The sequence below is a fragment of the Gymnogyps californianus genome, chromosome 4 (genome assembly GCF_018139145.2).
Source record: "Gymnogyps californianus isolate 813 chromosome 4, ASM1813914v2, whole genome shotgun sequence".
In the NCBI taxonomy this organism is placed as follows: domain Eukaryota; kingdom Metazoa; phylum Chordata; class Aves; order Accipitriformes; family Cathartidae; genus Gymnogyps; species Gymnogyps californianus.
The window spans coordinates 7,006,292-7,294,649 of NC_059474.1; the positions used below are offsets into that span (position 1 = coordinate 7,006,292).

The following is a 288,358-nucleotide window of genomic DNA, read 5'->3' on the forward strand; positions in this document are numbered from 1 at the left end:
CACAGGCACAGACCTGTGGGTCCTCTCTCACTGTGGTGGGTTGACCTTGGCTGGGTGCCAGGTGCCCACCAAGCTGCTCTATCACTCCCCTCCTCAGCAGGACAGGGGGGAGAAAATAAGATGGAAAAAAATAGTGGGTCAAGATAAAGGCAGTTTAATAAAGCAAAGGCCGCACACGGAAGCAAAGGGAAACAAAAGATTTATTCTCTACTTCCCATCAGCAGGTGATGTCCAGCCACTTCCCAGGAAGTAGGGCTTCGGTACGCGTAGCAGTTGCTCTGGAATACAAACGTCGTAACAAAGAATGCCCCCCTTCCTCCTCCTTTCTTTTAGCTTGTATTGCTGAGCAGACGTCATATAGTATGGAATATCCCTTTGGTCAGTTTGGGTCAGCTGTCCTGGCTATGTCCCCTCCCAAGATCTTGCCCACCCCCAGCCTACTGGTGAGGGGGGAATGTTGGAGAGACAGCCTTGATGCTGTGCGAGCGCTGCTCAGCAGTAGCCAAAACACTGGTGTGTTATCAACACCTTTCTAGCTACCAATACAAAGCAAAGCACTATGAGGGCTGCTATGGGGAAAATTAACTCCATCTCAGCCAGACCCAATACACTCACTAACCATGCAAGTGTCCCCTGGCAGCAGAGCGAGGGTGCAACGGGGGGCAAAGTCTTCCCTGGAGCCCATGGCACAGGAGGGAAAAGCTGGCTGGAGAGTGAAGGGTGGGGCTGGAAAGGCAGTGGAAGAAGTTGCAGATATGCCTGTGAGAAAGAGAAAGAAACTGGAGCTCCCCTGCTGCTCTGAGAAGGGCACGGGATGCTACATCTGGAGAGCGATTGTTTTCTTGACAGTCTTCTCCAGAAGACAGGCGGATGGGTAGGCCCATGAACTTCTAGCTTGAGCTGTGGGACAGGAGCCGTGCAGCTCACTGCTGGGGCTGGGGGAGCTCAGGGAGGCTTGTGGACGGGCCTGCACTTTCTCAAAGGCTTTTGGAGGCCCACAGAGCTGGGTGGGAGAAGCACCAGGGAAGAGCTGCCAGCTGGAACGGCTCCTCTGCTCACTGCCCAGCTCACGCTGGGCCCTGCACCCTGGCTCCCCACTGGCAGTTTCCACCCTCTATGTAGGTTGTCCTCTAGGAAAGGGCATCACCAGGACACTTTGCTCCACTGAAAGTCCAGAAGCAACAGTATGGCAGGGCCAAATACAAACTTTTTTCAGTTCTCCTTGCATGGGCAAGAGTGGCCAGCCTCTGCCTTTCCAACATCCTTTCAGATGCCTCAGGCTGTCAATGTCCCTGTGAAGCAAGAGTGGGGATGGGAAATGAAAAGACTTATTTTCCTGGGGCCTGAACAACAATAAAAAGGACAGGGAAGAAAAAAGAGCCTCCTGGCGACAGGATCTCAAGGAGGAGGATCTCCAAGCCTTGCATCTGCCCAAATCCAGGAAAGAAGCAGACTGAGGATGCCTGATGTGGAGCAACACTGACTCAACGGATGGTGGCGCAGGGGCCACAAGATTTGCTGCTGACCCATCTGATGGAAAGCTGAAGAGCAGCCAATTTGGATGAGAAAGGGGGAGCCTAAGGCTGGGCTCCAAAATTTAATTTTGGACACCTGAGAAAGCGAGCGACTTCTCAAAAACACCCTGACTCCAGTGGGTGCTGGCAGCGCTCACTACAAAACTGCTTCTAGGCAGAGCACTTTTTTTTTTTTCCATCAGAAAATGCCAATTCATTACAATGGAAACACTCTGCAGGGCTGTATCGCCTCCGTGATGCTGTGAGAAAAGCCAGGCTGTTTTCTTACCCAACTCCTTGGCTCCTTGCAGCCTGCCCTGGCAGGATGCTGCAGAGCTGCTGTCCTCCATCCTCCGGTTTAACCCTCCACCCCATTCCAACACCTTGAGTCCCCCCTTGCTCGATGGCCAAGCTCCTGCTGACCTGTGAAGGTGAAGCAGTGGTGTAGTTTTCTGCTCCCTGGTTTGATCGTTTTTTGGCTCGGGCGTCGGAGTAGCTTTTCTGTCTAATTGTGCAACTTTTGGGAAGTCAACCAGGGATTAATTTCGTTCCCGTCTCCATGGGTTGGTTGGGGAGATGCTGGATCAGGACTGCCTGCTTTCCTACTGGAACCTGGTCCATTTCCAGGCAAATGGTACGTAAATGGTGTCTGGAGGGATGTTATTAAAATAACTTAATCTAAGGAAATATTTTGATGAAATTGTCTTTCAAGGGGGAGCACTACGCTTTTGACTTGCAGCTTTCACAAAATATGTGGCTCTGCAAAAGTTGCCTGTCTTGGGCCAGCGGTGGTGGGAAACCAGAGTATTTTCCCTTCAGCAAGACATCACAGCAACAGCTTGAGGATCTAGTTTGGTTGTTTCATACCTTTTTTCCCCTGTAAGGGACAGGATCCCAGGGCCAAAGACACTGAGGTAAAATCTGATTTGCCCTTTGCAAAGATGGAGAGCAGGTGACTCATGCCCAAAACTTACCTCCCCACAGCATTTCCAAATGGAAGCAGTTTTCTGCTTAAAATGCCCCAACCTTGGTTCTCCTGCAGACCTGAACAGCCTGAGCAATTGAAAACCTATTTTGGCTGAAATTCAGAGCAATCCTGTTCACAATCACTTCTCTTAATAAATAAACACCATTAACATCTGGTGAGAATTCCCCGGGCTGAGCACAACATAGCTGCAGCACTGTGCTCGAGCTGAGCTCAGCTTGATCCAAAGACGGAGCAGTCTGAGCTGAGCCAAGTGCAAAGAGGGGAGAAAATAACAAATGGAAAAATTAATTACATGTTAAAAAACCCCAACACTCCAGCTTCCATCATCTCAGGAGTTCACAACTGGCAGGGAGTCTTTAATAAACTAATTAGTGGCCATGGCAAATTGTGGAGGAGTCTGTAAGTTGTCGTACTTGAGTAGAAGTCAACAATGTTTACAGTAGCCAAGACTCTTGCTCATAATTTTTCACTGCACAATTTTATAAATAGTGAAAGTTATTTACCCTGTCTCTGTTAAGTTATTGCTGGTTTTGAATGAGACTTCCCTTTAGAGCTTTAATTTTGATAGAATTTTCTGTCTCACATATATAAAAATAAAATATATTTATCTAAAATATCTGTAGAATATATATAAAAAAATAAAGTTACTCAGAGCCTTAAATTAGCTATGAGAGTGCAAACATCTCCTATGATTTAGGGATTTAATTTGCTGCTTCTCGGAGGGGTGCAGCAGGAGGTCAAGATCTCCAGGTTGCGTGGCACAGCACAGCGATGCTCGCAAGAGTAAATAAACTTTGCCTGGATCTCCTTAAGCAACATTTCACTCTGAATAATCCTGGTGATTTAACTCCCACTAGAACATTAGTTTTAGTTCCACTTTGCTTTACTGCTGCCATGCTTAACTGATGCAACACCGGGGTGGAACTGCATAATGAGGCTGCTTAAGCGTAATGAAATCCACACATTGTCAAAAATGGATGTTTTGTCTGCAGATTCTGGAAAGATTGCTAATTAAACACTTCAAAACTGTTAGATACAGAGATATGTGCAGATTTAGGAATTTATGAAGCTACCCAACTGGAAGACTAAATATTTCCTTTCTCATCCAGGGTTTCTTCAAATAATTCCTTTGCTATTACAAGTTTCAGGGAGCTAGATTTTTTTTTTTTTTTTAAACACACAGCTATGAAATATCTTTAACTGGAGACGGTTATCACTGAGAGACACTAGTTTTTACCATGTAGGTTGATGTTAGCTGCCTGGTTGCCTCCTGACAAGTCTTTGCTGCTGCTTATTTTATTTTGGGAGCACAGCTCAGGAGGAGGCTGCTGGATGCCCTATGCAAGCCGCCTCTTTGCTGCCCACACGGCTGCATTTGTAGTGGGAGACCTTGAACTAAACAGCTGAGTCTCAGTGAGGTTTTCATCCTCGCTGAGTGCCTACTGAAACGGGGTGGAAAATTTAGTTTCTATGGAAAAACAAGCCTCAATAGCCCGGCTGTATCTTTATCTTCTTTGGTCGTATATTTTTGCATCCCTCTGCAGCTCCACTCTGAAGCAGCCAGAGCAAATTTGGCTTTCTCCACCAGGTGGTACTGTTAAGCTGTTGTTGGGGGAAGATTTGCTTGCTCCATTCCAAACCCATCCAATTATCCCCTTTGGCTGGGGCTTTCGAAAGCTTTCGACTCTTGGTGTACCAAAGTTAAGCTGGAGCCCCTGTTAATTGTAAGGGCAGCAGCTGAATGAGGGCGTTCATGCTCTGTTTCGCTTCCCACTGCAGATCAAATATGATCTTTTTTTTTCCCCACCTCTAATGAAAGGAATAGGCTGGGATCTTCCAGTGAGACCACACTCGCAGCATGCCTTTGGGATCACTGCTTTTGTGAAGACATTTTTTATATGAGCAGTGTAACTCCCTGATAGCTGTGGAAAATGCATTGGCTTTAATGTGTCCAAGGACACAGCAGGGTCTTACCATGAGTTTGTGTTCCTAATCTGATGTGCAGCTTTCCCTGGGTGACGTGGATAACGTGTTTGGGCTCTGCCTGCAGTGACAGGAGGGGACACTGAGGTCCTGTTAGGGCTCCTGGGGCTCTCCTGTGCAGGGCTGATGTCTGTCCATTCATATTCTCAGACAGCTCTTCCTCCTACCTCCTAGAAATGCTGTCCAGGAAGACTCTTGAAGGTGTTTTCTATGAATTTAGTCCCTCTGATATCTGTAATGGCACAGTGGCTGTGACTGGGCTGCCATATGTCCTGAGCTCCCAGGCACAGCCACAGGGCATGTCCCAGACTTGCATAGCTCTGTGCAAAAAGCCAGAGGCATTTGAGAAGCATCTCTCTTGCACAGTAATTCTGTCAGGTTGCAGAGATGTCAGATTTAGTGTTGGCATTGCTCATCTGGGAGGGAAGAGGACACAGGTACATGGAGATGCAGCTGCCTCACTGCTACGAGCTATTAAAATGCCATAGGAGCAATGCAATCATTGACATCCCTCGAGACTCTTAATAACGCCTTAAAATCTGAGGACTTTAATGTTGTCTGGTAGATACTGCCGCTCTCACTTCCACAAGGAAATTGCCAGCAGTGTACTCCATCCATTGGGATTATTTATAGACTTGCTCATGTAAGCATGATTAATATTTTTTTGTGCTTAGTTAACCATGAACCTCTGTATGTCTGAGCAAACACAGCCCTTATCTACTGCTGACATTCCCCACATGCCCTTTGAGGGCACTTCTCTAGTCCATGGCTTTTCTTCTTAAGAAAAGCTATTTGCATGTGCTGTGACAGCCTGGCTGGCAGGGTTTTTGCTTTGAGGCTCGTGCTGTTTATAGAGCTGAAGGTCATGGGCCACAGAGATGATGAAAAGACACTTAAAATGGAAGATCAGGTGCTTTCCAGGGCAAAACTAGCTGGTTGGCAGAATGTGGCCAGTTGGAGTATCAGCAGCAGCTGCTTTTGGAGCGTTGCAGCTCTGGGAAGACTTTGGTTTTTGAGCCATCCGCCGTCACACGATGTTTATGCCACTGTGACATACACAGAAGCCCCCTGCTATTGGCATGGTTGCACAGGCAGCATGAGGGGCTTTGAACAACAAGCCCTGCTGTAAAGCAGTTCTGCTGAGCATGGAAAAACTCCTCCAAATTTGGCCAAGTGGTGGCATCATGTGCTAGGTTACCCTAAGGATCCAGATACCATAACATAAATCTATATGGTGGAGGGCTGAGAAGCTGAAGTGATTTATTTGTTTCCTTCATGTTATTAGCCAGGCAAATTAAAAAGCTGCCTACAAAGCCCAGTGGATCTTTTCTATAAAGTATCAAGGATGATCTTGCATCCTTAAAATGATGGATGAGGTGAAAAGGGTTCGTCCCCTTTGTCTCCCCTCCTTCCCCAAACAAGCACTGTAAGATTTAGGTTGGTGAATTAACAGAGAGGGGAATGAAATCTCTTTTAATCTAATGAGAGTCCCCAAATTGGTCATTTTGCCTCCTGTCTTGGGAAATGGTGCTGATTTGCAAACATGATATCTATCGCTACTTGGGTTTGAATACTACATTTTTGCCATCGGCACTCGCTCTCTGTGATTGTGTGACCTTGTGTGATGAAGTTGGGCTGCGGAGGGAGGAGAGCAGGGGCTGCTGCATGGGGGCATGTGAGCGAAAAGGGGCCGTTGGTGAAGGAGCAGCAGCAGTTCCTGGGAATGCTTCTCCTCATGCCAATGTGTAGATGGAGAAAACTTCCTTTCCTCCGTCTTTAGGGGTTTGTCAGATCTTGGTGCATCTCAAGTTAATTTGATTTTTTGCTAATGGAGCATCACGCTGGACTCTTTGAGCCTCTTCTCTGGTTCTGCACAGGGTGTCCGCTCTTGAAGTGGAGCAGAGATACCTGCAGAAAGGCAATTGCTGAGGGCTGAGACTCCTCATGGGGCAGGAAGCTCGCAGCAGGAGCCAGCCCGATGTCATTTATAACTGCCCATTCCTGCTTCCTCTCAATTTAATTTCTTCCTGGCTTAATTTGCTTGTGCCCTGTCCATAACCTCGCTTTTCCCTGGTGTTATTTCTCTGCGCTCGGTGCTCTGGCTGCATCTCCTCGGCTGCGTTTGTGGACCCGTGGAACGAGTTTCACAAGTTTCCGGCTGCGTAACGTTGATGTGCCAAAGGGATTTGGTTCCCACGTATCGATATCGGTGTTGCAAGTGGTGGGGTCATGGGGTGTTTTTTCTTTGGGACTCTTTTGTACCAGTTCTTTTGCTCTCCTCTTAAATTTCTGTCCATTGTGAACACTGTTTTAGTAATACCTGCCTGCAGCGCTTCTTGATGTAATAACATTTGTGTGTCTTTGCTTAAAGTCCTTCTTAGGGCTTTAGAAATAGCACCAAAAAATTCCTCACAGCTGAAATGTGCCTTTTCGAGCAAAGGGTTTATCATGCCTCCCTTTTACTGTGCATTTTCCCCCAGATATGGCAGGTGATTCATATCATTCCTTTTATCCTTTTTTTCTATTTCTTTTATTAAAAACTGAAAAGAAAACCAGTATTTCTTCAGTGCCATTGCACAACAGAGGAAGGCGTTACCAGCATCTCATTTGGCTTTCAGTGCTCAGAACATTGTGCAAAGCCCCAATGGGCTCTGTGCGATGCACATCTTTGCTTTAACATCTGATTACTGGGGTTTGGTAACAAATGCACCCACGTATCCCTATTGAATAGCACGTAAATAAGAGCCACTGATATTCTCTAAACGAATACCTTGTTTAAAGCCTTTTCCTGCCTGTCTGTTCTGGGGCTGAACAAAGATGCCCAGCGGTGGGAGAAATGGAGCTTGGTATTTTGGCCTGCTGCTCTGAAGAAACCAGACTGTATGGGAATCATCTTTGTCCTGAAATACTTCTCTCAGCCTTTGTGAACGTTTCTTTGAGCTGCACTGCGTGAGAATAGACAACTGTATGAAACCACTTTCCTGCCCTCAAAACCCTGCATTTCTGCTGTGAAGATGCAGAACAGAGGATGCTAACGGTGACAAGGAGCACTTTGGCAAATCTGTTTCTGTGTACGGTCTGCCACTCTGCAGCAAACCAGAAAGAAACCATTTTTACCTGGTTAGACTGGGCAAATGCAATCACCATTGCATCTTTGCCAGTAGGTTGAGATGAGGAGCTTGTTTGGGGCCATGCTGGCCTTGAGCTGGTGATGTATGGAGAGGATGAAGGGATAAAGGGGGCTTGGGTAGGAAAGTTTCATAAAGATCCCTAGTGCTTGGCAGGCTCATGGGTGCGTTGGCCAGCACAGAGGTGGTAACTAACTGCACAGAAGTAATGAGGTTACTTTGAAATAAATAGCCTATAGCAAATGCAGACACTTGGAGAGAGATACTGCAAATGCTCCTGAGCTCTGTAATTCCTTATAACTTTTAGGAACTGGTTATCCTCTGCTTGCAAACAGCCTGCAGAATTGGCCACTACCTTAACTGGAAAAAAGTAAGCATTTGGTATAGTAATAAAAGACTTTAAATGGAGAGAGGGAGCCCACCACGCTTCATTAGAAAGTGTGGCCAGACTCTGCTTTCAGAATTGTTTGTCCATCCCTCAAAAATAATGAGCTTGATTTTTCTTTTTTTCCCCCCAGATCTCATATTTAAGCCAAATAATTTAAACATTTGAGCTTTACAGATCACTTGCATCAATCTGTATCTGTCTAGCAATATGAGAGTTATCAATCAAGCAGATCTATAATCTGTACATACTAAGTACCTGTATATACCATCCATCAGGACTATTTCCTGTAGCTGGATGCTTGAAAGCTTGCTTTATTTTATCAAGAAGTGAGTTTGTAGTGAAAGTATTCGACTGCTGGAGTCCTAGGGAGAGCACCAAGTTTAATCTTTAAATGCAGTCTGTGCCTTCACAGTGCAGGGACCTGTCACCCCTCTGCAATGCTATAGCCTATAATGCTATAGCATACATCACCTTCTGTCCCCAACCAAGCCTTCCTAGCAGCTGCACAATTTTACTGTAACTGTTTCCTTTCCTGTACTTTTTCTTTGTTGCCCTTCTCCCTCGCAGGCTCCTGCCCGCTGTCCCGTGCTGGGGGACGTGTGCCCAACAGTGAAGGTGCTACCAAAGACTAAGGCACCTTGTGTTGGAGACCTTGTTTTGCTTGGGTGTCCTTTGGGGGGCTAAGGCCTGTCTCTTGGGGAGTGGTGAAAATGCCATTTCCCTGCTGTGGAGGGTGTTAGAGGAACTGGTAGTTGAAGGGTTGTGAGCTCAAGGAGCATGCAGCAGCGCCCAGGGCAGCAGGAGCTTTCCCTTGGTGTCGCAAAGCCTCTGCTCAGGTCTTCAGTTTTGAGAAACGCTTCAAGGTTCACGGAGTGTTTCACGGAAAGCAGTTTAGAAGAACAATCTTGCAGTTTTGAAAACTAAACGAGTGCTTTTGTGTGAGGCTTTCCATGCCTCATTTTGGGGATTGATATCTTGCTCGTGTCTAAGGAAAGCTAGAGAAAAATGTCACTTCAACCCAGGTCAAACCAAAATGCTTTCAACCCGATGGCCAAACTGATGGATTAATTTTTCTCAGTCCTACTTGTGCAATGAAAAGAGATTTATTTTTTTCCCTGTAAAATAAACCATGTAACTGAGAGATGTGTGTGTTTTCCAAGAGTCAAATGGACTGATCGCACATATTCTATGTGCGAGCTGTGGTCAGCTGGATAGACCCATGGTTTTTCTCATGGTCACAGCTGGTATGTGTTCTTTCATGTAGCAATTTCAAAAGTCGGTTCCTACAAAAACTTGTGCAACGCACTGTTCTCAGTATATTACACAGAGCCAGTTTGCTATAATAATTAGAAAAATAAGCTAACTAGGGAATTAAGTATTATATGCAGATTGCTCACTGGAGGTGACTAACTGGCCTGATGATCCCTCTCCTTTGGGCCAGAGCCTTGGCTGTCTGAATCGAGTCATTGCAGAATACGGGAATATTGTAAGCAATAGCTGGAGAGGAGAAGGGTACTCGTCAGGGAATGTAATTCAAATTTTCAAGCTTCATGGCAATGGATAAGCTGAACGTGATACTGTTTTTCACCACATCTCCTAATATTAAAACTAGAGGGCAAAACTAGTAGAAGACCAGTTTAAAATGGGTATTAGAAAGAGCTTCTATGGGCAGAGGCAGCAAATGGTGGGACCGTGCTGCCACAAGAGGTTGCGGAGACAGCATCAGCAGGTCCAAGGAGGAGCTGGACAAATTCATTGACAGTAGAAGGATTCAATCCTTGCTGATGTGCAAGGTGACAAGCACTGGCTGGAAACATGGAATATATTTCCTCTAAGTATTTGTACAGCTAAAGCTTGAATGTTTGTGGAGCAGGAACGTCAAACGAAGAGCCCAAGCTGAATTAATTTGCAGCTTTCAAGGAAAATGCGTATGGAAAACCTGTTGGAGCTGATCCACCCCTCAGCCAACACTCCACAAATGGGATCTTCATCCTGCCCATGGCCCCGGCGCAGCCTGCTGTGCTGCGGCCACGTCCGTCGGGACTTGGCTGCATTGGATGCAGCCTCTGAGCTCACCACAGCCGGGCATCGTGGGTGTCGGGGTCTTGCCTGGGCTTTCCTGTCCCTGCTTGGGGTGGAAAAAGAGGCTTGCAGAGCGTGGCGTGGGGAAGCGGTATAAAGTAACTGGCTGCTGCTGGGGGTTTGTTCCTGCTCTTGCTAACCTGTGCTCTAGGGTACATGCTGTGGAAAGACTATCCTTACCCTTGCCTGTCAAACTCGAACACCAGCGCCATGGGAAAAACAACAGAGCCTATTTTTCATCTGGCTGGGGTTATTTTGGTGCGGCGCGGCACTCCGTTGCGCTCCCCCGAGCGCTGCCTAGGCATGTGCGAGTGAGCTATGGGGTGAAGCTGGGGTGAATAGACCCGGGTCTGTTCTTGAATAGCTGCAGAAAATTCCTTTGGAGGTGTTATGTGTACACAGAGGCTATTGCAGGCTTCCTGAGGGCTGTTACACCTTCCCTCCTTGATGAATCCATGGGGTTTCGCACACTGGATTATTACAGGGTGCCCTTTTAGCCCCTTCTAACACGACACCATTTGCATTTGTTCTCCCTCTGGAGAACAGGAGGGAAAGAACAGTGAGATATTCAGGGACTTAAAACCCCTGCACTTAACAAAAATGAAACGGGATCTCATGCCAACTGTGTCATTCGCACTTTCCTTGCTTTGTGCGCAACTTCAGGGCTCTCCCCCTGCTCTCTTTTAGGTGATTAATTCCACCTCCTGCTAAATGAATTTACAATTAAAATGGGCTTATTTGTAGCAGCCACTGAATTTTCATTCTCCTTTTTTTTTTTTTAAATATATAATTGAAAACACACCCAAACTCAAGCCGCCTGTAAGTATTAATTTTCATTTCCACAGAATGCTCTGTCTCCGGGGCAAGGAAGGAAATTCCAGAGAGTTAGCCAAGACAATCAGGGTTAATGTGCTCTTTGAAAAGTGTGGTGCAAGCAGGACCCTTGCTTTCTCATCCAAAGGTCAGGCATGCTGCTGGGACAATGGTCTGGGTACAGGAGGGAGAGGGCACAGGTCTGGCCCAGTGCGTGTTTTGCCCAGGATGCAGTTTGGGAGACCATAGTCCATGGGCAGCAACTATGGGAATGGCAATGTGATTTTTCAAAAAGGCTATGGATCGCTCAGGGTGAACATGGACTCCTTCACAGAGCAACAAAGGTCTTTTTCAGTTGTGTGGGGGATGCCTGACTGCATACCCTGAGTGATGTTGCACAATCACAACTGTAGGAAACACGTACAGGGCTGGTGCTTTTTGGTTGCTCCCCCTTGACATCCAAAAGAATAAGTGTAGACCGTTTGGGTGAAACCTCATTCAGCCCAGCTTGAGCCACTTCAGCATGGGAAACAGAAATGAAGACAGTGATAAAAGAGACAGCATGGCCTTACCGCCTTGCTAGTCTAAGCGATGGTCTGGATCACCCAATGAACACTCATTTACCAGTGACCAAGGGCGTCTCAGCAGCCTGGACACTGGCAGGGCTGACTTTATGGCTCTTCGTTCCATGGTGCACACGGGTCATCTTGCTTTGGTGCTAAGACATCTAAAAAGCTCATCCATGTGCATTACAGACCCTTCCCTCTGCAAATCTGCTCTTGCAGTGTCCTACGTACGTTCAGTGCCTTCCCTCCCTCCATCTCCATCATGCCAACAAGCTGTGATCTCCTCTCCACCTGGAGACCTCAGTGTCAAAACTGTGTTTTGAAGAGCACTAGGACTTCTTTAAAATAAAATTTCAATAAATATTTTTAATGAAAAGAGCCCCCTCTTCCTTCCCCCAACTACTTAGGCTTGGAAGCCTCAACACAAATGTGTTTTTGTGCATTGGTATAAAACCCTCAAAGTGAGACTAACTTGCTGTTCTTCCACCTTTTCAGTTAATCAAATGTGGTTTGTGTGGTTTTTAGGTCTCGCTCTATTTCCCGGCTGGCTCCCCTCTCCCCTTTGGAAAAGTGCAGGAACACTGAGTTCTGCTTGTGCGATAAGTTTCATGGTCATTCACCCAAATTCCTCTCCCCCTCCTGGTCCCAATAGCTGAACTGCACGGGAGTGCCAGGGCTTGTAAGCACATTTTCAGCTTCCCTACAAGTATTCAAGCCAGCAGCACAAGGCCTGCGCTAGAGCAACGAGGGTCATCTTTTCCTCCCTGCCCTCTAACTCCTCTTAGCAATGAGGATAAGAAGTGGTTTTGATCAGTTTACTAAATATTTTTCCCTGATGAAAAGGCTGCAATAATATTTAGGCTGAGATTCAAATCAAAACTGCGCTTACCCCATAGTCCTCCATGGTATGGGGCAGCAGTGTTTTGGATACCCCAAATTTTGCATACCCCACATTGGCAACAACACGCAGGACAGTTGTGGGAAGATGTCCAGCAGTGCTAATGCCTACCTGTATGTCCTCCACCGCTCCCGTGTCCTCTGGACAAAGAGTGGCTTTAGTGAACAGGGACTTTTTCAGAGACATACTGCTAAGAGAGCCTTCCAAATATTTTTTTTCTCATTTCAATCTCACTTTTGGACAGGACCATAGGCCCAGGAACACAATGCCCTAGCTAAGCTGTTGCTCATGGGCACGTCGCTCTGTTGCTGCCTTGATATTAAATGCCATCTTCTGCACGAAGATTAAATCAGACCCTGCATGGTCAGACTGTGGCACTTAGTCTAGCTGGGCAACCTCTCCTTACATGTGAAATGGGGAGAACATGATGAGGCTGATCAGAAATAAAAGGAACATCTCCTTTTATTTAAAAGAAGTTGGAGAGGTGAGGTGAAGCAGTAGACTGTTGCTATTCAGCAGGGTCATGTGTAAAATCTGCTTTCCTGTACTCTTTCTGGAGGTGACATTGCTACCAATACAACTGGTAAAGCTGGTTTTATGCAGTTGCTGTGAGGCTGGTCCAGTAGCTTCATAATTAATAACCTAATTTAGAAACATTTCATGTCACTTGGAGAATTGGGAAAGAACGGAGCAGTGTGACAGGTTGGGCATGCGTTTATTGTCATGGTCTTCAAAAAAAGAAATTCCTAAGAGATCCAGACACTGGTCTCTTGACCCCAAATACTGTCTTATGCACAAAGATAAAATTAGACTCTGTTTCTATATGAAAATACAAATGGAAGTATCCAAATCACTAATCTCTCTGAAAAAAATCGTGTTCTTCAAGGCTTGCTTTTCCTTGAAATGCTCCAGGCTGATTGCATTGATAGCATGTTGTTTGTGTGAGATCTTAAGAATATGTACACCTCTGAAAAAAAAAAAAGTATATAAATTAAGAGTTTGTGCAATTATGACACCGAGTAGTTTTAAATTTTTTTTAATACCCCAAAACATGTAAACAGTAGCATGAAAATGTTTTTTTTCTGTCTCCAGTGATGCCTTTGAGGCAGATTTTTTAATTCATTAATGAAATGCTGAGGTCCTACTAGTGGCAAAGGAAAGAACAGACCCGCACAAAACTATTGAGAAACAGGGGCTGGGAGGATCTCTGGAGATCATCTAGTCCAGCCTCCTGCCCAGAGCTCAAAGCATCATCATCGAATTTGTCAGGATAAAACTGACTGCATAACAGGTCTGTTACTGTCATCAAGTACAGGGTAGCTGAACAGTGATGATACTGAATTTTTCCCAAATTTAGTTGTCAATTTGAGATGGTTTAAATTTGCTATGAGGACCACTGGTGTGATATGTATGGATATGATGTGGCTGCAGTTTTGGGCAGTTTGTGGTTCTCTAATTCTGCATTCCTGCACCTTTAGCCTATGCACATTGAAGATGGTTGTGCTCGTTCTCTAACAACATTGAGATCTAACCCTCTGTAGCCTGTGCACCTTGTGATGCCCCTTGGGAGAAAATGCTGTGCCATTGAGAAAATGACTTTATGACTTAGGAAAAAATGTATCAGTCAAGTCCCTACGCAGCACAGAAAAACTCAGTTTCGTGGCGTCAGAGTGGTGGCTCCAGGCAAGTTAATTATAGCAGGGTTATTATTTTTTCTACCTTTGCAGCAGCAGATTTGATTAGGAGTCTGGGGTATTGCTTTGACAATGGTGAATAGTAGAACTTTATTCCTTTTAGGTCTTTACACAGAGCCAATCAATCTAACAAAATGCATATTTATGTAGCATGCCAAAAAGTGATTATGTCTAATACTGAACTTTTTGTGTCCAAAAAAAAATCCAGGTTAGAAAAAGAGCAGTTCAGCTTTACAAAGTTGTCATTTATATAGAGCCAGGCCAGGAAACTGTGCTATGGGTAGGGTCAAACTAAATAGGACAAAAAATAAAGGAGAAATGCAGTTAGTGCCCTTGTTCTGGTCCCTTGTACTGGGGAATCCAGCCCAGTTTGAGGATGCGTCTTCTTTTAAACCCTTTGTCCTCATGACTGCAGCCAGGTCTTTGTGGACCAGCATTAACAAATCTGACGCAGACCTTTTAAAAGGCCCGTTTGTGTTTGGTCAGTCTGTAAGTTTATTCTTCAGATTCCAACTGTGCAAATCTTGCCATGGAAAAAGGCTTCCCTGTGAGAAGTGACATTCACCACCGTGAGAGTCCTCCTGTTCAGAAATCCCCTTCAGCTGACTGGCAATCCCCCCCCCTGCCCCTTTCCTCCGAAACACTAAAAATTCATGCAGATAACCCAAACCCTTCACCTCAGGTAGGACTGTAATCCTTAGAGAGGAGATTTAACAAACTGCTCTAAAAGCTTCATGACAGCTGAATTTTGCAAAAAGTTAAGTATTATCCCTGTTCATGTGCTAGGGGTATAGATCAAGAGCAGCGTCTGCTAGAACCACCTCACAGACCTGGTGTGCTTGCTGGTCAAGGAGAAACACATTTATGTGTAATACTTAAAATACAAAAAATACTTTGCAAATAATGTGTATTTCTACCATCACACTGTGGCTTTGCTAGTTGAAAGCTGTAAACCAGGCAAAGTTTGCAAGGAGCAGCTGTATCTTTTATTCTCCAAACTGCTATGGATGAGGCAAGAACAAAGAAAATTTGCAAATTGTCCTGAACAGCTCACAAGGACTGGGGTTTGAGGAGAGGCTGGGGGAGCTGGTCCCAGGGTTGGACTCGTGGGGCCGGATCCAGCAACCTCAGCAGGGGTGCGCGGCGATCGGCGAGGGACAGCTGTATGTCTCCATGCTCCTCCGTCCCCCACGGCTGCAGCTGTTGAAGGAGGAAACGATCCGGGGTTGGTGGAGGGGGCCGGAGAGATTAAATAAACCTCCTCTACCCAGCACAGGGCCTGGGGGGCTCCCGCCTCCCCCTCGCTTGCTCGGTAAAAAATATTTGTGGCCATTTGTTATCCCTCTGTTGCACGCTTGCCTGTTGGTCGTTATAATTGGGACAGGCTATGGTCCCAGCCCCCTTCACCAAAGGCATCGCTTGATGGCCTGCGTGATCCAACTGATGGCGACAGCATGGCCAGGATCTGCCCATACGTGCGGGAACTGGGCAAATCTGCCTCTTTAACCTCTTTGCATCACCGCATCCAGTTTTCTGGGAGATCCTGACATTTGCAGACTCAGAAACTTTCAGTGTGGCTTCAACAGCCTCCTGTACCCAGGGGGTATTGCTGGAGTAATCACTGAGCTTATGTTATTATTTTAAACTGGTGTGAATGAAGTGCCTGGGAAAGGTGAAAGACCACTTGCTTGAAAAGGGAATAACGGTAATGCAGGAGGAAAGGAGACCCTTCACCATCAGCTTTCCCATCCTGCCCTATACTGACCAGAGAAGAAATACAAAGATGTGAACTGGACTAAAATTAAACTGTATTGGTCTGTTCACTCCTTGGTCACAAGGCTGATGCTAAGATTTAGCAAGATTTTTTCAAGCTACTTTTTTTAACAAGGGGAGAATGAGGTCTTGACTAAAAGTAAATGTTCAGTTAAAGACACTTATTGCCACCTTTCCCAAAACCCAAATTGCTGAAAAGAAACTATATGGGCTTTGAGGCTTGGGGACTTTATGGAGCAAGGTGATTAGGAAAGACTCTTTTTTTTAGTTAACACAGTTGGTAAAACTAATTTTATTCTTAGCTCACAGTTTTGGTGATGGGTCCTCCAAGTGCTGAGCTGAAGCTGTCACGCTCCGTTCACGAAGCCATAGGCCAGACCTCTACATTGATGTGGCAATGTAGAGTCTGGGTCAAAACAGTGAAAGCCTCATCATCCCCTTGGCCAGTCTTTCCTTCAGGAGAGCTTTCCTCTGGGAGGGCTTCCTACACGGCTTTTCATACCAGTGGATTTTTCCTTTCCCTGTTCAGTCTGCTGACTTTTCTCTCTGCGTGGGCATGGTGCAGCCCATGGGCAGCTGAGTCTTCCCTGCTCTTGTTCACACCATTTCTCCCTCTGTGCTGAGCCAAACCATCCTCTCCGCCATTGGCGTTGGTGGGTTTGGCATGGCTTGCATTGACAGCACAACCTGTGACTCTGGCCATAACCTTCCTCTTCTCCACCTTAGGCTGAGACCCCTTCAATGACCTCATTTAGTACCTCATCATGTCACCTTTGCTATTTCCCCTGGCCATGCTGCAGCCAATGAGGTATGTGTCAGCATAACTCTCTTCTCACAGGGGATTGCTTTCATCATGCCTCCTAAATTCCCAGCTGGGCTGGCAAGGGCTGGAGTATAGCACAGGTGCCAAAACTGTGTTTTTCTAGAAACTGGGCTGTGGAAATTGGTCCAGAAATTGTCTTCTCCAGACTGCCACTGATCCTGTCTTTCATCTCAGCAAAGTCTTCCTCCTCTTTTCATCTCACCCTCCCACTTGGTCCAGCTTCCTGCTACTTCGGATACCTTGAGTGTGCAGATGAAGGTCCACCTTTAGCTCTCCAAGTCTGAAGCCAATGTAGCTCCAGGGACAACAAAGCTGATCAGCTGGAAATTACTCTGGTGTAGCCAAGCCCAGGATTTGGCCATGTGTCACTGTGCGTTGATTTGGCTTTGTTCACCTCTTGGCCACTTTCTGAGCACATTTGTCCCAGTGTACATCAGAAATAATTCCCCCAATGTCATTAGTGTAGGACCCTGTAAAACTGATGTCATGATAACATTGTCCTCATGTTTTTGATCCAGCCTTCAGTGTAACCTGGGTTCCTTTGCTATTTTTACCTGTGATATTGTAGTAGTTTTGCATTTGGTCTGCCTTTGCTACAGCATATGACTAGCAGATTTTCTGTGGGATCTAAAACTATATATGGTCTTCACCTTGTTTTCTGTTCGCTGTTCCTTTTAAGATTTGACCAGCTCCAAGCAGTTTGCTGATGGTTTTCTGTAGGAGCAGAATGTGAGTTTTTAGCAAATTAATTCCAAGGCTCACAAATCCATAGGAACCTGGAGTCAGACACAGACTTTCTTTTTGAGATCTGTGAAAAATAAAAATATCCTTTTCCAACCTCCTAGCATGCTTCTGGGTTCTCAGGGTATCGATGTGCCAGCATCACCCCAAAGAAAAGTGTTCTTGTGGCAACCTAGGAAATTTTGAAATCAGTAGATATACAGCCTTGAGAAGGGTCTGAAATGCTGGATTAAGGCTTTATGGGCCTCAAAACTTTCTAGGATTTCTTCTGCCTCACTCTGGGGCATTCTTATGGCAATCGTACAGTTATAATCACATCAGCAGGTTCTTACTGGAAGACACTTGATTTTCAGTTTGGATTCAGTAGATAAATCTCTCCAGCGAGGCAAATCCAGAGGTCTGAGCAACCATGAGATTTCATCTGAACCAATCCCAAAGTTATAGGTGAAGTTTCTGACGGGCATATTTCCTTTTCATGATGTAATGAAGCAGCTACAGACTACAGAAACCACACCAAAATCTCCCTTCTCTCTAAAACAAAGATCAGATGATTGCATGGGCTGTATCAAATCTCAGGATCAATAATTCCTCCTTTCCTGTTCCCCTTCTTTCCTGTTGTCCTTTCTCAGCCCTTCAGACCAGCAGGTGAGTGGATGGCTCCCAGGACGAAGGCTCCTCCAGGAGGATTCGTTAGAGCCTTCCTGGCCTCAGGCTTGGTTGCAAAATGAGCACATCCAGGTCCCTGAGTAGAGAGCCCTGTGTGCCTACAGTTTGGAGTGGGTTTGTTTTGGTTTTTTCCCTTTATTGAGCCCCTGGGGACATCTAGGTAAACAGTTCAGTGTTTGGCTGTGGTTGACAAATAGATTACTGCATTGCTGGTATGGGAGAGAGCAATTTCAATTAAGCTAATAAAATATACCTGTTATCTGTCATTTGTGAGGAAACCTCCCAGGGAAATGTATTGATTTCCAAATGTTTATGCCATGTTTTAAATGGATTCTCAGGGTAAACTTGAGCAACGAGGGGGGCATAAAATTAACAGCTGCAACTATTTTCCTCTGAAGTGTAATGTAAAATGCATGAAGGGCCCTAGGAGTGGAGCAAGCAAGAACGACTTCCTCCTCCTTCTCCTGGCTGTGGCTGCTGCACGCTCCACGGCTCTCCTCCCTGCTCCTTCTGGCCATGTAGAGATACAGATTCAAGATGTGGAGGTGAAAAGCAGCAGTTGTTGCATTGTTGTTCGCCATACTGACGCAGGAACTCAACCCAAGATCTTGCACTGCACAAGAAAAGGCTGCAGCTGCAGGACCCTTGCTCAAGTGGTGGATGCCTTCTCCCAACATTTCTTCCCTGGAAAGAGACCTGAGACTCTCACCTTGGGATGAAATAGCTGCAGTGCTAATTTAGCACCTACACTTGAGAAAGGGCTGGGACTGCAGCCGTGTCCCTGTGCATGGCGTTACCTTGAGCCCAGAAACCAGCGGATTCCTACTAGCAGCAAATGGCTTGTTTTTCTCCCCCGACTTCAGGGAGGACACCCCACTTACAGACTCTGAGTGAGATGGTTGAGGAAAGTGCCTATGTTATAGCTGGAATGTCTAATAGTGATGGTCTGAATTTCACCCCATGTCCATCTAAAGGGAAATGCCCATCGCATCATTCCCCAGATCACTGAAATCAAATCTCCAGAGGTCTCAATGCCCAGAAAAGAACTTCAGAGAACCTTCAGCCCCAAAATGTCTTTGCTGGGAGAAGCGGGAGGTGGGACTGGGTCTGTGTAAAGCGCACTAGATACAGTGTGGTGAACCCCAGCTCATTTCATGGCTTGGAGCTTAGCAGGGGTTGTAACTCCGAAACTGCTGCTCCACAAGCACGGTCCTTACCAGTCTGGGCTTGTGGCACAAAAGTCAATGACGTCGATTCCTTTAGCAGGGGGCAGCAAGGGAAGAGCATGTAGGTACACGTATATGCACACATGCATTCGCGCTCACCTTCTTTACAACCAGAAAATGAATGAAATGCAAATGCCATCCCATCTGAAGGGATTGCTATCAGCACACGCTCTGTGCTCTGCAAGTCTCACTGTAGCAATGTTAGTGCCTGCCAACGCGTTAAATCAAACGTGGTCCTCCTAAAACCCGCTCTCCATTGCTTACAAGTCTTCTCACAATATTTGGGCTCTTATAGTTTCTCTTCCCTTGGCTCGTTGCTCCATGCTCTGAGACACTCGCGGCTGGCTCAGCATCAGGATTCGCGCGGCGGCTGAAAGATGGCAGGAGAGGTGAAGGTCAGCAGCCCCGAGGAGTAAAACGGGAGGCTGGGGAGGGGGGGGGGAAGTAAACTTCTAAATTAAGGGACATTTGGAAACAATTTCCTTAGCGCTTTGCTATGCGGCAGATGGAAGGGGGTTCCTCGTCACTGTACGCCGTCCACCAAACACCTGCTGAGCTCTTCAGAGGTCCTGAGGAGCGGGACTCACTTTATCACAAAGTCGGACTGAAGGAGCTGCTGGGCTTGGGGCGCTGACAATGAAAGTAGTGTCACCGACGCCGGTAAACTCGCCAGATTCAGCAGAAAAGCTTATTAGAGCCTTATCTTAAATAAAGCTGCAGTTTAGTGATCTGAAATCATTAATCAGGCTAATTGCAGCTCATATTTATTGGCCGTAGCTGCTGTGTAGCCACGAGCAGCTGAACACACTGAACTTATCAGCTGAGTAATTGTGTCTGATAAATGAATTGCCTTCAAAAGAAAACAAGTGATGCCAGCAATCCATCATCAAAATGTCTGAGGGAAACCACTGGATGTGTTCGGTTCATACAGGCGCAATCCTACTTAGTGTTAAATAAAGAGCGAGGGCAAATTCCTACAGGGCCCTAAATCCTGTGCTACACCCTGAGGTCATGCAGCTTTTGGTGCATATGAGGAATCCCTTCCCCGAAGGGGCAAATATATTTATATTTTGTGTGTGTGTATACATTTATATTTATGTATCTCTGACAGTGCCCTTGTCACCTGCTTTCTTTTCTTAATGCTTTTCTTACCATATCTTCAGTCCCACAGACCCAAGGGGCTACAGGGCTTTGGCCGTGGCAAGCAAACTCATAGGATGAGAGTGCTGGATTTAGGGAGGTGATGGCACAGCTTTCCCAGCTCTCTCCCCTTCTTCACAGTGATTTCTCCTGTATGTCTCATTCAGCCTCAGAATTACCCTGGAAAGCAACGGGAATTTTGCAACTGTAAATTCTGGCTGTCGCTATGAGCATAAGTAAATTTCGTGAGTAATAAAACAAGATACTGTAGGCAAATGTTAGGGAAAGACAGGAATAGGACTTGGAAAAATGGAAGAAAAAGGTGATGATGTTGCCTCCTAAAACAAGGGAGTCCAAACCTAAGCAAACCTCCATCCCTGCCCCATAAAACTGCAACAGGGCTCGTAGCAACCCTGCTAGTAGGAAAGAGCGAGGGGGGCGGGCTTTTTTTCTTTGCAAATGGCCACATGAACCATGTGTGTGAGAAAAGAAATCGCTGGAAAAAGAAGGCACACATACCTGCTTGCAAAGAAAAGCCTGTTTGTGCTGCTAGCACACTGGAGGAAATTGTTGAAGAACAGTTCATCCATGTAAAAATATGACCCGCGCGAGGCTGCCAAGGCTAGTTAGCGCTGAGCGGATTGGTCGTCTAAATGCAGGTCAGACAAATTATTGGTGCCTAGGGGCAGCTTTCAGTTATGCACACCATTTTTTCCCCCATAATTTATAAAACTTATGGACAGCAGGATACAGGCAAATGGCTCATTGGGGTCCCAGTTACTCCTTCCTCTTTCAAATTCCTTGGTCCCCTTATGGAAATGCCCTTGCTATCGTTGTGTTTATCTTTAGACTTGGAGCAGTTCCACTTGCAGATCCTGGGCTGGGCTGGAGGAAGAGGAGTCCTTTTCTGCAAGAGAAATCACCTTTATGTTCCCTTTTTTGGCTCCTTAGTAACAGAACAAACAGTAAATTGTTCTGGTCGTTTTAATGCCTTTAGCTAGCAGGAAGATGTCATAGTTTTGTCAGCCTGTTTTGAAGTGATGTTTCAGTCATCTGCTCTGACCTCCTAGATAACACAGAACTCATTTCTGCAACAAGCCCATAACTCCTGCTAGCACAATAGCTTCTTTAAATATGACCACGATGCGAGAATTTCAAAAGGCAGAGAGCCCCCCAAAACTTCCACACAGTCCATTTCAAACAGATGTACCAAGTTCTAAGATTAGTAGCCAATATTTTCCTTGCTGTCCTAATTATAAGGCAGCTCAAGTAAAAGGAAAAGCCGTGCTGCCACCCTTCTGCTTGCTTAATTTCTGTTTTATAGAGAAAAATGCTTTACAGCCACGGGTTAAGAGTCAGGACTCCTGGGTTCTTTTCCCAACTTAGCTACTGGCTCACATTACATTTGGCAAGTCATTTAACATCTTTGCTTGGCTTTCTCTTCCATAAGAGAGATGTAATAATACTTCAGTGGCTTAATTAACTAAACCTTGTAAAGTACTTTGAGATCTTTGGATGAAATTGTTCTAAATGGTGCTAAAATATTGTAATGGTAGAAACAGCAGGATAGTGAAGCACAGCATTTACCAGGTGGTGTTGCAAGGAGAGTCTGCCACACAGTGAAGGTACTGAGGATGCTTGGGAGGAAGGAGCCTGAAATGCTCGCCTGTCTTGCCAAGGATTTCTTGCCTTGATGGGTGGTCAATGTCATGTTTTTGGAGGTGGGGGAGAAGATGCTTTTTGAATAGAGGGCAGCTTGGAAGGGTAAGGCTGAGCTGCAAGCCCTTCAACTCAGGTTCAACAGGCTGAAGCAAGAAAAATGCATCCAGTAGTGCAAGAGTAGGGCAAATCTTTGTGTTTTGGCTGTTCCTTTTGCAAGGAGCCCTTTGGGATAAACTACTGTCCTTTTCCAGTTTTGCGACTCTCCTGAAGTTGGTGGAGCATCTTACGCATAACTAACAGCTACCCTGTTCCCGCAGAGAGCCTTGATGGTTTCAATACATCCTCCAGGAAAAGGTGCTGGATGGAAACAAGGGTGCTGGGGCTCCTGTATGATTCAAGGCTAGCCCATAAACCATCCCCGCCGTGTTTCATTAGTCAGCAGGACGAAGAAGTTAACAAATGGGCTGTATCGCATCGGCTTCTCAGCCAGGTCTGTGAGTGATGGACTGCAGATGTAGGAGCTCCTCCCAAGACATGCGAAGCCTCACCCTGCGTGCGGCACGAAGCACTCCAAAGTTAACACGATTTCAAGGGAGCGACCCATGCTGTGCTGCTCCCCAGCATCCATATTGCCTTGGACCTTTAAGAAAAAAAGAGGCTGTGGGGTCTTTTAGTGCTGATTATGTGCTTATGAGAAGTCCCACCACCCCCAGGCAGGATCAGGGCCCTACCAGATGGGCAGAGGGGAAAGCTGAGGGCGTGCCTCCCATGGCTTAATTTTTAATTTTGACAAGCAATCTGGCTCTCAGCAAGAATGGAGTGAAACAACCAGGAGGGAAGAGCGGGGAGAGGGTAGGAACTGCGAGGCATGCAGTTTCACAGGCTTGCTGGTTGCACAGCCACAGGGTGTTGAAATGTTTAAAGGGATTCAAGATAAATAAATCTCGCCCAGGCCCTGTCTCAGCAATGCCTGTTAGCGTAACTCAGCGTCAGGGCAGAAAGTAACCCGCTCTTTATAGGGAGAGTGTGACTCGAAATGGGTTAATCCATCACTCACTTCTCCCCCCTTGACCTCGCCCTGCTCCATCTGGGATAATTTCTAATCAGTGCCTGGGTCCAGACATCGTCTCAGCAGCTGGCCCTGATGTAACGGCACAGCAACCCCTCCACTCCCAGCCAAATGCAAACCCCATCCATGCTTTAGTTACTCCAGGAGCCAGCCTCAACCTCTGCACGCCAGCCCTGTGCCTGGATGGTGCTGCCCTGGGCCAAATGCTGCCCTCGGTGCCATGCTCGGCTGCCACTTGTCCCCAGGGCTGCTGGTGACCTCTTGCTTTTCCTGATGCCCACCAACAGCAAGGGAGTTGCAGCGTGACCCAGTGCCCCATAGCTGGTGAGCTGTCTCCATTTTAGCAGTTGGACACACTCGGTGCTGGCAGCGAGCGGAGGGGTGGAGGGTGTTTTATTTTCCCTCTCCACGCACCTTTCAGCAGTGCCAAGTGTCGCATAAGCACAGGCGCGTATTCTATATTAGTTTCAAGGCAAAACTGCCTCTTTGGGTATGATTTCTCCAGAACTTGTCCATTTTCCCCTGAAATTCACATGGTCCTTCCTGGCTTCCGAGGTGCCATTGCCTCATGCGAGATGCCCAGCCTGGGTTGGAGGAGGCTAGTATGTATAGCAGGATGGGACTTTTATGGACAAAGATATGCAAGAAAGTAGAGGAGCAGAGATGTAACAAGGAGCCACCAGTTTTGTAACAGTTTTCCATCTTCCATTGCTTGACTCTCTCCTTTGGACAGGGGACGGGAAAGGAGGTACAGCTTTTCTCCATCTGATTTGTTAAGCAGCAAGAAGTGCAAAAGATGAGCCACTTGGGCTCTGTAAATGAGTGGTTTGATATAGCTAAAGCCATGGATGTAAAGCAAATATTTGAGGAAGCAAAGGGGATGTATTCTCCCCCTTGTGCAGCCCACTTTGAAGGGTTCATCGAGTGCATCATCTACCAAAAATGTCATTGGAGCAGATCTGGGTCTCTCCAACACAGATATTGCATGGATCACAGTGCATCTCCATTGGGAGAGAATACAACACAGGTCTAACAAATTTTCCTGCTCTGACTGAGGAAGGGCTGTCTTGGCCCTTTTCTTGAATGTCCCCACTGAGTCTTTCCTGTGACTTAGGAAGAAATTCAGCAGAAACCTCCAAACCCCATTTCAGGTTGCCACCAAACAGCCCTCATCTATTTTCTAATGATCTAGTTCAGCTTTGAACCATCCATATCCTCTGAGTCTCCCAGTCCACAGTGAATCACTTGCCTCTTCATGGCAATGCTGTCTCTGCCTTAGGATGGGGATGCATTTCTCCACCGTTCACATACCCGTTGCTCTGCTCTGTTGTCCCAATGTGCTGCAAGGCCCTTTTCCTGCATCGTGGGTAGGACTGGCCCATCCTCCCTTGGAAGTAAAGCTCTGTGCTTTTGAATCATTAGTCACCTCCTGGTCCTGCCCTCCTCTCGCTCTGAATGCCACGACATGAGTCATTCCTCAGTTTTCTTGGCAGACAGACCCCTGAGGAGCAACAATTCAGGCCACATTACTACTGAGTGTGTCATATGATTGAAACAGTGTTGAGAGACTCTCTGCAAGTCAGAAAAGGAGAAACAGCCTTTCCCAGCGGATGCTCTGCTTTATTAGTGCCTTCCCTTCATGGACAGTTTGATGGTGCAGTTGGACTTCTTCCAGCACCCATACCAGTTGGACATGGGCTTTAGTGGGGGATAACACTGTTAGATCCTGCTCCAGAAGGTGCCTGGGCAGGGTGGGCATGCCTGAAGTGTCATTTCTCCTCTGCCTTGCTGGGAAACAATGTCCCAGGAGAAGACCTTCTCCTCCCTCTGCAAAACATGTGGCAAAGCCACAGGCTTTTCTTGGTCTAAGCTCAGCGATGGACGTGGTTCCAGTGGGATTGCATTGGACTGTCAGCCCTTTGGGCACATCCATAGCCCTATGTTTACCATATGGAGATATCAATTTGTCCGCTGCTGGTGCCGTGTGGATAATAACATCTCTCAAACAGTCCAACGTTTCCTTCAGGTGTGTCATGGTGCACCCGCAGCATCGTTCGCTTGGAGCTAACACTGCTGTACACCTGGAGTGGAAGAGGATGGTGGGCCAATTGGGGGGCTCACATCTGGCACAGCCCTCCCTTGGGGTTGTGTAATAGTGGCACCCTAGAAGTCCTTCAGAGCCTGTGTGAACCACTAGCTGGACATCTCAGTTTATAGCATATTTATTAGGCAAAACCCTGGGCTGGACCACTTTGTTGCTAACCTGAAGAACAAGTCAGGTTGGCCGAAGGGTGGTGGCCCATGGTGGCAACCGGACGGCTTCTCACATGCAGAAGTCACAGAGGTCCTGGAGGTTTCATGACATGCAATTTCTTTCTTCCCTTTTTTTCCTGATTGGTTATGTTAACTAAAAGACAAAGATGGAGCCCGTACACACAGACTGGTGTGCGTGCATCTAAAAATGTATGTGTGTCCTCCCGTACGTTTATATTTTGTGCATAAAGGAAAGTAATCTGCACAACAGGCAAGCAAAGCAAATCTTAAGTGACAATTCCCAGCAAGGCAGGAGGGAGGAGGGGATGCCCCAACCCAGGGCTGATCTGTGTGCTGTAGGTGGGGAGAGGGGTTGGGGCAGGCACATTTGTGTCTGACACTGGAGGGGTTTGCACTGTGCAGGGAAGACACAGCTTAGCCCTCTGGTCGACCTTTGCTGGGTTGGATCAGGGGACTGAGGAGGAATGAGTTCAAGGCATGGCGTGGGACATCTCCCCCGACATACAGTCAGTGACCTTATTGAGCCTAAACTGTTGTTTTCTGTGTTATGCCTGTTTACAGCACCTGAGGGTTTGATTTGGTGTCCAAGAGGGATTTATAACTCTTCACAAAGAATATCCTCAGGTTTTATTTTTTTATTTCAATCCAACCTCAAGGAATGGGATTAAAAGAAGAAGGTAAATTTGGTGGGGAAAGGTACCCAAGAAGTCTCTCACAGGGCCAGGTCTCTAAACGAAGCCCCTTACTCAGTGCCATGCACTGGGAATCATCCTTCTTGCCTCAGTGGAGTTGGTGAAATCAGTCCAATACACAGTTTTTAACCAAAGGCCGCTAACCTTACGTGCTGGGAGAAGTCTTGTTGCTTTTAAAGGGAAGTTCACAGACAATGAGAACCACTTGGTGTTTGATGTCCGGCCAAGGTATCTCCCTGCAGAATTGTTGCCTATGTTTGTAAATTAAACGTGCAAGACATAGAAGGGTTAGCGCTCTGCTCTCCATCTGACCTCTCATGGGCATAGTGTCAGTGCTAATTGTAAATAACTTTTGTCCCATGAGCAGACTTTACTTTTTGTTGGGTCCTACAGTAATATTGTTTTAAGAAATATCTCAGCTTTCTTGCACTTTCTCTTGTTGTTCACACAGATCGGATCCAGGTTGGCTTTAGGAAGCTGAATTTTTTTAAGATAAGGAGGTTTATTTTGGCTTAATCTCTGTCCCCACTTATCACTTTGTTTGAGCACAGACTGTTGTTTCTGAAGTGAGAAGCACATTTCAATAACGACATGACCATTGTGTCTTCAGTCGCCTTTTCTTTTTGCACTTGGGTGTTTTTGTTTCTCCACCAAGGCAAACTAACTATTTCTCACATAAATCAACAGATGAAATGCACCCAGGGGAGCTGAAAAAAGCCAGGGCCGTGTCCTCTAGCCCTTGATCAGCCCAAATTCTCTCTGCTGTCAATGGGAATCGGACAACATGAGAGGATCAGGCATCTCGTGAGAAAAAAACCTGCTAGTGAAAATTAAGTCAATAAATCTCCAGGTCAGAGGCATCTGAGGACTGGCAGCAAACAAATATGGTACCTGTCTTTAAGAAGATTGTGAAATGAGGTCTTGGCATCTTCTGTGTTGTCAGCTTGTTGTCTGTTTTGGGGAAGTGTCCAGACTTCACAGGGTGTTGAAGGAGTTTGTGTAACAACATTTGGCAGAAAAGCATCCAATAGGCAGCAAACAACATGGGCGTATTAAAAATAGATCATGCCAAACAAATGTATAATTGCCTTCCTGATTTAGTAGATGCAGCCAATCTAGCACAGCCATCACGTATTTGGGAGTCAGCAGGGTATTTGATATTGCGCTGTGCTAGAAACTGGATAAAAATACTAAGTGGTTAAAAATACACTCGCTCAGACTATATATTATCCAGGAGCAGAGAGCTGTTGCTATTGGTGAGCTCCCCAGGGTGCAGCAGGGTGCCAAGGAGGTCAGTAGTGGAGGTGACTCTTATTTCATGTCTTCAAGACCAGGCCAGTTCCCGGTCATCTGGGGATTTGCTCCTTCTCTTGGTCCCAGAGGGTATCATCAGGGACATTCGTGGGCTGTGGGCACCGTCTGCGACGCTTGCAGCGAGAGCCGGCTGCCGGGCCTTCCGGACGCAGGAATGCCGAGAGCAGGCAGCACCGCCAGGGATGGTGAATGGGGGTCTGGTGGCAGGGACTCCACTGCAGTGAAATGCTGGGGTATTGCAGGTGATAAGCAGCAAAAGGGCAAAGGGAGGGATGGGTCAAAAACTCCTGCCACGATCACAGCAGGGCACAGAGACAGGGGATGAAGTGGGATTGTCCTCTAGGAAGGGAGAGCGAGGCCATGGGCCATGGGATCCTGCAAAATACACCGAGGGCGGGTGCGTTCATCAGTGCTGATGGCCTGGCAGAAAACCTTAATTTAACTGTCAGCTTGTGATGCCAAAAGTGGAGGAGGATGGAGCCGAACTGGAGTGGAGAGGAGGAAAACTGTGGCAGCAATGAATGAACAGCAATGCAGAAGCAGATCCGGGGAAAAAATGAGTTCAAAGAAAATTTGAAAGTTGCAGTAAATAATAAAATAAATACAAGTTCAGATTGCTGCTCTCGGAAGTCCACAACCCCACAGCCCTGAAAGACCCCATACTGAATATTTTAATCAGTCTTGGCCTGTACAATCTAAGAAATGTAGGCATAAAAATGATCGAAAGAAAAATGCTACAAGGTTTAAAAGCTGATATGTAAGGAGGACTGATATTTGGTATGCTTGCAGGCAGGAAAAGCACTTCATATTTTATTACTAATGTGTTCAGGCAATGATGCAACTGTAGGGAGGGACTTACTCATTCTTGGGAGATGACTAGATAACAGCAGTGATCAGATGCTAGCAAAGCTTATGCCTTGCCATGAGATGGTTATATGCTTCAGTTCTCATTTCAACCCACTGAGCATCCAACTTCAGGTCCAAAATCCTTCTTCTGCTGTTGGTGATCCTGATGTAAGTGTAAGCGTAAGCTTAGCCTCAGAAAGCATACTCCTGCTCTCCATGTAAGGCACAGAGACATCATGCACCACTGCACTGCAGCATGGTGCAATCCAAGCTCCGGATTGCTCATGTGCCAGATCACTGAGGGTACAGACCTACCGAGTTACTTCAAAATCTGGACATGTTCCCATATCTCCTCCTGATGACAGACTTGTGCAAGGAGATACCCGGCATGTTAGGAAGTGTAGGCAGATTATAAATGGGCAGACTAGGCTGAAGTCATCTAAATCTTGTAAAATTCTCTGTCTCTGCTTCTCCCACATAGGTTAAGCTGAGAATGAAATGGTACCTCAGCGCTGGCTGATACCTGTGTGTAACATCATCAGGCTGCTTTCATAACGATCCTGATTTACGTGAAATTTCAGAGCACTATAAAAAGACATTTTGAGACTAAACACATTTGCAGATCTCATTACAGCCAAATAATTAAATATTACTAGGATGGCAAATGCTTGCAGCCACCGGTCTGTCAGGTCCCATACTCTGTGGTGTCTGAAATGCAGTGGCTATTTCCCCTTCCTTGGAACAGGAGATGATTTCATCCTTTCATACTGTTTCCTGTAGCAACATCATTACACGCCAGCTTTTTGGTGGGGACCGCTGTGCACCTAATTCATCCAGCTCACACTAGTACTGCTGATGACAATCCCTAGCACAGTTCTTCCCTGAAGCTGTGTTTGCTTAGCCAGTATTTAGTGAAGTCGTTGTTTCTAATTTGTCTGTCTAATCTGTGCCTAATTAGCTCCTTTTGAACTCATCATCCTGCACACCTACTTCTGCGAAATGATCCTGGTAGGTGGAGAAATGTTGCTGTCGAAATCAAGTGAGCTACGTTGGTGCAAGTGAGCTCAGAGTTGGGCGTGATGTGGCAGTGCTGGAAATTGCTCTACTTTCAGGGGCCATGTTTTAAAACTTGGATTATAAACTGTGCTGCTGAAAAACAAGAGGATTTGTCAGTTAATTTTTTTTGCATCAAGTCTAGGCTTGCACATTCAGACCAGTTATTTCTCCACAAAGAGATCTTTCCAAGAGCACATATCCCTTTGCAGTTGTGTATCTTCATTTTTCTGCAGCAAGCGGTGGGTTGGGAACATCCAGTTCCCCATATTCATGATCCAGATGAGTAATTGGCAGCTGCTCTGAACATGTGTCCTCATGCATTTATGGATATTTATGATCTTCCTTAGTAGAGAGATGAACATGTTTTGTCTCTGAGGGCCCTGCTGAGTCTACTTTCTTTTTCACTTTCTTGTGGCTTTGCTCATCACCTACAGGTTGTTCATAGCTGCACAGCTGGCCAAATGGGTATAGGAGTATCTCAATGTCACGTTGAAGAGGTATGCTGAAGCATCATTTCTCCTGGAGGCAAGAACAGCAGGCTTGGCAGGCGAGGGCTCTATTTGGTAGCTCCTTCATCCCCATGATCCTCACAAACTCTGCCTTGTGCTTGTGGTTCATTTCTGCGGGTAATACTGTTATACAACAACAGCCAAGCTGCCCAGACGTCTCCAGATCTCACTTCTTGAAGGCATAAGAAAAAAGCTTTTCTTCTGTGCTGGAGTTAAGCAGGACTCCCAGAGAGGGAGTCCACAGCCTTTAACCAGAAGATGGCACAATGTAACCGTTGTATGAACCTGGCTATTCTGGCGGCCCATCAGAGAGCTCTTCCTAAATAAAAGAGTGGAGAGTTGCTAAGAGGAGAGCTAAACCGCCAGATGTTTTCCAAGGGGCGTATGGTGGCTCTCAGGTGATCGGTTCTGCGTTGCAGATCACACCTCTTCCTGGGGTCTTCTTGTGCTTCTGCAAAGGCATCCAAGTCAGTGCATGCTCTCACCTCTTCGCTCTCCCCCATGTGTTTGTGTGCATGCATGGGTGAGGATATTGCATATACATCCACATGCCTGCATGACTTCCATAGGGTTACACCCACTTCCAGGAGGCCTGAATTTGGCAGGCGCGCTGGACGGCCAGCAGCCCACCTGCTTAATTATCCCCTCGGCCCACGGCAAATCTCAAACCCTCCAACAGATGCACGTGAGACCCCAAGAACTAATGTATTAGGGACCCTGAGCTGTCATCGCTGGCTCATGGTCGCAGTCCTCCCGCCTGTGTGGTGCACACCTGGGCTTGCTGGCAGCGTGGGGTCCCAGGTGCTCCCCGTGCTGCATTCCTCTGCTCTCCTTCCTCTGAGCTTTGGGGACTTTCTGCCTGCGTTCGCACGACTCCTGTGGACTCTTAGCCTAGCTGTGGCCTCTATGCCTTGTAACAAAACTGCCTGCATTATGTTTGTACCGAAAGAGCTGGCAAGATGCTTCAGGAGTCAGGGCATGCCTCAAGAAGGGCAACCGTGCTGAAAGGTGGTGAAGGAGACCCAGGCGTCTCCACTGCCGTAGATAACTCACTTGCTCTAGAGGGGTCCCATGGCTGCTGTCACCCTGCCCTTGAGAAGATTGAAAGTCCAAAGCTCCTTTACAAATGGGAAACTGAGGCTCATAACAAAATACGGGACTGGGCATGCAGAAAATGAACGCAGCCAAGAGCTGGAGTCCTCCCTCTGTTCCTCGAGCAGCCTCAACTGTGGCCACAGGCAAGTGTGTAGCTTTATTGTGGCAAACACAGCTACCCCCGTTGTGCCTCTGACCAAATTCTTGGGCTCGTTGTATTGCTTAAGCAGTCGGGACATGTAAAGCCCTCTGAGAGTCTTGTAGGAACAGGCCCATAGGAGTGCTAAGTGTTGTGGTACTGAGGATGGATTATTTTAAAGGCAGGGCCCAATTAATGTTGTTGATGATGATGGTATGACAGGCAGTAGCTTAACAACAGATCCTAGAGACATAGCTGCACTGGGGTGAATAAGTGAGCAAAGGCCAGATACTCCTATAACTTTCTTCATCTTTTAGCTCCATACTGACATCAAAGTTGCACCACTGGGCATCACTGTAAGAGACGTGTCCCAGAGGTTTTGTGTCTGTCTCCAAGGACAGAACTGATTCCTAAGGTTTCTTTGATTGCCACTGATACTTTTCATTTCACTTTTGCACCCTACTCAAACACAAACCCTTCACCTATCTAGGAAGATACAAGTCCAAGAAAACTGTGGTGGCAAAGAAAGCTTAAAAAAAAAAATTGCTTGCTTGTGTTGTTTCTTGTCTCGGTGAAATTTGCTCTTCGGTGTGCTTGATAATATTTGCATTAAATTATCCTCCTCTGAACAGAAATTGTTGGAACTAATTTAGGTTTCAGGGCATAAATCCAACCTTAGAAGACTATAATAATGTGGCATCTCTTTGCCATTGAATTACATGTTAAGTATCTTACAGTGGAACTGTAATTACATGCTCACTCCAAGTATTGACAAGTAAACAGGATTATAACAGTCTCTGGAACCAATGTTTGCATGAATTCTTCAAGAGGAAAGAGAGACTTGAGGACACATATGGGGTTTATTTTCTGGCTGAAAGCATATCATTGTTATTTATTATTCACACACTACTGCTATACATGGCAAAACAGAGGCTGTGCTGCACGTATCAGCTAAGAGGGAGACACGGATAAGAAAAGAAGAAATGAAAGCAAACGTTGGCATTTTTAATGTTTCCTTTATCTATGAAGGGGAGGGGGGGATAATCAGATATTGACAAAAATTCAGGTAGCTCTGGAATGCACTGGGAGCACAATGGAGATGTGCCTGCACAGAGTCTGAACCGAACCATGTGGGCCTTCCAGTGATGATCAATATCCATCTTAGCAGGTCTGGAAGACTCTAGGCAGAGCTTCTTACCTGTTCTTCCTTTGGCTCCCTATCACTTCTGGGTCTCAGAGGACTTATCCACATGTGGGATCTTGCCTATGACTTTTGACCTGGCCCTGGAAATCATATAGTTCAGTTCACATGGCATCAGATGTAAGGAGCAAAGTGGTGGCATGCTGCATCTGATGGAGCTCAGATGGATGTCTCTGCACCACCATGAGAGTTTAGCAGCAGAGGGATAAACCACCCTTCTGTTACTCACCCATAAGTAAGACTTGGCAGCACTTATTTCTCCCTTTCTCTTTTGTCTTAACGTTGGGGTGAGGAAGGGGGATGATTAGCAAAGGGTAGTTCCTATAGCCTAGACAAACATGTAGTCTCCTAGGCTACCTTCAGGACAAACTGGGATGAGGAGATAAATTCCTGGCAAAGCTGAGAAGTGTCTGCAAAGCTTCCCTAAACATGATACTAACTCAAGCGAGTTGATGAGAACATGTCAGGACAATGGGAGGGGAAGAGGAAGATGTTGGGAGTGCCATGTGCTCATGTAGCTATTTGGATCAGGCACTAGGAACCAAAGCAGCACGTGTCCCACAGTGTCTTTATGAGAGCTTCTGTCTCCAACAGGCTGAACAACAGCTCCAGGCCCAAACGCTCCTGAGCTTTGGAAAAATTTGGACTCAGAGATGAATTCTGTGGCTGCAGCTCATGTCTGACCAGTATTTTGTCAACCTTAGCCCACGTGCTCACGTTTGTTCTTTGTGTAAACTCCCCTTGTTAGGGAATGATGGTGTCAGCCACTTGCCCTACACCTACACCTACTGCATCATTAAGTGACACTTTCTCACCATGTGTCCTGCACTCTGTGGTGGCATCCGGGGCTTCACGCAGGCATTCTCACTTCCAGCTCGCAAGAGTGGTGGCATGACTTGCTATAAATCAGGAGCCTGCATGCGATTGACATTTGAACTGGCGGCAAGAGGAAAAGGGCTGGCATATGGCTTATGCATGCTCTGTGCTGAAGCTTGGGTATGTCCTTGGTGGCAAACCCTCCTCCAGTGAAAGCCTTTCAGCTACGTTGCTCTGGGACCGTGAGGTCTCTCCTGCAGTATGTGTGTTGCAGGCAGACTTGTTCTCACACCTTACATCACTCTTTTTTGAAATGGGAAGTGTCCATAATGAAGCACTAAGGTTTCTTAGGAAGGACTGGGAGTCTGGGCTCCAGAGCTGCAGCTGACTGGGGGAGCTCAGCCAAGCAACTGAACATGCCAGTGCATCTTGCTTCTCCATCAAATGGAGGTACTCACAGATCAGTGGAGCAGGAGGCTTCACTGAGATTTAATTTATGAATGCCGGTAAAATGCTTAGAGATGCATGAGTGAACAGACTAGTGTATATCTATATGGCAACCAAACAGCTTCTTACACAAGCCTAAGAACTGATGACCAGGTTATTGGCTATACTGGTCATGGATGCATATGGGTGTCCTGACGCATCCAAAGATGACCCTAGTTCTATGCAGAAAACATGCATGTAAGGCTGGAGACATCACAACATTACACATGTGGTATTTCGGCTTGCAGTTCCAAGCATCTCAATTTCGTTGTGTCTTTACCAGTTTTCCCAGAATACGGAGTTGTTGATTCGGCTGCCTTTTGCACACCTGAGACTGTTTTAAGAACATCTTGATTGGGAAACAGAGCTAAACTTCTAAAGTATGTGGTTTATTTCTAGAAACACTTGAGCCATGCCAGCATTCAAGTTTGTGTTTAACTCTGAAGCAATTTGGCATCTAATTTTGTCAGGTCTATAATACCATGTTGTCTAACTTATCCAAGTACATGGTTCACTGTTCTGATGCATGGGACTTCAGTGACCTCACTGAGAAAACCAGTTTGACACTCGGCTGTGCCCTGGATGGATTCCTACAGAATCACACCTGCAAACTGTTCTCCAGCGCAGCCACGATGTGCCTTCCTGCATAGTGCAATGGGGCCTTTGCTTCCAATTAAATCCGCAGTATCAATGTGAAGAGTGGTACCAAAGGGGCCTCAAAGTGATGGGAAGAACACAGGACCTCCTTCAAGAACCTGCACTTTGTTTCTTGCAGGATTGTACCCATGCTAAATGTGACTTACATTCTCATTCTGCTTCCTGAAGGAAACACAAAGACAGCAGAAGCAAACCAACCTGCCAAGAGTTGAATATAGGAAGGTATCAGTTTCTTTGAGTGCCAACATCAGACGGATGAAGAGAGGCAAGGTTAATTTGCACATTCTCATCCCCAGGTGGGAAAGATCAAGAGAAAAGCTCAAAAGCCCTTAGTAGATGGCAAAAGTCTTAGCCTAAGAATGAAATACGCATTTCCAGGCCTGTTGGAGGACCTCTCTGTCGGAGTTCATTAATATAATAAACTGCAACTCTGCCTTCAAAGGGACTTGTCAGAAATGGCACCAGGCTAACCTCCACTCCACTTTGAGTTTTGTGTCACTTTTGAGGCTTTATTCAGATCCAACAAACATGTTTTAACTATTTAGCCCCTGCACACCTGTGAGAGCTGTGCAAAAAGTAGCAACTAATAACTAAGATGTTCTTGCACATGCCATATTAGCCTTCTTGAGTCGTATCTTCAGAAGAGCATGGACCTGTGTTTAACAAAAGTAATTATACAAGGATATAGATGCTAGCAATAATGTTTCTCCACTCAAAAAGAAGGGTCTTCTTATTTTCTTCTTATAGACACCAGCTCAAATGCCCTCCTGTTCCACATTCTCTTGACAAGCCATTTCTCACGGCCAAAGCTTTGTGTTTGTGCTGAAGGATGCTGCTCTTTCCTGGCCTCCTAAGTTTCAAGTCATGCAGTCCTACTTCCTGCATCCAAATTTCTACTAGCTCATCTTGAAGCACCTTCCAGAGGGCTTCTCGTGAGGCATAGCTTGTTGTGCTGCTTGGGGATGTTGTCAACATGAGTGTGCCCTGCACCTTTGCTGGGAAAACGCACTTTGGGAGTAAATCTTGCCCAGGTGTAAGCAAAGAGTGACTCTAGGACTGGTTGCCTCTGAGGGGGCTGTAAGGCTGGGCAGGAACACTTAGCTGGTGAAAGCAGAATGCTCTGGTGGACCATTGCCTTCCACTAATGCTCCTCTGCCCTCTGCACTGGGATTTGCAGAGCTGCACGCCCTGCCAGAGTGCACTAACCAGTGTGGCTCTCCCCACCTGGAGTCATGGTCAGTGATTTGGAAATGCTGACCTGCAGTTTTAATTCTTTTTTTGCTTTTGGGTCTCTTCTGAAGTGGAGCCCTGGGGAGCCTTTCATGCAGATGACTTTGGTGTCTGTAACCCAAGTCCCTCCCCTGGTGCTGGATCACACAACAGGTTCACACTGCACTTTTTGTTGGAAAATACAGCTGAGTTTGTGCACCTTGCATTATTCAGATTGATCTGCCTGGCCTTGAAATGTATTAATTTTTCCACAATGCCTGGCCTGGATTTCCTTGTCTAAGGCTCAGGATGTGGTATTCCTTGAAGAATTCTTTTGCATCGTATAACTTTACAATATGTATAATTCCTTCTCTCCATTTATTCACTTCAAGTGCTATGCTCAAGTCGGGGTGGTTGTGTCTGTAATCTGGGTATCTCAATTAATGGTCACATCAGGACTCCAAAATGTTCAAAAGTTCTTATCCTTTTCATATTAGCAAATGATTTATGAAGATGACATTTGGAGTCTGGTTAGGAAAATGACTGTAGAAAATTGCATATATTTAGTCTTTCTGCACTTGTGTGTCTGTTTTCAACCGAAATGATGATCCCTATTCCCTTGTTAGCAGAGAAGAGGTAATACATCCATAAAGCTGAGCCAGCGTATAACAATATGTTACATATTGTCAAAACTCTTCATTAAAGCTCTGACACTAGAGTCACTGTAGAAATGAGGAACAGAGAACTTCATTTTTGGCTCCCAGATTTACTGTCCCATTTTCCCATGGGAAGGACTCTCACACCTTGCAAGCGCAGAGAATTTCCTCTGCAGCTGATGGGAAACAAATGTCTCCGAGTTATTCACAATGTACTTTTTCTGATGCCACTGCATGAAAATGGGGATGTCAGCTCTGAAAAGCGACTCCACATATGCTTTACCCCACTTGGATATTTACTGCTCATTTATTCAGACGAAGAGTTGTTGTTAAAGTCTTTTTCTCTACTCTCTGCAGGCCAACCCAGGGATGGAGGGATGAAGACAGACCAGGATCCACCTTGGATTATACAGGTATGAACACAACCAGAATCAGATCCTGGTTTGCAAAACCCTTTGTTTCTTGCTTTGGTCCTGGAGAGGTGAGTGCCCCATTTCTCTTGCAGGCCTCCTGGGGGTGCAAAGCACTGGTGTGCAGGGGGGGAATGCAGTGAGCTTTGTATCATCCACTTCTCAATTTTTTGCTGGGGGGTAAAACAGCCTGTGGAGGAAGACAGATCAATTGATTTTACAGCTGGGCTGATTTATGCCATCAGCTAACCATTCCCAAAGTGGGAATCTGCATGCTGAGGCTGCCAGGGAGCGTCAAATCCTCCCAGCCCTCTCCTGCCCTGGGGACATCATGCTGCTGGCCCGGACAGGAGCTGCTGGCTACTCTTGTAGGATCCCCCGTGCTAGGAAAATCCCATTACTGTCTTCAAACATGCTCTTGACTTCGCTGGAGCAGCATAAAAGGAAAAGGGGAGGTGAAGCTGAGGACTTGACCCGCCAGTCCAGGTTGAACTGCAGGGCTGGCAGTGAGGAAAAAACTAATATTTCTGCTGCTAAACAGATTTGCTCTGGAATCAGTGAGGAATTACCCGGAGCTAACCCGGCTTTCTCTACACTCCTCTTAGGAAACCTGTGCAGATCATTCAGAAATTGGGTTTCTTCCCCAGCGCATGCCTGGCTGTTACAGAGATCTTGCCTCACTTTTTTTCTTTTATACTTTCCTTTTTTTTGGTACTGTTTCTAGTGTGGATTTGTGGACACCCCCAGAGCATCCTCTGCTCCCCTCTGAGTTTTGTTGGGTTCTCTTTCTTGCAGAGACAAACATCCGTGTTCAGATTTTAGCGAGGGCATTATTTTCTCTTTGATTTAGCACAGCCAGGAGTTATTCCATTATACCCAGACTTGTCTATTTACTCTTTAAAGCATGTTCCTTTTATTTACTCCTCCAGAGCTGCCTGTTTAATCCAATCTCTTTTCCACTGAATTACACTAGCACAATAACACAGGCCAAACAGGTTCAGCCTGGGTCACGGGTGGCAGAGGAAGGGGCTATATTCTTGTCAGATAATAACTCTAGTATTAAAAATAATAGTATTTACCGGGACCGGTGAGTTTTATAGCTAAAAAGGGAGTTGCTATTCCCAGTCAGTATTTGCAATGGTTTTGCAGCACCTATCCCTGCAAAAACTGAGCAGATGACCTGAAAATGAGGGTGGAGTCTCGCTCGTTTTTGCAGGAAGCCTGAGGTTTGACAAAAGCCCTGGTAAATGTGTAGTGCCTGGTCAGTTGGACGTGGGACCTCTTAGAGGAGGCAGGTCCCAAATTCCCACCAAAGCTCCACACCAAAACCCTGGGATGACATTCATCTGTTCGAACTCACAGTCGTGTATAATATGAATAAAAGCACCTCAGTGAGCAGACCCTGAGGCTCAGAGCCAGCGCTGCGGTGGGGGCTGCACCTTGTATCGCCGGCATCTTTCTTCGCTCTGGCCTTGGGTTACCAACCGTGTGACAGCCGAGGACACCCTCTTATGTATTTATGGCACATTTCTGTTCTTTCACTATTGCATTACATCTGCCTTGCATTGCAAGATTTTTATCTTCTTCATTATTCTCTTTGAGTAGCAGATTTTTTTGTTCTTCGTTATTAACATTATATCTTAATTGCTCTCTTAAGTAAACAGACACCTGCACTTTACAGAAACATGAGAAGATATGTTCTTCGGCCCATGGAGGTTAAGTTCTTATTTATTTCTATGATACGTGATTTACTCTCCAGCCATTTTTCTGGTGAGATACGTTGTCACCTTCTAGCTGCCCTGTATATATCTGCTGCTCACCAGGACACCAGCCAGCCCTACTCTGCTCCTGTTATTTTGGAAACCCGGAGCTCTGAGTTTCATAAAGGCTGGGTTAAGTAAGCAACAGATTTATCTTCGTCTAAAGATAAAAGTATTTGGCAGCAAAGGTTGGCAGCTCCTTGCATATTTCCAGGGCTCCTTAGCATGCTCTCTGCTCTTCCCTTCAGGTGGGGATGGCTGGGGGGGGCTGCCCAACCGAAGGGGCTGTCTTGCAGTGCCCTAGCCTAAGCAGACCTGGTGTGGTTAACATTTAACCCTGCCTGTGCCTGGGGAGGTGGGACGGAGGCTTCGCCATGTAGTCCCTGGTGCATCACATCCTGGTGGATTTTGTAGCCATCCTCCTCAGGCTTTGGGCAAGTGGGCAGTGCTCCTCAGATCCATCAAGATTTGTCCTCCTGGTGTGAGTGTTGTCCCCACAGCCGCCCTGCCAGTGCTGTTGGATGAAGCCATGGGCACGGCACCAGGACAAGGAGAGTGATGAAGGTTTGAGCAGCTGAAGGTCTGAGAGGTCTCCCCTGAGCTCAAGGGAAGCCGCTCTGGAGGTGCCTCCCTCGTTGCAGCCCCCATGCCCTGTGCCCATGGGAACCCATCTCTGGAGCCAGCCGATTTCCTCGGGCAGCTCATCCCCCAGCACAAGTAATGCCAAGGCTGAGCCGTCGTGATGTTGCGGTTGCATGGGCTGAGAGCCATCCACAAGCCAGCACCCTGCCAGTGGCGTTTGCTTCAGGAAAAATGCATCTCCAAGAGGATTATCCTAGAGGGAAAGCATCGAGGAGATGGAGGCACCTTCCCTGCAAACCCTACTGCTGTACCAGAGCAGCCCGACCTGGCTGGATCTGCACTTGGGGGAATCAAAGAGAGTTTCTCAGCAAATCCTGGGCAAAATGAAGCTCCTGTCAGTCCAGGCAGGATAGAGCAAGAGGCTCCTCAGCATGCAGCGCTCCTCTGCAAAGGCACAGCGTGGTGCTGAGCTCCCTCTGCCACACTCGGGAGACAAATCCTCACCCACTGATGGCTGACCCCATCCCATTGCTCACTGGGGAGAGGGCAGCAAAGTCTTCCCACTCCGTTTCTCAGCAAGCATCCCATTGCAGCCTCTCCTATTACTTTTTTTGCATACAGATAGAGAAAAAGAAAAGAGATTTCCTATGAGGATTGTTTCCGTATGGTTTTACGCATGAGAGTAAACAAGGCATAGCTGTCGACTATATAGTTAACATATTTTTGGTGGTGTTCCCATCCAGAAAATGCAGCTGCATTATATTCCTGATAAAGTGGAACTAATGTTCGGCTTCAGCAAGAATGTTAATAAATGAAAGACATTTCAAACAACACTGATTGAGGCAAAGTGTCATTCCCTCCCACCCCCCCAAAAGGCTTTATTTTTTTGCAGAGTTGCAAAAACTTTGATGCCTGACTTGGGAATCAGCAAATTTCTGCTCCTGGTTACACTTGTATGAATCTGAAATGGCTTTATTGGTTTGAGCGGGTTTGTCTGGGCCAGAACCCCAGTCACTGAGAGCAGGGGCTGTGCTGTCGCTTGCACCCTGCTTAATTACAGGTTCTTCCTTCAGATAATTTGGTTTCTCTTCATTAAGGAGACCCAGCCAGAAAGGGGGAGGTTGTGCTAGTACCACCTAAACTTAGCCAGTGCCCCTGACACGATGCATGTGGCTATTGCCTAATATCCTATTGCTGACAATTAAAACACAAACATATAGTCATATTTTTGGATGAAACTGTACAAACATTTCAAAACAGTTTATGCATGCAGATTTGTATGTTATCAGAGAGCACCACACATGCACATGGAATTTATGGAAAATGCTGAGAGATTTGAAAGGAAATAGTTTGGGAAGTTGTCTTATTTTTTTGAACATAAATCCCCAAACAGTTTCCCTTAACATTCCTCACGTCTGTGCAGCAATTAATACTTGACATTTCTGTTTTTCACTCTGTCTGTTGATCTTGGGCTTTTTTTTTGCTTTGTTATTTTTCGCGTCTCTCCTTTCGTGTTTGCTACATCTGTTTGCTAAATCCAGCATCGATGTGTACAGACAAACTTCCTTGCACAGGTGGATGACGTGAGGGAGCAGTGAGAGGAGATTTAGGCCTTCAAAACTGTGGTCGCCTCCCCAAATGAGATATTTAGATTCAGGGATGCATATTCAGAGTCTTCAGCTCAGACTACCTGGACTGAATAGTTGCTGCACAGATGAGTCTGTTGGCTTGATCAGGTTTTTTTCTCACTTACAACAATTCCAATGGCTCCAGTGGGATTATTCTTGTACTAGCCAGATGTAAAAGGAAAGCAAAATCAAATCCTTCATACATCAGTGTCAGACTGACTCCAAGAAACCAGTGTTGAGTGATATAAAGGATAAGGGGCCTGAGGAAGGATGTGTTTATGGAGAACATTTGGAAACTTTAACTACTTGTAGTTTGAGCAAACGCTGAGTAAGGGAACTGCCTGCAAACATTTAAGAGTGGAAGAAAGTACAGAGCATAAGCAAATTGCTTGAGATGATGCAAAGGGATGTGAGAAAAAAGAATGAGATATACAATTAAAGAAAGCAGGAGTATAGCTCTTTTAAACAAATGGCAACCTGGTCTGCCGTAAGCTTTTTATACCATATTCCTCATCCGAATAGCTGAGCACCTTCCAGGAGTGTGGAAATGGTGTGCTGGGTGTCAGATGTGGTTTATTCCTGCTATAGCAGTCATGGTGGTGTAGTCATTGGGTGGAAGGGAAGCAAATTTTGTTGGGAGAGGTAATATCTTTCTTAGACCTACTGAGAGAAGTCAGACAAAAAGCAGACAAGGCCTGGGACTTGTGCGTCCAAAACCTTCTCTGTGTTCTTCCATCTGTGTTGCTTGATCTAAAACCCTTCCTTGTGCATACCTTTCCTGCAAGGAAGGAGAATTTTGCATGGATTGTAGTGTTTTATTATACTAGGACCTTCTTATACACACTTTTGGAGCAAGGAATGCAGTTTGAAGCTGTCACCCAGGGAATATTGGTCTGTACTTCCCGGAGCTGCCCTGGGATGCTCTGGCTCTCCTGCACAAGCAAGCTTTGCCTTCGAGAGGACAGTTCAGCTTAGCCTGGAGAGAGGAGTTGTCCTCTGCTATAATCCATCTTGGAGACCTGAACTAAGCTGCTGAGCAGTGTGTCCTAGCCACCGAAACCTTGACCTTCATTTGGCAGCCCCTGGGAAGGCAGCGTGAGGGACTTGTGCTGCCGACGAGATGTGTCCTCCTGGGCTGGGCTGGCTGGCGTTCCCCAAGCGCCGCCTGTACCCTGCTCAGGGCTGTCACGTTTCCCTAGTGCCACGGAGTGCTGACACAGCATGCCTAACCTGGCCAAGAGAGATAGGGTCTCCTGGCCAACTGAGGATGGTGGAAAGCATTTCCTGCAGATGCCGTCATGTGCAAATTTAGCATCAATGAGCAATCCAAGCACATTCTCCAGGCACAGTGAGACTGGGCAGCATGTCCAACCAGTCCTCAGGGGAAAGGCTGGGAACCCTCTCCTGGTGGTACTTCAGACCAAGACAGAGACCACAAGGTAGCGGAGGGTTCATTTGTGCCTGCAAAAAGCCCCGAAAGCCCCGATGCAAGGGCCGTGGGGCAGTGGGACCTCCCAGCATCCCGCACAGGACCCAAGGGTTGGTTGACAGGACATTTAACCCCATGTTACCATCTTTTCTTCTCTGCCTGACAATGGTGTTCATGCTTCATGTATAAAAGTTAACCTTACGCCTATGATGGACCATTTGTTTCTTTGCAACACTGCTTAGAGCAAAGCATAGTCTAAGGGAATAAGTGTATATGTGGGGAGAAGAAATGTCATTTTTTATCAAGAAAAAAATACAGATTTCAGGACCGTATCACCCCGGTTCATCTTTCCATCTGCCCATACCTCCTCTCTGAATATTACCTAGGTTATAGCTAGGTCTCAATTACCACAGGTAGGGGAGATGGTGATTCAGCTCTCATAAAGCACCGCTTTCTTTGAAAAACGCCGTTTCAGCCTTAACTATAGACCCAAATGGATCAGCACAGTGACTCTGGTGGTGTGCAAATGGAAAAGTGCGTGTTGTACTCCTCGTCTGCCCGGTTGTGACATTTACTGCGCTGTCTTGTCACACGCCAAGTGCTTTATCAGAACTGATCCACCCAGGGAAATCTGCCCCGTTAATCACGTTACTTACCTTTCCCCATGTCCAGAGCGATCCCCTCAGCCAGGCATCCTAGACGGATGCTCCGGCTGACCCCACACGGCGGCTCCCCTGGGTAACCCGAGGAGGGCTGCACAAACGGGGCGGCGGGCGGAGGGAATGCGCCTAATCCTGGCCGTGCCCTTCCATCACCTTCACGTGCTCCGTCAGCTGCGCCCAGCCGCCCGGTCCCGCATACCCTCTGCCCCGGTGGCATGTCCTTGTGGACCCGTGCCACGGGGCCTCATGCTCCTGCAAGACACCGTTGCCAGCCCAAGTCATTTGGATGGCCTCAGCCTGCCGGGGTGCCGGGTGTGACGGGGAAATTCAACCGCGTGGCTACCACCTGCAGTTTGAAAAAATCATTGAAGCAGGTTAGGAATTACAGCCTGGAGGTGTTGTGTGTCCCAAATCATCTGTAGGGGAAAAGAAAAAGCAAAACAATCAAGATGGAAGGGAGAAAATGGGGAAAAACGGAGTTCCGTGATGATGGAGGTGAGCAGCTCCTGGGAGAAAAGAGGTAAGAAAGCTGGAAAAAGTCCAAGTCGTGGTTTTGGAGACATGAGGAAAGTCGTTCTGGGGATGGATGTTCACTAGACCATCACAGCTACGCAAAATCTGAAAAGCCACGGTCTGGAAACAGGGCTTTGGGGACAACTGGGATACAAATGGACTGTTAGGCTGCTTCTCAGGCCACGCGGAGACACGTACTTCGTTGCTTAGCATTTGGTTTTGTTTGTCAGCTCCAGAAAGCTGTTTTCCCACAGCCTTGTCTCAGGACCGTGGGGTGCAGGAGCAAACTGGGGCTGTTGACTTTCAGACTACTCAATCATCCTGCAAATTACAGCCAGCCCAGAAAAAACACAGCTCTGCATGTTTCCTTATTTAGGTGGAAGTGTTGGGAAAACCGCATGAGATTTTATTTCTGATAAACTAGGAGATGTTTCAGGAATATTAATTATTTTTGTTGTATCAACATTTTACATTTATTCCTCCACTGCTGTATTGGGAATGAGATGGATGAGGTCTACAGCATGGTTTCAGACTGTATTTCAGGCACTCCCAAGCCCCTGCAAAAAAATAATAATTGTGCAGACATTTTGGAGTCAGTAGGGGTTTTTTTCTGGTTATTTTAGCCTGGAGTATGGAAGCTGTGGGCTCCGTTCCCTGTCCCATGTAATCCCTTTGCAACATCACTTGGAGTCAGATTCTTAAAAAGCTTCTCGATGCCTAAAGACAGAGGCTTAAGGGGGATCTGAAGGTGTTCAAGCACCTGGATGCTTTTGAAAATCTTGTATAGCACCTCTGTAATCCTGCATCACCCAGAACTTCCCACTGCTGAAAGGCTGCAGGAGGGATTTTAGTGCTTTATAGGTGTATTGGGAGGAGAAATGCCCGCAGCCTGGGAGATGGTGGAGCCTACGAAGGCACACATGAGATTTTTCAATAAGGAAGTGAGGATGGAAGGGGTGGATCCATCAGAAGATTTTTATCTGCTATGTCCAACCTGAGCTGGATGCTTGATGCTGGGCTTGGGCACAGCCTGGGTTGGAAGAAGGCCTCTTCTTCCAGATGGGAGCTGATTCAGGCCCAGACAGACTGCACCTGAGTCTCTAGACAATCTGTGACGAGAAAGCCATGGTGTATCTGGGAATTAAACCTTGGTCTTGGTGCATGACCCAGAAAAACAAGATGAGAAGTAGGAGCTCTTCAGTCAGGTCTCTCTAACCTGGTGGGAAACCCACCCATGATGGGCAGGCGTCCCACATCTGAGCCAGAACTGAGGCTGCTCTGGACTTCAGCCTGCACAGGAACAGAAGGTCATGTAAATAGTTTTGGGGCTGGATCACCTGGATGGTGATGTCCTTCGGACAAAGACCTTGACTCCTTTGCGGTGAAATGGCTGGGAAACATTACAAAGAGGTGTTTTACACATCATCCCTTGAGATGTAGCGTGCGCTTGAGCTCTTATTCTGGTGCAAGTTGGAGTGATTTTATCAGAATCCATGGCATGAATATGACTATGTAGGTCAAGTCCTGAAGGTTCGCCTCAGTCAACACTGTCTTTGAAGTCAATGAGGCTGAAGTTATTGCCTGATAGGAGGAGTAGTCCATCTGGGATTTCTCAGATGAATGAACTTTAATAATAAAAATGATGATATAAATATGTAAAATATAAAAACAGTTTTGTCAGCCGCTTTGTTTGTTTCTGGTTCAGGGGGTTTATATGTTTAGTCTCGAATGTTTTTCACATTGATTTTGTGTATCAAGATTTAATGCTGTCAGGAACCACTGAGTAAAAATATTTAGTAATAATAAAGGGTGTGATTTCATAATCCTAACAAAACAGATAAGATGGATGTTCAAACTACTTCTTGGCTTGGGTTTAGGGGTTCTCCTGGTGCCTGTCACGTTGAATTAGTACTGAGACAGCTTCATTTGCAAGGAGGCCTTCATGTTGGAGCATATCACATAAGAGGTATAATAAACAATAACATCAACAGTAACAATGTTTCTCTCCAGATATAGAAGTATAGCTATTGAGGCAGCTTTGTTCCTTGTCATTTGTTTAGTCTATTTGGTGAATTCTGCCAGGTTTTTATCCTATGCAGAGAGTAATTTGCTGTAAGAGCAGATGCATCAGCAGAGTCCTGTTCGAAAGTAAATAATAAATAATTGTAACAGTTAATCTAAGGAACAGACATCTCCACAGTTTATTTTCCAGTCGGTTTAGTTTAGTTCAGTCCGGTCGCTTTCTGGCATGATTTGCATCCAAGCCGAGAGACCAAAACGGCGTAGCCGACCCCAATCTCTCCCTCATTGCCTCCGCGGTGGGTTTCCACAGACGAGGCTCTCTCCTTTGCCTTGGGAAGAGCGGTGGTTTGGCAGGGGCGCGTTGTGGGGCGCATGAGGGGGCTGCGGGGCTGGAGGTCGCCGCCGCCGCTGGGCTTACGGGGGCTGCGTGGGCTCCAGAGGGTGCGGGGTGGGTGGGGTGGGGGGGGGTGTGAGTGTGGGTGGGGGGGTGGTTGGGGGTATGTGTGTGTGTGTGTGTGTGCGCTCTGGGGCACAGCAGGGCACAGGGCCGGCACCGCTGCCCCGGGGGGCTGCGAGGCGCCGAAGGGGTGCCGGAGGGGTGGCGGGGGGGGGCTCTAGAGCTCTCCGGGGCTCCACCGCCGTGGGGCGCAAAAGGGGCACGGGGGGGGGGGGGCCGCGGGGCGGGCTCCGCCGCTCCGAGGCGCACACGCAGCTCGGCGGGCCGCCGGTCCTCCCCTCCGCCGCTCCCGCAAAGGGTTAAGGGGAGCGGCGGCGCGGAGCGGGCCGGCGGGGAGGGCGGGGGCTCCCGGGGATTGGTGCGAAGTTTGGAGCGGGGCGGCACCGCACCGCCCTCCTCCGCGGCTCTGCCCCCACAGCCACAAAGCCCTGCAGGGAAAGTTGCTTTATCGCTTGTTTCTCTCGCCCCGGCTCTTCCCCCCCACCCCCCCTCCCTCCCCGTTCCCCCCCCCCCCCCCTTCCCTTCCCCAGCCCCTTTCCCCTCCTCCCCTCGCTCCTTAAACGGGATTCCGGCTGGGCGAGCCGCGGGACGGCATCACCGGGCATCCCGCGGCTGCGGAGCCCCGGCGGATCTGTCAGGTCCCCGCTGTCCCTCCCCGCACACACACGCTCAGCCCGGCCCGGAAAGCAGGAAAACTAATTTACAAGGTTTCCCCCTTTTCCTTAGCTCCTCGCCCGTGGCTCCCTAGTAGAAAAATCGCCCCGGGGGCGAAGGGGGAGGGGGGGGTTGGTAAAAAGCTGGTGGTGAAGGAGGAGAGCCGCTCCGTGGGGAGGGCACCCCCAAGGCAGCGGGCACCCCCCCACCCACCCCGGGGGGGGGGGATGAGGTAGAGGCCGGCGGCGGAGCGCCCGGCCGGGCGCCGTGGCCGCGGAGGGCATGAGGCGGCGAGCGGCGGGGATGGGCGCCAGCGCACGGTGCTAGAGCCCCGGCAGCAGCCAAGGTAAGTGCCCCCCCCCCCCCCCCACGCCACCACCCCCGGCCGGGAGACCCCCGCCTGGGTCGGCGCTGGGTCGGGGAGACACTAACGCAACAGCTGGCAGCCGCCGGGGTTGCCCCGAAGCGGGGGGCAGCACCAGGTGGCATCGCGTCGGGTGTCGTGTCCCCCCCCCCCCCCGCCCCGCCGCCCCCAGCCTCCCTTCCCCGACCCCAATTCCCGGCTGCGAATATCCCGTTACCGGCCGCCGCGGGGGCCGAGCCGCGCTGCGCCCCGCGGGGCCCCGGGTCCTGCCCCGGGGGAGCCCCCTCCGCCTGCCCGGCCCCGCCGGCCGCCCACCGCCCCCGGCGCCCTCCCTCCCTCCCTCCGTACCAGCTCCCCGCTGCAAATTGGGAAGCTAATGGCAAAGCGTCCGTATTTGCTTTGCTGGATGCTGTACGCGGGTTGTTGTGTGTCCTGGGGGCACGGAGCGTTTAAACCGGGGAGTTTACAAGGGTGAGGAATTCAGACAGTGTTTAGAGAGTGAGAGTTTTAGGAGGAGAACAGGGTGTAATTAATGTAAACCTGATCTACCCCGGGTTTGCGTATCACAGCGAAGGCATCTTCAAGAATCTGGATAATTAAGTGCGGTTTTGCTTTGGGACGCACCTCTGGAGCACACGGGAACAAGTGGAGCTTGGGGCGGGGGGAAAGACGAAAGGAAAAATCAGTGCTGCTCAGAGAAGTTGCGGAGTGGAGGAAGGCGCGTACCCAGAGCAGAGCCTCTCTGAGGGGCACTGAAGCAGCAACACAAAGTTTTCTGGGCTGCTGATGGGAGAGGTAACATTCCTCCTCCCCCTTCCTCAAGTTCCTCCACAAATTGTTAACCTGAAATCTTGTTTTATGGCCACTTGCTAGTGTTTTGTTTGCCTTCCAGACTGGTTCTGTACAGGATACCAAAGAATTATGCATTAACTGTAAACTTACAGGAGCTTACTGGCCTCAGTGGGTTCTTGATTTATATCACGCTAAAGCAGAAAGGAGGGCAAAGTTTTGCTTGCTGAGCGCCAAGGAATGAATTACAAGTACGTTGCTCTGATTTGCTGTTTCTGCTCTTAAGTCTTCGCAATGGGTCTTAAAACTCTGCAAAGTTGTGGGTTGTTTGGTTTTTTCCCCCCAGTAATTATTTTGCTCTCCCTTTTCCTGCCTCCAGGTCTGAGAGGACGGTAGCCCGTACGATACGGAGGGATCTGGTTTTCAAAATGGAATTGCAGCTCGCGCTCCTTTTCGCAGGGATAATTGCATTTTCGGACTCGGCAAGAGGTAAGGAGACCGCGCGTGCTGCGAACGCTCTGCGACTCATGCCCTTCCCTCTGCTCCGCTGGGCTTGTGCTCCGCAAACACCCGCAGTGCCCTCGGAGGGACCCCGTAAGGGAGTTGCTGTCGGTGCGGTCTCGTCCCCTGCACGTTGCTTATCTGCGCAGGGGTGCAGGCTCGTGCCCACGCGTGGTGCCTCCTTACCTGCGTGTTTCGGGGCCGTCGGTTTGGATGGAGCGCGGTCGCTCTGGGTTTGCTGAGGTCTCTTAGGCGCAGGTGAACTTCCAGGGGCTTTTCTCGTGCATGTGTAAAAATACACAGACAATTTTAAAGAAAAGCAACTGCATTCCTCTGTGGATCAGAAATACCTCTCCCCTCCTGTAATCCCTCCAGCCTCTGCCCTGTATATTCCCACTAGCAAACTAAACAAACACATCCATTAACTTCCTCGGTGACAGACAAATGACAGTTCCCAACAGTGAGAGCGTATTTTAACGCTGGGGCTCCAGCAGTTGATCGGATTTCAATAAACAGGTTACCCTACCAGAGACAAATTGAAATACATTGACCTGGGAGTGACAGGGGGGTAGAAAGAAAGAAGTTTCTTTATTGGGAAGGTGCTTTAGGCAAAGCTCTGGGATCAGAGTAGAAGGAGCGGTGGTTTTCCCTCCGTTCTCGCCTGTGTTGTACCTTGGTGGGTGCTGTCCTTGGAAAGCCTGAATGAGAAACCATGCTTTCAGCTCCCCGGGCTCTGGTCACAAAGGAGGGGCTGCATTGTTCCAGGAGAATGGGAGTATGGCTTTAGGATGCAGATTGCTCCAGCTGCAATTCCCAACAGTATCAGAGTTGCATGAATTGTTGAAAGACCTTTAAACCACCCAGTGCCGTGGAGTTGCGAATTAAAAGGTTTAAACTTGCCCTTCGCTTGGGCCGTAACTTGCCAAAAATAAACCTTGGGGATGAGGGTGGGAAAGGAGAGGGGGAGCGTTACTCTAAAACCCCAAGGTTTGGTTAGTGCGTTGCTTTTTTTTTTTCCCCTTCCTGGCATTGGCTCCCAAGCAAATATTTTATGGAGGCAAAAGCACTATAAAATGATTCGGCTGGAAGCTGAATGAAAAAGAAAACAGTATATAGGCTGTAAGTCCTACAAGTCTGAATTCCAGGCAAGGTTTACAATGGAGACTCAGTTTAAGTTGTAGGCAATGGGCAGCAGTGTATGAATTAATATGACCTCATGGATGTATATTATTGCAATGGACCTGAGAAGTTGGTGGAGTTCCGGAAAAGATCTGAAGTGGGCAGGAGAAGACAAAAAGATTTTTGTCTCTGTTGTGAGCCGAGTATCGGCTGCTTTACTGGCTGACGCTGTTTAAATTTGGTTTGCACTTGTCTTGCTCGTACTCTTTTATTGCCCCTGGAAAATGAAGTGCTGTGGGCTGTTGTCGTGTAAAGATGCGACAGAAAATTAACAGTGGTAATTTCAGGACATCATCATTTTTCCTATGGAAAGGTCTTTTTAATATAACTTTGATAGGATCATGTTGGTAATTGGGTTATTTGAACTCTTTTCAGAGCTGGAAAAATCCATCCTGCAAGTGGATGGAGACATGGTCCTGGTTATTTAAAATGACGTAGAAATAGATTTTAAAACCAGGGCCAAACCCATGAAAAATGTCATTCATTCATGTGCTGATATCAGGAGAGGGAAAGTGAAGAAGAAAAAGGTGTCATTGCTGTAAAAAAAAATGGACAAAACCCTAACATTACATCCTGCTTTGCACCTCTTGAGGTTGAGAGTATTCTTGATAGCGGAGGACGTATATGAAAGATCAAACTTGTAAGTGAGCAGAGATGAGACGCTCTCCAGCACATTGCAGCCTTATTTTGTGCTGTTGAATATCCCCAATTATTAGATGTTTACATTGGGATAATTTCAGATTCTCGGAAAAATGTGCCCGGTTGTTAACGTGCCTGCGGATTTTTTCCAAATGTATCATACGGTGGGTTCGGCCGCTGGAGATGTATAAATGTTACCTGTTTCAGTTGCTCGGGTTTTATAGACAGTCCTTTGGCCAAATCTCAGCCTGAGGTTGCGAGGCTTTACTCCGGAGGAAGAAGGGCTCTTTGTTTTGGCCAAACAGCATTTAATATCAGTATCCTGATTGCAAATTAGACGTGTGTGGCCCGAAGCGTGCCAATGCCCCCTAATCTGAGGCGTCAGAAGTTAAATAGGTGCTCGCTGGCTTGCAATCAAGTGAGGAAGGTGGCTGAGGAGGCTCTCTGTGAAAGTGCTGGTCCTTCTCCTCTACTCGTATTAGGCAAAAGTAGTTTATGCTGGATTTAGGATGTTAACTTGGAGCCGGCTGATTGTGTCCCTGTGTTCGGGGAAGGGTTGTGCCGTAGTGCATTTGCACAAGGGGGCAGAGGTAAGTTGCCCACGCGCTCCGGCTTTGCTATTTCCTGACAGTTGAGTGCTCAGCTGCAATCTTGCGTTAAATGTTATGTTGTATTATTTTTACATCTTTATTTAGGTATGCCTTTTAAGGCAAAGGGCTCCGCAGGGATGACTGATTGGGCTAACGCGACAACTTTTTTTCCCCCCCAGCAGACAGGGGCGTTCTTCCAGGTTCAGAGCTGTGCCTACTGGCTCTGTCCCTTCTTGCGACCCAATTTGTCACATTGCCGATGTACGTAACACTGCAAGAAAGGGCATATCTTAGCAAACCAAGATAAACTCTTAAGATAGAGGCAATACATTCAAAGTATCCATGCAAAGCAGAGAGCAGGTCTGATTTTAGAGGTCCAGGTGCAGAACTTGCTGTGTCTGGAGGGATGAAGGATGAGGTAGCTCTGGCTAAGTTTGAACCAATGCTTTCGGGGCTGAAATTTACAGACTTTGGCTAAGGGCTTGTCTACACCTGCAAATGCACTGGAATAACCCTTCCAAAAAACTTAATCTGGAATAACTCCCTCAGCGACCAATCTTATTCCAGGCTAAGGATCTCCTGGAGGGAACCTGTACCAAAAAAGTCTTCCTCAGGAGCTATTTTGGTAAATATCCAAGCCCCTTCTTTCCCTTGTGCGTGAAGACAAGAACTTCTGTGTGCACAAAATCCCAACTTTGAGGACAAAACCTGCGTGCTGTGGTTTTCTAAGAGGGACTATGCCTTCCGGCTGACAGCCAGGGCGTAGGGTGGCAGCTTCAGCCTGGTTGCCAGCTGTGCCGGATAGCGTCAGCCCTGAACCTGGGATAATAACGCAGGTCCGGTGGCTCGTCCCTCGTGTCACTCCATTCCTGTTCTCTCCAAGCAGCCCTATACTGGGCATAAAAGTCCTCAGCGTCCTGCCCTGGCCCTCCTCCGCGGGGACGAATGCCATCTTGGGTCACTAACTTTTAGTGACTATGTCCTGCAGCAATGTAGCTCCTACCACTCCACACCTCCGGTCGGATACAGGTAATACAATCTGATATTTTCCTGCCCATGTTATCTCAGTGACACACAACGCGATATTTGTTCCAAATCTGACAAGTTGCCATCGTATTCGCTTTGGTGACCGTATATGGTAACATTGGGATGTGCTTGGCTTGGTCCCGTGGCTTAAACAAGATTTCGTATGGTATGTTTAGAAGTTTTTGGTAAGAGCAGCAACAACCCTCCTGTTAGCGAGTAAACTGATATTCTGCTGGAAACTAATTAGTTTGGATGTTGATTTCATTTTCGGTGCATTGCGTAGGGAGGGGAAGAACGGGCCCTTAATTGCTTTCTGCTCTGGCAGTTCTCTGTGGGACACTTGGCTTGCAAACCTGGTTGATGCCTGCTTTACAGGGAGTTTGCTGATGGGGCCACATCAAAATGCAACAGTTTCGTGCAGAAATAACATTATTTGCCATTTTTGTTTCTCTGAATATTGGAGAAAAGAGAATAGGACGCTAGAAGGTTTTTTTTATTTCTTGGGAGATGAGTTCTTCATTCTGGTGAACATATTTACCACTCTGTAACTCTGGGGTTTATAAGAGTGAACGGTAGTAAACGTGGAAAAGATAAATAATGATAATATAAGAGAGATAGTTGTTGGCTTCTGTTTTACTCCTTTATTCTTGTTGAATGGTTGTTACCAGATATAACGATTACGTAATTTCTCATTTGTGAAAGAGAAACATGTTCAGATCTAACAGCCTGATTCAGATTTTATGTAAGTCACTGCACATCTTCTGGTTAAGTTTGGGGCATTTTTTGGATCGTGCTCTTGGGGAACTTGCTCATGAATAATCTGTCAGCATGACTTGTACCTAGAGTCAACATGACGATCTAAGAAAACCCTGGTTATTTTTTTAAACCCCGGTTCCTCCCTTCTTCTGAGGCTGTCGGCCGCTTTAAATTGCGGCTGAGTTTAAACATAAAATACAGTGTGCGTCATACTGGAAAATTAGGGTTGATTTTATTTTATTTTTTTATTAGGAATATTACAAAACTCAGCAAATTGCTCAAATACATTTAGATTTTCCTTAAAGTCTTTATAACTTTGTTTTCCAAGTCCATATGTTTCTTTGACCTTCATTAAAAGACGCAAGCAGCAAATTAAAATACGTCTTTTCTGTGATGAACTTGTACACGGCAAAGGCTAGGCTCCAAAGTCTGACTCTTAGCCACAGAAGAGACTTTCATGTGCCATGAGGTGGTGCTTGAGAAATTACAGGAAAGTGGTTCTTTCAGGAAAAAAAATGTCATACAAAAACGCAAAAGTGACACTTGCTAGCAAGTGGGAACCCACTTTTCAAGGTTTGGGACTATTGGTACTAATTTATTAACTGAAGATGAAGTTTGTCATCTGGCATGAATTGGCTGATAGAACTGATCTTTTCCAATGACCCGTCTGATAATTCCTTTTTGAGCGCCTGTCTCGCCACAAGCGACGCTGGTACATCTGGGTGCAGGATACTCGTTATGGAATAGTGTGAATGCAGTAGAGATGGTCGCTGTCTGGCTGTGCATTTTTGGATTAATTATTGGAAGAGAAAAACTTCCACCGAAAGGGGAAAATAATAATGCAGAGGTCCTCTTGTGCCTAGTTTGAATTAAAAAAAACCAAAACAAAACACCAACAACCTTTAGTCATAGCTTTATTTATTCAGTGGGAGTAGAACCAGTGCAGCTTTCTGATTTTCTGAGACATGAAACTCCTACTTGTGTCTGCAGTGACTTGTAAAATCATGCTGTTCAAAGGCTCCATGCAAATGTATCCCAGCATTACAGGAGTCAGTAGAAATGCTCCTTTCTCCCTTTTCTTTCATTAACCTGCTCATTTTGTCTTGTTTCAAGGGTTTGTCTTTCATCTGACCTCTTTCTGTGTTTTCTGGTGGGCTGCTCAAGCTGAAATGGATTTTTTTCTTGTTTTGAACATGTCATGTGGATTTCTATTCCTTTTCCTGTTCTCTATAATCAGTCTTGACTTGGAGCTTTCTCTGATAATAATGCCTCCATATGTATTTAGCTATGTTGACCTGTCCTAATCTTTTGCACCAAGGTTGAACATTTTTGGTCATATAAGGGACTTTTTTTAAGAGTAGAGCCTGTGTGAATGTAGAAGTTGCAAAGACCGCTGTCTGATGCAAACCTATTGAGCCTGGTGCTCATTCGTAGCAGCCATGGTACTAAGGTAAAAGAAAAATATTTCCAAAAGTAAGCTTGAATAATCGGATCCTGCTGCCCCGATGTCGTATGAGATAGGCAGATGCAGCCCATGCCAGTTTTAACAGGTTAGGACCTGATTCAGAGCCTGTGAGTGTTGGTGCCGTGACTCCTACTCACTCCCATGGTGTTTGGATCCATCCCTGAAGGATGACTTACACAGATTATCTGTGATATCGACCTCTGTATGGATCCCTCATGTACGACAGCAGAAAAGATGTGGGCTAAGTGTGGTATTTCAGATCCTGCCATTCGCCTGCTTGACCGGACAGCTTGGACTCAATTTTTTTTTTATTCTAGAAACACATTGCTTCTGCCCGCTGCAAGCTCTGGCCGGTGGCCGGAACATGCGCTGCCAGGGCTGAAAGCAACTTGGAAATTCGTTGCTTTAACTTTGGGTTGCCGCAGAGGGGTTTATCCCCAAAGAAAGGGTGCCATTCTATGGGCGGTGTTGCTAGGTGTGGAGGGGCTGAAAACTGGCCTGAGTGTTATTTAACAAGTTAATGTATGCTGTTTGCTGCTGAATCCATTCACATCTCTGGTTCCCCCCCCGCCCCGAGTCAAATAAACATGGGCTGCATGGAGTTTGGTTGGTTACCCTGATTACACAGTCTCTCCATTGTATCGCAGTGGAAACACAGTATCCAGCAGTGCTGCGAATAACCTAACGTTTTTATTTCATCCCAACCACTCCAATTTTCAGGAAGAAATTCAGCCAATAACTCCAGGCTACTTCTTCCATTATGTGTTCAAACTTAATTTTGAGCTTCACTAAGGGAAGAAAAATGTAAATTGGGAACAGAGGCTTCTCAGAGCAGGTTAATGTTTCCCAGGACTGCTGCACCTCTATTCTCAGCTGCTCTACGAGCAGCTTCTAGCTTGATGGGACCCAAAATAATTTCTCCTTATGTCTGGTAAATTTATTTCATGAAAGATGTACACAATCTTGGGTATCCTGTCAAGTGATCAAGAAGTGAGTGATGCAAGAGGTGTCATACCCTGAATGCCACTTGTGTGGTGTTGACTTTGGTGGGTATTTTGGGAGCTGTCGGTATTTGTGCATGTTAGATAAAAACACAGGAACAGCAGACAAATGCAGAAATGCGGACTTAATTTGTGCAATAGGCATTTTTTAAAACTCACATTCTCCTTGCTGAGTTTGCTTGCACGTGCCCAGTGAACTGATGACTGCAAGAGTTTGGTACTGGCATTGTGCAGACTCTTCATGGCAATTGTGGGCTTGCTAGTTCTGCCCAGAACAAGATATTTGGGAGAGGGAGAAATGGAGGAGGATGTAGAGAGAAATGTAAGCATTAGCCAACCTCCAAGATAAAATTTAGGCCGGATTAGTGTACTGCTGCTCTTGAGGCCTGGTGCAGCCAAGCCTTGGGAGAGGATCTCGAGTGGGCAGCGTGTGTGCTCTGATGAGGATGTTGGGGTACGGCTTTTCCAAATCTGTGCTGCATTTCTCTTTTCACCTGTGTCCTCCCAGGTGCCCCCACATCATTAGGTATAGCTGTGATGCTTAATTGGCTTTTGACCAATGTGTGACTCTGAGTAGAAGCATTCTATTGTACAAGGGGGTTTTCATTGTGGTAGCTAGTATTTTACTATTGCCTTGTATGGATTTAAATCTTCCTTTTTCTAGACAAAAGTGGATGGGGTGAGGCCAAATCAACCCTAAAGGATGGAGAAGGGACAGTTACTCAGCCCCACCAGCCTCCCAGATCTGAACAAGCCAAACTACTGGAGTTAGGCTGCTGCAGACGCTGGAGCGCTGTGAACTGGTTTCTTTTCTTCCTTTTTCTTATTGACGAATAGATTTGTGTGAGTTGGAGTAATTGAGGAAGCTATTTTTCTCAGCAGTTGTTCTTGCCTAAACAGATCTGTTAACACTGGTTAAGCAATGACAAGTGTCAGATGAGTTACAGGTGTATGAACTGCATGTCAAGGATGGAAGGGTTAATGAATAACAGGGTAAACCTCTGGACATTGTGGAATATCTCCCCAGGGATACTGCAGGCTCTTTGTGAAAGGAAGAACGCTTGTTTGGCATCGACCAGTCAATGTAAAACTGGTGGCTGAAACTCCTTCAGAGTGTGGATACCCTTCTGAGAGAGGATGCTATGAGCCATCTCGCTCACCTTCTGGGTGGATCAAAATCTTTCATGTTCTTCTGCAGATTAACACAACATTTTGGTAGCAATCACAGTGTCTTTTTAGCCAGACAAGTAATATTAGGTAGTGTTTAATGTATTTTTGGGCAGTTTAAAGTGGGAAACTGGGAGAAGAGTTGCCAGCTCCACCAGCGCATGGAGATCAGGCTCTGTGCTCTGATAAGTTGTTTCATATTTTAATATTCAAGGTCGGATATTGCTCTCCATTACAAAGGTGATAGTCCTTTTAGGTTCAGTGAGTTGTGGCTGAGTAGCTGTGAGTAGGATTTAAATTTATAATCCTACCAGAGAGCAGAAATTGGGGCCTCATAAGACCAGGTTGTGTTTCAGTTCTGTACAGTGTGGCACCAAGCCATGGGAGGGTCCATCGTGATCTGCAATAGTTAATATAAAACTAGATTAACAGATCAGAGCTGATGAGTATCTTTCCTCCTCCTGGTATTCACAACCAATCAGAAATGCAGTATTGCCAGCTTAATTTCCTTAAGGGCTAACAAGAGTGGAGCTTTCAATGTAATCATAGCCAGGACAGGTATTTACTTTTCCTTGACAGATTTGATTGACAAGGAATCATAAACCTATTAGGGAGATATTTGCATATGCAGGGGAACTGGCTTTAGACAGTTGATTTCTAATTGCCGGATTTGTTATCTGAAAATGTTTGCCACTGCTCTCAGCACACATCTATTGTTTCTGGGATACAAAGAGACACAAAGAAGTGGTAGAGGCTAGTCAGAGCCTTTTGCTCAGGGGCTGGAGAAACCATAAGGTAGGGATGGGTCAGTGTTTTATCTAGACCAGAGCAAGGTTCTGCTTGTATCACTAAGGTAGAATGCTTTTCCTGATTCCCTGCTTGCTCAAACAGGGGTAGGCCAGAGGATTTGGAGGATTTCAAGGAGTATTTTTTGACAGTGCTATGTATAGGATTAATGCTGGCATTGGAAGTTCATTGGAAACACCAGAATAGTCCTTCCTTGCAACTGGTAAAGTAGCCTCAGGATATTTAACTTGAAGTTCAATTCAGGGCTCTTGTCCCTGTGAGTACTCCTGTTGGGAGGAGGATTGTAGATTCACAGAGATGGGAATCTGTTGCTTTTCCCCATGTTTTACCACTGATCCCACGGAAGAAAACAGCAAGGTGCTACTCAAAAGTAGTCACAGCAATAGACCTGCATACATATAATAATTATTACTATTTATTGAGAGTTTCCAGTGAAGAAAAAAAAAAAAAATATGAGAGACCCAAAAAGTGCTGCTCAGCCTAGGCAGCGTTCCTCTTCTAGATAGTGTCAGGAGAAAAAGCTTGTCTTTCTGAAGACCACAGCCTAGCTAAGTGGAGTTTGAGGCTTATTTTTCTTTTATCCTAGAAAATCCAATAAATCCAGTAAATTCTTTCAGTGTGGTCTTCCAAGAGTTTTTCAACTTCGTCTGACTCGCAGATTATTTGAGTGCCATTATAGACTAGGGGTCAAGCAAGTTAATTCCCAGAACAGTATGCTGCCCTGTTTTCAAACTGTGCTAATCAGGGTTTTGAGTCAAAGCATGGTAGTTTGCTTAGTGAAATTATTTTCCTGTTAGAAAATTACAAATAGGCTCTGACTGTTCGTATTGGCTTCAGTCACCCGGAGCGCTTGCATCACATGCGGAGCAAAGCCCCCGGGGATGTACTTGCTGTGGATCAGGGCACCGGTGGGGGCTCATTTCCCAGCTCCCAAGATTGAACTTGTGAAAACAGGCTGAAACCTTATGGAAAAAAAAAAAAAAAAAGAAATAAACTGTTACGGTCGCATTTACACCTCCAGCGGGACGGAGGGAGGGCTGCGTGGAGCCCATCCGAGCTGTAATGTGAATGTCCTTTCCCAAAGGAGACATTTGGTGGAGTTATTCGGTTACCTCTCCCCCTCACCTTTTTGTAATTGACTCTTGTTTACTTTTTCCTCCTCCTTTCCCGAAGTTTATTACCACTGTTTAGGCAGAGGAAATGAATTAGCATAATTTACTGTTTTTTAGAACAAGACACATTCCCTGCATGTACGTATACACAGCGCGCTCCCAGTGCTGTGCAGAGGAGCGTGTTTACAGAGTCTGGGTCCATTTAGGGAGAACAATACCCTGATTATGGAGGGCAGCCTTTTATTCCCAGAAACCAGAAGGAACCATTCACTTCAAGCAGCTACTGCCCCTTGAAGGTACAGGCGGCGCGAGCTGCTAGAAGGAGGGAATAAATCTGTTGTGGACACAAACCAGCAGCATTGTTCTCTGCGGAAGTTGAATTAGGGGTGGGGGTGAGAAATGGTCTCAGGACAAACCAAGCGCCAAGTTTAAGATCTGCCAGCGTGCAGAGAGGTGTTGCGGCTTCCACTTTAATTTCCAAGTAATAGCTGTGAGACTTCAGGGGAATTATTTGGTGCTTCCTGAGCTGGCAAGGTGCTGGGGAGGTTGGGTGGGAAGAATATGGTAACAGAGCCTCCAAGTGTTTTTGGATGAGCTGAGTTGGGTTGAAAGGTGCTGTTATGTACGAAATGCCGGTCATTTCTAATTGCAGTCATGCACCTGTGCCTGGTAGATAATGCTGGAGACATGTCATATGGAGCACTTGCTTCACATGATGTTGGTAAAGGTCAAGCACTTGATTTCTGTCCCGCTAAGCTGGGTCATTAGTGGCACAAATAGGACGCCGGTTCCTCTGCCTGACCGCAGCCACTTGGATCCTGGCAGTAAATGCTTCTCAGGTGTGATCTCACGGCAGCTGAAGATGACTGAACTTGACCCCACCACCGTCCTGTCCTTGTGCTGCTCTGCTCCCAGCCTTGTAACTCCCTTGTGCCAGCGTGAGGGCTCTTCTGACCTTGCTGTTGGGTGTTTTGGGGAGCTAACCTGGGCAGGAAGCCAACCTGGAAAAAAATGTCATGGGTTAAATTGTTAGAGGAGCATGGCCTGAGCTCGTGGGATATCGCAGCGTGACCACAGGCAGCAAGTCCTTTCCATTCCCACTTATGTCAGGAAGGCTCAGTACTTTGGAGGACTGAGCATTTATGTGAACATTTATAAAATGACCCTTTAGGAATGTAAAACGCAGCAGGGTCCACCCTGCAAAATGTAGCGCTGCCCGGGGGCAGCGAATGTGAAGACTGGAAAAATCAGATTTGTATCCTGGGTCCTCCCTCGGTGGATCCCATCAGAAAAAGTGTCTATTATCCTGGTAGAAACTTCTCATCCAGAAGTCGTTTGGGCTGTTCTGGGCAGGCAGTAATTACTCCCCATTGACTTTTGCTCTTGGTTCAGCTCAGTCAGACAGTAGTGCGTCTCTGACCCTTTTGCACTGGGGGATTCCAGCTTTCACGCTCGGTATCATGACAATTTTCTGTTTGCCTCAGTGTTCCTGTGAAATTTGGAATGCTTTATAGGGGAATGGGAATCTTCCTTCCTCTGTCCTCTACTTTTGGCTTCTAGGGAGAAGGATCATTTGGGGAGCTGGGAAATGGCAAGTTAACGCTGCCAGCGTTTGCTGGCCTTCCTGTGGCATTGCCTGCTGCAAGGAAGGAGCTGCTCCATCAGGAGCACAGCCGGCAGGAAAGATGGGCTGCAACCAGCGCTGCTGGTGATCAAGTTCCCTCCAGTCCAGGCACAGTGTGCATCGACCCTGGTATCAAGGCGAATGTGGCATGTCACCCAGGCCTGAGAGGGAGCCAGGTTCCCCCTGAACCTTGGCTTCGTCTCTACGTGGACTTCTGACTACTGACACCGCTTCAGGGGGTTGCAAAAATAAGGCAGAGAAAACAACTTGTGCAAAATACTCCCCACAGGTGAAAATATTTTTCCAGGGGAACAGAGCCAGTAGGCTAAACAGGTAAAGCTGCAGGGCTGCTTTAACAACACTTTTAGGGGTTTTCTGGAGGGGGAGTGTTTATGATGGCCTGGTGAGGCACGGTGGGTGAATTCTGGCCAGGGATGATTGGTGCGTGTCTAACGTGATGAACCATGACCCTGCACCCTGGAGAAACTGTGGCTTTTGCCCGTTGATCCAGTTTTTTGTAGAGAGGGGAAGATCCTGGTGCGTATCCCAGTACCCACGTGAAGACTGTTGAGGCTACTCTGCGTTGGAAGACTAAACTCTGGCACGTTTAGGAAAATCAGAACTCGGTACTAAATAACTATAATTATCTTAAGGCATCAGGGATGTGGGGTTTTTTAATATCCTTTAAAATCTGCCAGATCTTCTCAGGCCCGGATAATGCGAGAGGGGCGAGCGCCGGTTCCCATGCTGGCTCATGGACCGCAATAAGGGCAGCAAGAACCAGGGCAATAAGAACCACTCCAGAGTCCATCCCCATGTCTGTGTTGCCATGATGGCTTTCTGCTGTGAGCGTGAGGGTGTGCGGTGATCTGTGGAAAAATGTGAATCTTGGCAGCAGTCCCTGATTCAAAATATCTGGGAAACACTGAGCCGGGAGGCTGAAAATACATCTTGGGGGTTTCCTTCTCCAGAAGGAAAAACAGTGTTGAACTTCCACTGAGACAAGTGTTTGAAAGAAAAAAATGTGCAGTGTAGAATTAAAAGGGAACAGCTTAGTTATCGGACACTAATTGAAATAACAGCAGAGAGGAACAAGCCTGAATGAATTTTAATAGCCTCTTGATTTGGATCTTTCTGTTTGCGTACTTGCAGGCACTTTCCCTTTTACCTGTCCAAGAGTAATGCAGATACTATACTAAATACAAAAAAATCCCAACCAGCAAACCCAATAACTTGTCTGAGAGATGAAAAATGCACTGAAGTAATTGAATGAGTGTTGTGCTTTAAGTATTGCAGCCTTAAAACCAGAGCAGGGCCTTCTGTCTGTGGCATGTGTTGGAGGATATTTTGCTACAAGACAGAGATATTAAGGCAGAACTGGAGGAGGACTGCAACGTCTAAAGTATTTAATATTGCTCTGGGAGAGCAGGTCAGCAAATGACCAACAGTTTTGGTTGATACAATGGATGTAGCATAAGGCAAAGTTGTTGTTATAGCTGGTGTGGGTTTTTTTTTTTTTTTTTTTTTTTTAGTATGAGGGTTGGTGCCTGGAAGTCCTAATTGTACCAAAGCCCTGTTGTTGTGTTAAGGGCTGTCAAACCCAGAATGAATGACAGACAGCTACAGTCTTAAATGCAAGTTACTAACAGCTCTTTGTATAGAGACTTTGTTTTACTCTGACAGAGGCTCTCTCCAAAAACCAGACCCGTCGGTCAGCCGAGTTTTATTTTACCCGCGTAAACCTGAGAAAGTTGAGATCCCGTATTTGCCTACAGCACCCCGTGCAAAGCAGACGTTGCCCCGATAAGGATTTCTTGCTGCTGCTACAGTACAGACCCACATGACCGATAACCTTGTGCCCAAACCCTGGGCAAGTGCCCGAGGTGAAACAGGTGCAAAGGTATCATTCGCGCACGGGCTGAAGGGCTCGCGCCGCACACCCAGCGTGCTTCGTATGCGTGAATCACAAGCCCAGTCATCCCCTCTCTGCTGGGTACAAACTTCATTGTTGACTTTAGGGAGAGCTAGGCATTACACCATGCTTATTTTTTATGGAAACAAGCGTCAAAAGTCCTCAAATGAAAAAAAAAAAAAATACAGAGATTATTCACGCATTATGATTATTATTATTAGCAGCAAGGTGTTTTCACGCGTGCTAACAACAAGGTCTGACTGCTCCCAAGCGTTGCTCCACATCCTGCTGGAGCCCACCATGGGTTTCTGTTCCTTCCTGGGAAAGTGCAAAGAAATCTGGGGGAGGGGAAGAGAGTTGAGAAAGGCAAATTTTCACACAGGCACAGAAAAAGAGGTTCTTCCAAAAGATTTCGTTTTGCTTGGAAAGGCTTGTTGTGGTTGTTGAAAGGGCATTTCAGTGGAAAAGGGCCAAGCAGCCCTAGGCAGAACCAACACCCTCAATTGAGAAAGATTTTTTTTTTTTTTTTTTTCCAAACAGCAGTACTGTTAAGAAGTAATTAAAGTCAAATAAAACAAGGAAAATAGTGTATGACACATCTATTTGAATTCATCCCAGTTTGAATCCACTGAAACCCATGTAGCATGACACTGGAGACACGCAAGGGGAAGTATAAAACCAAGTATTTCAGTGCAGTTTTGCAACTATAGAAGTTTCTGATCTCAGACACCATTTTTACTAAGTGTTTAAGCACATACTTACTTTTAAGCACCTCAAGATTGCTTGTATTCAAAGAAACACTTGCTGAGGACCTGCTACACAGTACGTTATGCTTATTTGAAATATGGAGGACTTAAGCATAAGCTGAAGTGGTAACAATTATTTCACAAGGATTCTGACACTGGGTTTTTGCCCTTCAAATTATTTTTCTGGGCTCATGGGAATTGGGAAATAACTCAGTTTTTAGTTGAGAAAAAGAGAAACTAACCCAGAAGATTTTCAGCCTTGATGATTTTGAAGGATAGATAGAAAATATGAGTTGCGTGCATCAACGTTGTTACGATTTTTGGGTGCTGGGAGGGGCAGTGCCCTTAAGAGAGCTGTCGTGTGATGGCCTGAGCCTGGTCGTGCAGACACCCTCCACACTTGCAGTTCCCTTCACTTTGTTCCTCTGCCTCCCCGGCAATGTTATCTTGGGCAAAACTTGAAAATATCAAAAAGAAAAGGGGAAAAAAAAAAAAGAAAAAAGGACATTTTTGGGGCCCAGCTGTGTCACTTCAATTTTTGCTAGCTGTTGAGGAAGATTTGTGAGGACTCTCTGGGGGAGAAAGGGTCGGGTCAGAGGTAGAAAGCCACTCACCCTCTACCGGAGGCGTTTATAATGCCAGGGCAGCTCCCTGGGGAGCGTCCGTCTGTCTGTCCTTCCCTCTGGGGTTGACAAGAGGCAGACAGCCTCCCCCCCAGCTGTTCCCTCTGTCAAGTTACAAATGAGATGCTGAAAAGCAGCCCTTGGCCTTGAGACAGCTCTTCTCTCTCTAGCTCGTTCTACCCATCAATTAATGTCAAGCCAAGGTGTTTTATAACTATTTTATAACTTTTTCAAGAGCGGGACCCTCATGCCCTTGCAAAGGGAAAGTCCAACTCCTGTGCGAGGTGGCTGCCAAAATCCGTGTGCGGCGAGTTTGCTCTCACACGTAACAGGACTTTTGCTTTTCGTGAAAAAAATGCTCCTTAACATTGAAATTCTTCCATGGAGAGTTTATCCAAAAAGACCATCTTTGTTATAAGTGAGGGTGGGGAAAAAAACATCTTTATCCTTCCCCATCAGGACAGTGGGGGGACATGTGTCAGACATGATCTTCTGTTTTCTTCCATTTCTGATGCACTTCGAAACCTGGTACCAAGAGCTGGTGGCTTTGCCTGGACTCCATCAATCTCTAATGAGAGCAAGTGGCATTTCAAGTAATTGTTCACCCTTGTAGCTCTTGGCCTGTGCAATGGGTGTGAAGCATGAGGAGTGAATTATGCAAAAATAATTACAAATCATACATGGCAGCGTATTTCCTGACAGAGAACAGCGAGACGATGGTGGAGGCTTTCAGGCTGTCTCTTACCCGCTCACCTTCTCCTCTTGTACCGACTTCCAGCAATTCGGCTGCGTGTTTTCTTAGGAACCAGCTTCCACCCAAAGGCTACTGAATTTTTCTTAAACACCAGTTTCTGTTGCAGCTGATAAGGCAGCAGCCAGCCTGCAAAGATAACGCAGGGTATTGAGGCTTCTTGGGTTTGTCTTTATTTGGATTTTTTAGCAAGTATTTGACACACTGCTGAGAGCTGTCTGGAGACTTTGGGTTTAGTAGGTGTTCCCCCTGCCCCCTCTTTGTCTTTGGTTCCAAAATGCTTTTAGGGTGATTTGGGAGAGGAAAAAAAAGAGTGCTAATGGAGCTGGTGAATTAGCGGTGTTTACTGAAGGGAGCGGGGAAGGTGGGCAGCCAGGGCTGGATGCTAAGGGCGGCTCTAGGCCCTGCTATTTTGATGGCTCCAGTTGGAAAATTTTCCCCCCAACCAGGGTTTAAAGGGAGTGAGGAGCAACACAGAGTCGCCCTAAATGCCCGATCACTGGCAAAAATGTGTCACAGTGTAGGAAAGCTTGTGATTGTCTTTGCGACTCCCCCCCTGACTCCAGCTCCCCTTTTCTTGAAGTGTTATCCCTGTTTGGGCTGCTGGCTTTTGTTAACCTGTGACGGAGTGTTTACGCTTGGCTTATGTTAACCAGAAAGGAAACTTTTCCAGCCAAAAATTGATTTACCTGCTGAAGCTAATGACTTCATTATAGGGAGCCTGGTGAGCAAGGCAGATGTGGATAGAAAACGTAGCTCGTGCCCTTACAAAAAGATGTCTTCTGTCGCCCTTGGAATGCGAGATTAGTATCCGTTTGCAGCCCGAGCAAGCCCTTAGTGATGTAAGGTGTCCCCCCATGCTCGTGTTTTTGCAGTGACTCCGTGTGTCCCCAGCTTGCCCTCTGTCTGATGCAACTCTGGGGATGGTTGCATCGTGGGCCAGATTAGGACAGAGATCTGGCTGGAAATCCCACCAAAAAAAAAAAAAAAAAAAAAAAAGAAATGAAGTCATGGCACAGCCCTATAGCACTGGATTTTATATACCTGTCTTTTGCTTGTGGCACCCCTCAGGTGGTTTGTACAAAGCATGCTGTTATTCACTGATATTTAATATTCATTGTTTTCTCAGTAATGTTTCACCATGGCTGGAATTACAATGCCAAACACCAAGTCCCATTTTCAAGTTTCAATGCAATTTGTGGGCATGCTTTAATTAAGCCTCACAGCACTGCTTGGAGGAACATATTTTATGCCTACAGTATCGTGCAGGCAACCTCATACAGAGCGTCAGGAGCAGTATGGGAATACAATGTTTTTGTTACGCACTTCTGCCCAGCAAATCTTTCTTGCTCTTTAATGTAACCTGTCGCATATGAAATTAATTTCCAACATGCATTTGCTCACAAAGTAGTGTTCTTCACACCAGAAATCCCTAAGAGTAGAAGAAACCACGGCCAGATGTCTATATTTAGAAAACTGGCATGTTCTGTCTGGTGATGACAGAATATTTCAGTGTATTTATGAAGTGCTCATGTTTTTAAAAATATAGAAATCCAGTCAATATCAGTAGAACTATTCATCAGACATCTTGCTTTTTTTTATTTTAACCAGCAGAACATGTTTCTTTAGTTGATGCAGTACCAAAAGCAAGCTTTCCCTACCCCTCTGTCGTCACTTTATTTTTTTCCAGCTTCACAAACCTCTTCATTTTAGAGGGGCATCTCTGACTTTAAAATAAACATTACTAGAATCTCATGCAACTTTGACTATGTACTTCTACGTCAGGCATTTTTACTTGAGAGAGAACTGTTCATAAAGCCAAAAGAATAATTTGCACTCTAGGAGTAGATCGTGCAACAGTTTTCAGTTTTCAGAGTAAGTTTTTTTTTTTGCTTAGATGCCCCTCGTTTGGATTGTTACCATGCAAAGGGTCTCACATTTGGATCTGATCACATTGAGAGTTAAATTTGGATCAAGCCAGAGGTGTTGGAGGGTGCAGGAGCACCGGCATGGCTGGTGGCTGAAGTGTGAAGCCCATCAGAAATTGTGTCCTAAAGACAGTTCAGTTCTTTTCCAAACTTTCTATGTTAGCAGCTGAATTGAGCCACTCGATGCCTCAGTGTCAAGGTTTTTGCTTATATATCTGACGTAGACATTGGAGAGTTTTCAGAATTAAAATTTGCAGACATCTCCGCAGTTCTTGGTCAGAAGGTGCTGTTGGAAGCCAGGGATGCATACCTGGCAGTACATAAATTGAAGGGATTTAGATAGGTGCCCTTATGTATTATGGTAACAAATGAGGAGCTGTACAGAAACTTAAGCGAGGGGGGCTCCTTGTGGGATTTGCTATTGGAACACAATCGCTAATCTGTGCAATCTACAAATCAAGTTAATTGGGTTTGCTCAGGCTGTTGCTCACACGATTGCTAAGCACAGTAGCTTGAAGGCAGTGGGGGTTTGGCCTCCCAATCTTTGCTGCGTATTTGTTTTTTACAGAAAATGCCTTTGATATATGTAAGTTATATTTCCGTGCATTACAAATGATAGATTCCTCCTCCATATCCTGTGACAGCCTTCCCTGGAGACAGACAGTCTGTGTTGTTTTAGTGAGATGAAGAAAGATTAACGGGAAAGGTTTTGCTAGTGTTTGCAAAGACTTCCAGCAAAAGGGAAAGGTTTGGATTGAGGATTTAGTGAGAATGAAAAAGCGTTTCTGAAAACTACTGCCTGCACACAGGGCTCCCCTCACTGGCTCCCCTCTCAAGCAGGCAGCAGCCTGTAAGGAGCACCAGGACAGCCCTGATGAACCCTGAGGGTGCGGGCTTGACAGGCACTTGGCTCCCTCCATGTGCTCCTGCTCAGGTAGAACTGCTCCCCCTGCATCTGCAGGTCTGCAGATTATTTTCCGAGCCAGCTGTGCTGGTACATTGAGTCTCTGGGTGGGCAACAAGCCTCTGCACCACTGGGGAGTGTGAGAAGGTGGGTACACATGGGGCAGGTGCCCCAGGGGACACCTTCGTCTCCTCCATGGGTGCTCACCCCACCAGGCACGGGAATGCTGTCCTGCGGCATGAAGCCGAGGCACCGCGAGAGGTGTTCAGCTCATAAATTAAGTCATCTATGTGTTTGGTGTCTGAGCTGCCCTCAAAGTTGATGGAGTTGTTAGTAAGTGGGGCATTGAGCTAGTATTGATCAGCTCTCTGCAGACTGTAATGGGAGTTAGACACCTAAATTTAGGTGAATCCAAGAGCTGAGTCCTGGCCATATTTAAGTTGCTGGGATAGTTAATGATGATGCCATATGTGGTTACTGCTCATCTATCTGCATGCAGTGCCAGTAATTAAAGCCTCCGGGTAAATCACAGGCAAGTACCCACTGAGGTTTTTTTCCCTGAGTTTGAGCCTGGACAGGCTCTAGCTCACTCCTTAGCTACCTGATATCCTCAGCCAAGGTTAGGCCACCCTTACCCAGAGCCCCCAAGTCCTCCCTGCCGTGTGCTGCTGCCTGAGGTCACATCGCAGTTCACACTGTCTGGACAAACATCCGAGAACAGACCCATGGTATGTTTTGGCCACTATCAGCAAAGTAGCTGCGTCTGGGAGCTTCACATGCAGGCTAACTGCTCCTAAGTGTGCAATATTACATGTATTTGAGGGAAGGGAAGGTTTTCCTCCCTCCTGGCAATCAATTTATACCCCAGAGTGGGAAGGATTAACAGCCCTTGGGGCTTTCTCATCGCCGTGCAGGGAATTAGCATCCCAAGCAGGAGGGTCTCAAAGGTCTGACCTGCAACCTTGCGTGGTGTTTTCTTTATGAAGCACAGACGGCATGTACAGTAAATCAGTAAATCAGGTTCAGGCGGTTCTGTTTGCCGAAAACAACACCATTTCACAGTGACCCTGAAAACATGACTTTTTTTTTTTTTTTTTTTTTTTAAAGTGTCCTAGCCGAGGGATTGTAGCTGGATCCAGGAGGAGGAGTTGTGTGTGGTTGATCAGGAGCTGGAAGCAAAACTTTCCTCTCTGAGTTAGTGCTGCAAATCCTGCCCTTGCTGGCAAGGCTGGTGACGCACACAGAGGACTTGGTGGCCTTCATCACGGCTAGATATAGGGTTGATACAGCAGCTCCTGCTTCGTGTGAACCGGAAAAGGTGGACACAATGGCCTGGAGCCCCACTGTCATGAAAGGGAGCATCAAATCATGGCAGCAGTTGGAAAAAGCCACCAACAAAAAGTGCTCTGTGCAGAGCCCCAATGGTCCCTCCGACAGTGTGAAGGAGAGAAGCTCATCTGGCCCCTGCTATGCTGCAGAGCAGATTTATTTGGCCCAGTCTGTTTACCTGCGTGGGATTGAGATGCATCATGCCCTAAAAGCACCTTTTCCTCCTGTAAAGGGAGGTGAGGGACCCCTCAGGTGCATCTGAATTTAGAGGTGAAGGAGTGCTGATGGGGTCTGTTTCTGAGCGCATCCTGGTGTAAATCAGGAACGGCTTCTTTGAAGTGGAAAAGAAAAGGTTAATTTAAAGCCAATAAACATGAATTCACCCTCAGACTTCAGTGAGTGTTAGAAGGATTAATATGTGAGCCAGCCCATTTCCTCACACAGGCAAAACTTTTCCTTATGGCATGAAATTCAGCTCATTGCAGAAGGCTCAGGTACCACCAAACTCCTCTCTTACGGGCTTGCATGAGAGGCCAAAGGTCTATAGACATAATGCTGCCTGTCTGTCTGCACACAGAGAAGTGTCATGGTAAATGAATCCATTACCCTGGATTGTTGATTTAACACCTTTCTTCTACCTCTGGAAGAAGCTTCCTTCCAGGTCTTAAATCTGTGTTATCTTCAGCTCCCTTGGTGTAATTGGGGATTTGGGGATTAGAGGATGGGAGCCAACGTCACTGCTGCTTTTCTGCATTTTTGGAATGTGAGGGAAGAGGCTGGGGGTGGAAGAGTTCTTGTATGTGCAGTTTATTGGTGTGTCTTTGGCAGAGTTTTATTGCTTTGTTAAAAGATGTTGAGCTGTATGATTTATTAGCACTGCCACGGAGACTGTATTAATGATTATTTCACATTCCATGAGATCTTAGTGGGTCCTGCCCATGGTAAGGTCAAAACGAAGGGGCATTTGACATAGTACTGCTTTACTTACAATAACAACTGATAACGAGCCTAGAAAATAAGTAAGTCTCTTTGACTGCAGGGTGCGTTATCTTGCAGCAGATATCAACACAGCCTTCCAGAGAGAACTGTTGACCCTTTGCTGCATGTTGTCAGATCTCTAAGAAGTGCCATGGCAAATCTGCATGCACGCACGCACTTGAAAGTGCTTTTACTTGCTTAGGAACAGTCATCCCAACATTAGCAATTATTCCTGGCAGATGCAGTACCGTCTGCTAACCATGCGGGATCATGGGGTTTGGTTGGGAATGACCAGGCCCAGTTGGCATGGGGTTGTAAAAAGAGCTTGTAAACATTTGCTTTTCTTTTTTAGGGGTATCCTCTAGTAAAAAGTCAACGTGGGCCACTTGGTGCCTTCCGGAGCAATGGGTCAAGTCCCCAAGCTGGGGCTGGTTAGTCTCAGATTCATACCTGAAGCAGTTTGTGGTTCTTTGACTATTTCTGCTGCACGTTCAGAGTTCTCTAAAAAACATGGGTGTTTTTTGACTGCAGTTTTCACATTGCTGCAATGCTGCAGCAGCTGAAGCTTTAAGAAAATCAGTGACGATTACAACTCTCTTAATAATAAAAAAAGCATCTATTGGGCAGAGAACTCCATTTTGGGTGATTGCCATCCAGCATGGTAGACCAGTTCCCTAGCTCTGCATTTGACCTTGCAGATTTGGTTAGGCTAGCTTGGAGCGACAGGCCGTCCGTGGGTCAGCCTTGCCCTCGCAACATCTGTACTGGTGGAGATAAGACAGCGATCGCACCCTCTGCTAGCTCTCCCCTGCTTCCAAAGCGGATTTTACAATGTTTTGTTAATTTTTCACAGGCTACTACTAGCCAAGCGGAGACATTCCTTGTCTGTTATTCATGGGGAGAAATGCTTGATTAGGGCTCCTCTTCCTGGAAACATCAGTGAAGCTGATGCCCTGGATCCTCTTCCGCAGATAAGATTAAGAGCATTGAAATCGGCACACTTCTGGCAGTGGTTTTGACTGGCTTAGGGTGGTAATTGCAGAGAGGCCGTTTTGGACGACAATGAGAAATTTTTCAAAAGTTTTCCCCTATCATTTGTCAAGCGCCGTTCACTGGTGGGTGCTGGGGGCAGAGAACTCACCTAATTGAGATGGATTTTTTTTTTTCACGTTGTTTCTTTCGCTGGCAGTGGTTGTGAGGGTTGCTGCTGCGAAGGGAATGAGTCACTCATTTGTTTGAAGCCGTGAAGAAAGGTTCTGCATGTTCCCATTGATATTAAACATGAAGCTGTGATGTCGGTGGTTTCCTTTTCGCTTGCTTTCAGTGTATTTGGTTTTCATATCAGGGAGGTCAGGAATTCATGTTTGCTGCCTTCGAGGAGGAAGGAATCATGTAGTCTTCAGCTCTTTTTGGCTGCCCATCCCAAACTGCTGTCATCGAAGCACTGTACAACCTGTCAGCTGGGCATATTTTCAGTTGTCGTTTTTGTGGGGAACCTGCCTGAGCTTTCAGCCTCATGGATATATTTTTCTTCACTTATTTTTATTAAAGTCACTGACCAGTGCAACCCTGGAAGGCAGCCAGGCTTTATTTCATGGCATTACAGTTTGAAGGATGCGAAGATCAGCGTGTACCATTAGAGTGACTAGTCTGTCCTGCCTGGCACAGAGCTGGGAGCTTCGTGTACTTAGTCTCTTATGGGGGCACAAACTTGTGTTTGATTAAACCCATTCTAGCATCTCTCTATATGATTATTTCCCTGCAGGCAAGTAAAGGATAGAGGTGAGTCTCCACCATCCGGTAGTCTCCTTTCGAGAATCAGGAAACCTAATTTCCCAATTTTTTCTTTACAAATCCCACCAATTTACCCCAGTGGGTTTTGCCTCCTTAGGGTCTCTTACGTAGCAAAATGCTGAAGTGATTCCCCTGGTGTAGGACTGCTCCATGAGAAAGCTGCTTTTCCTGCCCCCTCGGTGATGTGACAGACTGCATCCTCCTCTGTTTCACTCCCCACAGGTAAATTTTCTGCAGAGTAGTCACTTGGGGACATATGTGTGCATATTTAAAATAAGATAGAAACCCCAGCCAGTGTCTTGTAAGCATTTCTGTTGGCTGCTGGTCCTGCTGAAAGCTGGAACAGCAGATTTCACTCTCCAAGTAAAATCTGACCCCCAAGGGGCACACCTCCACCTGACATCAGCGGCACCCCATGGGTCCCCCATCGTTTTTACTTTCGTTGGATCTGTAATTAAAAAAGCAAAACCATCCCATCCTCACCCCCACAGAGACCGTATGTGGAACTGACTCTCTATGGTTGATGCAAACCCAGCTTTTTAAAGCAGAAAATGTGTCTGAAAATAGATTGAAAGTGATGTAAAAGCCACGCTGTTCAAAGAAAAACACCAACCCATTTTGCCCTCATGGTTCTGGAAGGGATTTTATCTTGTGCAAAATGTGTTTCCCCCTTGGCCCCCTCCCCTCACCCGGAGCTGTAAGTCCGCTTTTGTTAGGCCGGTGTCGTGGAGCTAAATCCTGGAAACGTAATTTATTCAAAGTGTTCCGCACACATGTAAATGGGCAAAACTTATTGACAGCTGAGTTAAAGTATCTCTTTCTTCTGCGTAACAAGGCACTTCTGCTGAATCTTTCAACCGCTGGCTTTGTTCCTCAGATGGGTGAAAAGAGCTTACAGGGGAGAAACAGGCAGGCAGGGAAAATGCCGCTGGTGTGTTGTTGTGTGTGGGCACAGTTGCAAATTTGCACTCGTACAGCACGGCAACACCTCTCCCCGTGTGTACATCCCCGTCGCGTCGGAAGGTGTAGGCATGGCGCACAAATCTGGGCATATACTTGATATAAGAAGAGCTGCTGCGGCTGCATGCATGGGCACGCTGTGTACGTGGTCCTTTGAAAAGCTCCAAGTGGCTGTCTGTCTACCTTTAACTGTGTAAAATAACAGTCCCCGAAAGGATCTTGGTATTTGTGTATTAAATTCCAAGCACACAGCAAATTTTGCTGAACTTTCTGCTGCTTAAGCACTACTCTTTCCTCCTCCATACAAGGCCTTGAATTAGCTAATTAAAATCTAGTGGAGAGAGGGAACAGTCTGCAATGTAGTGAACTCACCAGATTTCTGAGGTCATTGCTGGTACAGAGTTCCCTCACTCTGTCCCATGAAAAGATTTTTAAGTATTCATTGGAAATCTCCCATGGATTTAACTTCTTCCTTTGTTTTGCTTTGCAGTAAAAGCTTGATTGAAAGTGGCTGTGGCAGCAGTAATGCCTGGCTGAGTTTGGAGAAAACAAGCTCTAGACCCATTTAGACGTTTCATTTGAAAGCAGCTTCCATTATCTCCTATTAGGGGCTGTGGTTAGTAAGTAGCAGGGTGAATGCATGTGTGTGTTCATCCATTATGACTTCTTTATCAATTTTATTTTTTTAATCGCTAGTTTTTAGGAAGAAGTGGGACAATTTTTTTTTAAACAGGTAATTAATGTCTGATAAATCTGAATCCAGTTTTCTAGGGATAAACTTTGATGGAGGATCCTAGCAGTATTAAGCCAGTTGATTCCAGAGTTAAAATACAATTTATTCTGCTCCATCCATCCATCCATCCATCTTTTAGAATTTCTTCAGCATCCCATGAAAGAAAACTGAAGAAAATTTGGGATTTTTTCCCCCTCTTACATTTTTGGGGGGATACAAAGTTTTTAAAACTAGAATTACATGCTGGAATTTAAGGTATCAGTTAGTGTAACCTGATCAAAGCTACCTCATGTTTTATTAAATGTCTTGTTTTCTGAGCCTCAGTTAACACAGATGACACTTTGAGGGGAGGAGCGGTTCTGCCTGGGCCCGGCAGCGCAGCCCCACTGACTTCAGTGGTACTGGATGAAGATTTTGAGTTTGGCTCAGTAAAAGTAGAGTAGATCAATACATGAAATGGAGTACTTATTTATTTAAGGACACGGCTGGAAATGTTTTGCCTTAACTCCAGAGCAGGTAGGGCACATGGAGGCAGTAGTAGCTTCTGCAGCGTATCTCGAGCAGGGAATTAATTGCACGAGGGAAATTCTGCCTTAGCAGCTCTTGCCTGAAGTGTGCTCTCTGCGTTGGGACAAAGAACTATTTGTCAGCAGAGGCTGTTTCATATAAAAATCATATTTTCGGGTGAGTTTCATTTTGGAGGCCCTTCTCTCCCCACGTCCTTTCCTGCTGCTGGCTGCCTGCTGCCTTCTCACACTTCTCTGGCTGCACTGGGCCAATCGGACTCATAACACGACTGAAAACTAATGCAACAAAACATTTTCTGCTGGGTTAATGACCAGAATCTTCCTTCTTACCACATCAGTACCTAGGGAGTGACCACACTGAGGAGAGGAAAGAGTCAGTCTGATTTTTGCTTTAGTGTTGCTTCGGACTTAGATCTCTCTAAGTTCATAGCTGAATCCAAATGCTGTGCTGGTGCTGGTGGGGGTTGCTAGGTTCCATCTTTGCAATTTGAGCCTAAGTTTGGAGGAGCTCAGGTTTAGGTCTTTGAGTTCTTCATGGAAGTGAGAGGTCTGATTCTGTGGTGCCTTGTGCTTTCTATTTTTGTTGGGCTAATGATAGGAAAATGTCACTTGCTCTTCGGATTGAAACAGCTCCTAAAAATACCCTTTTTGTGAGGGTTTTCCCTGGCTGCTGCAGAAATGTTGGGAAGGCTCTGTGCTGGGACAAGAGCTATGCTAGAAGCAAACCAAGTGTGGGGGGAAATGCAGTTAGTCTGCACTCCACTTCCAGAGTCTGTCCGAGGCGGTGGGAAGGAGTAAGACGAATCCTATGAACCCCAAGGCAATTTCAGTCCACCGTTGTAGGTTATCCTCATGGGTCTTCCTTGCCTCGAGCAAAGAAGGTGGAGTTGGGACAATGTTAGGCCTTGTTCACCACTCACACAAAGTTTCCTCACGTTGGAGGCTACCTTTGAATTGGGTAAGGATTTCAGTGTGCTGGACGAAGCAGGGAGCATTGAGAAGGGACAACAGGCAGGAAGGACCTCCACACTCTCTGGGATGGATGTTAGTCCTACGCCATGATGAGCAAGAACATGGCTGGCTTTTGTCCTATGAGTCTGTCTTTTGGACTCTTTCAAGAATGAGACTCCTGGGCTGACCAAGCAATGTGCTCTGAGGATTAATTTTAAATTAGCCAAAACCAAATTACTTAGTGAAGCCTCATTCTCGGGGGGGGTGTTGGTGCTGTCAGGCTCGGACAGGGCCTCCCTGTGGCTGCACTGACTTCTGTCAACTTTATGAGTGCAGCCGTGAAATTAACCATTTAACCATGTAATGACTTTTTATTTTATTTAATCTTCCAAAAACGCTATTTATGCAAAAGCATTAGGAGTGCTGGGGTTTCTAATGCAGCATTTCTTTGGCTCGTTTCCTGCCCAGCTGTTGTCCTCTCCAGCCCCCTGTCCCCTGGCCAGGTGGCGATGTGGCCTACAGCTGTGCGGAGGTCGCACCTGCAGCTCTGCAATGACCACCTCAGCCCGCTCTGCTCCTCGGGGAGCTGGGGCCAACCCTAGCCTGTGACCGTCCGGCTTCTGGCTTGCTTCAGCTGTCATACCCAGCGTTGGCCCAGCTGCTATCGCGGCCATCAGGAGCTTTATCTCTGGACCTGGTGCCTGATGAGGCCGTCATGGGGCAGGAGCAATTACTGGAAAATGATTTATACTAATTAGGTAGCTTGAAGGTTTCTTGTGGAACAGTAGGAGGGAAGACACAGAGGTCAGTTGTCTTTATTCTCCAAAAAGCCATCATCACCTGATAAAGATTCAACTGCCTTAGGTTTTGAAGAGGATGTTTCATGCTGCTTCAGCCAAAGCGGGGAGTGAAGACTTCAATCTTGTGACCTTTGTTCTCTAAAGAGCGTGTCAAGTTTTGGCTGTGCTGCTGGCCTTGACTTTTAATTGTTGAAGAGGATGTGAGATCAGCCCCAAGCCTTTGTGCTGCAGCTTACCCGGTGAGAGAGGGGAAGTGCCGTGCTTCTCTGCACACCACTGCCACAATTTAATTTGAAAAAAACCATAACCAGCCCCTCCAAATAGTGAGCTACCTCTTAAAAGCAAAAATCAAAGCAAAATAAGAAAAAGATGACGATTAGGGATGGGAAACCTGATGATATCAATAGCTGTGTTTTCATGCAGATTGTTACAACCATGATGCAATAGGGATTGGCCCTTAATTTAGGTTGTTTTTAGCATAAATTTCATCCCCATATGATGGGCCAAAACCCCATTGGCTTCCTCAGTGATGGGATGTGCTTGTGAGGTATCAGAATTTGGCCTGACAAGGCTGCCTAATCCCCCCTCATGTCTCAGAACCAGTTCTCACCCCGTTGTGATCCAGCTGAAGCTGATGCACCAGGTGCTGCAGAGGGAGGATACAGTGGGATGGGTTTGTGAAGGGCCAGCACGACTAGCCCTGCCAGGATTTGGGGAAAAGGACTTTGTTCTGTGGGTAGATCAATACTGAGCTCTGAGAGGCGTTTCTCTACCTTGCTGCCTGCCCATCATGTGTTGCTCTGGCGGGGAAAAAGAGACCCATGGTAGTTTGCAATGTGGTTTAGAAGCATGTCTATAAATGAGGTGCCCTGTGGACAATGTAAGGCCATCCACTATTGATTGCTCCGTGCCTCTTGAGCGTGCCATCCTCTGATTACCTGGCATCCTCCCCTTGCCCCTTGTGCTGATGTTTGCAAGGAGGTCCTTGGAAGGTAACTACCCATGCTCCTCTGTCTTTTCTAGACAGCACAAATGATTTATGGCCCTTTTATGCCTCTTTGGCCCTTTTACTTGACATAAAAGTGCTAGAGTATGACTCAAAGTTTCTGTGCTTCTCTGCAGAAAAGAGCCTGGCCAAGGAGGTGCTTTCTCCTTTTTCCCCCAGCATGGCAACCCTCTCACTCGTGGTGGTGGTCAGTCATTTTTTGGCTGACCTCACCAAGGATAGTCCCCGAAGTGTTGACTAGTTACTATCTTGGTTTCAGGGTTGCTGAGATATGTCCTGCGGGGAACAGCACTCAGGAACTATCTTTTTTCTTGACAAATGTCTCCTTACAACCTTGCTGCTCGTGTGGGTTATGTGATTTCCAAGCTGGCCTGGAGCCTAGAAGTGAACTCATAGGCCTCAAGGAGCAATAAGTGCTGCAGTGTTTTAACCAGCCCAGCCAAACTCTGTGTGTGTGTGTGCGCGCGCGCGTGTGTGAAAGCACTTTCCAGCAGACCGGTATCTGGAACGATAACCCACCTGGCCTAGCTCCATTCAATAGTGATATCAGCTGCAATTCTCTGGTCCCATCAAAAAAACCCAAGCCAAACAAAGATAGTTCCTCCTGGAAATAGCCTGTTTTAAACTGCACAAATGTCACCTGTAGGCATGTGTGAGTAGAACAAGTCTCTCTGAAACTTAGCTTTGTGTGACAAGCAGAGGAATTGCTGGGAAAGCTGAGGTCCAAGCTGGTCTCTTTGTATCACCGAGGTGTGTCCCAGGTATCAACCTGCCTCTGAAATCAGCTCCCCTCATTCCTCTTCCAGGTGCTGTCATCTTTGCAAGGGTTATGGCAAGGGGATTTGAAGACAGTGAATATGCTTGTGATGGATTTGGATGTTCTCTAAGCAAGGCCTCTAACCTGTGGGTTGGAAACAGAGTCTGTTCTTCTATACATGCTCTCCTATAGTCGGCTCTGGAGGTGTTGGGCTGACTCCTCTGAGAAACCAAGGAACTTGCAAAGGTGTTGAATGGTTTTAGTATGAGCTGAAAGGAGCTGTGAGTGCTTCACAAGCCCATTAGGAGTGAAAAGCCTGTCTTATGGTACCAGAGCCCAAGAAGAAGGCAGGAGAGAAAGACAAGTTTATGCATTTGCATTTTCCAAAGGTCTCTTAGAGCTTCAGATCATAGGATTGATGAAGGTTTTGATTTGGGGCCATCCTTATTTTACAGTCATTGCTCTATTGCTGTCTGAAGCACCTGTCAAAGGGAGTCTTTGCAGAGAATATGCTGGGCTATGGGCTAGGAGATCTGGTGGGGGAGTCGTCTGACCTGTTTTAAATCCCTGCATTATCATGAGATGAACAGAGTCTCTCTATACTCATGGTACAGGGAGCTGAAGGGAACTAGCTTGAACGTAGACAGCTGCATTGTGGAAATCTAGGCTATTATTTAGTTTCCCAAACACAGATAACTGGTACATGGGGGCTCTTACCCAAGACTCTGCTACCCTCAAGAATATAGGCATCCCATAGGTTCAGTGTCCTATCCGCCAGCTTCATGTGGATGACCTGGGGCATCTTGTGGTACCCCGGGCATCCTATGTTTAGAGTGACTCAAGGCCCTAAAGTCAGGAGAGCTGTCTCCCATCCCTGTGTCTACCCATGGCTCTGCCACTGATTTATCCTGGTATGGTGGCAATTCCTTTTGTAATTACTGTTGGCCTTAGCATATTTCCCACTTTTATGACTGTTTGAAAAACCAAGGAAATGGGGTTAGATTTAAATCCCTGATTTCATATTTTTAAGTATTTTTTTTCGTCCTAAAACACGATGTTTCTCCAGAAAAGCTTCATAAGCTTGCTAGAGTACATTCAAAAACACCAAAGCCTGGCAGACAAGAAGGCAGTACTGGGAAAAATAATTCGGTTAAAAATGATCTAATGAGTTTTGGGCTGATGTAAAGTAGCAGCACTCAGCTTTGGCTTTAGCACCCTGCTTCCATAGCCATGATCCTGATTTTCTTGGATATGCATTGTGGCAGGGCCGGGCACCACCCAGTCCTGGTCATCTCTTGCAGAGCTCTCAGAAGCAGAGGCCACTTCTGAAAACCTTTATGCACAACCTCTCCGAGGCTCTGATTTCTACCCACCTCTTCAATGGGATATAGCTGAAAAATATAGTGAAAAGGTTGGAAAACATTGTTGTTACACAGATCTCCAGAATTTTCCATTTATCAGGACCAGCCTGCCCTGACAAGCCCTTGAGCCGTCGTAACTTTTCTCTCCCAGCTTCCTGACAGAGGGTGCACACCATTTCCCAAAGAGACTTCTGCCAGTGCCAGAAAAGGAGACAGTGTTGCTTTGCTCAGAGTTGTCCTTGTGCTTTTTCCTCCCTCTTGTTACTGAGATAAGGAGTCCGTGAAAGACTGTGCAAAGCACCATGTCGGTTTAATCAGCGTACGAGAGAGAAACTAGATATGCCCTGTTAGTGCAGTCACAGTCCAAGCATGAAATTAAGTGGAGGTGGGGGTGGATGCGATGGAGAGAAATGCTGTCCATCTCTCAGGCATGTAGCTGAGAGTCCACAGAAAGGGGGAATTGAGTGAGTGCCCTTGCAGAAAGCCTCTTGGAGCCTGGCAGACTGGGGCTGCTGTGTCTTGCAATTATTGCACATAATAACCCAAAGTGGGTCATGCTGCAGTTTTGTGTGACGGTATTAAATGGCACTTCGGGAGAGTGTGCGTGCTGATTACAGCTGGTGAGGAATGCCATCACTTTAAGAGGGGTGAAAAAGAAGAAGTGAGAATGAAAAGATTTTCTTTGTGCCTTGAGGGATGTGAGGATAGTGTTTTCCCCGTCACCCCAGAGATCAGTGCAGAGTTACACTCACTCAATCCAAACATCAGAGCCGGAGGCTGCATGTTGACATGGGATTTAATGCAACCTGTCTGCTTAAATGCTCCTTGAAACCATGGGGCTGCGTGGTGGCGAATACTTCCTAGCCTGAATTACTGCGAAGCAGTGCTGTGAACTACCAAATGGTTTCTGTCCTTCAGCCCAGAGCTGGCAGTGTGATTGTGTGTCTAACACTGGTACTTTCAGCCTTCACAAGCTGGTACCGCTGCTGAGAGAAGTGGTCCTACCTGCCTGCTGCCCTGACAACCTACCAGCCCTGCTCTACCCCTCCCTTAGTGCTGCTGTAAGCGCTTGTAATAAACTGACCCGACTTATAACCAACTTCAGCCACAGTACTGATTTAGGCCAACATAAGTTGTGCAACTACAGCCCTACTTTCCTCTCATGGTTATCTCACATGGTTGCAAGGATAAGGCTAGATGAGTTAAAAGCTGCCTGGGAGCTAAACCCTTTCCTACCAAGCACTGATACACTAATCTTTGCCTAGTTTGGGGGAATTCACCAAGAAGTTGATACAGGTTGAGGTTTTACTGCCTGTCCTGCAGAGCATCCCAGATAGATGGCTAGAAGCTTATAGATACAGAAGAAAGAGAGCTCCAGGCTACCGTTTTGGTCCTCCTCTCTTGATGCTGTGATGCACATGAGCCACAGGATTTTCTGTTGGTGTTGTCTATTAAAATGAATTGTCTTTTCCACTGTGGAAGTAAAAGGAAAAATTACTTAGAGAGAATGTGATTCAGGACTTCCCTTGCAATTGGAGAAGCCTTTCTTCAGACACTAATTTTGCCATCGAGTCTGACTTTTTGCATTTTCTGCAGTGATTTTAATGTGTTCTTTAAGCTTAAGAATTGAAAATATTGTAAATTTAGTCACTTCTGACAATACTCAACTTTTGCTAGATGTTACAGATGTGACAATTGTTTCTGATATGACAATTATATAGGGAACCCGCAAACAAAACCGTCACAATGACACGCCATGCTGCCCCAGTCTCTGCTGTTTAATTATCCTTCCTGTGTTTGCATACTGAAGAAAGCACTCTCCATCTCTTTCAGAATGAACAAATTAGGCAGAATACTTTTATTTGCATCTTCTGTTTGTCTTAAACAAGGGTGATTTTAGTAGCCTCTGCCTACTCTCTGAGCTCTCTGTGTGCTACCTTATTCAGGCAACAGGCCTGCTGAAATTCATGGGTATTGCACCTTGTACCGGATAGGTCTTAAAATGCTTTACAGAGGCAGTTGGCACCCTTGTCCCTGCTTTACAAATCCAAGGCACAGGGAAGAGCTTTCACTAAACCAAGCAGCAAGGAAAAGAGAATATGACCCACCCGATAGTCAGAGGCAGTGTTGTAGGTCGGTGTTAGATGACCCCAGCTCAAACTAGTGCTGTCTGCTCTCCCTCCCATGGCTCTTCACCCAGGGTTGGAGGTGCTAGTTGTTAAGATATGCAGAAAGAACTGAATTTGGCCTAGCTTGTTTTGTGTGTACAACCTACAGGGTACAAACCTAAGTGTGTAAATTTGCACATATGGAGCCAATTACCCAAAACAGGGCCATGGCCGAATGAAATTTCAGAGATAAGTGAAGACAAGGATGCTCTGGTGAAAGGGGCTTCTCCCGTATGCCGGAGAATTTGATGTTCTCACTGCTGCTGCTGTAGCTGTGTAGCATCATTGGGTAAATCATGTCACGGCTCTCTTGTTTCTTATTCTCAGTTATTCTTGTTAGTTCTCTGAGTGCTTCAGTTCAGCCCTGGTTGGACAGCTTACTCCTGCTGTGGGCAGGAGCTTTCTGTAAACTATATGAAATCATGTGGTTGCAGCACTTGTTCTGACTTGATCAAATAGACCCTCTGCTTCTCTGGCTGCCTCTAGTTTGAAGCCAGACACATTGGAAAGGGTCAGAAAGCAGCATATATTGCTGTTGGATGTAGTCCTCACTGCTGCTTTTTCCATTTCGGCATGTGGTCTCCCGGCAGCCATGCAGTAGGTCAGTCCCTAGCACGGGGACATCAACCCTGAGCAGCTGCAGGCAGGATCAGCCGAGTTGCTTTGCTCCGAAGCAATGCGCAGATCCTTGCCTTTCATCCAGACCAGTGATCTCTGCCGTTCTCGAGCCTGGTCCCCCAAATTCTCCACCGCCTCCCCTGCTCAGGCTCTTTGCATGCGATGCGGTGGTGAGCTACGGGGCTGCGCAGAGCAGTCTCTCTGCCAGACACTCGGGCGTCCTGCCAGCTGCCCTGCTCCCTTGGGCTGACAAAGGCTGGGGCTGCTGTGGGAGGAAGCATGTGCAGCTCCCAAGGGGAAAAGGAGAGCGAGCACTTTGTATCACTTGACAGGAAGGCCTCTGTTTGACAAAAGAGCGCTGCTGACAGGCTCCAAAAAGCAGCCCGGGGCTTATATTTCCTGAGCCAGCAAGACATCGCGAGTCTTAGTGCAGAGGGGTTAAATAGACGGGAGTGAGAGCAGGATCCTCGGGTGTTTTGCAGACCTTGGCAGGTGGGTTACTGACCTGTGCATGGCTCTTGCTTCACAAAAGGTGAATATTCCACCCATCCCTTCCAGCGTCTGGTTTCTGTGCAGCAGCGGGGGCATCAGGGATGCCGGCAGCTCAGGAAGCGCTCGCCAGATTTTTCACTTCCCCCTCTGCTCTCCCCCCCCTGAGGCTCGCACAGCAGTGAAGTAATCTGTGACATTCAGACAGCGGGAAGGGGAAGCCACTGCAAAATAAAATAACAGCATCAGGAAGCGGCACCGTGCTCTTTCCCGCTCCCAGCTGGGAAATGACAACACTTCATTCAGCTGCTCAAAGCCCGTTGCCGGTTCAGCTCTTGCCGAGCGGTGCTGGCTAATAACTTCCCTGGCTGCCCCCGCTCGGCGCTGCCTGCCCAGTGGGCTCAGGGGTACTGGGAAGATGAGACAGGCGAGGTGCCAGCAAAGAGTCGCTTTAACAGCAGGCGCTGCACAATAACACCTGGCAAAACAGTTGCTTGGGTTTATAGCTTCTGTGAAGACCCTGGAGGGTGTTTCTTTTACATTTTAATTCCTGCTAGTTACGTTTTGCAGGAAACCCGGAGCCCCCCCTTCCTTTTATGGTGGCTGTTACTTTTACAGATGTATTGCAACCCAACGTTTCACAGCCCAAATCCAGTGTGTAATGTGTCAAAGCGAGACCGCCGGAGGCAAGCTGACTGCTTGGACAGGTGGTGTATGCATTCAGAGAGAGGTTTTTCTCTCTTCCTCCCCTTCGCATTACAAATCAACCCCTGGGTGCAAGGCACTGCCTCTCTAGACAGGTGTCTGAGTGCAGGAGGCTGGTCCTGCGTTTCATCCGTGGTTTCTCTTTAATGTGCATGAAAGTGCAAGGAAGTTGATGAGCCTTCTTTTGTAATCTGCCCAAACCGACGGCCAACAACCAGTTGAACCGTAGCTCCCAGGCAAAGGATGCAGTTTTTTCCTGGGGTAATATAATCCTAGAAGGAGAGACACTTAGTTTTGTGGATGCTCAGGTTTGTTAGCCCCAATCTGACAGTGTGAGAAGGACCTGAAAGCGAGTGTGTGGGAAAGTGGGGGTATCATCTAACTGTAGGCATCTAATTTGAGTATCTAAGTGAGGACTCAGAGTGGTGTCTACTCTGTCCATTAGCTACACAGGAGGGTAAAGATAGGCAGTGTAAATAGCTCCAGACATTTGAGCTTACAGGACAGCCTCTGGAGGGAAACAGTGCTGAAAATGCTATTGCTTTAATGGTCAGAACTGGGCTGGACAGTGCACCAGCAAAGAGCTCATGTGCTGACAAAACACAAGGGCTCGTAGCGAAAGGTCTCCTCAGTCATTATGCAACCCTGCTAATCTGAAGCAGAAGTGTTTCCCTGCCTTCCCTAACAGCAAGCAATTCTTCAAAAGCAATCTCAATTTTCCCTTCTCTAGTGCTCCCTCCCTTTCTAAAACATTAGGGGGGAAAAAAGAAGTCAACCTGGCACATCAGTCCCAATGAACATAAGCTGATGGCACCGGCCAAACACCTTAATATTGACAGAAAGATCTACAGACTTTAAATCCTCAAAAGCAGATGATATTCTTTGTTTATGTATGATTGGAATGTAAAAATAAGCAAGGCAAAGCCTCCCTTGTTAACTGGAGTCCTAAACTACGGATCTGCTGCAGATTTAATGCCTGTTCTCCTCATCTGAATCTGAAGGGACACAAAGGAGTCAGCGCCTGGTGATGGGCTTGAGGTTCCCAGAGAATTTCTGTCTACTGTTAGGGGTGCCCACAGTTTCAGCTCTGGTGGGCCTGTCTGTGGCTGTCCACAAGCCCTCTGTAATCTCGTGGTTCCTTTCTAACATCAGCCCCTAAAAACAGCTTTCAGAAATTACAAAGCAGAAATGGTTGCAAGTAAATGCATGGGCTGCATGCGGGTCTGCGCTGCCTGGGGCGGGTGGCCTCGCTGCTGTCCTCTGAACCAGCCGCCTCCAAACCCTGTGCCAGCCTGGGTTCAAGCTGGCAGAGCAGAGGCATCGGCTCACTCATGGTCCTTGTGCTGCTGGGTGGGCACCAGTGGGAGGTGGAGGCTGCCATGTGAGTGGCTGTTCTGAAGACTGCTTTTGGAGGATGGTGTGGATGAGGTTGCTGTTTGATAGGGGTATTTAAAAAGGATGGGTGTTTGATTGGAAACAAAATATTGCCCGCCAAGGACTCACCAAGATGACTTTTTAGCCTAGGATGCAGCTTATCTTCTAGGGATCCTAGACCAGATTTTCCATGGACTTCAACTATGCGCTTCTCAGGATTAAAAAGCAATTGCTTTTGTTCTTTTTTTATCAGATCTCTTCCATAGCAGCCACTTTTTTTAGCAGGCACCAGCAACTTAGGAATTTCAGGGTAACAAAGTTGGTGGATCCCCGCAGGTTGCCCCTCCGGCTTCCAGCCCCTCGCTTTGCATGCTGTGACTTGATGGTGTTACCGGAGAGATGATGTCATCTCATCGCTGTGCTGTCATCATTGGACATGTGGAAAGGAGCATAACACTCCATGGCTTATAGGGTGCAGCATGGCCATGTAAAATATCAAGCCTGTCCCACAACTTGCTGAGAGGTTTAACCCACTGTAATTGAGGCTCTTCCCATCCACTGGCTTTGGAGATTGTCACTTCAGCCCTTCAGATGGTTACAGCCCGAGCGGTTACCCCATCTGCATGGAGCTGCCTTGTGCTAGCACAGCGATGACATAAATGTCTGTCCATGTTACTGTCGGTTTTTTTGAGTTGCTTCTGAATGTTAAAGCCAGTTTGTGTTTTGCGCCTGGTTTTTATCACCCAGGCTCCACCACTGTCAATCCTCTTGCAATTGCTTATTTTTACTCTTCTCGCTGGATATTTCTTTTCCTCTACCCCTCATCAGTCTCCCCAGGCTTTTAATCCTGCAGTACCGCTAAAACCTGAGAGAGCTGGACTCTTCACCTGCATCCCAAATCAACACAAAATGTCTGCAGTTTTTCTTGGCCAGGTGCACTAAGCAAGCAAAGGTATTAAATGCTGTCACCACCTACTGACAGTGCTGTTTTGGTCCCAGTTTGCCACAGAAAGCGAGAGTGCAGCTGTGAGCTGTAAAGAGGAGGCCCCTGGCATGTACGTCTGGACTGGTAGTGCCCCAAAGCCATGATTCCCTATACAAGGAGTCTGATTTTAAAGTGCCTGCTCACTTATGGTTGTGCAAACCTGTGCAAAGGGTGGTGTGACCTGCCCTGGGGGCAATTCCTGCCACTGCGATCAATCTGCTGTGGGACCTTGGCCAATTCATTTCATAGCTCTGTTCATCCTCCTGCTTTCTGTCCGGTCACTCCATTTGGAAGTGCTCTCTTGTTGTGTATTTGCACCGTACCTTGTTCGATCAGGGCTCTGATCCTGACTGGGACCTTGGGGGAACTGTTGTAATAATCATGATGTAAAACCCTACTATGTCGATGTGACAGGGCTTTCACCCATTTTGCATCACTGTAAATGACTGCCATGGGTGTAGCAGAATGATGAATACACACTGTCTCTTTTCTGTGTATGTAATTACATTAGCTCTGATATAGAGAGTAAAAAAAATCAGGGAAAAGAACTATTTTCCATCGGAAATCGCAGTCCCGTCCCATTGAAATGAAAGTGCCTCACAGAGTTGTGTGGGCTTTACTGAACTTCAGACCTAAGCAATCCTCTTGAAAATAAGGCTTTCCTTTTAAGACAATTTCCACACTTCAGGTGTTGCTGCTGCTCCATGTCAATCCAGATTTCAAAATCACTGAAATTGTGCATGAAACAAAATACTCACCTTCTGCCTACCTCTGGATGGCAGGAGGCTTTCAATACCCTGCCCTGCGGGCTGGGCAGGCTGTGGGTGTTAGAGGGAGCAGGCTGGGTGGAGGGACACAACTCAGGGAGCCAAATGATCTCGGTCATGTTGCCCGCCTCAGTACAGGCTCCGCGTTCAGCCTAGGTCAACGAGCTGTGTCTCCAGATAAAGAGCTATTCTGGTAAAGTGCGCTGAGAGGGGATGTGTAAATGCAATAAAACCTTAAATTTATGCAATATATACCCATGACTGAGCTTCCTCTCCCCTGGAATTGGAGCTTCTAATCTGTTTTAGGAAGTGGTCCTCCTTAAATTAAAAAATAAGACAAAGCTGCCGGTAAATAAATGGACTGGAGTGACATGGAGGCAGCAGCAGCTCTGCTGTGGGGGCACCGGGGACACCACCCGCCCGCTGATGGCTCCAGCACGTTAATCTGAAACCGCCGAATGCCGGTCTTGGGACGGTTTTTAAATAGCAAGTCAAGAGGGAAGCCACGTTTGTCTGGGGGCTGAGGAGGGAGCCAAGCCTGAGATAGTGCCACTTGCCGGAGCGTCTGGACAGCATGGACGAAAAGGCCCCCCTCTTCCCATCGTCCAGCCCCCGCATGGGTTTTGGCTTCAAAGGTGACTTTTTTCAGATAAATGTCCACTGGTGTGGAGGTTGGGGGAGGAAAAATTGGCAGATGAGGCAGAGAAGGGCCTGCGCTTCATTCTCTCTGCTGAGGTATTGGTCCAGACCTGCCGCAGTGGCTGCCATGAGGAGCCGGGTTGGGCGATGTCATGGGTAGGGTGTGACACGGCAGGTAGGGCGCGACATGGTGGATGTAGCATGGCATGGCGGGTAGGGCATGGCAGTGGTAAACTCCTGAGCTGGCCGGTGGGCCTGGTGTGTGTGGGGAGGGCCAGTGCTGGCGGGCAAGGGTTGGGGAGCGGGGCAGTGCGTGACAGAAGGGAGAGAGGGGAAGGTCCTGGTGATGACGGGAGCTGGCTCTGGGGCTGTGAGCAACGAGGACACCAAGGTTTTCAGGGGAAAAGGGATGAAAGTGCAGTCAAATAGAAGCAAGATTTCTGAAACACAGCAGTTAGAGCCTTGTTTTCTGGTGTTTGTGGCCCTTTCAGCTGGCCAGGGCCAGCTCTTGTCCCATCAGGTGTCCTACACTTTCATTTAAAGGGTGTTTATGGGATTTGCGCCATTTCTCCAGAAGAAGTTGCACTGATGAATGAGTCCTCGGAGCCAAAGCAGCTCCCTTGGGGTCAAGGGAGCAGGATCAGTCCCTGCTCCTGAAAAAAAGGTGGAGGGGCCCTCTGAAGTGGTCTCTTTCCAAGGTGGGAGGAAACCATGGTGAACCTCGCATCCCAGCCTCCTGCAGTCCTTGAAATTGCTTTTACTTAACCTACTCAGTGGCCATTTTCACCCTTTGGAGGTTTCCTCCCTTGTCCTGGGGATTAACTGGGACAGGCAAGCAAGGCTAAGGTGGGTGCTGGAGCCTGATATCTATCTCAATATGAAGCAGTGTGGTGGTGGGTCTGCTGTGTGACTGGGGTGCCTGCACGCCCCGCTGCTGGCTGCAGTCTCACTTGCGTCCTCCGAGACGTGAGCTGTATCATTTGAAGTATATATCCACTTCCGTGTATTTGGACCGAGCAGATCAGAGGAAAACCTTTGGCCAAGAGTGCTCTCCTCATTTGTTAGAGCCTTGACAAGCTAAATAGAGGTAGAGATTAAATATGAATGGGACTTATGTTGGAAAGATCAACCTTGGAGACATTAAAGAAAAGGGAGTTAAGTCAACAGGAAAGTCGCCTGACTAATGGGAGGAAAATCTAAGTATGGGGGGGGTGCTGTTGGTGTCCCGGTTCTCTTGTGGAGGCAAAGGAGCTGGGGGTAGGGCACCTGAAAGGTGCCTGGCAGATATGGCATCGCCCTGCTCAGGGGGGAGCTGCAGCCATGGATAAGCACCATTGTTTTAAACTTTAAATTTTTCTTTCTGAAAAACAAAACAATAAAAGCTGTCCATTTTTGCCACTTACATGCAATGCAATTAGTGGATCCTTTCCATGTGCTGACAGATTTCATCTGTCTGTCTGTCTTTAGTTATTAATTGCTTAGGCTACTAAACACAAGTTTCTCATTCATTATCTTTACTTGTCTGATGGTATGTATAGCTGTCAAACTGAGCTAAGTATTACCAATTCCTGGCAGATTTGTGTATTATTTGCATGAGAACAGCTTTCTGCTGCCTGTTTAAATTAGAGTGAACGTGCAGTCATGTTAATGACAAGATCAGGATGACTCCAGCTTTGTGTCAGCGTAACAGCAAAACTTGGACTACAAGCTATTTTTTGCCATTGCATAGGAAGGGTTTTTTTTGTAATTTATGGTCTTTTTTTGTTTCTTTTTCTAAAGCATTTACTGAAAAAGTGAATGCCATTTTAAGGCTATTTCTTTAGCAAGGAAGTATGTTATAAATAGAAGGCAAAAAGTTCTTCATTCCAAGAAAGTACTGCAAATCTGGACCACGTCTGCTGACTTCAGCAGAGCCACACCAGGTTTACACAACACACACATTGCAGCTGGACTCATGTTGTGTATACTTAGAGAAAGTTAAGTCACCACTAGAGGTGACGGGAACATTTTTGTGAAATAAAGCTTTCCTGAAATTGTTTTTGTACTTTTGTTGAGACCAACCTACTTGTGAAGAGCTAGAAGTTTTGAAGAAAATGTGAGTAGGAATATCCCAGGGGAGGGGCCAAGACAGAGGAAGAGCAAGACAGTGTGGTGCTCCTCATCTTGAGTTCAGGTTGCTGGCTCAGGATATGGAGCTCTAGGTTCAGATCTCTGATCTGGAATGAAATGTACCTTTGAAAGAGAGAGAGTGAGAGACACTTGACCCTGCACCTCTGACATTGTGTCAAAACTGTAACCTCATTCCTGAATAAAAGCTGAAATAAGAGTAAAATGAAAAGAAGAGAGAGAAGAAGAGGACTTCATATTTGGCACTAGCTGGTGCAGTATGTATTTGTGCATTGCCTGCTGTGCTTGTGGAGGTATACAGCCTTCCCTCTGGTGTCCCTTGTAGCAGCCTTCATCATTTTGACAGCTTTCATAGTCACCTTTTACTTGAAGGTACAAGACCTATTAGGCAGTCTTAGCATCTAACAAGTTTATTCATGTGCTGTAAAGCCAGAGTATTTGCATAGTCTCCATACACTCCATGAGAACTTAACAGAATCACAGAATAGCTGAGGTGGGAAGGGACCTCTGAAGACCGTCTAGTCTAAATGCCCTGCTCAGAACAGGGGCAGCTGGAGCAGGTTGCTCAGCGCCATGTCCAGTCTGGTTTTTAATACCTCCAAGATGGAGATATCTCCAGCCTGTCCTGGTGCATGGTTCCTCCCCAACTGTAGGACTTTGCATATTCCCTTGTTGAACTCTATGAGGTTTCAGTTTGCCCATTTCTCCAACCTGTTGAGGTCCCTCTGAATGGCAGCACGACCATTTGGTACAACAACCACTCCTCCCAGTTTTGTATCCTCTGCAAACTTGTTGAGGGTGCATTCGGTCCCATTGTCCATGTCATTGATGAAGATGTCAGATAGTACCAGCCCCAGTATTGACCCCTGGCTAGTGACTGGCCTCCAGTTGGACTTCATGGTGCTGATCACAACCTGTTATGTCTGGCAGTTCAGTCACTTTTCAATCCACCTTGCTGCCCATTTATCTAGTCCATACTTAATCAGTTTATCAATGAGGATGTTATGGGAGACAATGCCAGAAGCTTTGCTGAAGTGAGAGAGACAACATCCACTAATCTCCCCATCTCCACTGTGGCTACATAGAAGGCTATCCAGTTGGTCTGGCATGATTTCCCCTTTGTAAATCCATGCTGACTACTACCAGTCACATTCTTGTCTATAATATGTTTGGCTTTCAGGTTTATTTGCTCTATCAATTTCCCAGGGATCAAGGTAAGGCTGATTGGCTTCCACATACTTCTGTTTTATGACTGAATTTAGTCAGGAGCTCCTTGTTTGTCCACGCAAGCCTCTCTGTTACCTTTACTTTACTTCCTGCTCATGGGGATCGGTCATTCTTGAACTTTCAGGAGGTGATCCGTGAAAATCAGCCAGCTTTGCTAGACCTGTCCTGTCTCCAGGACCCTCCTCCTGTGGGACTCTTCCAAGCAGATCACTGAACAGGCCGAAGTCTGGTCTCCTGAAGTCCAAGGTTGCGATCCTGCTTTTTGCCCTGCTCCTTCCTCTCAGGATCCTGAACTCCACCATTCGTAGTCAGTGCAGCCAAGGCTGTCCCTAACCTTCACATCCTTGACCAATTCTTCCTTGTTCATATGTATCAGGTCCAGCAGGGTGTCTCCTCTTGTCATTTCCTCGATCACCTGTGTCAGGAAGTTATCATCAATGTACTCCAGAAACCTCCTGGGCTGCTTGTGCCCTGCTGCCCTTTCAGCAGGTAGTGGGATGGTTCAAGTCCCCCATGAGGACCAGGTTGTGTGAATGTGAGGCTTCTTCCAGTTGTCTGAAGGCTTCATCTACTTTTCTTCCTGAGCAGATGGTCTGTTAGAGACACCCATCACAACATTGACCACAGTGGCCTGCTCTCTAATCCTGACCCATAAACCCTCAGCTGGCTCATCATCCATCCCTAGCAGAGCTGTATGCATTCCTTTTGCTTTTTCACATGAAGGGAGAACAGTTGCATTGTCTTGCAAACCAATGGCCTGTATGACAAATATGGCCCAACAGGACATCTAGTAAGACTTTTGTTTATGGCATATTATTTCACAAGGAATGGGCATCAGTTGAAGGCTTTATCTGTTATATCTACATGCTAATTTTTATGTGGAGGGAACGCTTTTGTTAAATCCAAATCCAGACTTAATGTTTTTTGGTTTTGGATTTGGATTGCATGACCAGAGAGGTCTGTTTTCTGAATTTGGTCCCATTTAGCACAAGGATCAGGAAAACAGGAATGACATTACAGCAGTGTGAGGTGGGGTTTGGGAGCCTTTTTATACTTCTCCAGGTGGTATGAATCTGATCAGAACAGCCTAGATGATTCCAGCATCATGGAAATGAGTTCTGCAGCCTAATTATGATTAGATCTCATATCCTAAAACCTGAGCAAACTGAGTCTGGACCAAGACTCAAGCACTACTGCTTCTGCTTAGATTAGAGGGCTAAGGTGGTTTTAGGGCTGTAAGATGCTTGCACAGATCTTTGGCAGAATAGCAATCCAATGTATCGTGACCATTTCCAACATTGGATAACTGAGATGCTTCCAGCCTGATTTCAAAGCCAAGTAAAGCAATGTCTCTGAGTGCTGAGAGTTACATTTTGCATTGGGTAACACAGTATTCAGAGGCATGTGGCAGGCGTGTCAGAGGATGGAGAAGTATGTCACAGTTTTTGGGGACAGTGAACCTCTTATGCTGTGTCATAACTGTCACGGATGCATGTGTTCATCATGGCTGTTGCTTTGTTGATGTGCAGCCACAAAGCACTGCAACCTAATGCAAAAACCTCCACCTTCTTCCTGGGCATTAGGCATTTTCCATGCATCTGCAGATCATAACCCCAAATCACTTTGTCATGAGAGGAGACAATGTAGAAGCCAAACCTTATAGCCAAAAATTGTCAGCAGAGCTAGACTCCAGAATTTTCCTTTGCTGCTTTTTATGGATTGAAGATTTTTCTCTCCCCAGCGTGAACAGCATGAGGTTCCCAAATAACTGATACCTTCCTGTTTAGTTTACAACAAACACTTAAACAATGTCATGTTTATGGTGGACTCAGTCCCGCATTCAGGGGCAGGATGACTTGTGTCTGTCCCAGAGCCCACAGGGCTTGGTATGTAGCTCTTCCACCACTAAGAGCTGGCTCCTTGGTTACCAAATGATAGAAAGGCAAGTGGATCTCATCCTTCTAGGTTGAAGCATGGGGGAGCTGGGCTCTGCCACAGGTCCCCTGTGTTGCTTTGAGAGATACCGGTGTACTTCAGGCTGTTTTTTTCAGGCAGGGTCCATCTTCCTACCTTCTCATCCCTGGTCATCTGGTCCTGTGCCACGTTGTGCTGCTCTGCCAGCTGTGCTGATCAGGTTGTTCATGTGTTTGCTCGGCAAACAGGATCAGTGAAACGAACCAGTTTAAAAAAAAAAAAAAAAAAAAAAGGAAGCCCCAAAAAAGACGACAACAACAAAAAACTCCTTGAGTTGATAATGCTTCCTCTCCCCTGTTGCTTTTTCTGTGCAGATTTTAAGCATGGCGAGGCAGGGCCTGTTTCTCTCTGGAGCACAGAGAGCCTCTGATCTTGCTGGCGTCCTTGAAGCGATGTGTTATGAACAGGAAGGAAAGAGGGAAGAGCCCAGGTCTCGTCGACAGAGAGCACATGGCTATTTTTGCGGGTAGGAAACCTTACCAGACCCGATAGTATGGAACCTGGATGTGCTTCTGAGAGGTAGCCAGCCTTTCCTAGAAGTAACCTTTTGCACCCTTGCTGTTGAAATCCCCATACTGACATCCTAACCCTGCTGGAGTGTAGCCTTTTCATTTCTTGGATGTTGCCAGCAAGCTTTGTTTTTCTCCCCCCGCCCAGTCAGTCTATTCAGTCCCTCTTAGAACAGGCTGTCCTCCTGGGGCATTTCAGTGCAATTGGATATTAGGTGTCAGGAGCAGATAATGCACAAACGCGTATCAGGGGAGATGGCACTTAGCTAATCACTGGCTCTCTTTATCTTACAGGCTATTTTAGGGAAAACCAACAACAATGCAAGAAAGCTCCCACTGTCGTGTCTGTGGCTGAGACTGGCTGCTATTACTTTGGGATTGTGTTGGCATTTCCATTCTGGCTTCACGTGGTGCTTTCCCAGTGGCCTTGTTTTCACAGCTGCCCCATGACCAGGCGGGAGCCGAGTGGCAAATGAATGTAGCCGCAACTCTTGCAAGACCTCATTGTTGGCACATCTGTCTTCTGCTGGATTGCTTTTGTGTTGTCTTGTTTGTTTCCCCTGGCAAACCAAGAACCTAGGTGTGGGGATGTATGGGAAAAGGAGAGGAGCTATTAGGATAATTAGCGTCATCCAGGAAATGTCCACATTTTATATGTCTGTTACATCACAAGCATTTAAGGTTGAAGTTGCATCTTTAAGCATTTTAGTACATTTAAACACTTGATTCTCTGAATCTCCAGCATCTGCCTAGTTTAGGTGTCTTACATCATCTTTCTGGGATCTGTTTCAGCAGCAGAGAAAAAAAAAAGTATGTTGAACAAAACCTAGGATGGCTGACCTTACACACACAGATTATTTTTCAAACATTCTTTGCCTGAAACTAATTACCTCATACTAATTAGCCCTTTCTAAGCGGTGAATTGTTGGGGAGGCAGCTGTGGATGTTGTCAGTCAGGCTCCAAAGCCTAGCTCCTGGTGAAATGAGAGCTCAGTTGAGCCTCTCCAGTTTATATGAGGGTTGTTACTCTGAGGACTTGCCCTGGGTACCCCAGCTGGTTGAAACAGTGGAGAAAAAACAGGAGAAGCTTTGTATGTGTGACAGTTTGGGGAAAACAAATTTAAAGAGAAATAGAAACTCCATCTTCCTGCTTGCTGCTGTCCCATGCAAAAAAGAAATCTCGCCATGTAACTCCTGAATTGCAGGAATTCCTGGAGTCCCAGCAAACCCTGTCTAATCTCTCCCAGTCCCTCACGTATCGCCTCTGAATGTTTTCGATGAGTTCCCAGACCTCGTGCTTTCTTGCTCCTGATAACTAGCCATTGCTGGGATGCCAGAACCACTGCATTGCATAGTTCAGCTATCAACAAAAATATAGTGAGATAAAGGGGATGGTTAATACCAGAGTGTCTGTGGTAACGCAGATGTCAGAGATACTCAACTGGCTTTCCCGGAGAAGTTCTTTAAATGGGTCAAGTTACTTTGGGAAAATAGTATCTAGCCCTTTTGACAGTGTGAACGTCCATAAGAACATCATGCAAACATTTCCTCCCGTTGAAGAGTCAAGCAGCCATCAAATATACCCTTAGTACTTCAGAGTCTTGGCAAAGTAATACCACCTCCTCTGGGACTTTCCGAAGATAGCCTCTTGGGTGCTGACCATGACTGGAAAGCTCAGAATTGCAACTGAAGATGAAAAGTTGGCCTGAATGATGGGCAGTGAGTTCTTTTGAGAATTAAGCACATAAAAAAATGAAATCTGATAGAGGAGCTGAAGGATTTATTGAAATAACTGAGCAATTATAGGATCGCAGATGCCAAAGAGGAAGAATAGGGCTATTGGGTCTTCCTGCCATGTCAGGACTGTTCCCTGTAGTGTCTAGTCTAGCAACCTGTTCAGTTGTTTTGAGTGATAGTTTCCATTGCTTCCCTTCTGAGACCATTGTATTTCCTGATAGGAAAACTTAGTAACAATGAGACCTAACCGCTAGGCTAAATTTTTCTTCCGTCTAATTGCTGGCTAATATTCATTTTCATGGGAAATACATACTCAAAACAGAGAGAAGGGATCCCATGGGGTCCCTTAGATGACGTGCCATTGTCCATGGTATTTTCACCAGTGCGTCACTGGAGAGTACATCTTGGCATTGATGTGTTCATGTCTGTCCGTATCCAGTGGGTGTGATGATTTGGTAGCTGAGACAGTTTATACAGCTTGTTGTGAAGAATGATACCAAGTATGTTTTGTGTTGAGGTCTATGGCCTGTGAAGTTGAATTACAGAGGAGGGGTGGTCTTGATGTTGAAACCCGTTTCTGGGAACCAGGACGGGTAGAGTCTCTTCCTGACTTTGCTCCTAGCTTGGACAAATATCTTTAAGCTACAGTGAACTCATGAGTGAAATAAGGGTTTGTCCCTCCTGATCCCCATCAGAGGGATACTCTGTCTCTTTGCAGACCAAATAACTGTGTAAGACACTACTGCATGTGTCAGAGCAAATGTGCCCTTGGCATGTGGAAAGTGCAGGACAGAGTGTGTTCACTTAGTTTCTAATGAAAGACATTTGAGCTAAGACATTTGCATTTGAGATGCATGCAGAGCACTGTTGCCCACTAAGCAGTGGTGGCTTGATCATATTTGGGAGTTTATAGCTGCTGTGGGCAAGGTCCAGAGAATGATTGGAGCTCCTTGTGCTGAAGAAGCTCTGGAGAAGTGCAAAAGACAATAACTACACTGGTCCAGGATTTTATCCGTGGCTCTCTGGCTCAGCATGGGTCTCATATGCCTTTGTGCTGAGTAGGGGAGGGAGAAGCAGGAAAGAAGTGACTGCAGTCATCTCCTCCATTCGTGGGGATGCTACGCTTCACCATTTATGGAGGGGGATTGGCCTCAGCTGTGAAGGCAGCTGCCAGTCTGCCCCTCCTGACCGTTATTTAATGCTTGTTAAATGAACACAACCTTTAGTTTAGGTTCAGCATTTCACTTGATAGCTCTCTGTGCAGCCACCAGGGCTGGGAAAAGGGAGAGAAGAAGAATCCCAAGAGCAGAAGCAAGAGAGGGGAGAATAGTAAGGGAAGGGAAAAAATATAAGGACATTGTTTCTAACAGCACTAAGTGGCCTAGATTTTCCTTTCACAGCTATTTCAAAAGTCTGCTTTATTGTAGATCCATTCAGCTTTTATTGGTATATAGTACACTGTGTAGCAGCAGCCACTGTTGTCTGCTCAGCTCTTAACATGATACTCTGCCAGATGGCAAGAATATAAACCTGCATTTGTACTCTGGGATTGATCAAAGTTTTTTTGCTGTTGTCACCCCTGTAACATTGTCACAGATGTAAGGCTACTACACCCTGGCTCTCATCCCTGCAACCTTCCTGTGTATAAATTCGGTACAGTGCCCCTTTTCATAGCAATATAATGCACACATTCCTTAAATCCCAAGAATAGCCCTGTGCAGGGGAGGATGCACTGCAAGGTTTCGCCAGGAGTTTTTTAGACAAGGCTTGTGCACAGGCAAGCATAGGGAGTGAAGTTGGCTGGAAGGAGGGTAGATCTCTAGTAGATGTAAATCAGCAGCCCAGTTACTGTAGCTAGGCTGATTTACTCCAGTGGAGAACCCAGCTTGGGATCTCAGCAGGAATCCCCCAAAGGAAAGGCATTTGGGAGTGATTAAAAAAAATACTCAAGGCAATGATATTTCAGTGGTTTTGGATGAACAAAACCTTGCAGAGGAGAGAAGCTGTTTTGGCAGGGGGCATAGGACTGTGCATCTATATGGAGTAAAGAGAAATCCCACCCTGTGTCGGGAGGCGATGCAGGGGGGTGGCACGGGGGTCCTACTCTCTGCAGACAGTTTACTCGGGACAATTTAATTAATCTTTAATTCATCTTTACTTTCCCATCTGCTTCTTCTCATCCTTCCCCAGCTTTCACTCCCTATCCTGACATCCTTTTTCTTGCTGAGGGCGCGCGTGTGCCAACATGCTTCTGCAAAGAGCCCTAGTAGTCTTGGATGGCTGCACCATGGGCTTGACTCAGCTCCTTTCCCTGTGGTAGGAGAGGCATGGTGTCCTAATCAACCTCCCTGGTTGCCATGGGGACACCACTTACATTACAGCATAAAAATCCAGAGATATGGTCTTTGCTCAAAGGGAAGATGGTCTTTGCTCCAAGAGAAGGAGGGTCTCCTGTGGCCAAAGAGGTTGCATGCCAACACCAGACAGAGGGAAGCAGATGAGGAGAGAGAGCATCATGAGCAATTTTCTTCCCCCTGCCCTCTAAGGAAATGACTTGTAATTGTGAGGAGGGGGGAGAGGGAAAATGATGTCCAGAGGTCTGTAGGGCTGTGGAGAGAGCAGCAGGCCCTAGGTGGGAAATGAAAGGGGTCTGGAGAATTTAATCAGATGCCAATGCCCAGTCTGCGGTGGTAGAGGTCTGGGAACACTGCTCTAGCCTGTTACTTTAGATGGTTTTTACAAGACTGAACTGTTGTAATCCCACCTCACGCTGCTGGACCAGGGCCTCGTTGTGTGGCAAGGGGAGATGATCCCCTTCAACATGCCGCTGTGTATGAATCATCTCTGGGAAACTGGTGCTGATGCATGTTGTAAAAAAGGCAAAAGCTGCCAGTTTTGTCCTTCTGACATTTCACAAAACTGGCAACTTTCTCTCTTTTTTTTTTTTTTTAACAGTTTGGGTTTTTCTCATGTTGATGGGGAGGAGGGGAGAAGATCCCTGGTTTGGGATGATTTATGGCTCCAGAGGTGGCTAACTTTTTGGCAGGAAGAGCCCCTGGAGCATGCCAGCTGTAATTGGCCGAGCTTTCGAGAGATACACTGAGAGAGATAACGTTTTATTTATCCTTGCACAAACAGGCTGATGGAAAATGTGCATATCGCAGACAAGGGAATTCTCCCTCCTCTCTCTGCCCCCTCGGCCCAGTTCAGGCTCCCCAGGAGCAGCTGGGCTCTCTTACTCCTGCAGTCCCCAACAGCTTCAAATTCACTTCCCTCAGCGCCTTCAAAGGAGGTTTTGATAAATGCATTATGCTTTACAGCCAGCCAGGGCTCTAATTGCCAGGAGGATTACGATAAGCTTTTTTCTTGTTGTTTCAAAACAATCTGGAGGACGGCATGCCCTCCTGGTGCAGAGCTCCCCCCCCCCCAGCCCGACTGCAGCCGGGCAGACACGAGGCAGCAAGGTGCCATATTCACCCCCGATTATTGCATTAAACTGGGGGTTATTTGGTTATAATCCAACTGAAGCGTTGTGGACTGACACTCGCTGCAGACCTGTTGGTGACCTGCGCTCGAAGTGAGACTTGTGCCAAGGCAGCTTCTCCGTCAGCCGCCAAGCGCCTTGGCACCTCTGGGGTCTCGGGAGTCTCAGCACCAGACCTGCATCGTGGGCCAGCGAAGTGGAAACTCAAGAGGTCTGTCAGCCCCTGGGAGCGATTTCCTTTCTCCAGCCGGGTAGTTATTCGGCATGTATGGTGGGTTTTTTTTTTATTTAAAGGACGCTCTTGCTCCTTCGCTGCTAAGTTTAATGACCATGGTCTGGTTAAAAAATAATGCAGGGAAAAAAGCAGAACTGCCGTAAGTTGTGATCTAAAAATAGGGAAACCTACGCCATTAAATTGAGAGGATTTAGAAGCATAACCATAAAGCCAAGAAGAGTTTGCCAGGAGCTATCGAGTGACACAGATTTCAACTCCCTACTTCTAGTTTTCTTCTTTTAAAGGTGAACTGAACAGGCTTAGGTTACTATTTTGCTGCTTTTGACTGCAAATAGAGTTCAGGGAGTTCCCACTCTGACAGTTATCGATAGAGTTTCCTTTGCAATTTTTATTGATTTTATTTGTAATATATTTCAAACTCTTTACCATCAGCAGAGAAAATGCTTTGTAAGTCCTATTTAACCCTTAAATATCCCAATGTGGGGTTGATGTACCTGAGATCTGTTCCAGGAGAGAAATTCAAGGACTTGTAACCTAGAGGGGAGAAAGACTGGTTTAGTGGTTACCGTTCTCGTCTGGCACTTAACAAACTATGGTTTAAATCTTTGTGAATCGGCAGTCTTCCTGACTCACCTGAGAGAAATCCCTTTTGTCTTTACCATCACCAGCACGTGCATGAGTTTCCCGGGTGTGAAACAAGGATAATGTTGCTTCACACAAATACTTCGACTGGAAAACACCAGGCTTCCTCTGGAGAGACGTGGCATCCAGCTCTGCTCTTGGAGTGGTGAATGGGTTGGAGACCCTGAGGTAGAGCCTTCCAGCCTCTAAACACCATGTTATGCCATGTTATGCTCTGGTGCCAAAACTGTTAGTGATATCCTTTAGCAAGATTTACTCTGTGGACCCTTTTGGAAGAACTCTGCTAGGAAAGTTCCTGTAGGTTGATCTTTTTAGCATAATGCCAGGCGGTTTCCTGCTTGGTGACTGACCAACTCACCTTACTGGTCCCCATCTCCTCACGCTCACTGATCATTTCCAGCATGGTTCAGCGAGGTGCTTTCAGACAAGACGAGTTCCACTTCATTTGCATTTCTCTGCATGGTTGGCATGAGCCAATGAAGCTTTGTTCAAACTCAGCATCACCTTTTCATGTCTAGAAAATCAGTTTTCATATCAAAAGCAGATTTCCAGTTAGTTGCCATCTTTGATTAAGAAATGTTGCATTTTACCCAATTTTCTTGGCTACTTACCCACCTTCAATTGCTTGGGGCTTCAAGATTTGCTGTAAAGCCCTGTGTAGTACTAAGGTTGTATTCTTGGGCTTGTGCTCACCTCAGATGACACTGTGCCGGTCTCACTATTGCTGTGTACGAAAAAGAGTATCAGACAGCTTGCTATCAAGGAGGGCCTCGTTTACCTTTTTTTCTAGACAGTGTGAGTCAGCTGGGATCTGTTTCTTTCTCGGGTGCCTTGAGCATGAACAGAGCTGTCCAGTAAGCCAAAGGCAGCATGACAGACGAACAAGGAAATATTCAGGGAACTTTGAAGGTGATGAAAAGCAAAGTTATTCTAGATAAGCTCTGGAACATACTGCTGTGAGATAATACCAGGGCCACGTGCTGGCTGGGATTAAAAAATATGTAGATATGTTGATAATGGGAATATCTGCTCTCATATTACCCAGTTTTTCTTTTTTAAGGGATGTTAATCCTGATGCTTTAAAGGCATATGCTGAATACTGAGGATACAGTTATTTAAGGAGTGCTTTACTGGTATATAATGGTATGCTATGCAGTCAGTGGCTTCCTAGTGTGAATGTAGCTGCTACAACAAAGCCGTGCTTTGGCCCGCACAGCTAAAGCATCCTCTGAAAACTTAAGAAGCTGCAGGTTTTCCCATATATATTGTCTACACTGGAGCCTCTTGAGTGAGTCTATCACTCGCAGCCTCATCATTACAGTGATAACACCCTTTAGGATGGCCCCCTTTCCCTGCTCCCCGGCCCTGTCCAAGACTTACAGTTTACTCCTGGTTTTCTGGAGGCAGAAGTGCATGTTGTCTCGTCCAGTGTTACTGGCTTTCAGAATTAGTGCCTAGATGATAGTCTAGCTGGCAAGACGTTCAAATCGGGAAGGCTGTAGGTGTGAGGCAATATCTGCATGTCTGATCGATCCATCAAGGTGCCGAGCTTCTTCAGCAAAGCACTGAGCATCCTCATGTCCATTTATGCTCACTAAGAGTGAGTGAGCTTTGATTATTGTGCCCCCGGCACACACCTGGAGGGAGGCATGATTGCAGTATAGTGATGCTGTGCAGGCCACTGGTCTGGGAACCAGCCCTAAAGTCCAAAGTGTGACACAGTCAGGCACCTCTTGTATCAAGAAGAGCTGCGATGGCTTGTGAAATGCTGTGGTTGCTAGTAGTGAGGGGCTAAACCATGATGTGTTGGAATGAACACACCATTGGCTTTGAAAAGACCTTCTAGCCCCCATGCTTGCAGCTGGCTGCTGTTGGGTTGATTAACTTGAATTTAGCTAGCAGGGGAAACAGATTCTGCTATCTTAAATATAAGCTGTTGCCCTTCTTAACATACTGTATGAGCGAAGCCACTACTGCGTGCATGGGTGAAGTATATAGGTATTTTCAGCGTGCTGCAAATTGAAAAGGAAACAGAAGAAATAGCAGTGTGGCTTGGCTGGGTATTTTGAAGAGTGCTTCAATCTGAACTGGAAACACAACCTTTGGACAGGTATGTTCTGCATGCTTCAAAACTGGATCAGAGATTTCAGAAGAAGGCTTTCTATTGATTCAAAGGGAATTGCATCTATATTCTGACCCATAACAATCTCCCTAGAGCTCCTCTAGCTAGTCTCTCATTTCAGAATGATCCCATTTATTTTTAACAACTCCCCTCCCTGTCCCCATCACCCTGGCACTCTAGTTTATTTAGCAGATGTTGGCCCAAACTTTTGAAGCAAGGGTAAACAGAGCTAAGGTCAATCTGAGAAACACAGAACCCCAGGAGAGCTGCTGCTGGCGAGCCTGTATCCAACTGGAATTGGAGGGAATCTGAAAAGATATGGATAGGATTAGTCCCTGTGAGGATAGCAGGGTTTATATATTAAAAAAAAAAAATCACACAGAACAAAAGTGTGCAGCCTTAACATGAACTGGGTAAAGCTATACCCTTCTCACGTTTCCTCCCTTTGAAGACCTTGCATTTTGTATTCACAGCCATTACCATATGAATCAATGATTAAAAAAACCCCAAACCCAACATCTTGATAAGAATCCAACTATGCTTTACCAGTCCATCCTATAAGGTAACCAGAGCGAGTTCCTTTCACTCCAGCTATTGTTGGCAACACAGATTATGTTCTTCAAAGACTGTCTGTCTCGTTCAAACACGAGGTCCATATCTTGGCTGAACATTAATGTTACCTGATAGGCCCTATGTCCAGCTCCACCTTGCCCTTCCCGGCGAATTAGGCTTTATAGCAGAGTCACGACATGACCAGAGGGAATAAAGAGCCTTTGTGCTCCTGCTAGGTCCATCCCTTGAAGCTGATCAGGCACCAGGATTGATTACCAGGCAGGTAAACACCTGATAACCTACCGAATCTGTATGAAGACCCCTTTCTGACGACTTCTTCCTCTGATTTGCATTTCAGGCCTCCGTCTCATTTTAGAAATGATTTTATCTGTCTTTCACTACAGTGCAAACTGGACGAAGTTCACATGAGAAGAGGCAGCAGGGAGAGCGTAAGCTTGAAGGCCACTGTTTTAGTACCATACAAATAGAAATTAAGGCCATAATCTGTTATTTAATGTGCAGCAGTTAGTTCAACTCCTCTGCTTCACAAGTACTAGGAATTAGCATTCACTTACCATCCATTAAATATATTTACGAATACATAAAATTACATCAAACATATTATTAAGGTTGCAAAACAAAGAATTGAAGAAAATGTCCTTTTCTGCCTTAATTCAGCTCATGTGTGCATATGCCAAATCATAGAATTTCTAATTAGATGTTCTCCTACTATTTTTCTCTCATAAGAATGTAGTCACATGTCCCAAGCATGGGAAAGTCTTAGCCCAAACAAATCTGTTTGGCAAAATTATGAGCAATTAAACTTTTGTTCTTCATCAATTTTAACAACCTGTTGATTCTCACCATAACCACAGAGACTCGTGGTAGCTATTATGTATGGAAGTCCCATATGTAACTCCTCAATTTCTTTTGTTTGGGATAGCAATAGCCCTTGAAGAAATTTTGTATAGGAAGGGTGGGGTTTCTTAAAAATGCTGTTTCTTTTTAAAAATGCTGCTTAATTTTAAAAAAGCTGTTTCTTTTATGGAAGTCCTGGCAAATAGCGATGAAGTTTGTTCAGTGCCTTTTCTCTGTCTGCTCTGCTGGTGCCCGGTGGCTCCTAGAAAAGGGTATGGTTTGTGCAAAAGGCTGGGAAAGTGGGACTGTCCTCCATGCTATTTGTGTCCATGTCTGCTGGACAATGCTTGCCAAAATACATGAAATACTCGAAGAAATTTTCTCCACTCTTCTCTATTTGGGAAGTGACCCAACAGGCCCCAAAGCTCTTATTGCTGCATTACAGGAACTGTGAGGAGAGGCGAAGCCTCTCTCACCTAAATCCAACAATTATGAACAAACCACTTAGCCAAAACATAAAAGATGGTATAAATGGAAGTATGCCTTCCCTTAGGGTTTTCCATCAGAGGGTCTGTTTCCCTGACATCCAGCCCTGGGGAATAGCCTGCTCTTTTGTGAGCGATTCCTACGGGAGGTCTGAGGAATTTTGAAGCTGTCAGGCTGTAATACCCTGGTTTTAGCTTTTTCGAGAAAGCACAATGTTTTCCAGAGAGCGAAGCCAGATTGCTGGTTTAAAGCTGCTACATTTCACCAAAAGAATGCTGATTATTTCACAGTCATGCGAGCGCCTGACCGGTAAAACGTGTGGGCAGTCTGTCGACTTTTTCTTTTTCCTGTTTTTTCACCGATCTGGCTTCTTAATACAATGCCTGAAGATCTTTTGAAAAGGCCAGAAAAATCTGCTGACGGCTCACGCAGCTGATTTGACCCAGAGCGCCTGCTTGGCTGAGCAGAAAGATGACACTGCAGCAAAAACGTTACTTTAAGGGAAAAGAAAACACGCGCAATGCTCCTGCCATTGTTCACAGCCTCTGTTCTGGTGCCAAGCTCTGCACTTAGGAAAACACAGAGGTACCAGGTTTTAACCTTTCGCCTGCTTCCCGCAGGTGTTATCTTTTGCTCTGAATAGGCAGGATGAGGTCCACAAATTGCATTCAAGCCTCTAACAGCCCCGCTGGCTACCAAAAGACAACTTTTAGTGGTTTTTGTAGGGAGGAGCTTAACAAGATTTTCAGCAAAAAGAGTCATTTGCTCAATTTTATTCTTTCTAATGTTTCAATGTAATATTGGGTGAAGCCAATGGTGCCTTCTCTCGCAGCGCTGAAAAGTAATGGAGGTGGTTCAGCGTTGGGATATCCAGCCTATGCTGAATAGGTACTATGGAGCAGGCAGGTCTCTGTTTTTGCGATTTAACTACATTTTATCATTGACAGAAGAGAAAAAAAAAAAAATCTGAAATGGCTTTGGTGAGGCTCCCGTTTAAATAATTATTGTTTTGAGTGAAAATGGTTAGTGGAAGGAGAGCAAAGCGCTCTGACTTCAAAGCTTGTCATTGTAAAGAAATCTGATGGTGAGTGGTCATGCATACCTGAACGTCACTCCTACTGCAGCAAAGCCAAAAGCGCTGGCAAGCAGCCTGGTCATGTTCCCATTAAAGTCAGGGTGAGAGATCCTCTGCTGGTGTAAATCGTGATAGCTGTGTTTAAGTTGGAGATTATTTTTTTTAAACTTATTGACATTAAACTTAAAGACGTTGAGGTGCTGGAGCATGTCCAAAGAAGAGCAACGAAGCTGGTGAAGGGTCTAGAGCACAAGTCTTATGAGGAGCGGCTGAGGCAACTGGGGTTGTTAAGCCTCGAGAAAATGAGGCTCAGGGAAGACCTTATTGTGCTCTACAGCTACCTGAAAGGAGGTTGTAGCGAGGTGGGTGTCGGTCTCTTCTCCCAAGTAACAAGCGATAGGACAAGAGGAAATGGCCTCAAGTTACGCCAGAGGAGGTTTAGACTGGATATTAGGAGAAATTTCTTCACTGAAAGGGTTGTCAAGCATTGGAACAGGCTGCCCAGGGAAGCGGTTGAGTCACCATCCCTGGAGGTATTTAGAAGAGGTGTAGATGTGGCACTTAGGGACATGGTTTAGTGGTGGACTTGGCTGTGTTAGGTTAATGGTTGGACTCGATGATCTTAAGGTCTTTTCCAACCTAAACAATTCTATGATTCTATGAGTCTATGATTGCACTGGAGGCTGGACTGAGCCCCTTACAAGCCCATGGGAGCTTCTTAAAACCTTCTGAACCTGTTATTTGTTTAAATCTTAGAGAAATCCTTTGAGCCCAAGAAAATTTGGTGCAAGTACAAACAAGACTTGCTGTATTTTTTCGGTTTTCCAGGCTGCCTTGTCATCCTGTTGCACTTAACAGGGCATTGATAATTGCCCAGGTGGACTGTTTGTGCCCCTCATATCTGCTGCAAGAAATTGAAACTGCTCATTTAGCCCTGCTGAATGGTCATTTTTTTTTTAAGACCTACCATGCCACATTCCTGTAGCTCAGCTGGGTGCCATCCTGCACCGTTGGGACAGGATGGTCAGAGTTCAACCATGTGTCTCCCTGTAATATCTGAGCAGTCTTGGTGTTCAGCTTGAAATATGCAGACCACAAACTGTTTTTCTCCCTAGTAGATACACATGCAAGGTAACAGGCATGCACACTCCCACCCTGCAGATCAGGTAGCTCCATCGTGCAAGGATGATGCATTTTGCAAGGATAATGCAGCAGTGATGACAAATGGGTGCCTCTAAGTATTTAGAGAGTGCCTGGAAGGCAGACAGATTATCTCAGAAGCACCTCAAGCTAATCCTGCTCAAGAAAACCAGTTTTACTTAGCCTCTAATCTACCTGCTGAAACTAGGGTGGATTTGGTGTGCCTTGTTTTGGAAGAAGTGGGAAGTAAGATGACATGCAAACCGGCAGTTCAAGTCTGGAGATTGCTTGTTTGTCTTTGGGTGTGGGAAAATTGGAAGACATTTAGTATTCATTGACCTCTAGTCATTTTTAGTGTGTTTGTGACTATCCTCCTGTGCACTTGGAAGTGATAGGTGTGGATGAAAATCCACTGCCACAAGCACTGCTTGGTGCTTTTGTCAGTGAGGGAACTGTATTATTCTACACTGGTCATGCTTTATGAGAAGTCTGAAATGATTCAAACTTGTCTTCTTGGCCTCTGTTTTGAGCACAGTGTCAACAAAAGGATTAGAAGTGATGTGCACACAACTGGGAAGATGTTACAGGAGGAGGCTATGATTACAGCTGTCCAAAGGATGGCAGCTCTATCTTCTGATGCTTTTTTGACATGAAAAAACCTACTGTTCTGCACTAGAACAAACCCAAAATGTTTCACTTTTTTTTTTCCCCATGAGGTGGAATGTCAACAAAATGTCCCTTTTGGACTCAAAATCTTGAGCTTTTCCATTCCTCCTGGCCACTGTACGAGTTTACTGAAACATGCAGTTACTTATCCCTGCTTCTTCAGGAACAACTACACGTGGCCATCCTGGCAGTAGGAGGTTCAGCTACGCCTGTGCAACATTGCCTAGATCCCGCTGAACTCTCCGCTGATGACAGTGATGCCTTCCCGGGTGAAGCTGTAGCCCAGTTTTTGTCAGGATTCTCCTCATTTGTGGATGAACCCATTAACTGTCACGTAAACCCCCAATCTGCAAATCATACTTTAAGTAAACATCAAGCTATTTCCCCCCCCACTAAAATAAATCTTCTAGGCGTGCTAGCTGGCTCATTCAGGGTTGTTGTTTTTGTCATTGCTGGGTTTGTTGTCAGGTCATGCTAACCTGACCATAGATGTATATTTTAGTTGAAAGAAACATGGGGCTGATTCTTTAGCTAAGGTTCATGGCTGAGTTACAATTGCTTAGCTACACCAATTTACTTTAAATGAGCATCTGTGACTTTTTAAAGTGACCCGATCCCTAAGGAAACAGTTTCATAAAACATGGACTCGCAGACAAGCTTGGACCAACCTGTTGGGGAGGGGGGAATGGAAAAGAAAAGGAGAAGAGAGAAAAAAGCCATAACCTGCGCTCTCATAGGGCTGTCTGGTAATGATGTTACCTAGGACTGTTCTGGTGCTTTCCCTTAGTGAAAATCTAACCACTTTATTTAAAAAAAAAAAAAAAAAAAAGATAAATACCACCATCTCCATTATACCGATGGGGAAATGAGGCAGAGAAAGATGAAAGGACTTTGGCCTATTCATCCCACCAGGAAAACAACAACATCCAGGTCAGCCAAGTCCCAGTCTTTACGCTTTAGTCCTTAGGCCATGGCTTTCTAACTGCCTTGCACCTGTGTAAATAGGGAGGCAGGTGCAAAGCCCCGGTGTGCTGAGCCGCAGAGAGCAGCCTGCTGCGGTAGCCATCCGTCGGGAAGACGTCTGCGCTAAGAGATGTCGTCGGAGGGTAGCTGAGCATTGTAAGCGTATCCTTCCTTAACTCTGCTGCCTGCCCCAGACAGTATGGCTTGCGTCCTCCCAGAGGAGAAGGCATTGCTCGTGCAGTGTGAAAGCATGTAGTCAGCATGAGAGATTTCATGCTCTGTCTCTTGAAATCCAATATGAAGCAGTTGCCTTCTCTCCATCCCACAGGCTCATTACACAGCTCCGTGTGTGGCCTCTCCCCATAATTAACCTGAGGGGGTTACTTTCCTTTTCTAATTTGTAGGAAGTGGCTCATGACATCTGTTGCAGCCCTGAGGCTCCTTCCTGCAAACCTTTAGCTGTTTTTCACCGAAAGAAAAGGCAACACAAAGAGGTGTAACAATTAACCGACTTGAGTCCTGGCTTTGAAAATAGCATCTTCCAATTGCTCAATAAAAACCTACTGAGAACAGAGGAGGGTGAATATACCTTTTTAAAGGGAACCATGGACTTAAACCTCGTGACTAAATATCTTCATTCCTCTTCTTGTTAACACTTCAGGGAAAAACAAACAAAAAACCAAACAGCAAAAAACAACCAACCTAGGAAGAGTTCTAATGTGTTTTCTTTATTTATTCTGTTTTTTTCATGGTGCAAAGTTATAGTAGTCCTCTTCTTGTCTCAGCCCTTCTCCTTTGCAGATCTGCACTTACCTGTTGCATCTTAGCTTAACTGAGACTTGGCACTGCGGAGCTCCCCTATAAAAACCACTATAGAGTTTGATCCTAAAATTTAAGCCTTTTGGCAGCAAGAAACATCTTTCCTAGACCTGAAAGGCAAAAGAGATAATTTGGATTCTCTTGTCATAAATAAGCTTTTCAGTTTTTCCATTGTATTTTGGAGTTAGGTGGTGTTTTGGCAAGGAAAAAACCCAAAAGAGACAGAAAGGTGCACCAACCTATTCTATAGGAGGGAAATCACTGGGGCGGGTGAGAGGCTGGTTCTCACCAGACTAGCTAGTTTGAGGTGACACTCTCCCAATCTTACTTCCTGGAGCTCTTTATTATTATAAAATCGGTATTCCTCAGGCCAGAAAGAGAGGAAAGCTGTAGAGGTGCATCTGTGTGTGCACTAGAGCTGTGAGAAAATATGTAAGTCTTGTTCTCACTGATTTATTACAGGGCTTGAACTGAGATTTTTGTGATCTAGGCTGTGGCTGTTCTGGGAAACATAAATTTCCATCCTGGACCTAAGGATTTTTTTACAGTGTATCAGTTTTGATATACTTTCATCCCAAATTTGCACTTTTCTTCAAATTGGCATCTTCTGACTGAAATGCAAGCAGCTGGAAAATGGTTGTGCTGTAATCTCATCCGACCTCTTGCATAACGCGCTTCACAAAATCTCACATGGTAATTTCTGCATTGTTTCTGTTGGGCACAGAACGTAAGTTGTATATAGATAAAAAACCTTTTAGAAAGCTGACTACTTTGTGTTTGCAGCAGGCAGTTGTAGCATGAGTCGGGCAGCTTTGACCTCCGCCAAGGCTTGTGATACCTTAACAGCAGTTGTGTATGTGTATACCGCGGTAACAGCAACTGAATGAAAAAGTCTTTGAAGTTCCTGGCTGGCTGAGGAGCAAAAGTCCCTTCGTCTTTCAGCACTAGTCATGCTTGCCAGGCCATCTGGCGCTACAGAAAATCCCCCTCCCTGTTCCTGATTGTGAACGTAATGAAGATGACTGATAATCAAAGTGCCGTTTGCTTCCTGCTCTACGCGAACGGTGAAAGTAGCCTGGTTGGTCCCGCTGAGATCCGTCCTCATGTAAGGGCTTTTTAGGTTTGTGATTATTATTGGGGAGTTTTACGGGAAAGGAATCCCTTCCTTCATGAACTGAACTGTTGTCATGTGAGGTCTTGCAGATGACTAATGCCTAAAATTTTGAGTTTTGTGGAGCACTGCATGCCAGCTTGGTCAAATTATGGCCCTTCCTCTGGAGCAGTTTCACATCCAAGAACAGGGACTCTGCAGAGCAGAGCGCAATGTCTCCTGCAAAATCTGAAGACCGGTGTGATGAACCCAGGCCTAAAACCCTGTTGTCTCATGACTGTTGGCTGAATGGGGTGAATTGTGTCCTGCCACATCCAGGCCATCGGGTTGTCCTCTCGGGAATGGACCTGTGCCCCCGCCCTGCTCCCTGTGCATTGGGGTAATAGCAGCAATGTCACTGCGTGGCCCTCGGCTCCCCGTGAATAAGGACTGTTGCTGTACCTAGGGTACAATATATAGCAGGGAAGGAACATTTCTCTGCACAACATCGCACAATTACAAGGGCCCTTTTAGTTTTAACACTATATATTTGAGAGCAAATATATTGAGAGCTCTTGGCCAAGAGCTGAATGGCCCCATGATGTGTACGAAGGAGAAATATATTTGGCAGAAAGTATATGGCTCTGTTAATAAATAACAAGGTATAAGTGAATACTGTGTAGGGGGCTACAGCAGGACCAGGCTGTGTGGCCGCAGAGTTGAGGGCTCTGTTCAAAGAGAAGGGGGGCTTTTGTGTGGCATGGTGATATGAGGGTGTAGCAAAACGTATAAGGTCCCAGTTAAAAGCTGATGGGCATGGAGCTTTGCTGAGCTGACTCTTCTGGAGAACGGTAGTAATGCACACACACATTGGAGCCTGGGCTCTGCAGATACGTGTGTGCAAAGGCTCAGAGAGGAAGGTAAATCCCTGTACATACCTTCAGCACATGTCATACTTTGCTTTGTAAACATTAGAAAATTGTTTTGTGAGTTCCTCCAGAAGTGCCACTTGCTTATGTTTTGGGAGCAGAGGGTAGGGATGGGAGGGTCAGGGGACAGTAAAAAGTGTAGTTGACGTGTTGTCTGCAAGTGACCTGTGACAGCTTTAGCCCCTAAAGTCCTGACCTGCCCAAGTGCCCATTTGTTGATCTCAGATTCGCACTGCAGCGGCTGTGTCAGTATAGTTGGCCTCTTGCTAGAGGAGCTGTACTTGGGGGCCTGCCTAGGAATTGCTGAGAAACATTGGTCAAGCCTCCCCTGCTCTTCTTACATTAGCTTGGTGTGTCCATAGTACAAAATGCTCCTTCCAGAGCCTGTGCTTACTGACTAAGTGTTAGTTATCACACTGACATTGCCCTTCTCGTTCAATCTCAGGTTTCTCTACAGGCACTAGAATAACCTCATGATGCTGCGATGAGACAGATTTAGACCTACTTCATAGGGAAGAAATAACACTAAGAAGTTAGGGCCCAAGCCTTCAAACTCACTTGTTTAATGATAGATGCTTAAATCCGCTTAGACACCTAAATGTGTTGCCTTGTCCTGATCTGTGAAGGCTGTTAAGCACTTGTAATTCTATTTATTTAATGCCAGTTTAACAGGCAGGCATCCCCTGCTACTTGCTGAGGACCATCCCCTCCACAGAAGTGACAGAGGCTCAAAATTGTTACAGAAAACCTCTGATTTCATCCTAGTCAAGTCCTGCATCAGACGATAAAGATGTAACATTGCCCTTCCCAGAACCATGACTCAGTCTCCAGCACTCAAGAGGATATTGTAAGGTATTTTAAAATCCCATTTGGATGCTTGTTACTTGTTTTCTGGCCGAGGGTTCAAATTCTCAAGCTTTCTACAAGCTTGTCACCACAACAGCTAAAAAATTCCCTAAGGTTCATCCTTTTGTGTTATCCCATGACTCCAGAAGCTGGGACTTCATGAAAACATACTAAATATAATTAACTCGGGATGAAAAGAGCACAGTTGGCATCTCGGAGAGTTTTACATAAGCCCTAACATTTACTAGCCTGGCTGTGCTCTGAGAAACGATGGGCTACAAGTAGTACCTTCTTGTTCGGTTGACTTTTTTCAGGAATTTCATAAAGTCAGCACAGCTGAGGGAGGGTGAGGTCGCTCCTTACCCGCCTTGTGCCTCATCAACAATAAAAGCGTGTAAGCATTGATAGCAGATTTTTCTTTAATTGGGTGAGATGGTTTGGAGAGAACCAGCTGTTATTCTCCTCCCCAGAGAAGCTTTTGGGCTGACATAACCCAGCAGCAGGGAAAGTGGATAGACGTGGGAGGGAGGTGGCAAGGGAGAGTAGGTGTCGGGTCTCACGCCTTCCCAAACCGAATTACATGTCTGTCACTATCAGGTCTTGAAGCGGATGGCTCAGAAGGCAGTTGACATAGGTTAAGCGCTACAAGAGCAGCAGAAGTACCGTGGCAGTGCACGTCACAGCGGGGATGCTGCGACAGCCACCCTGTTTGCGTGAGTTCAATCCAGTAGTCACCATGGGGGCAGTTTTCTTGCTCCTCTTTGCACTCCTATCACGCCCCTCGAGGCTCGCCGGTGGTAGTGAATGGACCTTTATCATCCTGAAATCAAAGGATGGCTGTGCAATAACCACAGAGCTTGGCCCTGGCTAAGCCCTCGGTGGTTGGTAATTCAGGAATTCCAGACACAAGTGCTTCTTCATCTCCCTCTGCTTTTATCTGAATGACCAAAGTAATTTGTGCAGAGGAATGGAAGATCTTGAAGGCCATGCCAGATAGCTCGCTGCACAGGGTGGCCTCCCAGATGCTTGCAGAGAGTAGGTCACTTTGCAAACGTTTCACTTCCCCTGGCAGGGAATTGAGAGATAGGGGCATACCAGAGGGAAGGGGTGCCATTACCGATGTGTTCGTCCGTCACTGCATGCGAGTGAAATGATAAGGTGCATCTGGCACGAGGTCTCTGTGTGTTTCTTCCTTGCTTGCTGACATGGTGAGCTAGTGTGCTGCCCTGCGTTACAGCTCATTGGCCTGTGCGTGAAAGAATTCAATTCATTTCATCTTTCATTGACATTGCCATGTAGGGGAAGGAGCTACTTTTGCTTTTTAAAGTCCAATGTGCATGAAATCTTATGTATTCTGTGTTTAAGAAGAGTAGCTAGTGGCTGTGCCAATACACAGCTGCAGAAGCACCATGCAATAACATAACATCCATGAAGTGCTGCAAGGCATGGAAATTTAGGATGCTCCTATATCACCATTGGGTCTAGCTGAGAATTTTTGGAGGTAATATTTTTGGGGCGCAAGATGCTAGCTCATCATAACTGAAATTCTGAGGAAAGGATTGATTTTGGTAATTCATCAGATTCATTTAAAAAAAGCCCAACACACTGCTATTATCATCTCTTTCACAACTGTGCCTGGGGGACTTTATCTTGGATCAGGACAGGCTAATTGTTGTACAAATAAAGAATAGTAGGAATAAAATTGTCTCTCACCCAGGGAGGTTGTGATTGCAGTTTACTTTCTTCAAATGAAAAGCAACATTTTCTGATTTGGAATAGTTTGGGTTTGATCTGCGATTTAGGTTCATTTTTACCAAAAAGCTTGACAAGATTAAAAATGAATAGCAACTGCCAGGACTGAAATGAAACACTCCCAAACTGCTGATATAACATTTGACCAGATGATAGGAAAATGTTCTTAGATTAACATTTTGAGAAAATGCTGAGGTTCTTACTTTTCATAATTATTTGTTACCCCTCTTTGGAATAGAATTTTCATTTTGAAATTTCAGAAAAATCTCTGGGGACTGGAAAACCATTCCCCCCCCACTTTCCTTGTGGCCGCTGCAATTAGACTATTGTTAAGAGGGGGGTGTCAGGGTGTGGGAGTTTTTCCCAGTGTTTTTTCTAACCCCACTCTAAGCAGAGTAAGATGATCCAATACTAAAAACAGCTGAGTCCAGTCTTGCATTAGAGCACTGCTCTTGCTGCTACTGGCTGAACAGCACTTTTTTTTTGAATTATAGGGCCAGTTTTTGCAGTGCAGACAAGGCCATAATTATTCTCTGAATGTGGGGCGGATGATGTCATGCTGTTGCAGAACGCAGGCTCTGCATGTGGCAAAATAGCCATGTATGTTAAGATACAGAGAGAGAGCCCTCGTGGCTGTGGAGTAGCATCATACCTTTCATTAATACAATGCTATCCCAATTCTACTTTTATGAAATGTGTGGCAATACACACACAGGTGTTTTCTGTATGTGGGGTGATGTCATGTCCTGATCGGCAGAGTGTGCTTATGCACACCAATTATAAGCTGCTAAGTTTTACAAAAATCTTTCTTTTTGATTTAGAAAAATAGATTTTAAATAATTTTTAATATCTTCAGTCATTTGCTGCATTATTTAAACATCCCCTTTCCCCTCTGCCCTTTCCACCTTGCCTCCATTCCCAGCAACAGTCACCATTTTTTTTTCCGTAGCAGGGATAGCTTGTTGGGCATTTCCAGTGTCAGAGGAGTTTAGCGGGAGGATTAGCAGGAGCACTCAGGCTGTGCAGGCAGCGGTGGTGCTGTTGCTGCATGGGCACATCAGCAAAGGTATATCGGCACCAGCAACAGCCAGAGTACAGTGGACCGTCCTAAAAATCCTGGGAGGGTGGGAGAGAGAAGATATGCTCTCTGCCAGGCTTGGTTTTTTACCTTGGACACCGGCCAGAGGTCCTCCAAGGCACACATTTTGGTTGCTAATTTGTGCAGAAGCCCTTACCACCACGCCTTTGCGGGCGTCTGGCTCACTGCTCAGGTTAAAGCTCGCAGATGCATGATTTTCTGGGCTATGCACAGCCCTGCACTGCAGTTCGAAGACTGGCATGGCAAACGTTCACCATCCACGAGGTTTTGAAGCTGGGTGTGTTTCTAACATCCCAGGCTTGCAGGATGACACAGGCTTACTCACTACGAACAGCGTGTTCACACAGGAACAGAGGAACGGAGTCATTTCTATATGAAATACTGAGTCCCGTGGGTTGTGTGGGCTGCTTTGCCTTAAGGTTGCTGCGCAGAGTTTCTTCCAGCTCAGCCTGCTGCCCATTAGTCCAATCTGGCTCTTGCTCAGAAGAGGTGAAAATAGAGGGTTTCTTGTTCCAAAACAGCAGCTGAGCTTGTGGCCTCAGTCCAACGCACCTCCCAAACCGCCCCACCAGCAGTTGGCACAACAGGCACCTACTTTCCTTACCTGTTTAGCCGTGATACATCCCGCAGCCTTCCTCTGCACTGCCGCGTGGGTCTGGAGCTCCGCTGTCCCGCGTGTCACGGGACCCTGAGCCGGACAGGGCTGACCTCTCTGCAGCCTCCTCCTACGTCGTATCTGAGGACAGGTTCCTCATCACGGCAGGGAAATGCACCATCTCTGTATAGATGGCTACCGCAGCGGTATGAGTTCTGTGAGTACTGAAACCCCCCTAAAATACGTATAAATAAGAGAATAGACTTAGCTCTTGGTAGTTTGTAGAGCCCCTGGAAGTTTTCTCCTTTATACAGCATGCAACTTCTTCCTTCCTCTTTACTCATCTCTTAAGACTGAGTATTCTCCTTTTGCTCTTTCCCATTCTCTTCCCCTCCAGGGAAAATATAGTGCCGTACCTGGAGGCTGTAGGGCCACAGAGTCAGCCCCTTCCTCTTGCTGGTACATGATTACCTGCCTGAGGGTTTTCATTTAAATCACAGAAGATTAGATGTGTGAGCAACTGCTTGCTAGTGAAAGAAAAGTTCATAGTACAGTCCTGGGGGGGGGCGGAAAAAGCAGCTTCACATTATTTTAAAAGTCACTCCAAAGAAATCCCTTTCACTTGTGTAACAATTTCGTCTCCGGGGACATCTCTCTGCAATAGCTGTCCTCTTCCTTTAAGTGGTTACATATTGAGAATGTGATATCCTGCCAGAAGAGCCTTGATTGCTCTACTTCAGGCTAAATGAGCTGAAAAAAGGAAAGAAGCTTTATAAGATTGGTGCTTTCTGCTAATTGTTCTGCAGAGAGGCTTTTGCTAGCTCTAGTCTTTGTGCCAGGTAGAAAACTCTCACTGCACAGTTGTATTTCTTTCACGCTTCGGTACTGGGGGATTGTTTGCAGTAATAATGTCAGGACTGCTTCTCTTCACCATCCCTGGAGGTATTTAAAAGAGATGTAGATGTGATGCTTAGGGACATGGTTTAGTCGTGGACTTAGCAGTGTTACGTTTACAGTTGGACTCAATGATCTTAAAGGTCTTTTCCAAGGTAAATGATTCTATGATTCTATTCTTCTCAGATGTGTCTTTGTGAATCAGAAGAAGGACCACTGACATTTTTAGAGGAGACCAGGTGTAAATCTTGCAGCGGAAAAAAAAAATGAGTTAAATGTGGCATTTTGCATTGATCGGACTTATGGACATGGCTACATAAGCACATCCACAGGCTGAACTCTTCATGCTGAGGTAGTCCCAGTCCTTGCTGTAACCCCTAGAGTTGCAGCTGACATTTGATGCATCCCCACTTGACTTCGTGTCATGTTGCTGTGTCCTAGCTTCTTCAAATGATGGATTTTCCCTGTTTCACCATGATCTGCCATGCTGCTGCTCCACAAATCAGCAGTTTCTTTCTCCTTCTTCCACAAAAGCTTCTCACTGGAAATTTTTTGGCCACCTATTAACATAATATTTGAAAACCCCGAGGCTTGCTGATCTCCTCCTGCATGGCCAAGGTTTCACAGGAAGGAGCATGTCCTGGCGAGGGGAAGCAGCACCTGGTTGTCACAGTTAGAGCACTGGGGGTCAAAACTGGATTCCTGATGCTGCCGCCACAGACTTGCAGGGCAGCCTTGGGCAAGTCGCTCGCTCTCTCCATACTGGGCTGCATTACATTTGCGATGCAGCTAATGTGAAATGGGGCAGAGATGCCAGCAGGGATCCTGGCAGCAGTCGAGGTGATCCCTTGTGTGATGTAGATGGACCCAATATTTTCTTCTCCGTGAAGTGTGTGAGACTACCAGTCAAAGCATTTTGAAGCCTTTAATTCATAAAGTATCCTGTGTCATCCTTACATTAACAGGCAACTATGCAAAGTATTATTAGTCCTGATTCTTGTATTCCTGAAGGGAATAGTGAACAAGAGCATCTTCTAGAGAATTTCCCATGCAGGTTATTGTATTCCTGAAAGGAATAGTGAGCAAGAGCATCTTCTAGAGAATTTCCCGTGCACAAATGAAGTGGACAGAATGAAACTGTTCACCTTGAAGATGGCGTATCACTTTCTGCCCTAAATTCTGATTTTTGGATAGTTTAAACCAGAACTTTTTAATTGTTTTGTCTTAACTTTTATAGTTAAAACACTGGAGTACTATACCTCCTCTGTGCTGGGTGTGCTCCAGTCTAAACAATCTCCATTCTGCTTGCCTAAACTCCCTTCTATAGTTTCAGCTGAATGCGAAATTCTTTTCTCCTCCTCTGTCTAAATTGCTATGTGCCGTTCCTCCAGGCTGTGGGACAGCTCGTGTGTTCCTCCCTGGAAGTGGCAGCATCTCGGTAGTGTATGAAGCAGGGTCTGTGTAATCCTTCAGGATCTTTCAGGATAAAAAGCTACTCTATAAATACTATATCATTTTCATTGTCAGTCTGGATTCAGGAGTGAAATGATCCCACTTAGTTAAAGCAGGATGAAGCGTCTATTTTCATATTTGCTTAATTGAACCACTCAGTGTGTCTGCTAGTAATGGCTTTATTTGAAGCATGTGGTTCTTATGAGCTGTTAAGATACCAATAGCATTCGGATTAGTCTTTCTGCCAAGAAAGCCAGGTCAATTCTTCAGGAAAATAAAAAAACTAAGGCAAACTTTATTTTAACAGTGTCTTGAGTTTCACTTTAGGTTCCATAAATATTTGTCAGTGTTCCTTTTGTAAGACCCATGCGAGCCCTTGGCAAGACATGAGGTCTATCTCCAGAACACAGAATATAAATAAATTCCCCAAACCATGCCGGAGAATTGGAGGTAACTTTAGCCCATGCGAGAGACCTGAAGCCAAGCGAAGGGTTGATCATGGTTCTTGAATTACTATTTGTATAGAGGAGAGGGAATGGGGGGAAAAAAGGGAAAACACAGAGAGAGGAAAATACAAACATTAGTAGAAGGTATGTGGGAGCCCACATCATCCCGTGCAGAAAGGTGGAGGTCATTTACCAAGGCAATGACAGAAATGTGACTTCTGCTTGGATTCCAGTTGCTGTCTGCTCCTAATGCTTCCGGAAAAGTTAACAATATTTTCTGATGCCTTAGAGGACAAGGGAGGAAATTTCACATTCTTGATGAGGACTGGTAATGCCATCTACTTCAGCGGATCAGGCCAAAAAAGCACTGTGAAGCCACCCTATGTGCCCCCTTCCCCCAATTTCCTCTGAATACCTTTGATATTCCTGAGAACTTGGTTTACTTCTGTGGTTTTCAGAGCTATATCTAAGGGAAAAAAAAAAGCTCATGATGATTTCAAAGACTTGCCTATAGTTAAGTACTTAACCAGAGGTTTAGGGTGCAGGGCTTTTGATTTAAGAGCAAGCCCTGTTCTGTGCAGTTGAGGGGGGAAATAGCTGAAATTTTAGCCTATCCTTGACCACAGATTGAGATTACCAAAGCAGTACAAAAGCAGGGAGTCAGAATGAAGGAGGTGTATTGAAGGAAGCGGGACCTTGGCTTCTAGCAATGCGCTCTGGTTGCTGGATCAACTCCAATAAAAATTTAAATTCAGACGAGCTGAATGCCTTATTTGTCTGGTTAAGGGGGAGGAAGGTGGGGATTGGTGAAGTCTTTCCTCTACCTCTGAACGTTAAAATAATGGTAGTAGGATGTGAAAAGTACATATTCCTGAAGAATGTACTATTGTAATATCAGATAGTTAGCAACTGGGTTTTTTTCTTCTTCATGTGCATAAGCTGAAGAATTACAAAGCATGGATAAGTAGAGACTTGAGAGGGGTTTGCTGGAGGAGAACCCTTTTTGTAGTGAGATGGGAGCCTACCTATCCATAGATTGAGAATTTCCTACAAAATGCTGGACAACTTTGATCTCCTTTTAAAGTAATGGGAATTGAGTGTTGCTCACACTTCACAAGATCAGACTGTCTCTTTGCATGCAGAATTTCCAGCAGTGATCAATGATCTCCATGCCAGTCCTCAGTTGTCTGCAAGTACTAAAAGAAAAGTATAAAAGGACCATTAACCCCATGTTTTCTGCTTTCACATACAGCTGTCTGGGGCCCTGTAGCAGTTGATACTCTATAGCTTTCTATTCCTGCCACACTGTTCCTACGTATGGTTTTGGAAACGGTGACTAAGGTTTGCTAGCAGTTCCTTAATCTGGCTACTACGGACGTTAAGGAAAAAAGAAGTCAGGTAACAACCTCCATCTGCAAAACTACTTCTGGTTTTGTGACTGGGTTTAATACACAGTGAGCATAGTCAGATCATTTTTTATTTAAAAATACCCTCTCTCCCTCACTGAAACAGGAAGCATCTTTCCAGGAATGCTTGGGAAAGTGTTTGACTTTTATGTCACTGAGATAACTGGAGAAAGTATTAAACAACTTTAAAGCTAGCAAAGATTTAGCCAGACAGAAATACTCATTGAACTCTATAGACATAAGAGCTGTCTCTTCCTTCTTCCTAATGTGAGACCGGTTTCTCCTCGGTGCATGTGTGTGCATCTGTCCATGGCTACATGAACAGTTATCAGACCATAAACGATGGTTGAAATGCGGAGCGTGTCCCTGCCTGGGAGTCACTGCCCAGGGTCACGTCCTGATCCTGTCGCATATGCACCATAGGTTGCCCTGGTCTGTCCAGAGTACCATACCTCAGGCCTATCGTGGGTAGCAGTGTACACAAATTAAGTTGGTTCAAGCATCTGGAGTATTGCAAACTCATCACCTACCTTTGCTCATTCTTTCTTATTCTTAAGATACTAACATTTTCTTCCCAGGGTAGTTTTTTTTTTAAAAATGATAGAGTTTCAGTTATCCTTTGGAGCTTCATAAAACTTGCTAAAAAAAGCTTTGCAGCCCATTTCTGAATCCTATTCGATTATATAGCTCATGCCAATGGTACGGTTTGGCAACTTGCTGTCTACCTTTCCGCGCAATATCCAAAAAAGTGCAGGAGGGGCAGAGGCCCCGTGAGTGTACGCTGGCAGGGGGTATACAGGCATTTCTCTGCCTGCGGGTCAAGGAGTTGCATTACTTAGGAGACTGTGCAGCGTTTACAAGAGCTGCTGCTGAGCACAGGCTCCCGGCTAACGAAGGAGGAGGGGAGGGATGCTCGCTTCGTTCCTGCACTGAGGGCTATGGTTTACACAGCTTCATTGTATTGCACAGGGCTTTCCTGCCCTGCAGCTTGACTTGCTCCGTGACAAATTATTCCTTAATTGCTGGATGGCAGAGGAAAAGCTTTACAGCCCTGAGGTTATTCCTAACAAATAAGGTTACAGAAGCCTTGAAAATTATATTGAGCAGAAAAGAAGCACCATGAGGTTTCCTTGGGTGCTTGGGCTGTGTTAAGCTTGACTAAGGCAATGTGCTAATGAAGCTTGTTAAAATGCAATTATACTTTAATGCTGTGGATGCAGAAATGAGGATAATCAGCGGAGAGATGCTAGTGAAGCTGTTGTGATTAGCGTGATTTGTGCGTGTCTCTGCCATGCTCAGGGCCTTCACCCCACTGTGCAAGGTGGTGTCTGAACACAGCAAGAAGGCTGTACCCAAAGAGCTGCCTGGGAGTACGAGAAGAAGGATGATGGTAGGAAGATGGAGAGATGGGTGGAGCAAAGCAGCAGTGAGATGGTGTTGACCATGAGGACCAGCAGAGGTGTCAGGCTAAGCTGCTGACCAGTCATGGGGGGTGTCTGGTGCAGGAAAGCTTTAAGGAGGAGTGTGTGGCGAAAGAGCTGAGCGCCTCAGCCCAATGCTGATGGGGAGCTGCTCCCACACAAGGCAGGCAGTTTGGCAGAAAACACCTATGATTTTCTTTGAAAAATGTAAAAAGGGAGGAGAGAGCCTGGACTTCTGGGCGAGCTGGAAGAGGGTGGAGTTCTGGTAGGGAAGAGGTGATAGGAAGAATGGGGAGAGGTCAGGAGGAGCCTTGACAAGTGAAGAAAAGTAGCAGCCATTTGATGTGCAGCGAAAGGGAGAGCTACATGCAAAGAGAAGCAGATGTAACCAGAGCGGTGCCTAGAAAAAAATGAGTATGAATGAGGCAAGAATGTGTTTCGTCAAGGCTGGAGCAGAGGAGTTTTGATAAATATGATGGAAGCCTGGATGCAAACTGCAAGCAAGTGGACGGACAGCCAAGGCTGGGGCTTATCAATAAGCTGCAGAAAAACTCTGCGGCTGATGGTCCGAGCTGGGATGTGGAGAGCTAGAGGGAAGCATAGTAAACAGTAACACTTGGGCTGTGGACCTGAGCGATAGGCAGGACGGTGGTGGTGTCTGCAGCAATTAAGGAAGGAGGTGGGGAGGGGGAGGAAGATTAAGAGCTCTGAGCTTGAGCTGACAGCTCAACATCCATGAGATGTCAGGGAGACAGGCGAGGTTTTCGTCTGGACAGAGAGAGACAGGCCCGGATGATCGGATCAGACAACTGAGGGGACTGATTTATGTGAGAAGATTAAAAAAGCTGCTTGTAAATATATGTATAGCTTGGCTAAGTGACACCTGAGGGGACAATAACTGTCTACAAGTGTATGAAGGGATTGGATACCGGAGCCAGAAGGAGGGGGAGGGAACAGTTTAGGAGTGTAGATGAGGATTTTGACTAGAGGCAGTGGAATAAGGTGGAGCAAAGCGGGCTGTATTGCCTGGTTAGGGAAAACATCTCCCCTGCCTGCATATCCGTCTAGGTACCCATCTGCACCCCTGTCATCACTAGGGTGCTAGTGTCATTGCTAGGGTGCCATTGCTAGGGTGCCTAGCAATCTACTGTTTGTCTTCACAGCACCCCATGAGAGGGAGATGTCCCTGTGTGCAGTTGTGGCACTTCGGTGCCTTGTGTGACCCTTGCTATCTGACTTGAATCAAGGACCTAAGAAAGTGTCTTAACCGTTATGCTCTCTTTCCTTTTACTTGTCTCTGTTCTAAAGGGTCAGTCCTGTTGATAGTACAGTGAGATGGACGGGAAGGAGATCTAATGGGGCTCCTCCAGCCTACAATTTGTGTGGTCTTCTCCACATGTTTCTTATAATTTTTTACTCTTTATAAGGTTTTACTCCTCTGTGAAACCAAGGGAAGAAGAAGCAGGTATTACTTTGTTGCTCATTCCTACATGAGCTCCTCCCATCAGTGCAAGAGAGCAAGTTTGGGAGGGAACCACTGGAAGTGGCACATTCAAATGGGGAATTAAGATTGAAGCAATTTTGCCCCAAACACACTTAGAACTGATCAGCGCCCTGGATAGCAGTGGGAATAAGGTGCATGTACAGTTGAACTACGTTGCTGGTTCCTGTCTGGTCACAGCAGTAGTAACTGTTGGTTTGGTTGTAAGCCGTGTGGTTTATTTTCCTACGGCAAATGGCAGAGTGGTCCAATTCAGACCAAACAGCTCCATTTCTGCTCCAGGAGTGCCACTCTGGGATCCATCAGCTGAGAATCTCAAAGCACATATGCAACACTGCAAAAAATGACTGTTTCCCATCTGGTGAAATAGAGGTGATCTGAGGTCAGAAAGAAAGCACGTGGGAGATGGAGGAATAGTATATATCATGTATTTGGAATCCCAGTCCTGTGCTGGGCTCATCTGTGGGCTGTGCAGTCCAGTGCCTTGTCTCTGCCTATGGCCTTTTCAGGTACTTCAGAAGGAGATGCAGGGCATTTTGCAGGATGCAGCTCCAGAACAAGCTCTCTGTTGGTAGACTTGGTTTCCTAACACTGGTTACAGACTGTCTCATATTTTGCAGGACCTGGGTTTCTGTTTCTTGTGAGCAACACTGGTCAGAACATGGGAGGGTTTTTCCTCCTGGGAAACTTTAACAAAAGCACCAAGAAAAGTAAAAGAAACCAGCAAAAAATGGAACTGCCCCAGCTTTTGTGATCTTGATTTTCTGGTGAAGGTTCTGCTGTGATACCAGATGAGGGTTATATCTTCAGAGGAAACTTTCAAAGAGCCCTACTTCCGAAGCTAAATCAGTAACCAGCTACCTCCTTCTCTCTGAGTGCCCTTTCTGTACCTGTCCATGTCTGGCTGGTCTTTAGGTTGGTGTCCTAAGGAGATGAGATCCATGTGGCAACATTTTTGGAGGGTTGTTCTATCTCCATCCCTTCCAATAGCTTTCAAGCCTATTAGCCAATTTCAGACATATCTGTTTGAGGAGTGATGTAGCAGATAACAAGTTCTTACAAACTTTGTGAAAATGGGAAGCCATGTAGGCGGGAGTGATTGTAATAGTGCTGCATCCCACTACCACCATGCTTGAGGCAAAGGCCATTGCGTAGCTTCAGCCTTTTCTAAATATTAAAGAGAGGAATGCACCAGCAACAAACAAGCAAATAACTAAATGAAAGTGTCAGCAGTTCCTTGCCCCTTAATAGGCACTGGGAAATGCAGCAGAATCCAGCCAGGCCATTGGAAACTAGCCGTTGTTAGTCCTGCTGCATTTTTGGTAACTGCAAAACCATTTGTGGTTGGGAGTCCCCAGCAGCGGGTGTGAAAGAGAGACTACGTATGGTGAATAGATGGCCTGCCCTTGCAAGCTGCTACATCCCCAGAGTGGGGCTGTACAAGCATCAATGGGAGACGGCAGGAAGATGTGAGTTGCTGATGTCTATTGCACCTCTTTCTGTGCATGAGGTGCACAGGGTGTCATCCCTTACCAATGCCAAACCAAATACCTTAGTGTCATTGTGCATTAGCAATAAAAACAGGTGGGACCCAAATAATACAGAACTAAAATCCCAGCTCTTCATGCAGACTTTAGCTGCATTTTAATGGTGTAGCACTTCAGCAGAGACCACAGGTGTATTTCTTTTTTCTTGCAAGGAGTTCATATTTGACCTCGGCAGTCACAGTTAAAAGCAGAGCTCCCTGCTCTGACTTTCACTTCTGTTTCAGCAGGACCAAAATCTGTGGGGCCTTTCTGAATATTTCCCTCCTCACCCAATATTGCCGAAAATGAGCCTGAAGTGTTGACAGACAGCAGCACACTCCGTGTGTAGGAATCCAACATAAACAGACTTGCTGGTTGTGTGCTTGGACATGTTAAACGAGGTCTCTGCTTTGATCTTCCCTGCACTATCCTAAAGCCCAGCAAGCAAAGGCTAAGTAAACAGACCTTTGATTTCAGGGCTGTTTGGAGCAGAGGTCTTGTAAAACTTTTATCAATGGCAGAGCTGAGCTACTGAAGTCCCTCTTGGACTGTAGGTGCTGCAAGAGTAGCAGTGTGGTTTTATTGACCCTAACGTCCCTCTTTCTCCCCCCTTCCCATAATGACAAACATCTGGGGATATGAGCCAGCTTCCTGTTCATTGTAGCATACCAGTTTCTCTAGGAGAGACACCTGCTTATAATCTCCTCTGTGGTGAATGGAACATAAGCTATATTAGATCCTACAGCTATTGGATCCCACAGCCAGTGTAGCTTTTTGTTAATGCATGTCATAAAGATGCTTAAATAAATCACATGGGACACATCCGTGGGAAACACTCACGTTACTAATCCTGCGTGTTCAACGCTCCTGGGTCAAACCCCAGAAAACCAGTTCTCTGGCTTAAATAGCATGAATGTTACAACAAATTGGATTTTATTTATTTGCTTCCTGTTTTTAGAGCATTTAGTGATTCCCCATGATCACAAAGGTCACAAATTTCCTTTCATGTTCAAATAAACAGGAGATTCTCCTTCAGGATTATGCCCTCAGAAAAGAGACATTAAGAAACAAGCACCTAATATCTCAAGATTTAAAAAATAAAAATGTGAATGCTGGCAAATTCCCCTCAATGGATAAAACACAGGAGTTCGATTGGCCTCTGCTTTCTTTTCATTTAATATTTTTCTCTATCTTCTGGTGGGTTACACGAAGGAGGCTTTGGCTTCCCTTCTACCCACTGTAGAAAAGTGATATGAGAGTGAGATCCTGCCAAGATATTTTATTTTTATAAGTGTTATCAATTTTCCATTGTTTTCAAAACTAAGAACCACTGTGCTTAGCAATGATGGAGCCCAGGCTGTTCCCGGTGAGCCAGAGCTGTGGTCCCAACTGCTGGGGCCATTTCACCCCAAAGCTTGACTGAGCTCAGGACCAAAAATTGGAGTGTTTTCCTCTGCCCTACCAATGATTATTGCTTCTTATCAAGATAAATACCAAATGACAAATTCATTGGCCAGCCACTCCATGCCAACACTGCTCCCGCTATACCTTCTGGAGGTAAAGCTGAGATGGTTGGCTGAGTCTGAGCTCCTGATAGTAAATTGTGAGCCTAAGTGCATCTAGTCTCTCTTATCTTTTGCCCTCACACTTCTATAGCATGGCCTTAAATGACGACCTTTCTTATGCTGCCTTTTCTGCCTTAGTCACCAACTGATCCTTTACTGTAGGTAAAACAATGTCCTGGTTCTCCCTTCAGAAGTGAATTTTGTCTTTTGTCAAATAGTCAAATCCACTGTTAGATAAAAAACATTTTTAACAGCCCTTTATTTGTTGGTATTTGATGGCGGTTCTTTGATCCCTGAAGGGGTGTGCAGCGCTGTTTGTCATATATAGCAAATTGATTTTACACGTTTCCATCTTTTATCGATAAGTCTTCCAATGGGGTTTCACTGTAATCAGATTGGAGATTACCATGGCACAGCCGTTGGGAAGGGATTGGAATTTACATGCAGTAAAGATCAGGGGATTAGCGACTGATTAGGAAAGTGCTGATTTATCCAGCCACAGGTACAGCAAGGGGTCTTGCGTGTCTGCTTTTTTCTGACCTTGGGTTTTGACCTCTTGACTCCTCACTTAGAAATGCCAGCATGCAGCACAGAGTGATTTCTGATGTGGCTTCTCTCAAGAACAAGTTCAAGTCATTGCAACAGTAAAAACTCCTGTCTCTGTGAACAGAGAAGCTCAGAAATCTTTATGTGAGTGGACACTTTGCTCTGATGTGCATTGACCAGGACAGGCTGAGCAGACAGACTGTGGCAACGCTTTAATCCACAGTCAGGAATTCCTGCTGACAGCTGATGCGATGTGCATGTGTTGGTGCACGCACGCGCACGATGGACGATAAAGCAGCTATGTAATCACGCGGCGAGACAATATTTCTCCATGCACAGCTTTTCCTAGATAGCTGTTCTGCTCTCCAGGTTTCTCCCCCTGCGCACACTTGCAGGAGGGTAGCTGGGACTGTACATTACCAGACTGTGAGGTAATAGGAGTGCACATTAATTGATATTCCAGTGTAGCTCTATCTACCTGATGGATACGACATTACATACCAGTGCGTAGCCCGCCAGTGGAATGACGTCATTTGAAATTACAGAGCGATCTATGTCAGCAAAACTCCCGTACGCTCTGTAGCTGCTGAAGTTTGGGCAGCTCAAATAAAGCAACCACGCTGACAGTCACAGGCTGTGCTAATAACAGGGGGTTGGTAGTTTGCCTGTGTATCAGATAATAATTAGCACCATCTTTCTACTCATGCAGATTTATAGAGATAAAAGGCAGACAATATGGGATCTTCAGCAAAGGAGAAATATTTCCAAATCCTTTGGATAGTTTGGGGAATTTAAATGGATTTATGTTTTAAATATTTATTTTTAGTGTTTCAATTTAGGCAGAATATACCCACTGTTAGGTGCTGTTTTGGTATTAGCATTCATCCTGAGACATGCCACACTGGTGTGCAATAGAGGTATAGGAAAAATACCTTCCTCCAGATGAAGTGAAGCAGCTTTTGAGCAGCAAGGGGTGCAGCAGAGCTTCAGACATACCAGATGAAATGCACTGATTTTATCTGATCTTAGAAGCTGAACAGTCCCAGGACTGTCCAGAAAAGCACCTGGCAATCCTAGGGACAAACCGTGGCGGTGCGATCGGATATAGTAAGCCTAACAGAACAACAGGTCTTTACTATCTTCTACTGGAAAAACTAATAAAGGCCACTTAAGAGTGCACTAACCCTGTTGTCGTGAGCAAGGCAGCATGTAGAAAAGGAGGAGCAGAGGAAGTGGATCTGTTTGAAGCTGTCCCAGTTGCAGGCAGGCTGCAGAAATCTGGGCTAGCCTCTGTCCAAGGCACCAGCTGAGCCCTCAGACTGTGCCAATGACAACTCGAGTTTTCACAGCCAGAAGGTCGCTTGTGCATGGACTTGTGCAGGCATCATCGCATGTTTTAACACTGTGCTGTGGCGCTGGACCAGGGTCGATCCATTTGAAGAAAATGTTACTACTTTCCTTTGGGTGTGGCCTGGAGCTGCGGCTGTTTGCTATATGAGATCTGACAGTATTCTGCAGGTATGAAGGTTTCATGCATTAAGAAGACCTGGCTCCTGCCAATACTGTCAGGTAGCATGTGCTTTTACATCAGGTAGTGTGTGCTTCAGTGTCTGGGGAGCAGGAAGCAGATGTGAATGCTATAAGTCAGTGATGGTTTCCCTGTTTTCATATGCAGGAGACTTGATGTCTCCTGAGTTTAAGTGTAAGTTTTCACTGAATCAACCCTGTGAACACTTTCTTTTAAAGTGCATTTAAGTATTTTCCCCTCCTGGAAGAGATGTACAGGTGTGTCTAAGCTTGTAGAATGGCACAATAGGAACAAGTCTTTAAAGTGAAATATTTGGTGCTGAGGAGGTGATGTTCACACTAGAGGCATTTTGGGAGTTTATTTTGGATTAGCTCCAGTCTGGTCATGTAGATCGAGCGCTTGTTAATGGAAATCCAAGAGCACAGCTTCTGCTTTTGTTTTACCAGGGACCCAGCTAGCAATTGCAGGCTGTGTCTGCATTAGCACCTGGTGGGGATTGGTAAGATTTGATCTGTAAAGCAAAACATTTGGTGCTGAGGACCTGACAGCCCTGTTTCAGAGGGGTGTTTCACTTCAGAATAGCCCTAGTCTGGTCCTCTGAATTAAATGCCCATCTGAACCGGAGCACCCCTTGCAGCTCAATTTCATATAAAAGCACCTGAGTTCATGTGCACCAAAACTGTTTCATGGTGTGAACCAAAGTCCAATTGGTGAGGATGATCAAAAAGTTCACTTTAAAGCACACCCCTGGTCCAAACTAAAACACTGATGTAGGCACACATAAGGTAGACCCTTATGATGACACTTTAATTTGGAGAGAGCACTTCCATCACACCTACCATGAGCTGGAGGTTTTGGTAGGGCAATAGTGAATGGTTTCAGGCAGAATTTTAAAATGCTGCTGTCTTAGAAGGTGGAAGGTCAGCTCTGTTTTACATTTCTCTTTTGGAGCAAGATGACGGTATTTTTTAAAATTTTTCTTCTGGAGCAAGACAAGGGTTTTTTTAATGTATATATGGGGGCAGGGGGTTTGCCCTTGTGATTTTTTAATGTATTTTAATTTATTCCTATCCCAAATCAAAACTGTTTTCATATTTTAGGGATACAGCAACCTATTAAAAAGAGATTACCATTGCTTAATCAATATACTTTTAAAATCCCAACTTTTTTGTTTGTGTGTCTTTCATTTTAATTTGCCAAAATTAAGATGTAAAAGATTTCTCAAACTGAAAAAGGGAATATTGAAAGAGAAAACTGGATAAAGTCTTGGTTCTTGACAAAAATGTCATTTTCTGATAGAAAAACATTTCTGCAAAACACTCCGTACCAAGTCTGCTCTGCAGCCGTTCAGCTAGAAGTGCTTTCTGTTCTAGAGAAGCCTCCGAAAATATCTTCAGTTCTTAAATACCACAGTGTTTATCTCTTTGTGGTCACCAACAAACAGTTGTTACCACGTTTTTGTGGTGACCAAACTTAGAAGCCCCCAGTGACGAGGGTAGAGCAAAGAGAAGGCTGACGGCAGCCTCGCCATGTAGGGCACTGCCACTGATTTCCCAACAGCAAAAGGCTTATGGATATTTTGGCAGTGTCTCCTGTTCGAGAGTGAGTGTTCAAGACAGGTTTTTTCCTGAGCCCTTAATGCCCTAATCACACCTTTTCCATCTTGGGTATTGGGAAAGGCCAGTAGGAACCAGCATCGGATGGAAGAGTTTAAAGTCTTCTCCAATTTCATCCATTAGAGAGAAATTTGTTAAAAAAGATTTTAAAGACTATTTTGAAGAAAACCAAATTCTTGGATACAAATGAAAAAGGCTCCTGTGTCAGTGTATGGCCGAAGACTTGCCGCCGTGGACTAGCAGGAAGGCAAACCAACTATTTAAAGATCTTCGTTCACATCGTTCCCGAATATGGCACAGAGTCAACCATCGTGGTTTCTGTTTCCCTGCAGACATAAACAATGACACTTACAATTTCCTGCTTGTACAGCTCTCACACAACCGTCTGTCTATAAGGGAAATGGCTAATTACTTATTAAACCTTGTACTGTGCTTAGACTGGGTTAATTATTGACTACCAAAGTTCAAGGGGAATCCGTGTCACCAAATGTGAACTTGGGCATCCTATTTTCTAGGAGCCGTTCAAATAAAATGATTAGGTGACAGGATACTGCATGTCGGCAGGAGGGACAAAGAAGGGGGCAAAAACCGGAGCAGATTGACTCAGAAGTAAATGCCTGTCTTTGCAGCCTTGGGTTTTGGAACACGATTGCAACTGGTGGCTCAAAGGGGAGTTTTGTTACAAAATAAGTGAATTAAACTGAGATTTGCAGAGTGTCTGGTTTGTTTCGCTGAAAGTCTTGGAGATGGTGAGCGATTTGGCTGGGAAATCCGCTGGGCTCGTGAAGCAGGATTTGCATGGTTGGGAAGCAGTTGGAAGGGCAGAGTACAATAGCATTTATGTTAAAATTGGGGTAGATTAACCCCAGAAGCTAATTCAGGGCTGCCTGACTGGATTGTTTCCCAGAGATTATGGGAAACAAACAAATGCTTTATGTTGGCAGGACTGGTCCCTGTGTGACTTGTGGAGATGCTGGGGGTTTGGGTTAGGTTCGGTGAGAGCAGGTTGGGGCTATGGGGCAGGATTTTCAGTTGGGTTCTGGATCCTTCCGCCTCCCTCAAGCCAAAGGATTTCTAGCTTTCTTCCAGAATTAGGCAGTTTGTCCTTCCTGGAAACAGGAGGCTAGAAAAAAGCCTTTTAATTTCAGAACCTTGAAAACATGTTTTCATGCCCTTTCTTTTGAAAAAACAAATGAGGAATGCCATTGTTCAGATGGGCTTGTCTTCTTGAATGGGAATAAAAAAGGTAGATTGTGTGGGTACGTGTGCCAACACACCTTTGTTGTACTTATCTCTTCTCTAGAAAAAGTTTTCTGGTTATCCATTGAATTGCATACCTGAACTGCGCCGTCAGTATAATTTTAGTCTTAGAGTAGAAATATTAGTCCTCTCTTTTGGCCCACGCTAAGCCCACTGGCAGCACTTAAGAAACAATAAATAATATCTTTTCTTCCACACTAGAAGAGAAACCTTCTAGCATATGAAGTCTGTTTCTTCAAAAGTAATTTGAAGTAATCCTAACTCTCCTCTGCGTTTGCTACCTCAAAACCTAAGGGATAAAGTTACTATTTTTTGCTGCTGAAAAAATGTTCAGCAACACTTGAAATTGAATGTCACCCATGCACATTTAATTTAATAAGATGGTAATTTCATGTTAAATAAATACCAACTGATTATTGAAAACATATGCTCAAAGGATTTAAAAACCATGTAAGAGATACGTATCTCATCTACTGTTGTTGAACTGCAATAAATCTATGCAATAATCAAGTGCCAATTGTTTAACATACAATAACTATTTTATTAAATCTCAGTGAAATGTGTATGCAGGGCACTTAATTAAATGGAACATGTTCCCAAATATTCTATTTTTCTTATTTTTGGAACATCTAGAGTAGAAAATTTACTGGCAGCCTTCACCCAAGGGGCTAGTTATTACTCATGTAAAAATATGGCAAGCACTTCTTGTGCTATCAACAAATATCCATTCCATCAGGAAAGCAGCTCCTACCACAGAGGTAGGGAAGAAAGAGAAAATATGTCACTTCACTTGCTGTAAAATGAATCTGCAAAGCTGTTTTCTCCATCAGGTTGTTGGGCTCAGCTATGCAGCCCAAGCCTAGGACTTGCTCCTGCAAACAGTCCACTACTCCCAAAGCTAAGCCTGACCAGTCATCAGGGCTGGTCAGCAAATAGTTGTGGTGGTTTTGTGTTCCTCTCTAAGAGTCTTTGTTCTTCAGAGATGCTGGGTTTTTTTTTCTTTAATCTTTTGATTGTTTTTGATAAGCATTGTTTTTGATAAGCATTGTTCTTGTCTGTGGGCGCCTATGTTTTCAAGCCAAGAAGGACCCATTAGCTCATCTAATCTGATCTCCTCATGTCACATACCAAAGCATTTGGCCCAGTTACCCCTACGTTGACCCCTACTTTACTTGGCTAATGCATACCTTTTGGAAACGCAAACCGTTTTGTTTTGAAAATATGAAAAGATGTTGGATTCACCAGTCCTTTGAACTGCTTATTCCAATAGTTAATGGTATACATGGGCAAAACATTCATCCTTTTATCTCTCTCAAAAAGCATTTTTATCAGTTCTGCTCTCAATGTAATGGCTTCTCACTCTGCAGAGAGCCAAGAGTTCCTCTCTTTCAGGAACACCTACTCATGTTAATTGAAACTCTTGCCATCGTTGCTTTGTAAGCCCTTCCGTGTGGGATTTGCTCTTTGGTAGGTGTTTGTCCAGCCCCCAGCGTAGCGAGGCCTCTATCCATTGAGCCGTCATTACAGCTTGAATGCCAATACAAATAATGGTAATAATGATGTGTGGAGAGCATAGGTGTATAATCCTCATGTCAGTCTTGCAGAGGGTTAAACTATTGTGGAAAGGGTTAAACTCCTACTGTAAGCAGTTGTCATCCAGCCCAGCTTTGTAGCAATGGATACCCCAAGTTAGCCAACTCTGGATGCAAGTTTAAAACATGGCTTTTAGATAGTCCTTTCCAGGCGTCCATGTTCATTCTGAAGTATGGGAGAGGTGAAAGAAATCAACTTTGGTGTGAACCACCCTTGCACTAAGGACTTTGGAGGATCAGGTTTTACAGTGATGAGTAAGGTGAAGGCCAAATGTTGCCTCAAGTGTGGGTGTAAGAGATTGTGTTCACACTGAACAAGTGGTTTGGTTAGCGGTCATTGTCCAACTCCTTCGTCTCACTGTCATAATGAAAGATTTCTGTGCTTGGCTGTATTCTCCTCGTAGGACACACGTCATCTGTGGTACCCCAGTCCCTGATGTTAATTCCTTGCATGCGTTGATGGGTTGTTTGGGTGCTTCATGGTAAATGACTTTGCTAATTTGCTAACACAGCACTTCAAAAGAAATCTTATCTTCATGGAAAGTGAATGTGTTTGGTATTAAATAATAAAATATACATAACCCATGGGGCTCTTAAAAGTTATTTAACTTCTTTATAAACTTTAGAATACAGTATGTGGATATTATAAATTACTTTCCATTCCAAGAAACTGTCCGGGCTGGTTGACCTTCCTTGGAATTTCCTCTTTGTAATTATGTTTAATGTGTTAATAAAGTTCACTTTGAACTGTATCATGGCAAATGGTCTCATAGGACGTGGGTCAGTGCTGGTGTGTTCACCATATGTGAAGCTTGATGTTAGTGTGCAGTTTAGTTGAAGGAATAACAAGGCTAAGTCCAAACAATTGTAGAAGCAGTATCTCCTCCCCAGGTTAGCAGTAAAAGGGGTTCATGGAAAGTTAGGAATGTGGAGTGGGAAATCATTTAGCTTTCACTGCTAGGTGTTACTAAATTATAGCGCTAGGTTCGAGTCACTATCAAAACACCATATATCTGGAGGGTTTTCACGCAGAGCTATAAATCATGTTTACTACATGTATGAGTTGAACGAGTGCATGAACTTTGCAATGCAATCCAGGAAAATATAATTACATGTGTGTGTGTGTGTGTTTTGACTGTGAGAAATATGGACAGGAAGCTCCAGGCTATTCCACTGTTGTGTCTTAAATACACTTCTAGAAATTGTTTTTGCTGCTTCCCGGAAATAACTGTTTGCTAAAGCAAAAGGCTTTCCTGGGTTTTACGTAACTCCTTTTGCCAAGAAGTGGCAACCACCATCCCTTCCAAGGCACTGGGAGCAAAGAGCAGGAATGCTTGTGAAGCAGTGTCAGCAGCAGAGCAGCAAGTGGGGCTTTTCTGTGGTATAGGATAGTGGATATAAATTGAAAATTGCCCAGCTGTTCAGTAAGACAGGTGTAGGATCTGTCTTTTATATAATGGAACAGAATGGAGATTCCAGTTGCTTGTATTCGTAAATGAGGCAAATAAATCTGCACACTTGTCTGCATGTATATGAGCAGAAATATTTAAAACAAATGAGGTGATCACGGCATTTCCTTGTTAATGTTTGACTGGGCTTATATGATCTTGAACAGAAAACTTGGCATCTGGCTGGGATTGTTGGTTTCTTTCTGGGTGTATGTGCAGATGGGGAAACTACAAGCAAGAAAATAACTTGGTGGAAAATGTAGGGTCTGGATTGTTTAAATTATATTTTAAGCCTGATTGCACCCTGGCCCTTGGAACTCCAGGCATGATCCCTTCTAGTAACTAAAATGATTTGAATGTTATGGGGCAAAGTTATATTTAGTTTGTATTTGGAGAAAGAATAACAACTAGGCGCGGGGGGAGGCAGCTGCATTCTCGTCACTTCTTCCCAAGTCACATCCACAGATGTCAAACCCCACCCTTCCCCCTCGGCTGAAATATTAAGGAATGATTCTCTTAAACTATTGGGTTGAGGACAAGGGAGACTGAAGAAAACCTGCCCCACTGGGCTTGTGTCGAGGTAGGGCTTAATTTATTGTAATAGCTCCTTCTGTTCGCACAGGCTGTGAAGTCAGCTGCAGCCTCTCCAGCGTGGTGTGGCTGAAAAGCGTGTTTCTCAGCAGCGCCCTGTGGCCATAGAGAGCTGCCTTTGCATAATGGAAAATTGCAAGGGCGGAAGCAAGAAACAGTGGTTGTTTTCTCTCCCCACCATTCTCCCTCCCTTCCTGACTACAAAAATGTGTAAAAATCCGTGTCAGCAATTTTGATGGAATACCTACCTGGGGCCTCACTTTTGGCCCCTTCTCCCATATCCCATGGCAAAATGCTGCAGGAAGTAATCTCTGTCTGCAGGAGCATCAGAGGTTGCAGAATCTCAGCACTTACAAAGGCTGATTTTTTCAAGAATCACTGCCTCATGGCTAAGAAATCAGGGGGACTATGGTGTAGGGACGCCTCCCCCAGGATTTATACCCATGGCGAGAAAGCACTGCTCTCTCCTGCTCTGTCTTGAAAAGATCCAGTCTGGAGCTCTGGCCCATGGGTGCAGGCACATGGCAATTCATGGGATCCCCCCATAGCCAGAAAGATGGTATGTATTAGCATTAAAAAAATTTGTGTTGGTAGATATATGAATTCACAATTTGAACAATCTGGTTTAACAAAATGATTTCAGGTTTCAAACCAACCCCTTACGGTGTTGCTATCCAGCTCTTGTGGTGTTGCTGTAACGCATAACCCACAAACAGCACTACAGCAAGCAGCCATAGGGTATTGCTCTCAAAATACATTAGATCGTTTCTGCTCACATACAACACAAAGCTGGAGTCTAGGATGGCTGAGCTCGTGACGCTGGCTGCTTGAGGAGTAATTGTTATCTGCTTTTTAATGCTGCATTAGAGCACAGGACAGAAGCCGGCAGCGACAAGGGATGGGAAGTCGGCGGCAGCAGCCAGGGTTCAGCCTGTTTTTACCTCGCTGGCAGCTGTAGGTGAAGCAGCAGGTGCTTTCCTGGGATTTTGCCTCTCCAAGCAGCTGTAGAAATGTATCCAGCCTGCAGGGCCGCGGGCTGTGCCCTGGGCTCTGCTCCTGCGCTGCCGCACTCAGCTGCGAGCGCACGCCTGCCCCAGCCCCGTGGGAGGCAGCCGCCGAGGGACACCCCCAAATCAACGCCCTGGGGGAGCCGGCAGCTGTTGGGCACTCTGCTCTCATGGCCACCCCACCGGCATATTAAGGGCCAGTTCTGCAAGGTGGGGAGCTCCCTTCAGTACCAGTGGCGCGCATGAGAAACTGGGGTGCTCAGCATGTTTTTACTACGTCTTTTTGCTCTCTTCATATAGCAGAAGGTGGAATTGCCATAGAGAAGCCCTGGAAATTAAACTCCAGGGGAACCTAAGTGGTTCTGGGCAGCTTAATGTATGGATTCAGAGGGGGAATACGTTTTTAGCTGGATAGAGTGCGATTTCCGTGGTACGTCGTGCGAGGAGGCTCTGTGTCAGCAGCACCCGCTGCCCAGGGGATGTTGGAGAAGGGCCTTTTTGCAAAACACACTTCCCTCTCTCCACCGCCTCCCCTCCAAATACTGACAGCGCAGAGTGGTGAGATGTGCCAAAGCGTATCTTGACTTGAAAAGCATTCATCCGTCACTGTTGCAGTCCCAAGGCAGGGCTGTACAGATACGTAGTGAAATAAGACCCAGTGGATGCCTGTACATTAGAAAGAGAGGCAGAGATCCGTGATGATATCAACATTTTATTCTTGCTGTAGCCAGCTACAGGAGGTCCAGCTATCATTGGCTTGCCAGGGCCTCTGAAGCTTCTGGCATATGCGAAGGCACTGATTCTGGAGAGAGAGTACTGCTTGCACACAAAGTTATTAATGCAAAGATGATAGGTAATAAAATGGGAATATTTACAGCACCAAATGAACAGAAGCAAGGTTTTAGCATCTTTATCCTGGGGCTGTACCTTATTCAGAAGTGCGTGCAGCTGTATCCGGCAAAATTCACAGCAGGAAAAAGAGTGGGGGGAAATTTTTATTCCTCATCCTGAGAAAGTCACTGGAGGGGCTAATGAAGGGCTGCAGAGGACCGTGCTAGTGTTTTTCTTTTCAAGCAGAAAGGCTCTAAGAAACACACCCTTTTCTAAATGTCATAAAGGTCTGCGAATAGATCCTGTGACAGAGAGCGATCCAACAATTCCTCAGAATGAAAGGTCAATCAAAGGAAAATGGCATTTAGGAGGACCAAGCTTACTGCTGACCCAAACATGTGACAGATCCAGAGGCAACTCTGGTGCCATTAGGAGAGCCGCTTGTGCAGCCTGCCCCAACAAGGTACATGACGTGATTGGGAAACTATCTGATTCCTCCAGGTCTCAAAATTCATCAGGAGTCAACCTGAATGTCGGAAGGAAAGGGATTTTGAAGGAGCTAGAGCAGGTTTCCAAGCTGGGAGGAGGGTGCTCTCTCTCCACTGTCCCTGCTTGCCCTGCACCAAACGTTTTTCCCCAGCACTAATTATAGAACTGTTTTTGCCATTTGAATATGCATGGAGTAGTATCTTGGCTCGCAAGTAGATTGCAATGAAGCTACTCTTAAAGTTTGACTTGGTTTGGTAGGGCTCTAGGTCAGAAAGGACCTCTCCAAGGGCTAACCCAGAATTTCAACAAGGCTGTGGACTTGTCTGGACATTTCTGCTCCTTTACATTGAGTGAGACACTGCACCATGTAGGGAAAGGTAGCAGAATTTGGGGCTGGATCCTCGCCTAGTGTTGTTGAATTCTGCTTTACCAAAGCCAACACACACAACCCCTCCTGATGGGTGGATTTCCTCTTTAAAAGATTCAGCAACGCGACTTGTGTCAGATCAGCATTCAAAAGATCTTGGGATTATCTTTCCATCCACAGAGCTGGTTGGAGGTCTCCCAAGGTGAAGAACATTAACAGTGTGGTTTGCAGTGCTTAGAGAGAGCAGGATAGGCAGGATTTCTCATGGTGTTTTGCCAGTTCCTTTGGAGTATGGGAGGGCACCATCACCTCTGAGATGCTGTCCCACAGGGGTCTGCAGAAGGTGTGCAGGGATGGGTGTTATCTTTGCCAGGGACTGACCTTTTCAGAATAAGTGCTCTCAAGATCCCCGCTTTGGGTCTTCAGCAGTTCATCAGAATCTGAATGTGTCTAAGACCCATTGGTTTTACCAGGCTCTTAGTTAAACTAATTAATGAGTTTCAAGCCAGTTCACGACTCTGTTCTCAGCTTGAGCAGCACGTCTGTTCACCAGCAAAGCTGTGAAATTCATGGGTGCGATCCAACATGAGTAACTGCGACAGTATCTCTGTAGTCATTCATGAGCTGGACTGTATGTACTGCCTTAGTCATGCTGGGGAAAATTCAGGCAGACATTGGAATAATAGGAATTAGTCATGAGGAAGTGCAAATACGAGCTCTGTAGCTTATTCCATGTGGGTCCAATCCTGCAAAACACTAGGAACAGGAATAAAATATGAGGGAACAGTTCCAAATCCCACAAACATCTTGTGGGTTTTGGGTGCAACTCAGCATCAGCAATCCTTAGCAAAACATTTTGTCCTTATGCAAGAGCAGGGCACTTATTATCACACCCCTTAATAGACTATTCTGGGAAGAGCATTGCTATTGCAGTTTGTGTGGAGAACTTGTGCAATTAATGAAAAGGCAGAAAAGGCAGATGCAGGAAAAAGACTCTCTGCTTCAACTTTTCAGAGCCTTGGGAAGAAATTCCGGTTTGAATTCAGCTATGGGACCGTTCCCACTGTTGGCGTCTTTATCACTTCTTTTTTCTGAGTGTTGGCCTGTCCAAGTGCATGCTGTTATCATGTGGCAAACAGTGTGTTCACTCTGTGGCATTCCAGGGACACTCTCTTTTGCATGAAATTATCACCTTTTACAAAGAACAAATATTTGTCAGTCGGGTCAAACCAGCAGGGTTGCTAAGGCAATTTATAAAAATATCCTCTTTTGGACTATAAGCAATGTTAACACGTCAGGCTATGCTGTGTCTTTCCGTGAAGCGCTACCCAATGAATGCTTTATGTCCAACAACTGCAGGCTTATGCATCTCAGATAAAGCCCATCTGGTGACTATTAAAGGGAATTACTGTACATACAACATGAAAGGATTATAACATTGGGGGGGGGGCAGCATTTTGTTTTAAGTACCAGTGCTGTTACTAATTTTGCCTTCAGGATAGGTGTTAAGTTTAAAATAACTACAGTTGCTTTACCAAATACAGCTGAACAGTTTGTGTATTGGACTCCTCCTTGCTATAGGAAAATGGGGGTGCTTTGGAAAAGCAAAAGAGTCTCAGAACGAGGCTTCCCTGGTGGGTTAGCATGAGCTGCTGATGATGGCAAGGCTACAGCTTCAGGTCTTACACAAACCAGTATCTCTGTTGTTGTATCCCTCTGTAATTGCCTGCATTTTTAGCCTTGGTTGTAAGTGATTTTTGGTAAGCACCTTTCACTATATCTCTGTGTAGCAGTCAATGTAATGGCCTGATCGATGACTCGTCTTTAAATCACTGCTGTATCACCGGCAAAAGTAATAACAGCTCTTCCTCTCTCTGTTTTTTCTTAGGCCCCCCAAGGATTGCCGATAAAGTGATTCACCGTCAGTCCGTGAGGCTAGGGAGGACCATCAAACTCCTGTGCCCAGTGGAGGGCGACCCCCCACCTCTCACCATGTGGATGAAGGATGGACGCACTATCCACAGCGGCTGGACAAGGTTCCGAATCCTTCAGCAAGGGCTGAAAATCAAGGAGGTGGAAAGCGAAGATGCGGGAACCTACATTTGCAAAGCCACCAATGGCTTCGGCAGCACCAATGTGAACTACACCCTCATCGTGATCGGTGAGTAGAGCTGGAGAAAAGCCAGGCCTCACCTGCTTTGGGGGGAGAGAGCAAGCTGATTTCTGTGTAGCTGTCAGTGACTGCAGATTTGCTTTGCTAATCATTTACTGACCTCCCCTCTTAACTGGCCCTTTCCAGTGTTTGAGGATTGCCAGAGCTGGCTATGTTGCTGCACATCTTCTGCTGCAGCCGGCTGCAGGCAGATAAGATTACGCAGTGCCAAAGGTTACAAATAAACAGAAATGATGCAATAGTCACTAGGGTCCAGATCACAATGAATTCCACACAGGAAAGGCTGTGCGATAAGGAGAGGTCACACCGATCTTTATGTTTGCTGTTGGAACAGGATAGTTCTCAAAACAAATGTTAAGGCACTCATATAAAAACGCACAGCTGGAAGATCCATGTACTGAGCTTTTGCAAAGCATGGTGTCTTCAGGAATAATAATATTTAGGTTGAAACAAAGCTCAGAACTGGCATATGACCCAGGGATGCTCAGTTCCTGAGAAATCCCCTTGGTGGAGGTGGGATTAAAAAAGCTTCAGATGCTGTCTTGGTGACCATGGGTTCACTGGCAGTGTTTTTGACTGGCTTCAAAGGGCTTGCTTTCCCTGGTGATGGGATTTTGGGGTCGACTGCTGGGCTGAGCGTTCCTGAAGGCCCCCAAAGACACTTCTCTGGGTAATCAGAGATTCCTCTGCTGGGGCTGCCACAGAAATATGCTCATTGGTCCTTGTCTGTGAGGATGGAAAGAGCTGGATGAAAATCGGCATGGTGGAGGATGCTGAGGGAGCAAAGGGGAGGGTTACAAAGCAAGGGGTGAGATCAGGTATCTTGCTCACCCTATTGCCTGATCAGGACCACAAGTATCTCATCTACAAAGATTCTGTTTCTCTTAGACAGTGGAAGTGAGGACAGAGTTCAGGGCAGTTTCCAGCTGCCTACTGGTTGGCACTTGGCCTGTTTGTGTTCTATTTCTTCTTCTTCTCCTTCACAGTAGGAGGGCTGCTGTGGACTCAGAGCATGTAGCAAACACTTGGTGCTGCTTGATGGAGGATTATCACCCGATAACAGGGCGATTCTTGGAGAATGCACTTTGCTGCAGAGCCAGTATGGGAAAGAGACCAGAATGTAAATGTCTTATCAGGAAAGAGACGCTTAGGTGAGGGAAACCCTCTTGCGATATGACTCCTGTAGCATCAGTGGGATAAAGCCGCAAAAGCCATCTTATAGTTTACATAGTTTGTGGATTTGGTTTTCCTCGTTCACCTCTTTCCTGTCCACGTTCATCCATCTTTGCTACACTGAGCAAAAAGGGTGAAGTGGAAATAGCCTGTAAAGAGTCATGTGTATACAGACTCTTTTTGGACGTGCTTTCCAGACTGTTTGGTGTGGAGAAAGGAATGCTATAGGAGCCTGCTTCAGTCCTGCTTGTGCTTTTGCATTATGTGGAAGTTGCCAAAGTCTTTGATCTTCTGTGTCATCCAGTATCTTCTACAAAGCTCAGGGCCCAAGCCAGCTCCCATTATTCCAAGGCAGAGAGGCATCGAGGCATCTGTGAGTCAAAGAAGACTCTGACTATTCTTGGTGGCACAACAGAAACAAATGAAAGGGAAAAGCCAGGAGGCACAGGGTAAAAGTTGGACTAGAATTCAGGAAACATTGAGGCAAAAACTCCAATTCAGTTGCTCAGGGAAATTGGATTATCAAAGTTAATTGTGTTAAGAACAATAGTGTTCATTATATTTGGCACTGAAAAGCCCTGGGCACAAACGCTAGGTATTTAGAGCCTCATCGGGCAGCTATGGAAGGAAATGGCAAGCTCCCACTGGCCTCTGTGGGTGTGAGATTGAGCCCTATGCAAACAAATATTGATCAGCAAGCGCCAAGAAAAGGGTAACTTCAAACTAAATGTGTGGCAGACATATGGGCTGAGTTATCGTTCATCTCCATGCATCCTTGTTGTAATGCTGGCTAAACCCAGTACTTCTTAGACTCTTTGCACCTTCCTTCCTTGTCTCACAGTGTACCCTTGTGCATTGTTGTTGCTCAGACCCTTTTTGGTGGATTACTTATGTCCCTCATCTCCAGTGGTACAGAAGTGTTCATGTAATGTTTCAAACCGATTGCTTTTCACTAGAACAATTTCCCCTGAAAACAAATGTTCCCCTAGTGTCTTTCTTGCCAAAGCCTGCAAGTAAACACAAGGTATCACTGACTTATTCTTTCAAAGGGCCCAAACATTTAATGCATTGGCCAGATGCTCGCGTTTCGTCTTGGTGAAAATGCTTTTGGTTGAGAGCAAATCAATCCTTTGTTGATTTTTGAGAAGGAGGCAGTGTTTTAAAACCAACTGCATGTCAGTTTTGAGGATGAAGATCAAATTGATGGTGCTGTTTTGTTTGTGCTCCGGAAAGCACAAACTTCATTAGACAGAGTGGCTTTTTGAACCATATGGCCTCTCTATTCTTCCACTCCTTCAAAGGAGAAAAAGCCCTCTTATTCCAGCTGTACTGCTGTCACCAAACATGTAAAATCACGCAGGTGTCAGATATGGGCAAGGTGGTTAAGATATTAAATCTAGAATAGCGTTAAATGATTCATTAAATGTTGGGACTTGAAAAAATAAAATTCATTTTGACATGATAACATTCTGGGAATTTAAGCAGTAGTATCTGGACTTGATACAGTAGCTTATTGAAAGGTTTTGGAGTTATGCTATATGCTTTTAACTGAGCTCGGCCACACCACTGGCAAGTGAGGAATTGTCACACCTGTGTTACATACGTGTACATTGCAGCAGGATAGGGTGAAGATTTACCCAAGCTTCTACAGAGAGCTGAGACTAAAATTCAGCAGCCTTGAACCTCTCTGCCTGCATTCAGTGCTATATAACTCTCATTAATCTTAACTCTTATTAGTCTCTGTATTCCATTATTGCATAGAGAAGCAACAAAAATCTGTGACGTTGTACAAAGGAATAAAAAGGACAGTGGATCCACCAACATCAGTGGGTGCCGGCAGACATGGCAGAGGTGAGCTCCCTTGTCTACGTTGCAGGTTGGTCTCTGTGAGATGTAATAATTTTGGTATAAGCCTGTTCGAATGTCGCTTTGCGGCTTTCATGACAGATCTTGCTTGCAACCAGCCAGCTCAGTGCACAAGCAGAACAAACTTAGATCTGCCTCTACACGTCTGGTAGACATACCTACACGTTGCCTGGCTGGAGAACTTCTCAGTCTGCAAGTGCAGATGAGACGGATTACTGTGATTTTACAGATGGTAACTAAGGCAAAGAGAGACCAGGTGATTAGTCCAAGACCACATAAAATACGAGCTGCGGCTCAGAATTGAGTCTAAACCTCTTAAATCTCACCCTAAAAGACTATTCCTCCTTCATAACACTTGCTAAAGTCTTTTCTTCCTAATTTAGCATCTTCCTGCTGCTGTGTTGGAAGGGAGTCTTCTCTTATTCTAGGTTTTTGATCTTCCTTCTCAGACAAAGGTTTTGCCAACCCAGATGGTAGCAATTGGTTTCTGCCCTGCTTATTTCCCCATGTTCTCAGACTGCAGGGCCTGGATCCCAAAGATCCAAGGAATCTTGCTCTAATACACCCCTGTGTGAAATGTAAGCCAGTAAAAGCAGATAACCAATATAAGTCAAAACTACAATTTCCTCTCCTAGCCAGCCTTAATAGTTTTTGTGGCTTACCACAAGATTTGGGATGCCAATTACACTGCAGACAGATTTACAAATGCTGGAAGAGGAACTTCTCTTTAATCAGTATTAAATCAGCATTGCAGTTATTAAGTGCAATGTTTCCTTATTGTGGAGAATTACCTGTAGCTCATCAAAACAAATGTGCCGTACCTTCCCAAAAAGTTATTTGTACAATGATGCCCCTGAAAATCTTATCTTTAAGGTTTTTTCCCAGCTGAATCAATTCAGAAGAGCTGATTTGTAATCTACAGGTGTGAAAAGAAACTTTATTTTGGTTTTAGATGCTTGGTTGAAACCTGCGGTTTCTTTACTGCAGAATAAAACTTCCTTGCCAGTGTGCTCTAAAAGGAAGCCTAAGGCCAAAAAGGAAGAAACAAAATGTTGAATAGCTGCTCATTATCTGAAAACTGTCCACCTTGTGTGCTGAATGGAGGTATGTTCTGCAGAAAAAAATAGCATGTGATGGTGTAACTGAAGCCTCTATCAAGCTGTGGCCAGCTTGGAGAAACTGTGAGGCTGCACATATGGAGCCATTGCACACTCCAGCCGTCAGGCCCTCCCTGGGAAATCTTAGCCCAAATGGGTGATATTTGCCTGACTTATAAATAACTGAAAACGAAGTCTTCTAACAAGGAAGTGCTGGACAACCTCCATTACCGTCTCTTTCTGCAATAATAAACAGTATCACTTGTTCCAGAAGCCTGGTCATTCTCTGAAGGGAAAATTGTTGGTGAACAGCTGTAGGAAGGACTATTGGTAAATATTTATGCTGTAGCATAATGACCTCTTTCACTAATGCACAACACAGAGGACTTTTCACTTGCAGAAGTCTTATGGGCCAAATCCTGCAAGGTGTGCCAGTATTGCAAAATGCGGGGCTATTGCTACAGGTGCTGCCAGTAAATACTTCATCTTGCATCAGTTGCTCAACCAAGTGATGAAAGATCAAACTGTCTCTGTTTTTGCATCTGCATGCATGTTTCTTATTACCTTCTGTAGCAAAGAAAAAGGAAGCAACAACAAGAGTAGCGTTTGGGATTGTCTCTGCACTGTAGACTTCTTGTTTCACTTGGAGTTTGTAAACTGCCAAAGGCACATCTTGCTTGGGTGCATCTCAGCACAAAAAAGATCAACATTTAAGTCCAAGGAACAGCTGCTCCAGTGTTTCTCTTTCTTGCCCTGTATCTCTGACTGTTGCAATTGTTTTTTCTCTTCTTTGGGTTTATTTGGAGGAAGATTTTGGTGAAGGATCCATCATCCATCCAGTTCATATCCCCCTCTGGTGCCTGGCCCTCTGAGTGACCAAGCCACTTGGCCCCATTTGGGCTGTGGAGTAGTAAAATCTTGATGCAGAGAGCAGGAGGAAGAGTGCAGCTTGTTGTCCTAAACCTCTGATGGACTGTTCAGAAATTGAACTACATCTCATTTTCATACAAATCAAATTTACTATTAAATGTCTGCTGTCTGTCTGCTGCAATTGGTTGCTTTGAAAATCTTCCCTGACATCAGATGATTTATCTTTAAAGTAGCTTTTTCCTGCTGAGCCAGCTGCTATTTTATGCTTTTTTACAGCTTGTCCAAAGACAGCTCTCTTTGATAACAGGCATGTGTGAAAAATTTGCATTAAAATAACCTTTTTTTTTAAACAGTCAGCATAAGTATCCTGAAAAAAAATCATGGCAATGTCTGAATGGATATTTATTCTAATGTGCTTTTTTCTGCTCATAGTAGTAGAAAATACTGTGTGAAAAAAAGACAAGTACAGTAAAATATGGTTTGCATTACAGTTCTCCAATGAAGTCATCAATCTGTGTCTCAGAACTCATTTATAGTGCAAAAGCTGAGAAAACATTTGTAGCCCAGAGTCAGGTGCCACCAGCCATCTTGGAAAAGCATGACAAATTCATTTATGTTTGGGTTTTGGCCTCTTAATAAACTCTGGGGACCAGAGAGAGATGTGCTCAGCAAGAAGATGTGAATCAACATTGAGTCAGCAATGTGTGCACCAAGGGACTGCTAATGCTAAGCAAAAACTGAAATGAGTCAACACTTAAAAAAAAGGAAAAAAAGGTGCAGTATTTGCATTTGAGCACAAGGTCGTGTAGCTTGTGCTGGTCATGGTATGGAGTTAGCAATCCGTCTTTAGTGCATTTACTTCAACACAAAGTGTGAAAGGCAGCCCATCCAGCGTGGGACCGTTAACACAATCACAGGGCATATAATCATGACTAATGATGATTAGTCAGTTGTTATATGGAAATGAAGAATTCCTTGTGACAATAAACAGTAACAAAGTTCTCATGTTTAATTTGTTAAGGCCCCAATCCGGCAGCTGGATCTACGTTGGTGGCCTCCTGTGCATACGCAGCGTTATTAACACCAGATGAGGATCTGGCCATAGTCACTGATGCTTAGTAATGGTTATGTTGCTAATTAAAGCTCAGATTGTTTTTGGCCTTTGGGAGCGGAGCAGAAAAGGGGAACCTTAGTTTACTACTCAAGGCCTAGCAATTGCGATCATTGCACAAGGACTTCTTGTCAGCGTGTAGCGTGGTGTCACTGGGTCACAGTAAGCCCTCTGTGGAGATGTAGGTCAGGCTTCGGTTCATAACAAGACCTGTCTTAGTGGTGTTGCCAAGTGAGGGGGTCCTGCGTGTCAGCCTGTGGGAAGAGACTGTCAATCTGCATGAACTGATCCCATTGACTAGAGGAGTCAATGAAATGCTCGGTACATAAAATGTGAGTATTTTCATGTTTTGGTGCAAACTCACAGCTAAAAACTGTTCACTTGGAGATGAAGCTCCTTTTCCACTGGAAGTGACTCATCATTGACTAATGATGCTTTCACCCAAGCAAGGGCTCTTCCTTCTGAGTGTTTATTAGTGTAGGCATAAAGTCACACACCCTGACCAAACTTGGTGTTGCTCAGGGATGGTACGAGCATGTTAAAAGAAATCTAAAAGCAATCAGGTATTCCTATCCCCTGAATTTCAGTGGTGCTTCATTTCCTCCTCATTTGGGGAATCCCACTCAGAGTCCAACAAACTCCCTGACCCCATATGCAGCATGTTGAGTCCTGGAAAATGTCCACTGTCCTGGGAGAGGAAAGGAGGAGAGAGAAATACTCCAAAATGAAAAGGTGACTATTCCTGGATTGCTGCAGAAAAACGATTTCACTAGTTTTAGTCATTTTGATGAGTGCTACACTAGATTGATGTCACAACAGGCCATAATGATTTGTTCTTGGAAAGCTCTTTCTCCATAAAGAGGTGATGATGTGAGTGCCAGTATTAGCTGTAACTATCCTAAAAATGACTGATCAAAAATGTAGCACCAAGTGATTTGACTGATGGCTTTCGGTGAATGGGCGTAAAAGGCTGGAAAATATCACAACCAGGCAGCGGTCTTGTTTCTTCCAAGTCCAGATCTATAATGTAACTCAGTGCTAATGCTGTATAATGTCCACAGTTTTTACAAGACCTTTGTTAGGTTTTATTAGTTTCATTTGATTTTATAACAAACTTTACAGTATGCTTATCAATACATCATGTTCTGGCTAACAAAAGCCTCACTGTTGCGGGTAGATTTCTTTTTTCCCTTCGTGAAGCTGTAACATAGAAGCCAAGTTAAGAAGGTAACAACACCTGTTCACAATTTAAAGGAAATGAAAAGATTTTTTTCCATGGATGTAAGCATGAAATTCATACATATATGTATGGATATATAATTTCCCCCATACTCCATCCTGTGGTAGACTGTGGCAAACCAGAGCTGCAGCCAGTGTAAATTCGAGGCATGCAGGACATATGGATGCATTTAGCCCACAATCCTTTGCAGATGCTTTGGAGTGTGTAGCTGCTGCTACACCCATGCAAACAGCAAACTGCAGCTCTGTTTGCTGCACGAATATTGTTTGGGAATGAAAGCAATACACAATGCCAGGCAGGCTGACGTTAAAAGTGTGTTTGATCTGAGCAATTTATGGCTTCCTTCTGTTAAATGATATTAATAGAATTAGCCTCTGATCCCAACGAGTTTGCGGTGTACATGTTGAGTTTTTCTCGTCAGTGTGTCTGAGGCTAAAAACATCTTTCGCCTCTGACTTTATTAATCAGAGTTGTCTTTGTTACAATCCTCCATACAGCTAACGGGCAGAATTTCAGCCTGTGTTGACAGAGCAATGCTGATGTGCACAGCCGCTGATTTGTCCACATCTACAGATCTATAATGCTTAGAAATAGCTGCATTTGTGAGTAAAGCCAAGGCAGTCCCTGGTCCAAGCAGGTGATATGTATGTGTGTGGAAAGCAGGCATGCAGAAGGTGGTCTAGATTACCAGTCATGGTCTGCTGTGACTGCAGAATAGTAGTTAGGAGTCTTTTAATTAATAGCGCCCCAAGTAATGAGAAGCCATCATGCTAATTGCAGACCTAGTCATCAGCAGTTTTGATATATGTACCATCTTGCCAACCATCCGAGAGGACCATCTTCCCCAAGTAGCAGGATCTTTCTGTTAACTTTCCTACAGCTGCTACTGTCCTCCCCTTTTCCTGATAGTGTTTCCTTGGCACCTGTGCTCCATCCCTCTTCTTCTTGCCAAAGGCTGGGAGTGGAGGACTTATTGGACTCAGTGGACCACTGAAGCTGGGTTGAGCTTCATGGGCACAGTGTCTCCAGGAGGTCTCTGCCAGAGAGCACTGTGCCCCATTCCCTAGTGCCATCATACAGCTCTGCTGTCCTTGGTTTGCCCAGTAAATACCACTGATAGTGTTTTTTAGCCAAATTTTAGTCCCTTTGATATCAGTTAACTCTGAAATGCACAAAAGGCACACTTGTAAGTTAAGGCACAGTGTATAATATTTATTATAGAAAGAACAGCACCAAGTTGGGCTAGTTTATAAGGTGTAGCTTGAATGTTGATTTTGGAGACTCCCTCTGTATGTATGCACATACACACCATCGATCACTCGTGTGCTGCTTCTTGATCCATACATGTAGGTATGTTGCCTGTTAAAATGTATGGTTGTTGAGGAGGTGTATTTTTACATTCCTGTAGGGTCTGGTTCTCTACCTTCCCTGTGCTGTCTTTGGCATCCACATTAAGAAAAAGATGAAGAAAAGGAAAAAAAAAACCAACAAAACTGCTGGCAATTAGTATATAAACCTATTTTAAAATCCAATTTATTTTTGTTTGATGAGAGAAAGAACATATTCTGTGTTGTGCTTGATGAATAATATCATTGTGCTAGAACGCTTTGATTCTTCTTACTTTATAATAATGTGGGTTTCATAGTCAGAAGACCTGAGTGTTTACATTATACACTTTTGGCAATAAATTTGGAAAAGAAGAGAAAAAAAGCACTAATCCCAGGAGTTCTGAAACCTACACTCCTTCTTAAACGTACCCTGTTAAAGACATTAAGTCCCTTGCAAACATCCATCTATCAGCAGTTGAGAGTTTGTAAAAGGCGTACTTTGTTCTGAACTCCCTGCCCTACTGATTATGCACAGTTCTTTTATTTTGTGAATAGGATGACGACCCCTTAGCCTGGTAATGATGACAGATTTATGTATTTTAACACCCAGATGCTGCTGTATTTGTTAAGGGCTGCCAGACTCCAGCAGTGCTGCAACCGTAGTTTATTTTCATTGTCAGTTTGTGCTGCTTTTTAAGGTGTTCTGCAGCCACTGGAAGCAGTGCCACTGCTGCTCTCAGAGGTTGAGATGTCAGGATGTTAAGAGCATAAGCCACCATCCTTGGACTGTTTCCACTCATAAAACGTCAGTTTTACTCTGGTTGCGCTGACGAGGTGGAACCTGCTCCTCACACTGAAGCCAAGGAAAAGAGGGGAGAAATAAAACCCCTCCGAGCAGTAAAAGGAATCAGATAACATAGAATTTATCCCTTCACTTTCTACTCCCATGATGTATTTTGCAGCTCTCAAGTTAATGTTTTAAAGAGAACCTTCTTTTAATGTGCAGTAGAAGCGAAGAGCATAAACATACTTTGCAAGCTTAGCTGTTAAAGTGCTGTATGGGTCAACACATCTGTCCTCTGTGCAATGCATCTGTCTGTGATTTCTTTTGGGTTGTTTTAAATTACTGCAAGTGGCAGAACAATAGGGAGACAAACAGTAAGAACAATGCTGTTGTTTAATAACAAGCTAAATTATTAACAGGCTTGTACAGAAAATATTTCATGTAAATTAAAGGGAAGCAAATTATTTTATTTTCCATTGCAATGATCGAGTGGAACAAAGGCAGTTGTTGTCTGTTGTCTTTTCTTCTTTTCTTTTATCTTGCTACAGATATGTGTGTTCCTGTGTATGTATACAATTTTCTTACAGTCACACTACAAAGGTTATAGGGCAAAAAATGCAGAATATAGATGGTTTTCTGATCTCTTCATGCCATCCAAGCCACTAAATCTGAGTTTATCACACAATCCGAATGATGCACAGGATTTTTATTACCTTTTTTTTTTTTACTTCCAATTCATTGTTTCCCTGAAAAATGTTGTCAAGTCAGTTGAACTATTGAGTTGAGTCAGTTTTCTGCTTGATTGTCAACAAAAGGCTTTGAAATATTTGGGATTGAATCCTCCATTGTGAAACTATTTTGATTTGGAAAAAGTACCACCACCACATTCTTCATTGAGTTTTCTTTGGTCCAATATTAGATGTTTCTCTTCTTAAAGAGAAGCCATGTGAGTTGGCTTGTTGGTTTTGTGTTGTTTTTTTTCAAGCTAAAATAAATTATGGTGACCTTTCCGCTGAAGTAAACAAGGATCTTCATCTCACCTTTGTTGAATGTGCAGCCGTCAGGAGAGAGAAGAGCTGGCGACAGTCCTCCTCGTTCACTGGCAGGGAATTTGGGAAGCGAGTTGGATCCACTTCAGATGCGGGCTGGGTTTCCCAAACCTGCCTGCTGCTCTCTCCAGAGCAATCCCAGGAATCTTGTGGAGGAGAGGGATGGCGCTTCCCCAATCCCCAGCACAGCCCAGTGTTTGTGCTCTGTTTGTAGTGTCTCCTGACAACTGCAAGCCCACTGCAGCTTCTCCTGGTAGCCCTTGCGTGCGCTTTGGCAGGAGAAACTCCAACCCAGGAGAAAGTTGTGGGAATTTGACATCAAGAGGGTTGTTTCAGCCAAGGTCTCTTGTGAGCTGCTTTGGTTTGAGTGTGGTTTTGTTAATCCCTTTCCTTCAAGGAGGCTTGGAAGATGCAGCATCCTTCACTTGTGGGAAGTGAATAATATTGAGGGTGAATTTTGAGAAGCTGGTCTGTGCCTTTGGCTTGAAATGCAAGCAAGGTGCTAGGCGTGCTCCTCCCATCCTGACAGGCGTGCTCCTGAGATGCGAGCCATCTCCTGCTCACTTTGGCTGATTGGTTGACTTCATCTATGGGGACTCCATCATCCCCTTTCCTCTGGGATGGTTTTCAGAGCCTCTGGAGAGGTGTCCGAGAAGCTGTAATCACAGCCATTGTAAAAACACGTCTATGTGATCTTACAAAAAAAGAGGTTGTTCTCTGGGTGCTCTGTCCTTGGGCAATTACGGAGAATTTTGTGGTGGCCTCTTGAAACCTTGCCGTGATAAACAGACAAAAGGGCAACAGCTTTCAGGAGCAGATCGGTGGAATTGCATCAGAAAGGAATCTGGCCACTCGACATCCTCAGTATTGTCAGTGCTTGTCTGTATCTCCGATCTCTTTGCCAGAAATGATTTGGATATGTTTTACCCTTGTTCTAGGCAAAACCTGGGTCATGGACATACTCAACTATAAATTAAGCTGTTAAATGTTAAATACTGAAGTTACGCCTTATATGTGGTTATTGCTATTTGTTTGTTTGACCTATGTTAGCTCTTCTCAGGAATTTTTGGCCCTTCTTGTGTTCAAAGCTCCACGCTTAACAGGAGGATGGGTTGCACACCGGACTGCTCACAAGCGACATTTTTACCACCCTTCAGCATCTACAGCAAGGGAGGGAATATTGCAGATCCTGTGACAGCGTCCCTGTTCCTCCAAGGCCACGTTGGCATGTCCTGAAGGACAAACTCTTTAAAAGATTCCCTAGATCCTTCCCACCTGGTATTTGGAGAAAGCACTGTTCTGTGTTTGGGGCCAAATCTGTTCATCTTTGCTCCTATGCTATGGCCTGCAGAAATAGTTTCAGACATAGGAAATAAAAACCAACAAGTTGCCTGCACATCTTTCCTGTTAGTTCTGCTACAGCCTGTTTTTCCAGTATTTTATTGCTTTTCCTATTGACAGGTACTTCCCTGGAGCCCCGTACCAGGTTTTTTGACACTTGGCACAGGGAGCCTGTTTGCTGTGGGCGAATGATCAGTGTGCTGAACCCTTACAGAGTTCTGAGCTGCCTCTTCATCTTTCAGATGTGGCACGATACCTGGTGCCACCCCAGCTCTGCGGGATGTGCAGTGATAACAATTTAACTTATTAGGATGGCGTTGCTTTTGTGCCTTGATCAGATATGGTCCCATGGACTTGGAAGGTATTTTCAGGCCTGCTCACTTCATCTTGCCTATTTTGGGGGATTTGGTATTGTCATGCAGTGGGATTTCTTCTCCAGCCTCAAATGCTAAACCACTGCTAAGCTGAGATGATACAGCCAGTTCTTTGCTGATACTTTGGTCTCTGCTCAGAGTGTAAAGTAATGGGTGGATTTTTAGCTGCTGCTTTTCTGAAACTTCTCTTGAAATATGGCATGACTCAGGCCACGAGTGAAATGTTTTTCATGTTCTTCGGGAAGAAGTGGACCCCACTTACAGGTCTGTAATTTTAAAAGAGGATGGTAAACTGAACTTAGAGCACTTTATCTCTGGGGCTGTCAAAGAAGGAAGATAAAGGGGAGTTTTTCAAAAGCTCTCAGCCAAGGCTGAGTCAACCCCTTTTGAAGAATTCCCATGAACTTCCATGGGATGAGTATTGCCAATGCTGAAAGCTTTTGAAACCCTACCTAACCATCCAGTGACACCTTTTGAAAAATGTGTGTACTAAGCACACATTCCTGGGAAAACGTAAGTAGGGTTCACATGTGTTGAATACTGAGGTGCTTTCTCAGAAGCAGGTGTTTTGAGAGGAAATTGAGAAAATGGGTTTCTAAAGCAATTTTAATGAGCTATAGTGTCTGCCCTAGTCAGCAGGGACATAGTACTTAAGCTGAAGCTATTTTTTAACATAGTTTTGTCTCCTGTAAGCAAGGCCTGACCGATAAGTTGGCTGTCGCAATAAACAATCCCTCTAACACCAGTCCAACACATTCAGCTGTTGTGTGAAGTCACGCTGAGCACAAAACAATTGCAAGGTTTGCTAGTGTCTAACTCGGAGCTTGTACGATGCTTTGGGATTCAGAATATGAAAGACATTTCTGTACCACCCCTGGATATGAGCTGTAACTGCTGTAACAGTTAAATACAAATTAATAAGAACATGGAAGCTGGGGCCTGAGACAGTCCCAAGGTTGCAGTAATCAATTTTAATTTTTTTTTTTCCGCTTTAAGAAAACTCCAGGCTCAAATATCAGGAACACTGTTGCTGGATGTAGTCCATGCATGCAGTTGCCGTTGGCCGTGGTGGGAAATCAGGGGAGTTACTCAGAAGGAATGTATGTGAATGATGAGCAGGGTGCTCTGCCCATGTTGCAGGGCGGCATCCTGATACCTGCCCTCATTAGCTTTAGGACTGCTAAAATTCATCGGACTCATCTGAAGGGAATGGCTTGTCTTGCAGTTTGACAGGGAGGAAATGAAGGGGAGAAGGAGCAATAGGAGAAAACCATCAGGGGAGGGATTTTTAAAAAAATCTTTCCTTCCTTTTGCATTGCAGACACGTTAAGTACTTAATATTTTAAGAGCATCTTCTTACTTAGAAAAGCTGGCAAAGATGGGATTCAGTATGAGTCTGCCAGATTGATTTACAAATCGGCCTTATGAACTCCTGCTGCTTAAACATACCAGAATGCGACAATTAAAGCCAACATCTGGAATTCATTGGTGGAGCTGATCCTAAATAAACATTAAATGAAGGTCCATTTCCTTAGCATTGGATTTCCTCTGGCTACCACAGCTTAAGTAGTGTCATCCTATCAGATAGAGCTGATGATGATAGCAGAGCAAATGTCAAAGTCATGAGCCAGATCTATTTGTTCCATCTTTTAGCACTGAAACTAGGACTAAAGTTGGGCTAAAGAGACACCCACTGTTTTTCCACTAGACTATGGGGATGGGTTCCTCATCTCACTAACCTGGGCTAAGCTGGTCGTGTGACTCCCTTTCTCTCCTGTGAAGACAGAATACTTCAGATTAGTTAGGTTAATCTCACTTGAGGAACTTTGTCTCACTAGAGTTTCTCCTCTCTCTGTTTCCCCCAAACCTGTCAAGGTTACTGCAGTCTCCCTCTGTCCTCCAAATCCAGGCAGGGATTCTGTTTGTTCATTTGTTAGAAACAGAGAAAATCGGCTAATGAATTTGGGACTGGGTTCCAAGTTACGTAAGTGGAAGCCAGTCACAACAAATACCCGTCTGTCTTCCTTTGTAACAGATCTCTTCCCTGAGGCTTAGCTGAAGTGGAGAGTGGTAAGTGCTGTCCATGTCCATGGTGGGTGAGATGGAAAGCCCTGGGGAATGGTTTTTCTCAGGGCCAAGAAGAGCTTGCTTACCCTGGCAAGAATCCGATTTCTTTGTGCAATCCAACCTAACTGTCATCATGGGGGAAGTAAAAAGCACCTTTTGGCTTTCACTTGTGCTCATATTGCCCTATAGTCTCTGACCTCCTTGGTCATTGGAGGAGCAAAAAATGTGGTGGTCCCTGGGTGTTTTTGTTTGCACAACCATTGTGTCCCCCCTCTGAAGCTGCTCAGTCCTGGATCACTGAAATGAAGATGAGAAGTGTTTCCATGTGGGCAGGCACTCTGGATACAAACAACCTGAGGGGAAAAAGGTCCCTTTCATGGAAAACCATAACTGCTTTTAGAAGTGGAGCCTTCCACTAAGGCACATGAAAACACATTTGCTCAGGTCTGGGCTTAGGACATCATTCTTGCCTCTGATCTCAAGGAAACTAGATGAGGTTTGGGGTCTTTAGGAACTTTCTGAGAATCCAGGACATATATTGAAGTGTCTGATCTCACCTGTCTGAGGCATGATGGTTTGCCCACCAGCAAACAGACATGGATTTTGCAGAAAGCTCTTTGAAGCAGTCACTTTCTGCTCCGTACCATGCAGGAGCTATATTGAAAGAAGTAAACTTATTGCTGGCGCAAGGGTCCTCCTTCCAACCTTGAGATGATCTCCAAAATCTCTATTAGTGCCTCTCTGGGTCTCCAGGTCGCCTCTGCTGGGCTCCCCTTCTGCAGCTCCCAGCTTCTGCTTGAAGCACGGTCTCTCTCTCCCTTGGGACCCCAGTATTCAGCTTCCTCCCAGTTTCACCAATCTGACAATCAAAAAGTCCTCCTTATCACCTCTTGCGTAGTCATGCAACTTTATAAAAGCATTAGCTCAACACCTTGGTTTCTTTAGGGAAGATTGCACGAATCTTTTCCCTTCCCTTCCCTTCCCTTCCCTTCCCTTCCCTTCCCTTCCCTTCCCTTCCCTTCCCTTCCCTTCCCTTCCCTTCCCTTCCCTTCCCTTCCCTTCCTTCCCTTCCCTTCCCTTCCCTTCCCTTCCCTTCCCTTCCCTTCCCTTCCCTTCCCTTCCCTTCCCTTCCCTTCCCTTCCCTTCCCTTCCCTTCCCTTCCCTTCCCTTCCCTTCCCTTCCCTTCCCTTCCCTTCCCTTCCCTTCCCTTCCCTTCCCTTCCCTTCCTTCCCTTCCCTTCCCTTCCCTTCCCTTCCCTTCCCTTCCCTTCCCTTCCCTTCCCTTCCCTTCCCTTCCCTTCCCTTCCCTTCCCTTCCCTTCCCTTCCCTTCCCTTCCCTTCCCTTCCCTTCCCTTCCCTTCCCTTCCCTTCCCTTCCCTTCCCTTCCTTCCCTTCCCTTCCCTTCCCTTCCCTTCCCTTCCCTTCCCTTCCCTTCCCTTCCCTTCCCTTCCCTTCCCTTCCCTTCCCTTCCCTTCCCTTCCCTTCCCTTCCCTTCCCTTCCCTTCCCTTCCCTTCCCTTCCCTTCCCTTCCCCTCCCTTCCCTCCCCTCCCCTCCCCCCCCCCCCCCCCCCCCCCCCCCCCTCCCCTCCCCTCCCCTCCCCTCCCCTCCCCTCCCCTCCCTCCCCTCCCCTCCCCTCCCCTCCCCTCCCCTTCCCCTTCCTTCCCCTTCCCCTTCCCCTTCCCCTTCCCCTTCCCCTCCCCTCCCCTCCCCTCCCCTCCCCTCCCCTCCTTTCACACCCTGCCTCCCTTCACTTTGTGGAGAAGCTGAATCCATATGGACCTTCTCGGCTCTGGATGTAGCTCCTGGGAGGCACTCAGGTGGCTTTCAGGAGGTGTTTGGGTTTCCGATCTCTCATCCCCAGTTCAGCAAGCAGCAACACAGCCATGAGGGCTATGCTTGACATACCTCAGAGCGCTCAGTGACACAGTAATATCTCAAGGGCCAGTGAGTTTCAGAAATGGAGCACAGATAGGTTCCCTGAATCATCCTACCAAATCAGCAGGACTTTCTGCACAGAGCAGGCGCCTTCTCTCCTTTGAACGCCCCCAGCCCGGCTTAGCTGGAGGGAGCCGGTGACCCCACGCACAGCGCAGAGTGGGCTCAGCACCGCGATGCGAGTGAGTCCCATATGGCCTTTGTGCTTTGCATTCTGATAGTATAGAGTTGCCTGCTGGGGGTAGGCTCGAAGAGGCAGAAGTATTTTTCTTGCTGGTTGGCCCTTTTTTCCTTGTGGCTTTACGAGCGTTAATCTGTGGGTTGAAACTGTAAAATGAAAGAGCTCCACAAAGAGGAAAGATTCAGGTAAGTTTACAGTTATGTTATTTTGCTTTGCTGGTGACTTCTATCTGGTGGTTTTTCCACAGCAGCTGATAAATATTTTTCTCTCTGTTACGGTGCCGACAGTAGCCTGAAGTCCCAATTTCCTCCTGCAGAAGATAGACCTTCGAGGTCTATAAAATTTATACAGTATACTTTCTGATTTTTATTAGCCTAATAAAAGAGATCATATTTTGTGTGCTTCTGTATCTCTGGAAGTTATGACTGGGGAATTATTCCGTGGGGCAACAGGCTGAATGCTGTGGTTGAAAATACTGTTTCATCTGAGCTGTGAAAGCGCTAGACCAAGCAGATAATGAAAGTCCTTGAAATGCTTCAGACATGCACAGCCATTTTAGAATATCCCACAAGGGGGCTATGGGTTACGTTGTCATTTAGCTTTTACTTGTTGCTAATTAGTTCCACCTAAATACTGATTTATTTCCCCAGCCCATTCCTCGTCTCTCAATTGTAACACCCCAAAGAGTGAATTTTCTTTGCTCTCCCTGTGTTTGAAAACAGTTTTCTGGCAACTAGTCTGTTTGTGGATGTGCAGTGAATCTAAATAGCTTTAAAAATATAATGATTTTTAATAAACATGTGCTTCCAGGCCCAACTATGAGTGGGAAGTGTAGGACACAGCAGAAAGCAAGTCCCAGACTTTATAGTCTAAACAGATGAAGTTGATCAAGGACTGGTGGAGTAACAGAGGTACAAAAAGGTAAAGGAAGTTTCTAAACCTTGTGCAGAACATCGGTGGCATAAGTGGCCTTTTTATGCCTCCTGTTAGTTTCTTCTCTGCATTGTTTTTCTTATCTGGGCAGCTAAAAAAAGAAACAAAAGAATTGGCCAGTAAAGCACGTGTTGTTTAATAGCCTCTGTTTCTATTCAAATAGAAATTTGTACCAAGACTGGGTAAATAGTTCTACTTGGGACAGAGCAGGGTTGGAATGGAGCTACCGTTTAGGTAAATGTAACTTCTCCCTGCGAGATCAGCCATGACTTTTACCTTGATAATAAGGAAAATGGCTTTCTTCCAATGAAGGAGAAAAAAAAAATGGTAGAAATGCATAGTGAAGAAGGAACAAGAGTTTTTTCCATTGCTTGGCTTAGGCTGGAATATTTTTAGGTATATACATTTTGCCAAAATCATTTGTTTGCTAGTAAGAAAGCCTCCGGAATGACCTTATGTCAATACACTGACAGATGTGGGAGTGGAAAGGATCAGTACAGTGTCACTTGGGTGGGATGTCAGGAGGGACAGTCCCCGCTGGGGATTCCTGCTCTTTCCGCTGGGAAGACAATGGCTGCTGCACAGCCTAGACACAACCTAGAATTTGCCTCCATTGTTTTGTGCCTCTTGCAGCCGAAGCGCAGCTGAGCATAGAGGTGGGGAGACTTTGGGGCTACCTTACCCCTGCACAGTCCCGGAGGTGCTGTCAGAGGGAGATGCCACATCCTCCTGGCCTCCTTCTTCCATGCAAAAACCCACTAAATACCTGGGTCTTTGCCACAAACATAGGTGAGTCCCCCTTACCACCACGTGGAAAAAATGACCGAGCTCTTTGGCCTTTTGTTCAGTAAAGGGCAGTGGAAGGTAAAACTGAGGTGACTCTGTTGCCTTCTGCATAATATTTCTGACCTAAAAATAACACTGCGGCCCCTGCAGTTGCCATTAGGGTTATTTAGTGCTTCAGCCTTTGTTTTTTCCCCTTCCCTTTCCAGAACACTATTGCTGCTGAGCAGAAGAACTGCCCCATTGTGCAAGCCCAAAGGAAACACTGCATAGAAAATGTGAGGAATTTTTAGGCCATGATATGTTTGGACTAGGAAGCAGGGGACTTGGAGGAATGCGGAGTACGGTTCCAAAAATATTCCTTGCAATAGCACTCTTGGTCAGTAACAGTTATTTTTGTTGGCCCGCCAGCCCCCTCAAGCAGAGGTGATGTCATTCCCCGGCATGATGGAGGTGGAAATACAGAGAGTGCCCTGTGGTTTTGCAGGGCTGAGAGCGGACAGCTGAACCGAATGCCTTCTCCTGTCTCAAATGCTCTTTCTGTTGTAAAAAAAATTTAAAAAATAGCATATTGTGGGGGATGGTGAGGATGGCTTTAAAATAATTAACAGCACCGTAGAAACATTTTCTATAGTCATAGTCTCTTCCTCCCATGTGAGCTCCCTTCTTGTTAGCTCTTCTGCTTTTCTCCTTATAGCAATGTGCATGCTTGGGGGGTGTTTTTTAGGTTGTGTTTATAATGTTATACTTCTTTAGTTATTAAAACTGATCAAATCATAACAGGTAACACTCTCAGTGTCCTGAGCACCTCTGTCTGAGACACGGGCATGTGAATGTCTTCACAGTGATTAAAATGGGCTGGTATACCCTAGAACACCTTTGAAGAAGAAAGCCAGCACTTTTTCTGTAATAAACAGGATGGAGCAGTAAAATATTGGGACTTTTTTCCATGCTGGTGACTCTCAAGGTTCATTGTGATCTTGATGATGCTGATTTGGCTTTTAAGTGCATGTGAGAGAGAGCCCAAGAAAGAGAGAAACTGATTTTTTAAAAAAAGCTTATCTAGGCTGATAAGATAGTAAAAGCTGTGTGCATCCATGTGTGGTATGAACCCAGCAAGATTGTAACTTCACCTCAGTCCTCCCTACCCTACATTACATTTAGCACAGGTAGCTAAGCCAAATTTCCATTTTACCCCAGAGACAGGGGTGCCACAGTATACTGGACATGAGGCAAGGAGTTAGGAAACCTGGATTTTATTCCTGGTTCTGTCATTTAGCTACTGGGTGCCACTGGGTATTGCTTTCCTACCTGAGTCTTACATATGCCACTTGTGTACTCCCAGAAGGACAGTGTTCATCCTTGCAGGGCTCTAATTTTTGTTATGGCATCTGGATTTAATTGCATGGCAAGTAGTAGCCACACCAATGATGTTTGCTCCCTCACCAGCACTTGTGAAAATTGTGTCTTGTGACATGACATGAAGGGCAACAGATTTGAGCTATTTTGGATCATGGGAGTGGTCCAAAACTCTCCTGTTTGGATCTTTATTGCAAGGTGTTTCATGGGGAAAGGAAGAACCTGTAAAAAAACACAGCACTGCCTTTCCCAGGATTCCTCAGCCAGGTATCTTGGGGCTGCAGAGGAAAGAAAACTGTATAAAAACAACCCAAAAGCATATGAATGCAAAGGTTTCCTAACCTTGAAACTTAACTTTTGGGTTGATAAAATCCATGCAACGCTGACAGTTATACAGTGGCAGGAAATTGTTAAAGGTGTCAGGTTTTCCATTTTAATTCTGGGAACACTCTGGCAGTAGATTTCCTTGAAAATGCTGTTGAAAAGTTCCCACTTTCTAAATTGGAAAGATTTACAATTTACCTTTTCTGTTAACCTCTTGTTCCTCAAAAGGTTAAGTAAGGGAAATTCCTCTTTTTAACACTGGTAGCTATTTGACAAGGTTTCCTTAGCACTGGGTAACATTGGATTTCTCAGCAAATGCGCCAACGTAATGGTAAAAGAAACGTTTACTTGCAAGTTATCTACAGAGGTCTTAGAAAACTGCTTGTGTCGCATAATTCATATACTCCATTTAATTTTCACTACTGCTTAATGTACCCTGCTAGAATAGAATAGCATAGAATAGATTTCAGTTGGAAGGGAGCTACAACAATCATCTAGTCCAACTGCCTGACCTATTCAGGGCTGACCAAAAGTTAAAGCATGTTGTTAAGGGCATTGTCCAAATGCCTCTTAAACGCTGACAGGCATGGGGCATCGACCACCTCTCTAGGAAGCCCGTTGCAGTGTTTGACCACCCTCTCAGTAAAGAAATGCTTCCTAATGTCCAGTATAAACCTCCCCTGGCGCAGCTTTGAACCATTCCCCCACGTCCTGTCACTGGATGCCAGGGAGAAGAGCTCAGCACCTCCCTCTCCACTTCCCCTCCTTAGGAAGCTGTAGAGAGCAATGAGGTCGCCCCTCAGCCTCCTTTTCTCGAAACTAGATACACCCAAAGTCCTTAGCCCCTCTTCGTAGGACATTCCTTCCAGCCCTTTCACCAGCTTTGTTGCCCTCCTCTGGATGCATTCAAGGGCCTTAACATCCTTCTTAAATTGTGAGGCCCAGAACTGCACATAGTACTCAAGATGAGGTTGCACCAACACTAAATACAGCGGGATAATCACCTCTTTTGACCGGCTGGTTATACTGTGGTTTGCAACTTACCACTTGCACAAGTGTCTTACCTCTTCAAGGTGTTATACAATTTTGAGTGAATTAATCCTCAAATAACCTGGAAGGGAATCAAGTAAGCATATTTTTGATGGCAAGATGGAGCTTGGGATATCAGCACAGCTAATTTTTGCAGGAGGAATCTACTTCGCTTGAGGGCGGGCAGGTTCATTTGGAATTGCTGTTGAAATCTGAATTCCTTTAGGATAATTGTAAAGCAGAGTGGAGTCTGGTAGATTTGGCGTTGGCATGTGACATCAGCTCACCTGTGATCAGTACATCTTTCCTCAGGCTTTACTGGAGAAAAGATGGAGCTTTGCTAATGTGAGGTAGAGGCAATGGAGGCCGCTACGTCAGGTGCAGGACGGTTGCTGAGTGTCGAACTTGGAGTGCAGGAGAAGGAAAGGGTGCTCCAATGTGCTTTGGAGGTGGTATCCCAGGCTGTTGGGGGATGAAGACTGGGGCAGTGCTGGGATACGTAGGAGCACTGGGACAAGGAGTTGAGAGCTAATTTGGATTAAAACTAGAGCGTCTATGGGGAGGACTGCAAAGGTGATGTCTCTCTAGAAAGAAGTCATCTGTGGAGCTTTTGGAGGGTCTGGAAAGGGATCAGGTGATCTCAAGGGACAGTTTTCCCAGGGCTACTCCACATCTCCAGATTTCTGTCAATAACAGCTAAATAACCAGCTGCTTCTTCCCTGCCTGGATCTTAATATGGTTGGGGCAGGTTAAAAAAATTAATTGCATCTGGGGTTTCATCAGAACTTTTTGGTGTAATGGATTATCTGCTGACTGTGGAGCAGGCATGAAAGGCTATGGGCAGACTATGGGCTGGGGAATATGTCAGGATTAATAGGCCAGCCAGTCCCTTGATTAGCTCTACCCTGGCAGCTGCCTACTAGCCAGCTTCCAGTATAAATAATCTTATAACTCTGGGGCTGATATTTCCAAAGCTTAAAATATGAAGGCCATACCGTGCTCTTTCTCAATATCATGACCTTAATAGGTTTCCAGTAAGAGCTGTAAAAAGTGTCCCCGCACCCGCTCTACTTTGTGACTTGAAAACATCTGTGCAACAGTGCATGGCTTACTGTCCTGGGCAGGACGGAATGAAGCCCATTGCCTAATTGGAGAAGAAAGGTCTTTGATGTGCCCCAGATTAAAGACATCTAATGGTCTCTCTAATTAGTCACTGAAGTAATTTGTAGTTCTGAAGCAAATTGTATCAGAAACATTAATGGTCATGGCTAATTATTTTTAGAATACAACAAAATAGACTAGACTAGACTATTTCAGTTGGAAGGGAGCTACAATGATCATCTAGTCCAACTGCCTGACCAATTCAGGGCTGACCAAAGTTAAAGCATGTTGTTAAGGGCATTGTCCAAATGCCTCTTAAACACTGACAGGCATGGGGCATTGACTACCTCTCTAGGAAGCCTGTTGCAGTGTTTGGCCACCCTCTCGGTAAAGAAGTGCTTCCTAATGTCCAGTATAAACCTCCCCTGGCACAGCTTTGAACCATTTTTGTTTCTATTCTTCAGATAGTCAGATAAACTGCAATTAGGTGAATGGGTGTATTGGCCTGTTGGGACACATACTGAAGGAGACAAACAGGACAAAGGAAGCAGCAGCACATTGTACTGCACTGGGAAAAGCAGATAGAGAAGAGGGTTTGTAGAGGGTGATGGTCAAAAGGTCCCAAGTGCTTTGTTTTAAGGAACTCGGTGGGGCAAGTTGTGGACACCTTATGCTGAAACCTAAAGCATCAGGTTTTTCTTGATACGTACTTCTGTGGTACCCATAGGTTAGTTCCCAAATGCTGTCAAAGTTGAAACAAGTTTGTACAGAGGCAGTTTTATACAGCTGGCTGGAGCATCAAGGGAAGATAAGTGACCTTTGGACTTAAGGGTCCTGGCCCTGGTGATGAAGGTGGTGAAATGGGGAATTGGGACCGCCAACAATTTCCTGGAGGGAGAAGTCCCGTTTGTCTCCTAAAGCTTTCCTATGCTATTGATACAGGTTATTGAAACAGGGTGTTCCCATAGTCCCTTCCTCACATTGGCATTGCAACACCCTCCCCCAGTGAAATTCCTGCCTTAACTTCAGTCATTAGCAGAGTCCCAGTTTTCAGCCAGCTGTTTCCCCATGGGTTGCTCTGCAGGGCAGGTCATTTGCTGCCAGGACCCTCTAAAGAAGATTTCTCTATCATCTGGATTGTACTATGTAGCAAAGCCAGCAGCAAACACTGGATTCATTTTCTGTGTTATTGTTAGAGTGATCTCTTTATAACCATTCAATTTTCTTTTAAATAAATCCCATTTGGAAAAACAAATCCTGCCCATAAAAGCAGCTCTCTGTGCTGGGTTAGTTTTCAGCATACCGTACACAGCTGTATATTTGGGTTTATGTCTCCAGGCTAAACTCTCATTCCTGTGTGCAACCAGTGTATTCATGCCAGAGCAATGGCAAAGCTGTTTCTTGGGACTCTTGGGGTTTCATTGGGTCTAATGGCATTAGGGAAGATGCAAGAGAATAAGGTGGGAAGGTGAATAAGCCAGACAGTTTGTCCCAGGGACTCTTGTGTGAAAGATTAGAAAGGGCCCAAGGTCATGCCCATAAAGTCTAAGGTGTTAGAGATCCCTATGTCAGCTTTTCCCCAGTCTCCTGGATGTTGCATGCATCCTGCCAGTCTGGCTCCCAGCTTTGGGCCTATTTGTTTTTACCCCATCTTCTTCCTCCGTCTGTCCCAATTCCCTTGTGCACCATGGAGATAAAGCATCACCTCTGACCACATGCAGAGGTAAGAGTGACATCTAACCAGGGTGGCCTCCATCCAGAGCAGAAGTGGGACTTTCTGTGACCACGACTTTTCTGTGCCCACAGAGGGTGCTGGGAGGGCTGAGTCTGATTAGGAATAGATGCAGTTTTGTGGCACCCAGGACTGCATTGGAAACTTCCTGAGAGCATCATCTATTTTTTTGATCCCAAAGAAAAGTGTGTGACCAGAGTATTCATGTTTCCATGGAGGACAGTCCTACAACATGGCAGTGGACATCCCAGATCCCTTGCCTTGGGGACCTTAGCTGTGTTCAACAAGTTGCAAATGCTATGGGAGAAAACATAAAAGGACTATAATTTTTGCCAAATTAAGAAAAATCATCTGCCATTTGAGTTTGCTCGTAGCAAACCCCTGTTCCTGGAAGTTCCCAAAGGGTCAACAGCAGATAAGTGGCTTAGACTACCTTGTGTTCATTAAAAATAATTTACCTGTACTTCACTGGATGCTTGTCCATGTAGCAAGTAGCCTAGGCCTATGTAGAAAGACCGTGGAAATGTAGGGGGTCGTTCCTCCCCTTGCATAACATGCCAGGAAGAAAATGGAGCTCCCTGTCCAACTCGCTCCAGAGCTTCACAATATTTTCTCCATGTTTAATAGTTTGACATCAAGGATGCTCTCACCAGGCTCTGAGCTCTAGTGGGGGTGGCACCAGAGCAATCCCACTCAGGATGCCCTATGGGTCTCCTAATTGCCAAGTCAATGCCCTTCTGACTTGACCACCTCAGTCCACCAGCCCTTCCTGCACACACCCGCGCGCTAGGGAGGACCGAGTGAGGTTGTGCGGGTGACATCCGATTGTGTGAGTCACTAAGAGCCCTGTGATACAGGTCTATTGCCCTTAAATTCCACTTCAGGTGGCATGGTAAAGAACCTAGATAGTGAGGTGTGCTGCATCTCTCCAGTTCTCCAAGTCTTCCACTTCACAGCTTCATGCTTTCTGAAAATGTGCAGCTTACGGTTTAAGCTTCACTGCTTCGTGCAGGCTGTCTCTTTAAATTCCTTTTTTCCCTTTTTTTTCCCTGCAAGAGGGAGATGAGAAGAAGCAATTGTCCCACAATTGTTGCCAATTCTTTGCTGGCTGACACTTAAATATAAGGAAAAGTCAGCAAAATATAGAATCTGTGAAGGGGGAGAGAGATCTCAAAAGAAACCATGGGAATTGGAGCTTGTTTGAAACAAAAACGCTATTATTCATCATGGGCTTCATCTTAGCAATTGCAGTGTGTAAGGCACTGCGGACCTCCACTGTTGGGACACAGGATGGGAAATTTCAGCTAGAGTGAAAGAGTCATCTGAAGATATAATTCTGTAGGAGCGTGAGGCACCCTCTTCCTTTCCATCCTCATTACATCTGGAATTATTTCACACTGTTATTTAATAATGCTATAACAATAATACTTTGCAGTTGTTTAATGAGGTTTCAAAGAATGTTGTTAGTGGACAGTCACACTTAAATTACATAAGACTATTTTAAAGTATTTTTCTTTTAATTTCTACGTGTAATTCTTGAGACAGAATAGTTTATTTCTGCTTCTGTGTATCCTGGATGTGACAGAATTTAAAGACCTACTTCTGGATATTGTCTTTGCAGAGAGCTTGGGACTTTTTTTTCAGTGAGCTTTGAGTGGTGGAAGGAAGCCTGGTTTAACACTTTAGCCAGAGCACAGGATGAAATATTTTAAAGCAGTTTTTGCTTGCTGTAGGGCCTATGTGCCACTGTTAAGGAGGTGGGGTAGGATTTTTGGACACCGCAAAGAAACCATATTGTTCTATATAATGCAGAGCGAATTCCTAGTGGGACTTCCTAGCCCTCAGCACACAAAGTTGGCCAAAGGCTCCTGTTCCTGCATTGCTTTTGACCTCCTGTTCATCCTTCCTTGTGTAAAACAATGCAACAGTCATGGGAGAAAAGTTCTTCAGTTCCTGTGGATCTTCACAGCTTGCAAAAGGTTCAGCATTTGCATAGCTTCTGGTAAAACAATTTCCTTGCAAAAATAATTTAATAGAAATTGAAAAAGTAGTCCCTTTATTTCAAGTGGCAGATCTCAGGCTCAGACAAAAGCAGCTGAGCTCAGGTTTTCATGACGATTCTCCTATCTTAGGAATTAAGTGAAAAGTGTGTTCTGGTAATCTGAAAGGTTAGCATGGAATGGCTGAATCAGAAGACACAAAGAGAGAGAGAGAAGTGGTTTTCAGACTCGTGTCTTCAGTATTGCTGGAAGCCCATAGCTCAAGCTTGCATTGGGGTCAGACCCTCAGCAGCATTTCTTCAGCAATTCATGTCACACCAGCAGCACTTTGCTTTTCCTCAAGTAGATGTTTTACTAGCTGTGTTCATGTCCTTGGGGAAAAATAACTAGTGCGTATGATTAGGAAGGTGATTTGATAGGACTGAAAAGGAAAATAGCTCAAGTTTTTAAACTGAGGTAAATATTTAGTGCTTATGTCAGTTGTACATACAGCATTTGATTTCCTTAGTGCATTAGTTCTCCTCCCTCCCTCTCCACCTACCTCTCTCTGTCACTTACATTTTTGTATGACATGGAAGTACCTGATAGAGGTTTATGAAGTGGGGGCTTTTGCAGACCTTTATTTTGAAGTGTGGTGGTGTGATGGCCAGAAGCGCATTGCTAAAAAGCAGGATGCTGCCTTGTGCAGTCCCTTGGGCTTCAGTCTAGCCTGAGTTGTCCATTTGCTTGGGACTATGCCAAGGCTGAATTTGATTCTCCAGTTTTGAAATCTGCTTTCTGTCTGAGGGAGAATCTTGCATGTATTTTTCAGGGTCCAAGATTTACACCATGGGAGAACAGGGCTTATGGCATGACCTTCTGCATGTCCTTTCATACCTCTCCGGTGGTGGCTAGCAGCAGAGGAAACACCAGCAGATAAATGCATCCATTGGGTGAAGGGGCGGGTGATATGATAGAACCTTGGTGAAGGATTGAGGAAAGGGTATCTGCTGGCCTAGAAGATATGGTGGTGCATCAAAGTCACCCGAGGTGCCATGTTCTGGAGGGCAGAGCAGGAGCTAGCGACAGAGCCCCCAGCAGCATCTCACAGTGGTTTAAGACAGAAAATAAAAGAGGAGCAGCCCAGCAGGAATCCAGAGCTGCTGTCAGCTCCCGTTATGCTGTCCTGGATATCAAGGCAGCAACATCCATCTGCCAGATCCTGGGAGTCTACTGCCCTTTCCCAGCTATGAACTCCGCCTGTCCCACCCCAGAACTGGTCTTTTCTTCTTCGGACAGCGTCATTTGCCTTCCTTTATTGCAAGAAACATGTTTTTTTATTATTATTGTTTTGTCCTCCTCAGCCTATTTTTTATTTTTTGTCCCAAGCAGTTTTAAATACATTGGGGTTATTTCTTCTTTATAAGATAGTGCTCAGAGGTGCAAATGGAAAGCAAAGCCATGTTGTGCTGGTCATTTTTCTAACACATAGTAAGAAATAGACCTCACCCTTATGATCTTACAGGCTAAGTCAACTACACAGACAAATAATGAGTGACAGCCCTTGTCCCATTTTACTGAATGAGGGAACTTGCCTGAAGTCCCAAAGGAAGTTTGTGTAGGAACTGGAAACTGAGCCCCTGTGTTACAAGTCCCAGTGCCATAATCAGAAGTCTGTCCTTCTTTTCCAAAACTTATTAATAGATGTTATTTCTCTGCCAGAGAGGTTTTTTTCTGATTTCCTGATATAGAACCTAAATGTTTTCTTTTTGAATTTCATTCTGCTAGTTTGAGGTAGACACACTGTAAAGAATTCAATATCCCCTTTTGATTTGGCTTTGGCTTTGGCTTTCTACTATTGACAACACACATACGTGATAGAGAACAGTGACTGTTGGTTTGCTCCTGTGCAGAGATATAAGGTTTGTTGGTGCATCAGGAAACTTCTCTAACAAACACATATGGAAGGTATTGTGTGTTAAAATTTGCCAGTCAGGCAGGCTTATAAAGTACATTAAAGCAAGCTATAATGTCTCAATGTGAAGAGGAGAAGACATGGGACGAGGGTGCTTCCATGCGCACATACCTGGCCCAAATGTGGAGAATAGTCTTTTAACAATTTAGAAGGTTCTGCTGTCTAAGCTAAACCCTCACTATGGTGGGTATTTTCCACTTTAATTTGTATTTTGGTTTGTGGGTTTTTTTGTCCAAATTTATTTTACATGCGTGGGGTTTTCCATATTTTAATTGTTAAATGAAGGACCCAGAAGGGTCCGTTAAGAGTGTCTCAATGCACTGGAGGTGCTGTAAATCTCTTTGACTCTCTGGCAGTAGCAGTTTGGTCTTAGAATTTTACAGCATTTATAGTTTTATTACAATAAGTGAAGTATAACTTTTGTTCCCTAAGAATTTGCTTTTTTGAGGAGTCTTTGAGCTTAGACTCTGTGCTGGACACTGTGCTATGAAATTATCTGTGCTATCACTGATAACTGTATTATCACCTTACTATCACTGAGTTAATTTCCTTAGATAGGGTCTTACATGCCGGCCTTAGGAACAGGATATCAGAACATGGGCATGCCGAGGTCAGACTGAAGCAGAGACCCATCTAGCACAATCTTCTGCCTGTAACACCCACAATAGTGGACACCCAAGGAAGAGTGAAAAAACCACAGAGGAAGCATATCGTGGTATTCCCCTGACATAAGTGCCCAGACTCCAATAGTTTACTCCTTGGGAATTCCCTGAAAGAGAAATGGTGTCTCTGTACAGCATGCAAAGCACTGGACCCCAACCTGTGCTGGCTTATTATCAACAACACGGAGGAAATATTGTTGTAATTAAAAACTGAGTAAACGGCTCTGTTTAGCGTATGGGAGACATGGCTGGATTTTGTGGAATACACTGACTGTGAGAGCAGCAATGGACTTCACTTTCCTATCAGTGGGCTGCAGCGGCTGACTAGTCCTTTCCATAACCACAAGCAGCATTAGGGCTGCTGCTGAAGGGTCACCATCTCTTGCAGCTCTGGGTGGCTTGTAGCAGAAGTTCCTTCACCTCCCATGGACAGCAAGCCCTTGAAGACTTCATCCCAACTAAATCCTTTTCTTGTGACAAGAGCTTCCTGGCCTGATCCTTCACACTAGGAACAGCCAAATTAAATGCATTGCTGAAAAGCCATTGTCTGGCTCTACATTAGCCACAGGTCGACATCCACTACTTCAAAGATCCACAAGGTCATCTTTTTATTTTCCTTCACAGTTGTCCACAAATCCTTCCAGATTTGCCTTGGTCGTGGTATCCATGGGCTTGCAATGGTAGGGAGAGGTGTGCTGTGTGTGGAATACTGGAAATGGCACCCAAAATTATGGTGGGGGTGCTGTACTATAGTTTTTCCTTCACCTTTGTTTCTTTCCAAGTAACATGCAGTCATTTGTTCAGATTTGCTGCAGATTGTGATGGTGCCTAGAGCAATAGTCATTCTGAGAGTAGGCCCCAAACTTTCTTTCTGAAAATTTTCTGGAGTTTGGTGGAACCAGAATTTTCTGTGAGAAGATGGTTTCTGTGCTAAAAACCATTCACATTTCCATAAGAAAAATGGTAAGGGAAATACCTCCATACAAAATGTCACCTTGAACAGGGTGTAACATGGCTGTAAGGCCTTTCTGATCAAACCCAACTCAAAGCAGGGGCAGAAAAGCTGAGATCCAGGAGGGACCAGTCTAGGGAGTTGTCTCCTGGGAGGGCTGTGCCCTGCACTCACGATGAAAGTTTTTAGCTTTGCAGCAAGAAGGAATTCATGTCTCGAAAGCGTGCAAAATGTCTTTCTGTCCTTGTTGCTACGCTCCCATGGCTTGCTCCACATATAATGCTCATTTCTCCCCTGCACAGTATTCTGTGTGATGCTTTACCCAGTAGGACTCAAATACAATGCGTGTAAATAGTGTTTTATATCCACTTCGGGTAAATGACTGCACAGTCTTCAAGAAAGTGAAGAATGAAGGTCGTTTCCTCTGATTAGAACATATTCTAGAGTAATGCCTCTGTGATTCAAACTGAAGGGAGTTTTTTAGGTAGGCAGTGTACAGTAATTACGCAAATTGGAATTTTGGCTAGAACAAACATCTTTGCTTTTGTGAAAAATGCAATGAGATTTTTAATGATGATGAATGATCAACACACTGGTTTTATGTTTTGCCCAAAAGAGGGATGAATCATAGATGTAAGAGCTGGAAAAGACTTACAGAAAGAGATCATCTAATCATCCCCAAAAAGACAGGAACACATTAATGTTTGATGGTTAAAGATGCTTGAAGAACACTTCAGTAGTAGTAACTTAGCTGTTTTGTTCACTTGCTTCTTTCCTCATGCTTTCAGGTTTTCCTTCAGTTTCATTGCATTCCTGCAAAAGAAGAAACCTCATCCTAAGCCTTTCTCATGACAGATGCTAAGCAGTGCTCAAATCACATAAGCCAGATTCTGCCCAAAGGTTTTTGGTAACTGCCAACCAACAAAGAATTTCATAGTTTGAGCATTTTGCAAAGATAACAACCACTGGATCAGTCATTTGTACAGTGCCAGGAAAATACTGTGTTGGTTTTAACTAGGCACAAAGCTGTCATTTTCTCTGCAAGCTTTTTATGATGGTTTAATTTAAGTTTAGGAGGTAGCCCAGTCGTCTCTCTCCTTTAAAAAATGTGTGTGTACGGAAATAGCTAGAAGTTAAGCAAATGAGTATAAAATGACATCCTTTTCTAGGTAGGACTAAGCAGCCTGATTTAAAGGAAACTTTTTTGACAAGATCTTCTAAATATAGCCTTTAAGCTAGCTCCTCTGGAAAGTGATGGCAGCTCAGGCTTTTAAAGTTTTGCCTGAAAGTAGATGTCTACAGAAGGCACCCCAAGGATTTTAAGAAATATTTAGAAAGCCATCAACCCAACATCATCCTTTATTTTCGGAGTTTCTGTAACTGTTTCCTTTTATACCATTTGGATTAAGGACACTTAAATTGCACCAGACGAGGGGCTGTTTTGACAATTTGCCAGACTCTTGAGAGCCACATCTAATTTTCAAAATATGGAGAAAATTGCAGCTGGTGCTTATTTGGAACATGGCAGGTTGCTTCACTTAACTGTGCAAGAGCGTTACTATGCCCACAGAGGGACACATATTTTGACAGAGCTGCGGTTATGCCAGCCTGTCCTGGGTGTCCTAAAAACCCTCTTCCTGTGTCCTGTTATTGTAAGTGGGGATTTCTGAGTAATTTCTGAGCAGGAGACGTTGCATCATGGGATGGTGTTAGGAAAGTTGTCTGAACAGCTGCAGCTGGTGGACTTCGTCCCCAGCGGAATGGGGAGCACCATGGGCTGGATGCTCATCCAGACCTGTGCTGGATTGCCTCGCATTGAGGGTCATCAAAAATACCTGCAGCAGCTCAGTGCCTCAGAATATGCGGAACGGAAAGCAGCAGAGAATTCGGCAACCAAATATTACAACCAACTCTTTTAAAAAAAAGTAAAAATAGTTTGAAGTCATTTGCAGGTAGAGAGATAAGCTTGTCCTTGACTTTCCAGAGGGCCTGAGCCAAGACACAGTTAAACGTATTAACAAGTCACTAACTTGGGTGTCTGTGAAATATCTGAGATCACTTAGGGTGTTTTTAAAAGTGATAATCATTGTTCAGAAGGACAAATTATGTTGAATGTTGTGCTAACAAGTATGTTTGCTCACACGATGCTTTTCTCCTGTGCAGGTAAGACTGAAGTGTATTGTTCCAGGTAGCTGGAGGAGGGAATTGTGCATGTTCCCTACTAAAAGCAATACTGTGGGCTGTGTTGCTTATCACTCGTGTGGCTAGGCAGGTGCCAGGAAGGATGACTGATACCTTTACATCTTACATTTAGTTACCTAACAAGAAAATAGTAATGACTCAAAACCTACAAACTAGCCATAAGGCTTGTTTGCATATCCATGTCACCTTGTGCTTTGCGCTCCCGGTCTCTGTGTCTCATGGTCTGAGTGGAGTCCCTGAGCAATAGCTACAGAATAAATAATAAATAACAAAAACAGCAGTCATTGCAACGACTGTGATCCTACATTGTTAAAATTCACAGGTTACCCAAAAGAAACTCAGAAAAGAATAAGGAAAATAGTTACTGCCATGGAATAATTCATATTATCCTGTTTTCTAGCCCAATCCAGTAGACCATACCAACAAAATGGAGGCCTTTTGTCTTATTTGTGAGACAGCACAGTGGTTTCAATGTCTGTCTTCTGTGTCTTTCTCACATGGCAAGGACCTTTCATTGCCAGAGTAGGAGCCAGCAATTTTTTCTTTAGGGCTTTTGGCAGGGATCTCTCAAGATATTTTTGTGTGTGTGTTTGCAGCCAGGGATATTGCTAGTACTGGGGCTTACCTCAGGCAATTAACCCTTTTCTTCATCAAGGCCTGGAAAGTGAGTCAGTGGTTGAGCCTTCACTGTTGTGCTTGATGTGGTTGCTTGAAAATTGGAAACTGTGTTAACTAACTAAAGACTTCTGCATTTCCAATGAAGAATATAGGCAACGTGCCATGCTGTGTGATAGGTAGGCAGTCAGTATAGATGTTCCTGTGATCTCTTTTGACCTTCAGCTACAACATCTAAATGCAGAGGTTACGTAGGGAAGGCCAGTCTCATCCCACAGACTTTTCTGTGGTTGCCTCAAGAGAGGAGCCGTTTGGCTTCTGTGGGCGAGGATTTGTATGATTGTAGAGCAGCAAAGTTAGGCCACCGCTGTCCACTGCAAAATGCAGTAGCTGCCTTTGCAACTTATAAAGAAACTTGATCAGGAGCAATATTTGTGGCTTAAAAGGGCTGAAGACAAGTTGGAGATTTCACTGAAAGCTACAGAAGTGGGAGGCTGACTGCCCACGTGGTTTCTTCGCTGAAACAGCCATCTAATAAAAGTGGTATCAGCCAAGGCTATGTCCAGGAAGCCAAATGAATGTTGCTTTTACCTGGGGAGCATTTTCTTCATGTGAATCTCTGCTGGGACTTTCTTGCAGAGAAAATGAATCGTAAGACCAGCTGCTTAGCTGGAATAAATTGATTTTACTAGCAATAGCAGGATTTTGTCCGTATGATAATTTTCTGTGTCTGTTTGAGCAAGGAAGGGTCTGGCAATAAAACTATGCAAGTATAATGTTTCTAGTGTAGATGAGGCATCAGTAAAGAGGCTGTGCTAAAGACAGGCTGGATTATGTTTGCTAAGTGGATGGAGCCCGGCAGGCAGATCACACTTCCCTTTAGAAGCCTATCCCTGTGCACAGGACTGTCCTGTCTCGCAAATGCTTTTCAGATGTCTTTCAAACGTGGACTGTTTTTAAAAGGAAGAAAGGTCAAGCATTTCTAATACTGTGTCCACCCTTGCTACGTTGATCTCAGCGTGAAATTTGATTTTGCTGAGTCAATGTCCCACACCTGGACGTTGACTCTCCCTTCTTATTGTTCCTCCACTCATTTTGTCCTGGACTTTCCCCTTCAGTCCCTTGAGTTTACCATTTACTGATCAACAAACAGATTAACAAAAGAATCACAAGGCCTTATTATCAGTTTGCACTCACTTTTAATTAAATGCTCTCATCAGACACTCCTGGAGTCTTAATGAGGCAGAGGAAATCAGTGAGTGACAGAGTGAAGTGCTAATGTACTTTGCAGTAATTACAGGCAGTGGGAATATCTTTGAAATCCTCTGAACTGCAGAGGAAACCCAGAAATGTGGTAGTATAAGGGAGCTGGATCATATATGCTCTGCTGGCGAAAAAGAAGTTGCCTTCAGATTAATGATAAATGAAGAAGATTTGTGAAAGGTTGTTAAACTATGTACTGTGGTTTAGCGCAGAAATATGCCCTGTCTTGTTTGCTAACTGGGTTTTTGGTGGTTTGGTTGGTTTTTTTGCTTTCTCCTTTTTGAGAAGAATCCTACTGTGTGCTGGGACTAAGTCTGATTTCACTAACTTTTTGGGAATACACAATGCATAGTTCAGCCTCTTTGGTACAGCGCATATGAAAATACAGGACTAATGCACTGGCTCCCTTCCATGCCACTAAGATTTTTGCAGGGTAAACTGAAGCATAGGCTAAGATCTTGTTGATGGCATGAATAGGGCTCCTTGCCATTCAGCACAACTTCTCAGAAGGCAGATTAGCCAACCAGCATCTGAACATGTTTTCAGCAGAGGGAGAATGCACCAGGGGGACTGTAAACATTCGCATTTGTTCCTCTTCAAAGAGATGGTTCTGCTCTCATTACTTCCCCTCTCTCCTCCGCCCGGCTCCAGCCCTACCCTATTTAGACTCATGATTTACTGGGCTTCCTTGAACTCTGACCTGTGTCAATGGGACCATGATGTAAACATCTTCCTGTGACTACAAAGTTGTGACCTGTAGAAGCAGGTGGGGGATGAGAACAGGGTTGGGGTGAGAGTCGTGTCATGTATGCAACCCTATTTTTGGCCCAGGGCCTTATTATGAAGACTACAGTTCCTTGCTTTCCAGAGCAGCAAGAGCCAAAGCCTATAGAAGTCAAGAGGAGTCTTTCTGTTGACTTGAATGATCTTTGGATCAGGCCATATGTTTGCTGTGCAAACTGGAAAATAGCCCTCATAAAACCCACCAAGTGAAAGAGAAAGATTTCCCTCCAGGCACATGGAGGTCCTGCTCTGTGGGTGATCTTTCTTTGCGTATGAAAGCAGATACGCGGTTCCTTGTGTAAGAAAGACGTGCTGCACAACAAAAGAGAAGCTGGCATTGTGAAAGCCAGGCAGGAAAGTATCTGGCTCCAGACACGTAGGCATAGCTCAGTGCCTAGCCCGGGAGAACAAGATCTTTTGTGCTTTGTTGTTCTCATCAGTGTGGCTGCCAGGATCAAACTTCAGTCCATCTGGGAGGATGCAATGCACTTCTCTGGGGAGCGGGAGTGGAAAGCAAGTGGTGCAGAGAGGTGATGTTTTTGTGCAGCTCCTGAAGGTTATTTGGAAGGAGTCAAGCGTCAATTGGTGGTTATAGTGTTGCTTCCAACCTGCATTGTGGAAGTGCCAGCAATGCTGCTCACTTTTCCACGGTGTTTAGTTTGAAATCAGGTTTCAGCCTGGCTACAGGACCACTGTGACTATTGCTGACTATTTTCTATTATTTATTTATGAAGATGAATATTAAAATTGTTTTGGGTGCTCTAAGTGCTTACTCTTCCACATGAGAACAGCTAGTTTTCTGCAGGACTGCATCTGTTCCTGATACATTTGTATTTGTAACATGATTTTCTCCAAAAGCCATTTATGGAGCCAATATTACATACATGAAACGAGATCTCAAACTGAAGAACTTGGATAGCATGGTTGCTGTGAGAAGCTCAGATACTGTGTTATGTTTCCCCAAAAAATATTCTCTCTGGTGAAAGCAAAACAGTGGAAAAGCAAATTTCGTTCTTTCTACTGACCTCAACTTCTGCTGAGCTCCTCTACTGAAAAAATTCAACTCAAAACTGCATGTATAAATAGATTTGCTTGGATTTCACTGGAACTCTAAATAATTGACCTTAATCTCTTGTCCTCCCCAACTTCAGCCAGGTAAAATGATTTGGTGTTTCAGCAGGCTGAATGCTTTTGAAGAGAGTGCTGCAGACAGTGGGGACTTGACAGAGGTTTTTTTGAGGCACTGTCACGACATAAATGTTAATCAACATTTCAATGAACAGCCTGTATCATGAAACTGTGACATCAGCTTTCTTGGGAAGTGCCAAAATAATTCAAGACAGCTTTTAGAGTAAAGCAAGGACTTCCTACCCCTTTGAATACAATTTTAGTTTGGCTCAGATGGTGGGTGAAGGTTTAGGTCAGCACTTGTGTTTTGTGTTCATAGACAGCTGACGATATTTGCTATCCTACTCAGAAGAAAGCTGAGGCAGAGGGCTGAGTCTGAATGCGCTTGTATTTTCATGCCAGTAAGGTGCTAGTGAATTTACAGCTAAATTCAAGCAACCTAAAATCCCAGGCTTTGGTTGAACAATGCTGGTGTGATCACCATGTAATGAGCTACCCCTCATCAGCTAAGCTGTGATAGCCGAGATGGCATTCTTATGCTATCACATTCGCAGCAGTTTAGATTTCCATGTTTAATTTGCTATTGGGGCAGACCGAATGATTATTTACTGTGACAAAGAGGTGGCTGGGATAGACACAGCAGCTCCACTGTCTTTGGTTGTAAGCCTTTACGCTAAAAGAGAGCATAGGCAGAGTTACTCTCTTGGAGCTTCCAATATCCTAAGCCATAAGCAAGACACTGTGTATGGAGAAGGTGAAAAGCAAGTAGGAGTGTCACTGCCTGTCAGTGTCGAGATTATGTGTCCCTGTGGACTCTAACATCAGTAAAACCTCCCAGCAGAAGTGTGTGGAAGGCATTAGAGGACTGGGACTGGGAAGGGATTACAGACACGAGCGGTCACAGGGAAGGCAGCAGAAAAGAAGCTGGAAGAGGGATACAAAGCAAGGGAGTAGACAGGCATGTGGTAATTTGGTGCGAAGAGCAGAGGCATTTCAGCTAGGTGCACAAGTGGGACTTGTTCACCCTTCTCACCCTTCCTTGGTTAAAACCTCCATCGGGGTTTGGTCGTACGGCAGAAAAAGAGGGTTTGCACAGACTCCTGGGGAAGAGCAACTGTTTTGGACAAAGGACACTGGAATCTCTAGTGACCCAGAGAGGAGACTGCGAATAGCATTATATTGGCATGCTCAGCATGTAATAACAATTCCTCAGAGTCCTACATCTTGTTTATTGGGTGGGGTGTTTTTCCTCTTTCTGCCTATCTCTATAGTGTGTATGAACCACAGCTGTTGACAAGGAAAATATGCAGTTGCTCTGCAGCAGCAAGAAGGAAAAATAAATCATCCTCCCCCCCACCCCTTCTGTTACTATTGACTTACCAGCGACTATGCTAAGGTTAAAACCACACAGAGCTGCATGCGTAAATGACAAGGAATTTGCTCTGAACTGGAGCACACTGCCACTCATGACAGATAAATTCTCTCTTTTTTCTAATTGCATTCCCCTTGCAGGCAGCTCAGCTTTATGGTAGAATGGCTATGATGGTTATTTCAGCAAAGTTGCTCCTATTTTGTGCCAACACAATGTTCGGAGAGCATGGCTCTACCAGGAGTCTCGCTACAAGAGTGGTGAGGACTGAGCATTGCATTGATCGGCTGGAGCAGAGCTCCAGAGGGGGTTAATTGTCCTCTGTGCAACTGAGGGTGGAATTTGCTCCTTGAGATGTTAAATGATGTAGTGCTTTTTATGCCAGAGCGCTCCCTCTGCCCCTCCTGGTTCTCCCAGCAGACATAGCTGCACATACTCCCCAAACAAATTTGAGCAGATAGTAGAATTTGCCCCAGAAGGCATGCATATTTTTATTAATAGATCAGATGTGACCAAGGGCACAATTTCAGTTTGTCATGGACAGATCTTCCTCTGGTTTATACTATAGATGCTCCTGTCATTAGTGGAGTTACATTCATTTACACTAGCTGACAGTGTAGCCCTATATTTTAGATGACTTTTGGGATATATATTTTTTTCTTTTTTGAAGCCTTCTGCCCTCAGGCTCCCATTCTGCCTGGCAAATGAATGTTTCAAAAAGACATCCAAAGCCAATCTCTGTGTCCTGTGGTGAAAACAAGACTGACTGTATTCATTCTTACTTGTCACTCTCTAAAATATGTCTTCCTGATTAAGTTAGTGGACAAGAGCTAGTCACACACTACAATACAATACAAAGAATATAAAGATGCATACTCTGCTCCCCATGACCTTTCTTCCTTCATGATCAAATTTTTTAGGGTTTTTTGTTGTTGTTGTTAAATACCTTCTGTCTTGAGAACTTCACTTCCTTTGGCTGATCCTGCTGACTTCTGTGTGAACAGATCAGACATGAGCAAGGACAGAATTCCAGTCCATCTTGCACAGACAGCACATATTTCTGGTTTGCTGTAGCTGTTTATATCAGAGCAAGCACACAGAGGACACGTATAAAATCTGGATCTAGCGTACTACGCATTATACAGCAAATTTGGTGTCATTGGCCTACACTGCCTTTCATTTGCCTGTTAAGCCTTTAAAATCAAATAGCTTCACAGCTTTCAAACCATCCAGTCTCCACTCTCCAGCTGGAAGATTGAAACTGGATTATAGGATAATCTCAAACGTCATCACAATTGCTACCTATGCTACATTAGTTCCTTTTGTTTGGAAAAATGCTGAAATATTTGGGTTTGATTATTTGGGTTTTGCTTTTTTTTTTAAGAAAGTAGGGTTAAACATTGCTACCTGCCAAGATTAAAGTTAATGAAAAATGACAGGTTTAGGAATCCATGAAAGATTTACTGTGAAAAAACAGTTGACTTCTTCAGTCCCATATTACAGCTCTGTATCTATATATGTGTCCAGGAAAAGGCTGGAAAATCATTTATTCAAGGGCTTGAAGATGCTGCTGAATGAAATGTAAAAAATTGTACTGTCACAAATTCTCCTTTGCCATTTGCTGACTTCCACCACCAGCCACTGGCTTATATTTTGCCTGGTTCACCAAGATTGCAGAGGCCCTAATTTTATGTGTTGGTTGTGTAGTAGTATCTTTTAAGGGGGCTTAACTCACTTCTCAGCCTTCTTTCTAACTATTAGGATGTGTTAAGTACTTTAGCATTTACAAATGTTTTCTCCTGCTCTCTTAATTGTTTTTGGCTCACTTTTGTACTCTTTTTTTTTTTTCTTCATTCTTCCCATTTAATTTTTGAGCCATGACATCGAGTCTGGACCCAGAATGCTATCTCAGATATTGTGTATACAGTCAGATCACCTATCCACTTCTATGTAGTATTCTTGTATCCAGGTAATGCATTAGCTGTTTTTGCCACAGATTTTGCCTGAGAGTTCAAGTTCAGCTGGTCATCCTAAAGTCTCTACTTTTGAAGACTGAGTCTCACAACCTGAAGCTTTGCACTCTTCCAACCTCAGATATACGCACACTGCATTGACCTGCTGAATGGTTACCTATTCGGTGGATGATGCAGTTTATGCTCTAACAGTGATCTCGCTTCTCAGGATATACAGTCTCTACAGTTTGCTTTTGCTTCTGTCCTTTCTGTGCTACCACTGATGGTTTTTCCTTCCCCATACAGCAACAGGCTTATCCTGAACTGGAAATGGATTTTTAAGTGCTGCTTTATTGATTTTGGCTTGATGAGTCCCTGGTGTTTCACTCCTTTAACTTGAGTTTTTTGCAGGGTGTGTTTTTTAAAGACTAATGACATTCTTTGTCATCAATCTTCTCCCTGTTTTTCAGGGAACCTGTGTATATATGCTTTTTCTTAATGTTTTAGTATTATTTTCACACAACCTTTTAGCCAAGACAGTTTTTTGCCACTGGGAAGTTCAGGCTGCATGGGGTGCCCAGGTAAATACTCCAAGTAATCCCTGGAAAGCGTTGTTTTTTTTTTTTTAAAAAGCAACAAAACCCACATATGTTATGACTGGAGGCTTAAGGAGCAGTCATTGTCTTGCTAATGGCACTGGATGATCTGCCAATGAAAGTAGATGCTCTGTGAAAAAACCTCATGGTTGTCCTATCCTTAGCTCATTGGACTGAGTTTGCTGTAGGTAAAGGTTATAAATCTCTCTCCCTCCTTCACATGGTCTGGAAATGTTTAGTTTGTCCTGCATTACCCAGTGCAGTATGGCACAGCCATTATAATCCCTCCACCCTTCCAGACACAGCTTTCTCTTTGGAGGATAGTAGATGTTTAATTCAGCAAATCCTATGGGGAGGATGACTGCTGGCAACTTCCTGATCACCCACAAGTTACCCAACATACATCTTCTTCTGCATCTTTCTGTTTCTGTTGACTCATCAGATGTAGAAACTGGGATCTGAAACTAAATGTGAAAGCCACTTTAGGTTCTTCATTTGCAAAGAGTAAGACCTTTAGTTTGTCTATTCTTTACTAGAAATTAGGATGCCATAGGCTAGACCAGTCAAGCTGACAAGGTATTTGTTTTGTTTTCTACAAGAATGCAAATTTCAATGTTAATTCACCTCCTCAAGTTTGTAAAATGAATGACTAGTATGCCTTCTCCTTTCCTTCCCTAGTCATGCTGTGTTGGTGAGTGCGTAGTTCCACTGGATAAGAGAGCACTAACAAGTCTCAAAACCATCATGGTGCACACTGTTCTTTACTTTCCCTGAAGTTGAAAGTCATGGAAGATGTGCATCAAAAATTCAGGCTTTTTGCATGTTACAAAGCTGTGGAGATGCAGTAAACTTCCCCTGAAAGTTGTTTTCTCATCTAAAGCAAAACGTACATACCCTTTTAGCTTGACTGCACCTATGTATGGCATACCTGGTTTTAATGCAGTGAAGAAAAAATAAGTGCCTAATCTTCTCTAATGAGGAAGCTGACCAAGGTGTGCCTGTGGTTTCATTAAATGTGCCGTGCAGAAAGGATAAAAGAGACCATAGAGGAGGAGAGTTTTGCTGGAATCATGGTCCAGTTGTTAGGCCAGTGGGGCATGCTATATTTTCCATTTCTCACATTGCCAGTAGGCACATGAGTAATCGTGTGGTAAGGGAAAGAAAGGAAGGTACTGAAAAGAGTGCAGAGGGTGAATGTGTCGGGGTTTAATGAATGCCGTGCTCCAGTCCAGGTGCTTGTTCCCAGCAAAGTGTCTGTGTGTCACTTATTATTTAGAGTCGCTAACACTTGCTCAAGGTGCCAGAAAATAAAAACAGACGCTGACACGTAGCGGGCACAAAATGAGATTGCAGCAGCGCAGATGCGAGGTTGGATTTCACGCTCCGGCGTTTGTTAACATGGCGCGAGGGGGATCCGTTTCAGAGAGGCCGACCGGGCTGCTCTCCAAATGAGGTGTTCCACATGATTTCACATCAAACAATCACTGGAGTGACACATTTGTTGTTTCCACTCGTGTGATAACGCAGCAATGTGCTAGCGCATTCATTGAGGATTTATTGATTGGGCTATTTTCCTAATGTGTTTTAAGCTGCAGTAGTAGAAATTCTGAATAGCGTGTTACCAGGTTTCACTGACTTGGAGAGGCACACAGCAGCCATTCGTCCTGATCAGTTACTGTCAAATACTTTCCCCCAGGCCCAGAAAATAACTTCTCTTGCCTGGAGGAGTAGGTGTGTGCCGTGAGAATGAAGCCCAGCATGAAACGTATCACTTGTTCGCCTGCCTATGAATTGCTAGCCAGAGAAGACCTATTTGGTGGTGTGTCAGCGAAGTGCAAGAAATCAATGTGAGGCTTCTCTTCTGGGTGTCTTCATAGTAAATTTGGCATTTGAGCCATGTTCAGTAAAGTTTTGGAAGGGGTAGGAAGCCTTGCCAGCTTCTTCCGTGACCCAAGGACAAGTTCTTTATATGGCAATGCAGGAAATTTCATCAATGTAAAAATGACTTATGGCTTGGAGATGAAAGAAATGTACCACAAGAAACCAAAAAAGCTGTTACAAAACAAGACAATAGGAGTGTATTTCTTCTAGTATTTAATGATATTGGTAACAAGGTAACAACTAAGAGCCCCAACACAAACTGGGACCCTATTGTACTAGCCAGTGTACAATAAACAGAAAGATGGTTGCTGCCTCAACCAACAAAGTTTATAAAAGCTATTTGGAAACTTTTTCCTGGAGACGTTTTCTAATGGAAAATGGAATTTCCATAAAATTATAAATCCATTAATTCAGAAAACTTCTGATTATGCCAAAAATATCAATTCTTCTGTTGGGAAAATCCCTAAGAAATTTTATTTGAGTATGCATGATTCAAATTAAAATATTTTGTTTTATTGAATCTGACTCAGCTTACTTTGTTTTGAGTCAGTTCAATAAGGTATTAAGTTGCTTCTATTAATGCAGCAAGCACCTTCTAGCAGTTATACTTCAGTCTTACGTTCTTTCCCATGGGCTATTTTTGAAATACAATACCTGTATCTCTTGTCCAAACTTGTTTGATCCATTGCAAGAATCAGTCATTCTGCATACCTATTAGAAGATGAAGTATGGCCAGGAACTACAGCTCCCATAAAGCAACGTGCAAGAGAGAAGGCGGCAGTCTAGTATCAACATAGTGAGAAATCAAGCATTTGGAGCTTTTTAAATACATCACAATAAGGTGTCTAATTTTTGAGAATATTAGCATGTTTTGTTTTGATTTGACAGCATGAAAATGAAACAGTTTCCTGTTTTGGTCCGTTAGACAAATAATAAAAGGTGTCAACATTTTAGATCCAGGATATAAAACAAATGTTGAAATGTCAGAATTTTCCATAGAGCAGAAATTCTGCATTTTTCTGTGCTCTTCAGTTTGTTCCATTCTCAAAGTTGTTTCAAGAGCTCTGTGTTAGTCTCTTTTGCGTACTTATATAAATCTCTGTAAGGTCACTTCCTTTTTTAGTTCAATGAACTTATAGGTTTGCATAGTGGCTGCATCAGAAATAACACACAACCAATACTGATGTTCTAGAAAGCCATTTAGCCTGAAGGAAGGACTCTGCTAGAATTTATGTCTGGTTCAGATGGGGAAGGGGTCCCTAATTTCTCTGCTGCAGGGTATCCTCTTGATACGTTACTGGAAATTGGCCTTAATTCTGTTGAATGCACATGTTTTCACAGCCTGATGTTGTTTAGATCCTGGCTTTTGGCTTGGGCTAATTTTTAAGTAGATCTTTAATGCATAGGAAGGAGAGCATAACTCATTTATATGTTATGTGTATAAATGCCATTCTCATTTTCCGAGTTTAAGTCAACTGTCTTTGGTGAAGAGGGAATAATACGTCTTTAAGACATGGAGCGGAGATTAACTATTTCTTATATAAATACCTGGAGATTTGAAAGATGCTGCAGTATTTATAAGTGATAACACTGCTGTGATCAAACAGTTGTGGTTTTGTGTTTAAACAATCCCCTTTCTTTGTGATCTTGTGTAGTGGGTGTGGCATTGAAAAGAGGGATTTGATGGTAAAATCCATCTCTGAAGGGAGACCTGTCTTCTAAGGCAAGGCTTGTAAGCAGAGCAAGTAGGGGCAGTGATTAAACTCTACCCACACTGCTTTGATGGCGGAGAGGGATAGTGTTACACGAGGGGAGCACGCACGCATTACTTGTGCAGCAGATGAGAGAAACCTTACCCTTTCTGTCAGCAAAGAAAACAAATATTTAATTTGTGTCTCCTGAGAAGTGATTCTTTTTTTATCATTATTGTGGAAGCAACAAAGCTACTAAATTCTCTTTTGATGTAAAAAGACCATTATAATTGGGGTTTTAGTTTAACAGATTTCTTTTGCCTTCATTACAAAGAGCACCAGCTTTAAAAGAAACTTTGCCAGCTCTGCTATTTTATAGAGTTAAGTTCTCTGCAGCAGATGGAGTGACCACATTTCTTGCCTTCATCTGCTGAGCGGCGAGGGGTAGATCCAGCACCCTTGTGCACCACGGGCTTGTCTCTTTTCTGCCTCTGGGGTTGGAGCGTGGGCTCAGAGGCAATAGAAAAGGGAGCCCTTGGTCATCGCTGAGGGGTCGCATCCTGCCTGCAGGGCAGGCCTCGTCAGGCGTCAGTCTGTCTGCCGCTAAAGATGACTCCCATCCAAATGGAAGAAGCCAAGCCAAGGCGAAAGTCCTGGCATCACCAACGAAGAGCATCTGCCAGGCCTGGCCGTAGCTGCGTATTGGAAAAGTAGAGCCTCGTCTGCGTGGGGAATGGCACGGGTTCAGCAGATGACGGCCAGCGCTTGGCTTGGCCCCACCAGCCCTGACCTTTGTGGCAAGTGGGAGGGCAGGCCAGCATTTGCCTTGGCCAGTCTAATCAGGGTTTATTCCTCATGGAAATGGCAATAAACTCCGACTGCTCCCTTCCCACAGCTCCCAGTGTGCATTGGTATACTGCATGGCATCGCTGGCAGGATCTGACCCACTAACCATCCCCCATGGCAGCAAGTGGTGACACATCTCGCTGCTCGTGTCACCAGTCGTCTTGGAAAAAGCCTGAGCGGGGCAACCTGTGTGCTTTATTTCCCAGCAAAGTCTTACTTGGTTGACAAATACAATGTGAAAATACCAGCTTTCTGAGCACTTGTACTAAGGGGAAATGGTTTCATTTGTGTCAAATGAAACCATTATATGCATATGTACACACACACACCCCATTACATATATATATACCATTTACATATATATATATGGCATTAAAGAATTAGTGATGAACTAGACAGATATTTCACCTCCATGTATTTGCCCTCTACAACAGGGGCAACTACTTCGCTGGGGACTGGGCTTCCTTCATGCGTGTGGGGCAGTATTTATGGGAGGAGATTCCCTTTCTCACTCTTTTTTAAAAAGAATTTTATGAAGGTACTTTCTCATAAATTAAATGAGGTCATGCTGAGGCAAAGGTGCAATTCTAAAGTGTATCTATGTAGGTATTGTATAGTAAAACTCCAAGGCTACTTGGAGCTTTGCGTTCTCAAGAGAGACTGGGAATCCTGTGTTGCTTTGGTTGGAAGATGCTGGAACAGAAAGAGATCAACATTTGGTTGGACTGACAACTGGAGCCCCAAATCTGAACTGCTGTAAAATACTTATTTACTTTGATTTAACATTTGGCCCAGTCGTTAGGTCCTCTTTGGGCCAGGTTGAAATCTATATCAGTAGACATTATATATGTTCAAGTGGCAGATTTTTCCCCTCACTCTTGAAAGACAAAGGTCATAAGGGACATTTTTCTTGTGATCATAAGCCAGGTCCTGATCTTGTTTCCACAGCTAAATATCTGGAATAACATAATGTGTTTAATAGATTTGCTTCAGATCTTTGGCCATGTGAATGATACTGTGAAGGACTCTCCCATCTCATTTAGCGCCGACACACTGAGTCAAATTACAGGCTCATCAAGGAAAACGTGCTTTCAAAAATGCGTGTGCAAACACACACTGGTTCAGCACGATGGATGCAGCATGCAGCTTGTGAAAATGTGCTTTCAAAAATGCGTGTGCAAACACACACTGGTTCAGCACGATGGATGCGGCATGAGGCTTGCTGCGGTTTATTGTCAGAATGTTTCATTAGTTAAAGCCAATGACAGAAGTTGATGCTTGGACATCACCCAGTAAAGAAACTGTATCCCTCTGCAGAAGGCGCTTGGAGTCCTTGGGAGGACTGCAGTGATAAATATATGCATACATGCACATTTGCCCATCCTGATACAGTAGATCTCCTCCCAAGTGTTCATCTAACTTTTGGTCTGGAAAATACCTCTGGTCATACAAGGGAAAGGCTATATCCAGTAAATTTTGAAGTCAGTTCCTTTGCCCCCTTTAGTTCATGCTTAGGTGTGTTGTTTGTCACCTTGTAGTTAGAGATGCACTGATAAACTAGTAGCTGCTGGTAGTTAACAGGAATTTAATTGAGAACCATTTAACGTGAGGGTGACCTTGTGAATGAAATTCTGAATGAAATAGTTTGATAGACACTTATTGCACACTAAAGAGTGCTGCAATACTCTCCACTCTCAATAGCTGTGCTGCAGTCACTATTCCAAGCAGTCAACAGGAAAGATGATCATCCCTCAAATGTTGTACATCACTTTTTATCGGCACTTTAGGAGAAAAGTATTGCTCTGTAATGGCACTTTAATGGGGAAATGCTAATGTATCACTCTACAATGACACCTGGAAGACAATGGGGATAGAAGGGTAAAGGAGACTTAATGGTTTATCTCCGCAGAAAGGAGCGCTGTATGAGCACTTTGGTACGCTCGAATCTCTCCCACCACAGGTGCGTTTCTGCACTAGAAGTCTTTGCACATTGAACACTTGTGGCCAGAAACCAGAGAGAGACATGGAGAGTTCAGCACACTGCACACCAGGCTCTGCAAAAGGGCAGAGAAAGAGTACGAGACCTGTCAGAGCTGCTCCAGTCCTACCTGGTCAGAGTATGTAAGTGGTCTTTAAAAAAAAAAACAAGCAAGCAATCCGTTTTTAGTGTTTCCTTCTAGGACATACATGGACCATGGTGGTTTTTTTCATTCCCACTCCTTTGTAAGCCCATCATAAGACAATTACCTTCATCAGTTTTTGCCTGGTCTCTGAAGTCCGAATCTCAGATGATAGTACATTTTGACTTAGATCTGCTGGTGCCAGTGCAGCTGCACTGATTCACAACAGTAACGTGATCTAGTTACTTTTTCTAGTAACACATTCACAAAACCTTTCAGTCTGCTTTCTCCGACACTGGCAGGGTAGAGTTCACATGGGCAGATTAAATCTCCGTGAAGCCTGGACCCTTCCTGTTTCAAGGATGCCTACATTTTGATGTCTCTCGCTACAGGTTTTTGCTCTACCCTCAAGTCCATAATCCCAAGCAAAGCTCTCCAGACAGGCGGTTGGTAGCAATTTCTAATCTGCTGCACCACCATCTGCTGCTTTGCTCCTAGTTCATTGCTGCGTGAGCCTGGGGGCCTAGCTATAATGTGCCCTTGCTGGTACTTAACATTTGCTAAGAGGAATAGTTTACTGTTTTGCATTTTCCACTCTGTTTCTTCCCCTTCTTGGCTCCATTCTTTTGTCTTGTTTTCGCATTATTGGGCATGGTGTCTGGTTTCTAGTAGCGTATTAGTAATGTAGGAAAAATGAACATAATTGCAAAAATACCACACAAAGGACTCGTATGTCGCTTTCATTGCTTAATCCGCTTGCTGGGAATAATTGAACGGGATTCCTTTTGTTTTGTTGCTGCTTGATTTGCTGAGTAGAAGTCCCCTCCTCCCACGCCTGACCCTGCAAGTACTGATGGGCAGACAAGCTTGAGAGAAATAAGAACCGAATCCAGCCCTTTGAAACTGAGCCTGCTCTAGAGAGTCAGAAATGCATGGCTGAAAGTACTAATACTTGTCACTTCTCACGTCCTAGGTGCTTTGCAGACATTGGCAAAGATTCACCTGGACTGTGGTGTGAACTCTGCTGCAAGTCGATGATGATAAGCTCCGTGCTACTTTTGCAAAAACCTGGAGTAACCCGGATATCAGGGGGGCTCTTCCACTTGAATGGGGAGAGCCTCTCCTAAGAGAGCCATAATTCAATGGTGTAGTAGTGGGAAATAACCTTAGAAGAGACCTCTTCTGTCAAAAATGCATTTTCCTGATTCTGTATAGCTGTTACTAGTTCAGTTTAAAGCCTCGTTGGTCCAAATGTGTGTCATCACCCTTGTTTTAGATAAATGTGGTGGTTCAAGGTGGGCTCAAAGCCACAGAGCTCCTATTCGCACCAGCGAGTTTCAGCTTCTCTCTCTGTAGTACGCGGCAATGTGAGATTGCTTTGCACAGCTCTGATCGTGTTAGCGTTCCTACTTGTCATTTCCTCAATTGCTTCTGCATTCGTTGGATCTATCCAGAGCACAGGCAGAAGTATAGTGGTAGGAGAGCAGAGCAGGAGCAAGAGTTGCTGGGAATCCTGCAGGGAAAACTGCGTCTGTGGGTTCCCAGACAGGCTCTGTGGGCTCCTGGTGACATACCCAAAACTCTGGGTGTCTACACAGGGGCCTGTTAGGAAACTGCAGTTACTATTGCTGTGATGGTTTGTAATAGGAAAGGAAACGCTGAACGTGTGATGGCCCAGAGACATGCTTTGGGTCTTACTTGACCTGCTCATTGATGTAAACTTATTGTGAGCATTTGGTCTTAACTGATCAGCAGCTGCTCATTTAATCCACACACAGATTTTTTTCCCCTCTTAAAATATGAAATAACTGCATACAAAGTCTACTGAGACATGGATTCAAACTCCAGCATTTCCTTGTAATGGGAGCATGAGAGAGGCCTATGTCCCAAGGCTCTGTGCTGGGACAGGTTTGGGAGTATTTCCTTCTCCCTTCCATTCTAGTCAAATCCAGTAACTAAATGTTGTCTTGAAAACAAATTGAAGTCTGCCTTTTCCCTCAGTCTGGGTGCAGAAAATAAGCAGTATCCATTCCCACAGAAAGTCCAGAAAGGCATTTTTGTATGCTAAGTACCCCTCTCTATTTGTTAAATATGATTGTATATTGATGCAAATGATGCCATTGCAAAAGGGCTAGTGTGATCTTATTTGCTGGGAGCAGGAGGTTGTTTTGCCACGTGAACGGCATTGGCGAGACAGAGAGATGTTGCGCACCCAACCAAAGGGCCCATGCATTAAAAAGCACGCTGACATATCAGGGGGGCTATATAAAAAGCCACAAAAATGTTGACAGGATGAAGATAGGGCCTTAAAGAAAGTGATTTAAAGAACTCCAGCTGTAAACCTTATCAACAGGAAGATTGAGAGGTGACTTAATTGCGGTGTGCAAGTACTTCATGGGCGGAAGATACAGGATATTAAACAGCTCTTTAATTTAGCAAAAGAAAGGCATAAGCTGATATGAGAGCTAAAAGGTGAGTCTGGACAAAAGCAAGGTAGAAACTAGCCAGGCAGTGGAGGGGAAGAACCCCTGGGACAAACTATCAAGGGAAAGGATGGATTTTCCATCTTTTGATGTCTTCAGCTTATTTCTGGAAGCTTTCCTGGAAAATGTTTTTGCCAAATACAGCAGCACTGACTAGATGGGAGTTCAGATTAGATGTTCAAACAGTCCCTACTTGCTTTAAAGTCTATACATCTTCTTGTCACACAGGAGTGTGAGACAGAGGACATAGCTCTGGAGGGAGGCTTGGCAGACCTGGCACATTCCCGGCTCCGATACTGGTGTATTTCATAAACTTGGGGAAATCAACTTTGAATGGTCATCTAAAAAGTCATCCAAGATGAAATACTGTATTTGGAAGGTTAAAAACTAAAATAAATGGCCTGGTTTCATTGTTGCTTAGCAGAAGTGAGAGCTGCAAACACTTTGCCTTTATTATCCTGAAATAAGGATAATTATTTATGTACCGAAATAAAATTTGAATGCTCAACTGTTTTATACTCAATTAGATAGCATATCTTCCTTTTCCTGTATGGAACTGGCAATATTTGAGTTCATCCCATGCATTGTGAAGTAATAAATTGTAAAAGTCATGCCTACTATTTCATTTTGGAAGCAAACCAATAACTCTTTCTTGCAGTAAGTTTTGTCCGTACGAAACTCAGCACAGGCTGTGGCAGCTTTATTGTGCAGCCATGCAACATTCCTACCAGTAATATATGTGTGTGGAGAGAGAGGGCGGGCGGGAGGTAATTGTTTCACTGACAGAAAAGATATAGACAGATGCACAGAAGCATTCTGGAACAAAAATGGGGCTGCATCCACTGAAACAACAGATGCTGCCTTGTGAAAATATTTTTTCCATTATAGCTCCAATGTCATCTCCCACTTATCTCTCAGAAGTGCAGAAGGAGCTCATTTCAAGGGTACCTATTCTTGCCAGTGGCATTCCTCCTGCCTTGCAGCCTCAAAAAAGGGAATGGGTTTTTAACAGGCATCATGGTGGGGGGACCATTTGTCTGCGATTAGGCCCGAGAAAGGAAAGAAACTTTTGTCTGAGTGAAAGGGAAGCTTGTAGTTCATTAAGCGGTGGAGGGATTAGCCATGTCGAGGGCTCTGTTCTGAAAAAGTACTGGAGAGGGCCCGGGGAGGGGAGGTCTCTCTGTAAGAACTTTCTTCCTTTTCTCTTCTATTCTGTGGGTCTTTAATGGCTTCCCCGCAGTGGGGCACGGCGTAAGTAGGGGATCCTGGTCTTATTAGCGGGCTTTCGGTCCCCCACCTCCCTCCAGCCCAGCATCTCTTTATCATTCTGCCAGTTCATTACGGGCCCCGGCCAAGACTTCACCAGCTTGGGACTAAGCTAAGAGAGAGAAAGAAAAGGGGCTGGGGGAAGGGAAGAGGACGCAAAGCAATTAATTTGGGAGCATTCAGGCCTGAGAATGTAGGCCACTCCAGAAGAAACAGTCCCCCCAAAGAAAAGAGAAAATACGAACCTTTAACAATGTTTTCTTTCAAGGTTTTGGCTACTGTTGCATAAAACCCTCCAGAGCTTTGATTTTTTCCAGTTCTAATTTGCCCGCACCAAGGATTTTCTCCATAGAAATGTTTCCCTTCGTTAGGAGCTTTCAGACTTCCCCTTGATTCCCAAATGCTCCTGCTTTGGAGGCAGAGAGGCTTTTTTTTTTTTTAGGTATCAATAGTCCCTTGGGGCTGAAACATGAAGTTTGTGCACGGGTAAATTCCTCTGTCCTTGGTGGCAACCTCGGTTGAGTATCGGCCAGTATAACAGGCAAGTCAAGGCTCCAGGATTTGCCTCCTGCTGTTCCTATGGAACATTCCTTTTGCAACCAAAATAGTTCTTGTTCTTTCAGGGGAGTACGGTCAAATGCAGAATTACTGCAGGTTTGGCTGGCACAGAGAGCTGTCTGGGGAGCCCGCTTCGCTTCCCTTGCACTAATGCTTGCAAATTCTGGAAAGGGTATCGTGGCATAAATTCGTTGTTAGACATCAATTCTGGAGTGCAAACCCCTCTTTCCAGGGGTCTGAGCTCACCACTCATTCCTCATCTGGACTGAGAGCTCGGGAATAAGGGTATCACCATGGGGCTGGCAGCAAAATAGTTATTCCGGAACCAACTCCAAGCACAGATGCTCTCAGAGCTATTTCCTCTGGAGCAGTGGGAGTTTCGGTGGGCCTGGAGGTCCGGTCTTGCTGCCTCACCATGCCAGCCTGCATACATAAAGGCATCCAAATCATTTAGCTTAATGAAAGAGCCACAAATGAATAATATAAAAAATACCTCCAACTAGGAGCAAAAAAATCAAGTTACAAGTTCCAGTTGTTTATTTTCACCTGTGTGTACCTTCTTGTGATTTCCTGGCCAGTAAAGGCACGCCGGTGTGCACACCTCTGTGGGATATACAGCTGACCGTTAGGCAGTTTAGGCATTTTTCAAAAATATTTGGATAGATGGAGGTGGGTTGAAGATGAGGGGGTCTGTTTGAGATGAGACCGTGGTGCACCTCCTGTAAAACCAGCCATGTGTTTCTCTGGGCTTGCATTTCTGTGCTAACGGCATTCACCACATCATTGAAATACTCAGCATATGCTGCATTTCCACTAGAGATCAGCCACAGCTGAACAACTCGCATGTCAGTTTGACTAGAGAAACCTGGGCTAATTTTTTGCTGTGTTGTCTCCTAGTTTTGGGTGCCAGTGCATTTGCTGTAATCTGGCTCCTTCAAAATGCATCTGCCCATTTGCTCGTGATCTTACATGGTGTAGAAGAACAGTGTTCACAAATCAATGCAGGAGCTCTCTGGGAGAAATCACAATTCAAATATTTATTTTAGAAAAGTCCCACAGTAACACACTGACATTTGATTGCAGACAAATGTAAAGGTGTGTCGAACCAAGGAGGGATGCAAACACAGGGTGGGAAAGGGCATCCGCACTATGTTGGCATAGGTTAAATCTATGAAACGGGATGAATCTGGGATAATCATAAGATCATTAGGCTCCTAATGAGAGAGATGAGAAGAAGCGTGGAAAGGTTGGGACATGGGCCACACCACTGGCATCTCATTCTGTCAACCACAAGCAGCTTTTAGTCGTACCGGGAAGGTTGCAGAAAGACTCAGTTGCCTTAAGAAGAGGTTGAGATGAACTGGTTTTGCTGCTGCTTCATGCTGCCTTTCGTGCTCTGCCACAGTGCTTCTGGGGTCTCCTGGCCCACTCGGAGGACCCCTGGGGCCCTGCATCTTTGGGAAATGACCTTTTCCAGTGCTGCAAAGGGCAGCAATGATGATTTGCTTTGCAATGACCTGTGGTTAGGAATGTGGGTGCCAAATTCTTTGCTCAAGCATTTGTTTAGCAGCCGAGTCGCCCGTTTCTATCTGAGGGCAGGATTTAGGCATGTAAACTGAATGCATTATCAGGAATACTATCTTCACTCGTTTTCGTTATTTCCCTTTTCACTTCCTTTTCGGCCAAGGTTAATTCAGAGCTCTCATGGGTTCCCACTGGAATGACTGGAGAATGTTTCTCAACATTTTCCAAAGTGTTTTCCAGCAAAGGCTGCCGGTATGAGGCACTATAAACACCAGCATGAGGTTCATACTGGCAATCAGCAGCTCTGACTTCCAGTATCTTACCACAGGGAGAGTCATAAAACAGGGGGTGGTGGGTAAATTGAGAATAAAGTTGTGGTGGGTAGAGCTACAGGCAACATCTGCCTTTCCCATCAGTGCAAAGGCAGAGCAGCTACCCTTTTTATTTTTATCAACTTTATTTGCAAACACGTGATATTCCACTGAATAAGAGGTGGTCAGTTAAATGGATGTTCTGGCAAGTTACTTTCCTCCTGGAGTCCAGTCTCGATGGAGTGAGGCTGAGCTGTGCCCTGGACCTGAGCCCACGTCCCATCCTGGGCTGTCCCTCCCGCACAGTTCTCAGATACATGTGTTGATTCATAGCCTGTAGGGAGAAAAGTTGAGTTTTAATTATGGATGGAGCTAATCAGTTAGATAAAATGACAACCCACTCAGGTTTTAGTGCGGAACTCATAGTGCATTTTTTCAGTGATTACAACCCAAATCCTCCCATTTCTCTCCTCCCCACCCCCATCTGTGTATTCATTGGTATTTCTGGGTTTTGGTCTGGTCCAAAAGCAAAAATGCTGAGCAGTAATAAAAATGAAGGTTAATGTACCATAATATTGAGTCAAGTGACTTGTAAAAATTCTTGCTTTAGTTTCTTTTAGTTCACACACATAAGGTTCAGAACTTTTTCCAGCAAGATTTGCTATTGCAACATGCTCTTATTATGACAGCTTTTATTTTTAGAAATGTTGAGAATCTCTTTGGAAACTATTTTTAGGTTGTCTGCTCAAGTATGCTAGAGCTTTTTATTTTTGTTTAATTATTGCACACAAAGTTTTGCTTTAATGTTGTTTTTATTTCATGACATGGATTTTTTTTTTTGAGTGAAACTCAAACATACAAGCCATTCGTTTGCTGATGTATACATTGAAAAAGTTTGGAAACAGGAATCTTGGGGCCAGAACTGAGTGCTTCTCAAGTGAATTTAGAGTTAGCTAAGGCATGATTTAACTGTGGTAGTTATTTGGGATAAATTCACATGGGTAGACCCTCAGATTGATTTGTCAGATGCCCTGGGTGAGTGCTTATTTGTCAGGATTTTATGCAAACCGTAAAGAAGCAGTTAGTTTAAGTGTTGAAGCTGACTCCCTGCAGAGGGGGATGCTTTGCTCCATCCTTTTTCTGATCATCTGTCCCCTTCTGTTGTTTTGGGTAAATTCGCCATGCATCCCAGCTGCTGAATGACAAATCAGTGCAAATCACCTTGCCTGTTTTTTGATCGCTTATTACCTAGAAAGTGACTTCCATTATTATTTCAAATTATCCAATTGCTCTGTTTCTGTGTTTCCTTCACTAAAATCTCGATATTCACAAGTCTCATTGCCACACTTTAGAGGCCAGTTTAGGAAAATATCAGCATGCCTGTGATTTTATGAGGACTCCACAGTGGAGAAATTGGATATATTTGTGTCCAAGTCAGAATGACAAGGCCTGAAATGCATGGAAACATTTTAATCTAGTATGTTAATGGTTCTTTTCCTGTCTTGGAAATGTCCGTTCTCTACTCAGACAAAAGAAATAAAATGCGAAAAAAGTTATGAATAACGTCTAATTGAAAAGCCATCCCTGGTTTTAGATCTTAGAGCAGGAATTAACCATGACAGCTGCTCCTGGAAGGTATTTGTCAATGCTATTATGCAGAATTCTGAAAAATGCCATTTTTTCCTGGTAGACTGTTATCAGGAACAGTTATGTGTTTTGCCTAAAGACTATTACTTCCATTGTTTTTGAACTTTACACCAGACATACTCTATCACAAAAGTAATCACTTGTCTTGCGACAAAATAAACCGTTCCATTTCTTTCTTTTTTTCAAGGCACCTCATTATCAACTTTGGAAGGAAGTTGAATTTATAAAAAGATAAGTCATGTAAATAAGCTGGAAGAAATCTAATGAAAGTCCTTTGTCTTCTTTGGCAAGCACAGCTCCATTAAACCGTGATTCTCCTTTGAAGCTTCAATTACCTGACTTACCAGAGCTGGAGCAGGGGAGAAATGGCTAATGTTTCTGAACAATGTGCATGTGTATATGTAAGGGGAAGTTACTACCTTTTGGGGGAAAAAAAAAAGTCTGAGCACATTTACAGATTGCAGTTTTATTGTTTTGGCCAGCTGCTTAGAATCACAGGACGAAATTTATCCCTGATGTGTCTCCACTGTAAGCAAGCAGAGGAGCAGGGCCAATAAAGGCTGTCTCTTGAACAACTCCGGTGCAACAGCACCAGAGGTGCACGTGCCCCTTTCCCTTTCTCACATGCACGTGGGTGCATGTGGGTGCAACTCACACTTGCACCCACTGGTGTCCACATGTGTTTGGGGCTCCAAATGCTGCTTTTATTGTGTGCACATCAGAAATGCCTTGCATTGCTCCAACACTAGCGCTCCCTAGGCTGTATTGCACAGGGTCCTTTTGGTGTTATTCTTTGCCACCGTGTTTGTCAGTTCTTCCCATTTAAATGTAAATGTCAAGTTCCTCTCGCTGTTTTTTGGGTATGCCTCCACAACTGTCTTCAGTGTAATGAGGTGATGACAGATGCAGTTAGACTAGATATCATGGCGAGCAGCATCCACCTAGCCATGGTGGCGTGAAAGTCTGTGTGTCTTACCATACCGTTAGGCAGAGTAAATCAGAATAGCTGCGGAATCCTGAGTATTTGAGTAAAATTGCCCCTGCTGAGCTCTGTGCTGCTGCAACTAAATTTCTGCTGCCTGGAGAGCTTCCTCTAAACTCAGCCAGACTCCAGGAATTGCCACAGAGAGGCATAAGACTTGCAAGGCAGTAAGACCTATCTGCCTTCTCCCAAATGACACAGAGCCACACACTTTTTTATTCTTCAGTCAAGCATTCAGCTGATGCACCAGTGAGCTGTGTACATGCAGCTTGCCACGGATTTCTTACAAATTATTTTAATCCTTCTAAACCCCCCCCCATCATTCTGGGTTGTATAAATAACCTAAAAAATGAGGGGTAAAAACATGGATTTTCTGTTCTTCGTTGGAATGCTACTCTGGTGTAACTGAGAGGAGAATTTGACCTGCTGTATCCGTTTTTGCAGACTTCAAACCATAATTCCAGGCCAGATTCTAATCTGTGCTTCTCACTCATATTTCACTGAAGCTCTCAAAAAATACACATGCTGTGGACTGAAGTGCAGTGTTGCAGGCAGTGAGTGACTATTATCTGGCCTGAAGGGTCTTCTGGAAATAAATAAAAAAAAAGATAGCGATCAAATTGCTGAAGTGAACAACTGATGGGTGTTTTAAGTCTTTAATTTGTTTTCCTTTGCTTGGAAAAGCAGGCCACGTTTGTCTTTAGAGCAAGAGGCGGTTATTGATAGCGCTACTTAAGGGAGCAAAATAAAATGCTTGCAATGACAGTTATCAAAGGTTAGGTCCCTGGAGATAAAAAGCTTTTGTGTGCATGTGCACTCCAGACCCAATCTTTCTGTGGGCCTACATAAAGTATACAACAATGTGCTTCCCTTCTGAACTTTTTTGGGACATGGTATGGAAAGACTGTAGCAGTCTTCATGAAGTCAAATCCCAGATGGGTATTGGTTTCAAAGGGAACGATGACTAGCCAGTATGTTAAATATTTTAATTCAGTAAAGCCTCCTGTTCTCCTTGATGTTTGCTAAAGTTACGTTCAGCAGCTGTAGGGGAGAATGTGCACAAGAAACCGAAGGAGAATCCTGTGTCCTCTCCTCTTGCCTAACCAATAAATTTTAGCACTGAGTAGGCAGGCACAAGCCCTCCTCACCTTGGCCCATGGGGTTGGGAGATGAGCAGCGAGGGGTTTAGATGGAAGCGGAGCCGCGAGCAGCTGGACCAGGTGCCACTGGCTCTCTGAAATGTCACTTTAAAGGCTATTAACATAGTAAAGGCTTTTGAAGGCTACTGAACTGTTTGTAGCATAATCCTTCCGCTTTTCTCCTGGAGCACTCTGCATGTTGTGCTGATAGACACTTGTGCAGATGAAGCCCACCGTGCCTATAGCTCTGGAGAGAAAAATTGCAATATGTGCCTTAATGGCACACAGTTGCAGATAATTAGTGTTTGTGCTGTAAGTCTGATACAGGGTCTGACCTGCTTCATGTTCAGGTAGATTTGAATTTTCCCAGACTCCAGGCTTATCTGGATCTGGGCAGACATTCTTGAAAGATAAGAAATTATTAAAAGTAGAGGTGAGGGTTTTTTGGGGGAAGGTTTGTCTTGAACGTCTTCACATTGCCAATACTTTCTGCAGTATTAGAGAATAATCCTTTCTGCAATATTAGAAAGTTGTTTGCAAACAATTTTTGGAGAAAGGGACTGCTTTTGCAGTCAGCCAATACAACAGCCTTTCCTCCAGAGCAACTGCACTGGCTTTTGGTTTCTTTTGCTTTCTTGTGCTATTTTTTGGCTTCTGTAGAATTTGTCCAATCTTACCTTGCTTGAACTATGAATCAGTCTTTAGACCTGTTAGATTATCCCAGCGGATTTAAGGCAAGTCTTGATACATAGCTAATTTCTCACTGATGCCCCACTTCTCTCTGAGCACTCACTTGGCTCTGGGCTGTCCTCCTTGGCTAGACTGGAGTGAAGGAAGCAGGTATCTACTTCTCACGCTGAATATGCAACAGTTGAGACATAAGAAAAAGAAACGTCTTTTCTGTCCTGCTATTTGTGAGCCTGGTTTTGCTACTGAAAATGTTCTCAGCTGTGACTTTGCACTACACGTGTCTCTGCTTTTATGTTCTGTAAGTTATGAGGCATTTAGCTTATTTTCCAAGAGCATGTCCTTTTCTTTTCACAGGGCGAAGCTCAAATGTGTCATTATGCACTACACTGCAGCTAGTTAAATCAGTTTCTTCTTAACGACAATTTTTTCAGTGCTGAGTATTTGATCAGCTTGTTTCTTTTCATTATAATTTATTGCCAGTTATGTTTTCCTTGCTCAGAAGCAGTAATCTATGACATAAAAGCCAGCTCTCCCCTCCCTCCCAGGCTACACTTGGCAACTGTGTTCACTCATAGCTGCTGCCATTTTAATAACCAGTTCCTGCTCTTAGATCTTGAGGATGTATGATTAAAAAATCCAACAGCCGAGACCCGCAGTGAAATGCAGTGATTTTGCTGGAAAAGGCAACCCTTCAACTTAGCTTTCACCTTAGGGAAATGGCAAAGGTGGGAGGTATTATGCTAGTTGTCCAGTCCCTCTCCTTGCATGGAGTAAGGCTGTCTAGACAATTAAATTCTCACCTTTCTGAGACTAATTGATGCCTGCTCAGTTCCAATCAAACAGCATTTAATCTGTTCCCACTGGAACCTTGCCTCCTTGTCTCTGTTGCAGGATCATCACCCTTTTATCAGACGAATTGGCAATGCTGGGGTGGCTTCACACTGTCCACCATTCCCACAGGGGATATTTGTTGCTGAAGGCAAAGCATTTGTCATTTCCTCCACTCTGGTAGGCAGGAGGGTTGGATAGGTTCCTGAGAAATACGCTTTCTGGCCATGGCAAAGATAAGTGACTTGTTTTAAGAAATCACAAGCACAGAGAAGCACTTAGGGCTAGGTGGTGTTTCTTTTACATGGGGTAGTCCCAGCAGCACGTGGGAACATGCTTGTGTACTGTCTGATTTGGTGGATGATGTTGGAAGCTTGTCCTTTGGTTAGATGACAGAAGCACAAACCAGTGTGTACTCATCTACTGTGTGCAGACAAGCAATAACATATTTTGAAAAAATAGTTTCCTTTTAAAGCAACAGTTGTAATAACCATGTTCCCTGAGAATAAGATCTTTCTGGCACAAACTGCCAATGGGGACGTTGACTGTGTATGCAGATCAGGATTTATCATAAGACCTACTACTTGTTAAGCTCAAAAAACCCCAAGGTGTAGATCAAATCAGGTATCAAAGAACTCACACAAATAACCTACATAACATATGTTGTCCTAAGGCAACATGTTACTAAACAGATGGTTTTGCATCTTTCACTGCCTCTCTTTGCATTGCTGCTGCTAACTAGGTATTTCACCTTCCCGTCCAGTAATACCCCTGTGCAGCGAAGGTGTGATTTAGATTTGGTTTCAGGCAGAAACTTTGAAGGGTGAAGGTGGTAATTTTATCCAGGCTTTTTTCCTGAGTAATTTGTATTGTTCCTTTTACTGGGACCTTCTACAGTTTGTGCTTTCCATTGCTTTGTTTTTTTTTTTTTTCTTTTTTCTGTGACATTGCTTCAGTCTTGTTGATATAATCCCTTAATATATGATGGAGAACACTTTAGCCCTTCAGGGAGATGCCATTCGAGAAAAGTTTCAGGTTATTGGGTCTTTCAGTGTTGTTCACATCCATCCTTAAACATTAATGTTCTTTATCCATTCTACTTTGAAGCCAGTGAAACATTTTAATTGGCTTTAGTGTGCTTTGATCAGGCCTGTGATAGTTGTATAAGGTTGCTGTCATGCTGTACAGGTTGTTAAAAGAGTTTGTGTTTGGCCTTTCCTCTAAAGGAATACCAACATTGCTTTTAGTTATTACTAACTCCTTGTAGTAGGGTCCTGTTGCACAACTGGTTGTGGAGAGTTGAGCAACCCTTGCCCAAAGAACATGTAATCTTAGTAACAGCAGAAAAGGCAGAATTAATTTTACCATAGGTAAAAATTTGAGACAATAAGAGGAGTAAATAACTTGCTCATTTTTACTCAGCGGCATTGGGCAGAGCTGAGAAGCAATCAGCTCCTCTGTGCCTTATACCTATGCCTTATCCTTCTACCAGTTGTTGTTCTTGAGCACACCAGCTACTCCCATTTCAGACCAGTGGAAACGGGGTACATATCTGAAAGCAGAGTCTGGCCTTTCGTGTAGGAATCAATTTGCCCATCGCTATGGAGCAACCACAGAGAAACTGTTTAACAGTACAAAACCCACATTGTATATGAGATTAGAACAGGAAATATGGGATTGCAAGTTGAAACTGCATGGTAAATTTAAGTGAGTTATACACACTGACTAAAACAACATGCCTGTCTCTCTGCGTCTATGCTCGTACCAGAGAGGCTCACAATTTGGCTGTATTTATCCTCATATTACTCCCAGTTGGTGGGAACCTATTGCTCCCGGTTTCACAGATGAGGTCCTGGGCCATCAGCAGGGAAGGTCACCTCCCCGGTGGTAGGGGAGAGCCTAGAGCCTGGCTAGTGCCGTGCCGTCTGCTCCGCTTTTCCGCTTTGAAGGCGAGGAAGGGGAAGGGGCTTTGATAGCTTTGAGATAACAGCTCCCTGAAAGTCCCTTCTGAGAGTAGTCTCCTGCGCAACGGTCATATGGTCTGTTTACCTATGGAGATGGGTATGTGCTCCCCAGCTTTGCTGTCTCCAATTAGCTTTTCAACATTTATTTTTTTTTTAAATCAGTAGCTAAAAATGCTTTTTCACTCTTTTATGCTTTCCCTTTTTAAAAGAGGCTAATGGAAAAAAAAAATCTGCTTTCAGAGGTCATTTTTTTCTTTTGATAAGATTAACCCATTGTTTATAAAGCAGAAAACAACGTAATTTTTCCATTGAGCAAGCAAAAACACAATTACTGTAACGAATAATGGATAATTAACCCTTCTTGTCTGGAGGAGATAACACATAAGACCCACTGCACTACTTTCCCTGTGGAATAAAGTAGCAGTGGTATTAATCCAAGCCCAACATTGAAGTTTTACAATCAGCTGTATTATTAATGCAGTTGTAGCATTTTTATAGCCAGAGCAGAAGGCTTCTGAAATTAAGGTGATATTTAATCTTCTTAAGACTGCAGGGCACCAACTAACCACTCATGCTATAGAAAGGAGATAGTTGCCTTCTGCTCTACTTTATACAGAATTAATGCCACACCTCGCTTTGTGGGAAGTTTCCAATGCAGTTTCCATTTGGAATATCTGGTCACTTGAGTAACATGTAGCTTAGAAATAAGATAGAAGCCATTTTCTGCTCCATTTAAAACATAATCCTAAATTCTGCCAACTTCAGCCTGGCAATTCAATGGAAAGGTTTCCATATGGGGCTTTGTGATTGAATGTCATGTTACGAAGTCTGTTTTGCATCTCTGGTGTACTGACAGTGTGGTTGCATTAGCTCTTGCTTGTGAAGGGGCAACGTGGTGCATCACGTTCTAGACAACTTCTCTGGAGAGCTGTCCTAGCTGCAGGTCGGGTAGTTGACCTTGGCCAGGCTATCCTAAGGGATCCACAAACTTTATGTAGACTGAGCCAGGACAATGTGGACAAGTTTGAACGGAGGCAATGGAAATCTGCCCGCTGAGCTGAACAAACTGGGTTGTGCAGGACGGCCAGCTCTCTCTGTTATGAGAAGGTCTTGTGGAAGAGACTTCTTGCGGTTTGAAATGCTGACAAATTATGATTACACCAGTCAGAAGTCAAATTAAGGAAGATTCATGCGGAGGCTGATATAATTTTCCAATGGTATAATTTTTGAGTGCTCAAAGAGCAAAGCCAGCACAGTTAAACCCTGCTTTCCTGCTGTGTTATCTCAAAGGGGACTTGCCAAATCACCCAGACTTGCCTTCCCCTACATGGGACTCCAAGGGAGCATGTGGGAGTCACCTGGGGCTGCCACTAATACAGGTTTCAGGGCATATAGGTAGTGGGGTCTCTAGCCCTCAGAAATGCATCAGACAGCAGATCTTAGTCCAGGAGTTTACTGTAAAAACAGTGAGTAATCTCTACCCAGATGTGGCTATTTTGGAAGTACACGGGGATATGTAATCAGACTTCCTTGCAACAGGCTGGTGATTGTTCAGTGAGATATTGGACCAGTTCATTACACGTCATACAGACACGGGAAAGTCCTGATTGCCTTGAGCACTCAGAGATCCAGTGACTTCAGCAGGGAGATGTAGTATCTCGAGCCTATTTTTTCTTATGGAAACCCCAGCCACAGATATGATCCAAAAACCCATGTTCTTGCTAGGTTCTGAGGAGTTTACCTTTTTTTTTGAACAGGAGTGGATCTGCTGTTTCATCTTTTTCAGAATTTCATAGTTATAAGACTTCCTACATCATATTGTTTAGCACAAGGATTTTTTTGTCAGCATGTGGATCCCCAGCATTTCCAGCAGAAATACAGACAAAACTATATCAAGTCATTGCAAAAGCCTGGCTACTGCTGTTTGGCTTGTCCTCCTCCGTTATCTTCCCTGGGCCTTCAGAAGCGGTCATGGATACGCAGACCAGAGGTTGAAAACCTGCGCCACATCGCAGGGTTCATCCCAGGGGCTTGCTTCTTCTCTTGCAAATTCCAGTTTTATTCAAAATATTCCTCTCCTTGGTTGCTTCTTCCTCCTTTCAGTGAGTCTTCTTTGGAGGAACACCTCTCCACCGTTCCTCCCATCCCACTGCAACGATGCTGCCTTTGTTCCCGGTCAAATAACTGAAGCCTTTCCTCCTCCTCGCAGCATTCATGCATCCCAGCGCAGGGTTTACCCCAGGCTTCCCATTGCGTAGGCCTCTGTACTGCTGCCAGACGATACTTGCAGTATATGCTGCGGGTGATTCTCTCAGCCTCTGGAATGAATTATTTTATTGCTGCCAGCTTGTCAGAGAAATCAGCTTGAAAGCTGAGCCAGAGAGCAGTCCTGGGAGCAACCAACTCAAAGTGGAAGTAAGTCACCATCAAGCAGAATAAATAGGGGAATGCATCAGCTGGATAATATGAGCGCTGTTTTATAAGAGAATTTCAAAAGAACTAATTAGACTTCAATAGGGAACCAGGTCTTATGTTTAAAGCTCGTAAATATACAAATCCTGATATTCTAATTAGGCGTTGTTTCCCAGGTTTTGTTTTTTAAGGGTATAGTTTTCTGTTTAACTGCCATTCTTGTAAAGATTTGGCACGGTCTGGGACATTTTTCTCTTCTTGGTTACCTCGCAAGGAATTTGCATTCCCGCTCTGTGCCTGCGCTTTGGTGTGCGTGCTGCCACTGAAAAGGCTGTGAGCCATAAATAAAAGAACAATATGACCACAAGCACCCCCTGCAGAGGAAGAAGAAAGACATGAGTAAAATAATATGCCAGAGAAAATTGTAGACCAGATAATTTATCTGCCCCTAATTATTTCTGGGCCAGAAAGAGGTATTTCAAATAGTAAGAAAACAACTCTCTTATTTTTTTCCTAGTGATTTCAAACCATTGGCCTATTACAATTTGATTCAATTTTAGTTGGCTGTTTGTCAAGAAAAAAATCACCAAAGGTCACTTACAAGCACTATAGAATCAACTGCATATACGTTTCTGAAGCAGAAAGACTATTTTTTCATGCATTTCTGACACTTTCAGCCATTCAGACTCCTACATCTGGAAAGAAAACACATCTCAGGTGTCACATTAATCTGGTTGGTATGAGATTATGGCTTGCAAATTGCTGATTTTGGATATGGATGCCTGGTCCATTTAAATCACTTCAGCATAAATAGTAATAATAGACTACAGTGGTGCAGGCTTTCAGAAGACGAGACAAAAAGCTGTGCTTGTTAAAACAAAAAGATACCCCAGAAGCAGGAAATTTAATATTATTAATGAAAACAGAAGGAATTATTAGGAATGTTTTCACACGATAGAGTTCCTCATTCAGGATGTATTACCATGGGGACTTTACCAAGGGGTCTTGCTGAATCTTTTTTCCTGAACGCGTCTGCAGAACTCTGAACATTCCTCTGCTATAACCTATGATGTATTTGTAACATTTGCATGTAATCTGTCAGGCAGGGCCTCTGCTATAGAGCGTGGGAGTTTTGGGCCCATGGGATTTGTGAGGCTACAGATGCAGAAGTTGAAGTCAGTCAGATTTGTGGCATGGATAGGGGTTTCCCCAGTGTTAGAAGAAGTGAAGAGTAAGCCCTGAGTGTGCTGCAATCCGACTGTGCACAGGTTATTCTCACAAGGTTTCCATTTTCAAGGTTTGGATGCATTTTGGCATTGGACTTCTCCTTTTAAGCTGATCCTCCGCAATTTTTCAAGGTTCACCCGCAAGTCATAATTACCCTGGAGGATAACAGCACATGGATGCAATGAAATGCATTCATAAAAGTGCTTGTTTTTGCAGTGATGGGGCTCTAACTGCTTGTTATCTCTGAGCATGATTTAGAGGGACATAAATGTAGCATCTCAGCCTTACACATTCATAACTCCTTCCATCAAAAAATCTCGAAGCATTTTACACACAGATGTAACCGGATAATATGTCCTGTTGTCTGTGTGGCATCTCCAACATTGGTTATCATCATTCTAAACCATATGCCAGGGTCTAGTGTATTCCCTGAAGAATTTTACATGGGAGGAATACATGTAAATAGAATATCTGGCAATCTATGAATGGCTCAGAGGATTTTAATCAACTGCACAGTTTTAAAATTGGCATTTAAATCCCTCTCACATCTGTTGTTTAAAATAGCCAACAGTGTGTGGGATACATTCAGTATGCAATATTCATATGAGTATGTTAATAATAGTATACATTATCACAGTAAAAAATAAGGTGTGTAACTGCCGTGCTCATTAGAGTAAGTATTTAGAGGTTTTGGAGAAAGCACTGTTTAGTAGTAAAAAAATAAATATTTTCCCCCCACAGATAATACTGAGATATATTCTCTGTATTTTGAATAGAGGACTTAAATGTTCCCATTTGCACCCTTGGTGCACACTGTGGCTTCCAGTGCTCTCTAAGAGCAGTCTTTATGGGGTAACTCACGTAGAAAGCTAATAAACTGCACCTGCTTTAGCTTCTAAATATCAAAGAAGGTGAACTGCTTCTTGGAAAAAGTTGTTTATGGATCGTCTAGGCAAGGTCATAGGTGACAGCTAACTCTGGTTAGGTGTTAGCTAGCTCCGGTTCATTGACAAGCACCGAATGCAAATTGGAGCCCTAGCCTGTCTTCTCAATGCATTTGTATGGTCTCCGTGCCTTTGTTCCCTATCTGCAAAACAGTATTACTCATGCAGACTCTCTGCCACTCTTTCTTCATCTCAGTGAAGCCTTTAAAAGAGGTTCAAGGTATGAAGTGCACAAACGTGGGGTGCGTTGCATCTCTGACTGTAGAGGGTTCTGAGTGTTGGGGAGAGCTGTACGCTCACTCTCCAAAAAATGCAGTAACTCTGTGACTGAGCACCCAAAAGCTGTTGAATTCTACCTAAAATAATCTTGGGTTTCACATGTTTTCTTAGGTAGCTTCTGTCTCTGGTCCTTTCTGGTCCTACACTGGTTGTTGTTATACACTGCTCGTCATGTGCTAGGACAGGCATTTAAAAAAAAAAAAAACAATGCAAAAAACACAAGAGAATTTAATTCCGTCCCACAGGAATGACTGTACTACACTAGTCATTGTTTTGAAGTATGTTTTAGAAATTTGTAATGACAGCATTGGGATTATATAGTTAATTGTGGAGCAACCATTTTTACAATTTGTGTTTTACCCCACATGGAAAGCTATAATTTACTCCAAGTAATTAGGTTAGGTTTAATTTTGGCAAGACATAGGCCCATATTATCCCGTGTAATATACTGTAATCCTCACGTTAGGTAGGGTGCCAAGTATTCCGTTTGTTTTGGGAGCCAACAAAACTGCCACTTGTGCAGAGTTGTTCTTGGACAGAATTGTGAAAGTGGTAACATTTTGCTGCTTAAACCAGTTTATTATTTGTCTGCCAATGACCCAGAGATATATGTATCATTCATTGAACATTATGTAGAAGGTGTATGGCACTTCACTAATAAAATTATGTATTTAACAGCATATGGGGGCAATGTTGAAGAGCTTGACATCATCACACCCTGAGGCTATTTTCTGTCTTTCATGATTGGACCCCAAAATCTCAATTTCTTTAGCTTCTTGTCATGCTATAAAGTATAGTGGTCAGAGAGATTGCACCACTGCCATATTACTATTACACTACTGCATATCTGTTTGTTAATAAAAGATAAATCTAAGTTAAAAAAAGTAAGCTAAAATTTGTTTTTCCTCTCTACCCTTTCAAATGCCTTTTCTGTACTTTCTGTCTTAGTGGTTTACCTGTCCGTTAGAAAGTCTGTTTATCAAAAAATATTTGAGTATATAGTCATAGGTTGGTGGCTGTTGAGGGGCTGACAGCTGCAAATGACATGTTTTTTTAAATCCATATTTATTACATATATGGACTGTTTTCTGAAACAGTTCTCTTCTGAAATCTGAGAGGAAGGATTCCCTAACATTTTGTGCCTTACTGAATATAACTAACACCTTAGACACTGAGATTTCTATATGTTCTGTAATGTCCAACTAAAAACTGTCATCCTCTGTTGATTTAGCCCTTTTACCACTTATAGGTGCTGTTATTTCTTGAAATCAAAGTTAAAACATAATAGGCTAATGATGGATCTTGATGAGGTGTGATTTTTTGCCTCAAGCAAACACACATGGGGCTCACTTTTCCCATTAAAGACATTAAGCAGCAGTCCTCTCTGAGAGTTTGCTTCATTTGGTAATTGTCACACTGCGTAGGATGTTTCATTTTCTTCCATAGGAGATATTTTTACTTTTCTACCAGAAGACTGTGAAATATGTAAGCCCATAAAGAATGTTTCAATACTTTTCATACTGGTGTTGAAGAAACAGCTGGATCCACATTCCTGTCTGTAAAGTCCAGTATTGCAATTCCCAGTTCATCATGATGGATTGGGTTATTCCACCCTAAGGAATTAACTCAGTGTTTAGAAGGGACAGGATTGTACAATTGATTATTTTTGTTTGATTATAAATGCCATCCAAAAATAATTCCTGTACTCAGTCACTGACATATATGACCTCTCTTTCCTTCCAACCCCTCTGGAAATTTCTTTGTGCTGGCTGTTTTGACCATGTGAACGTTCAGGGAGATAGAACATGTATCAGTGATGTTCCTACACATCTCAGTGAAGGAAATAATAAACATCGATCAGTGCTACTAGGAAGAGGAGTGATAGAGGTATAACTTTATGGGGAACAGCAGCTGCATAGTGTTAAAATAGAAGGCTGAGAACCAGGTCTTAGCAGTTTATCCTCGGCTCTTCTGTAATCTTCTTCTTATCATTAACCTTGCGTTAGTCCTTTCAGTGGCATGCCTCCCTCCCCCAACCCTAAGCAATTTAGGATTGTTGAAGATGGAATTTTGGCCTATGTTCTTGGGTGGAGTGTTCATACCACCTTGCTTTTGGCACCCACTGTACATGGCTGAGGCCCTCTCCATCATCTCTTTTGCTGTCAGGGAAGAGAGGTAGATGTCAACCTAACCTTCTTTTCATTCTCACTTCTAACTTGGGCACTAGAGTTAGGTTTCTAAAGTAAGGACTATTTCAACATCTTTATTTGTCAGATAACAATTAAAATCACATAATTCTTCCCGATGTTTGTAAACTTACTGTAGTAACTAGCGATTTATTATTACAAATAACAAATGCAATGAAATTGTTATAAATTCAGATAGGCTGATTGGTGTTATAAATTAAGCTTTGCTTCTCAACTCTGTAAAAGTACAAGTCCCCAGTCATTCCCCCACCAGGCCAAAATGAGTGGATACTAAAAAATATGTTTCTTGAAGACCCTTAATACATGTGACATCCACTCTGTGCCTGCACTACCCAGGCAGTAAACTCTTTAAACAGGGTCTGTCTTTTGTGCTGTCTGTGAACAATGTCTAATATACTGGGAACCTGTCTCTAAGAAATCCTTGATACTATCATGGTGCAAGTAACAATTAAAAAATACTGGGAAATATTATCAATTTGTTCAAGGTCTGGAACAGCTGATTGGTAATTGCTGTCTTTTTGGTGCTACTATTTCATACTCAGACAGTGCTGGTGACAAGGCAGAAGCCTAACCACTTGTCTTGTTCTCTGATTTCTTCTCCTTTTCATCCTCTCCAGTAGTAGATCAAGAATATAACCACAGACTGGTGCCTGTGGTGCAGAGCTCTCCAGGCTGCTGTCTGTGTGTGCTGGAGCATGCTGATAAAAAAAGTAACCTCAACAACAACAACAAAGAAGGAAGAATTGTTTGCTTGCCCCCTATGGAATGGAGACCTGAAGGCAGGCGGGAGGTCCTGGTGTCTGGAGGAGTCGGCATGGCGGAAGGCCTGTGCTTGCCTTTGTAATGTAATTGTTATAATGGTAGGCCAGGGAATTGCAGTGGTTCAGTGAAAAGCTCCAGACGTTTCTCCTTGTGGTTCTTTGTGTGGTTACAGCAGGGGCTGGAGCATCCCTATGTGCAGATGTCCCATGACTGAGAATGTGCCTCAGATGACTTTGTGAGCTCTGTGGGTAGCGATGGACCACAAGGAGCAAGGGAAGAACAAAACCTTCAGGAAGGCTTCTCCCTCCACAGCTTTATGGAAAGTGGTTGGGGAAGGAGGGGGAGAAAGAGTTATAAAGTAGGTGCAGATCTGAACCAGGTACAGAATCATGGCGACAAAGAAGACGAGGGTAGAGATGAACGTGGTATGTACAGGTCTCATCCTGCATGGACTCCATGCAGGAGCTCAGAAGAGCTCCAAAGTTCCTCTGTATAGATGTAACCAATAGAGAATTTTTTTATGGTCTTCAAGGACTCCTTTTTAATGAACATCCTTTTCTGTTGTGCTTTTTCATTCTTATTGATCATATCGTATTCACAGTAACAGTGAAGGAGTTACTAATGCTCTCTTTGGGAACTAGACGAGCTAACTTTGGCAAATGGATTTATAAAATCTCTAGTTTAGGCATAGCTAGACCATTATAATTTTAAATGTTCCAAAGATTGAGGCTGGAAAGCTGCCTGGCAGAAAAGGACCTGGGGGTGTTGGTCGACAGTTGGCTGAATATGAGCCAGCAGTGTGCCCAGGTGGCCAAGAAGGCCAATAGCATCCTGGCTTGTATCAGAAATAGGGTGGCCAGCAGGACTAGGGCAGTGATTGTCCCCCTGTACTCAGCAGTGGTGAGGCCGCACCTCAAACACTGTGTTCAGTTTTGGGCCCCTCACTACAAGAAAGACATTGAGGTGCTGGAGCGTGTCCAAAGAAGGGCAACGAAGCTGGTGAAGGGTATAGGGAACAAGTCTTGTGAGGAGCAGCTGAGGGAAGTGGGGTTGTTTAGCCTGGAGAAAAGGAGGCTGAGGGCAGGCCTTATCGCTCTCTACAACTACCTGAAAGGAGGTTGTAGCGAGGTGGGCGTTCATCTCTTTTCCCAAGTAACAAGTGATAGGATAAGAGGAAACAGCCTCAAGTTATGCCAGGGGAGGTTTAGATTGGATATTAGGAAAAATTTCTTCACTGAAAGGGTTGTCAAGCATTGGAACAGGCTGCCCAGGGAAGTGGTGGAGTCACCATCCCTGGAGGTATTTAAAAAATGTGTAGATGTGGCACTTAAAGACATGGTTTAGTGGGACTTGGCAGTGTTAGATTTATGGTTGGACTCAATGATCTTAAAGGTCTTTTCCAACCTAAACGATTCTATGATTCTATGAAATAGAACTTCTTTGTCTTCTTCTGGGTGACTATTCCATAGTCTAGCAGATGCCCCTCTTGGGAAGCTTTCACATATGTTCAATTTAAATACTCTAATTTTCTATCTCATTATTTGTGTATTAATCCCTTCATATGCCTAAAATATCCCACTTTTCTGAAGTTCCATCTCTCCACCTTACATATTTACCTCTCTAAGGAAATGTGTGATCCCTTTCCATACCAAAGTTTTTTTAATCAAGCCCAAACAATAAACCACAGCATTCTTTAGTAGTCTGCAAGAGTACGGAGCAGGGATATGTCTATGTTGGACTCCCAGCAGAGATTGCAGTATTAAGAAGGAATTGGTGGTAAAAGAGTTAGCTCAGGTGCTGGTAGCAGCTTATGCACAGCAGTGCTAGATTCTCTGTGGGCTGCTAAAACTCTCCAGAGAAGTAGGACTGGTTTGCCTGTGCTATTGGAGCTAGATTGATACCAGCCCATAAAATAAACTGACTCTGATATGTCTATGCTACCCCATAGACCCTCCTTTCATTCTGTGGAAGAGAGTTAGGTCTTCTTTGGTCTTAAAGCAGTCACTTCTGATATATGTTCACCTGTGTGTTGAGATGTGGGATGCAGCAATAACCACCAATTAAGAGCTTTGTCGTCTACAGGTAACAGGATGGGCCTGTACATTATCATAACTTACAAATGGGAGTTACTGATCTAGCTAGGGACAGAAGTCTTGTTTCTTCACTCCCCAGCCAGGGCTTTGGCCTGTAGACTGTGGAGCCTCTCCAGTGTTTCAGGAGGCAGGTGGTCTGCAAACGTTTCTTTTGCAAAGCATCCTGCTTACAGAGAGATTCCCAGTGCTGGGGCTGAAGTGAAATCCATGACAATTTTTGCATGGAAATTCTCATGAAAATGGCCAGAGCTGAAAATACCAAAAAAGCCACTAACACAAACATTTTTATTTTTATTTTCGGGAAATTCCAGTATCAATACCTCTGGTTATTTTTGGCCCAACTGGAGTCGAAGGCAGTAGGCAGTAAAGTCTTCAGTGCCTGTTACAGAGGCAAATTCTCTGCCAGTAACCTTTTAGTTTGTGTTGGGTTTTTTTGAGAAAAGTAGAGTGTTCCTTGGCTATGCACTCCTCTGAGTGGGTTTCTTCTTTTTCATCTTGAGGGGTTTTGTTTGGCTGGGCCCAAGGAGAGGAGTTTCCTCCGTGAGATCTTTTTTCTTCCCTCCAAATATTCCTGATCCTTTTGCTTTCACTGTGCCCTTCCAAATAAATTCTAAACACATTTCCTGTCTTTTCATAGCATCAGCACTGTTAATACAGTAAGTGACACTGTTAATATAGTAGGCAGGTTAAGGAATGGTGAGCATGAGATGAAGGGTTGATGGAGGAACTAAGAAAAACATTCAAAATAGTATATAAGATTTACACCAGGTTTGTGTTAATGGGATGAGTTCATTGGAGTTTTGTCCTGTCTGCCTCTGGCAGAAAGGAGGGTTCAGAGAGGAGGCTTGCTAAATTAGACCTCAATGACGGGAGGAAATTCAGAATTAGTCAAGATGAGGACTTTGCATCTTAATCTTATTCATTATTTCAAATCAGCCTTGGGATTCATCTATGGATCACCAATTCCAAGGGTCCTGAAGCCATAATTCAGACCTTGCAAAACCACAAAACAAGCTGAAAAATCACAAGGTCTCAAAAACGAGTATTTTGTTCCTTTTCCTCCAAGCTTTTAGGGTACATTTGTGTAGAGTTCTTCTTTACAATCACAGATGTTAAGAATTGTTATTCAATAACAAAAAAAATTAGATTCTCAAGTAGTCACTTGCCAGGATCAAGGTCCTCCAGAAACACCCCAAATATCACAAGATGAGCAATAAAAACCTGGCAGCTGGCAGTGGTAGCTTTCAGATAGAAATCATGTGCTAGCCAGTAGGTTGGGATGTGTTTCCCTGGCCATTGAGAGTTAATACCAGCTGAAATTCTAGTGAAACCTGGAGTGTTAATCCACATTAAGGAGATATGGGGAAAGCAAGTGCATTAATCCCCGCAAACCCAGTGATAAAGTTGTTACTGCCTGCCTACATATATACCTCATGGACCATTCATCTGGGCATCAGATGAACCAGTCGGGATAGCAGAAGACTCCCTAAAACAAAGTACGGAATGGTCTTTCCCTTGTGTTTCCCCTTAAATTCTAGCAAGTATTACAGGAAATCCTGAATTTATCTGAGATAAACTGCAAAGACATACTTTTTCAGATTGTACTTACTTTCATAGGTGTTTATCTTCTATCTACTGCACCATCAAGACTACTGAAAAATAAGTCCAATCACTTCCTGGTCTAAGTTTATGGTGTGTTCCCACCCCTCAGTTTTACTTGTTAGGCTCAGCAGAACAAATTCTGATTTAACTCTTAGGAAGGCCCAAGATCCACCTCCCACAAGCAACTTGTGTTTCGTCACTCACTAGACGTCTGCAGGAGCGAAGGACATTGGGGAGCAAATATGATGTGCAAATATGATGCATCTGGGTAAATGCAAGAGTCAGCTCTTAAAGCTGGGGTTCAGAGAGATCTCTTTCATCCATCCATGGGAGAAGGCCTCATTATAATTGTTCAAGCCTGACTGGATTGCATCACTTTCCCCCTCATTTCACTCCCTCCCCGCTTGCCTCCCTCCTTTTATTTACACCCCTTGTTCGGCAGCAGTGTTGAGCAGGGGCTGCCTTAATGATGCATGCTGATCGCTTCATTCCCTGTTGCCCCCCCATCGCCTTCCCCAGTGCTTTGAAGTGTGCTCAGGTCTCAGGCTCCAGTTCAGAGGTCACTTTGTTTATTTATGCAAAGCTGGCTCATCTGTGAAATGGGGCTTTCAAGGCCTTTGACATCAAAGACTCCAAAGCTGGTCCCATCAAGTCAGAGCAGGGACAGGCCTTGCATTGTAACAAATTAAAGCAACTTTGTGAATCATAGAGAAATATTACAGCCAGATTTTTGCTTCAAAAATTGGACCGTTGTTTTGACTCCTGGTTGCATGCTCAGCACGTAGTATTGGCCTGAAAACCAGTCATACCTGTTCAGCTAAAACACGAAGCCTTCATGGAGAGTATGTGGGTGAACAAAATTTGATCCTGGCTCGGTAACCATCTATGAATATTTCCCATCAGTTTCTCTCAGAGCTGGACCGTTATGCAGCATTTTCCATTTGTTTTAATTTTTAAGAGGGAATGGAACAATTCTGCTATGGTAATAAACAGTAACTATACCCCACTTATGTGGCACAGTTTGTCCCATAGGATTCCCAAAGTGCTTTGTCAATTGATGGAATTACATACAGAAATCCCTTTTCTGCAGAAATCCAGCCTGATTTGGGACAAGGAGTAGACCAAAAAGACACACGGCGGGCAATATGCATAAAGCATTGTGCTTTCTGGGGTGAGAAAGGGCAGTTTGGCCCATGACGTCAGCACTGATAATCAGGGCCTCATACACTCAGACATGTCATGTCTCATGCAAAACCAATCCCGTGACCGCCCCTTTCAGCCCCATCACACACTTCCCCAGCACAGCGCCAGCATCTCAGTCCTGTGGCATCTCAGACCTAGAAGCCAGCTTGGAATGAGATCCTGAAGCAAGAGAGAGGCAATGGCTGGAGAGCAGCTGGGGATCACGCCACTGGGGTGACATTCCTGAACAACGGCCTGATGCCTCTGGGTCCCTCCTGGCCCTGTCTTATATGGCCAGGTGCAGTATTTGGAGGGGAAGAGGGTACATGAGTTTGTCCCAAGTCTCCAAGTCTACCACCTGACATGATATCAGAGCCTTCCACTTCAGGTTTCTCGACCAGCCAGCATGCATTGTAACACCATGGAACCAAATCGTACAGTGAGGACACCTAAATCATGTATATGTTTTCTTAGCCTCAGATACTCATGACATAAAATTAGTCAGTGATTATTTTTCAAGGCAGGTTTTCCACTTCGTCTTCCAACTGGCTGCTCTCCTAAGCCTGTGATACTGTCCAAGAAGTCCAGTACAGGATGACCTTCCAATATAGGTCACAGAAAAGGGAGCTTGTAGGAAACTTCATCAGCTCATCCTTCTTAGCACTGCCTCTTGCGGTAATCTGCTGGCAGCGAAGCTGGCAGTGCTGCATAGCTGGTCCCTGCTGCCCTTTGGCTGCAGGCTGATTTTTTTTATGTACTATCACCCTGACCTGCCTGCCTCTGTGGGAGGTGACAAGAGCATGAGTAAGCAATCGGCTTATTAGGTCATTTTTGAATATAGCTAAGACTCATGTGATTTCTGCTACTAAGTCATCGTTTTGTATGCTGGTCATACATATCTGAATGTGGCTCTTTTTTTCAGGTCCACTCTCTGTCGAATAAGAATATTGCCAGGCCAGTTGCATTTGTAAAGCTTGGAGTGAAATGCAAACAGCAGGTCTTCAGATCTGGCACTGTTAACCAGGCTTCGGACTGCAGGTTTGGGCTGAACCAGATGCCTCCAAACTTTCAGGAAATTCGGCTTTGCTTTCAGTGTCATAGATACCCTAGGAGTGAGCAGGCTGATCAAAGTGTGTTTATGATACAGAAAGGTATCCATCCTTGCTAGCACAGGGACTAGAACAACTGCAAAAGTGTTTCCCTACTCTAGGAAACCACTTGATATTAAACTTAAAAAAATAAGAAAGTTCTTCAAAACAGGGAGAGACAGATTCTTTCTGTGCAGCCGCAGTACTAACTTTGGATGGGGCAGGTGGAAGTCAAATCTTGGTGATATCTGAATTAGACAGGGGTCTTCCATCCTAAGGGTGTTCCTGAGATATCTGTCTCCCACAGTGCTGTTCCACTTCATGTAATAATAAGCTCTTTTTTGGTTCTCTGAGACCACAGTTCAGAGCTTAAGACACTCACCCAAGGTGCAAGAGGGGAGGTTCAAATCCCTCTCTGAATGCAGCAGAAGAGGGACTTGACCCTGGGTCACTCACATCCCAGGTTAACACTTTATCATTATATCACTGGCTATTCTGCTGCCTCTCTCACACTTTTAAGTTTGACTGGACATTCCTGGGCTTCAGGGAATCTTCCCAAAATGAGTTTCATCCAATTTCTGGATCTCATGAATCAGCTTCTTTCCTACAGTTCTCAAGTGTGAGTTCGTTCAGAGACAGTCACGCTGAAGGTAGGAGCCCAATTCACTGCATATTGCAGCTGGAAGGGAGACTGCTGTAACATCCCTCACCCAGTGTGCAGCTCTGGGGGTGGGAAGGAGTAGTTTTGCTCCACATGAGTTTCCATGTTTATGGCATTTCCCCCCCCTCAAGACTTCTGCTATGTGTTGATAACGCTACCACATTCCTAACGAACGTGAAACGAGTTCTAGTGGATCTAAACCAACATGCCTAAATGCATGCAGTTACTTATTTCAATCTTGCTCCCCTGCCAAATTATGTATTTCATAGGCTCAGCACAGTGGCATTAGTTATCCTGATCTCTTCCCCCCAAAATGATTTTTTCTGTGTTTGGTAGGTTACTCCGCAGGTTTGCGATTTGGCAGGATAACAACCAAAGAAGCATCTTCAAAGGATCAAACAGATTCAGAGCAATTTTACTTACATCAAAAGCTTGGCAGCGTGTCAAGAGGTGTTGAGAACGCCAGTCAGTCCTTGTGTGTAGGCAGGAGGAGCGCACATGGGCTGACATACTGTAACATGAGGCAAGAGGCAAGGGAGGATATACTGCTCTTTGTACATCAAGCTGAGTAGGATTAAGATATAATTGACAGAACATCGCCACTTAAACGTCTTAACCACTTTTAAGATATTCGGCAGTTAACAATGGGCAGGAATCCTACATCTCTGACCACAGTTTTTCTTTCTTCTCCATTACCCAATACGTTTTTCTAATTGTGCTAAGGGATTTACTAAGTTCCCTGTCAGAGAGTATCCAAGATTTCATTCGTAGCACTACTGATATTTATGTGAAAAATTGTACAAGTGCCAGAAGATAATCGATTCAGTATTTTGACTGAAAGGAGACAATCTGTCATATGCAAGCCATCATATATAATGGGTATATTTGTATTCCCTGCATTCGGTTTGCCAAGGCTGTAAAAATATATTTGCAAAACACAGCACATGGGTTACTCGCCTCCTCTGTAACGCAGGCTGTGGGCCAGCCTCGGTGGAGCCTGGAGGGTACGTCTGCACTCACGGCACTACCCGAGAGTTAATGTTTCCTGAGTGCAACTGTGTTTCATGCTGCTTCCCTATGGTTTGGGCTGGGAGCTGGTCGGGGCACCCGGGAAAGCCTCTGGGTTTCCAGCGATGGACGGAGAGTGAGAGGGAGGTGGGAAGGGGCAGTCAGCTGGAGTGAGCTGCTTAAGTAAGAGCACGGCGTGCTGCTGCCCTGAAAGTTTTCTTTTCCCCTTGAAGTGACAGCTGTACATACCTCCAGGGGAAACCATGCCGAAGTAACCGCAAGGAGAAGAGAAGAATCTGTCAGGGGCGAGGGGGGACAAACCCATATGGCATTGCAGCCTCTCTGCTTAAGGGACAGCGGCAAACGAGAGCAGAGCATGTGTCAGCATAAAATGCCCCATGCTGAAGAGACAGGATGATTTTCCAAAATAGCGGAAACTGGGGTGAGGATGGGGTTAAACACACATTCTTCTCGCACAAAGACTGCACACAAGTTTATGCACTAAACACTGTTTAAGCACAACCCAACTTCTAAAACAACTGTAAAGAGCAGTTCTAATATTTGTACATTTTCAGGGGGCATGCTCATGTATAAGCTGAGATAAGTTTTTCCTCTCTGCCACAGAGATTACAGAAAGAAATTTGCTCTCTTTTGCTCATGAGACCTTCTTCTTACGGGTTTTAGGAATTGGGAATTTGGAGGGATTCATGCCTTAGGTCAGATGTTTCCACTTCTCTTTTTTTTTTTTTTTTAACACCATTGCGGAGCAGTTCCTTATTGAGGTGAACTTTTTCCCAGCCTTCACCTGACCTATCTCTGAAAATCAAACTTTACACACTTCAGTGCACTTTAGCTAGGAGCTGAGCAGCTCTTGATCAAGATCTTCACCTCAAATCCAGCTGCCATATGGGACTGTGCCACCTGTAGAGCACAGAAGTAGCTTTGGAAGAGCCATACTTTGCTGCACGGTCACCTGTAAGTGCCCAAAGTCCCGGGTGGACCTCCTTCCTGGTGTGATGCATTGCTATAAGAGGATGCTCTGAGCTGAGCACTTGTGCAGTAGAGGTCGGGCTGTTACTAGAGGAGGAAAAAACTTCACATCCGGGCACTGCAGAGATGTGAGGCCACCAGCATCACCCGGGTTGCAGAAGGAGGCTCAGGGCACTCTCCTGCTCCCTCGGCCCTCGTGGAGACCTTGTAGGTGGCCATATCACAGCGGTAATTTGAAGTGGGGGCTGCTGGAGAGGTGGGGATTTCACCTTGTGGTGATTTCTGTTTCTCCTAGCAATACAGGGCACAGAGTTGAGACCTTGATCCTCCTCTGTGATAGTGGTATAGACAACTAGAGTGATAAGGGACAAGGTGGTGTGTTGTTTATACAGGTGGATGGGTGGTCTTAATTAAAAAAAAAACACCACCACAAACAGCTTTTCAATTCAATATTGCTTTCTCCAGCCATAGCTTTGCATTCAGCATCCCTTGAGGGCTCATTTGACCCCAGACCTGCTTGCTTTCCTGATTTTGTATGGAAGCTGAAAGGCAAATTAGTGGCCCAAATTCCACAGCTTGTGCTCTGTGTGAATGATCACTTAAGTCTTCCTCCACTTCCTAGGTTTAATTATCTGTAATTTTGATTTATACCATTATTTGCATAGAAGGTACAGCGGATCAGCTCCTCCTGGGGAACAGCAACCTGTAAACATAAACAAAGAGGCTTTTGATGATTGACATCATCTACCTGGACTTGTGCAAAGCATTTGACACTGTCCTGCACGACATCCTTGTCTCTAAATTGGAGACATGGATTTGGCGGATGGACCACTTTGTGGATAAGGAATTGGCTGGATGATCGCACTCAAAGAGTTGCGGTCAACGGCTTGATGTCCGAATGGAGAGCAGTGACGAGTGGCATTCCTCAGGGGTCGGTATTGGGACCGGCGCTGTTTAATATCTTTGTCAGCAACATGGACAGTGGGACTGAGTGCACCCTCAGCAAGTTTGGCGACGACACCCAGCTGTGTGGTGCGGTTGACACACTGGAGGGAAGGGATGCCATCCAGAGGGACCTTGAGAGGCTTGAGAGGTGGGCCCGTGCGAATCTCATGAAGTTCAACAAGACCAAGTGCAAGGTCCTGCACATGGGTTGGGGCAATCCCAAGCACAAATACAGGCTGGGCAATGAGTGGATTGAGAGCAGCCCTGAGGAGAAGAACTTGGGGGTGATGGTTGATGAGAAACTCAATGTGACCCAGCAAGGTGCATTTGCAGCCCAGAAAGCCAACCGTATCCTGGGCTGCATCAAAAGAAGCATGACCAGCAGGTCGAGGGAGGTGATTCTCCCCCTCTACTCTGCTCTCCTGAGACCCCACCTGGAGTACAGCCTTCAGCTCTGGGGCCCCCAACATAAGAAAGACATGGACTTGTTGGAGCGAGTCCAGAGGAGGGCCATGAAGATGATCAGGGGGCTGGAGCATCTCTCTTATGAAAACAGCCTGAGAGAGTTGGGGTTGTTCAGCCTGGAGAAGAGAAGGCTCTGGGGAGACCTTCTAGCAGCCTTCCAGTACCTAAAGGGGGCCTACAGGAAAGCCAGAGAGGGACTTTTTACAAGGGCATGTAGTGATAGGACAAGGGGTAATGGCTTTAAACTGAAAGAGGGTAGATTTAGATTAGAGGTAAGGAAGAAGTTCTTCACTGTGAGGGTGGTGAGGCACTGGAACAGGTTGCCCAGAGAAGTTGTGGATGCCCCATCCCTGGAAGTGTTCAAGGCCAGGTTGGCTGGGGCTTTGAGCAACCTGGTCTAGTGGAAGGTGTCCCTGCCGATGGCAGAGGGGCTGGAACTAGATGATCTTTAAGGTCCCTTCCAACCCAAATCATTCTATGATTTTATGATTCTATGATTCTATGATTTTGTCAGCTATTAACAGAAACATTGATTAATCTCCCATTGATTTGGTAGCCTGCCGAAAAGCTCATAAAACAGCAAACTAAATTGTCCATTAAAGTGGCCAGGCTGTAAGTGCCAGGATGTGGATGCCAAATATATGTTGAGTGTGTTTCAGGTGCATGGTGCCTCTAGGAGGAAATGTAAACTCTTGTTATCATACTGCTGCGCTGCAGGAGACCTTTTTAACATCTTCCCTTTCCTTTCCTTTGCAGATGATGCCAGCTCAGGAAAGGATAGCCAGGTACCCGAAGGCTCCAATGGAGAATATGAAGATCATTCTGGGAAGCAATGGGGTAAGGAGCAGTGTATGTTTTTTGATTTTCCTCGGTTCTTGGTTCAGTGCTGTTCATGCGGCACATTTCTCAGTTGCTGAAGGAAAGGAAAGGCAGAGCGACCGGAGTGAGTTCTCCCTACAGATGGTCAAATAATAAACAGAGCATCAGCTGAACATGTCGGTGTGAATGGATCCCATCCAGGGGTCCTTCTGTGAAAAGCAGCCCGTGGTCCGCTCTAGGGCCCCCTGCCATGTACCCCAGCATGGTTCTCCCTTGCATTTGTTTTTCTGGGCAGTGACTTTCTTTTGCATGTGCAGCTATTATAGCTTTCATAGACTCTCTATAAAAGGCATATTGACTTTTACAGCAATATTTCCAAAAGCCTTCAGTGCCAACATAACACTGCTCCCACTGAGGGCAAATGCGAGGTCTGACTTCACTTCAGGAGAATTAGCATTAGGCCAAAGTTGAGTATTTTTTAAAATTACCCTCTCTTTTAGACACCTGCATGAACTTCTCTAAGCCCTGAACTGTTCAAGCATAGGATTTTGAAGCTGTTGCAGAGCTTTGGGGAACTGCTAAAATCTCACTTGGAACAGGTTCTGAATCACCGCAAGACTTGCGAGTCCAAAGTTTGGTCCAAGCACTCCTTGAAGGACAATAAGTTGTCAGGCTGATGCCAAACAGCTTTTGGCCATTACTGACAGGAGTGCGATGTGAGTGTATGACCTCGAGGGATGAAGCACAGCATTTTCATTTTGCTCTTGCAGTACATCCCTCCTTTTAATTTTATAATACAGAGATGGCTTTGTACCACATTCATGGCCAGGGTGTAACCTCATAGCAATGGTAGGGGTGGAACCTGTCAAGCTTTCACCGTATGAGTCCCCACCACTTGAGCTGAGGCCAATTTTCTTCAGGAGCTGGCAAACAAGGGATGTGGTGTGCTGTGGTGTAGTCCAGGCCACACCTGGAGGAAGTAGTGCTGTAATAGCTTTGAATTACAGATTCATCTGAGACTGAGCTTGCTCTGGGAGAGGAAGGTAACCTCCACTCATTCTGGAAAAGGATGACATTTTAGAGCTAGAGAAAGGGTGGCTTAGATAAACTACAGGTCAGGAGTCCTTCAGGAGGAATTCAGCAGCTAGCAAGAAAAGCTGCCATCTCTCCGCTCTCCATTACCCTGGTGAAGATAGGAGCAGACACTGAATGCCGTGGCAGATGTGCTCCTGGTAGAGCTGGTGGGTGATGGATCAATACAACAATAATATTATGGAAAAAGATGTAAGCACTACTAAAATTATTAGGCAGTGACAATCTCATACCAGATTGTGTCTTACTCTGTGCTGCCCTGTCCCAGTCCTTCTTTGTGATGCAGAATTTTCCTGCACTTCTGCTTTTTCCCCTTTCCCTCCCTCCTGTCTCCTCTCCCCAAGCAAGGAAATGGCTGGGGCAGGCCACACACACACCCAAGCCCTTTCCATCAGCAGCGTTCACCAGCAAATTACTGGTGTGAGCTTGTGTGCAGGGAGAGTCAGTGTATGTCTGCAGGTCTCTGGAGGATAATGGGTGAAGGAGCAGTTTGTGTTTGCAGAGTCCTGGGCCCTAGAGAAGTGGGAGAGGAGAAGCATGGTAAAAAACATCTCCACTTTGCTTTCCAGCTACCATCATGGAGTGATATCACTGGGGAGAGGTCCTGCCCCCATGAAGAGCAGGAAGCTGATGTGGAGAAAGATAGATACCCCTATCCACATCTTCCCACAACTGACTGAGCTCTTATCCAAAATACTTGGAAGTGTTTCAATACTGAGTCGTGTCGTGACACGTTTTTGTATAAGTATCATGAAAGCTTGAAGTGGTACTGACCGTCACTATGTGGAGGTAATTGTGGCGGATTGCAGCAGACTACATGTTTTAGCTAACCACCTCACTTTGTATAAGCAATGTCTGACAGGAGCCTCTGGGACTAATCCATGCACCTCGAGGTGTCCCACAGGGAGAGGAGACTGCTGAATTCCTTCCCAAGTCTTTGTGCTGACAGCCTTCTGTTTCATTTAATTTTCTTTAGCTTGAATAAATCTTCATGGTAAACAGCATTTCAGCAAGGCACCCGTATACAACACTGTCTCTTTGTCCCCATCCACTTGTGTTTTCCCTTGCTCTTGTGTGTGGCATAATTTATACTGTACAAATGTGCAGTTCATGTTTATGAAGCAAACGCCAAGTGATGTGGAGGAGAACAAGTATGTGAAGTATAAATAACACAGAGGCACTTTGTAATGGCCTTCTCTGGCACTCCAACAAGCAAAACTTCTGTAAATGGTACAGATTCGGGGACAGACATTTACTAGCACCAACTCAAAAGAGATTTTTTCTGCCTCTCTCTCACACTGCTGCTTCTCCCTCTTTCTCCTTTGTGCTTGCTGGGTCTCTTTTTCTCTCTTATGTGTGTGTCTCTCTTTTCTCCTTTTTTGTTAACTAGTTTTTCTAAACTTGTCTGATTCAGGCTTTTGTCAAGGAAACATTCAGGACTGTATAAATGGGATCTGGTTTCAGCATATTGCACACAGCCTGGAGTAGCTTTTGAGACCACATAATCACTTAACCTTCTTTAAACAGAAGAAGAAAGAAAGACAGAAAGAGCTAAAGAAGTTTAGCTTTACCTGTAGTTTGGTATGTATCTGGGCAACAATGTACGAGGAGTGAATGCAAAGATTCAGACAGATTCATGGGAGTCTCAGTGGGAGGAAAACTAGAAATGTTATAGGCCTGACTTTTTGGGAGGAAAGAGAGTTTCTGTCTTGCAATGCCCTTACTGAGCAGGGACACCACCAAGTCGTTGTGAAATATTGCTGTGGAAGCAGGGAAGAGGTAAGGGCAGGTGAGAGCTTAGAGTCACTCACTTGACTCTTCACTCTGCATGGGCAGTGTGACTGTCCTGTCTCCAGCCTGCTCTTTGATATGTTAGTCCCAGCCCAGGAATCAATCCAGCGAGGATCTACCCTACCTGGACCTGCAGTTCCTTGTCTTGGAGTAAATTACTGCCGTATTAGAGGATAACTGTTTAGACCCATTTCACAGCTGGTTCTTAACCTCTCCATGCACCTTGCAGGCATTTACTCCATTTCCACAATGACAGCCCTTATCAGCACATCTCCCTCAGCTCAGACTCAGACTTCGGCATGTCACTGCTCACAGTGTGCAGCTCTGACAGGGTTAATTGTCTCTCTGGGAGGGTGATTGTTTTTGCCAGGAGGGGGCCTCCTCTTGCAGCAGACCCCCAAGGGAACACCCAGCAATTTACTCACCGCGACCTGCGGAGTGGGTTAGTATGTCACACTTGCTGCTCAGCTGTCATGGCAAGGACTTTCGGTGCTGGGGTTGCTCCGGTTCATTAGATTACACATGAAAGCCTCTGTATGGAGAGTAAAGCATTTCTGAGCAAGAGTTTGAAATAACATGAGATGGCTGGGATCCAAAATGATAGCCAAGGGGGGCAAGGGAAGGCTGTGGAGGCAGATGGTTTCCCCTACAGAAAAGGACTCTGAAGAGAGGGGTATGCCAAAGGGTGTCTTCTTCCGAGAGGGAGGGATGTTGGGCAAGGCTGCAGGGGGGTGAGGACTGAGGGATATGTTCACAGACCTCAGAGGGCAATGGCTGCCGTCCCCCAGTGCTTGGAGAGAGGAAGCTGCAGACCAGCCTCCTCTACCCAGCAAAGCTCCGCTATAATGCACATCCCAGACCTTCTGGCCCTCAGCCCTGAGCAGCAGGGCTGGCTCTCTAGTAGAGTCCCACCGTGCTGTCCTGTAGCTAACTTCCCTGATACCTGAAGCACAACGTTCTCAGCTTGCTTTGGTGTGTTACATGCTACTGAGGTTGTGACTTTCCAGTTGCTGTTGGCAAAGGCCAGTGGCTGATGGCCATAATTCAACCCAGTGTGCCACAGAGCAGGCCACTCATTACCTATTTCTCTTATTTCCGAAGAAAAGGATCAGGGAGGATTTACCAGGGAAGTGCAAAAATGCAGAGTGACTGCCCTTTGGGGCTGAAGAATAAGATCATGGTAAGCAAGAAATAGGGTTCAAAAGCAGGGGGAGAAACCTGTTGTGGAAATGCTGAATGGACTTGGAGGAGAAACTGGCTTTGCCAAAATAAAAAAAGAGGACAGGTGAATTTGGCAGTATTTTGGATGTAGGGGGAGAGTGCCAAGTGGGAGTCAGAAGTGGTGTTTATCTCAGCAGGAGACTACAGTTAGAAGTACCCCTGGACTGGCATTACGTAATTAAAGTAACTGTGAGAAATTTGTAATTTCTTTTTAATTCTTCATTACAGGATACTATTAGACAAACTGTTGCCTTGCAACAGATCACGTTCTATTGTTTCAACTGTCTTAAAAGTTTTTGCAAAGATTTTTTTCTTTCTATTGATTAGTTAGACCAACTCATGACTTTACAGGAAAACTCTCTGCAAGTCAGTAAAGCTACTAGGGTGTAAAGGTGCCAGCTCTTTTCCCTCTGGAATTCTGACATAATCTGAATTAAAGTTAGGTGCAGTCGAGGGTATAAGTTTCAGATTTTGCCAGGTGGGGACCTTGCATTTCTCTCGTGTTCTTGTCACTGCCGTTAGAAATATTGGTGATTTCCTTGCTAAGACAAGGTGACTATCTTAACCCATGATTCTGTCCACCAGCAACTGTTGCTTCAGCTTCTCCATTTTTGGGATGAACTGGCATGGGATATCTTCTAATAACAAACTCAAGGGCTTTTTATTGGGTCTTTCCATTTGTTTGTTTGCTTCTTTGGGCCTTTCAACGTGAATGCTTCATAAATTAATGTTGAATGAATTGGATACATTTAAGTTCATATCAATGTATAAAAGTCTGGCACACTTCTAAGAATTTCCTACATATTGAAAAAATGTTAACTCTTCTTAAGTCCCATTAAAGCCAGTGAGAAATAAGGGGCAAAACATCTTCAGAAAACGAAACTTCAAGTGACCAGCAAAAGATTGAGAAAATGGTCAGCCTGTCAGGAATTTGAGGTTTTTCCTTTCGTCTTGGCTAAGGGCTTGCATTTGTGGCATGGAGTATGGTAACAATTATAATGTGATTATGGGGCCACATTTTGCTTTCAGCTACAACAGTGTTATTTTGGTATTATTTTGTGAGATGGTCTGACGCAGTTGCCTTACCGACACTGAGAAATTCCAGGGTTGTGCTATGCAGAAGGCTAATGCGGTGGCCATAGCAGTCTAGTAGACATTCAAATGCGTCAGGCTGGATGGTGTCTCCTTTCTAAGGAAATCAGTTTGAGCTGATAAGGGAGAGTGTGATACACTGGTATGTATGGGGCTGCCAGGTGCCTCTCAAGCAAATTTGGCCATAACGCTTGACAGCAGTACCCTTCTTTGCATGCCCTTTGCTCACCACAGTCAATTTTTCATGCCTTTTGCAGCCCGGCCCAGGTTCACGCAGCCTGCCAAGATGAGACGGAGAGTGATCGCCCGTCCTGTTGGCAGCTCCATCCGCCTGAAGTGTGTGGCCAGTGGGAACCCACGGCCTGACATCACGTGGCTGAAGGACAATAAGCCCCTCACACCCCAAGAGATTGGGGAGAACAAGAAGAAAAAGTGGACGCTGAACCTGAAGAACCTGAAGCCAGAGGATAGTGGGAAATATACCTGCCGAGTGTTTAACAAAGTTGGAGAAATCAATGCAACATACAAAGTTGAAGTAATCCGTAAGTGCAGCCTCTGGGGTGGAGAGGCAGGGAAGGAGCTTTGAGAAGGGGGCTGGCTGAGTAAAGAGAGCGTGATGGCAAATGTGCAGTGCCGATAGCTGGACACAGAAATGGGAAAGTGTTAAAAACATCAGCAGAGACAGAGAAAACATTACTGAAACTCTAGAATAAACCTAACACCTGGGCAAGACAAAGTAGCAACAATACAGTTTAGTAGCTGAAATGAGGAGAGATACTTGGGAAACAGTCATCTCTAAGGGCACCTGCATGGTAAATGTTCACCATTGCCCAGTTCAATCTTATACTACCAACAGACTCAATTCAAGGACAGCCTGAGAACTAACTGAGAAAGCCCTTTCATGTACTATAGAAGAGGAGTGGAAATATTTAGGATGGCCCAGATTACTCTATCAGACCGGTAATAGGATGAAACCAATCAACTGAAAATTTAGTTGTGGTGGGTTGACCCTGGCTGGATGCCAGGTGCCCACCAAAGCCGCTCTATCGCTCCCCCTCCTCAACTGGACAGGGGAGAGAAAATATAACGAAAGGCTCATGGGTCAAGACAAGGACAGGGAGAGCACTCAGCAATTACTGTCACAGGCAAAACAGACTCGACTTGGGGAAAAAAAATTAATTTAATTTATTACCAGTCAAATCAGAGTAGGATAATTAGAAATAAACCAAATCTTAAAAACGCCTTCCCCCCACCCCTCCCTTCTTCCGAGGCTTGACTTTACTCCCAAATTCTCTACCTCCTCCCACCAAGCAGTGCAGGGGGATGGGGAATGGGGGTTGTGGTCAGTTCATCACACGTTGTTTCTGCCGCTCCTTCCTCCTCGGAGGGAGGACTCCTCACACTCTTCCCCTGCTCCAGTGTGGGGTCCCCCCCCAAGGAAACAGTCCTCCATGAACTTCTCCAACATGAGTCCTTCCCACAGGCTGCAGTTCTTCACAAACTGCTCCAGTGTGGGTCCCTTCCACGGGGTGCAGTCCTTCAGGAACAGACTGCTCCAGCGTGGGTCCCCCGTGGGGTCACAAGCCCTGCCAGCAAACCTGCTCCAGCCTGGGCTCCTCTCTCCACGGGGTCACAGGTCCTGCCAGGAGCCTGCTCCAGCGCGGGCTTCCCACAGGGTCACAGCCTCCTTTGGGCATCCCCCTGCTCCGGCGTGGGGTCCTCCACGGGCTGCAGGTGGATATCTGCTCCAGCATGGACCTCCATGGGCTGCCGGGGGACAGCCTGCCTCACCATGGTCTTCCCCACAGGCTGCAGGGGAATCTCTGCTCCGGCGCCTGGAGCACCTCCTCCCCCTCCTTCTTCACTGACCTTGGTGTCTGCAGAGCTGTTTCTCTCACATATTCTCACTCCTCTCTCGGGCTGCAATTGCTGCTGCGCGGTAACTTTTTTCCCCTTCTGAAATATGTTATCCCAGAGGCACTGATGGGCTTGGCCTTGGCCAGTGGCGGGTCCGTCTTGGAGCCGGCTGGCATTGGCTCTGTCATCAGACATGGGGGAAGCTGCTAGCAGCTTCTCACAGAGCCACCCCTGTAGCCCCCCCACTACCAAAACGTTGCCACACAAACCCAATACATTAGTCTAGATAGCTGTAATAGGAGGCCCACTTCATTAGAGAAGTCTCCCAAGGGAATTAGCAGAAATCTTATGACTAGAGTGATTAGCTAGACAAGGCTTTAGGGCCAGAGTTTAAAAAACATTTGGCCATCTGAAGGTTCAGGTGGGTACAAATGAGATAGATACTAAAAAAAAAAAAAGTCCCGCTAGGGTCCTGTCTGTATCTTTAGATGCCTACATAGCTTTAAAGATTCAGCCCTTAGAAGATGAGCTGTGGGGGATTACCCTGCATTGTGGTGGGGTAGAGTAAATTGCTCTTCTTACTATCTAGCTATTCTGATTCTTGGTCTCTAATCTCCTGTTTCCCCTATTCTTACTGAAGGTAATTATACTCAAATCCTACCTAAGTCTACCAGAGAAGAGCTCTTATTCTTAAATCATTGTGCTTTTCTATGACATCATCATAAGTTGTCATGGAAATGATTACAGAGCAGCCAAATCAAGAAAGTGGAGAAGATGAGCTGAGTGGCGGGAAGATTGAATAGCCTTCATTAATGAGGAGCAAGGGCATGGAGGGCTATTTCCAGCCACACGGAAAGCATGTTGTTTGTCTGTCTGTGCATACATTTTAGCATGAGAAAGTTTATCCCAGTGTGAAAGATTGTTCTTAAAGGTAAAGATCTGTTCTCTGATAAGTCCTTTCTATAGAATCACAGGAATTAAAAGCACATGTGGGGAGCTCTGTTGGGCTCCAAAGGCACAAACCTGCTGGACATCTGGGATTGATAAAGATGCAGCTGTGTGGAGACAGTAAAAACATGTGTTTACACTAAAACCAGGAGCAGAGACAGGGAAATGAATCAAGCCCCATCCTAATGGCAGCTGTGGCATTTTCACTTCATCAAAACCAGACAGCACCAGGAACAAACCCCTTTCTGTGTCCCTGTTTATCTTGGTTTTTATCAACTTAAAGATGTATGTAACCTTTGTTTTCATTAGCTTTTGCTGGCTAGGAGTGAAAACAGTAACCAAAGCTGGAACCAGAGTCAAGGAGATAAGGGCATTAAGCAGTTTTCAGACATCTTTCTATTTTTAACATCATTCTGTGGAGCATTACAGGTTTTATTCAATTTCCTCCTTTCTTTTTTCCCCCTGAGCCTCCACTCCTAAGTCCTGCTTATCTCGGTCTCAGTCTCCCCAGCTGTGATTCCCGCTCGTAGTCCCAAGGCAAAGCCTATAGAGACCACTGTGGTATTTTTGTTTCCCAAACACATCTTTAGAGCCCTCATTATTGAAAGTATCACAGGAGTTTTTGAAAGAGGGTCCATTGTTCCTTCCTTTCACCCCAAAGCCAGTGCTGGTGGGAGCTGTTTTGTTACATGCTCAATCCAACAGAGTTTGCCATCAAAACCAGTTGATGATTACCAGCAGTTACCACCCGCTGTGATACCATAATTTCTCTCTGTGCCTAGGATAGAGGTTTGCAGTACCTCCTTGTCTGGAAACTGTGACTGATTTCTCTGATGCTAGCACTAAAAAAAATCCAAACATTCCTCAGAATGAGGGATATATTTTTCCTTTGACTTTATGTGGTGTTGACACAACCTAATGCTTACGATCATGCTGGAAAGGACGGTCTTGTGAACCTCTTGTGTTTGATTTCCTTTCCTACCATCTTGTTTCCTTCATCAGCTGAGACTTGAGACAGAAAATTTTGTGAGAAAGGAAAGATTTTGTTATTGGCTAGAAAAGCAAAAGCCTTCTGAGCTCTTCCTCCACAAAAATTTGCTCCATAGTGAGTGTGGGGACGATTAGACTGAAGATAGAAATAATAAAAGCAGAGAGATGAGGATGAAGTGAAGATCTTCCTCACCGGTAGTGCCTGTGGTCTCAGCTCCCCCAGCAGTGGATGACATGGCATGGGATGGCTTCCAGTAGAGTTTGGTCCCCATGGGCAGCCACCAGGCCCAGCAAGAGAGATGACAGGTGTCTCCTGAAGGACTCCCAGACAAAACATGAGACAATATGCACAGCCTGCCATTAGTCCGTGAAAGAAGGGGCCTTTTGCCATGCAATTTTGTCTGTCCTTAGGGAACATTTGGGAAGACCAAAAGGAGAAGGAACATGTCTTACCCCACCCCTCACTGTCCCCAAACTGGGGGTTGCCACAGTGGTTCTGGTGTGAACTCTCAACAGATATGTACTTGTAAATAATGTGGTAAAAACTGAGGTTGTGACTGAGAGTACATAAGCTTCTGTCATATTCACCTGTAAATTGCACCCTACCAGACATGGTGGTAAGAGACACAGCATCACAATCGCAGAGTGGCTGAGGTTGTAAGGGACCTCTGGAGGTCATCTGGTCCAACTCCCCCTGATCAAGGAGGGTCACCTAGATCCGGTTGCCCAGGACCACGTCCAGATGGCTTTTGAATATCACCAAGGATGGAGATGCCACAATCTCTCTGGGCAACCTGTGCCAGTGCTCGGTCACCCTCACAGTAAAAAAGTGTTTCAAGATGTTTAGAAGGATCCTCCTGTGTTTTAGTTTGTGCCCGTTGCCTCTGGTCCTGTCACTGGACACCACTGAAGAAAGCCTGGCTTCATCTTCTTTACACCCTCCCTTCAGATATTTATAAACATTGATAAGACATCGCCCAAATTTAATCCTGAAATGGGTTTTGGCCTTTTTGGCTAGTATCAGGCCATTTATCTTCTCTGGTCAAGACACAAGAAAGATCACTGCAGCCTCTGACCCTGTAGGTCAAGGTACATCATTAAGATCCCATTATTCTGAGAAATGGTCCCTGAGACATGGGGATAAGTGTGAGTACAAGGAAGGATGGCCCCTTTTGTCATCTCATAGCTGCAGCATACAGCAAGGGAATGGTGACATTCAGCAGTCCAGCCTGGATTTACAATACTTGCCAAGGAGCAGAAAGGCCAGGTCTGACTTGTGTGGTGTCAAGTAATACCACCACAAACTGGCTACCCAAATATAAATGCTTCATGAGTCACCTGAGAGAGCAGAAACACGGCAAAGACAGAAAAACCTTCTATAGGAGATTCTTAGGACTCTGTTTGCTTAGCTGTTAGGAGGGTTGTTCAGTGTACAGAAGAGAGGGCTGAAGAAAATATACCAAAATATAAGGGCTAAGAGGGAGAGCAAACTTATCTGTAGGTCTGATGCAGATAGAGTAACTTCCTTGTTAGAAACAGGAAGATTCAGGTTGAGCATGAGAAAAGACTTGCTAAGCCTCAGACAATGGAGGAGTTGTCTGGAGAGACTGGAGAGCATCTACCATTAGAGGCTTTGTCAGAGGCTGGGCAAATTTACATCAGGAGAGGTCTGCAGAAATCTCAGCCTGCCTTGGGGCAGGGAGTTGGACTAGACAATTATTTTGCATCCCTCCTACGCCTTTTTCCTATGTTTCTGCAATCACGAGTTAATGAGATTGGCAAACACATTTTTCCATGGAGCTCCCTGTGTTTTTGTGCAGAGAGGACAAGGTCTAAGCCCATCCTGACAGGGACGCACCCCGTCAACACAACGGTAGACTACGGTGGGACCACGTCCTTCCAGTGCAAAGTCCGCAGCGATGTCAAACCCGTCATCCAGTGGCTGAAAAGGGTGGAGTATGGCACAGAGAGCAAGTACAACTCAACCATCGATGTTGGGGGACAGAAGTTTGTTGTGCTGCCCACGGGGGAGGTCTGGTCCCGTCCCGATGGTTCCTACCTGAACAAACTGATGATTACTCGAGCCAAGGAAGAGGATGCAGGGATGTACATTTGCCTAGGGGCAAACACCATGGGCTACAGCTTTCGCAGCGCTTTTCTCACAGTCCTGCCAGGTGAGTTATGCCTTTTTTTCCCCCATCTGAACCAATAGTCTGCATCATGGTATTTATTAATACAACTACTGATGCCCATTGGGCTCCATGGCCCTCTGTGATGCTGTGCTGATTTAGGCTAGCCCAGTTCTGATAAGAATGAATGAGGGACTAAATCAACCCTGATTTAAATCAGCCCCTGCTGAAATCCTCTTGATGATGTTTCCTTTTCTCCCTTCATGGGGAATAATGATTCCAGCAAGGTGAAATAAAATGAATGATCTACTCCTGTATGGAAGAGGAGCTGGGAAAGGATACTGCAGTTGCAGGCACTACATCACTTCAGTGATAGGGTGCAGGACGTGAGAGGGGAACTGAATAGCAGCACAGTTTGCAACCCCATTCCCTGACGTTTCTCGTTTCTCTTGCTCTTATTTATGTTGCTTTTACTGGTAAAACGAAACAATGATACAGGCCCATAAAATGAGAGAAGAATGAAAACTGTCCCAGTCACAAGGAAAGGAAAAGAACGAGTGTGAAAGAGAGAATGCTTGATTAGTTAAATTCTTACCCAATGATCCCTTGGGGACCCTTGTACCAAACTCGCAGCTGCTTCCTTCTCTCCCCAGGCCTCAGAGCTGGTGGCCACGTCCAACTGAGACCGTATCGAGTGTGTTTGAGGCACACCATCCTCACTTTGTCATTTACTCCTTTGCCTCCTGACTATGCAGTTCTGCCCTGCAAAATATTTTTTATTGAAGAGAGCATTTCTTTCTGCCTCATCTTGCCATGTGAATCTAGCTTCAGATCTACCAGTTTTATGACAAAAATCAATCTTACTGCTTTTTCTTCCATTCACCACCACAAGGCCAACACAGCTAAGAGAAAGCAGGAGCTGGAGCCAATATCAGAACATTTTAGCTGTCAGGTCTAATGGGGTGTCTGCAATCAAGACACCAGTGAGAGACAGAGATCATTAACTCTTCCTAGCTGTTAGGACTAGTTTTCTGTGTAGGTAGTGGGGAAAATGCTCATGACTCCTGCAACTAAGGCAGCATTCTGCTCACTGATTGCCAAAGCAGCCATCAAGAGTCACTAGCTTGAATTTAGATACTGACAGCGGGTTGCCAAGTAAGAGAATGCTCTTGGCTTCTTCTTCTGCATCACTTAGATTTAAGACTAAACTCCAACTAGAAAGCCTGTCAATCCCAAAGAAAAGGCTGCGTGGGTGGTATATAACTCAAAGCCCCTGGGAGTTTCTGAACTATGAGAGTCTGATCCAGCTCCCACTGAAACCAGTGGGAGACTTTCCACTGATTTAAATGGGACTATAATGAGGCCTCATACCAGAACCAGAGCCTGTAGGCCTGTTGTTATTGGCAATGACGGAGAAGGAAAACCCAGCTTGCCCTTAGAGGCAAAGATGTGGTTGCAAGGCCATGAGTTAGAAAAACACCATTTTGCTTGTAAATCTACCAGATTTGACATAGACAGCTCCAAAGAATAATGTGGATGAATATCAAAACACTTTCATTTCAGCCCAGCAGAGGATTTCTGCCAACCAACATGAAGACTGTTGTTTTCGTGGTCAGCTGATGGGTCAGTTCTCTGATCCTGTCTTGCTTTGAGCCGGGGGCTGGACCAGATGACCTCCAGACTCCCCTTCCAGCCTAAATTATTCTGTAATTTCCAGTGTTGGTGAATCAAAATTTTGTTTGTTGAGGTCAACAGTATAGGTCCTTCTGACTTCAAAGAGACCACATGGTTTATATTTAATATTTCAAACTAGCCGTAGGATTATTTGTCAAGGAGAGAAAAAGACATTAGTGTCTTAAAGAAGTTTGGCTTGAAAGTTAAGTGATATATGTTTAAATATAACTTATTGGGCGATTTGGACAGCCTGTGGTTTTCAAAGTTTCTTGAGTGTCTCCCTGCAAGCTGAATTCTGTGCCTGGGTATTTTTCAGTGCTTTGGAAATCCCAGCTGGTAGCTATCTAGATGGGGATTTTGATAGCTAGGATCCTACCCCAGGACTGCTTTTGGTTCTATAAATCCAGAGATCAGGCTGAGAAACCAGAGTGGCTACCCAGGGATGTACAGGCTGCCAACAGCAGAGCGGGGAAGGGGGAGGTAGGTTTGAAAGATGCAGTCTGAAGCATCTTATCTCCTCCAGTAGCTGAAGTTGCTGCCCTTGGAGAGCCAACGGCAGCTCCAAAGAGACTGATGGAGGTAGAGCCCATTTGGCATAGGCAGCTGGACACACACTTTAATGCCATGTGAACTTTCAGTTCTCCATGGCTTGGGCACCAGGGAGGGGACACCAGCTCACCTATGTTTTTCCCATCCTTCAGCCTTCCTCCTGGCCACACAGGAAACTGAAGACAACCCCTCCAAAACACCACATTCATGCTGCCTGCCATGGCAGAGCATTGCTGAGTAGCTCCAGTATCGTACAGGGATACTAAAGAGTGTCTAAACCCCACACAGACACAGCTACACCTGGCAGAGGCGAGTGGGCAAGATGCCGTGGCTCTGTGCAACCCGATTGTGCCTCCTGGGCTGCTGACATGGAGGTATTACTGACACGTCTCGTGTTGTGTCCTCCGATCTGGGCAGCGAAGCCTACTCCATCGCAGAGTGACGGTGTTGGGAAACTCTCGCGGGCTGGCTCTAGTGCATCCATTAAAGCTTGGATAAGAAAGTTGAAAAATCCCCCAAAGACTCCCCTCCCGACCCCTAAACCAGAGAAAATGAGTTGCTTGTCCTTCCAGGAGCACTGAAAAGCAAAGCGGTTACCAAACATCATGTGCTGGCTTGATTTCTCCCTTGTTACTTGGTCTGGCAGGGTTGCCAGACAGCCTGTACAAAAGCCAGGCCAAGTGTGACATCTGTTTTGAATCCACTTTGCCTGCGTTTAATTAACTCTTTCTGTCTCTCTCCTGCCGTAATGTCCAGATCCCAAGCCTCCGAGTGCACCTGTGCCCCCTTCCTCGGCCAGCAGCCTGCCCTGGCCTGTGATCATCGGCATCCCTGCCGGAGCTGTCTTCATCTTTGGGACGATCCTCTTGTGGCTTTGCCAGACCAAGAAGAAACCCTGCTCCCCTCCAGCCGCTGCCCCCGTGCACCGGCCGCAGCCCCGGGACAGGATCTGCGTCTCCCAGGTCCCCGACAAAGACTGCATCTCCTCCATAAACTATGAGGAATATGTCGCCCAGCAGCAGCATTTACTGTCCCAAGGGCCTGCACTCGCCCCGGCCATGGCATCCAAAATGTACCCAAAGATTTACACGGACATCCACACCCACACCCACTCGCACGTGGAAGGCAAAGTCCATCAGCACCAGCACATTCAGTACCAGTGCTAAGAGGGCGGCCGTGTACAGTAGCTCGTTTGGGCTTTTCCTCGTGGTACCTCAGAAGAGACTGCTCCAAGTCAGCTCACACTGCCAGCAATAGGCAAAGCAGACAGAAAAGATTATATATATAATTTTAAATATATATATACATATATATATAATTGTATATGCGTGTGTGTATGTGTGTATATATATATGTGTATATATCTATATCTATCTATATAAATATATATATAATAGAGAAAGAAAGAGAGAGAAAAGAGATTTTTTTTTTTTTAATTATTGCAATCAGGATGTAGCCGAGGAATAATGAAGGAACTCCAAATCACAGCAGAGAGGCAGCCATCTCCAGCAGCGGAGCCTTCCCGGATTTTTTAATCGAGGTGGCGACAAGTGAGACAGGACACAGGGAAGTGAACCACCACCTCCTTCCTTGTGTTGCTAAAAGGAGCAAGAAGAGCAAGAGGTGACCGTGGTGCTTTTCTGGATGGGCACTGCTGTTCCTGTGCCTGCTGCGCATCACTTGTTTTGGTGGGAAGCCCCCAGACCTGTCCCGCTCTGAGTGACTCGAGCTCTAAAGTACCTGAAGTTTAGTGCCAAGGCACCAGAAGACATAACGAATTCATCTCTTCCAGGGGAAAAAAATAACACAAGAGGGTCTGGAAAAGCTAATTTCTGTTCACAACGTGAAATGCCGAATGCTTCTCAATCACGGTCATTTGGTCTGAAATGCTAACCAAGGTGGTTGGTTCGATTTCTGCAAGTTGAAGGCATCGTGTTTCCCATGGGGTGTTCTGCAGATCAAACCGCAAGTGCTCCACTCCCCCAGTCCTAGGACTCAGTGCCACTGCCAGGAAAAAGGAAAGAAGGAAAGAGGAACATTGTACAGAACATCTTTATATTTATATTTGAGAAATAATAATAATTAATAATAATAATAATTGAACTGCTGATGGTGAAGAGAGCAAAGCACGCTGTCCTTCTCTGATGGCTCGCAGTGACAAGCTACTGGATTTTCTACATCAATGCAAAATACATGAAAACATTAGAAAAAAGAGTAAGAAACAAAGAGAATGAAATAATAATCTTGTAGGAAAAAATGCATTTGAGAAATATTCACCTAGGTTGTGTGTGGTTGTCCCCTCCCCTCAGATAACATTTTGGAAATGATACAACTTTGTTGCAGTTCAAACAACAGTAAAAAGATAAAGAAGAGAAAATAAATAAGGACCATATTAAATACCTATATGGACTGGAAATGAATCCAATTGCAAATATAAAACCTTTGTAATTCTATATAGAGTTTAAACAGAAGTCATGTATATTTAATTTATTTTGTTAAACAAGAAAAATATGTATGATATTTTCCTCGAAACAGGCATTTCTGTACGTATTTTTGATCAAAGAAAATAAAGATTTTTTTTTTTCAGGTTCTATAGATGCCATGCTCAGAATACACTCAATGTAGCATGTGACCAACTGTACTTCTCCTGACCTGGAGGTCATCTATCTCCATGGCTTTTTACACTAGCCACGTGTAATCTCCTAACATCATCTCAGGTACCGCTGGTGCCATCCTTTCCATCAGAAACTGACCTTTTCCACTGTTTATATTCTGGCTGTGAGGGTCTGCAGTGGCCAGATCACTTCTCATGGACCCCTTGTCATCTTCAGTAGCAAAGTTCTCTGCTCACAGGGAAATCTGTTTCACTATGCATTTTGGGGGGGGGGGGGGGAGGAGGTTGCATTTGTTTTTTAAGCACAATCCTGCAGTGGGTTTTCTTTTTAAAAGAAACTTTTGTAAATCAAAGCATAATAATTTGTGAGCCTGTAAAATGAACTTCGGCCTCAGGGTGCTTGGGAGGGTAAAATATGAAATGTAGGTGAAACACTTCATTTGTAAATGCAGCTGCTGAAGGAGCCAGCGGAGGGTGAGTTGGGTGCAGTAAGAAGAGCACGTGGGGAGCTGCTCCCCTCCAGGAGGGCTCCCACCTTCATTCTGCTGCATGCCACGGAGAGGCACCCAACCCTTTAGTGGCCAAAATTTTCTTTAGAGAAGGCAGCTTCAGCAATGCTGCAACTGTTTGCTGTTCACTTGAGTTTCACTTAAAGTTTGCTGGTAAAAAAACCCTGAAAATTTGAAACATGCCAATTTTTAAGTTTGAAATTACTTTCTTCTCGAGCCTGTTCTGCGAAAGAGATCGTCAACAAACCAGCTGCTCCATTTAAAAGTGAAACACTTCATTTATCCTGAAACAAAACAGTGCTTTAGGCTTTGCTTTTCTCTGAACGTTTCTGAAGGTATTTGCTCTGGGTTGACCCGCAGTGATTTTTCTGCTGGCTTGTTTGAAACACCAGCAAACCAAACAGTTCCCTGTTTGCTCAGCCGTAACGCTGTGAGATGGGGCCCTGATTCCGCAAAGCACGTAAGCTCCCACTTTCCTTCACCAATACAAGCTGCTCCAAAAGTCAAAAAAATTGCCTTAGCCACCCGGATCAGTGGCTCCATCCCTGCCCACTGTGCCGGTGCTGGCTGAAGCCATCCAATAACTCTGGGGAAGGGGAGGAGGAGGAGGAGGAGGAGGAGGAAGTAGAAGAGGGAGACCTTCCTACTCACGTGGAGTTTACCAACTGGCACTGTTGCAACACAGCACTGCATAGCATACTCTGCTGCTTTCCTGTATGCTGTAGTAGGAAATCCATGTTATAACCTCTACAGGAAGACCATCCCTCATGATGGTCTTCCTGTAGTGGTTATAATTAATAAAGCAACCCATTGCTGATTTTTTTTTTTTTTTCAGCAGGAGGGTTCAGTTACACTTTGTTAACACAAATTTATGAAGTCCAGAAAAGCTAAATTCAGATCATGGGTATCTTTGTATGCATCGTCTCAGCTTCAGGGAGACTTAAATGTGAGCACTGCGGGCTCTGTTTGGATATAAGATATGATTTAGGCAGGAGTTCTTAATGGCTGTAGTTTATTGAGTCATTTCATTAAAAAAACCCTAAAAAGCCGTGATACACTAAGTGCATCACCTTTATTTTAAGAAGGATGTTTCCATGAGAGATACTAAGGGCTACATCTCATATCTCATGCCTATGGGAAGCTACTTACTGCACCATAGTACGTCCCAAGCTACCGCAGATTTCCACAGCATTAGGGCATGGCAGAGGGCAGGATTCACCTGTAAGCCTGCAGCCCTTCTCTGCTCTCTGTGCCAGTGCTGCAGTGAGAGGACACTTCTAACACATGCTGTGTTAGCCGTACTGATACCAGCTTCAAAGGTGGAGGTGAACACTGGTTTTGTATGGTTCAGCTCTAAGCAAACCCTAAGAGACTGTCTTACGGCACTTTTTCAAATGGCAGCTGTATCGCTGACCCTCAGAGAGAGGGTTAGTGGATTAAAAGAAGCAATCCCGCATATCCCATACAGCACGGTCTTCCACGCTGAACGTAACGCTCTCCACCGGTGCCTTCTACCCTTTGTGATCCAGCTCCGTAGTGTGGTATCATGCAGTCAAAAACTTTACATATTGCCGGATGGCTCAAGCAGGAGTGGCTTCTTCCTGCCCTTTAAAGCTCCTGCCTTTAGAGACAACTCTCTAGTGATGCTGATAGAGAGATCTCCAAAGGCAAACATTGCAGTAAACCACCCAGTGTGGACGATGCAACAGCCAAGCACGGCTGCAGCTCTCGACCATGGCACTGAGAAGACAGCTTTGGTTTTGGATGCACCATGTGAGATGCTATAAAGGTCTTGATTTGCAGAAAGCGTGGGGTTTTCATCCTGCCTTGGGTATCAGCTCCCTCTTGAGCATCTCCTGTTGAGCACCCAAATTGGTGCGCAATTTCCCCCTAGGAAAATATCATCATATGCCCTATTTAAGAGGGGCTGTATATATTGTCTGGGCGTTGCGCTGGCTTGCTGTGCCTGGGTGGGTTTTGCATTTTTGAGGAATTATTTTGCCTCCACAGGATACCTGTAAGTGCTCTTAAGAGTCACTCTGTCCCATGCCCTGCTGCATGCCATTTATTTTTAGGGCTTGATTGTGCCTTGCATGTATTGCAAAGTCTTCCTTAGTCTAAATAAATTCAGCCAGGTCCTGCTTGTGTTTGAATTTGTTTTTCTTCAGTGGGACAAGATTTGAACTCATCTTCACTCATGAATAGAGGGTGTTTAAATAAAACCGTAGTCTTGCCATTAGCTACTGACCCTATTTTGAACACAGAAGTTTTTTATTTTATGTATATGTATACATACAGGCATATAGATGTACATGCCAGGCTGTGATACAGAAGGCAGTTGTACTTTTAAAGCCATGGGGCTTCAAATATCAAAGGAATTTTAGGCTTAAAACTCAACATCTTTGTTTATTTTATTTGCATTACAGATCAAACATGGCCTTACATGCCAGTTTGTGTGTGGCGTTTTTAAACTTTGTATGGACAATCTTTGTATGGCCAGCCCCTTTCAAACTGAAAACTTTTTTCAGACATTGAAAATAAAAAGTGTTACGTGATTTTCAATTGGTGGCAAATATGGTAACTGAACACATTAAAATAAGACAGGGTGGCAGAACATGTCTATGTCTGTGGCTGTGTAATAACAGTTACAGAAGAAAAGGCATAAAAGCCTGGCATTGTGTTAATAGACGATAGAATTCTGTGAACTTACCATGTTTTGAAAGGAAGGATAGCTCTCTGTGTGTGTGTGTGTGAGGATGTGCGTGTGTGTGTGTTAGCACACATCAGGAATACGTGCTGGCAAGGCAAAGCAGACAATATTGCAAAATTACCTCTGCACCACGGCTTGGTCTGATATTTTGTGTAGGTGCTGTGATTCTAGCAGAGGCATTATTTTTCAAATGGTTTGGAAAAGGTTTCTGGTTTTTAGTGAAAAGGGACTATTTTTGATCTCTTCACCTCTAGAGCCAAATGCCATAGTTGCACGAGGAGCCAAACTGCAATTAGCAAGATGAACTTTTGGGGTGCCCTGGAGGTTATGGCCAAACTCCAGTGCTTAGAGTGGAGCAGGGATTTCAAGGTCAAGCCCAGCACCTCCACCCCTTCGAGGCAAACGTGTGAGTGTCTCGCTACTCACTCCAGAGGCAGCAAATGTCCAAGCTGTGACATCTTAAGTTCAGAAAAGCTGGCCCTCACCCAAACTTCATCTTGACCTGACCTGGACCTCAGACCCAAAGAGCCCTGTGCAGAAATTGCACACTTGGGGTGGGAAAGAGGAAATATTTCTCTGTTGGCTCAATTTCTGTGGCTGTCTGAAACTCTTCAGAGGTTTGAAATACTGGAATAAAGCCCCAGGGGAGATGTAGCAGTGAGTAAAAACTGGGAGGTGGTCAAAGGTTAATGGGGAATTTATCATGGCTTTCCTATCTGGGCATCGCCTCTGCCTACATGGAGTATGTTGAGTGTGCCCAGGACTCCAAATTACCCGAAGTCAATGATTATTCCACATACGGAGCCCATTCCAGCTCTTGCAGATGCCAGTGGGAAAAAAATCCCTGCAATGTCCATTGGGAAATCAATCAGACATGTGGGGTCATTGGAAGGTTTTTACGTCTTTGCTCTGGCTGGCCCATTGGCAGAGAAAGATGTGACAGGAGTTAATGGCTAGAGATGAAGCCAGGCACATTTAAATGGGAAATGCACACATTTTGGAAGGAGCTATCAAAGGAAGGGGTAGACACTGCATCTCTCAAAATCTTCAAAACAAGGCCGAGTGCTTTATAGACAGGGTGTTTCGTTTGGATGCAAGATTTTGGGAATGTTATTAGGATAAAGGGATACATCTAGTCCAGATGGGGTCATCTAGTGGTCCCTTCTGGCCCTGAAGAAATGTAGTTTAGCTGCAGAGAAAAAGAGATGCAAGTGCAGGTCCCCTGCACCCGGCTGCGCGGCTCCTGGCGAGCACTGTAGCTGCACACATGCACCACAGACCTTACGGCAACATTTGGCACACGGCAGCCTCGCTCAGGCTGCACGCCCGGCTCCGCTTGCCTCCAGACTGTAAGTATGTGATCTCAGCGCTTTCCAGCTTATTACTACAGTAATGGCGTTATTTATATAAACTGGGGCTGTGCATTGACATTTACTGCGTCTGCAAGAAACCCGTTGTGTAAACAGCAGCACAGCCGTGTGTGTACACACCCCCCTCCTCTATGCTATCAGCATTTTAGAAAGTCTTACTGGATTCACTGCAGTTAGTGTCATGAAGGATTTACATGTGAATTTGAATGTAAACACATGCGGTTAATGGCCTGCTCAGTTGCATAAACCCCTTACTGGTGTAAATATCTTCAGTTCTCTTTTTGCCATGCATGGGAGCCAGCCAGGATCCTGCCCTGCCCTCACTCTGGGATGGACACAGCTCCCCCCAGCACACTCATTCAGACACGAGGGGTTGTATATTGGGTTGCACAGTTTGGCCAAAGTGACCCTGCGTGGTGGGATCCCAATGGGTGTTAGACCCACCGAGAGAGCGCTCGTGTGCGTTTCTCTGTTTGTGGATCAATGGATGTCGTGAGGGTGTGAGGGGCATAGTCTCAAAAACGCCTAGCTTTACAGAGTGGCTTTCACCTATAGATCTCAGCAACAATTTCACAGAAGAAGAAACGAGGTGTGAAGGTATTGGCCAGGGTTAGGGTCTGTCATCCAAATGCGCTGGGATGCACCCAGGCCACCTGCCAGGTCAGTTCCGTATTCTGGACCTGCCAGAAAATGCCAATAATTAGGAAGCTGTAGGTATTTCAGACTTTCTCTGACCTTATCTTACCAGCAAAGCATTTCTTGGGCCAAGATTCTCAGCTTTTAAAGTTTGCTACAAATGTCAAAAAAAAAAAACCACCAAAAATGTGGGTTATTGTAGTTGAAAATAGGAAGTAATGGCTGATAAAACCATATTTAAAATACTGGTGTTGCATTGACTGTTAAGTGGCACATACATATTGTCTATGTATAGAGTGGAGTCTGGAGGAAAGAGCATGCCCTTTTTACATTTTGTGTTTAGCCAAGGCACCTTTGTGTGTATTTACCAGCTTCAGGTCTCTGAGAGCAATGCATGGAGCTATGACCTTTATTTGTCCTTATTTTAGCTTTTACATTTTTTCTTTCTTTTCTCTTTTCCTTTCTGCCAGTCTGTTGTAATTAAGATTTAACATATCCCCAATATACGTGGACATCAGCAAAGCAATGAATATTCTTTTTTTTCCCATTTTCACTAACCAAATTCAGTTCGAAGTGCTATTTCTATCCGAGCTGATCTATGCTTTAGTGAGAGGAGTAATAAATAACACTTTAGACCAGGCTTCAAAATGCCTTTTTTCCTTTGATCTGAGTAATTAAAGTCAAGCTGCTGTTCCTGAGCGTTTTCTGATGGAATTACACGAGTTACACAGCTCTTCATTTGTACGTTATTAAGCATTATGTTTTATTGCTGCTGTTCAAACAATTAGTACCTAAATATACCCCATATCCTCATAAAGAGGCAGTAGCAGTGTTAATGTTAATGCCCTGGTTAACAGTTTGTTTCCATCCAGAGTCCACCGTCGGGCTCAAATGCCATTTAATATCAATCAGATCTTTACTGATGCCCTTCTGAAGTTGTTCTCTTCTGCAATCATTTAACTGTGCAGTGAAGTGAGGATAAGTCGAACAATAAAGTTAAGTAAAAATGGCATTTCTCTTAACACAGGATTTTTTTTAAGTTCATTGCAAGTTTTGGTTATAAAAAGGCCAGTGCTTCATGGTGATCGGTCATTTTGACATTTTTATGGTGTTTTTATTACCCCTGGCTCATTTCCATACTAAAGAGAACATTTGTAACAATACTTGCTTGCTCTGTTATGATTAGGATTGTGCTTTTGCCGCACTTTGTTCGGCTGTTGCTGCGCGCAGTAATGCTCTTGGCACACGTCCTCCCAGACCCCGCGGTGTGTTTATTCAAAAGGAAGGAAAAAGAAGTGTCTACTAAAACAATAAACTACTACTGCTTGCGTTAACATGGCCGTAACTTCCTTGTTCTGCAGAGAATCAGTTAGCAAAGCTGTTAGGTAAACTTACTCCTTCACTGTTGAAAAAATAAATATTCATGAAGCTTACAGCCACGGTTTCCTGTGCTTTATTATTGGGTTGAAAATGATGAAGGATTTTAAAACTAATGATTTAATCAGAGAGATAAGGATGGAGGCCCAGATCCTGAAACCAGTGGGAGCTGGGATCTGAAATATTACTGAGGACCTGGGTAAGGGTTTAAGGCATATTTTGCTGAGTTACTTCAATATCAATGTCATTAATATTGAAAATTGAAAATATTAATATTTTCACCAATGCTGTCTAAGACAGGAGGTGAATGTGAAAAGAGGAGTCGTGACTGGTAAGGAGGACTGGTTCATGTGGGTTGGAGCCCGGGAGGCAGCCGGGGGCTGCTGCAGGGTGCTCCCCCCAGACCCAGGACAAACCAGAGCACTCAATGCCCACTATAACAGGCAATTTCTCTTGAGCACATCACTGCAGAACGTCTTTCATTCAAAGCATGTTCTTGCCTTGCCTGGATTTCAAAGAGAAATACGGATGTGTTTTAAGGCCTGGATTCATCCTTCTTAAGCAAGGTAGCAAAGTTAGGGACAGAGTAATCATGAGCTTCCTTAAATAGGGAAGAGAAACTGGCACTTCCCGAAGGCGGTTTGGTTTCTGAGTGGAGAGAAAGATGCCCAATGGTGTTTACTACTCCACTGAAGCCAACGAGATAAGCTAAATTTGTCATCCAGGTACCATAAAACAAAAGGATGAACCTGGCTTTGGCACTGAAATATAACGTCGGAATACGACCAAAATATGCAGCGAATTGGTGAAGTGTCCATCTATGTTCAACTTGCCCAAATCTGGTAGAGACCTCAGCAAATAATTGTGACTTTCCTTACGCTGCTGTGTCCTGCAGCATCCCACTGAGCCTGGGAGGCTGGTGTTCTCCTGAACTCTCCCTGCCCATAGGAACAGGAAACAAAACGAGAGAATCAGAGGGGAGAGGCGTGCAGGGTGGGATTGCCTGCTGGTACAAGCCCCAGCTTTCATCGCACGGCTCCAGCTGCCATGTGCTGGCCCTGGCCCTGCACTGCCAGGGGAGCACAAGCTGTCCTCTGTCACGGTTCAATAAAAGCAAAGAGTTCTCCCACTTGACATCAGAAGAGGCACATTTTGAGGTTTATCTGAAACTCTCTTCCAAATGTGTGTGCACAATAGAGGCTGCATGTAAGGACAGGTTCAACCTGATATCACAGAGAAGTGATAAAACACTTTTCTCTCGTTTTGGTGTCTTAAGGCCTAATGCTCCCATATGCCAGAAAAGATTTGTAAGGGGCCATAAAGTCAGCACAACTCTGTTTGCACTTGCTTTTTGGTTCCTTGACAGTGCTGCTGGGGCCTCTGTGCAAACATGACTCTGCGGTCAGCATTTAAAGTGCCAGTCCCTGCAGCATTTAATGTGATTTGCCGTCTTTGCTAGAACTGGCACCTACAAATCAAAAGGCAGAAAATCAGTGGGCAAAACAAGGTCAAAATGGCACTTAAAAATAATCTACTTGTTAAATAATTTTAGGAAAAAAGATGATATACATTGTGTAGGTAAATGACTGAGTGCCTCTCTCCATTTCCAGAGTGTCTGCACTCCAGACACCTTTGCCCATTTATTCTCACTACATCCCTGTGAATTATAGCAGTAATTACTCTCACTGTATAGAAGAGACATTGAAATACAGAGACAAGAAAAGGGTTTTTTAAAGCAGGAAGAGCAGAGATTTGGACTTGGATCCATGCACCAAATTAATATCTGTCCAAAACCATCACCTTCCTCATTATATCAGTAGTGCTTCTTTGGCACAGGGAAATAACAAGACATCTACTGTCTTTCAGAGCATCAGGGGTATCAAACCAAGACCAAGATCAATTATTTCCCAAACCTGAGCTGGTGACAGAGTGAAGATACTGGAGACTGTACTGGGGTGGCTGTGTCCCAGTGCTGAGCTCAGTTTCTCAGTCAGTGGAAGGCACAGCTGGTTTGTTATTCCATTCAGGGTCTTGACTTATCCTTGTTTCTCCCAAAACATGGTCTAAAAGGTGGAGCTGTTTCCCCAGCGGCTGGGTGAGGCCATCACAGTGGTTTGGCTTGAACTTGGCCTCATGGAAGTCACTGGGAGTCTTATGCTGGACTTCTTGGGAGAATAGCTCATTTCCCTTAAGAAGCCAGCAGCTTTCTGACAACTGCTGTCATCAGCACTGAGCAATGTCTTTTTTTGACTTTTTTTTCTGGGCAAGTATGTGCAAGAGAAATACGAGGGGAAACTTTGCTTTGCACCATCCTGGAGGAACTGTGCAAGATGTGTCAACATCAAACTTTCGTCTTACAGCTACTACAGAAAGTTAGTTGTGTGTGGTTCCAGCTCATGCACATCCAACATTCAAAAGCTTTTATCAAAGCCCATGTGTTGTCCTTAAGAAAGCTGAGGGAAAAAAATAATGATAAATAATTCACATTTCAACTAGCATTAAATGAAAACATTACCAAGCAGATTCAAATTATTTAATAAACACTGCTAAGTCCCTCCAGGAGTATCAGGCAACAAATAATAGACAATATTTTGGCAGTGAAGAGAAGTGGCTGCTTCCAACAATTATGGATGACCAGACTGTCTAGGAAACATGTTTGGATTGTTAATCTTGATAGTTTTTCGTTGTTGAGATTGTAGCTGGAGGCACCAGTACAATGAAAACTATATCAGATGTGGATTTTTTGTAACCATGTGGTGTTAAATTTTGGATGTCTGGTTATTCAGAATTTAAAAAAATGGTCACAAAAAATTTGAATTTCCAAAACCTTCAGTGTTTGTAGCATTTAAAAAATTTTAGTATAAAGATATATTCTTGATGCTTTTTAATTTTCCAGAAACCAATGAAGAGAGTTTACACACAAAACATGTTATTGCTATTTTCAGTCACAAAGTTACAGTAATCATTTTATGATGGTTCCTTTAATATATGTGTCACCAGTATTGGGTGATAGGGAAACCCATTTTATTGTTTCCAAGACTGCCAAATATTTGAGCTGTCCCATGGTTGTATTTGTAATACTGTAAGTTGGTGTTCCTAGGTTATTCCACAGTATTTGGAGCTTGAAAGCTAGATTTTTTTTAAAAACGTAGCGGATTAAATGTTGAGTATTGGAGACATGTTTTGGTCTTTGCCTCTGGCAATGCCTGTGCACTGTGTAAGGAGGACTAGTCATTAATTCCCATTTTTCCAAGGGGAAATATCGGACACTGGAAGCACCCGAAGTCCATCAGTCTGCATGGGACCCACAGCCTGGAGTGCTCTTCTGTACAACCCTTCTCTCAAAATCCAAGCAGTGTTTCCTTTTAAAACATGCCCAGAGGATTTGCCACCCTTTAATGTGACAATCTGGTGGTTGTAACTCTCACTCACGGTGTGGGAGAAGGGCTCTGTACACTCCAGTCCCTGCAAATTTTCCAGCCAAAGCCCTGTAAATTGTCCTAAATCTTGACTTACTGAGCACCCTCGGCTAGGCATCCTGATGCGTGCTCTTGTGTGGGGATGAAAACAAGAGTTTTGGACCAGGCAGGGAACAGAGGCAAGTGACTTTCTTTCAAAGTCCAGGGTGAAGGTGCATGAGAGCGGTTCAGATGACACCCCAGCCCCCCCACCTCCTTGCAGTCACCTTGATTCCCCCTGGACCCTCAGCAGATGCTTGCAGGATTGCTTTGGAGATGAGAGGGGCACTATTACCCTGGGGCAGGCTATCTTATCTCTCAGTCGTGTGTCCTGGAACAGGAATGACGGCTGTGCTGAAAGGCTGGGAGAGATGGGCTGAAAATGACTTCATCTAACGTATCTAACGCAGGCAAGCTAGGGAGAGAGCAAGTTACCAGGACCCATATTTGGAAGTCTTTCATGGCCATCATCTGCCATCATCTCAAGCCAAGAATCATAAGCATCATAACAAGGAGATATACTTGAGCACAGAGGATTACAGTTTTCTCAAGGATTGTTGTCATAAACCCCATAGTGGGTAGAGCTTAACATAGTTTATGATAATAACTGAGTATCACATTGCCCATAGCATCAAAAAATGACAGCAAAATTCAGGAGCAGGTGGGCAGCTTTAATTATAGAGGCTCCAAAGGGAATAAACACTGGGATGGTTTTTACTGTCTGTCTGGTATGAGTCAGTCCACAATGACCCTACTGGTGCGATTTGGTGAGAATAAAGCATCTAGCCCATATTTAACCATGCAAAGTATCTTCCCCCCCCCCCCCCCTCCCTGTGAGAACAGAGAAAATGGGATTTGTAGGAGGAACTGGGGGATGTATTACTGTCAGTGATTTGCACATATCGGGGCTGAAACGTCAGACGGAGGAAGTACCCGAACAGCTGGGACTGCAACAGATGTTCTCCAGACAGCTCTGCCTCATGAAGATGTAGTATAGTAATAGGTCATGTTACAGAAACAGAAAATTAAAAAGAGTGATTTTATATGCATGAGCACTGGCTCCCCGGGCCTGGCGGTATGAGTGACACTGAACAGGGAAAGGCAGCTGGGACCCTTCTGAAGAGATCATTGTGTCCCTTGCCACCAGAACCTGCTTTTCTAACATACAGATGTCTCTAGCAGGAATAACAAGACCCCGGGTACTGAAACACAGAAGGGGTGAGTGCAAAATCCCCTTGCCATTCCTGCAATTTAAGGGTGGATTCTCAATTACTTGGTGCCTCTGCTTCAAGGCTTTTAGCCTCGTCTGCTGCCTCTCTTCCCCCAGGCCATTGAGCAAGGAGTTTCCAGTACACTGACCTATAAACGAGAATAACTGCAGCACCTTCGTCTGAAATTTCCCTAGATGCTTATCTTTAGTCCTCAGATATGGTCAGAAGAGCCTGTTATGGTAAAACCAGGTGGTGATCTCCCAACTAGAGCTCCATCGCAGTCTCAGCCAGTCAGCCATGTCAACCCAAGACAAGGTCCCAGAGTGTGGTCAGGGCAACCACTACCTTTGCTCTTGGTAGTGGCTGCTGTTCGCATGTTACTGCATTCATCTAGGAAGAAAGAGGTGATTGTTGAGACCAAGGAGCACTAAACCTTCCTTTCCTTCAGACTAAGAGAGTGTCCTAACCACCAGGTTTCTTGAGAGCTGTCCAGTCTTTCCCTTGAAGCTGAGCTGTTTTGCAGCCAGGAATGCAATAGTGATGAGGTCAGATGGCGAACAGGGAACACAGAGAGCAATGTCTTGTACTATTATTACATTTTTTTCCAAACCGGGCATCTATTGCTTCCACAATGAGCAAAATCTGAAAAAAGAAACTGGCCGCCTTCACTCTTTCCCTTTGGGTACATAGAGTAATTTGTTACTTTCCTGGCCGGTTGCTCTATTTTAATAGGTCCCCGCAGTTTTCCTCGTTTACTTATTTTCATTACAAAACTGAAGGTTGCCCTCTTACATCCTGAACACGCACTCCTCAGCACTTTCAATATGTTATCATTACTGATGTCTTTCATGGGTATCTTATGCAGCCTTGCCACTATGATGCTCTAAAAAAAACTTCAACAGTAAATGGAAAGGGACTCCATAGGCTATTAAACATATTTAAGTAAACACATTAACCAAGCATTAAGAAAAGTGAGTACTCTTAACTTGATGAAATGAGACTGCAAGCACACAAGGGCCCCATAATGGCAGTTTCATTACAAACAGACTCCTGTACACATATTCACATGTTCCAGCCCTCTCTCCTAATATGAGAAAAGTGTGATCTGTCATGTCTTGGCATGATATCACTGCTCTGCTGGCATTTAAATAATTACAGTACATCATTGTGAAGTGCTTGGGACCAAAGACATCGTGGTCCCAAGTGGAAGGGCCTCGTTTTGTTGTGTCTTTCCAAGTTCATCAAGTTCCCATAGCAACCCAGACCCCATCAAATAATTAAATAACATATTCGCAAATGCATGGGGCAGCCACTGGGGATTTCTTAAAATGTTTGCATCTCCTTAACCACTCATTTCTGACAAGAGAATAATTTCATTCAGCCTTTGGCACACCTCATGCTGTAGTACAGTTCATTTTACAGCAGTATACAGATACTGCTGGAAGGTTTAGCTGGCCACTCTGACACTGCAAACGGCAGTGTGGCCATCTCTTACTGGGAAATTATATAGACTAATCTAAGGGAGCAATTCACAGGTATCCCACTGCCTGAAAGTTATTACTCAGAATTTTTAATGAAGGTTTGTGAATAGCGAACACTTGTACAAAATTCAGGGAAAGATTTGTGAGAAAAGAGGAACTGGGAAATTTTTTTAAACATGTTTTCTATATTACATTTATAATTAGTAATTTCTTCCTCACTTGGGATTACAGGCTACTATTTTAAGCTTCAGAACATCAGTGGCATGTAGGGAGAGATTGATTGCAGTTCTCTATTTTTCTTATTTCTGAATGGAGATGGCTTGGAAAACCTGGGTATTATCCTTACCTGGGAGATCAGGGTAAGGTATCTAGTCCTTGCCATTCCACGTTGTCTTGTATTTCCAGTCCAGACCAGTCCCATGTTGCCATCTCTCTCTGTCCCTGACCTCCTTTTAGCCCTTCACACTTTCCTGCCCCTTTGGGATCGTCCTTGCAATAGTGCCCAGAAAAATTCCCTCGCTGCAAAGAAAAAGCTGTACAGCTGAAAAGGCAAGTTGGATTTTAGAAGGACCTTTAGAAATATTTTCCTATTCCTCGTGGGACCTCACTGAAGCGTTACTTGACCTGTCGTGGTCATTGAACATTCTTCATTGCTGTAGTTTTGGCTGGTCACAGGACTCCCGTGGGAACCCCAGCTTCTGCACTGCCCAGGATTATGGATGTAAATCATGGCAGGTATTTCTGCAAGCAGCATCTGCTCCCAGTGCACAAGATGGCACTTCACATGGCATTGAGTCATCCTATGCTAATATGGCATGACTTTTGGAGCACAGCCTGGAGTGGGCCAGTCATATCTGCTACCTGGAGTAATTTCCCCTGTTTACTGTCCCAGCAGAAGTAGGGGCAGTCAGCCTGGGCTCCATTTTGCCTTGGCTGCTGTTCCTGGGCTGGTGAATGGTGTGCTCTCTTGGCAAGGTCTCCTTGGCTCCCGACTAGTAGCTTTCTTCCTGACTGAAAGCTTGGGACAGGCAATAGGAAGGAAAAACTATATTGTAGTAATCTGAGTGCAAAAGAATGTTCAGGAGGGACAAGAAATTAAGAAGTAACCACATGCTTTCATGGTAACACCTGAAGAGAGGCTGACATTGGTTTTGTAAAAGCTTGCAAGGGTGGCAGACAGTCTTGTCCACACTTCCAAGACCTCATGACCCTTTCAGTCATTTCCATAATGAAGCTGAAGGCTTGGATGTCCAGTAGCCTTTGCTAAGCACCTCCCAACATCACAGGAGAAGAGGACCAGCAAGGCACTCGGGGCTGCTCATCTTGCTTTTTTCTGCTGAAACCACTGTTTTCTCCTGACTTCTGCAGTAGACCATGGCAAAGAAACTGATAGGAACCCACATGCTGCTGAACGTATTTATGCTGAATTCCTGGATAATTTACTGGCTGCAGAGATGATACAGCCCAGAGTTCAAACCATAAAAAAAAAAGGTGTGAAGAGGAGCGGGGGGAGAGCAGGGGGAAACACTTGAATCTTCCCTCTGGGAGGCTTTTCTAAAAGATATCCAGTTTGGCATGGTCTGGGATGCTTCAACTGGAAAATTTGCAGACGAGGGAGACACAAGAGGCTGTTTCAGGATTTGAGAGGCCTTTTTGAGGGTGAAGTTCAAGGAATAAATGGCCAAGGCCAGGGAGAGAGGGAGAAGTCAAAAGCAACCATAAGAGCGTAAAAAGCAGGAGAAGTTTGGGGTCAATTGCTATAATTTAATATAACTGCACCCTTATCTTCCACTACCACAGGAGCTGCATGTATTAAGCTTGCATGCTTAATACTAAGCAGAAGACGTACAAAGAAACAAGTTAATTTGGAGGAAGAGGAGGAAACTGAGTTGAGCATGAGAGAAAGGGTCGATCGCTTTGGCTTAATCTACCCCCCAATTTTCATTATACCCTCCATGACCAGTTTATATTTGAGAGGGGAGTATTTCCTCTCCATCTGTTGATGGAAAGAAACCTTCACCAGGGCTGGTTTGCTGTGAGAGCAGCTCTGCCTGGAGAACTTGGCCCCCATAAGTGAGTAGGAAACTTGTTCCCCATCCTGTGAGAGGTTTCAGAGCTTTCGTTTTTCCCCTCCTGTAATAAATAAGAAGAACAAGTAAAACTCTACACGCCAAACTCTCCCCTCCAGTTTCAGATTGGTTCCACTGAAATTTTTAATCTGAAGCATATGGGAACAGTTTATTTCAATTCTGATATCTAAAGATAATGAAAAACTTTTGAAAAGTTTAGTGTACTGCAATTTCAAAGGTGCTTTAGAATCAAAAGAAATTATTCATTTAAGGAAAGAAAAAAAAGAGAGAGAGAGAGAGAGAGAGCGTTATGGCAAGTTGAAAAGTATATTTTTAAAATGTTTAGTCTGGAGATTCTTCCCTCCCCAAATGTTCCTGCAAGCAGGTTGGCTTCTGACAAACCAGTTTCCAGGAAATGTGGCTTTTCTCATGCCAGTTTCCTGCACTGCTTGGGAGAGCTTCATTTCTGTAGCCCTGTGCCTCAGACGTTGCCCTTAGACCTGCGTTGAAACAACCCACACTGAGCTTTCTTGATTCAAAATCTATTCACTTACATGGGCTGGACAAGCTGAACTGAGCAACGAGAGGGACTTTTTGCTTTTGCTAGCTGGTGAGACAGTACATGTGAGCTGATGGGCAGCTTTTGTAGTGAGCATTTTGAAGGAAGCTGTTTGTGCTCTTCCCCCCCCCCCTTGTTTTTTTTTAAAGCAGTGATGGGGAACTGGAATAAGCAGTCTAACATCTAAAGGGAGAAGTATATGAACCAGACACCCTCTGTAACAACCTGGAGCAACAGGCAGTCTGGTATATCCAAAATGTAAAGCATCAGGTATTCTGGAGACTGGGAGAGGATCCAAAACCAAGTTAACAGGGCATTCAGATTAGAATAAAAGAGACCTTATTTGAGGAGTTATAAAATCATTGAAATATGTTCCATGTATAGAAGGAACAAGAGGTCACAGAAGTGGCCAGTTTGGCTTACACAAGGCACCAAGGGCAATGCACTGGCAGTACACATGCTAGAGGATGCCAAAGAAATCAAATGTAGCTTGCTTCAGCTTAGGAAGGCCAAGGGACCAATAACACAAAGAGATTCAATTATAACTTGGTCAGTTCCCTGACGCTAGCATGTTTCTGGAGCTGGAACTGAAGCTTTTCCATCCAAAACAGGGTTCATTGTGTATAAGCCCAGTGGCTCACCACGTAAAGCTGCCTCCCCCCACTCTGAGCTGGGTTTTAGGTTTTCTTCAGGCCACGGATGGGAAATGCATGCTGGAGACAAAGTGCCTTGCAGAAGGCCTGTCCCTCTCTCCCTGCACTCCCCACCACACCAAAGCCCCATCCCCCCTGCATGAAAAATCCTTAATAATTACAGCAGAAGACCTAATGACCCAACTTCTAAGATGATCTTCAGCGCAGGGTGTGGGCATTGAAGGTGGTCTCTCATGTCAGAGATGTGTAGGCTAATATTTGGAGCAGGAGCGCTCTGCACAAGATACCCCAACTCTAGTACTTTTTGAGGGAAGGGAGAGGAATGACTGACCCAATTCAGGGCTTAAATTTAAGAAAAAACCTCCAGCTGTTAATCCCACATGAAATTTCTCCCCTTCAGCATTTTGCTGTTTTTTTATAGAGGTTCTGGTACTGGGCAGAGCTGTGCTCAGGGTGCTGAGGTTTGTGAACTACCATCTTTAGGAATTGCCTAATTAGGGTTTAGGAACAGGGTCTAATATTGATCCTTAAATTCTTCCCATGAATCTAGTCCCATATGTACAGGCATTTAGTCTCTGGGAGTAATCAATGCAGCCGTACACAGTTTGGTTTTCCTATCTCTAGAATGTGCAAGTTGAATAATAACATGCGGTCAATCCTGTAAGAGTTAGGCTCTGTGTTTGTTTAATCCCTCTGGATTGCTGTTTCTAAATATTTATGTTACCTGAGATTTTGTTACAAACTTAATAATCAGTGCTGCTATAGCCCAGTAAGCAACAAAAACAGTCTTTGGTTTGCACAATGCTTAGAGAAAGGAACAATCTTGAGTGTCTGGAAGGCGCTTTGCCCATGGCAATGCATAAACATGCTAGTGTGGGGTTTTGTGCATGTAGGAGTAAATCACTTTTGTTATCCCTTCTGAAAAGTTAATCTGAAACACAGTTTCCTGTGCAAAAATTAAGGGGAGGCTTATCACCCACATAGCCATAACTCTGTAGGTTATCTGACTATATTTTGTGGTTAAGTTGGAGTGTATTTTCAGAGAAATGTCTAATTTGATACAGTTTTTCTCCTTCTATCTGTCTGCTGTTCTTCCTATTTTCCCGATAACAGTCACTATTAATAGATACATTATTAAGTCAGCACTTGGCAGCTCTAGTTTATGGTTTTAATTGAGAGAGGCGTATCTGAGACATGTGGAGCACTTTGTTCAGCTTCAGGCACTACAGCTTAAGTAATATGTACTCCAGACACACGAGATCCAAATCACAGAAAAGAAGGTAGATGGAAAAATCATGGACGAATGAAAGAATCAGATTTGCTGAACACCAGAAAGCTCTGTAACTCAATGGATAGGCAAGTGCTGGAATAGACTGCATAGGAAGGTTTCTAACAGGAGGTTTTCAAGAGACCTGAGATAGGTGAATCAGGCCTTGAGATGAGCTATCGTAGACATTCGTTGTTGGACAGCTGTATTTGATTGTCTTTAAGAGCAATTGTCCTCCTGATTTAAACCCGATTCAGATTAGACCTTAAAAGTCTGTACCTTAATATGGCATTTAAGTATTGAAGGCAAATGAATAAATAAAACCTTTCTGGACCTCTCCTCCAAGCCTTTTCTTTGACTAAAAGGGTGTGGAGGTGAGGTATAGCACCTTGGGCTGTAACCTAATCAGATCTAGCTTTGTTCAGAGAGTTAGAAAGCTGACTAGTAACAAAAGATTCATCTGAAACCTCTGACACACAGAGCAGACATAACTCTCCTGCATTTATGCAATATATTAATAGATGTCCTTAGTACACCACACACAAACCTGATGAGAAGAATTTCTATTTCTTCACAAGACATTTCTACGATAATTCTTGTAAGCCTTTTTTCGCAAATTAGAGCTAAATACCACCTCTTCTCCCTTAACTTCCCAGACCTCACCCAACCAACACCATCTTTTTCAGTCTTTCTCTACAAGGACCTTGTCTTCTGAAGCCACCTCTTGCTGAATTTTGTCTTAAATGGGATCCTGGGCTACCGGCAGTATTTTCTACACTGGTGATTACCATTGGTCCCTATGGATCTGTCCTGAACCCATGGCAAGAAGGAATTTGCACTGCCAGAGCCCACCTGCTGGTTGTCCAGCCCCTTGTCTTGCTGATGAGCTCTGCTGTGAAATGCTCCAGGCCCACCAACATGTGCTTCTCATCAGCAGCACAGGAAGCTGGACCTGATAGGGTCAAACTGGATGAGCTAATCGTTTTAATCAACAAATCCCTAAACACAAGAGAGATGCAGCTGCCTGGCTGATACAGTTATCCAGCCAGCTTGCGGGAGGACAGGAATTAGTTTGCTGAAATGCTAATGAAGAGGCAAAATTGCTGAAGCAATACACAGAGCAAGGCTGGGGGCATAAAGAGACCCGTGCAGAGGAGCCAGGGGGAGGTGGAAGAGGAACCTGACTCCATTGGAGATATGGCCTGGTGGCTCGGAGTCTGCAAATTTGGATCAGAGCCAGACAGAGAGAGGAGCAGCAGGACTGCCCCAGAGCTCCTACATTTGGGTGTAGACCCTGGTGCTGGCCCATCCAGTGCTTCACCATGGGCTATTAACACAGTTCTTACATATTTGAGTGTTTTAGCTTATTAAAGAGTACCAAGAGGATGTTTCTTACCACTAATTAATCTCTCCTCGCTCCTCATATCTCACTTCACTCTCTTTATGATTCCCCATGGGCCTCCGGCTCTGGAAATCTCGTTACCACAAACACCATCTCTTGCTCCCTTCAAAGCTCACATCATTACGGATCCCAACTGTTCTTGTAAGAAAAGCAATGGCTCCATTTGAACCTTCTCCTGGGCCTTCCCAGGCATTTTAAGCTGTTCAATTATTTGCCCATCAATTACATGAATTAGGCATAGCAGTGAAATCAGGATCCACTGTCTGAGGTGCAAATGAGGCAAATAAACCTCAGCCCTCTCCCCAGCGAATTTACAATCCACCTGCGTGTGCAACACTGGCTCTCCAGGGCCTCTTGTCGGAAAAGTATCCTTAAAATGGTATAAAAATTAACCATTCATTGAAGGAAAACTGAGCCTAAGCAGCACAGAAACAAATGGGAGGGTGTTAGCTTGAAAGTCCATGAAGAGTTTCTGTCACTTCAGTTTGTTCGTAGGATTGTTTTTATTCCAGCAAGATCTAAGATCTGAGAACATGATGTGTATTTGAGAAAACATTACTGAGCATCTGGGTGTTGATCAGCGCACAGGGGTCATCCTGCAGTATCCCCAAAATCCCCTTCTGGGAGATGTGTTGCATAGTCTTAGTACAAGGACTGAGTCAGCAAACCTCTTTGTATTGACATATATCATGTAATACATTGGGGACCTGGTCTAAATTCTCAAAGCTGGAGGCCTAGGGCAAATTGAGTTGTCATCCCTCTTGCAAGCTCCTGGCTCCTCCTCCCCTCCCTGGCAAGCTCCTCAGTGCTGGTGATACCCATTGCAGGCAGAGGGGTTGTTTTAGAGTGCCCCTTGTCCTCTCGCTGTCACTAGTGGGTTGCCCATAGCCCACCCTTTTCCCTTCACTAAAGGCGTGATGACTCACTTCTTGGTGGTCTTACAGGTGCTGTGCTTCGGTCCCTGTCTAGGTGCTGAACTCGTGAGCATTGATCAGGGCTTCATGTGCATAGTTTCAACTTTTAAATTCAATGACTGTGTACCAACCACCTGAAAATCCTCTCTCCCCATCCTCCCCCACCATGTGTCTTGACGTGTGCGTTCAAAACCAGAAAGATCCAGGCTGAGAAGCCTTGGCTGGACTGAATAGCCCCAAGTTCATCCTTGACAAAACTGCTTAACTTCAGTGGGACTCCAGCAGTGATGAATTCTGACCTTTACACGAAATCCAAGGCAGAGCAAGCAAGGGTGTCTCTGTATTCTAATTTAAATTTTACACTCGAAGGATGTACATACATTTTAAACCCACCTCTTTAATCCTTGCAGCTGAACCATTCAGCTCTTGTGTTGCCACTGAGAATTCAGGCAAAATGTTTGACAGAGGGTGAGGGAGCTGCTCCACATCATTAAGGAAAGCAGAGGTAGGGGGCGAGAGTGTGTGACCTCTGGAAGAAACAACCCACACTGAATGAATCAAACAGTAAAAAGTCACCAGAAAAAAAGAGGATTAAAACCCTTAAACCGCACTTGATATCACATATGCCTAGAAGTAGAGAAATTCCTTCCTAACTTGTTTTCTTCCTATATAATAAGTCTTCAAATATGATTTCTGAAGTGAGCACATTTGTCCCAATCTAAGGAAACAAATGAAATGATGTAACTGGTTTCTTTCAGTTCCCACTTCAGTGCAACTTCACAATACCCTTGGACTTCAGGGGATTAAGTTCCTGTCTTGGCCGTGGTCCAGTTACTGGTCATTGCTATTTGTCGATTATCCCAGCATTCCAGAAAACATTTTATCCCCTTCATTAACTCACAATTGACCAATCACATAAATCAGGTTAAGGACTGGTGGACATGTCTACAAAGAAAGGAGAGATTCAAAGACAGGCCAGATTAAAGAACAGGTTGAATTTGATTTTTTTTTAAGATCTCTATTCTTGAAATTGCAAATGATGACCCCTGCAAAAAAGAACATTAATTAAACCTACTACTCTTTTGTTCATACTTTGAAAAGATGAAGAAAAATCATTGTTTCTCCAAAAGAAGGCCTCACCTTCTTAAAGATACACAGCTCATTTCCATCATCGTGTTTAAAAACAGATTATTTACACATGTAACATCTGTGAATGCATGAATATGCGGATGCATAACTGTGTGTCTGTTGTGGGCTCACTGTGTTGCCCTTGCACTGGTGTGGTGCTGTGTAGACAGCTGAACATTGGTGGACACACTGATGCAAGGTTGTACTCAGGTCTGCACAAGCCTTTAATTCTGTAAGAGTCAGGAGAAGTCTTGGCACTGACTTCACTGAGAGCAAGACTGTGTCTTGTACGAAATCATCTTGCCATCTTTATGGGTGATATGCTGGTAGCTGAGGAGAGTTCTGGTGCAGGGCTGTAACCTCTCCTGCTTGAACCCAAGGACCCTCAAGCCTCCTCCGAGGTAACAATTAGGGCTGCGGTTTTGCATCGTGCCCTTCCCGTGCCTCCTTCTTTGTTTGGCCACACTGCAACCCTGGAGCCGTAGGAGAGTGATGCAATTCCTTGTGCCTGTTGTTGGTATTTGGAATACATATTTTTCTCGGTTTGACTTGGGGGAGAATGTTTCCAAGAATGTGACTGGATGGGTTTTAAATTGTACACTTTGCCATGGGCCATTCTCCGAGCTCTTGTGTACGTGTGACCAACATGTCTCTGTCTGTGGGCAGGACCAGTAAATGCTGCCTGATGATGGGTGACTGGTGTGCCCACATCCTCTCCATCCAAGGCCTGGGTTGCTGCGGGCTCCTGGAGGAGAGGCAAAATATGTGGTTCCCTTCTTTTGATGTCTGTGGGGTGTGATTTTCTGCAATAACGTGTATGTGTTATTTTTGTGTACAAAAACTGCTCTACCTAAGGGATTTGGACCCTACAAGAAGACAGACATTCTTGTTGCAATATTCGCTTCGTCAGGGAAGAGAAATTTAAGCTACCTAATGAGTGCAAGACCTATTTCCTTTTCTTCTGAGGGAGACAGGGATTATTATGACCCAGCATGGCAATAAGGGTGAAAGTATAGAATCATAGAATCATAGAATATCTCAAGTTGGAAAGGACCCATAAGTATCATCGAGTCCAACTCCCTGCTCCTCGCAGGACTACCTATAACTAAATCATATGACTAAAAGCAGAGACAGTATAAAGAGCTCTTCCTCCGCCAGAGCCTCTAGGCATTGGCCTTCATGTAAAACCTCTTCAAAGGCCCGGTAACACTGCCTCTGTGCAGGTTTTCTATCACTCAAAAACCATGGAGCTTCTTGACTCAGGTCTTGGAGTTAGCAGATGAGAGCTGTAGGCCATCTTCAAGGAACTGTATCTTTAAACAGGGATGAGTCTGATGCTGCTGTATCTGGGATAAGTATGCACCTTTGCGTTTCCATCCAAGATGCAGCTTTTATGGGACCTTGTGTGACATCACTGTTAACTGAAGAGAGTCACACATGCTCTTCTGGCCTTGGGATACCCTCTTTTAATTTGACATAACAAAAATGGTTCAAGGGCTGAGGTTTCCAGCCATTCTCTTCTTGCTCAAAATGGTCCTTGCTGGCTTTAAGCGCTATGTATGTACTGGTGAATTAAGTATGCATTTGATCTGTGTCTGGCATTGAGACTTGCCTGTACCAAATGATCCCAGTCACTGTCTGTAGGTCTCCCAAGTGGTGGCCATGAGAAAACTGCTCACTGGGAACTGCTGACTCCTGACCTATGCCCAGAAATTGTCTGCGGCAATGCTAGCCAGCCCTGGGAAAACCATGACAGTGGCTGTTCTGGCAATGCACAGTAAAGACAACTGAATTGCATTTACCAAGAGTGCTCCTTGGGCCAGTTTGTCTGCTGGTATAGATGGAGCCAAAGGCTCTGAGCACTTCACTCCCACGATCTAGTGCCTGTATCCGCATAGTACCGGCCTGGGCCTTTCCTCATTAAGCTCCAGATGTCTTCTGCTTTCCTGCTGACAACCACTACCCCAAAGGAAAACTGATTACTGGACCCCAAAGATTACTGGAGGTAGGTCAACCCCATGTCATAGAGTGCTCCCAGGGTGTAGTCACCGTGGTTAACTAACCATGCAAACAGCTCTTCCTGACAGCACTGTTCAATGTTTCATTAGGTGCCAATGATACTGGGATATACCTGCAAGTCCTAGTTCTACCTGCCTCTGCAAAACTTGCGGCGGAGCAGAAGATGGTGATGGAGCTGACACTGTCACCCTTGCCATTGCTGAACGCCTCCATCACCTGGACCACCACCCCCACTCCTGCATGCTCCTTGGGGGCCATGGCTCTGGCTCATCCATCATCTGAAGAAATAGATCCACTGTTCCTATCATCCTCTGTGGCTGACTGCAGTGCCAGGGGATCTGGCAGATCCTGTTGTGCGAAACGTGCTGAGCCGTGAACCATTTTTTTGACTGGGGCTGAAGTGCAAAAATTTATGACCCAAAGGCCGTGAAGGCTCCAGAGGGTGGCATGGAGTCCGTGACTCTGACAAAGTTTTCTTGGAGGAGAATCATTGCCCTTGGAGGAATGTAAAACTGGCTGGTGGGATATAGGAGATGATGACAGTCTCATCCTCCTTGGTCTAGTAGCGGCCTATTCAAGGGGAGGGCAGAAAACTCTCCAGTACCAGGAGGCCCAAAGGCCCCAGACATCCTACATTGCCTTTGGCAACACTACCAGGTAAACTTGGATCACCTGCCAGAAATCTTTGGTGGGATCATGACCCTGTTCTCCCTGGACCTATGACCCAAGGATGAGGAAAAGATGGAAAACAGAGATCCTGCATGGTCACTTTCCTCATTTTACTACTTGGGGTTTTTTGAGGGCAGAGGGAGACAGTTTTTGTGACGTAGATGCATCTTGTATTTATACAGTGGCGTACAAACATCAGTGTGACAATATTTATACAGTTAAAGGGTTTTGAGATGTGCCAGGGAAATATTCAAAATAATATAATGAAGAGGCTAGTCAGGGTCTAAATTTGCAGCAGCTGCCCTGACATCAGTAGGACCTAAGTCAACACCCTCAATATCAGTGGACAAAGCCCAGATTTATGCTCTGTAATTCCTCATCATATTGGGACAGGAGAAGATGGAAGTCAGTATGACTTAAGTGTGGAAAGTCTAAGGAATGGAAGTGGTCCCTTGCTTAAGATTCATTGAACTTAGTGCATTAAACATAGACTGTGATTTAAAATCCCAAATGCCATTTGGCATCCATCTGGTGCCTAGATGATGCCTAAATAAGAGCAGTTTTTCACCCATTGCTTTTAAGAAGTCTGCCTGGCAAAAGGACAATGACATATTGTGCTGCTATTGCATTTGCACCAACTTTTCACTAAGTACTGATTTATGTTTATTTAATCACCATTACTGGTTTATGTGTTATGCCTCATTTCTTTAAACAGTATGATTTTTTCCCCCCCCAAAAAAATCCGAATAAAGGATTTATGATGGAAAATCCATAAAAGGTCCCTTTTGTTCCACCTAATTGAATTTCGCCTCCCGTTACCATTACCTTATTCCTGTTCACAGCACAGAGAATGAAAAGCTTTGGCAAGTTTTTGGGTGAGTACGTCCAAGAAGTTAGAAATCTTGGCCTTTCTTCTGGAAGGTATTGTGTAAGGCAGACATCCTGGACATATCCCTATGCTTTCCCCCTTCCCTTCTGCATCGTTCTTATAGTCAGCCTGAAGTTGTAGCATAGCTGCATTCAAGTGTTCTGTACGATAGAGTTTCTCAGACCTACATTAGCTCAAGAAGCTTTGCTAGATCTGCGTGGCATTTAAATCTTTAAGAAATGGTTCAATCAACACTGGCAGTCCTTAGACCTTGATTCTCCAGGTCTTTGGTTCAGGAGTGAGTCCAACCCTAGCAATTACCTGGCAGCATCACATTGCAGCTTTGTATCTTGCCTTTCTTGTCTCATGCCACCGTAAGGAGCAGCAGTTCAGTGACTTCACTCAGAGCTGAAGCCCACGTCCACAATTTTCTGCCCGAAAAGGACCAGTTTCCTTTGTGTTTTCGTTTTTAACCATGCTCAAGTACTGTCTATTCTTAACAAAGAAGTGATCCTTTGTGTGGTGATGAACTAGCCAGTCTACATATAAACTTTCTTCTGGAAAGAACATGCTGCTCAGAGAGGTCAAAGGCCCTCAGTTGCCAACAGAAATATAATTTAATGAGTAGGAGGCATTTTGAAAAAGAAGTGTCTGTGCTCTTGACCTTGCTCCACAAAATGAGTAGGAAACTCCCTGCGGTCCTAAGTGCAAAACTGAGATCCTCCAGCCCTGGCTGGAGAGGTACCATCACAGGGAAGGAGGAGTCCTTTACATGAATATTTCTTGTGCCTAAGGACACTGGAGGACTGAAAATCTGGGACAGGTCTATTGTGAACTACCTGGCACATGTTTTGCCAGAAGTTAGGGATAGTTTGCTGGATACCCAAGTATAGATACATATATATACCAAGTGCACCCTGTGCACATCCAGCTAAACTTTGAACATGCTGGACACTGACACATGTCTCCTACAGCTAAATCCTGCCAGACTGCATACAAAAGGCATTTCTCTAGCTGTTTCACCAGCAAGGTGTGCTCCCACTGGTGTTTACAGGGCATCTGTTAGGATGGGCATTTCGCAAAATGCAGCCAGCAGACACAAGACTGAAGGAAGATTTTCTAGGAAGAAAAGTCTATGTTATTAGGTCACTTAGGTGGCTTCCACCCCATATCACTCATCCAAATAACACAATGATAAAATCCTTTTGCTGGATTAAAAGCATGACTTTGTAAGGTATAAATGAGGTTAGCTCCTCTCTGCAGACATTAGTCTTGGCAAAAGTCTGTCTCATCTCAGGAGTAAGGGCATTCTTATGGATCCAATTAGAGAAAAAGCACTGTCTGGCAAGAAAGAACAAAACCTATAATACTTCTGATTATACAATGGCAGCTGGAATAAAATTTTCTCATATGGGAACATGTGAGCTCAATGTGTAAGGAGAAACTGGGCTTGTCAGACTTAATTAGAGTGAGAGGAACGGCCTACGGTCAGAAACTGCATACATCGTCCACTCCTGGCTTCTGGGGCTGAGCCAGACTCAGAGGTCGGTGGGACAGCACCCTGCACCGCACTCCCAGAGACAGGAGTTCACACCAAGGGCTTCTCACTGGTGGTGGTGAGAAAACTGTGGACTTTCTCTTTTGTTAAAATGTTGTCTCATCCTGGTGACTGAATGATAGAGGTTTCACCAGAAAGTCTCAAAGTGCCCTCTAAATAGCTGTTAGCAATGGGATATGGGCCAGAGTGCTGCAGCGAAATGTACACATGCTGGAGGCTGGTTTGGACAGTAAGAGGGCCATCGCGAGTAATACATCAGATCTGTCCACCTGAAGTACATAAATAGCTGTAATTACATCAGTATCTAAGTGCTTCATAGCACTCTTCTAAGCTAGAGATTTCCTGTTATTCCCAATTTATATGGAGGCCTGGGGGACAAGGAGACTATAGGATTTCAGTGGGATCTAGACATTCAGTTACCCTTCCAAGACCTACCCTTGGGAACATGTGTATCATCATGCAAGAATGGCCTCTGAAGGGCTGCCAGCCGCCTGTCCACGAGATGGTGGACCCGGAGTGCACTTGTGCTGGTGCACTGACCCGCTGCACTCATTTGGGCACCAGAGCTCACACAGGGTTTGGAAGCTGCTTTGCAGACACTGCAGAAATAGGTGCAGATTTACTGGGAGAGCAGAGTAGGGTGAGAGAGTTGTAGCATCCTCGCTGGCACCATCCGTTGAATCAAGCATGCTCCTGCTCTCCTGAGTCAGGATCCTGGATCTTGGGTTCATTCCCCTAACAACAGCTTCCAAGGTGACATCAAAACAATTTTGTTTTCCTTAAGCTTTTGCTGAACTAAATAAATCAACTTGAAGCAGAATCATGAGGTGGTGGAAAAGGTTTAGAGAGAAAGGCAGCAAAAGAGGCACTGTTACCAACCTGCACTAGTGCAAATGTATTTGAGACAATTCTAACATAGGAGGGCTGATCTTACAGATAAAATGTGAGTGAGGGATTTATAGGGGCTTTGCTAAAATAAAACTTTCCTTTGTGAGCACAGATAAGTCATTTTATCCAATTCTTGGTAGTTAGCTGCAGGATAATATTCTTCTTTCACCTTCTTCCATATTATGTGGTTATATTTTATGCTTCCCAGGACAGAAGCTGTCCTGAGGAGTGACTAGGGCTTCAAGCTCAGCTGAAGTCTTTAAGTGTTACTGCAAATACACAGGCAGATCAGTGCATGCCCTCTTCTGCATCAAGCTAAATATTACTTGTCCTACAGACTCACGATCTTTGCTTCTGGCAAAAAATCTTTGGGGCAAGAGGAAAGAGAAGCCCATAAAATTCTCAGTCTTCACTTTAAGGAGGTTCTCCCACTTTATGCAAAGGGAAATGCACATATCTTAAAGGCACACAAGAAAATCCCCACTTTTCACCTGACGGCTATTCACGTCACCGTGCTCCTATGTGAAAGGGCATCGTGTACCCTACTAAAGACCAGGAAGGGTTATGTCCCTCGGCTCTCTTCTTGAGGCAAATGTACAAGTGGTATCTTGGGCTCAGATGTATGCAATCCTTTGAAATTTGATTTGTCCCCTGGTCCTGTTGCCTGTTATGCAGAGTGGCAGTGGGCGGAACTGTCATGTTGATGTCCCCATTGGTGACCGCATGTATTTCGGGAATGCTCTGTAATACAACCTGGCTCATTGTTGACAGCCAGAACTTTCCATGAAGTCCACAGGCTCCTTTTCTTCTCCTCGGCTTGCTTACTTATTAGGAGGCCGGTAATGAAACAGGTGTGCCTGGAGTGCGAGGATGTACCACCGCACCAAACTGCAAGCTTCAGGCAGAGCAGGAAAAGGCACTTCCCGGGGAAGAGATCTCTTGCCACCGTATGCAGGCTGTCCTTATATATCCATCATTGCCTGGTATATTACCCAAGGGCAAAGATCTGACCAACTTCTAAGCAGGCAGTGTGCCATCGTAACAGATGGGCATAAATGGGGCAGCCAAGAAGCCATGTATGTGCATCTAGTGTGTTTAAGGGTTGGATTCCCAGCCAGGAACGTCGGAGCAGCTGTCCACCCTCAGTTTACGTGCCTATAGTTTAGGGGGATCTGCCATCACTAATCCAGCTTCAGAGCTGGTTTAACTTTCAAAAATTAAAAATAGCATGCACTGCCCCATATGGAGAGTGAGTCTTGACCCATTTACATGAAGAGTTTGTGTGGGTGAATGGAGGGGGGGGCTAGCATCAAAGAACGGCAGGGTGGGGAAGTGCGTTGACCTCCATTTGTCTTTTTGTTGGGATCCGCTGTGGGATTGTGTTAGGAATGCCTCCGCACACTAGCCAGCTCTAGCCAGGGTGCCCAAGGCAGGATTTGGGCTCTGTTCCCCTGCATCGGAGAGGACCAGATTCTGCTATCCTATTCATCTCAGTCCTACAGCTCCCTGCTACACCATGTCAGCAGCGACTGGATCTAGTGGTTCAAAATTTACATTTTAAAGCTCTAAATTCCCTGTACTTAAACTTGAATCCTCCTGGCAAATGCCTAAGATCTGGATTTCAGATTCCACCACTGATGGACGCCTCACCGAAGCACTTAATCTCTGCAAGAAAGATGTGCTGGCGTTGCAGAGGTGTGGATGCGGCTCTTCACAGGGGAGGAATAAGATTGTCTCTGAGTCTAATTATCACATTTTTAGGCATCTTTGGAGTCTCAGAGCTAGAACTAATGAAGGATTTAGATTGAAAAAGGTCAGTCACTTAAGAACCTGCCTTAGATGCTTAGTTGCTAGAGAGGCATCCAGACCTGTGAGTTGGGGGCTGTGGCTTATATACTTCACAGATCACTTAAGAAAGGGTGTGGACCACTCAACATACGGGGAGCCACCCTAATTAACCCGAAGGAAAGGCTAAATATCAGTCTATGTTTGCAATCTTGCACCTCCTGAAATCTGGGGAAGTGATAGCCTGCTGACTAAAGCATCTCAATTCAATGCTCATCCAAAGCATGGAGATCCTTACATCTCAATCTATATGACATACATATGTGTAAAATGTGACCAGAGCTCAAGATTTGTCCTCTTTCCTCCTCTTGTAAAAGGTTAATTTTCCAGCCACTGGGATATCAGAGGAAGTTGGCTGTATCTTTACATCCCAACTGGTCCGAGTGGGAGCTCGCCCCAAGAGTTCTGCTCAGAGCAGTGGTTGTTCCCTACTAGGCTTCAGTGTGAATTAGGTGCCTGGCAGAAAGGCTGTTACTGGAAACGTAGGTGACAGTACAAGTCAAAATGTTTAGGGGGAAGCTTTGGAGTTATAGCTGGAGGACTCAGTGGGCCTACATTTTGCACATAAGCACACCTTACACACCTTGACTCTTTTGGAGTCTGGATTTGCAAACATGCTGTGATACTAACAGGATTTCAACTTTGAAATCTTACTGGGTGTCTTTAGGTGCCACGAATGTTGCAAAAAATTGATCATGAATTACCCAAACTCCTATTTTTCAAAGTTACTTGAGCTTTGTGACTTGAGATTTAGGACATGGCTGCACAAACAAGTCATCACAGAGTGAGCCAGGGGACGGCTTTTTTTCATCTCACTGACTGCGGGTAAATGCTTGTTCTTACCCATGATAAGTTGTGAGGTAGATCAAAACAGATGGGGTTAGCTGTCACACTGGTGCATTCCCACAGTCAGCCATCATGATGTGGCCCATGGTCTGTACACCAGGTCTTCTCCTGTTTACAGCCTTGCCCATGGAAATGTGCTGGTATAGTTGTAGCTTTACCCTCCAAGGTCACACAGATGCAGCTGGAAATTTTTTCCATCATCTGAAACATCTTATCTCTTCCACCTTTCTCCTTCTCTGTGGTATTATTTATTTTCCAGTTTTTCAGCATTGTAAATTAAGTCTCATAAAACGTATGAATTTGGAGCTCATATGAGACATACGCAGCAAAATGTTGAATTGTGTCATGGCATCTTCCAGAGGCCCCTGTGCACACCGCAGCGTTATGTAGTATTTGCAGCTTACAAGCGACCTGTTGGGATAATGCCCATCGCAGTGTGGTTATCACAGCCATGAAAACTAGCACACCTAATTGTGGTATGTGAGTTCTCCTGAATCACTGGGTTTCAACCCATAGTCTTTGAACAGCATGCGTCTATATGAGTGTTTTCCCTGTTTACTGAGAGGAGAGGGCATTTTGGAGTGTATTGCTTCTCTGCAAAATAGTTCTACACAACACTTAAGCCTTAACTTCTTTGGGGTTCTCTAGTGATGGTAATTTGCCCTGTTTGTCTCGGTGACTTTCTTCTCATTCCCCTCTCATAACCTCAGCAAGTTTTATTCACCAGCTGCAAACACTGTGCTGCAATGTAACCAGGGAACTGCACACCTGAAAATGGCATTATTAGCACTAAAACAACAAGCAGAATAGGAAGAAAGGGGACATAACATGATTAAATGTTAATTTTGCAGCGTTATTGGAATATATTGAAACAGAGTAACTGTTAAAACCTATTGTTCCCTGTGACATTATATGTATTCAATATTTCTATTCAGATGGTGCCAAGGCATCCTGAAGATGGACAAGGGCAAGATTTTGGTGGACAACTAGTAACCCAGGAATGCAGGAGCTCTGACAACACAGGATTTAACCAGTCTCCAGCTGCTGCCTAAATAAAGGAATGGTCTAATTTGTGATATTCATTATGAATCTCACATCATGCGAAATTCTTAAAAACGCAACTCATGGAGTTAAAAACGAAGCAAGAGCTGTAAAAATGAGTGACATGTAAAAATGAGTGAGACGCATCATACAGGTTCATGATTGTTGAGGACAACATATGAACCTTACTTGAAGCAGGGATGGTTACCCTCCTCTTCCTCATATTCAGCTTTCACCATTAGTCTTGCTTCTCCTCTTGCTGGCTGAGCGGATTTCTGTCTCTGTTAATGAGAGCAAAGCACCTTCGCCAGAAGCAGCTGTGAATCTCTCACTTTGTCAGGGTGGTTAGGACTGTTTTCGGGAGGAATTATGACTTATTAATTTGGGAGCAGCATGGGAAATGTCAGAGTTATTCTCCACCCAGGCTGGAGCAGGGAAGTCCACAACACCAGCCTGTCCTGCATCCTCTGGCTCCTGCTGGCGACGTGGCTGCGCCCGTGTCAGCATCCCCTGCCATTCCGCAGCCTTGGCATCTGGAGCACTCGGGTTTGGTGTTTGAAGAAAAGACCTCTGTTACAACAAAGCAGAATAACGCTTTGCTTTCAGGAACTTTCTGGACTTGCCCTATTCCCCAGTCACTATAATGCTCCAGCAAATTCTTTGTGAGCCATCTTTCACACTGCTTCTAGGAACACACAGAGTATTCAACCAAAATGTCATGTGTCGTCTGTTTGACCTCTTGGCATTTGTTGGCATAAGTTTACCTCATAGCTACTATTTTCCTAATAAATTCTGTTTAGGGTTTGTTTTTCAAGCTTAAATGGAAAATCCCAAATTGTGTCATGAAAAGAGTAAACACTCCTACATGTTGAACAAGTTCTGTTTTCCATTGCTCAGCTGCCAATGTCTGGGGGTGAAAAAAGGCCCAAACAGGCTGAGTGTCAAGAGTGTAGTAGAAGCAGGCGGCAGCCAGCTTGGAGTCTGGAGCTTGTATGCTGCTGCAACAGCTGAGTCGCTATTGCCCCGATCCATGCACAAAGGCTCAATAATCAAAGATTTCTCCTTAATCGACAAATGCAGCTATCCCTGCCCTGACAAGATACTGGAAGGAATGTTCTTCAGTGAAAGAAATATAATTAGCTTGTACAGTGCTGGTACATCTGCATGCTGGACACCTCTGGGCTATGGCGCTTGGAGAAGTGTTGGTGCAGCAGAATTCGTTTTTTGCCATCTGAATCTGAGCTCTGCCTCTTTGCACCTCTGAACTCAGAGCAGCATTTCAGGGAAATGAAGGCATTAAATTCCAGAAAGGCCTTGGGAACAGGGCTGGATGATGAAGTGCCTGAATTCGGCACACAGGCTCTGCTGAGATGCTCCAAACTTCATGTCAGCTGCCACCTGACACACAGCAGGTGCCTAATTTTCTGCCAGAAAGTCCAAGCAAACCTGCCAAGCCCTGGCAGAGCTAATATACCTGGAGATGTACATGAACCTCAAGGGATTCGCATACCAGCCAGTCCTCTCCCTCTCCTGCCTATGGACCAAAGTACAGGCGTATTCAGATAATGCAGGGGCATGGCCTTTTGGGGTCAGCTGAGTGACTTGTGTGGCCATGCGGAGAACCTCTCCTCCAGCTCATCTGAAGCTGGGCTATCAGTTCACGCTTTGTTTGCAAGGTCAGATAGCCTTTCAGCTATTGGAGCGGTGCACCCCTATTGAAGTTTTCTAACTTTCTGTACATGTTTAAATATCCATGAGGTCAGGGAGACAGGGAGAGATGAGCTGGAGGAGGAATATTGTTTTCAGATCTTGAGTTCAGTCTCCTACATTTCAGGTGTGTGTTTTCACCCCATGGCTATATGAGAGAGTTGGAGGAAAGGCAGACCAGCCTTGAAGACCTTACAGTAGCAGAGGATTCACAGCCGTTACGTACCTAACTGCACTGCAATATTTAATTTGCTTTGTCAAGTTTTTCACATTTAAGTGCAAGTTTTAAGCTGCAAATTCTTTGTGTCAGGCATGCTCCAGATCTGAGCTAGCGTATATAAAATCAGAACACCAGCTGAAAAGGCTGATTCTTTGCGACAGGCTTTCCCTTCAGTTGTACTATTTTTACCCCACTGATTTCAGTGGGGAGCTCCTCATTTGCCCTATGGGGAGGGGAGAATTGTTTTTTCTGCATGGAGCCAACTTTGAGGTCTGATCGATGAACATGAGTTCAAGGACGCTGTGTCCTCCTCATGTCTGTGATTTGCCAGGCCTTTCTGAAGCAACAGGCTAACATCTAAGCTCTCACTTGTGAGAAATCTCAGTGACATTGAAATAGGTGACAAAACTTCTATCAATTTTCCTCTGGGAGAGATTTTGCTGAAAGCAATTAGACCTCAATAACAGAAATGCAAAAACATCTCAAAAGCTAATGTGGTCCAGACGTTCAGGTTGAAATGAGAATCATCTTGCAGAGGTGTCTTACTGGGAAGAAATGGAGGCAGCTTCAAGAAGGATTTGCTCAATGCTTTTATATGTGGGGAGTTACTGGAGGTGGAGGGCTGAGTTACCTCCTTCCAGCCCTGCAAAGGGGCCTGATTTCTCACAAGGTGAGTTTTCAGATGCCTCTTCAAGCTGAGCACGGCACAGCTGAGTTTCCCAAAACTGCTAGTCACTTCAGAAATGTTTGGCTCTGGGGTCTGTCCTGAAAGCTTTTCTTGACACGTCCAAAGATAATCTCAAGTCTGCCAGAAGGACCTTGGAGCCAAAATGTTAACCTTTCATTTCTGTCTCCACTGGGTTTAGTCGTGCTCTTAGTTAAGAAGTGACTTGCTTCTGCTGGAAGCTGCTTTGCTCAAGCCTTGCACTGCACATGCCCAAGTGTTTTTGCAGAGAAAAACCAGCTCCCCACCAGGCTGGCTGCTTAAGGAAAGCAGGAAGGTGGATGGCAGCTAAGGAGCTTTTTAACACTCCAAGAGTTTTGTCTGTTCTTTCTCTTCACTGAGCGAGCTGATTGGCATCCAAGACACATTCAATCATGCTCTGCAAAAAGGCAATATTTTAACAAATAAGTGGCTCATTCACCGAAAAACTCACATTTTCCAAGAAAATATGCCAAGCTGGGTTTGAAAATCTACATGCAAATGGATCATGGGATATGTGTGATAATTTCACGACTTTCTATGACACTTATTGTGAGGATAGCAACATGCTTTTGTGTATTAATGCAGTGACTGATCCATTTTCCAGAAATCCTTACCTTCTGGTAGATAAGACAAGTATAGATGTAAAAGACAGGGCTTACTTCACCCACATACAAGTCCAGCTGTTTCCGGATGGAAAGCTGCCATCGTTTCACAGTTCATAACAACAGTGTGTAAAATTTTAGAGCCGAAATTGTATTTCTCCCACATACTGACTGCTGTAGACGTTGTCACAAGCTGCCTGAGGTTTACAGCTGTGTGACGAGGTGAGCAAGGGGATGCTGACTTCACCTGTTAGTAGAAGGTGACCAGCCAAATACTGCCTATAAAGCAATCTTGCATCAGTGGCTTGACTCATCTTCACTTTCCCAGCTCTTCCCAAATAAGATCTTTAACAGCTGAGCTTCCACCAGGCTGGATTTTCCATATATGTGTTAAGGAAAAGAGCATTTAACAAAGACGCTCCTTAGAAAAACAAAGGAACAGTCCATCAAACTGGGTAGGTGAGGGTAGTGATTGAACTGGAAAAAGCCTAGCATAAATATGGGCCCATACCAAACCAGTTAATAATAATAACACAACAATTGAGCACCAATACTGGCACAGAGTTGAAGAAAACATGGAGTGTGGGATCAGGTGAGAAGAAAGCAACACTTAAACAGATCTCCATAAATAACTTGTTTAACTGGACACAGGATACCGACCGATGGAAAAGTAACAAGAGAGTAACTGCAAACATTGGGATTAAGGAGGTGTGAGCAGGGAGGAGAAGGCAAAAAAATACAGTGTTTAAGAAAAATGGGAGCAGAGTTATAGAAAAGGAAAGTGGAAAACTGAGGATGTAACAGGAGAAATAATGAGATCTGGGGCAGAAACCCAGCCTACAGGGAAGTTACACCCCACTTCATGGCACAAAAGTTGGTTTGAAAGGGTTGTTTTGCAAATAATATATTATAAGAGACCTAAAATAGCAGCAGTTTAGGATGGCAGCGGGCCATGTGGTCCATCTACCCACTGTATCTGTCCGCCATGGGACGAGTTTTCCCTCCAAACGCCAGGCTGACTCATGCTTTAATGTGTTTGCAGTTGCACAATTGCTTTTGGATTTCTGTGAAGCACGCAGACATTTCTTTTAACCTCCAGCCTTCGCCGCTGTTTATGAGCTTTTGATGGTGGTGTTTTGCGTGTTTGAGTAAGTGAGAGTCAGACCCCGTGACACTGTGGGCTGGAGGGGACCCTTCTCCTGGCTCACCCGGGGACTATTAGCTCCATTTAACAACATAAATGTCCAAGGGCCAAATTCAGTGCCACCGGAGGCAGTGGGGAGGTTGCCACCAGTTTAAATGGATCTAGGGCTCAGAGCCAAAAGTTTCTTTGAACCAAGATAGGGAGACACTTGCACTTTGTCTGACTCATGGAGGCTTGTGTTTTGTGATTCATTTCCCTTTTTCAGTACATCGTGGAAGAAGGATGGCCTTTCAACATGAACATCCACAGGATGTGTATAGTTAGCATGAGACTGATACTCTTTGCAAATTACATGCACTTAAGAACTGAAGTCATTTAAAGCCAGACAAGTTCCTCTTAACATGACAACTCCTAAGCAAAGGGCTCTTGAAGTTCAGGACTGAACTTGCTCTTTTTTGAAGAGACAGAGCCAGAAGCAGAAGTCAGTGGGATCCAGAAGAGTTTTTCCACTTCCAAGAAAAAAGCAAGACAGGAAGTTGAATGACATTCCTGCACAGTGAAGAGGGGGCAGATCAGAGGTCTCCTGACCTCCCACCTCTGCTGAGGCTCAGCCTGTTCAGCCTGCACCCTGCTTGGCCCAGGGGCATCCTCACCAGCCAGCCTGGGGTGCACGGCAGTGGGCCAGGGAAGAGCTGGCAAGGCTGTTTCTTGTGAAGGAACATAGGAAATGGCAGCTGCTTGTGACAGGGTGAGAAGATCAGATAGTCAGGGAAGTTTGTGCCTGCAGCAGGTTTGCCTCCCTGGAAGCTATGAAGAATAATTCAACCAAAGAAAAAGAAGAAAAAAAAAAAGCAGGAAGAAACATCCAGAGGTGAAATGAGAAAACAAGCCAAAAAGTCATTTGCACGAAGGAATTTTATTTGACTTCCAGTTCTAATGCATTTTTTTGCATTGGCCACTCTTTTCTTTGAGCACCTTGAGCATCATTAGAAGTCCATTAATTTCACTAGCTTGTGCATCAGGCTAATTATATCCTGTGCAGAGCATGCTTGGACTTGACAACCCAAAAGGGACAGCTAGAACTGGATTCGTTGAAAAGAGTTTTTCATTTTATAGCACTATAAAAAATAATGATACAATTCAGTCCCAAACTCACAATAACCAAATTTGTATGGCACAAAATCCTTTCCTCCAAATTTGGACTTCCTAGTCAAAGCTTCAAAGATTTTGCTCTCCTGTATTTTTTCTGTCTCTCCACCAGTCTCAGAGGACATCAGGTCACTGTCTCATCTAAAGGTGTCCGGAATGAATTAACCAGTAAAATTAAATTATTGGTTTTCTATCAACAGTAGTGCCTGGGTTTGGCCAAAACTGCATAACTGATTCAGGAACATATTGATTTGAAAATAACATTTAATTCCAATGTAATATGGCTCTGAGGCCCCTTTCAGTGAGATACTTTAAAAACATAAATGTAGGCAGTGCTGGCCTTGAAAGAATTTATGTGCTGGAGGCTCTGATCCTACCAACATAAATCTGTGCCTAGATGAAGGACTCTATCTTGCGGTAAGTTCAGTACTGCTAATGATTATTGAGCCAGAAATGACCCCATTTAAATCTCAGTTCCCTGGCTGAGTTTGTGAGGCTGACAACTCCCCTGATTTGTAAACAGAGCGAAGAAAGCTGCTCCTGAACCAGATATCCACAATGGCACTTTTACAGCCATTTTTTTCTGATTGCAGCTGTGCCATAAATAACCCGAGATAGCCCTCTTTAATAATTGTTTAGGAACTGGAAGCATAACTAACGATTTCCAAGTAACAGGACTTTCACTTCTGACAGAATGGAAGAATATAAGAATTCGGGGCGTGACTGAGGAATGTCATCCCACAACTGTGTACTCTGGCAGTTCTCCAAAAGCGCTCTTCTCTGGCCTAGCATTGCTCCATTTATGTGTGTGTACCACTCAGATATCGCCATGGGAGCAGATTTTGCCTAATACAAGGCTGTTTTGTAAATCCTGCCCCTAAATGTATTCTGCATATGGTTTGAACTGATGATGTGAAAGCGTGAGCAGCATCCTCTATACCAGGTCACCGCTGAACACAAGCTGCCCTGAAGTCATCAGACCCTTGATATATGAAAGATATACCCCAAAAAACCCCAGACCTCTCTACATTTGCCTGTAAATACGCTTGAATCCTCATGGGAAAGGTTTCCCCTGGCAAGAGCAGGGTCCCTTGAGTCCACAGCCATGCAACCACCAAATGGCAAGACCATAACAGAAGTGCCCCAGAGGGAATGTAGACGGACAGGGTGTCCAATAGATACAAAGCTGAACCGCAGACTTGTTTCGGAAAGACCAAGGAGAAATTTGCTGGAAACAAAAAGCTTTCGTTAACTTGTTACATAGCTGGGTTTAAGGACATAGTTTACAAATGGAGGTTGGAAGTGGATTTATACCAGGTATGCATTAGCATAGCACCAAGAGGTCTCGTTTTAAATTCCAGACATTGGGATTTAAGTCAAAAAGTATTCATGGCACCTTCCCTCTTTGCTTTCCACTAGTTCTTTGACAGAAAGTCTTTCTCCTCCTGGGAAGGACTAGCAGCACAATTCCTTTCTGTCCCAAATATTTGTTGGAATGACTTCCCATTTCAGAAACCAAAGAAAAAAAAATCATTAAAGATTTCTAATTAATTAATATTAACTTTGATGTTAGCCTCCCCTATGAGCAGCACCCTTTCTTACAAAGGATAAGCTTTCTTAGCCCATGATAAGAAAACAAGTTATTTAATCAATATATTTTCCAGCGTACGTGTTCTTTGGCAGAGACTTTAAGTTGTCTCTTTTGAGCGTGTGTGTGTCTCTGCACAGATATGTGTGTATGTGTAAGCGTTCCTGTTTCAGAAAACAGAGTTGTTGGACATGGATAGGAATGTGTCTGGCATCTTTAGAAGAAAGACTCAGAAGGAAATCAGTATTTGAGCAAGTTTTGCAAGATATCCAACTCTGACTATTTTGCGGTTAACTTTCCATTCCAAAATTGCTAATGGTGAGCTGTCCAGACCATGTCTCTTACCAAAGAATTTTGGAATCGTGAGAAAACAATGAGTTAGCCGTTAGGAAAGATTAACCTCCCAATCTTAATCCTTCCAACTATCGCTTTACATAAAAAGGGCATTCATGTCTAAATCACTGCTAAAGACTCTTGGATAAATTTCTCTCTAGCCTAATTCCACTGAAACTGTCACTGCTACATCAAATATATGGTGATTTAATGCGAGCTGGCTACAGTTATTATTGCAATAGTGTTAGAATTGCCATCTAATATTGGAGTCCTGTTAACGCTACTACACACTGTATTTACACAGAGAAAACTTACAAGCTGAACAGACAAGAGAGACAAAGGATTGTAGAGAAAGGAAATATTTTTATGCTTTAGGCAATAAAGACTCAAACTAATAAAATGATTTGCCCACAAATGTATAAAGAATTTGGGAATGAATGTGAAATAAACCCAGCTCTGCTAAATCTCACACCATCCCTCCCTATTACTTTCCAAAGCACGTTAGTGTTTAATTTATTGTGGAAAGGGCAGGTTGTCCCTTCTGATTTCACCGGTGCATCCACAACCAGAACAAAATGTAACAATTCAGAATAACTGAATAAATCGTTTCCCAGAATAAGTCTGCTGGCAATCCCTTGTATCAATAACATTTTAGGCCTAGGAGCAAGAAGGTGCTTAGTGTCTGTCACTTACTCAGGCATTTTAATCCCTGCTGCTTTCCTAAACAGGACCTAGACTCCTCAATGTATTTGTAGTTCTCAGGCTCCAGGTTTCAAAAGTCAGAAATAAAAACATTTATCAAGCTGCTTTTTTCTTTTTTTCTTTCTTTTTTTTTTTTTTAACATTAGAAAGCTAGCCCTGTTTTGTTCAGGAACCTACCTGGTAAATACATGTCCAATCACTATCAGTGCTAAACTACCTGACTGGTGACATAAAGTTGGCAGTTATGACCTCGACATCTTCTATCCATATGGTTGCATAACAAATCTGTGCGCTTTAACCCACGATTGTGCAAACTATGGAGAGAGCAGCTGAATCCTCATGCAATGGCAGCCTCATGCCAGCAACGCTGCGGTTTGGTGGCTCCAGATCTGGTGGCGCGACAGCAGCCAGCTGTGCTAGTGTACCACCTACACATCTCCATCCTGTGAAATTTGTGTGTTGATCATCTGAATGCAGCTTTCCGTTAGCGCATTTTGGATAGGAAAAAAATGGCAAAAAAAGACCATCTTGCCCAGGTTTGGATTCTAGGCTGCTGTTAGTGCTTTGGGGGGTTTGGATGATGCCGAGCCCAGTAATACAAGGTTTCTGACTGCGTCGAAACCACCACGGAAATGCAGACCTGTGTGATGGTACGGATAGGGCAGCATGGAGGGATGCATGCTGTATGCTAGTGGCTCTGCAAAGGGAGATTTTTGGTGTGAAGGCTCAGCAGCTGTAACTAGTCCAGTTGCAGGTTTGCCTCTGGCACCAAGTGCTGCAGTTCTTTAGCCAGCACAAGTGGTCAGCACTGTCCTTGACAAGAAAAACAAGTTCATAACAGGGGGACTGACAGCTTGCAAGTGTTATGGACAGAGGTGAAGGGAGAAGTTTTTGGCACTCTAGAGTCTCTCCATTATTGCAGCGCACAAAATGAAATCCTGTATAAACAAAGAAAAGAAAGGACCGTCTTGTTCTTAAAGGCTGCTGTGCTACGAGGATAACAAGCTGGTTAAAATCACTTTGATTCTGCTCCTTTTGCCATGTTTTCCCACCTAAAAGAGCTGAGTGGCTCTTTCCCCTCTCCTTGCCATGGTGATGACTATCAGGGTGGGATGCCATGCCGCCAAGAGGGAGGTGAGGTCCCTTTTTCTATACCAAGTCCATCTGGTTGTGTGATGTGTCCAGTGCCTCGTCTGCATCACACAGCAGGGCGAAGCAGAATGACCTTTCAGGCACTTCAGAGGAGGCCATAAAACATCTGCACTCTTCAACTGTCAAACGCAAGATTTGCGGTTTTGAGGGTTATCTTAGTAGGCAGTTCTTGTGTTCTACGATTTTGAACACTAACGAAGGCAGCTAATGGGTATTGAAAGGACTGAAAGGATTGAAAACTGGCTGAACAGCTGGACTCAGAGAGTGGTGATCAGTGGCACAAAGTCTAGATGGAGGCCAGTAACTGGGGGTCAATACTGGCTCCAGTCCTATTTAACATCTTCATTAATGGTCTGGATGATGGGGCAGTGTGTGCCTTCAGCAAGTTTGCCAGAAGGTTGTGCTGCCATCCAGAGGGACCTCAACAGGCTGGAGAAATGGGCCAACAGGAACCTCATGAAGTTCAACAAAGAGAAGTGCAAAATCCTGCACCTGGGGACGAACAACCCCAGGCATCAATATGTGCTGGGGGCCACCCAGCTGGAAAGCAGTTTGGCAGAGAAGGACCTCGGGGTGCTGGTGGACACCAAGTTGAACATGAGCCAGCAATGCGCCCTTGCTGCAAAGGTGGCTAATGGTATCCTGGGCTGTATCAGAAGGAGTGTTGCCAGCAGGCTGAGGGAGGTGGTCCTTCCCTCTACTCAGCACTGGTGAGGTCACACCTGGCATACTGGGTCCAGTTCTGGGCTCCCCAGTACAAGAGAGACATAGACATACTGGAAATAGTCCAGCGAAGGGCCATGAAGATGCTTAAGGGACTGGAGCATCTCTCCTATGAGGAAACGCTGAGAGAGCTGGGACTGTTCAGCCTGAAGAAGAGAAGGCTCAGGAGGGGAACCTGTCACTGTATATAAATACCTGAAGGGAGGGTGCAAAGAAGACAGAGCCGGGCTCTTTTCAGTGGTGCCCAGTAACAGGACCAGAGGCAATGGGCACAAACTGAAACACAGGAGGGTTCCTCTGAACATCAGGAAACACTTTTTTACTGTGAGAGTGACTGAGCACTGACACAGGTTGCCCAGGGAGGTTGTAGAGTCTCCATCCTTGGAGATATTCAAAAGCCATTTGAACACAGTCCTGGGCAACCAGGTCTAGGTGGCCCTGCTTGAGCAGGTGAGTTGGACAAGATGATCTGCTGAGGTCCTTTCCAACCTCAACCAGTTTGTGATTCTGTGATTGGCCAGCTGGAAGACTCTTGTGCGGTTTTACAGCTGCCAAACGTGCTGTGTTGGTGCCCTGGTCCTGGTGGACGTGTCTGGAGTCTCTTTATCCTTGAGAGTATTTTGGGAAATGTAGAGCACAGCAGGACTTGCTCCTTTTTCTGAAAAAATAAAAAGCATTTCATCACAATACTACTCACCATCTTCTGGCTCACACCGATGAGGGGTGTTTGAGCAATGCCCTTCCCAGGTGCTGAAGTAGTTTATGTGATATAAAGGGTGCTGTCAGCACGCTCTTGCCTTCCCAGGAGGTAAAGGTGAAACAACGACCTTTTTTTTCAGGATGTGCTACGTCTCCCAGTTCCCTCTTGCTGTAGGTGTACCTGCTTTGGGCTGCTATGTTCACTGCAGAGTGTCTCCAGCTGCAGAAATATCTGTTGTGACAGCAGGACGAAGGACATGTCAGGAAGCACAGGAGATAAATGGCACAGCAGCCATGCTAATGCTCTCGCTGATAAAGTAGCCGGAGAGCTAAGACCCATTTACCTCATTACTAGATGAAACAAATCAAGGAAGGCAGCTTCTCTAGGCCATGTATACTACTGTGTCAACAGTTATCCAGATGGGAGTTTATTTTACCACATCGCTCGAGGTTTTTTAAAGGAATCGGGAAAATTCATTAATATCTTGACTGCTTTGTTGGATTTCTTATTGTGTTTGGGTGCAGCGAGCAGCGCTGTCTGGCCAAATTATTTCTAAGATGGTTATTGCCTGTTGAAAAAAAAAGGAAGAAAAGCAAAAAAAAGTATGTTTAATTTTCTGGAGCTATTACCTCCATCTGTGCTCCAATTACACCTGCAAGTCCCTTGCAGTGCAATGCTTAGGCATCCTGGAGACCATCCTCACCCCCAAAAGGGCAAAGAGGCATTAAATTGCTGCAGGAGAATGTGACTGTGCCAAAACCAGGGGTGACATCTGTTACAAAATCAAAAATGGATCTAGTCTTAGCTCAAAGCCTTAACCCCAGTATTACACTTAAGGCTGAGGAGCTGTTAAATATTATGGACTTCATACATATAGATATGGAGCTATATGCACATGTAGACTTTAAATATAAATGACCTACATTCACAAACTGGAATGACTACCATTTCATCTGCGGGCAGTGGTTGGCTGGAAGTACTATCATCCACCACAAGACAGATGACCTCAAGTCCACGAGCGCTGCATGACATGTCCTTTCAAAGCCCGGGTGCTGGCAAGGCTAACGCTCGTGCCTAGCATTGGGCATAAATGGTTTTCCTGAAAGCACTAAGGCTCCTTATCTGCCCAAAACCAATTCCAAAAGCCTGGAGCATTAGTTAGCAGAGATAACCAAGTGTATAAAATTTCCTTATGTAGTTCAATAGCTGATTTATTTTTATTACTCTGAATGAACTACACAGCCAGAGGAGATTAATCAGTTGTCTAGTCAGTCCTCTGGGCATAGCCTGGGCTACCGATTCCCTCCAGCAGTTCCCACATCAAACCCAACAACAATAGACAAGGAAGTGTCAGTTATCAAAACGGACTGAAAACACTTTCCATTGTTAAGTAAAGGATTTCCTTATGATTTCCCATGCCAAATAATATAAATTATACAGTGTGTGCCATGACAGTCGAGGACTACTGTGAAGAAGACTGATAATAAAACAGAATGACATCTTCACTCTTCACCATCTCTTGTCATACCTGGATCAGGACTATCCCCATTAGCTGCAAGGCTGAGTTTAACTCTTCTCCTTCGCCTCCTCTTTCATTCTCAACTGGAAGAGATGGAAGGGGAAGGGGAATACAGCATTTCGCATCTGGATCTGACAGCTGTCACGAGGGACAGCTTTGCTCTCCCCGGTGAGGAGGGCTTGTCCTCCAGCTGGCAGAGTTTTGGCACAGCCTGGTGGGATCAGGCTGTGGCCTTTTCCATTTCACTGGAAGTAAAGAATGCAAACTTGTTACTGCTTCATAAATACAGTAAGTGTTATTGTGTGGTTTTTATGGGATTTTTTTTTTTTCTTCCTTTTTTTCCTCCGGTGGCTAGAAATTGCAAATGCTCAGGAAAAGAAGGAGGATTGTAGGGGAACCCAATTCCCTTGGGCAAGCTGTCGTACACATGTACAGGAAATTGAATGCAAAAATTATTGCATGCGAGGCTGTTAAAGAAGTGACAGGGTTATAAAACAGATCTTTCAACTGCCACCCATTATGGACATTCCACTTGTAAAGGGTCACATTTTAATACAAATCTGCTGTCCCAAATTACATTTGTCTTTTTCCATAAACTAGAAGTTGGCAAAGATTTACAGGAAAGTAATTTTTCTCCTTGTTATTTTAACTCATTTATCTCCTCTCTGAATTTCAAAAGAAGAAGAAGAAGAAAAACCCACCGGTTTGATAGAATTTATTAGGTTGCAGTGGTATAATAGCTTCTGTTCTTGGACTCCTGAAATGTCCATGAAAACTCTGAGGGTCTTTTTAAACGTACCCTAGCCTTCATGAAATGGATAGTGCGGTGCTGCAGAAATAGAACACAAAATCTTATTATGTTTGATGTGACTAATTTATTACATAAATTCTGCACTCCTGATCTGATATTCCACCATTTGCCATGTGAGATCATAGCACACACTGAAAGTGAGATGGCTTGTTTCTAAATAATTGTGACAACGAAGCAGTTTGATATTCAGATCTTCAGTTATTACCAGGAATTTTGATTACGCTTCCCTTTCTCTGCCTCTGCTTTTCTTCCTGTTTTCAAGGCAACAGATGAAAAGATGTCTCAAGGCCATCTGCAGAATTAGATTTGAGATTACAGTGTAAATAGGTAGACGTGGTACCAGTTAATTTAATTAGTTTTGAAATAGGTAGAAGAAAAACAAGCTCACAGCCCCATCAATGAAATCATATTCCAGAGGCGTGCTAGTTTGTGCTATCATTTTTTCCCAAAATTCATCTGAATTTTGCTATCGGCAAATCAAAAGCTGATCTTCCAACCTTAACACCAATTCTGATCTAAATCCTTTTTTCACTTGAAGCCAGACACAAAGTACATTTTTAAACACTGCTGCTCAATTTATACCCTGGCAATTAATGTTTCATCTAGCTGTTCCAGTTCTATTCATTATTCCTTCAGACTCTGTAAATGCACAGGACAAATCCCCCGAGTTTTGCTTTTAAGTCAGCAAATTCAATTTTGGTGACTCTATGCAAACTTTGAAGCTCCGTTGGAGCCAGTCGCTAAGAACTGCAGCTCGTACTTTGTAGAGGCTTAGTCTTGATTTTGCAAAGTGCTTTTGTGTAATCAGTCAATTAGAGCTGTGACCAGTGATCCATATCAGCAATTGATAGCGAAGTGCAGGATTGGTACGCTTGGAATCCAGGTTTCAGTCTTTCTGGTTAGGTAGCAATTCTCGAACAGCACCAATGTTGAAGATGGTATGTTGATTTCTTCAATTTCTTGACTACAAACACTTGTAGTCAACTCTGTATTAATTACAGAAGTTCAGCATAGTGTTTCTTCGAATATTTCCACCTACACTTGCACTATTAGGAAATCCTTGCCTGATAGTTTTCTGTAACATCATCTGGAAGTGGAAATAAATGCACTGATACAATTAAAGTCAGTTAACAACAACCAAATCTTGCCACTACAGCTCAAAGTGTATTTGTTTAAACTCTGAAATGGTATAGTTAGATTGTTTTATCTCTTTGTACAAGCATAACTTTTAAAAGAATATTAAGGCACAGTAAATTTTGTGTTAGTGGGCACTTATTTAAAAGCTACATATTTAACAAGACACTTTAATAGCTGCAGTTCTATAAGAAAGAATAATGGGGAAAAAAAACTTCAGAGGTTAGCATTATTTTATAATTTCCCCTTTCAATGACCTCCTTAGATCATGTTTGCTGAGATCTTTGTTGGTATAAAATATTCGCACAATTCCTGACAATAGATGTTGAATGCAAATACGTTCTCCAGTGCTTACAATGCCATTAATAGCTTTATTTGCAGTTAATAGTTACTGCCATTGCCTTTAAATACTCGAATGTGCTGAAAGTCAATTGCAGTCGATTTGAATTCAATATTACTAATTCAAGTCTGAGTGTAGTTTTGAGTACTTGTGAGTTTAATAATGGAGGAGCCATCACAGCCTGAGCAGTTGTGAGCATGCCATGGGGAGTCACGCACAGGGCTGAAGCAACTTCCAGCTTGGATGAATCCCTTAGGGTAAGATCAGGAAGGAGAGCAGTGTGGGTACAAACCAGCTGGCACTATTTGATCTGGGACTCAGGGGTTGCTCCATAAAACGTCTGTGTTTAGCTACATCCGCCCATAGACAGTGGGACTCAGGCACAGGGATGCTCATGAGGATGCTTCACTACTACCTGCAGAGACCCGAGGCAGGAGGTCACAGTGCCAGGGTAGATGTCTAACTGGGCTGTTCCCTGTCGGGGCATGGGGGAGACAAATTCTTCGTGGAAGTGGCTGTCCAGAAGGAAAATGGCACCAGGAGGAGCAAGGAGGGGGACGTGCCTGAAACTCAGCTGTTTGCAGAAGCCAAGCACATTGGTGAGTGCATGTCGTGGTTTAACTCCTGCCGGCAACTAAGCACCCTGCAGCCGCTCGCTCGCTTTCCCCACCCAGTGGGATGGGGGAGAGAATCAAAAAGCCTAAAGCTCGTAGGTTGTGATAAAGACAGTTTAATAGGACAGAAAGGAAGAAAATAATAATAATGATAATAATAACAATAACAAAATAACAATAATAATACTAAAAGAATTAGAATATACAAAACAAGTGATGCACAATGCAATTGCTCACCACCCGCCAACTGATGCCCAAGCAGTGATCTGCCCCTCCCGGCCAACTCCCCCCAGTTTATATACTGGGCATGATGTCGTATGGTATGGAATATCCCTTTGGCCAGTTTGGGTCATCTGTCCTTGCTGTGTCCCCTCCCAACTTCTTGTGCCCCCCCAGCCTTCTTGCTGGCTGGGCGTGAGAAGCTGAAAAATCCTTGACTTAGTATAAACACTACTTAGCAACAACTAAAACCATCAGTGTGTTATCAACATTATTCTCCTACTAAATCCAAAACACAGCACTATACCAGCTACCAGGAAGAAAATTAACTCTATCCCAGCTGAAACCAGGACAGTGCAGCAGGAACTGTTTTGTGGTTGGAGAAGGGAAATTCCTGGGGTTCTGCCACCAGGATTATTTCTGCTGTTTCAGCTGACTACAACAACTGTTCTCCAAGAAGGAAATGGGTCCTCAGGCCTCCCCCTGAGAACCAGTTCCTGTCACCTCATCCATGTACCTGGTTCCCCACTCCACTGCCAGGCAATAACCAGCAGAGTTGGCTTTGCAGCACCCGCCTTACAATGAGGGTCTCTCTGGGAAGGATGTGCCCAGGTCTGCAGTGCCCTCCTCCTCTTCCCCACAAGCATCATGTGGTGTTGAACAAGTTCTGCATCACCTTATGAGGCAGCTGTGCCACAGGTCTGCTCTGCCCCTCTGATAACCAGTGTCACATCAGCCTGTCTTACTGCCTTTGCACCACAGCTGGCTTGTGCATAGGTGCCCTGGGGCACTTTGGGCACTTTGGCATTTTAAGGGTAAAAGTATTTAAGCACCTGAACCCAAAATGAAGCTGGGTTAAGCAACTGGACTCCCTGCATGGGGAGAATGGCATTCAGGCCACACACAAGCCAATGGGACAAATTTTATCTGGGTATGTAGCTCGTCCTTTCACCAAACCATGGGTACCTGGTGCAGGAGGCAGGTAGCTTCAGGAGTTAAATGGGATGGGGTTCACCACTGTTTCTTCAAAGACTGGAAAGAGAGAGAGAGACTCACTCTTTTTAAAGCATGGCTGCAGAAAAGAAAGATGCTGGTTTTCCATTGCTATCTCTCTTCCAAAAGCGTGACAGAAGTCAACCTGGCAGTGAGGACCAGAAGTCCTCTCCAGAAGAAGTGCTTTTACCCATAGGATCTTTTTGATGTTGTTTTCTTGCCTGTCCCTAGGGACCTGGCTTGACTTTGGTAGGAAGCGTGTGGCATGAGAGGCCACCTCTCCTGCGGCATGATGGATCTCAAGAGATTTGAACCTCATGACTCAGTTCTGAGCAAGGGACCTGACCAATCGGGGCTTCAACAGAAAAATGGCACCCTCCTGTGGCAATGATTTAAAAAAAAGAAAATAGCCGTGACTGTATTAAGTGCAGGGTCTAATCCTGTCAGCATGCGTTACCCATGTGTACGCGTGCCAAAGGAGGTTTCGCAAGGGATGAAGGTGCCCCTCTGCTCAGGCAAAAAAATTGCCACTTGAGTGCTGGGGTGATGCAGTCAGCGCACAAAAGCACAGCCGTGGGCAAAGACCCTCCAAGGTCAGGCAGGGAGGCCTGCGGCGAGTTTGAAGGCAACCGTTCAGCTGCAGGGAGCCACTCTGGATCCCGAAGTCCACATCCGGCCAGCTTCGAGAGCCTACATCCTTTTTTTGGACTTGGCTTTTTGTCAAAACCATAGGGTACAGTGCCTGCATGGACTTCAAAGGAAGGACACCAAATGCGATTTGGCCCAGGCAGTTATGACCATTTATTGCTAGCATCTTTCTCAGATACTGCTGCCAAGGGTTAAAATGTTTACGTGCCCCCTGATTTTAAATGGACCGGGTTGCATGTCAAATGCCAACGAGAGAGACAGCTGGAGTATCTAAACCAAGAGCTTTGATCTTGGTATCTGTAAAAAAGAGGTCATTTGGTCTCCCCAGGAAGCACAGACATTTAGAAGGTCCCTGTACAACTCATGCAAGTATTTTATTAACAACAATTTCTATTCACATTTAAGTAGGTTGTGTTACTACATACTAAATGCATCCTATATATACATGTATATGCATATATACGTACGAATATCTGTATGTTTGTGTATATATATATACATTCTTATATACGCAGTTATGTGCTTGTGTGATTATCCGTGTGCTCTCTAATGTCCAGTATTTGTATACAGATATACTGATCTAACTTACTTGCAAAAAAATGACAACAATGTAAGCATTATGTTTTATCTTTAAATCAGTGTTTGCAGCAATAACCTGAATAATCCTTCCATATGCAAATCTTTGAGTAACACTGTAATTGTAATAAGGGTACGTGTCATTTTCAAAAAGATGCAGGCATGAAAACACAGACTTCATTGGGCTGTAATCACATCTGACATTGATTCAGAAGAGAGGAATTCTAAAATACAATATTGCACAGGGGAAATATTTCTATTGTTTTAGCGGAGGATTTTGTGGTTAGTTCACAATGCAATTAAAATAGCCACCAGATGTTTATGACTTCAGGCAGCAGTTAACTTTAGTGTCCCTGATCGCTGTCCTTTGTTTCTTTGTCAGAATAAATAAGTGTTTTTCTGTGCTGGAGGAAAAAAACCTTAATTTTTAAACATACCAGGGGTGGGGTGGTATATATTGCCATTTGGCAGTGCTCATATTGTTCTGTGACAGGCTTATAAGAAATTATAATCTTAAAGTTAAAATAAAATCTCTCTCCAGGATGAAATAAACATATTTACTTAAATGTGAGATGAAGTGTACAGTATCTTGCCATTAAACTGAAGTGATTTGTGAGAAGCAGTATTATAAAAGACTGTGGCTTTTCCAGAGTATCTAATAAACATAGAAAGATACTCTTTTTTCCATTGAATAATAGCATTATTAGTATGCAATTTATTTTTAAAGACACATTTAAAGAGAGCCTGCTGTGCTTCTATTCTGATAATTTTCCTTAGAGTCTATTATTCTTATTTGTTTCAGGGCTATTAATTTTGAGGCCACATTATATTTAAATTATCTTTGATTACCAGGCTCAATAAGTGATAATAGTTTGTGTTTCATCACCCAAAAGGAAGCTAATGAATTTAGTTGCACACTAACATTTTGAGAAAGAAATTATTGGAGCTCTGCAAAACAGATTAAAAAAAATGAGGTGCAAAAAGTTAGTGAGTTGCCTAGCACCTTACATAAAGTAGTAGGAGAGCTCAAGGGGGGGAAAAAACCACTCAGGTGTCCTACCTTTAAAATGCTCTATTATTTCAGCTACTCAGTCATGTCTGAGACGGTGTGTCGGCAAAGTAATTGATAATTTAAGTGTAAGATTATGAAATATCTCAGACAATGTGGAAATATGTGAGAGAAATCTGTATACACGGGTACATAGCAGTTTTAAATAGTTAAATGACAGTATGATCTTCAGAAAAAAAATCCTGGCATTTAAAAAAAATCACACAGTGGAAAGAAAAGAAGATATAGCAAGAAAATTGGTAATATTTGGGTGTGTTGATAAAGTCTATGAAGATCTACGTTAATGCACAGAAACTGGTAGTTTCTCACCTAAACCTGGCAGTGTCAGGAATCCATGCTAACAGGGAGTCCTCCAAGCATTTCAGAAACAAATAAGCGAAAGGATTTGAATTTGCTTGGCTCTGCTGAGCCCCGATTACTCAAAGATTTGATGCTCAGCCCCTCGGGGCATCCAGACATGATCCCCAAAGCATAGAGCCACCCAGATTACTGCTCCTCTTGGAAAAAAAACTTGCAAAATTGCAGTCAGTTCATTCTGGCCGTTATGCACAAACACGTCAGTGACTCCTTGGGGTCAGAAGAGAAGTGAAGCGGTTGGGTCCCCCCCAAACTCCCCCAGCAGTTGTCAAAATCTGAAAGCTGCTGCAAAGCGTTTCAGCTGGGACAAACAGGCATTTGCCCACTGAAAGGCTGCTGCTCTCTCTATTCTCATCTAGCTGTGCTTCTGATTGCATTTGTTAATGCCAGTAGCTGCGGCTCTGGGTGTGCTCATCAGCTCCAGCCCGACAGGCTCTCGAAATACGGGGGCTCTGCAGCAACACCTGCAAACTGACATGCGATGGCACATCAAAGGCTCCGACACCATCCAAAGCCACATTCGTCATTAACTCCGCAGTGTCTCTATTAGGGAATTCATTCAGATTGGTTTGGGAGGTGAGGGAGAAAGCGTTTTTTTTTCGATTTAAATTCAGCACGCTGTGGTTTTAGGATGTGCAAGTTGCAGGGGGACTTGTGCTGGGTTTGCTGGTGGTGTCGTTCCAGCAAATTTACAGTTCATCCCTACTGCCACACTGTAAAGGGGGGTGAGTGGAAAGGATTGCAACAGGACAAATAGTTAATCACCCAACAACCAGGAAACTATTTTTGTAGAATATTAGTGAGTCACATTTACTCAAATCAGGGCATGACGCCAAAACCGAGACCAGCAGGTCAAGAGCAAGTCACCCTCGCATCTTGCGGCAGGCTGTCCGAGGTAATGGAAGGGCTTATTTTGCTGTGTCTCTAATCCTGGTAACTCAGTTTAAACCCTGAATGAGCAATGGTACTCCCGAGCATGCAGGTCTTCAACAGTATTATTTACAAAAAATTGATTTTTTTTTTAACCAGCTTTTTCTGGCTTAATAATACTTCTTGGTAATAGGATGCAGGGGTGGTGTAGAAACATATCACAAGGCAAATCTCTGCCCCAAACCACTTTTCAGCCTAATGTGTACAAACTTCTTTGTCTCAGCTACCACTGTTCTCCCCCATCCAACAACCAAACTTCGTGATGTTAATCTGTGATACGTGTTAGCTAGCATCTAAAATCAGTGTCAATCAATTTAACAACATCTTCCAGTCTGTGCTGAGGAATTGTCCCATTATTGTCACTGTATCTTTTTCCTTGCATAATCACCCAACGCATGTATCATTCCTCCATAGCTAGGAAGAAGTACAATAGTTCCCTTGTTGCATTTTTTATTAATACCCAGTATGAATTACTTTTTGTGATCAAGAGAGAATTACGTAACTCAATTAAAAGTTAGTATTTCCTTCTGTCATTTCTGTTTGTTATCTTACCTGTGGTACAAGGAGTTCCTTATTGTTTTATTATGAGAAGTTAAATAGTAACACTTGCTTTCACAGCCCGAGGTTGTTCACTACTTAGTGTGTTTTTATCATGTCCTTCCTTCTCTCTGACCCCTTTTCGCCTACGCTTTTCAGCCTCACTTCAGATTTAGGGTCTGGATCTCGAAGACACTTACCCACTCAGATATTCCCACTGGGTCAATAGGACTGTTCAGATGTGCAAAGTAACTCAAGTACTTGAGCATTTGGAGGACCAGGACATGAAGCAGCAGTGATTTGAGTGTATACCAACCAAGCAGGCTCCAGAAAAGCTTTTCTGAGCCACAATGATTTCAACGTGCTAAAATTCACAAAATGCAAGGCAGATGTGTGCTATTAGGAAATCACGTTGGCTACGAGATAAGAAAGCTCTCATAACTTCTGAACCTCCCTTTGATGTTCTCCATGCAAAGCTGCACTGGTAACAGGGTCGCCTAATGCAAAATAATAAATAAGCAGGGAGGCAGAATGCAATTAGGCACCATTCAGAAATGGTTTGAATAAAGCAAGGTTTCAGCCTGCTGGAGCTGTAGCAAGGCTGTTTGTATAACAGCCTCCCTGTTGCCCAGAAACAGCACATGAGACTACTGAGTGTCTGCAGAAACTCAGATCTGGTTTGTTTGACTTGGACGTGCAGTAAAACTGACTTTTAAATGTTACTTCAGCTTTGAGTCAGTGCTTACCCTTGTACTTTTACAAGCCATGCCTGGAAATGGGATGTTAATTGTTGTTAATGAGTCTGTCCACCTGAGTAAGCTCTGCAGGGCAGAACTCGCAGAACATAATTGCTTCACGTTGCCTCCAGAGTCCCCCCTGCTGACCCTGATGTCTCTTGCATTTAAGAGCAATGGCACCAAATCTGCTCCTTCAGACCTCAGAGCTTTCTTCTCAGTCCAGGACAGTAGCCAATTTCTGTTCCTCTCTCAGTCCCAGTCCATGTGATTTCTGGAGTGGAGTACTGCCAAGGTTCAGCTCTTGCTGACATCTTTGGCAGAGGAAGAGGACACTGGTGGATGTGGGGTTATGGGATACCGAATAGGGAAGGGAGAGTTTGTATACTGAGCTGGAGCTCTATATGCCTGTTTAGTTTAATCCATGGTCTACCTGCGAGTGAAGGTGTGCCAAGCTGCTTTATCCTGACGGCATTTTTTGTGCATTGACCATTTCTGTTCCATTTGCTCCGATTAAATTTTCATTGACCTTCCTTCTGCCAGCATAGCTTAGGACCGGTTGTTATTGCATTTCTTTGCAATCCATCCACTATGCTCACCTGTGGGCGGAGGTTTCGTAGTAGCTCCCTATGGGGCCCACAAGTACTCCATTCCTATTTGAGATAGAGAGAAGACAAAGTTTTAGCAGTTTGAAAGATAGGGAAGCTTTGTATTTTGCTTTTGTGGGTGACACCTACCTGAACGCATGCTCTGGTGTTATTCATATGGAAAAAAAACAATGTTGGGACTTGAGTTTTTCTTCGGTGTCATAGCTGACTACACCATTTGTCTGCCTCTAGCTCACCGGGCTTCTTGTGCAAAGGACAAAGTCATAATTAAGACACATGGCATTATTCCCCAAACGACTCCAGCTGGCTACCCAAAGTCAACACACAGCTATATTATGCCTTCCTTATATTATGAGTTCCTTAAACTCATCCTTTGCTAGATGGGCCACATAACGGATGGGCCTTTCATCTAGCAGTGAATGTCACTGGGGCTTGGCTGCTTCGGGCCAAGAGAGGCTAATGAGCTCAGAAGGGCTAACGAGCACAGAGACAAGAGCCCTCTTGGAAAATTCCCTGCGAGCAGCTGCTCAGCCAGGGGGTCTATCGGCTCTGGAGATCAAAGCTGGCAGGGCATCACACGAGGAGGTGGGCAGTGATTCAGCTAACCAGCTTTATGGTCATCAGCCTCTACAGAGGACTTCTGCCCATACTGCCTGTGCCCCGGGAAACAATTCAGCTGGACAACGTCGCATTCCCTGCCAAGAGATATTCTTTTAGTGGTATTCTAGATCAAATTTTTCAGGCTGGGCACAGTGTCCATATGTCTGTGTGTTTCCAAACACATTTCTGCAAGAAATCAAAGTTTGTCTGATGATAGACAGTCAGGTCTGCCCAAGTCTGGGCTCATGGAGCCTCATGTTCTCAGGTTCAACATCTTCATCTCACTGGTGGAACAGTTACTTCAGCTCAGTCATCCTCCAGAGTTGGAGTCTGAGGTGCCTTTCCACTGACCCTCTGTGTCACCTTCACTGTGCTGCTCCCACCTTTTGGGGTGGGATTCATCTCCTTTACCTGTAGCCTCTTCTACCAAGGCTGAGCTCGTCCTCAGCCCTGTTGGATGCCAGGACCTCTTTCCAGGCTAAGGGAGGTTCTCAGCCAGTCATGGCATCTGGGCTGGGACAGGGATGTGCTGCTCCTTTTGGCCACAGTCAAACAGTTCTGAAATTTAAAAAAATAAAACGGGGGGACTCCCCCCCCCGCCCCAGCCCTCATGATTTACAGTGAAGAAAGATCACATTGCACGTTATTAATTCTCTAGTTAAAATCACCTCTGTTTTATTGCTCTTTACACAGGTAACTGTGCTGCTCAGAATTTGTTATCTCATTGCCCAGAAATAATGACATCAGACACACACAGGCTCATTGTCAATTGGCCTCTTTTTAGTTCATTTGACATGGTCTTGGCAAAAAAAAAAGACAGTTGAAAGGCACCTCTATCTTATGTCACTGTTGCTATTAAAGGGCACATTCTGTACAGTGTCCAGCCCATGTTTTAAAGCTTTTGAAATGTTCTTTCTCATTACGGTGCTACTGTTGGGTTCAAAGCAAATTCCACTGAGGTGGGATTTAAATATCGAATTGACAGAGTCCCATTTTGTGAAGAAAATCTTGTAGAGTTAAAAAATTAATGTCACTTTTATAAAAAAGTACATTTTTCATAGAGAAAGCATGTGTACTTATTTGCAAATCAGAGTTGCAGTAGTGGTTACTCATATTATTAGTTGCACTGAAATTAATATTTGTCCCCTAAATCATTCCCATTTAAAATTGCAACTCAAATGTCAGAACAAATTTTTTAAAAATCTGATTAAGATGATTTTTTATATTAACTTCAAAAGAATAAATCTTTTCAATCTTGGATGGCAAAGACTGTTCTCCAGCACAAAAAAATACAAGGACTATTCTGATACCTGCTTATGGACAGATTTTATTCCAACAGTCATGATGAGTCTATTATTTCTCCTGTCTTCATCAGGCCCAAAATCTAGAAGCAACCCTAAAAGTTATAATATCTGTTCCTGTGAATAGAAATCTTTGATCTACAGAAGTTTTGTAGATCTGACTGGAATTCTTTTCAACTTACATTTATTTAATTATCTTGCAATTAAGGAATAGCTTCTCAAATGTGCTTTTTAATGACACACTGATGTTTTAATTATACTATTTATATTTATATTTATATTTACTTAGATATGTAAACAATAAAGGCAATATTTGGAACAAGCAGTGTAAAAAATGGTCACAGTAAAGGTTCTCATGTTGAACTGTTGCATGCAGTAATTGATTTGTGCCTTACTTGCATGCTAACTTTATTCCTTTGGAAGATAAAAATATTTCAGGATTCTTATAAAATGTGAGCCTGGTCTAAGTTAATAAAAGTTAGATGAAAATTACAAAATTACAGGTAGAATCAATCTGATACTGGATAGTTTTATGTTCACATGACTTTTAATAAGCAGGAAAAAAATTAAAATACACCAGAGTTTTATACAGTCTTATGTTAATTGACAGAAAGGTGGCATTGCAAACTGTAAACAGTTTATTCCTACTTGTAAAATATAATAATATTATGTATAATGTATACAGTTATATAATTGTACTATTTAAAAATATTATAATTAACAATTAGTAATATAGAATTACAACAATTAAGTGAAAATTGGTTTTATATATTTGTTTCAATAGTTATTTTCAAGAACATATTATTAAAATACTATTATGATTACAATAATAAAATAGAATATAAATATAACATATGTATTTTATATATGTATACTATAATGTAACTATACAATTGTAGTTATATTAGATATTATTGTTCAAAATACATTTTAACATATATTGTTCATATTATTAATGTCCTCTTCAATACTGGGGAATAGGTTAAATTTTTTAAATGGCCTATGCTTAGTATGTGCTTTTATGTCTAGGTCAAGAAGCATTAATTTTTTTTCCATGAAATTCTATAATTCTAGGAAGGAACTTTTCTTTATTTTGTGACATAATGTTACCTTTACTGAATATATGCAGTGCTCTACATGGGCTGGCATAGTCTGATTCTACTCCCTGTGGAGGTTTCCTGGAATTTGTATAAAAGAAAAATACATTCTACACAGCTCTAGCCTTTTTCAGAAATTTTGTTTTAATTTTTTTTTCAAATTATTTCCATATTAGGGAAATATACACACACACTTTTCTTTTCTTCCACACTGACACAGACAAAGAAAGTTTTAACAGAAGACAAAACAAATCAGGAAAGGTTAATTTAAAAATCAACAGGATTGAGCTATGTCTGTTTTCTTTTATACTTTCTATGTAACTTAAAAAAAGTCAGAAGGTATTTTAAAAATTGTGATAAATGGTGTTACCTACCTCTAGACAAATGAAAACAATTATGCACAGAGCTTTTACTTCCATTTTTTTTCCTCTAGGCTATTTTCTTTTTAAATTTTAGTGCAGAATGTCATCAATAAATTCAGTAATATCACAAGTTTTCCCTTCTGAAAAAGAAAATCCATCCTTCATACTTAATACATTATTTAAGATCGACTGCCTTTTGTCCCTCTTTTCTAAGGGGATTCATAAATACAGTATGTCCAGCTATTAACAAGAATTACAAAATCCTTTGGCTCCTCTTTGATGAGCCCAAAGGCCAGTGATCACCTTAAAAAAAAAATCCTAAAAATTGAAACTTTCAGTAGAAACAAATATCAAAGCTTTTGATCAATTAATGGCTTTGGGTCTATCGAGGAAAAGAAATACTGGCTTTGTCCTTCCTCTTTGAGGTCAGTTGCAATCATGGCAGCGTTCATGTTTTTGTATTATTCCCATTCCCAGTGCTCTGGACCACTCTGCCTGGATTTTGTCCGATGTCATTTTAAGCGTGACCAGTATAAGGTGAAGATCAATGTAAATAAATTCAAGGGCAAAAGTATGGGGTAGTGACATGTCCGCAAAACAAAAAATAAGACTCTACAACAGCTGTGTGGTATCAGTTTTGCTCGATGCTGCAAAGACCTGGGGCATTACGCAAGCTGACAAGAAAAGATTTGATGCATTTGATAGCAGGTGTTTAGGAGGGATCAGTAATGTCAAATGGCATCACTATGTTGGGAACATCGAGTTTCAGGAGAGAACAAGAAAGGAGAAGATTATGGACTTCCTAACAAGGAAGTGACTTTGATGGTCTGACCACCTAGTGAGCGTGGAGCAAGGCTGGATGGTAGGAGAAGGTCTTGTGAGCTGCATTTGCTTATCCTGGCTTCCCAGCCTATCCTGAGACTCATCGAAAGGTTGGGGAAGTCAGTAGAAATCTCCTTTATGTTTTGACCTTTTAACTTGTCTGCTAAGGATGGAAAAGCCTTGGGGCAAGGGCTGTTCCTTTACTTGTCCAGCACGGAGGATGCAGTCAGTACTCACCGACCTGGTGGGGAGAGATGAGGAGGGAAAGAGGTGAATGGGAAAATGAAAATGAAAGACATCTTTTTGCAAGATGCTGCTCTCCAGCAGGAATATTCACATGAATCAAGGGTTTCAAAACCAGGCCTCTAGGCTTTTGTAATGCAAACTTAGACCGTGCAGACAAAACGGGGTTTAACAAACTCTGCAGAGCCAAAATCTACACCAGTAGGCTCCACCGACTTCAATGAACCTTGCAGAGATGTGAGGGTGTAGAAGTCCCCTGTTGTTCACATTTTATCTCAGAAATAGCCTTTCTGCATGTAGCTGAAGAGCATCTCTTAGAAAAACATAGCCCAAAGAAGATAACTTAAAACAGATGGGAGCAAGGAGTAACAAAGCTAGGCCATAAGGGTAGAGTGGACCTGTTCGAAGCAAGTGCAGCCAACTGCATTATGATGTAGTAATGTGTGAAAGAGGCTGCACTAATGTATGGACTATCTGTAAGTGGAATTTTTTCATGACTGAATCAAGAAAAGGAAATGTACTCTATCCAAATGCTAATAAGAACCGTATTTCAAAAAGATCCATGTTGAGTTCTTAAGTAATGTCAAAAATAGCTCACCATCCAAACTAGGATCTTACCTTTTTGTTATTTATTTTTAAATAATTTTTTAAACTCTTATTGAGGTTTTAAAATGTTCTCCTTAAATCTGCAGCTTGTAGAGTCTATTCTATTTTTTTCATTTAAGATCTCTTTAGGCTGCAGAAAAAGTAGATAGTAACTGCAATCAGGCATTTAAGTCAAACAATCAAATCTCTGTTAGCAATAAACATATATCACTGTTTTTGAGCTAGAATGTTTTGCTTTACTTTTCCACAAACAGTTTAGGATAGCCTTCCAAAAATAGACACAACTAAAATGTAATACTTCTAGTGGTAAAAATGTTATTTCTCTGCAATATTGTATACTGCACTTTAAAAGCCGGCATAAGAACACTAATCAATGATTCCATGAACAGAATTTATTATAAAATTGATTTTAAAACACCAATACTTACCCCAAGCAATTTTCAGTTGAAGTTTTGGCTCTAGCATTGACTAAAAGAAAGTGAAAATATTTATTCAGGCAGCTAACTGGCCTATCAAACATCCAGTATTCAGAAGATCTCATGACAGAGCAAACACTCACATGAGTGCGAGGGGAAAGACAGACTGCATTTTAGCAGGCCCGCAGCATGCCAGGGCTCTGCAGAATGAGACCTGGGTAAGAGGAATGACGTTTAGCAAATTACTGTAGAAAACTGATAAGGGCATGATCCTTTTTTATGCTGAAGATCATGCATAATGCCTGCTGTGCCTCAGTACCTTTTCATAAATATAGAATGAAAGCTCATGGCAAGATGCTGACAGATGCCACAGAGCAAGTAATAACTCTCCCCGCCCCAGGCAACCACATTCACGCAGCTGGTTTGTACCTTGCGGCCTCGTGTTGTAATGCTATGGCTGATCATCCATCCTGCATAGCTCAGGAGGTGACGTAGCATTTGTGTAGGACAGAAAGTTGGGTGAAGAGCTGATTTTTGAATGGTGAGATTAACTCTTACTGTGTTACAGTGGGGCTCTGACAAAAACAAAATACACTCTTGTTCAGATAGTGTGTGATCCTATGCTACATATAATTATATGTGTGTATGTTCACAAAAATACATAGAGAGAGAGCTAAAGAGATAGTGTGCTTTGGCTAAAAAGGTGTTTCAGGGAAATTTATAAAGCAATCTTTGACATCTAGAGAGAATGACTATTAAAATACATCTTCCATGTGTGTCTAGTGAGGGACTATGCCTGAAACAAGAATTGAGAGATGCTCTTTTCTTGCATAGTAAGATCGGATCCTGACCCATTAAGGTCATTTGGGGTCTTTTCCACCAAAGTCCCTGGAGACAGGACCCCAGCCAATGGCAGCTAGATAATGGCACGTGATTGATGCATGGACAGACAACAGCATGTGGATAATCTTCCAGAGAAAGTCCACGGATCCCCTGCTGAAAGATGGGACGGGAAGGGCATCACCTTCTTATTGCACATCAGCCCCAGAGGATTTGAGAGCTTCAAGATCTGACAGATAATTAGCTAAAGGACTGTCCAACTCATGGACATGCATTTCTCTTTCAGTGACCCCATGCTCTGGTCACACCGATGTTTGTCCTCGACACTTCGGCTAAGCTAGTGTGATAGGGGGCTTGTCTGTAAGGTTCACCCGCAGAGACCCATATGCCAGGGGAACAGGTAGCATGGCAGAGAGGTGTCA

The 288,358-nt window shown here is 44.7% G+C and overlaps 1 protein-coding gene across 3 annotated transcripts; it reads left to right on the plus strand.

Moving 5' to 3' along the window:
* The first annotated feature begins 36,508 nt into the window (after positions 1–36,508).
* FGFRL1 (fibroblast growth factor receptor like 1) lies at positions 36,509–228,007 on the plus strand. Of its 3 annotated transcripts, none has more exons than XM_050896517.1 (7): positions 36,509–36,517; positions 47,754–47,863; positions 135,348–135,620; positions 213,337–213,417; positions 218,853–219,137; positions 224,211–224,564; positions 227,499–228,007. In XM_050896517.1, exons 2-7 carry the CDS (start codon positions 47,803–47,805, stop codon positions 227,906–227,908), a joined length of 1,464 nt encoding a protein of 487 aa, XP_050752474.1. In that variant the 5' UTR covers positions 36,509–36,517; positions 47,754–47,802; the 3' UTR covers positions 227,909–228,007. The 3 variants fall into 3 exon arrangements, with proteins under 3 accessions (XP_050752474.1, XP_050752472.1, XP_050752473.1); XM_050896515.1 differs by lacking the exon at positions 36,509–36,517 and adding an exon at positions 46,992–47,056; XM_050896516.1 differs by lacking the exon at positions 36,509–36,517 and adding an exon at positions 47,591–47,625.
* The last annotated feature ends 60,351 nt before the right edge of the window (positions 228,008–288,358 follow it).

What these genes read in the sequence shown, in the direction of transcription:
- FGFRL1 (XM_050896515.1), top strand. Translation starts at nt 46,992, where the DNA reads ATGCTGTACGCGGGTTGTTGTGTGTCCTGGGGGCACGGAGCGTTTAAA. An exon ending in ATTTTCGGACTCGGCAAGAG is followed by an intron (nt 47,864 to 135,347) that starts GTAAGGAGACCG and finishes GTTTTTTCTTAG; the next exon opens with GCCCCCCAAGGATTGCCGAT. An exon ending in TCATTCTGGGAAGCAATGGG is followed by an intron (nt 213,418 to 218,852) that starts GTAAGGAGCAGT and finishes TGCCTTTTGCAG; the next exon opens with CCCGGCCCAGGTTCACGCAG.